The following is a 208585-nucleotide window of genomic DNA, read 5'->3' as shown; positions in this document are numbered from 1 at the left end:
TGACAAAGGAGGGTCATTCACCCACTCCAGGCAAAAAACCCTGACATTGTACAGCAGAGAGGAAGTAAATTAGTTTTCCGCAGCCATTTTTTCACACATGGTAAGACCAAAACAACAAAAAGAGCCTTGTCAAAAAACGTAACTAGCACACATAAACAGCCTTGTTTTACAGTATTGCGATCTTACAATATTACCACCTAGCTTGAACCTGTAATACTGGTCTCAGACTGGGTTAGCAAGGCTGGGCTTGGTCAGTACAGCACAAAGACGACCTGTAAGGAATAATGTTGCAGCTGTAGGTAGTACTGGTGCACCCGAAGACAAGAATATCCCAGTATGGTGACTGAGCACAGTGGGCTGTGATAGATGCTGCCCTACTTTAATATACAGAGGTGTTAAGTCCTGACGGCTTTGTCATTAACTATCTCATAGCATTGTTTGTTGGTGTGTTATTTTAAGGAAATGGCAAACATGCGCTCACAATATATTTTTTCTTAACTACTATAATGGGTTTATCTTGGATAATCCCAGAAAATACGAAGCAGCATTGCCATTAAAACACACTGCTAGCAGCTCTATCGCCCTGCAGCTCACAACTAGTAGCATACTGAAGCTCAGTAGCTATGAGGTTGGCCAGTACCTGGCTAGGAGACCTCCTGGGAAAGCTAAGGTTGCTGCTGGAAAAGGTATGATTGGGGCCAGCAGGGGGTGCCCACCCTGTGTTGTGTTGGGGTCCTAATCCCCCAGTATAGTGACAGGAAGCTATACTGTAAAAGGGGCATTGTCCTTTGGATGAGATGTAAAATTGAGGTCCTGAGTCTCTGTGGTCTCCTTAAAAATAAAGTGCTTTGAGTGGAGGGTATATAAGTGTAAGGATATTATTATTAGAAATTGTATTATTTCTAAATAAAGTCTACATTTGGTTGAATATGTTGATCATTAATTATTTACTTACACTGCCATATCCCACACATGAACCACAAACCTATAGTCGTTTCCGTAGCAAGACTGTACAGCACCCCGTTAGTACAATAGAAATAGCTATTAAGTACCTTTGAGACAATGTACTAATACCCAAACAAAATGACAGGCCTTAATGAGCCCAATGTCCCATCTAATACTCCTTCCATATCTATGGTCATAACTCCCGGCAGCCAATCCAAAACAGGAAGCAAAGTTTTTACGTCATGCCGTCACACGGAGAACGTCCACGGTAAACAAAAAGTTGGGGGACCCAGAAAAAAAGAGAAAACATATATTTTGACACGGAGGTAAAATAATATTTAAAATTATTTTTTTCTGGCTGTAATAATGTATTTTTATACACAAAATACCGATACATCCGGATATATATAAATACGATATGTGTAAGATGGCCGTGGTCCAAAATAGTTTCCCCCCATTCCGTTGTGGTGTCTACCGGCTTTTCAAAGTCTAGGCGGGTGCAGTTGTTCGCCAGTGTTAACGGTTGTTGTCGATATGGAATATTGTTTATTTTGATCTGATAAGCGGTCACTTCGAAGTTTTCTTTTTTTTTTGTTTGTTTGTTTGTTTGGCGAAGTGCTGCATCAATAAAAACAAGTGAGCTGAGGGAGCAGGTTAGTCCGGAGGACGGTCGCTGTGGTTACAGTAGGACGGTCCCACACAACCTCTCAGGACGTACACACGCATGTCGGGAGTCCGGACTATACAATGGGACAGCATGATCCCAGTCGTCCCTCCTTTCTCTGCCTCGGCCTAGTTGTGACCCACGGGCACGAGTGGGTGACGTTGTCACATTGCTGGAGATCTGTGGTCGTCAGGTCAAACGACTGCTGGGGTGTCCCCTGTCATATCCCACTTCAGTCTGTTCCTCCAAATCGTTTCGTCTGAGAATCGTCTCTCATTTTAAGTTATTTTTTTAAAAAAAAACATTTAAAGGTTATTGTGCTGCCTCTAGACAAGCAGAAAAAAACCCCTGATTGATTGTAATTAGGGGATTTCTGAACACTGTGTATCGAATGTTACAGGATGGATCCGACGACGAGTTTGAAGTCCTTGCTTCTGGCCATCAATCAATTCAAGAACAACAAGTCCGCCCCCAACGCTACACAGCTGCAGAGACAAATAGACGTAAGTTAATGTGATCTCCTGTCACAGCCTGGGGAACAGGCGAGTGAGCCTTCTCGGTATAAAGTTTCATGTGATGTATATTTATGTCCAGTGATACGTTTGCACCGTAGATGTTGCGTTAATTGTATCTTCTTTAACAACCCTGTCCAGCATCGTCATGCCAATAAAGCACTGAACTGAATGGTTTGAAGTAGTAGCCTGTTTTTGTGGACACCTCTTTCACCTGCCTTCTTAATCTGGCCAGTGCACGTAATAGCACACGTTCTCCAGCAAGGTTTCCTGTTGAAAGCAGGTCATCGACAGTGACCTGTTTCTGGACTAAACGCGTCTACACATCTACTGCTACATCTGTTCTCTTTCTTTTTCTTTTTCCCGTTTACAACCACTTTTTGTGCAATATATGCCAGGGACCTGTGCAATACATTTATATTTATATCTATAGTTACATCTATATTTATATTCATATGTGTGATACGATTTTTCTGTGTACTGTTCTGTTCTAGTTTGTTCTTGTGTGTCCGGACTGTGAGTAACTCTTGTATTGTATTGTATGTATTGTACTATTATTATATAATTCGTTACACTGTGGCTGTGTCGTGTGTGTTAAGCTGCTGTTGCACTGCAATTTCCCTCACGGGACCAATAAAGTATCTATCTATCTTATAACGTTGAGTGCCAGGTTCACCATTAAGAACATGCTGGAGCCTGACAGAAGGGCGACTCTACTGTACGTCGCTCCGCTGGCTCACTCAGCGGGCCACAGTGCAACAGAATCAGGCGCTTTAGGTAGTCATAAGGGGTTACAGGCGCATGTAAGTGTGAATTAACGCAGTTGCCTACGTAAGAGCTCAGGTGGGATTGGGGAAAAAGGCTGCTGCGCAGGAGGAACACAGCTCCAGAGCATTTTGGATGTGGGAGCCCTCTGTGCCGTGTATTTATGGTGTTTGTTTCCGTGCAGGATGTCTTGGGGCTGAAGTGCCCGCGGCTGTTTGCCTCCACCCAGGTGCTGCCCAGCGAGTGCCTGAGTGGTCTGGTGGAGCTGGCGGGAGACCCGAACACCAGCACGGCCCTGGCAGGGAAAATCGTGGCTTTCCTGTCTCAGCTAGGTAGAGAGCAGGGCAGCGCGGCGTCCCCTCTGCTGCTGCTGTTTCAGTGATCCCCTCTTGCTCTCTCAACCTGTACCGGGTCTGACGGGTATCTAACGAGCGAGTACCACAGAAAGGAGGCCGTTCAGGCGCTCGAGCACGGAGCTGCTGAACGGCACTGCTCGTTTTCTCGAGGTGTTCTGGCAATGTGTCGGAACACACCTCATATTCATTTTTTTCTGTTGATTCTGGTCTGTGATGGGGTGTGGAGATTGTGTGGTTGCTTTAAAGCTACTATACGGGGCTTTAGAGAAGACCCCTATTGCACATCTCTAAAAGTGAAATTGCAGGTCAGTGGTCACCATTAATTTGCATGAACATAGTAATGGGCTTGCATAGGTTCTTCAGAGGGAGTAATATAGGAGGATCAACCGTATATCTCTTGCTTCCTAAGATGCAGTGAAAGCAGAACCTTTAATTATTGTAAACACGTTTAACTGAAGGATCCATTGAGAAGTGAAATGTAACAATTCCATTTTTTTAGCTTCAGATGATGAGGCTAGAGAAGCTCTGCACAGCAGCTACAATCTCGCCAGCACCCTGGCATCGGTTATTCACTGCAACAGTGCTTCCCCTAGAGAGCCCATCGTGCTGCAGGTACTTCTCTTCTTCCTTTGGTCCTGTGCTTTGTGACCCTGCAATCTGACTTAACCTTTGGTTTCTCTCGTATTCCACAGTGCATACACATCTTGCAGAGGATCACGTACGGAGTGAAAATGTTCCACTCTACTGCGTACATGGATGAGCTCATAGGATTTTTAATGCACCACATGTAAGTTGTCCTTTAGTGGAGGGGAGGGCCAAGTTGAGGACCGGAGAGGTCCTGTGGTGCTTTGGAGGAACGTACAGAAACCAAGTGCAACAAGTGTAATATATGATTTCTAATGCTCTTTGTTGGGGAATTTGAGTTGCTTCTCAAGGTTTTGTCATTCTGTGTTTTTTTTTTAAACTTTTTAAAACAACAGCCAGAGCCCTAACGATGACTTGACCATGCCGTGTCTCGGACTCATGGCGAACCTCTGCCGCTACAACCTGTCTATTCAGGCTCACATCAAGTCGGCGGTATGAAATATTACTTATTGTTTTATTTGGCTTTGCATTACCGGTGACCAAAGACAATGTAAATTCCAACATGGAGGAATCAAAAGTACTTGGTGACTTAGAAGATCAGCTTACAGATCAGACAGGCCTGATAACTTTAAGCATGCTCGACTAATGTAACCTGCTTGTGAGAAGAATATGAAAAAAGTCATTCTTGTGCAGGAACATCTGATGAAGGCTGCTTTTGTACCTCAGGGCAAGGAAATTTACTCAGATTGTTCCAAGAAGTGCCGTGCTGTCTAAACGGGCCTACTGCTCGCCTTTGTAAATGGCAAATAAATTAAAATTTGTTCTAATTGACTTAAATGGTAGAGGCATAAGACATTCTTATGAGAAAGAAGCTGGTTGAATACGATTTTGTGTTGTGTTCAGTCATAACTATTTTTATGTTGTTACCAAAATATTTTTTTTACACATTTATTTATGAAAGAATAGACTTAAAGTCATTGGCCTCACGGTATTAACGATATTTATGTAACTGGAATACTTGTTCTTATACTAGTTGTGTACCACTTACATGCTGTTAGACAGTTTGGGAAGTTTAAAAAATGTAAAAGGTTATTTTATGTGTCTTTCTAGAGTAACTTGAAAGCTTTCTATCGGACACTCATAAGCTTTTTGGCTCACAACAGCTTGACTGTTGTTGTGTTTGCGCTGTCCATACTGACAAGCTTGACCCTAAATGAGGAGGTTGGTGAGAAGGTAGGTGCTTTTCTTTCCCTTCGCATCAAACATCACCACCTGCAATCTAGGCACACACTTTTCCACTGCTTACTGCTTGTGTATCATGGATTTATTACACTTAGTTTTCTTTGTAAATTGGTGTTTAATAGTGTGACTGATGGTGTTTCAGTTAATATTTCGAGTTTGGATATTTAAAAAAAAAATCTTTTGTACATGAAAAGAATGCAAGGCTGTTTTGAGTCAGTACAGAAGTATGTCATTTACTTTTGTTCACAGCTTTTCCATGCCAAGAATATTCACCAGACCTTTCAGTTAATTTTTAACATTATTGTAAATGGTGATGGAACTCTCACAAGGAAGTACGCAGTGGATCTGCTGGTTGACCTCCTGCGAAATCCCAAGATTGCAGGTTACCTGTCCAGGTGAGCACTGAAATAGTTCAGAGGAAACCCAGCGTGTGAAAGGCCAGCAGTGCAGGTGCTCAAGCCTTCCTGGTATTGCTGTATAATCCCATTGGTTCACACTGCTGCATTGTTTTCACAAACAATCTTTCGTTGAAAGATGCAGGTTCCTGCAGTTCATGTTTAACAGAACTGGATGATACTCATCATAATAAAACAGCATTTTTATTAAGTCATTTGTTAAAACTTTTTTAGATGTTTTGCCTCAGTGCACTGCATTATGGATGGAACTAAAAGCATAGTTGTTACATTTGCATGAAAAAGACAAGTCTTAAAAGTAGAAGTGTGTTGGTGGTGAAGTTTGCGGATCTCTTAATTTTTTTGTCCCTGCTCTAGATATGAGCACTTTGTGCTGTGTCTCACCCAAGTGTTGGGCCTGTTGCACGGCAAAGATCCGGACTCCACAGCCAAGGTGAGCTGCCAGCGGTGACGAACAGGTCGAACAGGCATCCTGTCTTATCACAGTGTTGTTGCATCCTCTGAAAATCTCAGTTTATGGAAACAATAGTGAAACTATATTTAGTCCTTACTGGGTGCTCATGTAAATGTAAATATTGTGTGCTTATTGGGTGTCATTATAAGAAAACCCATGGAAGTGGGAGAGGATTTGTCATACTTTGTATAATTGTAATCTCCACTTCTAAGAGGATTCCAGAATGAAGAGGGTTATAAATATTCACACGAGGCATCCCTGTGAATTTTCCTGTTTTGCATTTACATTTCAAAAGCCTTTTAGAACTTTTTCATTGACCCTTTCATCCACCTGTTCTGCTGTTTCCTCGGCAGGTCCTGGAGTTGCTGGTTTCCCTGTGCTCCGTGTCCAGCCTGCGCAGGCTCCTGTGCCAGACAGTGTTCCGGCCCTCTGGAGCGCAGTCTAAGTGCAGCTTGAGGAAGGACAGCCACAGCCGAGCCCCCGAGCCAGCGGTCGCTCTGGTCCACTGGGCCAGCCTGCCACTTGAGGGACCAGAGAGTTGCTCCCTGCAGGCCCTGCAGCTACTCTCAGAGCTTTTTGAGGTTTGTAATACAGAGCAGGTCTTTCAGGAACAACTGGGACATTCTCACAACATATTGGAGATACACGGGACATGGAAAAATTAGTCACAGCAAACTGTGTTGTCAATTTAATCACTACACTGCCCCAAGTTATCCTGCTGTGAAAATGGACAATCTGGATGTGACTCATTAGAAATTAAAATACTGTTTTTGCATGTTTGGTTTTCTGCTCATTTTCAGGAAGTGATTGACTCAGGCCTTTCCAGCACAGTCCAGCCTTTTGTAGATCTCTTGCTGCCTGTGCTGCTCAGTCTGCTGCAGACCCCTGAGCAGTTGCTCTCTGAACAGTTGGCCAAAAGAAACTGTGCCCGGACTGCCAGGGCCGTTGACGTGTTGCTTGATATCCTTTAAGAGTTTCCAGTTTCTGACTCCAGAGTCATAAGATTCTGTATTAGTTTAGCTTAGTAATGGCATTATTGTTAGTCTGTTGCTTAACTAAATAAATATCTTGTAGCAACAGTGTTTTGCCATACTGCTTGAGTGATCTGTTGTTAACACTAAGCCAGTACTAGCTGGTGACAAGCAATGCATTATTAGTGTGATTAGTGTAAGCCTGCATCTCTTGTTTTCAAGAAAACAGTCATTACATATAAACTGGGTATTGATTAGTGTGTCGTCATTACCTTTGACGTTATTTGTTTTTTTTCTATTTTTAAATCTCTGAATGTAGTCTTTTGTAATGTACTGCTGTGAATAATACAATTTCTATCAGTTTCCTTAACTGTGCAACTCCTGTGTGGAGAGGAGTCACTGAAGCTCTTTGTTTCTCAGAGGCTAACAGAAAACGTGTGTGTGTCTCAGATAGAGTACCTCTTCTCCAGCAGCAGGATAGATACTGGCTTTGACTGTCCTGTGGCAGAGTCTGATCTCAGGTGAGCCTGTAACAGCATGCTGTCATCTTTTTGACTAGCAGTGCATCTCGACTCTGCTAAAAAAGCTGAGGTCTGAATTCTTTGTGATCAAACTGCTGATGTTATACGCTGACAATGGAGGGTGTAACAGTGCAGATTGAGACCATTGGCTGTTATTGATGTCAATAAACACCCTGGTTCCAGTGACTGACTTCACTGCCATTCACTGCTTCACTCTCGTTTCCCTGCATAATGTATGACAATTAAATTGGGCATTGAGAAATTCAGAGTGACAGTATGACAGGGAAATAGTTGTATGCTAAATTAAAATAGGTATTCAACAAAACTAAAACGTAACAAAATTGGTTTAATTCCTGCTTTGACTGAAATCTCTAAATTATTGTATAAGCTAGAGCAGCAAGTTTTAGATTTTCCTGTAAACAATTTTTAAATCTTCCATCTTAAAATATAACTGTTATTATTGTTAACTGAAATGTGGAGTCTGAATGCCTCTCCTTATTTAAACTTAAAAGCCGGGCTGGAGCTGAAGTTGTGCTCAAGGTGCTGGACCTGATGAGCCGGGTCAGACAGCTGGTGAGGGACATGGAGACCAGTTTCTTCAGAATCCTGCAGGTACAGGAGCCTGTCGAAATCATAGAAGGTTTACGTGCCCTTGGAGATACAGAGAGAAGTAATCGCTCCCAGATGTCACTGTGCTGTGCGTTGACTCGGAATGATATAATTTGTTTCCCTTTCTCTCCAGGACCAGCGTCTCATTACGCCACTATCCTTGGCCCTGACCTCCGATCACAGGGAGCAGGTGCAGACTGCGCTCAAGATCCTGTTTGAGGCAGCCCCTCTGCCAGACTTCCCTGTGATAGTGTAAGAGAGAGAGATGCTTATCCCTTACAGCCCTGGATGGCAATAAAGGAACTTTGTGACATGATCCAACCACATTGGATATGTGGTTCTGTTATATCTGTTATCCACCTTAATTGTTTGATTAGCCCAGTCAGTTCTCTGTGCTCCACAGGCTTGGTGAAAGTATAGCTGCGAACAATGCATACCGTCAGAGGGAGGCAGAGTACTCCATGAGAAGGAACCTGGCACAGGACCAGCACCCCCTGCTGGCGAAGCCCTGTTCTTCACCAAGCAGCAGCCCATCTCAGCAGAGCATTCAGAGCCTCATTGAGAAACTGCAGACTGGGATGGAGGTCCGTGTCCATTTAGAGTGTTAGCGATTTTTCTCTTCCTCATTATCCCAAGGGTTTGCCTAACTCAATACTGCATTTCCTCCTGTGCAGCACATTTGCAGAAAAATAATATAGTCCACAGTATTTACACACATTAAGGTATTTCTCAACCTCTGTTGTTATTTTGTTTTTACATGAACAGATCTTGTGTAAGACATCATGTGACCAGGCATGTTATTCAGAGACGGCACATGCTCTCTGAGAGAATGCAATGGTGTTAGTTTTGCAAATTGTTGCTTTTAAAGAGACTATTCGAAAATACTCTTTGAAATGTGGAAATGTTTTTTCTGTAGAGCCGTGTTTAATTCTCCATACTGAAGGTTATGTCCAACAAACAGAGGATTTTAAATCCTTTTTAATTCAGCAGCTGTGGGGCCAGACAGCTGCTTTATCTTATCCAGGCTAACAAGGGGATATCAGAGCTGAGTCCCTGAAAGGCCCACACAAGCATTTCAAGGCTATCCTGGTACTGCTGCCTAATCTTTCTGAAACACCAAAACAGCCTGGTGGCTTTGATATTCATTTGAAGTTTTCTTTTAGTTTAGAGAGCAAATCAAAGATGTAAGGATTTCAGACATAATGGATGTTTATGAACAGAAGATTTCTGCCCTCGCGGTATGTGTTTTGACTCATTTTTTTATCATATTTCTCATGTTTTCTGACCAAATGTTTTTGTTTTGTTTTGATTGTGTTTTAGTGAAAAATAATACATAGAATGATATTCATTTATTAAAGTGGGTTTTGAATGAAGTAATTTTGCAGAAAGTTAACTTGGTTCCTTTAATCCTTTATATCAGTTTCTACATCAAGAAATTGTATCTCTTGTTCCATCTACTGGGGAAGACCTGTTATAAAAATGTTTTTGAATTCAAGGCAGTCTTGTTCTGCTGTGGAAGAGTTCCATGCTAGGTACTGATGCTCACACGGTCTTTGCTTTTGGGTGATGTTTCCTGCTGGGAGTAGTCAAAGGAGAGCCGTCTGCAGGATCTGCTGGAGGCGAAAGCGCTGGCCCTGTCCCAGGCGGATCGCCTGATCGCGCAGTACCGCTGCCAGCGTGCGCAGGCCGAGGCCGAGGTGAGTCTGACGCCGGACACGACGTCCTGCATGGGAAAAACCATCCGGGATCCAGCTTGTCCCGGCTGCGAGGGAGTAAGTGCCATGCCGCGTGCCAGCGGCGGGCCCTGGCTTCACCCCCTCGCCATGTGCGCCCTCTCCCGCAGGCTCGGAAGCTGGCGTCGCTGCTGAAGGAGGCGGAGCGCAGGAAGGAGGAGCTGGAGGCGGTGCTGGGCAGCCAGACGCAGGAGGCCCGACGGGCTGAGGCCGACATCCAGCAGCTGCTGCAGCACAACGCCAAGCTGCAGGCCGTGGCTGAGGAGCACCAGGCCCTGAGGGGCTCCTACAGCGACGTGGTGCAGAGGTACACTTCCTCAGCTGCACTGAGCGGTGCAGGGATCGTGAATAACTGGTTAATTTATTAACATAGATGTATGATTATAGTGCAGTTATACCATCAAAACAAAGGCTTATGTTCATCTGCAGTTCCACATTTTACTTGGATAATTTGTCTGAACCAAGAGCAGGTGAAGCCTTTCCTATTAACAGGCCAAGATCCTAATAATTGATGACTGCTGGTTTATGATGCAGCTATTGCAGCTTAGTGCTGTACAGTACATAGAGTCAAATGACCAGTTGTTTTAGGTTTGGAAATGATAAGATTTCACATAAGAATAACAAGGGTTTCACGCACCTACTTCCTTTTTAGATTAGAATGGTCTCTCAGTATAATCAATGAATAAATGTACAGATACTGTGAACCATCGTAAGGCCCTTCTTGTTCAGAGCACACCACTACTGCTGATGGGTTGTTGCTGAGATTAAACAACGTTACTAATGTTATCTATCTTTTATTGAAATAGAATATACTGCGTGGACTTCACAGTGTTTCATTCAGTTCTGCTTCAGCCTAATAAGTGGAAATGCTTTTTTTGCTAGAGATCAAAAACAGCTTTTATGTGACAACATGCCATGCAAATTCTTATTGTTTTAGGTTTAACGAGTGTGATAAGATGCTGAAAGATCTGCAAGCTGCTCATAATTCACTAAACAAACAATTTGAGGCGCTGAAGAAGCAGAATGAGAATCTGAGGCAGCAGCAGGACAAGTAGGTTGTCCCAGTTCGGAGTTTGTGTGGCTTGATCTCATCAGTGCTTGACAGCTTTACTCCAGTGCAGACTCTTCTTTGTCTGTTTATTACTGTATTATCCACCCAATCAAAACTCATTTTCCTAGATAATGCACACTGAGCACTATTCGCCTGTGTTGTCATAAGATAACAGAAGTGTTTATTCTGCAGCATTTTGCCTTAAGTGTTTTATATTCTTAAGTGTTTGTATTTTTTATACTACGGTGACCACAGTCATACACTTTCAGTGCTTTTAGCTGTATATCCTAACATTTTGTTTTCTTGTTATGTTTCCACACCCTGTGTACAGAATGAAAATGTCAGACTTAGTCTTTTTCATTAATGGGTTTGTAAGCACATTGCTTTCATCTTATGTTGATAGTTTGTTTCTGTTACCTGCATTTAACACTCTGCCCTTGCCTACATGAAATCTCAAATGCCAGGTGTTTTCCCAATCTTGAAGTTTTGTAATTCCTTTTCCTTCCTTTCTTTGCTTTTCAGAATACTGGCAGAGCTCGCAGAAAAAGGAGATGAGCTCAAAGAGCTCAGTAGCAATGTTGAAGAAAAAGAAAAGAAAATATCTGGTGAGAGTTTATTTTTTGTGTGGGGTTTGAATCTAAACTTCCAACAGCTGTGTTGAGAGTCCTGTAAATGGTATCAATTAAGTTTGCCGTTACATTTCATGATAACATGAGTATAACAGCATAGAAGAAGTACATGATAATTTTTAATGTGGCTTATTTAATTTTGCTAAATGATTTATTTGGCTAACAGTGTTATCTAAAATGACTTATATTTACACCCATTGTAAGTATTTTATTGGTGCATAATAAGTATTTTACCCTGCTGGGTGTTTTGCTGGAGCAATTCAGGTGATGTACCTTGCTCAACTGTACATCAGCAGTGTTTCACGTGCGATTTGAACCCACAACCTTACAGCTACAAGTCCATATCTCTGACTAATGTTCCACACTGCTGCCCCGCTTAAGCTTCAAGAATTAAACTGAATAGAATAAAAAATGTTTGAGTCCTAGTCCCCTCTTCAGCAGACCCAGTCACACTGCATGGTGGAGCTGTTTACTTTGGGTACCTTATTACGAGAACATTTATGTCCTTCTAAACCTCAATCCTTTTTAGGTCTGCTGCAAACCATACAAGCTTTAGAAGAAAAAGCAAAACAGAGGGAGAAGGAAAAAGAAGACATGGAGGAAACGATTGAAATCCTGAGGAAAGAGTTGCATAAAACAGAGCTGGCAAGGAAGGAGCTCAGCATCAAGGTAGGCCACAAGCAGACGTCAGCCCTTAAACTGCACAAGTATGTTTACGGCCTGTTATGGTGATTAAGAATTATCCTTGTATTATTATTCATTTGATTGAAGCCTTTATGTAGTTGAATTTTAATGAGCTAGTACCACGTCCATTAGTTTATATTGTGCCTTAACCTATATAGAACAGGAGCTGAGTGCAGGAGATACCAATGCAGAATGAACAGATGCATTTTGAAGAAATGAGAGAAGCAGCATTTCTGCAGTTAATGGGTGGTTATTTCCACACCAGGGAAAGGCAAAGTTGAGGAATTGAGAGTTGAGGTAGTGGTGTAGGAGGGGAGGATCAAAGAAGGCAAGAGAGAAAATCGTAGGGATAGATGATCCTGGTAATAAGAGCTAGGAGCAATGAACAGGACAGCAAGGCAGATGAAAAACACACACCTGGTAGCCAGCAAGGGTGGAAAGCCGTTGGAGAGCTTGGGGCTGTGGATTCTCGCGTATGAAGCAAGATAGGAGCACGAGGATCAGAGGATACGAGCAGAAACAAAATGCGAGAGAAAAAGGAAATGTAACGGAGAGGAATTCACAGTCAAAGTAGTATGAGAAGCAGTGGGTGTGGATTGTGAGAGGGAGATCGTGGTATTGATCTTGAAGAGAGGAGAGAGGATGAGATGAAATGGCCTGTCAGTTAAATAGCTGGGAATGGCACAGTGCCTCTCTATCTGAATGAAGCGCTCTGAGCCCTCTGCGTTCTCAGGCTTTGGACTTTTTTTTACAATTGCTTTTCCAGGCATCTTCCCTGGAACTTCAGAAGTCTCAGCTGGAGATTCGCCTGCAGAAGAAGGAGGAGGAGCTGAACAAGCACTCTCACATGATTGCAATGATCCACAGCCTGAGCAGCGGCAAGCTCAAGGCCGACTCGGTCAGCCTCAGCCTGTAGGGCCCCGTGAGGGAGCGCTGCCTGGACCCTCGCGCACTGTTACACTGGCTCTGAGAGCAGCCGCTTCAGTGGCCCCAGCCTGGCTTCTGCTCGTGTCCTGGAACACTGCCTTTCTAGCTGAGACAGTATACTGGAATGAAGAAGCGACATTTTCGACTGTTGTTTTCCATGAACAGCAGGGTTTTTAATAAAAACCAAGATATAAAACATAGCAAGGAGAAGCAGCTCATTCTAAAGTTTTTCTCTTCAGCCTGTCGACTTTCCTCCTTTTTTAAATTTAAATTATGACTAAAGTGGGGAAAAAAAATGTCTGGTATTATACATATCCTTAAACTATTTTATAATATTTTAGATCTTTTTCCATTGTTTTGCATTGGTGTTTGTCCTATTCTCTCGAAATACCTTTTCTATGATCTGATATATATATATATTTATGAAATATTCTCTTTTCAGTTTTAGTCTTGCAGTGTATCTTTTTCATCTTGTTTAATAAAATGTTTGTTTCCAGAAAGCTTACACTGCAGCATCTGCAACATGTCAAATGAAATTCCTCTTGATTACCGATAGCTCTGAAAAATACTGAGAAACGTTACAAGGCTAGCTAGTGGTAATGATTAAATATATTAGGCAAAAATAAGGCATTTGTAACTAGTGACTTGTACAGAAACAAGGGGAATTTCGAATTAGAGTTGGTTTGCAAAGGCTTAGTTTAAATGGCAGTGGATTTAATCCTCTGAGGCTCTAGTGTGTTTATGTAACAGAGTTGGTTTATGTCACTGCACTTCCTAAATCTGTTCTACCATATGGATTTTGTCAGCAAGATGGTACAGACTGCATTAGCATTAACTATGGGTACTTTTGGTTGCTTAGTGTCACAGTTTCAAGAGAACGGTGTTCAAAAACTGCCATCCTTTTGATCACAGCATACAATGAGAAAGGAAAAGTAAAGCCAGAGTTGCATTCATCCCAGTCCTTGCTTCAAGGGACACCTACAGTTACCCAATTACCAGCTCATCCAAACCAGCTTGTGCCCATGGTTGTATATGAATTTAGTGGGAATGAATTTTGGATAAACTCATTACAGAGGTGATTCTGGTTGTACTCCTTACCAGCTCCCTTTTATTATTTTTACGTGTTAGTTTATTGTTTGTTCTAGTTTTTTTGCATTTTAAGATTGTGCCTGAATGTGAAGCCCCGTTCTTCTGAATTTTAGAGGTAGTGCACTCTGACATGATCACCCCAGGGTGCAGAATGACTGGACACTAGAGGCAGGATGCTGGTTTGTTTTTCTATCGGTCAGACCTTGGGTTGTCCTCTCAAGGTTATTATTGTACGGTTGTGTTAAATGGTGCTATGGCTATGGCATTTGGAGTTGGGCCAGTATCCTCTCCCACTCCTTTTTTCAAGGACCCCCATGAGACGTGAGCAAAGACTTTCGTAGGGGAAAAGCTTTGTAACACTAATATGCAGTATTTGACTACAGCTGCTGCTGGATTTACTTAAACTGGGGTTCTGAAATTTCTGTCTGAACTGCGTAAGAAAACATTTTAGGTTAGTAGCTTTATTTTCATTAGGCTAAAATATGCAAAAACTGTACAGCAAATAGCTTGTATACATGAACAGAAATATGTTTACAAGAATAAGTGTTTCACTCTTTAGTCCAGTGTACTAGAATTTACATTAGTACTTGCATTCAAGAGTTGGGTGTCAATTAATACATTGATACTGTGTCTCCTCTTTTCTGTGCCATTTGTCTCACTCAAAGACTATATCAAGAGCCTGTCAGTCTCTAATCTGATCATCCCTCTGCATATCTCTGTCATTTAGCTCGCCTGTGCAGTCTTAGTAAAAATTAGCTCTGGGAATTAACACTGTCTGGCAACAGTGAAAGAAAGGGCTGCATTTTAATATTGCTTTAGTCTCTGCCTGTTGGATTAAGATGCCAGGGACACTCGTGTTAACCTTGCCGTCTGATGCCTCATGCCGGCCGATGTCTGAATGCCTTGCTAATTCACGGTAATGACATGGTGGATGAACTTGATGATGTCCAGCGCGCATCCATGATTCTATCCGAATTTTCCTGGAACCTAACCAAGCTGTTTGAATACATTTTGGTTGATAATGAAGGTGTCTGACCCTGGTTGGCATCGCATGTTGCTTTTGGCACCTTGTTAGATAGTCCAGGGTGCTGGCCAACAGCTGCTGACCAGGCTTATTCTGTTGTTCCTTCTGATTTTTTATGTTCCTTGCAGATTAGGCTGTGGCGTGTATCTGTGAGGTTTGCTGGCCTATTCAAACAACTGTGCTGTGAAAACTGTGAATCAGGAGTTTGCAATACTTGTCTTGGCGTTTCACAGCCTGCTTTAGTTATACCTAATTAGCCTCAAATAATTGATCACTTAATAGACCCAATAATAAGTTTAATTTAAACTCTTTAATTGTTTTCCCTTCCTAAACATTCAGGAACTTGCCTTTTAAACTATTAAGTATCTTAAGTAACTTCAGATCTCCAACCTTTGTGTTGAAAAAACAATGTGCAAAAGGTCAAACAACGTGTTGGTAAAATCAAGGGTTTAGTGAGGTAACGAGGTGAGCTCCAATGAAAACCAGCAACCAGGTGACTTGTGTGGGTCACCAAGAAACCTCTGCTATAAAGCCATGGAGGCACAAGTACAACTTGACCCAAGACGTTGTGTGTAATATGTACTAAGCATTAAAATACATTTATACCTAGTTGTGTATATGCCTTCAGAAAAATAAAATATAGATTTCACATATTAAAGGCTTTTGGTATCATTTTGATAAATTGATCATTCAAGACTGATGCACTCAAGTGATTCTGTTGTGTACGCATTAGATTACAGTATTTTCGTAATTTAAAAGAGAGTGGACTGGGCACAGGCGATGAGATGATTTAATCTGTCGAATGTCACTCCTGGTGAAAATCAAGAAAGAAAAACAGAAAGAAATCAATATGTCCCTGGTAACAAGAGAACAACGCCTTTATGCTCCCGAAATGCTGGAAACTGGACTGCGTCACCTCAGGTGGAGTCACCTGCAGTGGACAAGTCCCCTTGAGTGCGGGTTTGTGAAGACTGACTTGATGGATATCAGCGAGTGTGGCGTAGCACCGGGTGTGAAACGATACCCTGGGTGTGGCACACAACACACCGTCGAAGGGGAGGCCCAGGTGTGAGGGTCTTGGCCGGAGGGCCTGGTGGCCACCGACTCCAGCAGTGGCCACAAACCTGACTGCCCTGTGACTTTCACAGCAGACCTCTTGTTGATTGACATGGAGGACAGCTGTTCAGCAGAACTGTAAAGAATTTACCTTGGCCATGTCTGTTTAATGGAATGTTAACTTAATGAATTATCGGCAGTTGTAAGTGATCAGCCTCTTTTGAAGATGAAGTAGAAAAGCCATTGATCTGTGTTAAAAAGTATCCCATGTAGTTTTGATCCTGATCTTGACGAGAGAAGAAAACTCAACAGGACAGAGGCCTCTTGATGAGAGCTTGGGAAGGCGTATAAGCCTGTGCCGTTTTAAGGCACAAGTCTGAGGCTGACCAGTTGTTTGGGAAATAAAATAGCATGAGATTAAGACGAGATTGTGAATGTAGGCCTTGTTGTTGTTAGAGTAAGACCTGTATTAAGTGACTTATGCTTTGTGAAAGAGTTATATCCCATTTCCCTCCCCTTGGCCTGCGCGTGTGTTTTCTTTTTGTCTATTTTTTGACCAGAGGACAGTTATAGAAGCTGTGTGAAATTCCATTTATTCTGTTGTCTGCCTTGGGAGTTTATAAAAGCAGGCGTTCTTCAGAATTGCCGTAAGTCCTTCTGTGCTTGCACTGTTCCAGGGTAAGTACAGAGCTGCACAGCAATTCTTCAGCATTGGTTTTCTTCTTTTGGGGCTGGCAGAGGCAACACCTGAGCATGGACGAGCTTTAAGAGCTTTAAATTGATCAGAATCGTGTGTTGTGTGGTGTAGGAAATTTACTGCTTTTGAATGCGGCAAACACCGAAGGGGCTTTGTTTTCTCATTTTTGTGTCAGAAAAACACCAAAAGCAGTAATTCTGCAAACAAACGCATGTCTTGGTCTTAGATGTCCTGACTGGAAAGGGGTGAGACGTGACTCTCTCTCTCTCTCTCTCTCTCTCTCTCTCTCTCTCTCTCTCTCTCTCTCTCTCTGCTCCGGTGTGTAAATTATCTTTCCTACTAGTGAAGGACTCCGCTGTGTCTTCTGTCCCTGCAGGACCTGGGTTCGCCTCTGTCGTCCCCCTGCGCCGGCCGTCACCATGAGCACCAACGTGGCTCAGCTTGGAGAGGCGGCTCCCTTCCTGCGCAGGAGCGCCGGGGAGCTCGCAGGGATGCAGATGCTGCCGTCTGACGGTTCGGTGTCTTCGCTTTCTTCCCTCTGTCAGCTTACCGAAACCAGTCCCAGACGTTTCCAAGTAGAAACAAATCCAAGTAGAGCCGAGCAAAGTTTGAAACTGTGTTTTTAATGAAATGGTCTATGCAAGCTAAAACCTGGTAATAATTGTACATATGGGCGTTATTTTAAATAGCTGTTTAACACAAGCGATTCAAAATGTTGCTACTGAAATCGGAGCATGTGAGGTTTTAAAGAGGTCCGTTATGTAAGTGAATATCAGTGCTGTTCAGCATGTCTTTTGATGGAAAAGTGCTCCTCAGTGAATCTTTGTGCAGAAAGAATACAGCAGTTTAACATCTCGGGCTCCCTTGGTGTGTCCTGGGACTCGCTTCCTTCCTGCCTCACTCATGTCTGCAGTCACGCTTCTTCTCCAGGTAAGAAGAGGTGCTGGATTCTTGACGACAGGGAGGCGTATATCGAAGCCGAAATCAAGGAGACCCTTGGAGACAAAGTAGCTGTGGAGGCTGCTGACGGCAGGGTAGGAACAGTCCTCCATTTTGCACAGGGGAAAGGAGAGAGTCTGCTCCAGATAAGACTAAAAATGACATGCATAAAAATGAACCTAATCTCAGACTGAACATTTTATGTAGACGTCAGTAGCCATTTAAATTTCATGCTGGCAACAATAGGCTGATTGTCAAGCTAGAATGAAACTTGCACTGTACGAAACCCACCTTTATAGGACTATGGCTCACATTAAATAAATACTTTCACCTATTCCCGTCAGGCATAAATCCCAAACTCTTTGTTATTTCAATCGAATTTGCTCAATGCTCTCTTGCAAATATTGTAATTAGATTGGAATCGGCCGTTTGAATTACAAACAGAAGTGAAACTGTGCCGCGCTGGGGCTTGTGGTGACTGCCTTGATGTCTAAGAAATATCTGGAGCCACTGTGGCCTTCAGCTGGTTGATCAATTGAGCTGTTGTGTTGACCTGTCCTGACCTCTCCTTTTCAGACCCTGCTGGTGAAGGAGGGAGACGTCCAACAGATGAACCCGCCCAAGTTTGATATGATGGAGGATATGGCCATGCTGACACACCTGAATGAGGCCTCTGTGTTGCATAACCTGCGCCGTCGCTATGCCAACTGGATGATTTATGTAAGAGCCAGACTGACATGGCCTTACATCAGCACTAGCTGAACACCCAGGACCCAGCAGGCACTTTTAGAGAGAAGAGGCAGCAGCAGCATGGTCACACTTCAGATTGCTGTGCAAATTAACATGACACAGAAGACACTCTCTTAAGAGTGTAAGAAAGGTTTCTTACATGGGAGCAGACCATTTGACCATTCTGAGTCCTTGGGTTGTTGGTTGGTTTCTATGAGACAAAAAGTTGAGTACTTAAAAGAAATAGAGCTGAGTTGAGAAGTTGAGTTCCTGAAAGAAGTTGGCCTGTCAGAGTAGGACATTTCTTCAAAACCAGGAATCATGCTCTTTGTCTAGACTTATTCCACAACAACAGCATGTTCTTTGTACTGTGGTGACCAACCCATCAATTTACTATAAATTGAGTTCTTGTTAATGTTGATAAAGCTTCCAGAGATTAAGACATGGTTAATATGAACACTCCTGTTTATCTGTAGATGTTTTATTACCTTTCTACAGAACCTTCATTTATACTAAATGAACCTTTAATAGAAAATCTATTAGATGATACAACTGAATCTAAAGTATTGCTGAATTGTTTAAATCGAAGCTTCAAATACCTGTAAATATGGAGAAGATGCTAAAATATATCATCACTTAGCATGTATTACAATAATTTGGTTGTTTTCTGTGCTCACCAAATGCTCTTATCCAGGACACACTTAAAATAGCGAGCATGCATGTGTTTCTTTTGGTTTGTCGCAGACCTATTCTGGGCTGTTCTGTGTCACCATGAACCCATACAAATGGCTTCCTGTGTACAAAGCTGAGGTGATAGCAGTTTATAAAGGCAAGAGGCGCTCAGAGTCCCCTCCTCACATCTTTGCCATCGCTGACAATGCCTACCACGACATGCTGCGCAGTGAGTACCTGCTGCAGGCCAGCGGATCAAAAACCGAATCCATTTTCCAACAACATCCACGCATTTTATTTTTCATCGCAAAAGCACGTCTTTTGCAAAAAACCTTGAGTCAGATTAAATAAGAAAAAATAGGTATTAAACAATATTACATATCTGCATATAGCAGTTTCTTGAATGAAAATGACAGTGTCAAATAATATCACCTGCATACAATTATTTCCTTTTATTTATTTTCACAGATCGGGAGAATCAGTCCATGCTGATCACGTGAGTGCTCGTGGGTTAGGGACCGCGGCTGTGGGAAATCTACAGTCACATCACGGTTCTTCTGTGAACAGAACCCATGCAAAACAGGGCCTAGGCCTTGCTGTGGCGTGACATTTGAAGAGTTGACATCTGACGTGAACAGGAAGAACTCAGGGACTGAAATTAAGGGCTGGTGTTCATACTGACCAGCTCTCCCAGTCCACCAGTTCCAGTGTTGGTTCCCGGGATTCCCTTTGCAGTGCTGTTGTGAACATGGATGGTGTTGTCTGGGCCTGTCTGGGCCTGTCGGGGCGGGTGGGGCCTGTCGGGGTGGGGCTGGGCTTGGGGCCGGGCCTGTCAGGGTGGGTGGGGCCAGGCTGGACTGGGGGGCGGGTCGGGTCTGTTGGGGGTGGGGCCAGGCTGGTCTGGGGGGCAGGCCGGGGTGGGGCCGAGCTGGGCTGGGGGGCGGGCTGGGCCTGTCGGGGTGGGGCTGGGCACGGGGCTGGGCCTGTGGGGTTGGGTGGGGCCAGACTGGACTGGGGGGCGGGTCGGGCCTGTCGGGGTGGGGCTGGGCTTGGGGCCGGGCCTGTCAGGGTGGGTGGGGCCAGACTGGACTGGGGGGCGGGTCGGGCCTGTTGGGGGTGGGGCCAGGCCTGTGAGGGTGGGTGGCAGCAGTGGACAGAACGCTCTCCCCCGTGTCTTTGCTGCAGGGGGGAGTCCGGTGCGGGAAAGACAGTCAACACGAAGCGAGTCATTCAGTACTTCGCCACGGTGGCAGCTGCTGGGGATGCTGGCGGCAAAAAGAACGTAAGTAATGGAATAAAGATGGACTCCTGGCCAGATGGCTGCGGGTTCGAGGCCCAGCTGAGCCGCCGAAGTTGTCCACTTGGACTAGCTGCTTCACTCAGACTCCCAGACTGCCCCAGTATAAACACCCTGCTGTATTCAAAGCTCTCCAGGTGGTTGTAAATGAGATCATGTGTTCAATTGATTTATTTGTTAAATAAAATAATGTTTTTTTTTAAAACTAGATTATTATTACATATGATTGTTTTGTTTGTTTTTCTTTTAATTGTTCATGACCTGATTTGTTCATCAGCAATTGAACAAATCATTCTGATCATTCTTTATGCTGAAATCATTTAACAAGATAAATTGCATAGCAAAAATATTATCTGACATTTTACCAGCATGCTGAAGGTTTATGTGTTATTTGGTTGCTATAGAAGGGCTAATTTGATGGTGATGATGATGACGAGGATGTTTAGCAGGTGCATTAACAGTGATCGAGGTGTTGCTGGAAGAGAAGGTGTTGAGATTGGTGGTGCTGTCTCTTCAGGGCTCGCTGGAGGATCAGATAATCCAGGCGAACCCTGCACTGGAGGCGTTTGGTAACGCTAAGACACTGCGCAATGATAACTCCTCCCGATTTGTGAGTAAAACCTCCTCACACTAATAATAAGACAGAGACCAAGTACTCCTGCTCCTGTTATGAATGAGTCCTGTTTTGGACACTTTGGAGAACTGAGGCAGATTCATGCAGACAGGACAGATTGAATGTGTGACCTGAGTTGAGGCCTTATTGGAGATTCAAAGAAGAGTATGCAGACCCATGACATATCCCTCCTGAAGTGCTTCTGGAATCGGTTACTCCCGGGAGTGTTGTCATTCTTGTTTTTTTATCCGTTTTTTACAAGGGCAAATTTATACGGATACATTTCGGACCATCTGGAAAGCTATCATCCGCTGACATTGAGATTTGTGAGTAGAATATTTTAAATCTAGTCTGTTTATCTGCATGTCTGCCTGTGTGTTTTAGAATAGTTAACACTGCTGTAACGCGTAATAATCTATATAATACATTTGCAATTTATTTTACTGTTGTGTTGTACTCATTTACACCAGCAGGGTGCAGTAAGTACAAAACTCAGGTGTTTCCCCTCCTACCTGAATAGTGAAGAGAACGTTTTTCAATTTTTTCAATTTTTTCAATTTTCAGTTTGACCATGTTTGGTTTCCTTTGCCTTGGGAACCCAGGCTTTTTTGTTTCTTAAGAGCAAATAAATTAAAGAACAGTGATACAGTGTAACTATAGATTACTGAAAGTACTGAAAGCAGCTACTGTATAGATTTCTATGCTCGGCTAAAACATGGACTTATAAAAACTAAAATATTCCCATGGCTACTGCCAAAGTTGTATAATCTACTTTATATAATATAACGTTTTTATGTGTATTTTATGTATTTGTAATTTGAATAAATAAAATATTACGTAACATACAAGTCTTTTCTTTGTAATGAAATGACATTACAAGAAGACAGGCCTTTTGCATTTGATCTGAAATTGCTTGTGTCACTCTCTGTGTGTGCACAAAGGTTCTTTTATCTGTCAAAGAAAAACATATTTCAAACACTTGAAAGGCCCTGCTGGATTACGTCAGGCTGCTAGGTGGGGTTTTATCCCATTCTCAGATGAATCAGAGGGATCTGTCAGGGCACACCTCTCGGAGTTTGTAAAAGAAAAGGGCAGTGCATGATAACTGGCTTTTTGTCAATCACAAACAGCTCAACTAAACCGTTTCAGGATTCTGAAAAAATTAGGAATCATAAGTGACCTTTTGGGCCTCTCAAATTAGATTTTACTGCATTTGCTTAAATATATATATAGAGAGAGATGTTAGTGTATAGATATATAGAGATGTTAATGACTACATCCCAGCTTTATTGTTTCTTTTCATAACCTGCTTGCCATATGAAAGGTTACTGTCTTATAATACTGTTAACAGAATCTAGTATAGGAAAGCGCAGTGATATTGTGGTAAAACACTGAGAGGTACGGTAAACCAGATTCTTACTGAAGGAACCTATAGCAAAACAAAGCCAATGCCTAATATATGCTTGGTTAAAGTTATTGTAAACATTTCAGAAGGTTTTGCACCTTTTCGCTTCCTGAAGCTTTCGGGTGGTTAGTATGAACACAGGCATGCAGAGGGGCATTTCATAAAGCCAACCTAGCCAGACCACTTGGTCTCACAGTCTTCACTTCTGTTTGTACTGGCATGCGAGCTACAGTTGTGTAATGACAGTGTACTGGTATAAGCTATACAACAGGTATAGGTTACAGTATGTGTGTCTTGACAGACTTGTTGGAGAAATCCCGAGTGATTTTTCAGCAGCCAGGCGAGAGGGACTACCACATCTTCTACCAGATCTTGTCAAGAAAGAAACCAGAGTTACAGGGTGAGTCTGAGACCGGCCCTGCCCTGCCACCTCCTGTCCCTTTATAGACGGAGACACCATCTGCAGGACAAGGACTGGTCTGCTTCAAACACCCAGGGAGTTCTGCAGTCTCTCTCCACTGAGGACTGAACTCTCAAGGGCTGCTCCATGCAATTCCCCTGTCCCAGTCCCACTTTGGTGCAGAGAGTCACTGTGCCGCCAGAACCATTGAAATCAGTGCCCACAAAAGTCCTGCTCTTGCAGCTGTGGACCTCAAATAGTGCTTTGTGACCATTGTTCACACCTTAAAATTTCAGCACGACTGATTTACATTTTACAGCAAATGTAATCTGTGATTTTCATTTTGTGCGTTTGTAATCAATGCTGTCCTCTCCTTCCAGAGATGCTGCTGGTTTCCAGCAATCCATATGACTTCCACTTCTGCTCTCAAGGCGTGGTGACTGTGGACAATCTGGATGACGGAGAGGAGCTGCTGGCCACTGATGTAAGGCCTTAGTGTGTGTGCGCGTGCTTGGCTCAGCGGCACCCACCTGTGGGAGCTCACCCGGGCGGGATGTAACCCTGCAAAGGGACACTGTTCTCTGCTCTTCACAGGAAGCCATGGACATCCTGGGCTTCAGCCCCGACGAGAAGTATGGGGCCTACAAACTGACCGGGGCGATCATGCACTTCGGGAACATGAAGTTCAAGCAGAAACCGCGGGAGGAGCAGGCAGAGGCTGACGGGACAGAGAGTAAGAGTTTTACTGATCCTCCCTCCTGCAGACAGGCACAGTCAGAGCCGAGAGAGGGGAGAGGGGTGAATGAGTAACGCAAGTGAGTCGCTCTTAATGCAGAGCTCGCTGAGGGAGCAGGAGAGCTGTTTCCCCCGAGGGACAGAGCTACCACGCACCTATTGAGACCACAAGAATGTCAGAGGTCTCAGTCATTTTCATTCTCCATTACTCATGACATGGTTGTAGTTACCGTGATACATTCATTATTATCAGGAAGTTTATCCATACAGTGATTTTTGAATTCTTTAGTAAAACATTAATTATAATAAGCCTGCAATGGCCTTGGACCTGCACTGTGTAAAACCCTCCCTTTCTCACAGAAGCCCTGAAAGTTTTTCTTCCCCTCAGTAAGCACCAGTAGGTGGTGGCAGTCAGTACCACTTAGTACTCTTAATGAAGAAACAAATCATTTTACCAGACTTCAGACCTAAATCAATGATTTCGCTTTACAGCGGCTTGTTTTTAGTGCTGCTCATGCAGTGGTACTTTCTGTTCTTTACCTCTGTAAGTAAACTCTGTAGTCTGCCCTTGAAGAGTTGAGTTAAAATTCAATTTTCTCGAATGTGTCCTAGTGTCTTCTCTTTCATGCCTGCATACCGTGGCTCTGTCAGAGCAGTCTGTGTGGTGTGAGTGCGGTGACACCTAGTTCTGCTCTTGCAGATATGGACAAGGCTGCCTACCTCATGGGCATCAGCTCCTCTGACCTTGTGAAAGGGCTGTTGCACCCGCGGGTGAAAGTTGGCAACGAGTACGTCACCAAAGGACAGAATGTCGAGCAGGTAGGCCGCTATTATGGCATTATTCACTTGAAAGCAGATCTGTTCCAGTTCTTTGTCACTGACAAAATTCAATGTGAACAATAAACGACAAAGTGATATCTTATCAGTGATAACAAGACATTCCTAGAATTACGTACAGTAATTTGTCTGACACCAGTCATAAAACCCCAGCATTTTTTCCCAAGCTAATGAGGCTGAGTCATGATTAGAGCCCTGTCCTGGGATTTCAAGATAGAAACTTCATGAGCTCAGATCCTTCAGCTCTTATTGGCAAAGAGTCCTGACATAGACTAAGAAGGGCCTCACTGTTGCAGCCCTTACTTCCAACAGTTAAAAATACCCAGGGTGTGTGTTTATTGTTTTACTTCCAGGTGATCTATGCTGTGGGTGCCCTGGCCAAAGCAGTTTATGATCGCATGTTCAAATGGCTAGTCACCAGGATTAACAGGACTCTGGACACCAAGTTGCCCAGACAGTTCTTCATAGGAGTACTGGACATAGCAGGATTCGAGATCTTTGATGTAAGTTGCAATACATCCCCTCACCAAAAAAAGACATGAGATAACCTTTTGTCATGCCCTTACAAAAGAAAACCGAGCAGTGGTATGCATACCATGTAATACAAGGTTGTTTCTTCCATACATGGTAATTAACATTAAGCTTCCTTGAAGCTTTGTCTTCAAACACCTTCCCCCATCTAAAACTGTTGAAAATTACTATAAATTAACATTAAAAAAGTTTGCTGGTCTTTGAAATGAAGAGTATATTCTTTGCCTCATTTTTGGGTAATTGCTAGCCTTAATACTTCACCTGCATCTGTTTTATTTAGGAGGGAGAGGATGAGTGATGAGTGGAGCTGTGTAACTAAACAGTCTGTCTTTCCCTTGCAGTTCAACAGTTTTGAGCAGCTGTGCATCAATTACACCAATGAGAAGCTTCAGCAGTATTTCAACCATCACATGTTTGTGCTGGAGCAGGAGGAGTACAAGAAGGAAGGGATTGACTGGGTTTTTATTGACTTTGGTCTGGACCTACAGGCCTGTATCGATCTCATTGAGAAGGTGCTTTTGCTTTGTCAGCCCTTCATTAACTCACTAAATTACTAAAAGAATAGCACTAGCTTTTGTCTCTTGGCTAAGAATAAACTGGGGTTTGATTACAATGCAGTGCTTTTATTGCCTATGAATTAGAAATACCTTCATGTACTTCATGCAGATTAAAGCCATTTTTAACAAGCCTATTTAAAATTTCTTGCACAACCTATGCTATGTTACAGCCAATGGGAATTTTGTCAATCCTTGAAGAGGAATGCATGTTCCCAAAGGCCACAGATATGACTTTCAAGGCCAAGCTGTATGACAACCATGTGGGCAAGTCCAGCAACTTCCAAAAACCCAAGCCAGACAAGAGGAGGAAGTATGAAGCCCACTTCGAGCTTGTGCACTATGCTGGAGTGGTACGTCAAGATGTTTTTTATGTGCTCTGAGTTACGTGGCCATTTGCTGACAACTGGAAGTGACAGTTGCCATTGTTGCCTTTGTGTGTCTTCCTGAGGTCCCATACAATATCATTGGTTGGCTGGAGAAGAACAAAGACCCCCTGAATGAGACTGTAGTTGGGCTGTTTCAGAAATCGTCCAATAAGCTGTTAGCAAGTCTCTTTGAAAACTATGTTTGCGCTGACAGGGGTAAGGGCTTTCTTGTACTGTATATCGTATATACTGTAGATTTGAAAAATACTGCAACTTTCATAATTTATAGTACTAAGAATTATGGCCACCTTAAGTTGAAAGTAGATTGAATGCTTATAGAGTTCTTTATCCCATCAGATCAATCCAGCGAGAAAAAGCGTAAGAAAGGAGCCTCTTTCCAAACTGTGTCTTCCTTACACAAGGTATCTGTCATCTGGGCCAGCTGGAACGTGTGTTTGTGGTTTGCAGTGCGCGCAAACAAAGTCGCCTTCATTGTCCTTCGGGGATTCTGCAGTGCACCTGTCAATAATTCCCCTATCCCGCAAAGGCAGAGCAAAGCAGTGTCGTACCGTGGAAAAGTAGAGAGAAATACAGTAAAGCATGGTACCATCCTTGGAAAAACCACAGCAAAGCCAAGGACAATGCATGTTACAGGAACCCGAAAATGATGCAGTAGTAAGCAGTAACGATGTGTAGTCTTACTGGAGCAAACTTGGAAAGTTGACCACGCTGTTGCCTGTCTCTGTTTCTAGGAGAACCTTAACAAGCTGATGACAAATCTGAAGTCCACGGCCCCTCACTTTGTTCGCTGTATCATTCCCAATGAAACCAAGACTCCAGGTAGGCACTGGGACAGTGTTATCCAACCAGTGAGCCAGGGTGATCTATCTGACCAAATGCAGTTGCAGCAAGCTGTTCCGCAAACTCAATGCACTTATTCCTCTCCCAGAATGAAACAGCTGTGACCTCACTTTTAGCATGGTTTGCGCTAATATTGTAAACATCATTGTACACATCATCACAGCACTTTCCCCTGTTGAAGCGAGATCTGTCCAAAGCGATTCCCCCCACCCCCCACTGTTGTGCAAGAGGATAGGACCATTCTCTACCCACCATCTGGGGAGAGTCATAATAGTCGGTGTTTCCCAGCTTCTTCTCCTCGGGAGCCGGCACCATTCGGAACGAGCCTGCTCCTTCTTGTTGATTTTTCAGGTGTCATGGACCCCTTCCTCGTGCTCCACCAGCTCCGATGTAACGGTGTTCTGGAAGGAATCCGTATCTGCCGGAAGGGCTTTCCCAATCGCATCCTGTATGCTGACTTCAAGCAGAGGTACGGTCCTCTCTTCACACTCAGCTCCTCTGATAGCCTTCAATCTGCGGTGTGTGCCTCACCAGCTTGGCCTGGGGCTGTTAGTCGTCGATCCTGGGTCTCGTCTGTGAGCGGGTTAATATTAGACAGCCACATGCATTGGCAGAGAGCTCTCCAAAATACCGCGTGGTGTCTCCTGCAGGTATCGCATACTCAATCCCAACCACATCCCCGAGGACAAATTTGTGGATGGCAGAAAGGCGGCGGAGAAGCTCCTGGGCTCCCTGGACGTCGACCACACCCAGTACCGCTTCGGGAGCACAAAGGTAGGGGAGCCCCGTGGGGTCTGACTCTGGGAGAGCAGCTGAACTGGAGTAAAAAAGAAAAACGCCTGTGAGTGACTGACCCTGGGATGTGTGTGATCAACTCTGTCATCTGTGTGACCGGCCCTATGCTCTTTGTGACTGAGTGTGACCAGTCCTGAGCTCTGAGCCAATTTCCTAGGGCTCTGTATGACCACCCCTGTGCTATATATGAAAGTCCCTGGAATCTGTGAGACTGTTCCTGGGCTGTGTACGAGACCAAACCTGTGCTCTGTGTTTCCAGGTGTTTTTTAAGGCAGGTCTCCTGGGACACCTAGAAGAAATGAGGGATAAGAGACTGGCCAAGGTCCTGACCATGATCCAGTCCCGAGCCAGGGGAAAGCTGATGCGCATGGAGTACCAGAAGATGTTTGAAAGAAGGTATCAGAGAGATCGTGCCCTGCTTTCTTTTTTCTTTCCAAAAGTATACCGCACATTTAACATAAAAATAGTTGTCATGTCAATGGTCACCCATATTCAGAAAATCAGTAAGAATGGTAAGTAGAAAAGTTTCCGTCTCTCTGCTCACAGGGAGGCGGTGCTGGTGATCCAGTGGAACATCCGGACCTTCATGGCGGTGAAGAACTGGTCCTGGATCAAGCTGTTCTTCAAGATCAAGCCGCTGCTCAGGACTGCAGAGGCGGAGAAGGAGATCTCCACCATGAAGGAGGAGCACCAGCGGCTGAAGGAGACGCTGGAGAAGTGCGAGACCCGGAGGAGAGAGCTGGAGGAGAAGCAGGTCACCCTCATCCAGGAGAAGAATGACCTCCTCCTCCAGCTGCAGGCGGTAGGGACCAGCCGGAGACTTCCCTAGTCAATTAAAAAGGTCCTTTTTTAATTTAAAGAACAATGATACATCTGTCATTTATGTGCTAATGTGTTAAAATTAAGTGAACAAATATTATTAGTAATTATTCATCTCCCTCTAAACTCCCAAAGAAGGCTCCACACCCGAAGGCACCACACCTGAAGAAGGCTCCACAGCCGAAACATTACGCTTTTTTTCTTCTGTTTTCAGCATGGAATAAGCCTTTACTTGTTCCTTTGCAGCCTACGCATGCTGACGTAGCTCCCTAATTGAACTACGTCTCCCTCTAAATACCTACCTACATGTATCTTTAACACTATTCTGTAATGAACTGGAGTGCAGTGATTGACACGTTATGCTGAAAGACAACACGTCCTCTGTTAACATTTGCATGCATTGATGAAAGATTGGCACTCTCAGTGTGGTTCGTTGCTGGTTCATCGGTTCTTCTGTGCGGCTCATTCCCAGGAGCAAGACACACTGGCAGATGCGGAGGAGCGCTGCGATCTGCTGATCAAGTCCAAGATCCAGTTGGAGGCCTGCTTGAAGGAGCTGGCGGAGCGGCTGGAGGAAGAGGAGGAGGCGGCGGTGGAGCTGGCCAACAAGAAGAGGAAGCTGGAAGACGAGTGCTCGGAGCTGAAGAAGGACATCGACGACTTGGAGATCACCCTGGCCAAAGCAGAGAAGGAGAAGCACGCCACCGAGAACAAGGTACCACTGGGGATTGCAGGAATGCGGCTAGCTTCTCACTGCCTGCTGATGACTGGGGATCTAGCCGATCCTTTTGATTAAAGCAATCCATTGTTAAATTATTTGATTATTTATTAAATTGTTTAATGTAATTGATTATTAATTATTTGATTAAAGCAATTAAGTCTGGGGGAAGTGCATCAACAACTTGTATTCTTGCTAAATTAATTTTTACAGTAACAGTAATAGTTAATAGAAGAAATCTATTTACTCTCTTAACCGTTTTGAAATTCAGTCAAATCAGCTTAGCAGCTATTTACTAAGATTGAAGAGATGATGTCTCCTCATACTGTGCTCATGTACCGAGTCATGTATACATTGGTGAGAAACGGAATGAAACTGCACGGGGTGTTACTGCAAAAGATGGAGAAGAACAATGAACAAAAACCAGAGGTCATCTCCAAGTAAATGTGGGGAGAAATTCCCGGTGAGCTAAGGACCTGGCGAGTTCACCCTCACCCGCACCCCACAGGTGAAGAACCTGATGGAGGAGCTGTCTGCGCTGGAGGAGACGGTGCTGCGGATGGGTCGGGAGAAGAAGGCCCTGCAGGAGGGTCACCAGCAGACCCTGGAGGAGCTGCAGGCAGAGGAGGAGAAGGTCCTCTCCCTCACCAAGGCCAAGACCAAGCTGGAGCAGCAGCTGGATGACGTGAGTCAGTAGGAGGGCCTGAGTAAAGGCCTGATTGTCTCTTTCTCTCTTTTGGGAGATGTGCACCAGGCAAGCAAAGATCCATCAATAACTTAATCACATCATCTTAGAACGTTTTAGATCCCCCACATTCTGGAGGTACTTGTGTTTACAACAGCCAAAGGCCTTCCAGCATGAAGAGTTTCTGGAATAGCAATGGAAACTAGAAGTGGGAAAATGTTCTGGCTTTGTACAGTAAGGGAACGGCCATGCTGTTTTCTTTCTGCTCAGCTGGAGAGCACCCTGGACCAGGAGAAGAAGACACGCGTCGACCTAGAGAGGATGAAGCGCAGGCTGGAGGGAGACCTGAAGCTGACCCACGAGACCATCACGGACCTGGAGAATGAAAAGCTGCAGCTCGAGGAGAAGCTGAAGAAGTGAGTCAGCGTGACCGGGCGTCTGAAGAAACGCACGGTGCTGCTGTTTTTCTGTTGCAGGTGTCTCCCTTCACCCCCTCATAGCTCTGGTGCTGTCATTGCAGGAACGAATCTGAGATGAGCAACCTCAGCTCAAAAATTGAGGAGGAGCAGGCCATGGCAGGCCAGCAACAGAAGACTATTAAAGAGCTCCAGGTAGGAGCTTTGGCCCTCTTGAAACCTGCTACCCATTCGTCTAGCAAATAGCATTGTCCACAGGCAAAAGTGATTTTAATGTCTACTGATACAGAAGTGATTTGTTTAAATCTTGCTGTACATCTCATTTTGCCTAATCTATCTCTAATCTTATACAGCTCCTGGCACAAAGTCTCAGCTTTCAGTTAAGAAATCTTTAGATCTTTTCAGGTTATTCCAGATCTTTATGTTCTTGATCGGACCTTGTTTTAAGCAAGACAGAATAACAAGGAAAGGATATCTGCACCTGCGTTGCAACATCTCGTTGTGGAAGAGCAGGGCAGAGTTATAGCTGGGCTGTGCCGGTGACTGTGCCCGCAGGCTCGAATCGAGGAGCTGGAGGAGGAGCTGGAGTCGGAGAGGGCAGCCAGGGCGCGGGCGGAGAAGCAGCGGGCCGAGCTGGCCCGGGAGCTGGAGGAGCTGGTGGAGCGGCTGGAGGAGGCGGGCGGTGCCAGCAGCGCCCAGGCCGAGCTGAACAAGAAGCGGGAGGCGGAGTCCCTGCGTCTGCGGCGGGACCTGGAAGAGACCACGCTGCAGCACGAGGCCACCGCCGCCGCCCTGCGCAAGAAGCACGCCGACAGCGTGGCGGAGCTGGGCGAGCAGATCGACGGCCTGCAGAGGGTCAAGCAGAAGCTGGACAAGGAGAAGAGCGAGCTCCGCCTGGAGGCGGACGACCTGGCAGGGAGCCTCGCGCACATGACCAAGGCCAAGGCAGGACATCCTTTTCTTTCAGCTTACAGAGCCCCAGCGTAGCGGATTGGCCGTCTTCGGCACAGAAATATTGCACAGTAGATCCAGTGGGCGTCTCTCTTGACAAAAGTGCGTTTCCCTTAGTGGCTCACCATGTGTCCCTGACCTGATTTGTGCTGATTGGTCAGGGGTTAGGGGTCAGAGGTCAGGGTCAGGGTCAGGGGGTCAGAAGGGAGAGGAAAGAGGTGTTGAAAGAAGGGGTCAAAGAGCCCTGTGTTTTCCTAACTGTCATTTGAAAGTATTAGGAACAAATTTTGCTTTTATCTCTCGCAAAAAAAAAATCATACCCTAGAGAGAAAGCAAGCTTTATAATGAAAGCTTGTTTTTTTCCCTGTCTGAATGTAGAGTGGTGTGGGCTGCAGCTCTTGGTATTGCTGCTGGGGTGACTTGTGTGAAAGCTTAATTTATTCCAGATTCTTTGATGTTTTAAAATTGTGTGATTTGAGTTTTCATAGTCCCAACAAGCTGAATCCTGTCTTATAAGCTTTATAAATCCTTCCCCAAAGAAAAGCTTTACAAAAGAGCCCCGTCTCTCTGTGAAAATATTCTTGTGAAGCTGGCATCTGTATAAATGTCCCTTCAATATCTTAATTTTAAATTGCATCAAAATGAAAGATCAGTAACAATACATGTTCTGAATTAATGAACTCTTGATTTTCATCTTGTTCTACACTAAGCTCTTTTTTAGATCAGACAATGGCCAGGCGAGCTGCCAGCCCAGTCTAAGGTGGCTTTACCCAGATTTCCAGAGAGCTGACCTTATTGTTACACTTTCTATTTCTGTGTGTTTTGGGCAGCTGTGTATTAACCTACTTCCCTTCAGGATGATTAATGTAACAAGGGTTAGCTCTGTCCTGAAATCACTATGATCAAATCATTTTTAAAGGTTAATTCCGTAGTTAAAAAGAAGATTTACAGGATGGCATTAGAGACTGGCAGGTTAAATCACCCTTGATGTACAGTGGCACAGTGCCAGGTCAGGAAGACATTAACTATTGAGAAGATCTATAAAGCAAACCACATTTCAACCTTTCATGGCAAAAGTTCACGCTCTAAGCATTGACGTGAACTTAAAGATGCTTCCAGATAAGTTTTAAGTTTTTAAGATAAGATAAGTTCTCTTGTACTGCGTTTTCTCTCCTGTGACACACAATGTCTGATTTTGCCTGTAGATAAATTGTGAGCAAAGAGCTTAGATGCATAATGAGCCCGCAGTTTGCAGTAAGAAGCCTCTTTTACCAAAAACTACAGTACTGCAAGATGCATATTAAAAAACAAACAAACAAAACAATACAACAGCAAAGGGCTAATTGTCCGATCTGTGCTACTGTACGTCAGTTTCTATAGTGGAAAGCCTGGCCCTACTCCAATGTGGACTGTAGTGTCTTTTCTTCGGCAGGCGACCTCAGAGAAGCTTTGCCGCACCTACGAAGACCAGCTGAATGAAGCTAAATCACGGCTTGAGGAGCTCAGCCGCCAGGTCGCTGACCTCAGCACCCAAAGGAGCCGCTTGCTGACAGAGAACGGTATACACTGCAGGCCTGTGAGGGGCCAGGACTTTCTGTGCAAGCACAGCTGTCTTTTCCTTTGAATTCTGAGCTCTTCACAAAATGAGAGATCTTCTTTTCTGAGGGACTGCTTGCTTAATGCCGTTCCATAATCGACCACGAGACCTTTCAAAGAAAGGATGAGATTTGTCCGGCCACAGTAGATAGACCAAATGGTTCTGTTTCATTTAACAAGTTTCTTGCATTCTTACTAGAAAAATGTATCCTATGCTGCATACCAGAGGAATTGTACTGTGGGTGTTGAATTGCCCATCCTTCCTTTTTTCCATATAGAATAAATAATTTCGTTTTAAGAAAGAAATGGAAGATGTTCTGTTAAAACTTTGTTATTCAAATACATCAACTACACTCTAATTGCAATGCAATCACGCTGTGATAAGATCTGTAACAAGAATGCATCTTACTAGGTTATGATGGTTAGTATAATATGCCATTACAATGCAAAGTCAATGCATACGTGATTGTAGGATTATATGTGCCACTTCACATAGTTAAGGTACATACTTGTTTTGTTGTCATTACATTGTAATTACATAATACTTAATAAGCCTATGTAGCGAATTGCCTCCGATTCAACCCGTGCTGATCCTGATAGCCGGGAGGCGCAGTGCTGACCATGCGGCGTTCCGTGGCAGGGGAGATGAGCCGGCAGCTGGAGGACAGGGAGGCCCTGATTGGCCAGCTGACGAAAGGCAGGAGCATCTTCACCCAGCAGGTCGAGGACCTCCGGAGGCAGCTGGAGGAGGAGACCAAGGTGAGCGCGGTCTCGCTCGGACTCGGAACAGCTCTCGTCAGGGAGACTGCTCCAGGCTTACTGTTCTCACGCCCTTGGAGCAAGGTTACTGAAAGCTGGTTTCAAGGGAAAAAAAATGCAAGTGTGCATTCAGTACTTGTTGCATAAATTATTGAAAACATGAAAAATTGTAAGACTTATACTACTGGACAAAAACAAATCTGTCCAAAAAATTACATCTTTGAGCAATAGTCGACAAGGATTGCTACTGTGTGTTTTGCTTGTTAGATGGTTTCGTCATGAAACGATAAATCAGTAAATCAACTTAATCCTAATTAACAGTCAAGTAAACTGACTGCGGAGTCTTGGTTTACACACAAGTAAACCAAGTGACTTAACCTGGGTAGGCTGTTACTTCAGCGTGGGTGATTTATTTAGCATTGCATCAGCTCTGTGCTTTGATAATCTCCCAGTTAGAAATGAAAATTGCGTTCGCTCCTGCTTTAACAATAATGTGATCAAAAGTATTGAGGAACTGGTGCCTGTTAGGGCCCCGTTCATGCAGAACATCACAGGGATATTTGTAGTTTCCTGTGTCTATTATCTCACCTTACACAGTCATACAACTTGTCTTGGCCGGCCATGTGAGCACTGTGCTGTAGGAATGGAGATCCAAACCTTTTAAAAAAGGTCTCTTTGCTCATTAATGCAGCCCTTGGGAAAAAGAGTGGCCTGTTTCATATTCTGAAGTGGCAATCGGTTTCAGTTACCACCTGCTGCTGCGGGCCTCGTTTTTGAAACCTAACTTGATGGCTTGCCTGTGTGCGCTGGCGAGCAGCTTGTGGACAGCGCGTTGGGCAGGCGCGCGCTCCACGTGCAAATGTCCAAAACGAGAAGCGGCTGCCTGACGGCCTGCGACTCATCCCGGCTCGCATGGCCTGTCCCCCGGGCCCCCGCAGGCGAGGAGCGCGCTGACCCACGGGCTGCAGGCCGCGCAGCGTGACCGCGACCTCCTGCGGGAGCAGTACGAGGAGGAGCTGGAGGCCAGGGCCGAGCTGCAGAGGCTGCTGTCCAAGGGCAACGCAGAGGTGGCCCAGTGGCGGGACAAATACGAGACCGACGCCATCCAGAGGAATGAGGAGCTGGAGGAGGCAAAGTGTGTGAGACTGGGCCTACACACACACACACACACACACACACACACACACACACACACACAAGTACACCTATACACACACATACAGTACACACACACCTACAGTGTACACATTTACATCTACACTCACCTGCGCACACACAACTACAGTGTACACATTTACATCTACACACACGTACACGCACACCTAAAGTGTACACATTTACATCTACACACACCTGTGCGCACACACACATACACACATGTACACACACACCTACAGTGTACACATTTACATCTACACACACCTGTGCACACACACATACACACACGTACACACACACCTACAGTGTACACATTTGCATCTACACACACCTGCGCGCGCACACACATACACACAAACACACACACCAACACACACTTTCTCATGCACCTGTCTCCAATCACAAACACAAGCCAGACCTCCTCTCAGTGCAAGCCCCCTGTACATGAAATAAAGAGATTTGTGCAGTATGTAAATATGAAGTATATTTACACTACAGACAGAAAATACAGCCTAAATAAGCGCAAGTGACATGAGGTTTAATAACTATTCCCCCTTGAGCGCCAGCTTCCGTCCTTGCGGGCACGGCGGCGCCTTCAGGGCGGATCCGCTCTCTGCTCCTGTAGGAGGAAGCTGGCAGCGCGGCTGCAGGAGGCGGAGGAGAGCGTGGGGGCGGCCCACGCCAGGGCCGCGTCGCTGGAGAAGACGCGCGGCCGCCTGCAGGGGGAGCTGGAGGACCTGCTGGTGCAGCTGGAGAGGGCCGGCGCCGCCGCGGCCGCCCTGGACAAGAGGCAGCGCGGGTTCGACAGGCTGCTGGCCGAGGGGAAGCAGAAGCACGAGGAGAGCCAGGCGGAGCTGGAGGCCTCGCAGAAGGAGGCGCGGGCCCTGAGCACCGAGCTCTTCAAGATGAAGCACGCGTACGAGGAGGCCCTGGTCGGCCTGGAGGCCACGAGGCGAGAGAATAAGAACCTGCAAGGTCAGCGCCGCGGTTTTTTACACAACCGCTACTCCCCAGCTGCTGTGGCCTCCCACAGCCAGCCCTGCCGTTTGAGGCTGCAGGTCAATCGTAACTAATCCAGGGTTAATCTCTGGATCCCATTACCAAGCATAGGGAACCGATTTGGTAAAAGAAAAAAAAAACCCGACCTGTTCTGACACTGCATTCGCACGGAGTAGAAACGCAAGTGTCAGGAACGTTCTGCGTTCTGAACGCGGAGGTGAACAGTGAGGTTTAGGACCGGGTAGTCCTCTTTCACACAGTGCCACAGCACAGACCCCATCAACACTGTTTCTGCCACTCCCTGCGGAAGTCAGTTTCTCCGGCCCTGGAACATGAGGGGATACACTGGACATCATCCCGGAGAATCAGCTGGGGCGGTAAGACAGATGGTGAGGGATGCTGACTGAGCATTGTGCATCAGAAACGTGCTGATGACGTTCCAGAAGCCTCGCCGTGCTCAGCTTAAGGGCAACGGTTACGATTTCCCTTAACACTTTGCTCCTTGTTTCGCAGAGGAAATTGCAGATTTGACAGACCAGATAGGCGAAAGAACAAAAAACATTCAGGAGGTTGAGAAGATGAAGAAACAGCTAGAGCAGGAGAAGGCGGAGACCCAGACTGCTTTGGAGGAGGCTGAGGTAAAGGGGAAATGCAGCCACCAGTATATAAGTGTATATAACTAGAACTATGCCTTTGATTTCCTCCATTGTTGTGTCTCCTCTCCAGGCAGCATTAGAACATGAAGAAAGCAAGACTCTGCGAGTACAGCTCGAGCTGTCTCAAGTAAAGGCAGATTTTGAGAGAAAGGTCGCAGAGAAAGAGGAGGAAATTGAAAACTACAGGTAAACCTGCAAACTACAGGAAGATACGCAGTTACAGCATTTTTACATTACAATCTTTATGCATTTAAAATGGACCTATGCTCAGTGCTACATTTTTTACACTTCATTACTTATACACACCGCACACGTTCACCGCTGTGTGATAAGACATGCATTAATGAGCATGCAGCAGATCCTCCTGCTCCACCCCTCAGGAAGAGTTACCAGCGCGCCGCTGAGACGCTGCAGGCCGCCCTGGACGCCGAGGTGAAGAGCCGCATGGAAGCGGTGCGTGTGAAGAAGAAGATGGAAGGAGACCTGAACGAGATGGAGATCCAGCTGAACCACGCGCACAGGCAGGCTGCAGAGGCCCAGAAGAGCACTCGTGCCCTGCAGCTGCAGAGCAAGGTGAGCGAGGGCTTACACACAAGTACTCGTCTTCTAACAATAAGTACAGAATAGCAGAAACTCCACTTATACTCAAGTGTTTCACCCTTTGAGATCAGCCACTACTCAGTCGGACATACGGTATGGATGGATGTTTGCCCGTTATGCCTTCCGGCTTGTAGGGGCAGCAACATCCTGTTGCTGTTTCCGTAATATTAGTTTTTTACGGGACAGGGCTGTTAGCCTTGGGCCCAGCCTCCAGCATGGAGGACCTGGCGCCGGACATGGGACACGAACCCACTAGCCTGAGATTGTGAGTCTCATGCTCTACCAACAGAGGTAGTTGGACCCCACACACAGTATATGGATATCTTAAAAATATGAGCACATGGGACCAGTTTTTAGCTCCATAAAAGCATGAAATATTATTTTTTACAGTTTTAATAAAACTGAAATGCTCTCCACACTCACGGTTCCCTCTAAGGGCTGGCATGTGTCCACTCAGCTGGCTCTGTCCAAGATGACTGGCCTGGCTGTCCTGTGTTGTCCAGGAGCTCCAGGTGCAGGTGGATGAGTTGTCCCAGGAGCGGGGGGATCTGAGGGAGCAGGCCGGTCTGGCGGAGCGGCGTTCGGCACTGCTGCAGGCTGAGCTGGAGGAGCTCCGGGCCGCCCTGGAGCAGACGGAGCGCAACCGCAGACTGGCTGAGCAGGAGCTGTCCGAGCTGGTCGAGAGGGCCAACCTGCTGCACACACAGGTATGGCAGGGACAAGTGCACTGAGGCTCCCTGATGCACAGGCTGCCCAGTGACACTGCTCCATCACTGAGGGACAAGTGCACTGAGGCTCCCTGATGCACAGGCAGCCCTGAGACACTGCTCCAGCACTGAGGGACAAGTGCACTGAGGCTCCCTGATGCACAGGCAGCCCTGAGACACTGCTGCCTCTTCTCGTCCCAGAACACCAGTCTCCTTAACCAGAAGAAGAAGCTGGACAGCGACATCATTCAGATGCAGCAAGAAGTCGATGAGGCTATAGAGGAGAGTAAGAATGCAGAAGAAAAGGCCAAAAGGGCAATTAATGATGTAAGGCGCCTTCTGTTTCTTGTCTTTTGTTTGTTTCTTGGTTTTGCACTTTAGATAATGTTCTCAACAAGAGAAATAAGGCTTCTGTTTTTTTTTAATACAAACACTCTAAAAGCTGTTGAGAGTGTTGTAACTGTGGCCCTTTGCTCTAGCAACAAAAGCAATTTGCCATGAATTTTCCATCAGACGAGAGAATCAAGAAGAATTGGCTTCCTTCCAGGACAGGATCAGCTGCATGTTTCCCCCCCAGCAGGCTTGCAGGAATTGTGAGCACTCTCCCCAACGAGACTGCTGCTGCGCTGTGTAGTGTTCTCCTCGGAGTAGCCTAACAGGCAGACCGGCCCTCTGCCCCCCAGGCTGCTGTGATATCCGAGGAGCTCAAGAAGGAGCAGCACACCTCGGCTCACCTGGAGAGGATGAAGAAGAACATGGAGCAGACCATCAAAGACCTGCAGATGAGGCTGGATGAAGCCGAGCAGGTTGCCCTGAAGGGAGGCAAGAAGCAGATCCACAAGTTGGAGACTCGGGTAAGACCTCTTATTGTAATTATTGAAGATCCTTTCTTGCAGACAGGGGTGGCCGCTCTGATTTGGCTGCACTGACGATATTTTAACCTCCGAGCTCTGTCGCAGTCCTTGTATCTCAAGCCTTTCACTGCAAGCTTTCCATTCCATTTCGTTGTCAGTCTGTATTCTAGCCAGTACTTAATTTTCAGCAGCCGTGTCCATTAAGAGGTGGAGGGTGAATGAAACATATAAAGGATGGGTGGATGGGAGTCAAGGAAGGGAATTTGCTTGTCATTCCTGCCCCTGTTGTCGTGGGATCTGGGAGTGAGTGGGGCCGTTGGTTCTCTGCAGGTGCGGGAGCTGGAGAGCGAGCTGGAGAGCGAGCAGCGGCGCCACAGTGAGGCGCAGAAGGGGCTTCGCAAACAGGAGCGCAGGGTCAAGGAGCTGACCTTCCAGGTACCCCATCCCGAGAGCTCAACCGGAGCACATAAAACCCGCAGTGCTGTCCGGAAAAACGGGTAACGGAGACGGTTGCTCAGGAGAGTAACCAAACACCAGCTTATTACACGGCCCCAAAGCAGTACCCTGTAAGGGTTTACTGTAATTGGTTAATTATCCCTTCGCTGCATTCATTGCCTTGAATATCCTCATCCATATTTTCACCCACCTCTCTCACAGCTGCCCCCTGAAGTTTTCTCTGGCCGGCTCATGAGCCACGGGGCATCGGCAGTATTTTTGCATACTTTCAGTCATTCATTTAATAAATGACGATTATGGGTGTGACCTTGTGAATAGTGGCCAAAGAAAAACATACAGCTCGAATGCTCTGGCTGACCCCCACACGTTCTTTTGGGGGGTGAGAAATCCCACCAGCTCAGATGAGCTGTGAGGTGGTGCTGGGCTGTATTGGGCCTACTCATGTGACTGCCCGCGGTGTCCGGCAGACGGAGGAGGACAGGAAGAACCTGGCCAGGATGCAGGAGCTGGTGGACAAGCTGCAGCTGAAGGTGAAGAGCTACAAGAGGCAGGCCGAGGAGTCGGTGAGTACCCCAGCCAGCAGTGCAAGGCCCATGGGACTGAGTACAGGCACTTTTCCAATTCAGAGCCATTTCGTGTAAAAAATTAGCAACCTTAGCAACATTAAAGATAACAGTGCTGCAACACAACAGCAAGCTTAAAAGAAAGAGGCAAGCACAGCAGTGTCTGGTAGAAATATCAATGCAGTCTACATAAAAGGGGAACTGCAACGCTATTTTTATATTTCAGGAATAGAAGGTATCGGCATTGGTGAGTGCATTTCAAACCAAAATGAAAACAAAATGTACACAGTAACTTAAAAACCTTCAATTCACATAAAAAAATTCAGAATGAGGAGACCAAATGCCCGGTGATGTGAAGAGGCCTTATTACATTGTCAGCAAGCAGGCTAGTGAAGACATCCCTTTTAATCCAATAGAAATATTGCTCTTGACTTTGAGACGGTCTTGCCAACAAATACAACTTGCTTGTTAACTCTGCGTGCACATGACGTTGGAACATTCCTGGGGTGAAATGGCTGCTGCACAACCTGTACTTGTTCACTCGTACATCACGTTACATTAGCCATTACAGTGGCTAGTGAGCAGGAAGGGCTGCTACACATTAAAATTTGTGCCAACTCTCGCTCTCACCTGAGATCAGGCGTTTTCAACAACATGTCAACAACCTGAGACTTTCATAAAGTTCACTATTTTGTGCTTAATTCAGAATTTGTGAAATTTTGCTATACTGTTGACTAATTTATTTTGCTACTTAATAACCGGTCTGAGAAATTGGGATTCCCCCTTAACAAGTAGCCACGGAGAGGACTGGGGTGAAATTGATCAGTAAGAAAGAAATGCATGATGTATGAGCAAGTTGTCACAGTTGCTGAAATTAAGGAATATTATTTTCTAGTATTATTTTCTACTAACTAAATCTTATGTCTTAAATCTAAATCAGGCCATCCTGGCTCAAGGAATGAAATACTACGTTTCCAGACAAAATAAAGATGTATCCTCTTACTAGCCCTATACTTTTGACAACATTTTTATTTTAGATTTTTAAAACGGATCAATTCTCGTGCTGTGTCAGTGATGTAGTATTCATGGCTCTCCCTGCTTCAAGTCCTACTTTGAAGTTTCTGTCATTTAGATGGTCTTTCTCTGCCTTCTCACCCCTGTTTTCAGGAGCAGCAGGCCACAGCGAGCCTGGTCAAGTACAGGAAGCTGCAGCACGAGCTGGACGATGCAGAGGAGAGGGCAGAGGTCGCAGAGTCGCAGGTCAACAAGCTGAGGACCAAGAGCAAGGACTTAGGTGCCAAGGTCAGCTGACGCCAGCAGGGGGACGGGGGGATAGACCCAGACCGCAGAGCAATGCACGTTCCCCCTCTCCTGAAAGCCGTAGTAATACAGTAATCTAGCAAGGAGTGGCACGTATTCTTTTTTAGGAGTTGAAAGGTAGTTCTGGAAAGCTTTCAAAACCTTTAAATGCCAGTCACTGCAAGCCCTCACTGCACCACCTCTTCCTCTCCCTTCTCCTCTTGCAGGTACGGGAAGAGTAGAGCTCGTGATTGTGCCGCGCCCTGACGAGTGTTGATACAGGTGGATATGCACAGTGGGAAACTGAGTGGAGTGGTACATCACGTGGGTTACTTTGTGTTAATATAAGAAACTACAAGACTTTGGCACTGTGTTGCAATACCTGGCTCCCTGTCTCTGTCCAGAGTCCAGGTGGACTGTACACAGATGGGGCGGGACAGCTCTGGGTGTCTGAGATGGCAAAGCTGCATTTGAATAATTTGAACTTGTTGTGATTTGCTTGTGTGGAGGGCATGTAAACACACAACTATTTATTGTGCTGTTTCCTTTCCTTTACAAACCCTGAAATCCTGTTTGACATCATCGGAGTCGGGTTTCCTTTCTTTCTGATCATATAGGCTGTTTTTGTTTGATTTGTATGGTGGTGATAATTGCAAGTTTCATAACAGACTTGCATTGTATTGCAGTTGTTGGTTGTAGCAATAATTAAGCAGTGGTATAAATTTAGGAAGACTGTAGTGATTCTGCTGAGGGCCAGAGTTAAATTTTCAGTATCAGCTTAACCTTCAGATGGGGCTGCTGTGTTTTGGGATTTGTTAACTGAAGATGTTTGCATGCATAATGTCTGTTGAATTGAACAGTAAGCTGTTATTGAAGCCAGTATAGACTTTCTTTGCATCCAAGGCCTGTGGATTGAGACCGATTTTAATAAAGTGATGTAAGGAGTGAAATACAGTGTACCTGAAGAACAAAAGCCAGATTCACTAAGCACAAGAACATAAGAAAGGTTACAATGGAGAGAGGCTCCTCTTGCTCATCTGGTAGCTGGGACCCTCAGTTAGATTTCCTTGTGCTTCTCCTTTCCTGTGTTCTTTGCACCTGAGAGCAGATGAACACACTGAAGTCGGTGCCTTAGTTAAGGGAAACGTTTCCATGTTTCTGTGCGTGGTGTTTGTACAAATCTGACCCTCGCCTGGGGTTAATACTCCCAACCTGGCTTGAGTGCATTTTTAAATAGGCACCTGCTGTTGTACGCCACATCTCAGGAATAGCTGAAAAATGGGGATAACATTGTTAGGAATGGCCACTGGGCCGTAAGTAGAAGTATTTCTGTGATTCCAGTACATTGGTAATGGTCTCTCATAAACACCCAAACCGTCACTGAACTGCACTAGGACTCCTTATACGGCTCCCTATAGTGTTGCATATGCATTTCCAAGACATGCCCCTCACTTTTCAGTGTGCATCTTGTCTAGTGTGCACTTTTTGGTGTGTCTTTTATACCTCTACATTGTAATCCAGGTCAGTGTGTAATGTGCACGCCAATCAACACAGAAAGCATGTGCCCTTTATTTGGAATTCAGTAATTGGATTATCTCAGAAGACAGAAGTTATGTGTTTGTCAATTTTATTGTTTTCATTAAGTTGATCTCAGTTTTGATGTGTTGTCCATCTGAATTATCCAGCTTTCAAACTATTTCAAACTAACTGCCCTCATATAATGCCCTATGAACTGGTTAAAAATCAATTTTCCAGAAAATAACAGCAATTATACAACACAATTTTATTAAAATATTTTTCACTTCCAATATTCAGCTTTTTGTCCTTTTTTGCATGCGGCTTTGAACACTATAATGTATAATAAATCTTCTTCTTCTTTTTTACCTTCATATACACCTGACCCTGCAGGACAGTCTTTCATTCTGTAGTGCAAAAGTCAATATCAGTCCTTCAGGAATGACCAATTCCAAACTTGATCAAGTTCAAAACAGATAAATAAAATAACAATGAGTTATTTCAATGAGTGTGGGATCTGCAGGTATGTTTATGCAATACAGTTTTATCCCCAAGGCCCAGGCAGGCGATATTCCAAACCATGTGGTGACTCATAATCTCATTGATGGTCCTTGTCATTGGCTGTTTGAATGGCTGTTGTGTTTCTGTCAGTTTGGATCAAGATGGGCCGTTGCTACTTGAATTTTTAGGAGCCTCCTTGGTTGTAGAATGCTTTTCTGCATTTTGAATAGTTTTGTAACCAGCAGCCTATGATGTATCCATTTGACCATGGTCCCATTTTGTTTATACAGTAGTTATAGCCTTTCAGTTTTATGCAGAAAATTAAACCAGTCCTCCATATAATGTTTCATTTTTGTTGCTGCTGGCCCGTTAACGGTTGTGTTTGTTGTGTTGAATTATCTGTTGGATCACAAAACAAAGATAATACAGTATATCAGCTGAGGGAAAGGAAAGCTTTTGTTAGTACTGTATGTAATACACACTCCGGACCTGCAGTTGACGTGAGTGACAAAGGTATGTACACAAGACAGTGACTACAGACGGGCATGAGATACAATAAAGACAAGGTGAGGGTTTGAAAACTGAATCTGCTTCCCTGTTGGCCTTCAAGAAAGCATCTTATACAGTACATCCAATGACTGAAGACACCCTTTTCATTGCAGACAGTGTGGTGTGGCTCCTGCTTAGCCTGTGACTCAGAGGGAGAGGAGATGTTAGCTTTTATCCCCTTGGACTGTGCTGCATGTCCTGCTCTGATGGACAGCAGCTGACCTGAGTCTTGTTGCTGTGCCTGGCCTCTGCAGTTCAGAGACAGCGTGTGAGGTCCCCTGACCACAGTGCTTAACAATGAGCTCTCTCACAGCCATCGAGCAGACATTCCTCACTGCCTGTGCTGATGGAGGATGAGCACCCTATTCCTCCAGGCATCCAACACCCGAGTCTGGGCTGTGAGTCACACCAGTGATTAATCAGTGTCCTATTGGTTAAGGCATCCATGTGGCGCTAGAAATAACTTTGGACATTTTTTAAAAGTGAAGCAAAGTCCTGTATATTTTCTAACAAATACTTCAAAACTATTTTTTCTTGGCTTATTTGTATCTAACCACTATATATAAGCTAAGAATAATTATTTTTTTCATCAAACTATGCACGATACATATAACAACAAATGTGAAACTATAATAGGTAACAGGAATATAATAGGTAACAGGAACGAAAGCAAAACCATCAAAATCATAAAGAAACAGCCAAAGACATATAACATGCTCTTTGTTGTCTGATTTTCTTCTGAAGACTCTGTGTCTAAAGATTTTATTATGCGAAATCACAGGCTTCTGTTGAGGACTAAAATCAGTAAATGTTCAAAGGTACAATATGTAGTATGGTACAGAGCACCAGAGGTCCAAGATGGAATGTGGACAGATCCTTCCTGGACTAAATCATACAGTCTACTCAAACCCCAGCAGCATTTCAGAGCTGTGCAATTAAACTGAGGCCCAGACTGCCTCCTTTTACAACATTTCTGTAATTGGGAGGAAGAGTGTGGGCCAAAGCTGTTCCTTAGTTTCCTTAGATCATGTGCTAAAGAAGGAGGCAGCAAATTGTACCTTCACTCAGATTGCTCAAGGACAATTCTGAACTGTATTAAGGCGTACACATGTAAGCTGCTTTGGACAAAACTCTGCCAAATAATAATCGGGGGAAGAAAGGGGGGACCGGAACCAGGCGCTCCAGGTCCCGGACTCAGCTGGTTCAGGAAACCGATGCAGAGCCCGGAACAGAGTGAGCGTCTGGCTTTTGTAGGGAGGCAGGAACAGGGAGCAGGTGCACAAAATCAACTAAACAGTGAACGAGCCGGAGCGCCCTTAAGGGGGAGGGACTACAATCGTGACGGTGTCCTTACTGTGTGACTTCTCAGCAGGTAATAGAAAATCCAGTCTTCAATGTTATTCCTCTAGGCCAGTGGTTCTCAAACTTTTTGGACCAAGTACCACCCCTAATCCAACCAAAGCATCCAAGTACCACCTACAAGTCATCATCTCATAGGAACCCCAGAAATTCTTAATGACCAACATGAGCGCGCGTGCACACACACTCACACATACATATAATAAATATTATAATAATAAACTTAATTTGATATAGCGCCTTTAAAGGTGGCTTCTCAAAGTGTTTTACAGAAAAAAAACATTAACAACAACTAATAAAAAAGCACCATTTCAGTGAGAGGGGTGAGCCTGTTTAGTCGAGCAAAGCAGATGTGAATTAATTTTTCGAGCCTTGATACAATTCACAACAGAGTCTAACAGATATTAAATCGTCAGGCATTTTCTTGACGGCAAAGGTCTCGCGGTGGATGTTGTAATGCGTACATTAATTTCTGGAGCAACCTCTCTAATTCGTGCAACTACACCGTTATGTCGGCTTGTCATTGCTCTAGCACCGTCTGTACAAACTCAGACGCATTTTATCCAGTCGAATGAAATTCATTCAGAAGCTGAAATATGTGCTCTCCTGTAGTTCCTGTTGGTAGCGGTTTACAGAACAGAAAGTCTTCATGGGACATGCCCTCAAACTCGTATCTAACGTTAATGAGCAAATTGGCCAAATCTACTACAGACTCATCTAATTGCAGTGAAAAACATCTGCTCATCTTAACGCGCTCTATCAGTGTACTTTTGATATAATCCTTCATTTCAATAATTCTATGAATGACTGTGTCTTTCAGGGGGGGGGGCAGCAGGTCGAGCTGTTTAGCAGCTTTTTCTCTACACATAATACGTGTCAGCTCTTTTGCCAACGGTAAATAAGGTTCTTCAAAAATAGTGTAGTTTACCTGCTTTAGCAATACGCAAGCTTGCATTTTTCCGCGTTTCCGTTTTTATTTCCGTATTTATTTAAAGTTTTTATTTCATGCGCATGGGAGCGAAACACAGAGACGCTCGGTGTATTTTTCTCAAATTAGAACAGTTCTTGAATATTTTTCTGTTATCACGCTTTTGTGTGCTCACAAGATTACCTGCGTTCGTAGCACGTATTTCTATGCATTCCTGTGTTTACAACGTTGGCATTGTTCCAAAATCACGCACATTCTCCTTTCTCCCTATTTGCTGGAGATACAGTAGCTTTTCTTAAATACAATTGGTCACTTGCGTCCGTAGCACGCATTCCTATAGAGTGGTATAGAATTACAGAGTATCTCTTGTGTCCACTGAAGTATTAGCGCGCACTGTATCGTAGTATGTAGGCTGCGTATTCGACACGTATTAAAATACAAAATATGAAAACCCGTCCCGATTTTTCAGCGCACACGACACAGTTCCAGTGTCATTTGGCGTACCACTTGGCGGCACTCCACGTACCACTGCCGGTACGCGTACCACAGTTTGAGAGCCACTGCTCTAGGCGGTTTAGCTGGAGACTTTCACCTGCAGATTCTGCAAGACCGATGATAGTACATGTCAACCAAGGGAATGCTTTCCTGAGTTTACATTGTATAAGTAGAAGATTTCATTACCTTCATCTTTCCCATCTTGCTTATTCTTGGGTGATGTTGGCTTACCTGAAATAACAAACACAAAAACAACTGTGTTCTGCTTTCCAATGAGTAAGAAACATCTAAATACAGTATATTGTAAGCGTTACAATATGAACATGTGCTGCACATGCACGTAGACCATAGAGAAATGTACAACAATTTGTTACTGATTTTCTGAATGAATGTTTCAGGATAACAAAACATTCATTCTTGAAATGTGTTAAAATGGATGCTGAATAATGTTGCTACACTTTCCACATACCTTTTTTCCTTTTTCTGTATATTATTACTGCTACTATGGCAGTAATTAATGCTCCTACTATAAGTGATGGAATAGCAACGCCAATAATGACCCCAGTGTTAGATTCTTTCTCAGTCCTCTCCTTTATACCTGTCAGTGAGAAAGACAGCGGTCATTCCAATAAAGTATATGCAAGATAATAAGGCTTTCACAATCTTAAAAAACAACAAGGAAGTATGACAGGCATAGTGCATTCTGATTTACACGAATGAAAATTAAATTCACAAAACAAACTTCACGAGTCTTCTTGATTAACAGTAAAAAAAAAAGACTGCACAACTCAGGTGTTAACATTTGCCCAGGAGACTAGGGGAAAACTTCCAAAAACCACAGTGAATGACCACAGTTACAGTATGCGATAACATTGAATCTCAAACTGTTTGCTTGATAGACCTCATGGGCTCTGCAAATGAAAGATATTTGTATTTTATATTTGTGTGTCAGCACCTGCAGGCGTGGTGATATTCACGGCTGTGTGAATGACGAGCACGGTCTCAAACACAGAATATCGACAGGTGTAGGTGCCTGTGTGGGCTGTGCTCTTGGGGTTCAGAAGCAGCAGGGTGCCGTCTCCAGAGAGCAGTCTGTCTTTGGTCACTTGGGCGTCTTGCCACTGCTTTGAGACAGTGTCACTCCTGCTGTCATAGGACAGGATGTCAGAGCTTCTCTCTGTGGATCTGAAGCTCCACTTCAGGATGAAGTTCTTCAGGTTTTTACTGGGAGTGACACAGGGAATAGCCAGTTCCTGTCCTTCAGGGCCAGCAATCGCTTAAAAAAATAACACATGGATGAATAAATTCTGTAACTTAAAATTTCATTAGCAATATGTCTAAATAATACAGATGTTATTGCATTTGCAATTTTCTTTTCTTTGAGAAGATGAATGTTTCTTGCTGTGTCAAATCATTTTCTGAATTTTAAAGACATGGGGCTAAGTGAGGGCTTCTAGCTGGATATGTTCCCCTCGTAGAACCAAAATAAGCAAAACGTTAACAAATAAGGTTCTACATTTCTAAAAATGTTTACCAAGACAATTTAGTGCTATTTCACACTGCGGTGTACAATGCATCCTACGTGTTAAACTTGCAACTACTTTAGCGACACAGTGCTACCTTGTTCTTTTAGTGACGCTCTCCATTGCTGTTTCCTGTCCGAAGAACTCATGACACATGTGTATGTGCAATTTGAAAGATTCTGTAGCGACGTCAGCCTGCTCTCCATGTTATACAGCTGCTCCTGATCTTGGATGCATCTCGTATATGGTTTCAGAGGCTCCTCTGTTGCCGGCTCAGTTGACCACTCAACTTGAGGCTCAGGGTAAACGCCCTTGGTGGAGCACACAACTTCCCCAGAGCCAGTCGGACTAATGTAGCTGATCTCCACAGACTTTATTGGAGCTGCAACAACAAAAACAAAATACAGAACACTGTCTAGAGCTGGGATGGGCTGAACAGGACAGTACCTCCAGTGCAATTGTATTATACTGTTCACAAAAAAATCTAGATCTACAGTATGTAAGGAGAGCATACAGTACATTAATGAAAACTCTTGATCAGCATTTAGGTAGATATTTTTATTTAAACAAGCAGAAACTCTAGTCTGCTGTTATTGGTAACCTTTCCTGTGTTCTCATTATTTTTCTCATGTCCTTAATTGTTATCGTTTTCAGTTAAGCTTTTTGCTCTACCTCTGATTTTCATTTCATTGCAGTATTTTTTAAGAATGTGTAATTTGGAGAATGTCCTGTTTGCTGTGGTCAGTGCACTGATGCTCTCTCATAGTCTGGGTCTTTAAAGGGTTTGCTGAGCTGATTGTTCACGATGCTCAGCTAGGATCCAAGCCTGTCCTGCCCTGCCCCCTGCTCTAGGTGAGGACACTCAGGTCTGTAGCAGCACCTTTGCATAGAGGCCATAAGGAGCCTGTAGAAGTCACGTGTCAAAACTAGCTTCCATCAGGCAGAGAAAACTACAGCAAAGATCTGAAGACCATATTTATATTATTTCTCGAGAAGGGTTCGAGTGAAAACCCCTCAGAACTCTAAACCAAAACGACTGACCTTCCACTGTCATGGCCACAAAAGTCTCCTGGTTTCCTTTCTGAGTGCTGACGTAACACTGATATCGGCCTTTGTCCTGAACCTGGGTGTGTCTGAGCAGAAGAGAGGCATTGCCCAGTGTCAGGAGCTGGTCCTTAAACAGCGCTGTTCTGCCATTGTACTGCTGGTCCTGGTTTTTCAGCCGGTCAGCCTGGTGGTAATAGCTGTGCACATGAAGGCTGTCCTTCTTCCAGTGAATGACTTCGTCTCCAGCAGGGCTGAATTTGCAGGGCAAGACGCAGTCCTGAGAGAACCCACATGTCACCATCACATCTGGAAGAGAAAACATTCTCTATAAACACATGTAATGAAGAGATTGATTTCTGAGAACATTTGTTTAATGAAAGTTTATATCATTGGATGATGTATTTAAAAGCTTGTCCAAAAAAAGCATCTCATACACCCGATAGACTGTTTCAAAAAAGTATTATAATTTGAATGTGTTACACAAGTGTACCCCACACATCATATGTTGTTGGGAGTAGCATGTATCCACAGGGTGTAATCAATGAGATGTTTAACAATTTATGGCCTCCCGTGATTTGAAAGTCCCACCAGTAAAAGAGTATGAATCTGGAATCCAGGGAGGAGGAAGGGAAGATTTTCAGTGAGCTGTGACATTAGACAGCAGAATCAAGGTAGACATTGGCCAGAGCTCACCTCCCAAACAGGCAGATGTGAATAGTGGCTTATAAGATAAGAGCACTTCATACACAAAGGCAAAAATTAAAAGTCATAAAGGTTTAAGGAATAACACTCTTATGTTATTTGAAAGTCTGTGCTTCTAAAATGAGAATCAGCACGGTTATTGTCTAAGACTGCGTGTCTGTGACTGTCTTGTGAAAAATGAGTATTTGTCAGCTGTGATGTGACATTAACAGGTTCATGCCCAGAGATTCTGAGCTCATGCGTCAAAGTACTTTTTGATTCCGACTGGCCCACATTACAAGAGGACTTTGTATCAGGTGCCCTTACAGTCTTCTCTGTTCAAGACTAATAAGGTTCAGTTCTTTCAGACTCTCATTGTAGGACATTACTGCAACAAATTGTGAAAACAGCTGAAAAGATCACTGGAGCCTCCCTCCCTTCCATTTCTGTCACCTATCACAAACGCTGCTTACACAGGGTCTCCAGTATAGTAGATGACCCCTCCCATAAACTCTATACTCTCCTACTATCTGGGAAAAGATATCGCAGCATATGGGCTCATTCCACCAGACTCTGGAACAACTTCTTCCCACAGGCTGTCAGGCTCCTCAACACCCTGGAATCTACTTGTACCCACCCCAATTCCAGAAACAGGGTTTAAATCCCCCCAGTGTGTTGTGTACAGTATATTGTACTACAGTATGTATTGCCTTGTAATTTGCCCTATCTATACTTTGCACTATGTGTATCCTGTCTACAATATCTATGTATTTGCACTGTGGACCAGGAGGAACGATATTTTTTTTCCACTGTATACTTGGAATGACAAATGAACGTGAACTTGAACTACTGTAACTCCTGAAATGAGAGCTTACTGCGGACAAGTCATTTTCTCTTCCACTTATAACAGCAATCAAGATTCCAGAGTACAGTGATAGAAAGTGTTCGTCATTTGTTTCAAAGTGAAAAGTGGTCCTTTAGTGATTTACTGGCATGTTTTCCCAGCATGAGAAGTCAAGAGTACAGTCTGTTTAATGAAATGGAAAGCATATTCCCTTCTGTTTGAACATCCGTGATGCTTTAAGTGTTGTCGTAACTAAAAGAAAACAAGACTAGAAGACTAGTCTGTTACTCACCTGGGACTCCACTGTCTATTCCTTTGGTAATCCATAGCAAGAGGCAGAGATATACGTGTTTACATGCCATAGCAATCTTTTCCTCCCAGCACTTCACCCCTCAAAATCTGGATATCTACCAAGTGGTCCCCATCCAGACCCAGTATACAGCAACAAGCCTCTCGGAAGCCATTTACAATGTCTGAAGATTTGCTCTAAGAGTATCTACTGAAATGCTGAGATTGTATTACTGAAGTCCAACCCTTTTTCTATTGTGACTCTGTACCTTGGAATCTCTGTGTACAGTATGTGGACTGGAATGGGGAGTTACAGGTGTATACCTTCCTACAACGAAAGCAAAACCATTGCACCTCTTTCAAAATCCTCTTGGCAACATCACACCTTCAAGAGGAAAACTGCAGCAAGTAAATTAACTTCACCTCCCAGTCAGATATCGTATGAACAAACTCAACAAAGTAGCTTGCAAACAAGAAATCGAACAGCTCCTGTTAAGGCTGTTCCATTGCTAGAAAGGTAACAGTTTTCTTCTCTTTTGTCATTTGTTCTCCCAGTTCACATACACATAAGAGACAGGGACCCAGTTCATTGTTAGTAGAGTACTGTAGCTTAGTCACTAATTTTCTACTGGATTGAACATTTGCCCTTTAGTGTTTGTGCACTTTCTCTCACAGGAGGAGAGTACTTGATAAATAAAGTCTAAAGGTTATACAACAAATTCCTTTTCACATTCAGTAGGTTTCATCTTGCTGCTCTTCTGCATAGAACGTAGCAGACAGCAATTTTCTCATCTCCTTTGTCTTATTTAATAATTAATTTAATAATAGCGATTTGTGCGCTCAGGGAAGTGGAGGCAGAGGTTTGGAATGTGAGAGCATGTTGAGTCATTGGGGTTTTGTTTCCTGCTGCTTGTTTTATAATCGTTTTGAACACCTTCTGTTCAATCATAGTCAATCGCATTGCAACACAATCACTGTCGTACTGTAGTCTTTGCTGGTGATGTTTGTCTGTTTTTGTTGTATAACAAAACAGCCCAAAACAGTTCTCTTGGACTCTGCAGTATAGTAAATTTCCCCCCAGGGGACATTAAAACTTATATTGGAATTCAACTGGAATCAACATAACGTTGCTGGTGAAACTGAACAAACTTGGGTTTTCTCCCGATGACTGCAAGAGAAATGGTCAGATGTTATTATTGTGTTATGAATTTCAGATTTTTTTTTTATTTTTGGGTTCCTCATTACCACCACCCCACCTCCCCTGCTCCCAGTGTAGGTCACCAGTGTCCCATGAAGAAAACAAGAATGAAGTATTTTTTACTCACCTGTCAGTCCACATTCCGTGAATTTGAGAATCCATACCAGGATGCTTAAATATAATCCTTGACACAACATACTGTAGCTGTTCTTCTCTACTAACACAGCTCACATATCAAATTGAACTGTGCAATAACAAGAAATTGAGTTATTCTTCCTTAAACACACATGTTGAAATGAAGTTATTCTTTCTCAAACGCATATGTTGCCTTCAATACATTTATGGACATTTCCTCCTTGTATTCACATTTTCTACACACAGATACATTAACCTCTAGTCTCTGCTGTTGAATCTGGTTTTGGAAAATTGGGCTCTTAAAAAAATCAATGATTAACACACAGACCTTCTGTGCCAGATCAGAGCCCTTGGTTCCTGAAGAGGCACTCTCCAGCCTCTTAAGATTGTAAAATTCCTGAAGAAACAGCCTGGGTTTGAAAGTGTTCGCTACATGTGCACACTGGGACACAGTGGAGGGGCTGTTTTACTGTTACAGTAATCCCGGCCTCACGACCTTCTGTCCTGGGCTGTAGTCCCTGACACTTTGTTCGGATGCACTGATGGAGAGGGTGCTGCTCTGGGTGTCTGTTAATGGCAAGGCTGTCTGATCAGTTCATCTTAGTGCTTGTGTGGAGAGCCCGCACTAGACAACCACTCACCCCGCATGCCTGCTTTTGTTCATTAAAATCCCCGATGTCTTGTGCAACGAAATGAGAATCCCGTATTTCTCGAGTACAGAGGGTTCTCAATTTATTTAAACCCGTGCGTATTGTAAATTTCGCGTAATTTAAACGAATTAAAAATAACGGTAAATGCGCACCCTATTTACACCCTACAGACGCGAATGATGGGACGTGCCATAGACTAAATACCTTCAATAAACAGACTTGTAACATGCATAAAATAAAAACACAGTTTACACAGATATGATGTATACATAAAAATACATAAACTATTAGTAAGTATCAGTTATGTTTACTGTAATGGAAATTTGAGAGCGTGAGAGAAAATGTGTGAGAGAACAATTCAAATTCAACCAGCTCCCGATGCACGCCGTGCTCTCACCACGTAATTTATTCTGTAGATCATTTGAACGCTTAACATCAATGTGCCTTCGTGTGTTAGAAACCCTTGGATAAACTCTTGCCAAATGTCGGGTATGAGAGCACAACTGAATTTGGGTATGTAGGTGTTGCCGAGTTAAAAATATTCTGCCTCACCCACCTCTAAACACCGCTCAGGTCTAGAACTACCGTCTGTGACATGTGATCTTTAACATCCCTGGCATTTGATCACTGGAATGAGGAATTACAGGTTATTCCAAAACCCAAACTTTAAAGCCTTTTTTTTCATTGTGGGTTACATTGCAGAGTTTTAATCTCACCGTCTGATGTGATAGCAGAGAACATTACAGCTAGACAGAGCAGAGAAGTATGTGTTTTTTGCTTCCTTGATGAGCTAGATGGAGCAGAGATCCCTCCAGGGAGTCTGGAGGTGTACACCAGTGTTGGTATTGCCCATGTCTGCACGCGTACGTTAATGCAACACGGTCTTCTCACTCAGATGGAGTTATTGGAAATGGCCCGGTTTTTATTGGGGTTATTAACATGAAATATTCCCAGTTAATTACTAATATTATGTAACAGTGTGGGTGTGGGAGGGGCCGCGGCGATCACCGGTAAGAGTCAATGCCCCCGATTGAGGGGGTGGAGGCATCGGTGTGAGGTCAGTGACCCCCCCCCCCCCCCCAAAAAAAAAGGATAAACCAAATCCAGGCGGGACTGACCCTGTCTAGCAGGTCCAGCCTGGGAAAAGAGCTGCCTGGGACAGAGGCGTCCAGGCGGGACTGACCCTGTCTCGCAGGTCCAGCCTGGGAAAAAGAGCTGCCTGGGACAGAGGCGTCCAGGCGGGACTGACCCTGTCTCGCAGGTCCAGCCTGGGAAAAAGAGCTGCCTGGGACAGAGGCGTCCAGGCGGGACTGACCCTGTCTCGCAGGTCCAGCCTGGGAAAAAGAGCTGCCTGGGACAGAGGCGTCCAGGCGGGACTGACCCTGTCTAACAGGTCCAGCCTGGGAAAAGAGCTGCCTGGGACAGAGGCGTCCAGGCGGGACTGACCCTGTCTAGCAGGTCCAGCCTGGGAAAAGAGCTGCCTGGGACAGAGGCGTCCAGGCGGGACTGACCCTGTCTCGCAGGTCCAGCCTGGGAAAAAGAGCTGCCTGGGACAGAGGCGTCCAGGCAGGACTGACCCTGTCTAACAGGTCCAGCCTGGGAAAAAGAGCTGCCTGGGACAGAGGCGTCCAGGCGGGACTGACCCTGTCTCGCAGGTCCAGCCTGGGAAGAAGAGCTGCCTGGGACAGAGGCGTCCAGGCGGGACTGACCCTGTCTAGCAGGTCTTCCCCTTGCGGGGCTCTGCTCGTCCCTGCGGGGAGGAGCTCAGTAAGTCTTAAAGGGCCCCACAGCTGCGTCTCCTCCTTAATCAGCCTGGGCAGCTGTGGTTGCTAAGGCAACACGTTGCCCTTTATCCAGGGCTGTCCTGTTCTTCTTCATCGTCTTTTCTCATCCAAGAGCAAGCGAGCTCATGTGTGGGACTGCGGTTCTGCACCCCACAAGGCCTTGCAGTTTGCATGTCAATGCCTGCAGAGTGAGTGTTTGTGTGTCACAGGTCCCGCTGTGCTTTGATGATGTCACTCCCCAGGACTTCGAGAATGTTCAATTGTGTAAGGGATTGGCTCTAAGGTGTGTGTACATGTGCACACGATAGCGCTGGAGAGTTAGAGGGCTGTAAGAAATCTGTAGATATTAATATACACACTGTGAAAGCTTTAGTGCTGTTCTATAATAATCCCTGATGGCCTCTCTGTGCACTGACTCCTGACAGGCTGTGCACAGATGGGGGCTGTAATCTGCAAGTGTTACACTTATTGCTTTACTGTGATTTGGAGTATAAGGTTTGCTTTCTCCCCAGTAATTCAGGTTCTTGTCGTTACGGTTCCCTGAGCTCCGAGTCTCAGATCAGCCTTGATTTTTTTTTTTGGATTGCATTTGTCAACACCAGCCTTGTCGCAACAGTTGGACTATTTTAAAATCTCGGCAGGAGGAAGTAGTCATTGGAATATACACAGTTAAAATATTTTCACGATTGACTTAGCCAGTGTATCGGGTTGCTGTGTCGATGTGCATTTATTAAAGGTGTATTTAATGCATTACTGTACATCTAGAGAATTGAGCAAATTATCAGCATTATTAAGTCATGCTGGACTTTTCATTCACCCAGAGGCAGTTACATGAGGCAGATATTCTATAAACTGCAGATTTTAGCAATAAGGTGTCCTATATGGGTAGCAGCCATTAATTTTCTCCTTCAGTGCTCTTTGAGTTTAAGACAGTTGAGCAGCTGAGCACATTGAAGTCAATGTCCCAGTTAGGGGAAAACACTCTGTACTTCATACTTCATCCAGTAGTTTTACAGATCCACTAACCTTGCACTGCTTGATCCCAATTCAGGTAAGGGAGTCCGGGACTAGCGTGAGTCAGGCACTGTGAAGCCAGTCTTCAGCTTGTCTATCTGTGCATCTCGAACGGAATGCTGCTGCTTCCATAGCCATTGCATGTAAATATTAACACTGCTCATCAGCTTTCCATCTCCCATCCTCGTTTCCTGACCAAGTTAATGGTGACAAATTGATGCTGTTATTTATTGAGTCAATAATTGCACTGACATACAGCACAATAAATTATGTGCTGTGCCAGTCATGAAGAAATTGTCAGGCACATTGAAGAGGCGGAGATAAAATGTGTTTTTTTTGTATCATTCAAGGGGTGATTTAACTTTTATCCTACTGCCCACTTTAATTTAACAGGGAAATTCAAACCCGTACCGCCTATACCACACATTCTTTGAGACAAACTTGAGATGATATTGTAGGGAAGGAACATTGTAGAACACAAGAGACAAAGTAATAATCCATTTTTTTTTTAAATATGAAAAACACGATTGTGATGCCAGTAAGTAGGTCAAGCAAAACACAGCGTCTTACTGAGACCTAGTGTGTTCTAGCAGCAGGAAGGAAGGGCTGATCTCATCCTGCCTTGTGTCAGGGAAAAGACCAGATGTGCCCTCAGACGCCAGACAGCACAGCCCAGCTCTGTGACGCCTGACTCCTGTACGCTTTGTTGCTCTCAGCCCCTCTGTCTCTGTCCTTCTCTCCAGCTCCCCCGCACATTGACCAATCATTTCAGTGCCCCACATGCAACAGAAATATTCTCGGCTGAATCATGCAGGCAGGGTGCTCTCCCAGTCTTTTTTACCTGCAGATTAAAGGACTCGTCCAGCCTGAGCCATGATTGCATTCAATAGCCCGAATGTCCTATTGATGCTTCCTTATACAGGACCCGCAGGCATAAGTCATTACAATATAAAGTGCAACATGAAATAGGAAACAGTAAGAATCTCCAGCTGTCTTCCTAGGTTTCAGCTCAAGGCCAGTGCAGACCAGAATCCAGAACCTCTGGCTGCTCCGTGCCAGTCTTCCCAGACGGCTCTTGGTTGTCAGAATGGATGTTTGGGTTGAGTCGCAAAGAACTTTGCAAAGGAAGTTTGCATTTGACCAGCAGTAGTTGAGCTACTCCTTCTGGGAGGACTCTGTGACTGCTGAACTGAAACTTTCAGGAGTTTTCGGGCGTCCCCTGAAGTCCTCACTCATACGTGAATCTTGGGTTACTGGCGCCCCATCGCCTGTGTCTGTTACGAAACGTTCTTTCAGGACCCTATGCAGAGGACACAATCCGGAAGGGAGTGAACACACACTGGGAGGAGACGAGGAACTGGGCTGGTAGAGGAACTGGGGGGGGGTCCAGGTGAACAGTCCAAAAGGGAGTCCAAAGGGAAGTCCAGTGCAGGCAAAGGTCCAGAGCCGGGTGATAAATCCTAGACGAACAGAACAAAGTTAAAAGCCGGAGTGGAATCCGGCGAGGGGTTGTAGACAGACATGACAAAGTTAAAAACCCGAGCGGGATCCGGCAAAGGGTCGGGGGAAGAAAGGGGGGACCGGAACCAGGCGCTCCAGGTCCCGGACTCAGCTGGTTCAGGAAACCGATGCAGAGCCCGGAACAGAGTGAGCGTCTGGCTTTTGTAGGGAGGCAGGAACAGGGAGCAGGTGCACAAAATCAACTCAAAAGTGAACGAGCCGGAGCGCCCTTAAGGGGGAGGGACTACAATCGTGACGGTGTCCTTACTGTGTGACTTCTCAGCAGGTAATAGAAAATCCAGTCTTCCATGTTATTCCTCTAGGCGGTTTAGCTGGAGACTTTCACCTGCAGATTCTGCAAGACCGATGATAGTACATGTCAACCAAGGGAATGCTTTCCTGAGTTTACATTGTATAAGTAGAAGATTTCATTACCTTCATCTTTCCCATCTTGCTTATTCTTGGGTGATGTTGGCTTACCTGAAATAACAATCACAAAAACAACTGTGTTCTGCTTTCCAATGAGTAAGAAACATCTAAATACAGTATATGAACATGTGCTTTACATGCACGTAGACCATAGAGAAATGTACAACAATTTGTTACTGATTTTCTGAATGAATGTTTCAGGATAACAAAACATTCATTCTTGAAATGTGTTAAAATGGATGCTGAATAATGTTGCTACACTTTCCACATACCTTTTTTCCTTTTTCTGTATATTATTACTGCTACTATGGCAGTAATTAATGCTCCTACTATAAGTGATGGAATAGCAACGCCAATAATGACCCCAGTGTTAGATTCTTTCTCAGTCCTCTCCTTTATACCTGTCAGTGAGAAAGACAGCGGTCATTTCAATAAAGTATATGCAAGATAATAAGGCTTTCACAATCTTAAAAAACAACGAGGAAGTAAGAAAGACATAGTGTATTCTGATTTACATGAATGAAAATAAAATTCACAAAACAAACTTCACGAGTCTTCTCGATTAACGGTAAAAAAAAAGACTCAGGTATAAACATTTGCCCAGGAGACTAGGGGAAAACTTCCAAAAATGACAGTGAATGACCACAGTTATGCGATAACATTGAATCTCAAACTGTGCTTGATAGACCTCATGGGCTCTGCAAATGAAAAATATTTGTATTTTATATTTGTGTGTCAGCACCTGCAGGCGTGGTGATATTCACGGCTGTGTGAATGACGAGCACGGTCTCAAACACAGAATATCGACAGGTGTAGGTGCCTGTGTGGGCTGTGCTCTTGGGGTTCAGAAGCAGCAGGGTGCCGTCTCCAGAGAGCAGTCTGTCTTTGGTCACTTGGGCGTCTTGCCACTGCTTTGAGACAGTGTCACTCCTGCTGTCATAGGACAGGATGTCAGAGCTTCTCTCTGTGGATCTGAAGCTCCACTTCAGGATGAAGTTCTTCAGGTTTTTACTGGGAGTGACACAGGGAATAGCCAGTTCCTGTCCTTCAGGGCCAGCAATTGCTTAAAAAACATGCAGGAAATATATTCCATGAATTAAAATCAAATTAGCATTACAGTATGTGAAAAATATGGACATTGCTGTATTCAGAAATTCAGATTCATAGCACATTTCTTAATCTTTCTGTGTCAAATCAGAGTGTTCTTTATTCTTTATTATTCTCTTTCATTATTTATAAAAGTCATGGGAATACATGAGGCTAATTAAAAAATATCAAATTGTCACGGACGTCCAAAGGGACTAACCGTGGGGAACAGGAGAGCGGAAAAAGACCCATATGCGTAGCGGCGAGACGGGAAGAAGGCCCGGGCTCATAGTGCAAAGAGTTCAGGAATGCCGTATAGAAACCTATGCCCTCAGGGAGCGGACGTGGGGCGCCCTGGTGCTAGGCGGGTCTCAGGACATCCGAACGTCAATGCTGAGCGAGGACAGAGTGCAAGACCCGGAAATATATAGCCCAGGGAAAGAGAGGGACCGGAAGGACAGCACACCGGAAACCAGGGACAGGTCAGAGAAGGAGCGCCCTCTGGCTGCAGAGGGCGTGACACAAATATAAGCAAAACTAAGCAAAACGTCAACATAATTTTTTTATTTTAATTTTGTCTTAAAATATCTTGAAGAAAACAGCGCTACCTTGTTCTTTTAGGGACGCTGTCCATTTCTGTTTTCCATCTAATGAATTCACGGCACAAATGTAAATGTAGTTTGAAAATATATTTAGTTTCTTTAGCCTGCTGTCCACACTGTACAGCCCCTGTCCGTCGGGAGTCTTTCTGGTTGTAGGTTTTAAGGGTTCCAGCAGCGCAGGCTCTGTAAACCACCTGATGTGGGGAGCAGGGTAAATGCCCCTGGAGGAGCATATGACTTCCTCAAAGCCGCTCATACTCGTGAACTCTATGTCCAGGGATCTTACAGGAGCTGCAAACACAAAACAGAATTACTCACTGTTACCATTAACTAACGCAAGGGGGTCCAGTCCCGGTCCTGGGGGGCCTGTGCGTCTGCAGGTTTTCCTTCCAGCTCTTCCAGCTTTTATCAAGCTCAGTCAGCTCTTTATTGTCTTGGTGGGATTGACTGAACAGCCTCTCCTAGATTTCCTGGTGTTGGTGCTTTGAAGAGACCTAGGCAACCTGTGGACACACCAGCCCTCCATGATCAGGACTGCCCACCCCTGAACTGAAATAGTGTGCTGGCTGAAGCCTAAAAGTCACAAACTAAGATGACTGACCTTCTACTTTCACAATCACGGAGCTTTCATTGCTCCCCATCTGAGTGCTGATGGAACACTGATATCGGCCTTTGTCTTGAACCTTTATGTATCTGAGCAGAAGAGAGGCGTTGCCCAGTGTCAGGAGCTGGTCCTTGAACAGCGCTGTTCTGCCACTGTACTGCAGGTCCTGGTTACTCAGCTGGTCAGCCTGGTGGTAATAGCTGTGCACATGAAGGCTGTCCTTCTTCCAGTGAATGACTTCGTCTCCAGCAGGGAGGAATCTGCAGGGCAAGACGCAGTCCTGAGAGAACCCACATGTCACCATCACACCTGGAAGAGAGCACTGCATCCATCAGAAACACATATTCCTGGTAAGCGTTGTGGCAGCCCAGATTCTGTCCCAGAAGCATAAGGGCATACGGCAGCACCATAAGCGCTTTGTTACGTTTTAATTTTGTGTCATCGTATAGCTCTATTAAAATCCACAATGACCGGATGGAGACTTCAAAGACTTCAAATCTGCCAAATTAGAATAATAGCCATTAATTCAGTACTCTGGACAGACCCTAATTTAAAGGAGTGGTTTGAATTCTGATTGGTGTAACTTGTGCAAAAGTGAATAACTTTCATTCTGAATTATGATCTGCTGGATAACTACAGAATAATATAAAGTGTATACAGTTCATGATGCCAGGCCATTTATACGAAGGGTACCAGAATCAAGGCTATTGTTAGAATGCTACTAATTATCTTCGCCACAATGAGTTCTTACACCCTTTTCTGTCTGTGCTTCTTACAAGAGAGGTGGACCTTGGGTAGCTTGTCCTGTGCCAGGTGGTTTTAGGCCTTCCAGGTTTTCTTTTGCCATGCACTCTCTATCTCAGGGCACATTTTGGCATCTTTTCAGGTTCCATTCTCAGCACATGGCCAAGCCAACAAAATCGACGGTCCTGATGTCCTGTATGATGTTCTGGTTTCCAGTCTTTCTGTAAAGCTCGCTGTTGGAAATTTTGTTTGGGCAGAAGATGCAGCATCTTCTCCTAAGGCAACAGTTGTGAAAGAAATTCCAGTCCTCTGGCTTACACTCATTTCTGTGACTGTGACTGTCTTGGAATACAGTACGTCTCCAGGGATATGGAACTGCAGGATCATTCCATCATTCTGAAACCTGTGAGCACTTTTTAAGTTACTATCTTCTAAAACAGTACCAGACAAAAATGACAGCAAAGGCAAGGGAAGGGCTAATCAGACAGGCTGTGAGGATGAGAGAAACGTGTTCCCTCACATCACGTGTTTAGATTGAAAGAAGATCCGGAGTGGGGCTGGAACTTGAATCAGTGAAAGAGAGTCGTAGGGTCTCATTAGAGTGGGATCTGGTGTGTGTTGGGGAGGGGGAGGGAGGAGCAAACCTGCGACATCTGTGACATTTTTCCTGGCTTGTCTTGTTATCGTTCTGATGTTCCTTGTTAACATTAAAGCAAAATTTGCATCTACAAAAGCAGCACAAATTATGCTCAATTATTCCCAAATCATACAACAGTAAGTTCCCAAAGGCTTAAGCAATAATTTAAAATCAAAGAAACATGAGTTAACATGATGGTGTTTCCACGAAACTTAACTAGGCGAACAAAAGGCAGTTTTCAGCTGCTCTGTCATCTGCCTGCCAGACCAAGTGCAAAAGAACATCAGCTGCTGTGGTTTCAAACCTACATTTAAACTCTCCCAAGCCCTAAATCATGCTTCAGGCGGGCAGGCCCACAACAGCAGAGTGCTCTGATGTAGAGCACAAAAATACCCATGAAACAGACACAGTAAAACAGAACAGGCTAAGAACAGGTGTGTGCCCTGTGGCAGGCTAGCCCATGAAGGGGCTGCAGTAGGCAGCCACAGAGCCTCTAGCACTTGGGTGGGGATTTTTTAATTATTAGTTTATTTGTGAAGAGTTAGTGTTTACATACTCACATGGCTTTTAGTTAGTGGTGTTTATAGTATAAGAAGGACACTGTTAGTTTTGGTTTGATTAGTAGTCATGGGCTGATGCTAGAGGGAATGAATGAATCCTGAATTTTACTTTGACAATTACTAGAAGTTTGTACGCAGATCCACTGGGACTGTCCTAGCTACAGCTGGGCGTCTGTTGCACACCTCACCCCTCTGTCCTTCGGAGTACCAGAAAACAGCTTGCATGCTTCCACTCCAGTGAGTGGGATCAGTAATGCCCACAAGGGAAAGAACAGACAGAAAAACAAATCCAGCTCTGGAGCCTGACAGAAAAGCAACAGAGTCCAGTCTGTAGTCAAGATATTTCTGTAGCTCAGGTACGACACCTTCTGCTTCGTGTGTTGCATTGAACAGGTTGGGTCAGCCTCCAGGCGTGCTTTTCAGCTTTGCCAAGTGAAACATTAACACGCTGATGCCCGTCCCTCCGTACAGCAGAGCCAGAAGCCCCAGGTGTCCCCATAGCCTCAGCGCGGCCCGGTGGTCTCCAGAGAGGATAGCCATAGCCCCTTTTTCCTCTGGATTTTTTTTCTAGAAAGTGGATTAAGATCTCCCGCTATGCGCCTTGGCAGGGCAAAAATACGCACATGAGACTGGCAGCTTCTGGACTTCATCTTGGCCAGACGGCCCTGAAGGCAGATTATCTCCCTCTCTGGCTGTCCAATATGGGCTTGTTTTCTCTTTGCCGATGACCGAACAGCTGTGGTTCCCTGCTGAAGGCGGGGCCTGTTGGCCCCCAGGGTGGAGCTACAGCTTTGGCATCCATGCAGAGATGCGCAAGGGGACCGAATCCCTCAGTGAGCGAAGAGCTGGCCATCAGACAGCCACGGCTGCTCCTCCGCTGGGGTCCTTCGAGGAGAGAGTGGGGTCTGCAGCTGGGGCCTGCGAGGTAAGAAGCTGCTTTCTGACTTTGCCTTTGGTTTCTGGGAAAGGGGTGCCTGTGCCCATGGCGGAGGAATGGCGCCTCTCCGCGGAGCACACGCTGATACCACGGGCACAAAGACTGTAAATACTTAAACCGGGGCAGGATGTGGGAACTCCTGGGCTAAGTTGCAAATCTTGGTCAGGAGTCCCCCCTTAAAACATTTAAGTTGCAATTTGTCTACATAAGACCTTTACGTGAAGCGTAAAACGTGAAGCAGTTTAACTTCGTCTCAGGCACAGAGGTGCAAAGTAACAAGTGAAGGCTGACTCCATGCTGAAAAGTAGAACCACAGCCTATCAACCAAACTGTTGTCCCTTCTTTCTACGCTTTAGTGTGGAATTAAGCTGCGCTTGTTGCTTATCTTCATCTCGCCTGCTGCTATGACCAAGGGAAAAGCAGTATCTTCAGTGTGACCTCCGTACTCGAGCAATACAGGGCAAGGATTCTTGTGGAGGGGTTGGACACCTGAGGCTCACCACTTATTATGGAGTTCTGCGATGTGTAGTACTGAAAGCACATGTCTTCAATGAATAAAGTCTGAAACTAGAAGACTCTGGTAATGTCAATTTGATAGCATAATATTTAGTTGCGTATTATAATCCTCGCTATGCTTCTGGTAAGCTTGATTACAGCATGCCTTCTAACATTTCAAGGCTCCTTGGAGTACAGACCTGAACTTTTTCCTGTAACTGTAAGCTTAAAAGAACAGCCTTGCTCCACAGATGAAGAGTGAACAGGTGTAACCGCTTCTGAGCTAAGACAGTAGCACAGCACATTACAGCTTATAGCTGACTTTTCATTTTCTCATAAGACAGTAATCAAGCAGACAGCAATTTTATTGAAACCGGAGAAAGGTAGTGAGATCTAAATGCTGGTTCTTTCATTTTTTGAGTGGATTTTCTCTGTACAAGAGTTCCAGTCACATCCCTTTTGACTGGCAAAAACAGTGAAAAGGTTCCAATTTCTTCAGTGTTCAAAAGTTTTTTCCCGCTAACCACCTGAAAGTAAAACTGAACCTTTTACTTACTGGGAATTTCACATTGTGTGCCTTTCAAAACCCAGAAGATCCAGAAAAACAGGAGTTTAAAAGGCATCAACATCCTTCTCTCCCAATCCATCATCTCTCTCAATTGCAACTGCAAAACACAAGAATACAGATCACAAATCCTGCACACAAAGACAAGCAGCAGTGCTTGGGGGCTCTGGACTCATATCCAGAAGATTGTGTGTTCAGCTCACAGCTGTGGACACTGCTGTTATGCCATCGAGGAACATACTGCATGCAGACAACTCCAGTGCAATACACAGCTGCCTAGATGAGTGCAGATGCAAGTTACTTCAGTCAGATATTTTAACCTTATTGATACATTTGACCTGTTGCGAAGGTTTAACTTTTGCCTTGTGGGGTGACACAGTGATTAGACTTGCTGTCTCACAGCGCAGAGCCCTGGGTTCTGCATGGACTTTGTATTTTCTCCCCATGCTTGGTGTGGTTTCCTGCTGGTAGGTTAATTAGCTTTTGGGAAATTGGCCCTAGGAGTGAGTGTGTGTGTGTGTCTGCGCCTGTTGCTTGCCTGGAGAGGCTTCAGCTCCTACGTGACCCTGAATTGGAAGAAGCGGTTTGAGGATGGGTGGAAGTTCTCATTGTGAGTGACGTGATCCTTGTCAGCTGTCAATTGAGTCTTGCCCAGAAAGGTGATTTATATAAGGGAATACGAGATGCTTTAATTACATACATCCTGAACCATGCCTGTACTCCTCGCATAGGCTGCATCCAAACAAAGGTTAAAAAATTATTATTAATATAGTGCGCGTACTGTGTAAAGCTGATATAGCGGTAAGAATTAATGTGCACTACTGCTCTAACATTTCATAAATTCAATCAGTGTGTTAAAACTACCCACAGGTCACCGAAATAATGAACGTACTGGAAAGCCTCACTGCTCAGCAATATATTTCTCAGAAGACAGATATAAACATTGCGGGAGAAACATCACACCTGAAAAGCATCTATTTCTGGATTCTTTTATATCATGAAACGGACAAATTTTTTCAGCCATTTGGTAGAAAATGAACTTTGCCTGCTACAGTAGATCATGAAAAGCAGTGGATTCTCGTTATGGAGCAAGAAGATAGCCACGCAGATGTGCTGCAGCAAATCAGAGCTCATTCATTCCACAGCAGCTCTCCTGATTTTAGCTCTGCAAGGTACTTTCAGGACTTTTGTGATCTCAGCACAAGTCTATCTTATAAAAGTAATTAGGAAGTCAGGAAATCAATAACTCACCGTGTATGCTGTTGGTCCTGAAATTTCCCAAACCTACCGTGCTTTGTTAAACAGTGTGTGTGCTGCTTTTCAGACCAGTCCTTTGAGCTTCTTCGGTACCTCCCCAGCTCTCAGATTTCAACTTTTGTCTGTCTTGCTTTTACACCCACTTATTGGGTTACAGGCTATCCTCTGAGCTCTGGTGTCTCACGTTTCCGTTAATGATGCAATGAATGATCCTCAAGGAGGTTTTCGTTCCTCGCTAATTTAAGGTATGTGTTGGGGAATGCGATTTTATTTGTCTACGACAAACAAAATAACTCATGCTGAATCTGGTACTGTTTCAAGAGAAACAGCCAGAATCCTTCCTCATGTCGGGTATCTCTTGATTATTTTCCTTATTTCTTTCAAATAACTACAGTTAATCTGAGGAATCTAAAAAAATCACTTATTTTGCACCTTACACTAAGCCACAGATATTCAAACATCAGTCCATTAGTGCAGTGTAGTTTTTGACTGTAAACAATATCTCAAAATATATTTCAAAAGAATCAAGGCAGCCTTCAGTCAAAACGAACAGGTTGCAACATGTCTGAAAAGTTGCATTTCAACAAACCATCAGACCTGTTAGGTGAGCCGACAAAGAGATTGAATGTGACCTGTTTTGGTCTTGGATTTGTAGAAAGAATTGACAGTGTACACAAATGACGCACTCAGCACAGGGATTTTGTAGTTTGAACTGGATTAAGGCAGGAACAGGATTGTCAAAACATCTTGCTCAAAATACAAAGCAATGGTGAGAGGGAGCTGTGGTTATTCAACCAGGCAAGAATGATAGTATCTTGACATTCAAAGATACCTGAGGAAAAACACAGCTTCCACGACTACTCTGCAGAAAACTAAAATTGCAACCAAACCACACACATGCAGTCTTGTATATAGATTTACAATAATACTGAGCAGTTAAATGTTGTCATAGAGCCCCACTGTCGTTCATGTCCATTGGTAGATTATTAAACCTTTTCACGACTGATATTTTGAATTTGCTTTCTTCCACTGTATGTAGTGTACCGTTTCTGACTGTAAAGCTTTCTCACTGGTGATAGGAATCCTTTTTACCAACTGACACACGCACAGCTGGGCACCCCGGTTGATTTGTGAAATTTTTATTGAGCTTCAACCAAAAGTTTGGGAGGTGGTCAGATCCTGATCTTGCCCACTCCCACTTACCTACAGATAAATATCATGCTTCTAGCTGCCTTGCTTGCGTTTCATTTTCACATCTCTCCCTCCACCCCACCTTCTCTCTTACTCGATGGCTCATCGCTCATTAAAGCAGGGGGATCCTGACAGCCCCCTCTATAAGGGCAGTTTGTGGTTCTCCTCACCCGTGTGAGCTACCTCAATCAAGCTCGCTTTGAGAATCATGCTCTTCCTACTTAATTATCGTTTGACCAAATCGACGAAGTAGCACTTAGGATACGAGGACTACATGAAACTCTTGTTGTGTATCTTTCCACTGAATGAGTCTTGGAAGGCTCTGTCATAGGCAGAGAGCAGGAGGATTCCTCTACTGACTGCAGTAGGAGAGCACCTCTGGGAGTGCTGTAGCTGGGAATTTAGGGAGGGCAGGATGTTTGTCATGAGCATCAGCAAGATGTTGATTAGTTTGTCCTTTCTGAAGGATTCCATGGTTAAACAAATGGATTTATTTAGTTTCTTACAACATTTTGTTCCATGAAATCTGTAGCTGGCTTATTCTTGCTGGTAGTAGCTAAAGGGTTACAGCCCCACTCACTGCAGCTCAACCAGTAATTGGTCCCAGCTGACAGTGTTTTTGTGTGTTTTGTATGCCTAATTCCTACATCAAGTATTGCATCAGATATACTGTCACGCCTGGGTTGTCAAGGTAACTGACTTTCTAATCAGCTAGTCTGTTTAAAACCAGTGGTGCCTTTAAAATCACTACCTGACCTGATTCTACCAACCACATTGATTATACAGTACAGTATATACCTGAAAAAAATGACCCTTCACATCACCTGAAAACTTGTTCCTCAGAGAATTTTTACAACTAATTCTGATTGAAGAAGCATAGGTGCTGGGTGGAATATATCTGGTGGGATTACAGTTTTCACTTCAAATCAAAATCAAATTAAATCAAAGTTTATTTATAAAAATGCACAACAATACGGCGTGCAGCAGTAGTTGCTGGCAGTGAAATTTCTTATTCTGCGAGCTCACAAAAATTACAAGAATCACAAAAATTCACAAAAACACAAAAATCACAAAACTGAGGTTACATTTTTGAAATTGAATAAAAACTCAATGTGAGTAGAGCTGTTATGTGACCATGGTGTATGCAATATATACAGTACATGTAGTGCAGTTATGCTGAATATAGTGAGAATTGTGTGTCCATGTAGCCATTACAGGTGATTTGTGACTTTTAGATTGTGTAAGATCTGTTGATTGGGAATGCATTGGGAAATATCAGGAATAGCTCAGATATCATGGCATCAACCACATGCATTTGGAAACTGATGGGTAGTTTGCATCATGCTTGTGTTGGGTGAATCACAGCTGTGTGAAGCTCTGCAGCTTTTTTTCTCAGCATTGTCACATTTGTCACTTGCTGGCATGTGACAGTAAGTGCGAAGAGATATAAGAGAGTAAGAGGTCAGAGAGTAATCCCCTTCACAGATTAGAAGTCTGGGTCAGAGACTGTGGATTAATTTGCTGTGAAATTAAATTTGATCCGTGATATTTTTCTTTCCCTTTGTGAATCAGTGAATATTAACTTCAATTATCCACGAACTTTGTTTATGCCCAATAAAAGGCCGGCGGATCTTATGACACTGATGAGATGCAGTCTATAGCCTAAAGCTTTCTGTTTTAGTTTCATGACCACTTCTGCTGCTGAAAAACTTTAACACGTTAATGTTAATTTGATTTTGTTTACACAGGCCTTCAGAGTGATAGACATGAAGATATTTATTTTTCTGATTCTTCCGTTCACCAAGTAATATTCAACTTTGACTAGGAGCTCAACGGTATGTGAAAAAACCCGAGTAGCTCACCACTCCCGCCAGATATCAAGTACGCGCACTGATTTCTTATCTTATTTGATTGTGTGATTCACCATTTGATTGTATTAACAAAGCTTCAGGGAGTTAAGAGCCAGGATTTGGGAACTGGTTAAGCTCCAGCTCTGTGATGGTATCATCACACTATCCGAAAAGGTAGGGTTTCACGGGCTACGCTCTGTGAGGCTGTGGCAAGAGCAGATCGTCCTTACTCTGTGTCCAGTCACAGACGACAGAAATGTCAAAACTGGGAATTACAACTCTTCATTCTACTCTGAAGGTACAGTAGGTGCGTTAAAGGCTGCTCTGTGTGGGTGATTATTGGGAGTGACGTCTTGGCAGTACAAGTCGGAAATAAGAGACAGAATGTCAAGAAAAAAATATCTTCAGGCAACACTAAATGATCCCAGCTACCACTGATCCAACAGTCTTGGAAGGCCTTGAGAGAGTTTTTACCCCACTTGAAGGTGAGGCTCGTATTCCCTCTCCTCTTCAGCTTTCTTTCTATTACTTCAACGCTGCTGGCTGGAAAGGGGAACCTCGGTGGATTATGTGATAACTTATTTATGTGTTTTCCCTTTGTGCAAAAAGGTAATCTTGTACATTATCTGTTATAACGGACGTCTGCTACGTAAACAGCAAGAGCAAGAACTCAGCAGCAGCAATAATACTGATACCAATGCAGCCTCATAAGTTCCTTAATGCAACCTGAATTAAAATCCACGAATTGCTTATCCCAGGATTTCTCAATACACATCCACTTTAGGAAAAGCAGCAGCTCACTTGTTCTCGTGATGAAACAATCATTACAGTGACTAAGGAATTAGTTGGAACAGAATTCTGCAGGTGGAGTAGCCCTGTTACACCCTGCCTTAGTCAAGTGGAAAACTTGCATCCGTATTCACGCTGCCCAGTAGGATGTGAGCCTTTCGCCATGCACAGGAAGTGACAGCACACACTGCACATCTGCACAATAGCTACTCTGCGAACCCTTCCCTCCATTTCTCTAGGAGCTGGTGACCGCACAAGGGGAAGACTTGGGGTGTGTTCGAGTGTTCCACGATCACCTCGCATTCTCTGCAGTGATTAAAAGACTTCTCACCCAGAACGCATTCTCAGTGGGGGGTACTGAGCTGGGAAACTCAAAACATTTGAGAACAGGAGGGATAAAGTGCGCTGCTGCAGTGTAGCCATGGCTGTATTTGCTTTGTTCCCACTGTTATAAGGTCCCAGCTCACAGTTCCCAAACGACAAAGCCCAGGAGACAGGCAGAAGTGGGTTATTTTGTTATTTGGTGGAATTTGTAATCAGAACAGTGCCATTGTTTATTTTTTTCCGTTTTATTCCTGACTTTGTAGGTTATTGAAAGATTGCTGCGGCACAGCAACAGATAAGAAGATTAAAGGGGCTTAACGTCATTCTTTTGTTATTACAGGAATAAATTGCTATTCAGTTTAATCGGGACTCGGAGGGAGACAAATCACATTACGAGGTCCGGGCGGAGGCAGGCGCGGGCCCAGGCGGCGACACTGACTCGGCGAACCGCACAGAAGGGGCGCGACAGCGTGCGAGCTGGACGCCGGGATGGAGAACTGCGGCTGATTTCCCGGACGGGCTAGAGGGGATTTCTGGACGACGGCGGTTTTGGACATGGCCAGGGCCTCCGTCGCCGGGAGGCTGAGCTCGGCCGACTCCAGCGCGATGACCGAAGGAAGAGCTGAGAGCAGCGCCGTGCCACCTGCCCAGTGATGGACGCCATGCACCTGGCCTTCAGACTGCTCTTTCTCTCCTGGCTCTGGCCAGGCGCCCTGCTGAGCGGAAGCCACTTCCAGGGCAAAAAGAAAAACAAGGATGTGGTCCTGGGAGAGCACCGTAAGCATGGCAGGTGAGCAGTGCTTATTCGGATGTACGGCTCTGACCAATGAAAAATCCTTTGGGCTGGTCTGCAGAGTTTCTTTACAAAAAGATACCTACACAGTTATGCTACACTTGAAGGTATGGGTGTTTTATGTTTCTGACATTGTATTTAAATGCACTGTCTATGCATAGGAAGGCCTTTATGTACTGTATGTGTTTGGTGCTATTGTCTCTCTCTAAAGCCTTCCTTTAAAGTTTACTTTATAGCTACATCAGCACAGGGATAGGGTTAGTAGAGCTGTAATGTGCAGAATGGCAAGTTGAATACATGTGTTGTTTGGGCCAACTTCCAAATAACCAGTTAGATGTTAAACTTGAACATGTAGGTATTCTCTAATGCAATCAAGTTCAAAGCATACCTTGGGCATGATGGCATTAGATCAATAATGTATCCTTGGGGGCAGTAACCCCGAGTCAGACTCGAGATGAGAAGCCTGCTGAAAAAGCAGCAGTAACCTCAGAGATTGGTATTCAAAGTTCAAAGTCCTGCATACTACTGCCATCTCTCCTGAAATACATTTTTGAAGTGTTTTTTAAACGTTTATTGACCCAAATAAAACATTCAAGAATTGAATCTGCATTCCGAATCAGAAACAGAAGCGAGCATACTTATACAGTGTTGTCACCTACTGGAACAGCTGTGAGTGAAGTACTTACTGTGCTCATACCTCTGGAGGAAATGGGTGTATTTGCTTTTTATTCTATGAAAGCTCATTATTAGCATAATATTAGTATATAATTGCCGGAATACAGTAATTAGCACTCTTAAATTAGCTGACTGAAGCATCTTAATTAACATCAGAACAAAATTTATGGTGAACCAGGAGATTCTAGAAAAAATAGTATAACAATAAATGTACTGTGTATTAAATTAGTAAATAGCCTTGATTTCTGGACAAAGAGTGTCAGAGCTTATGCCAGCATCTATCTGCACAGAGGCTGAATTTCGAACATTTGTTTCCACAGCCCAGTTAGACTGTGAGAGCCTTTCAGATGTGGTTATTAAACCCATGACCCTTCTCCTCTGGGCTGTCTTAATCAGGCAGTTTAATTGGAGCTCTGGGCACTCTGCCTGGGAGTTCACTGAAGCCTGGAGCAGATGTCTCCAGGAATTCAGCATCACAATCTCTTTGTAGTTAGCAGCACTCATCACAGAATCTGCCATTTTAATCTGGTTGAGGATTATTAAGGTAAATGTACTTGCCCAAGTTGGGGGGGTTATGAATAATTATTTTACTGATTGACTAAACTGCTCTGTCCGTTTCTGATATTCTGGATTTTCATAACCCAACATTTGTAACAATATAAAAGCAACGCTGAGCAGAATATGCTCTATTATTTCTTAATTCTGATAAATGAGAGCCAGATGATATTTCGGGCTCAGAGAGGCCATCTGTCATCAGATATGAACTTGTTGAATTTAATAGCTGTTCAAACACGTTTAAATATGTATGGCGCAATCACGTTATTGTGTCTTGTTACAATATTGATTTCATTGTGTGTTTTTCTGTAGCTTTGTATTACAAGGAGTAACTTTTTGGAAAGCGTGATAAATAGTCTTCGGTTGTTCCTTCACTGCTCGGATGTGTTTCCATGTGGGAAATGGCTGGAGAGTGAGGCCTTCCCACTGTGTTCGTCACAGGACTGGTGCAGCCTCAGCCTCAGCCTCAGCCTCAGCTGGGCCGGACCCGCTGCACTGCAGACCCCGGTCCCTGCTGGACCTCTCCGCCCAGACCCGGAGCGGGACGGAAGATCGGGCCACGTCCCGGCCCCTTCTCTCGGCCAGCTCTTCGGGGCTCCGAGGCCTCTCCGCTCTCCTCCCACCTTGAGCCGCCGAGTATCCGAACCCACGTTCTGCTGAGCTGGACCACCTGGAGTTTCCATCCCGGGCCTGCAGCTTGTGGGATCTATAACACCTGCAGGGCGGCGGCCCCAGCGGTGGGAGTGCGAAGCCCTCTCTGCTCGCAGTGTGCACCTCCTGCCTCTTCTCTTTCCGTTTACGCAGTTGCTGCATTTGGACGCCCCTCGCGTTGTGATCCTGTTATCTCCGCACCTCAGTTTGTTTCGTTCTTTTGTTCCTTTGCCCCTCGCAGTCGGATAGACTTCAAGCTGAAGAAGTCTGACAGCACCAAGTCGACACTGATCAAATCCGAGCAGCTCCTGCGCATCGAGGACCATGACTTCGCCATGCGGCCAGGATTCGGGGGTACGTTGGGCACTCGGGTTGTGCCTTGGGGCATTTGTATACGAAAACATTGTGCAAAGCCAACGGTCTGGCTTTTTCAGCTTGAATGCAATTGGAACAATAGGTCCAGTGGGCCTATAGGAGACCTGGGGGTTCTGTGAGTGCAGGGAGACCAGTGTGGCAAGCTACTGTAACCTGCAATAACCTGTAACTTGCACCATTGACAGCAGTCTAGTTGTGTGTAATCTTTGCATGGTACAGTACAAATTCAGCAATTGAAAAAAGAGATAGCTGTGACCTATTTTCCAGCAAAACCAACAATAGCTCTGCAGCAAAGCCGAGGAGAGCGACTTAATCTTTTGAGACCTGGCTGTCGTTGTTTGCCTGCCCGTAGGAAATTCACCGAGCTGTCGGTTTTTCAGGCTTACCGTGGGTGTGGTAGCTCATCAGAGGCTGGTACTGCAATATCATTTAAATAGAGGCTGCAGAAGAATTTGATCGCCTGGCTTTTGCGTGCGATTGGTTTTTAATTTGAATAATTCCTAGTTTTGTAGCTGAGGGCAAAGGTTCTGAGTGCAGGCCATGGCTATTGCTCTTGCTTTAATGCATGTAGGGCCATTAGCTTTTTCTCCTCCTAAGGAGGTGAAGAAATTTCAACGTCACGAACTACACAACAGCAGCATTCCAAAGTGAGTTCAGACAAGTTCTGAAAAGGAATGTTTCATCATATGGAATGGAACACATATTTATTGAAACCCTCTGAAGCATAGAAATTAAAACACTAAAAGCTTCCTGCTCTAACGGTTTGATAGAACATACTTGCATTCTGTTTCTGAATTGTAGTTAAAAAAACAGAAAGCACAACGTCATCTCTTCTAACCGTATTAAAAGAAAAAATTGAACCTGAGATATTTTGAGCTGAGCACCGTGAAGATGACACAAGGCTTTGCACTAGTATGAAAAAGGAGAAAAAGCAGTCACGTGAGAAACATAAAGACATTTACAAACAAGAAGTGATCATTCAAATTATCACAAGACCACAAAATTGTCAGGCGACATCAGCTGCAGGCCGGAGAGCAGCGGGCCAGAGATTATACTGTGTTTCCGTTTTTTTTCACTTGTAATCCCCTCTCCTGTGTTTCTTCTTAGGCCTTGATTGATTCCAGGGATGGAATTAATAAAAAGAAAAAAAGAAAAACACGTGACTGTATATGGGTGTATAAGGGCCCTCGTCGTAGGCTTGAACCATAAAGAAACACCTTCATTTTGAATTAAGAAGTTACAAACAATGAAATCAGTCAGCATGACATAACCTGGACATTAGTACCTGATTCAATTTCATCCAGCTGTTTCTTGGAAGAAGCCAGGCTTTAACAGCATGGCTAGGCAGCTTGTTCCCCACTTCCACAACCCTGAAAATGATGTTTATTCTGTTGCAGTTGTACAGAACAACGTTTTTCCTGCATTTTCTGTACCTCATAACTATGCTACTTGGCATCTTTGTGTTCTTCCTCTGCCTTGATTTCTCCTCCAGGGTCACACATCCCCTGGTAAATAAAGTAGGTCTTTGTGTCATCCTAGGCTCTCAGCTCTAAACATCTAAAAAAAACATAACCCAGATTTTTTTTTTCCATTTAATACGAACAATGCCTGCTGAGGACACAGATGTGTTTTAATCTGGATTATACTTGGGTGTCCTGGTGGAGAAGGAAGAACACATGATCTTTGAGGGCTGTAAACAAATCCGGAGCCCTTCACTGGGATGCTGTTGGGACACGTAGCAGGTCCTATTGAAACGGGGCCCTGTATCACCTCACTGGAAACCTTGTGCCATGTCAGACCTCCCACTGTCACGGTTAGTGAGTAAAAAGCATTGGCTCCCTGTTGAAATTAGTGGGCTCACCGGAGCTCTGATCTGCTTATAAGAATGAATACAGTAAGGATATAAGAACAGTGCCAGCAGAGAGGAGCCCATCTATCCCACGTGGTGTAATTGATCCGAGGGCTGTTTCTCGAAGGAAACCAGGGTATCAGCTTCAACAGCTCAGATGCACTTGTTCCAGGCTCCCACATCCCTTTCACCTGTTCAGCAGTGTTGAATTCAACAGTGTTGAATGTTCAATTGATGCCACATTTTAGATCAAGTAAGGCTTCGATTAGCTCATTTAAGGTGGGTTGGAATGGGAACCACCAGGTGTGTGGGTCTTCAGGACCAGGATTGGGTACCCCTTCCCTACAGCAAAGAACTGCTACACTAAAGCAACGACAGCCATGCTGATGGTGACAATGACACTGGTGACAAGTCCCATTTCCATTCGTGTCTCCCTGCAGGCACAGCTATCCCGGTGGGCATCGACGTTCAAGTAGAGAGCATTGACAGCATCTCCGAAGTCAACATGGTGAGTGCTGCCCCGCCCCAGTGAAGCACAGCTGTACCAGAGCCTGAAGCTGATTGGCTGGCATGAGACTGTGATGTTGGAGGTTCTGTTGTCTAAGCTGCTGGATGGGTGACTGTCACTGAAGCCTGCCTAGTTACATGTTCTACTCCATTTGCTTTACAGTATCTTTTGTTCCAGCTGGCCTTTGTTTGATAAAGACTCTTATGTTGCACCTGGGAACGCCTCTTGATGAATTATCCAGCTCCTGCCTCTGCACAGTACACGATAGATAAATACATCAGGTCCCAGAATTGCTTATATCCCTTCTTCTTAGAACGTATGACCTAGGAAACCTAAGCAAGCATTTAGGTTTGTTGATCGTGTTGTTCCTTGACATAAAAATACATAGCCCAAGTCACTTTTATCAAAACTCTGAGTGCTCAGTATCGAGCTCTCTTAAAATTCACAAAATGAAGTAAGTGATCCATATAAAACACATTCAAGAAGACATGGTTTTAATTAACACAAGAAGAACTAAAGCTACAGCAGTACCCTTGCTGAGTAATGAAGTTTACAGGATTGAAGGCACCTTGTAAGTGAGAGAATATGCTCAGAGAATGAGATCCTGTGCACCAGCAAACTGTAGACTGGCTCTATAAGGCTCAGGCTACATCTTGGAAGGCGGAGTGTCCTTGCACCAGATTCCACCATTCTGTGCAATCATGATAGACAGCAGAAAACACAATGAGAAGTCACTGGGAGAAATATCCTTCCATACTAAATGACTGTAGCTCACCCTCTGTGTAGAAATGATCTGTATGCTCAGAGGCCATTCGGTGACAACATTGACAGCCAAGAGACAAAATCACTATCTCCATCAGCTGTGTGCCACAGGATATCTGAGGTGGTTACGGAGAAGACAGCGGGGTGTTTTCCTTGATAAATGCCATTTTTCCATTGACAAACCTGTTTGAAGACAACCCATAGAAACACTGGTGGATGATATGTTGTACAAGCCAACCACTGGGTTGATGAGAGCATGAAGATATGGGGAGGAATCTTTTTAACACAAGAAGAACATGATTCAGACAGAGGGCAGGGTTACTGTTCAGTAATCCTTGAGCCAACGGTTTTCTCAATCCTGCAAGCCAATCAACAGGTGTCGATTTTCCATCAGGACAATGCAAAACCATGCAATGCTGGGATTACAGTGGCGCAACTTCAAGAAGACAATGCTGAGCTGTGTAGTACCAACTTGACATCGAGAGGAGGCAGCCACATCCAAGCCAATATTTGTCAGTTGCCTGCAGCTGGACAGGATGAGTGGTAGTACATCCCACAGCAATCTGTCCAGAGGCTGATCAGGCCTGTGCTTCAGCTAATGCTCAGTAAGGTCATAACCAAACCTAACTTTGTTATATTTTCTCTATAGTGGTGCCACTACCATAAATGTAGAAAAAGTGCATAATTGTATTTTGTTCACCTATTCTGTGATTTTGTGTTATCTTTATAAATACATTAGATTTGGGTGCTGCATTTCTTTTGTCCATCAGTACACCTGTGGTAATTGTATTGTTTCATGCTGTGTGTAGTCATAGAAATTATGCAGACAAAGTGGACATATTTTATATATCTTTTAAAGACTGTAATGGTAGCGGGGTACCAGTTAATCATCCTCCTACAATGTGAGAGGAAGCTGAGGGGGCCCTGCACAGTCTTGGCGTAACTTGGGCCTGTACAAACACGGCACTCGCATTCCTGGTGACTTGACCTGACTCTGCATGCTTGTGCCTGTCCCTGCAGGATTTCACCATGACCCTCTACCTGCGTCACTACTGGAAGGATGAGCGCCTGGCCTTCCCCTCCAGCAACAACAAGAGCCGTACCTTCGACAGCAGGCTGGTTAAGAAGATCTGGGTGCCAGATGTATTCTTTGTCCACTCCAAGAGATCCTTCATTCACGACACCACCATGGAAAACATTATGCTAAGGGTTTACCCCGATGGCAACATCCTTTACAGCGTCAGGTACAGCAACCAGTGGGGTGATGTGAGACTGGAGCCTAGTTTAGGAGCCTGTCAGAAGGCTAGACTTGGAACTGAGCCTGGGTTTAGCGGGGACCCTTTCTTCAGGTAGTCCTGTGACCCAATCCACACCTTTCTGTCTGTCCTTTGACCAAGCGAACATCAGTTTTGCCACTTTGCAACAAACTCAGCTTGATCACAAGACACTATTCAGAAACTATAAGAAACAATTTTGTGGAGATAAATTATACAAGAGAACACATTATCATAAATCATGTGGTAGCTCAGCTTTAACAAAACTGTTTGGTACACGTTCTGATGAAATTGCATGCCTTTGTTAGGACAAACACCAATAAACTGTTGTTCAGAAGTTCCTGTTTACCTAACACGTTATCCATGTCATAGAAAAGTGAATAGAAAAGACTCTTGACAAAGTTCTAGTTTTACTTACTGTACAGAGCAGTGAGATGCAGTCAGTTGACTAACTGGGCAGGAGAATATTTGCTTTGTTTCCACGGGGAAGGTAAAAGTGGAACAGAGCGGCTGTGAGTCTCTTGAACTTCATACCTCTGTCTCATCTTGTGTCCTCTAGGATCACAGTCACTGCTTTGTGCTCCATGGATTTCAGCAGATTCCCTCTCGACACACAGAACTGCTCTCTGGAGCTGGAGAGCTGTGAGTATGTTTTATGCACACCTTTTAAGTACATCTCTTTATATAGTTGAGCACATTGCAAACAAACTGAGGGTAATTACCTGGTCCCATGTTCTTTTCTTGCACAATAAACCCAGTTTGCACGAATCATTCTCATCACCTAACATATACAGTATGTGTTTTGTACGATCTACAACAGATCTTTACACGAAGGTCGGTACAGCGTATTTGCCAAATAGTTTTTAACTGGACAGACACTTGGTTTTTAGGGGCTATCTAGTGTTTGGGGGGTGGTTACGTATCTTCATTCAGAGTTTCACAAGTTCAAAAAGTTTGAAACTGAAGGGACGTCCAGCATTCTGATCATTTTGTTCTTTAGCCTAAGATGTACAACAGGAAGAGGTTTTATCTTATTCGTTTTCTTACAAAGTCTTAGACTGTTTTTTTCAGATGTGAGATTTTAGATTTCAGATCTTTGCACCGTGTGTCTTACTTTGACAGTAGACAAGCACCGCTTGAATTGTGGAGGTTTTAGAGACATCCATGGAGGTAAAATATACAAGGTCATAACTTGGGGAGCTGTCACTTCCCCTCACAAATCTGTTTTACAATCTCTGCAGCTAAGACAATTTCCTGCCTATTAAGGTTAATCATCCACCTCCTAGTGTCCCCCTAGTCCAGTTTCCAGTCCTTCTGTCTGCAAAATTGATTGCCCAGTTACCAGGGCAATACCAACAAGCCTGCCCACAGGACAGGATTTTACTGGGACCTACATCCGTCCTCTGTATATAATAAGTAAACTTGGGTTTCTTCTTTCTCTTTGAACTTTTTGGTCCCCTTTTCCTCTCTTCCAGATGCTTATAATGAAAATGACTTAATGCTCTACTGGAAAAATGGGAACGATTCATTAAGGACTGATGAGATTTTGCTGTCTCAGTTCTTTATTGAAGAATTTAATCCTTCCAATGGGCTCGCTTTCTACAGCAGTACTGGTATGTCTGTTAATTAGTCAGTACCTTCATGTCTGCCCTCATGTCTGAGCCACATACACAACAAAATTACATTGTACTGTATTTCAAGCTGAAAATATGAAGGGAAGCCACTAAGTCACAGAATTGGCTTATTTTCCTTATCAGATGTTCAGCCTTGAGCATTCCTGACCCTGTTTAATTTTTATCTCTTGGAACTTCTCCACCTCCCTACTTTCAAAGCTAAACATGTCACTTAGCTCTGCTGATCACTTTGTGAGGGCTGCCAAAGGTATACGTTGCATGCTTTGGAAAGAGCTTGTTACACAATATTTACTTCTGTCTACCTCCTCGGGTCTGCTTTAAGATTTCTTTTTTAGACATCTGTTTTTTTTTTCTGATGTTTCGCTAATCATCCCCAAGAGGAATGACTAACACAAGACTTCCTTTATTCTGCTGGTGTTATGACACAGGCATCAATTTACAGTAATTCGCATGAAAATAAGGATCAAACAGAAGCAAGGAAATACTAAATACTGTACCGTACTTGAAATACTGTAAGGTGAATCTGAACATTATCACGTCCATTCAGTGTTTTCATTTCAAATTGGAACTATCTGATTTCAGGGCTCCTTACAAAACAAAACTAGTACTATTTAGTTAGGCCAGGCCTCTATTAAAAAAACAGTAATTATGCCTTAGTAAGAACATAACTATAAAGTACAAACAGATTTTTCTACATTTATGTAGTGACATAGTATAGATGCAGTAATTGCACTGATAATAAAAGATCACTGAAAGACTTAAAATAAAGCATCCTAAACTGGCCGGCTGCTATTTTGCTTCTGTCTTACCATGATGTTGCCCTTGATGTTGTTGTAGTTCAGCCTCTTGATTGTATAGTATATATCGTGCAGCTAGACGTCTTCTTGCAGGACTCTGACTTTGTGGTGTGCTTTTCCTGCATACAGAATCATTTTCAGGTCTCTCCATGGCCAATCTGCACTGCTAATGGTCTCTTCTCTCTCTTCTTCTTATGTTACAGGATGGTATAACCGCCTCTATATAAACTTTATACTTAGGAGGCATATATTCTTCTTTATGCTGCAGACCTATTTCCCAACCATGTTAATGGTGATGTTGTCCTGGGTCTCATTTTGGATTGACCGAAGAGCAGTTCCGGCCAGGGTCTCTCTAGGTAGTATACCATTCTGACAATGATGCGGAAGAAATAATGGAATTCCCCCACAAACCCACCCCCCTTTCCCAGTACTTGCATCCAGACAACAACATCTTTTATTACCTGGAAACAGATCTTCTCAGAATGAACACAGCTCCCAGTAACAACATTCCCGAATTTGCAGACGTTTATCCAAACCCAAGGTGATGACATGTCACCATTACTCTTTTTTCTCCATAACATGACAAACTGGCTGGAGATCATCCAGAAGTCTCTTGAGCCCAAGTCCCATCTCAAAATTTCGTGGGCTGTGTCTCAAGTCATCAAAGAACCACAGGGGTTCAGCACCTCGACCTGACGAAAGCAGGCAGAGCTGAAATGTGGAAGGTCCTTGCTTGCTAAGAGCATCTCATTCAATTCAATTCAATTTATTTTTATATAGCGCCTTTCACAACAAGGTTGCCCCAAGGCAACCAAGGAAAGTCATCTCATGGTGACTTTCTTATACTGGCAGATGTGTGATCCAGTTGTAAATGGTTAACAAAGCATGGCTGTTACACACTTTTTAAATGTTGTTCTTTAGGCAAAACTTACATATGGGATTGAATTTGTGACAATTATGTGAGCCATTGTTTTGGCCACACCTACAGTATATTACAGTACTTTTTTGTCCTTTGCTTGCTTTGGCCGCACCTATATTTTTGTTGGCCTTTGTTTTGGCCACACATTTTTAACCTGTTCGAAATGTGGTTCAGCCAGTTCTTAATACGAATCATCTAGCTTTTAAAGTCTGTGCTCAGACAACAGAGAGTAACTCTCAGTGCTAAAGACTACACGCGTGAAGCCAATGTCTGCTACTGTGCATGGCAACCGTAGATTTTGAGGTGATGAATCCGCTTAACAAAACACATCCTACAGTGTAAACTGGTGTGCAATGCTGTGGTTTTCACAGGGACCAGCAGTCAGTAACACATTGTTTGCATACTGCTTGGCAACCAGCAGGAGGCAGCTCTTAAAAGGAGTCAAGAAACATTTGCACCAGGATGAACTCTCATTTAACCAAAAAAAGTTGTAAAAAATACAGAAAACGTCACAGGTTTCACAGGTACAATACTTTCCTGTCACCTTCATATAATCAGCCCTGATGTTGGTTATAATAAATGCTCTTCAGAGTTATGGTGTTTAAGAGCAAGTAGAAGGTGCTAGGAACTATGATATACATGAATATCGATTAGCTGTGAAGTTAAATAACTATGGATAGCTGATAGCGAGTCCGTGCTGCACAAAACTGCAAAGCACAAGGACAGACACACACAGCAGTCTGATAATGTGCACTTGTACATTCAGATATGAGCCTAATACAAATGCTCAAACAAAATGCTTCAGGAAAATAGGCCATGCCTGTGTTTTATGCTTGAGGATGCTCAGTTTTTTTTAAGTGGAAGGATTCTTGATAATCCAAAAAACTGTCCTAAAACTGAAGTACGTTTTTGAATGAGAAAAGCTCAGAGGTATGTTCTTTGCCTTTGTTCACCGCAGGAATCACCACTGTCCTGACCATGTCCACCATCATCACAGGTGTGTCGGCCTCCATGCCCCAGGTCTCCTACGTCAAGGCCGTGGATATCTACCTGTGGGCCAGCTTCCTGTTCGTCTTCCTGTCCGTCATCGAGTACGCTGCCGTCAACTACCTGACCACCATTGAGGAGATGAAGAAGATGGAAAAGGGAAAGGTCTCTCTTTGCTCTGCTTTTATTTTTGGAAAGGGTGCCCTTCACTCTTCAGGCCTTCAGTCTTCCTGACCTATGAAATGCCTAAGCGAATGAATTATTTTCCTAACCTGGTATATTCAGATTGTTCCCTCACCTCTGCCTCTAAGCTAGACCTACAACATCATAGCCAAACACACGAGGCACACAGGAACTATCCAGCTGAAGCGCGCACAGCCTCCCCCTGGCTGTACTGCCCAGGGGCCAGATGCCGTCATCGCTGGGCTCCATGGGGAAGATAAGGACAAGCATGTAGTCCTTCTAGAGACCCAATCAGAAAATCTGCTAGCAATGAAGATGCCCCAAAAAGTGTTCACAATATAGTTAGGAAATGTATTTAATGCAGGGAAGTAAAGTACAATATTGTTTTCTCTTCATTTAAACTCTTATTCACATAGCAGCAATAACGATTGAGCGAACCCTTCTGCCAGATCTTCAGATTTTTACATCTGAGGCTGTAAAAACCCTGCCTGGCTGTCCGCAGCCCCTGGGTTAGTACCTGCCCCACAGGAGGGTCGCTCAGAGTCTCGTAGTGTTCATGGCTGTGCCTCTGTCATGTGACCATCATGCCTGATATTATCCCCCCTCCAGCTTCCGGTCACGTTCAACACCACGCAGGCCATGGCTTTCGATGGCTGTTTCCACGACAACGAGATCGAGCTGACGCCTTTCCCGGAGATCCCCGTGAACCCGGAACAGCCCCCGGCGCGGAATTCCGCGGACGCCCAGCCTGTGGAAGGCCACCGGCTGCGCAGGAAGCGTTCCATCAAGAGCAACGTCAACTACATCATGAACAACAGCCACGTCATTGACTCCTACTCCCGCCTCCTCTTCCCTGCCGCCTACCTCCTGTTCAACATCATCTACTGGGGTCTGTACTCCTAGAGGGGCATTCCCCTTTCCCGTATTCCTGGCAAATGGACTACGAAACTGTCTGTCCGGTTGCAGAGGCTGTAGCAACTGGGAATCCAGGTTGGAATTAAAAGTGTAAGGTGGGATCCCATCGCAAAACTGTGTGGAATATATACAGAAGAATCGTCAAGCTCCTAATGATTAATCAGCCTGAATAAATAACATCTGTCGGATTAAATAACATTTATTGGTACAGTAATTCTGTAAAAATAGTCAGTTACAAGCAAAAGTCTGAATACTGACTACTGCAGTACAACGTGCTAGTTGACAAAATGTAGAAGATACCTGTACAGGTTCCAGTAGAATAAATAAGGTTTCAATAATCCTTCAAAGGACAACAAACACAAAATAGAAAAAAAAACCATAAACAATATTAAATTCAAGTACAGTACAAGGTGTGCAAATAAGTTTACTTTTATAAATCTTGGGCCCAAGCTTGGAAATTCATACTTTCCTATGAATCGGAGGACATTCATGGCCTCCGTGTGCTGGGCACGTCCACCTGTGTCACAGACCAGGGGATATTCAAGCACAGCAGCCTGCCATACACTATCCAGAAGTCACTTGTTTTCATTGTCGGCTATGCTTTCTCTATGAAAACCATGGAGTAAATTCAGGAAACCTACCAATCTTGGCCATCTATTTGTTTACATGCTGTGTGAACTTGACTGAACTTGTTGAGTATGACCCAGGATGTCAACAGGGCTGACCTGGGCCTGTGACAGCGCTATAATCCCCAAGGAGCCTAGCATGTGCCCACAGCAGAGGAAGTTGATCCTCATGTTACAAGAAACAAAGGAACGATGTTTTCCTGAATAGGCAGAACTCAACAAATTGACAATCTGAATCCAGAATTTCTGGAATAACAGTGGCCGAGCTCCTTACTCCACATCGGGTTTCTCGGTCTGTGCCTTTCTCTCGGAAACACACGACAACATTGTGGCTGAAAGGCTGTCCGGTTGGTTCACACGACTCATTTTAGTTCTCGAAAAGTGAAACTGGATTTATAAAAAAGCCTAGTGTGTCAAGATTTATAAAGAAGCCTAGCGTGGTTTCACACTCTGGAGAACTTTGACGTCAGCACAAAGCATATTCAGCACCTATCTTTGCATTTATCTGTATCTATACATATATATTAATACACTGGCACTGTGGTAACCTGGTGTTAGTCAGCAAACGGTTTTACAATGCAGGACTCTTCCGGTCATGATCAGTCATGAGAATCTGGTGCCTCCTTGTGTGTAACAAACCTTCACCAGGCCAGATCAAAATCATCGTCCCTTCTTCGTCCTGAACCTGTTATTGGAAATGTCATTGAGCACCACATCCAGGCTGGGGTCACTCAGTGTCCCAACACTCACGTCCTCATATGGATTACCTGCAGAGAGCACACGAGAGGATTTTTTTTTACACCATTTCAGCAGGAATGATGTGGATTAACATTTTAAAGGCGACCTCGGTTTCGGAGTTTGTGCAAGAAACCTTTTTTTTCATCCACCTACACAGAAGCTCTCATCTTAGACACTCTAAATGGCTCATGTCCATGGTCAAAGACAAATTTGATGCACATCATATTTCAACTGTCTGAAAGCTAATATTTCAAATGTACCCCTATGAACAATTTACAACAGTGACAAAACAGTAGCAGCATGCTTCATGGGTAATGTAAGCTGTAATAAAATCTGTGAAATGCATGTTTTCTGCATGTATCACCCCTTTGCGCTTCTTACAGTACTGAGTTCAAGTTCAGTATGTTGCACTAAAACCATGGGGATCAAATGCATATTTATGCTTTTTAAAGAATACAACAGTTACTTGTATGTCAAAAAGACCTTAAACGTTTTTTTTTTTAACTAAACATGCCTACACGGTTTTATTTCTGTGAAGTATCTATAACTTACAGCAAACACTGATTTCAATGTTATGGAACTTGCAATTTTGCATGAAGGCATCTTCAAATGCATAGTCCTGTTCACAAAGTTGGTATTAGCTGTGGCTAGTTCAAGGGTTAGGATATTTAAATGCAGAGGTTTTGGGACTGATTGTAGTGACACCTGAGCCAAACAGAGCCCGGCAGTGGTGCCACCACCTTTACAACGATGCATGGCATGCTTACTGTGCCCGCTGACTTGATCGCTGCTCTCGCTGACCAGGTAGGTGCTGGAGTTGCTCGAAATGTTGTTGGAGTTGGAAGAGTTGAAGGACCCCTCTGCTACTCCTGCGCGCTTCTTTGTCTTCTGGGTCTGTGTCCGGCTCCATTCTAGACATCAGAAGAGCAATGCACTCAGCTGAAACCTGAGACCTGACAATCTGGCAACACATCTTTTGGCATCTCTCTGTCTAGCCCTCCATTAACCTATGCATCCATCTGCCAGCCCAATTATCCATTCATCAGCCTCTCTGCCCTTCGATTCATGCACCTCTCCTTCTTGTCTCTCTATCTATATACACAGTTTTTCATTTTAGGTCAAAGGTCTGCTTGGTTTCTTCTTATGGGGACAGCCTCTTCAGTGTACTCTGAGACATTCGTAAGTAAATCAACAGGTGCTACTAGACTTGAGAAATCCTTAAAAATCATCTCCAGACGTTATCTGTCCAAATGCTATTTTTGAACTCAGTAGCTAATATTCTAACTGACCCATCATTTATTTTTTAAAACAAAAAATATTGTAACAGTATTTTAGAGGAGATAGGCATCTATATATTATACATTCCTGATCAGCATACCATGTTTTCTTCTGCTATTGCACCAGACAGAAAGAGCCCCTCTGGCCAGTATTCCCGAACACTGCTGGTAACTGATGAAACAGGTGCTGTTCTCACCTGAGTTTTCAATCTGACGGAGTTTCCCACAGCACAGGTACATTCTCCATTGCTTCCGAACATTTTCCTTAATGGCACAGTGAAAAATGAAGATGAAGAATCCTGCAGGAGAAACAAAAGTTGCAAAAAAAAGGTCACACATAATTTATCATGTGAATCATGTCAAGGTTTTCCTAAAAAGACACCCCTGCCAGTTGTCATTTTTTCACAGCACGAAATTTGGGAAATGTGACAAAATCTTGCATGGAAATGTTCATGTACAGTAAAACAAATTGTATGTTACATATTATACTCATGGTATAAATCAAGCGTGCTCGTTATTATAATTCAATAAACCATTTCTGCTGAAATTGTACTTGAGGGCAGTTTTAGATAATTGACAGTTGTACACCTGCAGAGACATCAGAGATGAAAGAATCTAGTTGGATTTTTTTGTTGCTGTGAACAAAATGATGTGTGGAAGATGGAGCTTTAATCAGATGTTTGGCAGGAGGTCAAACCCTAATCTCACCCACTCCTGCCTACCTCGGCTTGACTTTCAGGATGCTGGCTTACCCAGCTGACCCAGGTTCTCATCCTTCTCTCCACACCATGCTTACCCTTGCAGCACCTCCCTGGCTCATCTTATCTTGATAAAGCCCACTGTGCAATGGCTCAAGACCCTTGGATCTCTTTCCTACTCTGCACACAGGCGGACGGCAAGTTACCTTGCAGGGAGTTGAAGATGGCGAACAGGTACATGAAGGCCAGGTTGACGGGGCCCCAGGCGAAGAAGGCGAAGCCCCAGGTGAGGCCCAGCAGGAAGGTGAGGCCGGCGGCGCTGCGCAGGTCTTGCAGGACGCTCCGGTGCTGGGAGTTGTGAGGGTTCTTCCTCTTGATCCGGCACAGCTGGACCATCACGGCGATGAACATGGACAGGTTCAGCAGGAAGACCAGGCCAAAGTACGCCACCACCGCCACGTAGAAGACGATGTCGTTCCGTATCCAGCAGCTGCGGGGCAGAGGAGAATGAGCTCTGCTGCTCCGTCTATCAATACGGGGGGGGGGGGGGTGAGTAGCAGATAATCAACTGCAAAGAAAGGACTTTGTGTCTTGGGCTCAGGATTAAAATGGACACAGAGATGCAAAATATGAAAACATTTTAAATATCATAATCGCACAAGCTCCTAGAGCTGCAATGTTCTTACAGAAAGGAATGTTTACATTGCAAACTCACAAATCATCCACTGATCCATCGGGGAATCTTCCATAGGACATAAGACCATAGTTGTCTTTGTTGATGGCTATAACAATGATGACTATAATCAGTGGGACACCTGAAAATATTCCCAGAAGGAAAAGGAGAAAAGGTTTTATCATGGGACTGAAGAACAACAACTACAGAGTGCTTCATAATTCAGAAAAAAGTAAAACATGAAATGTACTGTAAGTAGTTAGTACATTGGGACTAGCATTTTCTCTCTTTTCTTCAAAATAATGGACCCTCTATTTCCACCTTTCAACTTTAAAATCAGATTCCAGATAAACCGACGGGAAAAGGAAGGAGGTGATTCTTCGATTAAGAGGCTATTTGCAACAAAACAAGCAAGAAGGCTCGATGTAATAGCCTGTTCTCATTTGTAACCTTTCATATGTTTTTATTCAATATTGTTATGATGATGATGATGATGATGATGATGTCACACTCGTTGCATTACGTAGAAGGACCATCTTCTGCTCCACATTACCAGTTCAGTACAGAATGTTAGACTTTTTATTGCCTCTAGAGGCCCTGATGTCCCTTATGGCCCTTAAAGCAAACTGCATGGTTTATATGGTTTGTATGGTTTTCACTTGGAGTGCCTGAGTACATAATTGGACTGATTGCCATGTCCTGTGGTTGCCCTGTTCTTTCACAGATGGCAGGTGAACCAGAAGAAGAAATAACAAGGCTTTGATGTCATCATTAATGTAAAGTGGAGTTTCTGTAAATAAGAGTGCAGCTGGGCCACAGGTATTCTCTATTCATTGTGCTTAACTCACCCCAGCCGATGAGGGAGAACTTGAGCATATAGCGGCGCACGTAGATGTTGAAGACCTTCACCAGGGCCAGGTACATGTGGAAGGCCTCTAGGCCCATCCAGGTGAAGGAGACGAGCAGGAAGTAGTGCAGGAAGAAAGCAACCGAGATACAGAGCCCAACAGCATTGCGGTACAGCGCCAACCACGCATCCAGCAGGAACACCAGGTTGAGCAGCATCAGGGCTGTGCATAGCTGGATCAGAATTTTCGATGGGATGTCTTTACGCACTTTCCTGGAGGGAATGAGGAAAGGGGTGAATGAGGAAAGGAGCACACTTCATGTGCTCCTTTACATAATCAAGATATACCAAAATATACAAAATCCTGCTATACCAAGATCAACTAAGATAGAGTCTTTCTGTAGAGTTTTTTATGCCAACTGCACCAAGAAAACAAACACAAAAATGGTATTGTGGTATTGCAGACGGATTACCGATTATTACACTGAACAAGTTTCTTCTAAGGCTCAGAGGTTTTTTGTTTGTCCCTGCTGAATTAAAATCAACTCTATGATGATTAAAATATTGTAATCATCCAATTATGCCCACAGTAAATTAGTGCACAATCACAACAAGCGCTGAGCCTACAAAAGGCTTACTCAAAGGCGATGTAGGTCAACAGAGTGATGGACAGGAAGATGGCCGAGATCCCACAGCCAATGTACGTGATGAAGGTGAGAATCGTGGCCTGCACTGGGTCGTTGATACCTGTTCTGGACAAATCCTATGAGTCAGAGAGGAAAAGGCAGATAAGGATTATTGTGTATTCCTACAGTCCTGTTTATTTCACAGTTCAGACCCTTTCCACCACTAAGGCACTGTAAAACCTTTGTTATATGTCTATCCATTATCATGAAGCCACATATTCCATTTCTCCTTGAAGCTAGCTAAAAGCAGAAGAGGAGCAACAGAATGTAGGCTCTACATTGTGAGCAAAGTGGAATGTGGTGTCATTAGAATGGCAGCTCCTTACAGCCTTTGGCATATTTTAAAAAAGGATGTGGTTCTGAGGTTTTGACCCACAGACCAGATTATATATTATTCAGAATTTATTATAGACCAGTTATATTACTGAGGGGAGAGGGAGGGAGAATGATACTAACCAGCAGAACTCCAAAGCTTGTGAGATGGTTGCAGCTACAGACAGTTTCCTCTGCTGTGAAATTGGCTACACTGCAGCCTGTGTTATTCCAGCCTCCACTTCCATCTTTGAAACAGAAAACAAGACAGCGTCATTAAGCAGAACAGTCATGCCGGCTGCAAACCAGTGTCTGGTCTCCCGAGCAACATGATCATCAAGTTAGTAATGTCTTTTTTATAACTCTACCTGCTGATGGCATAAACAGGATACAAATAAGAGACTCACTATTTTGGTTGAAATCCCAGTACACGCAGCGGGGAACGTATCCACTCTAGGAAGAGAGACATAGTACAACATGTTAAAACATATCCAGTCTGAAGCGTGTTGATACTAACAGTTCTCCCTAAGACCAACCATGAATTACCATGATGGGTTCCAGGTTCCGCAGTCTGAAGACAACACTGTCCTTCAAATTAGACAGCGACAGGTTAGCAACGCTTGTTCCAAGGATATAGCTGTTCAGCTTGCTGCTCGCCAAGGATTTATCCTTCAAAGAAAAAGAAAGAGTAAGTCTGTGAGCTCAGAAGATGTCCTTGCTGGATGAAAAGAGAGGCGGAAGACACAACAACAGTGATCATGCAGGGCCTTAAATATGGAGGACAGTTTTGGAACTCTTGTAGTCCAACAACCATACAGGAAGAGGAATGCAGTTGCTAACGTGCTGTTTGCTTTCAATTTGCAGACTTCACTTTGTTGCTTATTTCAGTTTGTGTGTTTTCCAGTATTCAATTTCTTCCCACTTCATGTACAGCCCGACCACCACTGTTCAATGCTTCTTTGTTGTGATTTTGAAAACAAATTCCTTTGACTGATACTATAGTAAAGAGATCCAAAAACTTCAGCTGGATTAAAGAACAAAGCTCTGAGGTTCTCACCTACAAGTAGCAAAGCCGAGGAGAATGCATTATTGGTCAACAAATATTATGTGGGGGCTGTTTTGGGCAATATATTAAGTACTATTTTGTCCCAAGCCCTTTTTCTACTGTTCTCTGATGTATCTCAGTCAACATTATCAAAGATCAACAAGCAAGTTTTCTTAGCAGGGATTATTGCAGCATAAAGGATGTTTCTCGGGAGTTGGACAGAGCCCTCTATCTCCTTTTCTTGTGTGCGCTTGGGATATATACAGTACGTGCTATTTTATTACCAGAAAGGTCCACAGTCCAACTGAATTCAGCTTACTATTGATAAAGTAGCTCGGATGTAAGTTTCTGCCCTGCTTTCCATTTCGTCCTTTCTGTTCATTTCAAATAAAAATCAAGAACACAAAAATAGAAGAAATACCACAAAGACAGTGCTCTTCTGGTAGAAGTTGAACTGGATTCTGGACACCAGACTCTGCTGCACTGGAGATAAATTATCCAGTAGCACAGCAGGAAGAGTGATGGTGGCAGCAGTGGAGTTGGGTGTTTGGCTCCTTACATCGCGAACCACTCTGGTAGGGGAGGACAAGCTCCTCACATCAACCTGCACCAGATAAAGCACAGGAGAACCTTAAGACAGATGAAAGGGAACAGTATGATTCCAGGTTTCACTTTACAGTCATAATTGGCCACAAATAAGAGGGTGGTGGACTCTTTGTTGGTGACACTCATCCTACAGAGCCTGCCTTCCATTTCCTTTTGACTGTTGCTTTTCTAACTCTTGGGGCTGAATCTCATTCTAGTTATGAGTAATAAAACAGATGCCCATTCATGCACCGCAGGTGGGTTCACACACTTGCTTGACAAAATCAGATTACCAATCTTGTCTAGCAAATGTTCTGAATGATTGAACAGTTGGTGGGCATCTTGAAAGGCTGCAAGTTTTCCTTTTTATAAATTATTGGTTATTTCTAGTTTAGTAGTAAATATACACGAAATCAAAACAAATAACACCTGAGGGCAAATACTGCTGAGGAAGCAGAACCAAGAACTGGACCAACTGAGGATAAGAAGGTTGGTCCAGAGACATGAAGGAAGTGAGTGAAGGAGACTCTAGAGTAGATGTCAACCTCAGGAACAGTGATATCACCTTCAGCAAATGAGCACCAGCAGAGGACAGCAATGATGACAGCTGGCATGGTCACTTCAGTTTCACTTTCCTTCAGCTTCCCTTCATGTCTCATAGTCCCTGTTTCACTATGTAGTGAAATTGAGTGACTGCTGTTAACAATACCCATGCTCAACTCATAGTGTCTGTAATTTAACTCCCTGAGACAACTTTCTCTCCCAGCTTCTGGCTTATCACCAAATCCTCATCCCTTGGGCACTGGCTAAAACAAAGGTAATGAACATGACTACCTTTATTCTGCTCAAGTAGGGAGCTGCGTCAGCAATGCATAGGCTGCAAAGGAACAGGTACAGGTTTATTTTGTGCTGAAAAGAAAAGAGACACAGTGTTTCGGCTGTGGATCCTTCATTAGGTGTCTCTTCAGATGACCCCTGACACAGCTGAAGCATTGCGTCTCTTTTGTTTTCAGCATGATATAAACCCTTACCTGTTACTGCAATTCTGCTGCTAGCAGTAACTGGGTAATTTGCTGTAAAGGATGTCCAATTTCCAGATTTCTACACACATGCAGACTTGACTACACATGCTGTTTATCTGATGAAACTTACCTATAACAGACAACAAATAGGCACTCGTGTTCTGGTCTCTTGAGTCACAGAGTGATGCGTCAATGAACGTTCGCATTATATACACAGCTGCTGCTGCTCCATACCTGCAGGTTAGAGGGGTCAGCGATGGAGAAGGATGTTTCCTTGAAATTGGCCCCATCTATCTTCTTCACTGCCAGGGCCAGGGATTTAGAGGTAATGTTTTTGGTGTCCGAGTCCAGCACCAGCTTGAGACCGACCGTGTCCACCACTCTAATAAGTCTAACAGAATGGCAAACACCAGGGTTTACAAGGGCATGCTTGGGGCCAATTCCGACTTGAACAATATGACAAGGTAGATTTTATGTAGAGACGTTTTATGATAAAGAACACGTTTGTATATTAAATTATAGGTTTTTGGAACCTTTGAATCTTGAAAGAAAATATCCAGATTCATTAATGCAACATTCATCAAAAGGAGATATGGTTAGACTCCACCTGCAACCACGTTTTGCACAATAGACACATTAAACATTTGAGATTGATTCCAATAAACAAACATAATATGACATATTACTGCCCAGTTCAGCGTTTCTTGGCATCAGAGTATCTTCATGAGATTTTCCCTGCTCAACATTTGGGTAGCTACTCTGGGAAATTGTTTGGGTTTTTCTGAACCGTGTGTAACATGTGTAAGATGTAAGATGAGTCTGGAGTGGTGATGTCACACCACTTCAGTGTCGAAGTCTCCTCTACTGAGGAGGCTGGCCTTTTGGTCTAGTTAGCTTGTCTGCTGCTCATGTGGGCAGTGTTCTTGTTGGCTGTAGGGAGGTGTCTGCTAGATAACAAGTCATGTTATGTTCATATCAATCCGACTGCACATGCAATAAACAGGTCAGTGGACAATGAAACCTATGGTGTCCACAGTCGCCAGGGAATGAGCTGAATAAGAAGCAGTTCATCACAGAGAATTTGTGTTTTTCCATTCATTTGAATATGAAATACTGTGTCTTGTCGGTCAAACTTTGACATTTAATTGGCAGACAAGTCTCAGCCTGACCTTTATTCCTAACCTCGTGTTCCTACCCCGGCTGGTTAGGGAAAAGTTTCCAGGTTCCAAGGTTAAGGAGAAGTTTCCTAACTGGCTGGAGTTATGTTCAGCTGCCTTACTGAAGATACCATCCTCTCATCATAGGATTGACATATATCTAATATACCGTATCAGCATGTGTGTAACGTATGTATTGTAACCTTTGCAGCCTTGCTCAGCCATTTCCTCTAACATGCCTGCAACACAAATACCTCTAGAAATGTCAGTAACCAGATAAGAAAGCTGATTACTTTTGGGAGGAAGAGGCCAGGGCTTTTTTTGAGGCGTTGAGAAGGTTGCTGACAACGCCCACCACGAGCTGTCCCACACCTAGGCTCACATTGGGGCCAGACACCAGGTTCTCCAGCTCAGACACCAGGCGCTCAACCTCCGATGAATTCAACGAGGACAGGTCTGTGTTCGGATCCAAAAGAGAGCTGGAGGGTATAACTAGGGGAAAGTGAAAAAGGAATTGTCAAAAGATCGTTTTTGAATTTTATGAAAAAGAAAAAGTCAGTGGCTTAAACCACTGACACTGTAATATGGCAGGTACATTCAGGACGTTGATGAGATACTGCCAACAAACTAAGGGATTTAAATTAAAATACAATGCTAAAACAACAAAGTGCTGGAATTTTGCTCTGGAAGTCTATTAAGCCTCTCACATTGTTTATATGTAAGCCTCCAGGTTTGGCTGATTCTTATTGATTTACTTGTAGTTTATTGATGAATTGGAAACAGAGCAGTGACCACTGGAGTGCTGAGTCTATGTTGACTAATGAAGGTTACCTGTTGTGATGTTTTTTGTGGAGGCCTCTGTGGTCATTATGAAGGGTTCTGTGAAGTTAGTTACTGAACTGTTCACGGACGTGGTTGTTGAGGAGCTTGTGAATTTGGTTGTATTGTTGGCTGGGGCAGGCGTTGTGTAGTTGTTCGTGCTGTTGTTCGGGAGGGTGGTTGTGTAGTTGGTTGGGATAGGAGTTGTGCTGTTGGTAAGGAAGGTGGTATCAGGCATCTGTGTGAGGTTGGTCCCATTATTCTGCCTTGCACAGGTTTCATTCAGAAGAACTGCAAAGCTTTCACTTGCACTGCTAAAGAAATGCAAAAATCCCCATGTTAGAAACAAAACACGCGGAGGACTAGTAGAACATGTGTAAGACGGATGACAGTCGAGGGCACATCACTCACCAGGTCTCAGGCCTGTTTGGTCGGTACACACTGTAGTTTTTATTTTCAGGACAAACCTCAGAAAATCCAAGTGAGGAGGAAACCCAGCAAGAGCTGGAATTTAGCAGTCCCAAGGCACTTTGAGGTGACCAGTTACAAGGTGCTTTTAAAAACAAGAAACCATCATCAAAAAGGATTCTAAACAACAGTCAAGGTCCCGCGGACTATCAGACAGATAATTCAGTTCCAGACTGACATGGAACATGGATAGCAAGCTGTTACCAGCTGCAGATGGGCAGAAGTGAAGGTAAGGTAAGAGACTATAGAATTTGTGCATAATCAGATTGAAAGGTTATCTACTACATTTCAAATGTTAAACTACAATAAATAGATGCTTCAAGCTATTGTTTGTAACAGCAATGAATATACTGCTCTTAATCCTCTTTAACTGGCAGACATACTGGATCAGAAAGTTTAGCTTCTTAGATAACAAACTTACCCAATCGAAACACATCTCTGTCATAGATGAGGATATTCTTCATCAAAGCCTGAAATGCTTCACTAATAACACACATGTTCCGGGGTGCTGACATCTTTATAATGATGTTACAGCTTAACAAGCTGGGTGGAGGAAAATGGAAAAGATGTGTGTTTTAAGAACATAGGAGCGTTTTATAACAAGAGGCTGCTCAGTCCACCAGATCCCCTCACTTGTTTTCATTCCAAGTGAGTATCAGGCTGAAAAAAGCATTTTCTAATATCACAGCATAATTCACTTTCATCAAGATTCAGGCCTAGAAAAGATTGATTTTGAAAATATAAAAAATCTGTTGCTCAGGTTTACAGAAACTTACATTGTGCTTTTGTTCTGACAGCTCACATAGAAATCCTGAATAAAAAAAGGCAAAAATAGAGTTAGGCAAGCAAAAATAAAGATAAGATCACTTTATTGGCTATATACAATTTCTTGTATTAGGAATTTGTCTTTTCACAGACCCCAACTTGCTCTCCACAAGACAAACAGACAGGGAGAGAGAAGCTTGGGGTCAGAGCGCAGGGTCAGCCATTTATACGGCGCCCCTGGAGCAGTGGGGGTTCAGGGCCTTGCACAGAAGCCCAACAGAGTAGGAGTCTTCTGCCAGCTGCGGGATATGAACCAGCAACCTTCCAGCCACAGGCACAGAGCCACCGCACCGCCCCCATACTGAAAACAGTATTTAATTACTTTTTGAAGATCTTTAAAGTATCAGAAGATGACAGCTGCAACCTTTTAAATTAATTTGCAAAGACGTCCCTCCCCCTTTCACAACCTTCCCTCCACACAACATTGAGCACAACTGTTTGCTGCTCTGCTAGAGCCTGATACCTTCACTAAGTAGAGGACAGAAGTATCTTCCTCACTGCAGTGGTGCAATTTCTGCTATTTTTCTTCAGTGAATGGTAGTTATGAATAAACAGGACTGCTCGTGGTTTCATTCATTGTTTGTAGCAGTAATTTTTAAAACTCAGATCCACAGGGAAGGAGGTATCAGCCCCTCTCCAGTTTGAATCAGATCACACGTCTGAGCTCCGTCAAGATGATGGAGTTTCTCTATTGAGAAATGCCCGTTTTCACCATGTTATGTCTTTTATTCACGAAATATCTCCGTAAAATCATTGCAGCATTGCATCTAAAGAGTTTTAACAGTTGTACACAAAATAAATCAAATCACGTTGCAGAACAAGGTAATTGGGCTTGTACCCCTCTCAAGTCACTTCAATGCAGCCGATACACTGATTCCTCTAGATACCAGTGTAATATCTACAGTAAAACGCTGCCCCTAGCAACTTTCTGTAATAAAATACACTGGGAGGAGGAGTCCCTGGCATCGATCGTCTGTTTCATGAAGTGTCAGCATTACCTGAAGGCCGGCTGCAATGCTGACTGCTGCACAAGCAGAGGACGGCCTGCGAATCAAGAACACTGCTGTTAGCAAAGCGTTACAGCGAGGCTTGAAGACGCACTGAGATCCCAGCACGAGGAGCTGCGAAGAAGGCGCAGCTGAAGAGGAAGAAACGGGAGTCCTGTTTACTCCACAGGCTCACAAGCAGCTGATCTGAGACACCTACAGCATGGGGGGGCCCTGGGGGAGGTTGGTCCCACTGCAGGCAGGGTTGGTGCGGAGCTGGTTCACCTGCGAAGAGGAAAGAATTGCAGTCAGCCCCTGTTCTTCTTTCCGTTATGAAATATCCCTTTCTAACATGGAGAAGGATGGCATTAAGAGAAAGAGACCTGACCTTCCATTTCTGAACTTCATCTCACACTGTCATATTGGTGCTAATGACCAAAATAATGAATTAGGCCTAAATAACCTTTACCGTGGACACAGAACTCTTCATGTTTGGAGGGTAGCTCTGTCTGCAGGTTTTCATTCCACCTGCACTTTTCTTTATATACAGTAACTCATCTATTAGTGAGCTCGACCGGATCAGTTTAGCTTCTCTTGCCTATCGCATCATCCAGGTGGATGCTACACATTGGTGGTGGTGGAGGGGATCCCCATTACCTGTAAAGAGCTTTAAGTGGAGTGTCCAGAAAAGGGCTATATAAGTGTGAAAATTAAAATTATTATTACCTGTCCCCGAATATATTCCAAGCTTGTGTTTTCAGCTTGTATTCTCACCAGGTAGTAGGCAGCTGAAATATACAGGGAGTCATCGAATGAGACTGACTGATTCAAGGCCTCGTGACCCTTTTTCTGCAGGTATAAGAGGTATCAGGTGTCTGTTCTGCTCGATTTGTTTGATATTGGAAAGACAAAGCTGGGACCTTGTTGCTTAACCCATTTCCAAGTGTCCCTTCCTTCAGAAATCCTGACTGCAGCATTGCTAGAGCACTTGACTTAATACAAGTTATCCTCCTTGGAAAGGCAGCAGTATCAATGCACACACCTCATTGAAATTAGTCCACTTCATTAACAAGGCATGTGAGAATGCTAAGGGGATCCAAGGGGATAAGGAGAACATTAAATATCATTAATTGAACAGACACACTCACTGAATAAGACACAGAATTCATTTTATTCTAGCAGTAGTACAGCTGACACAACTGTATAAAAAAGGTGAAGGAAACACTTCTGGTCAATAAGACTCAGGGGTAAAGAGCAATACAGTAGGCAGCTCTTACTGTGTTTGCAGGAATAAACACAAAGAAAACTCGGAGGACTACTGACCTGTATCATTGCAGAAGCCAGATAAATCACACTGATCTGCCGCCTGGCTTGCACTTTCTAAGAGAAAAAAATAAACAGTTAATAGGGTTTATTCCATGCTGAAAAGAGAAGAAAGAAAACACAACGTTTCGGCCGTGGAGCCTTCTTCAGGTGTTGAAGAAATGTTGTGTTTTCTATCTTATCTTTTCAGCAGGGAATAAACCTATTACTTGTTCCTTTGCAGCCTATGCATGCTGACGCAGCTGCCCACCTGAAAAAATAAACAGTTACTATTTATTATTTATTATCTGTTACTGCATTCAGTTTGATTCTTTAGATCAATGTGTCAGCATCAAAATTTTGATTGAGGTGATTTTGAAGTAAAATACAGTATATTCTCAAAGGAAAATATTCTGCCAAAATCTAACCACAAATGCACTATTTTAGCAATAGATGTTTTCTTAATATCTTATCTCTCTACATACCAGAAGTGGTGTTGAAGCTGGTGCAGTAGTCTACCCTGTCCTCGCTGGTGTTCAGCGGAACCCACACTACTCCAGCAGATGGCCTGCGAAGACAAATTGGACAGGAGGGAAATAAACATCTCATCTCGTCCAAGATAGATGGAGCAGCAGACATCGCTATAATGAACTGGTACTCACTATGGAAGAATGAATGAATATTGAATTCAATAGACAATATTAATTAAGTCAAATGACTTAAACAATTAACATTGTTTCAAAGAAAGGTTACCAATATGTTTACAGTGACTGTAAACTGTGAAAAAGCAGTATAATTGATATTAATTCAATTAATTAGCAATTTTCTTCTTGTCCTGTGACTATTGTTAATTACATGTGGTAACCAAATCACATACAGACACTGAATCTGCCTGCTTTTAAGTAGAAACCATTCAAAAGCATGGCCTTACCAGGGCACATGGATGCTGCTGTTTTCAGCACAGACGTTAGCTGAAATAGTGGTCGTGGAGAGTAGGGAGACGCTATACCGCATGCTGTCTTCGGCACACAAACACTTGCCTTCAAAGTATAAGATGAGCAAAGACATGAAGAAAGGGTTTTAAGAGACAAAAAAATATTCAGCATGGCCTTTCTGCAGTTTTTGTATTTTGCCTGTTGTTCCACCAACTCTGAGCGAAGGTGTCTCTGTAGGGAGACTCTGTCACGTGTGAGAGATGCTGCACACAGACGTACCCACTCTTTCCACAGCGCCGTACAGGGTGGGCTGCAGGAGACTGGGTGCTGCGGTGTTCAGCAGCAGCGATCTGAGGAAACACTGGTCAGCGGCCATCTTGAGCTCCAGCACTGCAGTGCAGTTGTTCGTACTGTCCAGGATGAAACAGGAGAGAAGTACTGTATTTCTTCATGATGTGTTTAACCCCTTTGCAGAGGCACAGTCTGAAGCCATAGAAAACTGTATATGCATGCATTAATGAAACTGTAGAACGAGCTTTAAACCAGAAATTAAATACTAACTCTGCACACAAGGGTAGGCCAAAAGTGGTTCATTTAGGAAATTAAATACAGATGGAGATCTAAGGACTGAAACATTCAAATTTATTAGCCTATATAATAAAATATTTTTTCCTTTAACTTCACAAAAGGATTGTTTAACTTAGCTACTAGCCCATAAAATGAAATCAAATGAACATTATTCTACTCTATTTATTAAAAATACATTTTCACTTGTTGTTTATCCTTCTAAGCAAGTATTGTAGTCAAAACCCATATTTCTGGCACGTCTTTTAGTTTTCTTTTTATTTGAAACAGAAAATATTGAACATACACTTGGATTTTCATGCTACATCACCTTTTAGCATGAATAAAGCTTGAGGTTTTGGTATATTAATGTTACTGTATATTTCAGTGACTGACCTTATATTTTGCTTGTTTTCACATCTGACGTAGATGCTCTGAAAAGAACAAGATTATCATTTAGTAGTTTTATTGTGATTCAAATGAGATTTAAAGAAAAGTGACTAGAGGTCACTTAAACACCCATTATTAGAGGATCATCTGTTTACCTGAAACAAACTAGATGTTGTCTCTGTCTTGGTGTCACATTGTCGTTCACCTCTACAAAGAAAAAGAACAGTAATGTCATAACCTTTGAGAAAGTAAGAATCCTGGCAAGTATTAAGAAATATAATACTCTAGAAGTATCACATTGTGGTACAGATATCTTAAAGGATGAGCCTTCTTCACACCTGAAGAAGGCTCAACAGCCGAAACGTTGTGTTTTCTCTCTTCTCTTTTCAGCAGGGAATAAACCTATTACTTGTTCCTTTGCAGCCTGCGCATGCTGACGCAGCTGCCCACCTGAACCACTATCTTAAAGGATGGTTACTTTGAGTTGACATGTACAATTGTTACTTCCAGGTTTGGTCTGAATGAATTTTCTCTACTTAATAAAAAGAATAACAGTAATGAAACTTTATTATTAACGAATGTTTTGTGGCTTGAATGTATGGATGGGTGCTATCTTCAATCATCCTGGGGGTAGTGAGAGGGGAGATATATTTATGCAAAGGGATGTTTCTTCTTTTAGTCTGTGACATCTTTACGATAAGGGTTGAGGGAGTGAGAAACAAGCTATCCAGGCATACTGGTGAAGCCAATGAGATCTTTGGATCAATAAACTACTATCAAATATCCTAGATAGGCTGAATGGCCCCCTCTTATTGGTAACTGTTCTTCTTACTTTATGGAACTCACAGTGCTATCAATGTAATTCGGAAATATATTTATTGATAAATAACATAACCTCATCATCACCAGTTGCTTCCAGATAGATGATCAAGTACGTAGTATTAGTTCTTCATATTGTACCGTACCTCAGAAAGAAGGAACTTATCTTGTTTGTGCTGTTCGTGGGCACACATGCAAAGATGTCGAATTTTTCTGTGAGCTGTGAGTCAAGTATAGATAAGGAGTTAGGTGCAATGAAACGTCTCCTTCGCTCAAATTCTTTATCAGAAGGCTGTTCTGATTAAGCCAGACAGTGTAAAAACAAAACAACTGTTTAAACACCAAAAGTAAATGTTTGCTTCTTTGTACATTTTAACCAATAAGATTGCATGTGCTGTTTTCTATGACGTTATAAAAGATGACTGGATGAAATGAGCCTCCAGGACAAAATCATTGTTCTCTTTGCCTCTTATCAGAACAATTGCCTGTCAATGTGGATACGAGTCTCTATCCTGTCTTTTATCTGATCCCTCCTCTTACATCACATACTGTATCTAACTCTGTTATTTTCATATGCAACCTCTTTTTGTCAAGAAAATATACAAGAAACTGAGTTACAAAAAAGAAAGAGATTCGTACTATAGTTCTTACAATAACCTGTAATTTAAATGTCTGTGCAGGTTCTTTTAAAGGTGTGGCCAGCATTTCCCTGATTGTTCATCTATAGTGTCTTGGTTTGTTTTTGGTTGGGGATCAGGACCTCCGACACTTACCCAAGCTGTAATTTGAGATTCACCAGCGTTGCCATTAGAAGAGTTAAAAAATATGTTCATTCCGTAGTATGCAGCTGTCAAATACAACAAACATGCTAGTATTAATCCTACAGAACTGAGCATTGTAATTTATTATGATGAAGCTGCTTTTTATGAGGTTTCCTAAAATCCTCCCTTTTCCAGACAGTGGAAGCAGTGCACCCAATCGTGTTCTATCGACGATGTAAGTTCTCTCAGAACTTGTCAAGTCATAAACATTTCGTAAGACACCCTTGAAACTGGGAAAGCAGGGTTGCACTTACTTGTTTTGGTACAGAACTCAGAGAAGTTGCACAGGCACAGAGTTGGGAGTGCTGAAACAGAAAAGAGAGAAAAGTAAAGCTGCAGTGTAGTATTTCCACACCACACACCAACGCCTGGAGATATCTAGGCTACTCTGAATGTAATAAACAGCAGCTTGCCTGTCTCAGAGTAAGGGAGAGTGATATAGGTAACTATGGAGGCATCCTCAGCTGAAACCAGAGAAAAGTGCCAGGATCAGTGACCTTAGTACTATACACCCCAGTATATCAACACATTACACCCTAGTGTCTGCAGCCCAGTATATCAGCACCATACACCCCAGTATATCAGCACCATACACCCTGGTGTATCAACACCATACACCCTAGTGTATCAATACATTACACCCCAGTGTTTGCACCTCAATATATCAGCACCATACACCCCAGTATATCAGCACCATACACCCTTAGTGTACACACACCAGTACTGTATATCAGTACCATACCCCAGTGTATCAACCAGTATCTACACCCCAATATTAGTACAATACACCAAAGTGACACACCCCAGTATACTGTATCAGCACCATACACCCCAGTGTCAACACCTCAGTTACCTCTGTTATACACACCCCAGGAAAGATCACAAACACGTGGGGACAAAATTAATTTGTTGTTAATTTGTAACGCTATCCAAAAGACAATATCAAAAGAATTAACTTTTCTTTAATAAAAAAGTCAACGTTCTCTTGTAAATATAAACCAAAAAGAGACACAGAGAATGAGTTTTTTTCCGAGCCTGGGCTGTAGGTGTGTGCGTACCTGTTGTAGCAGTGACTCTAGGAGTGACTGGCGTGGAGACATTCAGAAACCCAGCGGTGGAGTTATGCACTAACAACGGAGGAGAAGAACAACAGATTAAAATGCACGGAAACATTTTACAGATGCGAACTGTGATTCTGATCCCACCTTTTACTATAAAAATCAAATAAAATGTCGAAGCCATTCAGTGACTTAATTAAGTGATCTTTTTTTCAGCATCTGTTTTGCATTTAACCAATTTACTTGGCTGACACTTGAATCGAAATCACTTTACACTCGTACCTACAGTATATACACACAGACCTGGGTGTTTTACTGCAGCTGTACAAGCCAGATCCGGTGCTCAAGGTGAAGACAGCTGTGCCCCACCTGTGATTCCAGCCCACAGCTGAATTATGGAAAGTTCAGCACCTTACACACCTGTCACGATTATAGTTCCCCCTCCTAAAGGGTGCTCCAGCCCTTTCACTCAAGACTTTAGGCTCTGCATCTGATTTCCATATCGTGCGAGTCCGGGACCTGGAAGCGCCTGGTCCCGTTAAGGTTTTAACCTCTGTTCCCGTTCCTGTTCCCCGTCCGCCGGTTCCGACCCGGCCTTCGTGGTTTTTATCTTGTTCTGATGGATCTCCTGGTTTTGGACTTACCCTTGCATTTTGGATTATCCCTAAGGACTACTCTCTCGGATTGTTCGCCTCGGCCACACCTTCCCCCGTGCACCAGCGCACCTTGGACACGCCCCCCTGTCTTCAGCCCCGTATTCCTGCATGACGTTTCCCTAGTGTTCCCCCACTCCGTCGGACTGTGTCGTCCGCATAGGGTCCGGAAAGAACTGTTCGTTACACACACCCCTCCACCCTGCTGTCTAATAGTGGGAACCATTTATAACAAAGAGGCTAAACTGCCTTCTACTGTACTGTTATATTAAAGCACATTTTTCTTGCTTATTTATCATTGAGGTCATTTTTAGATCTTGTTAAAAAGGAAAATTACAGTTACACAAGTTAATCGATAATGTTCTTTTTTACCAGGGGGTCTTTTTCGTTTGTTAGTATTAAACACAAGTAAGGCACCCTTCTTTGGCAAACTGTAGTCCTCACCTGTGATGTTCTGCCCATTGCCAACTGTGGACAAATTTGTTGCAACTGTAACAGCACTGGACTCTTCAATGAAGAACACAGATCAAAAGATCATGAGCCATTTCTAATATTGACATCTGATTAGTAGTTTTGACAACCCTAAAGGTTTTAATCATGTTCCCTGTCATGTATACATCTTGTCATTTAAAATGAGTATAGGAAAGTAAATCCGACAGTAAGTGATTGTGTTACACTTCACATATAGCCACATCCAATAGTGCCAATAGTGGCAGAAAGAAGGAAGTTTTTCAATATCTAAAATAATTAAGCTATTTTACTCAACATGTGCATACTTCAAATGAATTTGATTCTACAATTGACACATTTCTATGTGTATCACTTTCATCACTCAGGGACACTTGCTAATAACGAATGTGAAACATCTGAATGCATTGATCAGTGGAAAAATGCACAGTACACTGTATCAGCCTGATTTGATTTCACTGGGCAATCTGACATGGTCACTGAAATCAATGAGCACATAATGAGCTCCTTGGAGTGGAGTTAGATACTGAAACGAGAGAAACAGCTCTGTTGCATTTTTCACCAATAATGTCCGTCGTTATCTTCTGTGTTTCACAGAGCTATTGTCTCTGCTTGTCTCTTGCGAGGTTCACTCATTTGACATTAACACATCCATTAGGGGAGACTTGAGTAAGACTGTTGCAGCATAAGAAACCGAGCAGAATTGGACAGGAAGTGTGAGAGCCTGATACTGTCAGACTGGGATGCTTACCGTTTTGTGGAAAGGCTGTAGTTGGTGATAAGCTGGAATAATTAGATGCTGTGAAGGAAGCACACATCAGCATGTGAGGGCACAAGCATACGTGGATTGTCATTCATTTATTGTTTAATTTACCAGTCTCAGCACAGAAGGCAGATGACAGCTGTGACTGGGCTGGGCATCAGAGGCACAGAGGTGACAAACAGACAGCGTTTCAGTGCCACCTTTCCCTGTTGCCTCAGACTGCAGTCGTTAGGTTTTATTACGATTGCACTCGACAAAACAGAGAAAGCTTTTCTCTGTTTTAAAAGACAGTTGTCTCTGTCAGAAAAGAGAAAAACAAACCCTACCAGTTGCATTGATTGGAGTGACTGAGGTAGACGCATCAGGAACAGCAGTAGCATTCAACACTGTGAAGAAAGAATGGCACAGACAAGCGGACTAAGGTTCTGGAGTCGGAGACCATGTGCACATGTTTCCTTTCACATGGAGAACTTGAGCTTGCACAGCAAACTCTGCAGAGGGCTGATGGTACTGTTCTCATGGCATGTGAGATCAGAAGATATTACTCTGCACAGCTACTGTGCTTCTTCTGTACTTCCCTTTACATGTTGTCATATACACAGTACTGCATGCTTGCTTATAAATTCCCAGATAGCAATTTTTTATTCTAATGCGTTGCAGTGACTGTCTGCAATGGGATTTGACAGAAAACAGTAACTCCTACCTGTTGTCTCACTGGCAGTGGTTGTGATGGACGTACTATGGGCAGCAGCAGTGGACACTGCAATCAAATGATCAGAATGGAGTTAACAAGCCATTTGGAAGAGGTGGTCATCTCATCTGCACTCATTTCTTTTTGCATAGAGAGCTGGAGTTTGCACAGCAAACCCCAGAGAGAACTGATGGTCCTGCTTGCACTGTGTGAGAGATCAAGTGACATTGCTCTGTACACAGACCGGTAAGTACTGTGCTCATTACTTTTACTTTTACCATAATATATGCAGTTCTTATATATTCTGGGGTAGCAGTGCTTACCAGCTGGGGTGGTAGGCGATACTGCTGGACTGGCTGTAGTGTTAGACACTGTGCTGGTTGTGTTAGAGGAAGGAGTCACAGCATCAGACACTAAAAAGAAAGACCATCTGATCAGAGTGAAGTAAACAAGTGGAGTGCAGTCTAAACGTATTTCCATCTAAACATGTTTCCTTCTGCATTGAGTGCTTGAGAAGTCTGCACAGAAACCTGCTGTATGAGGAATCAGAGGACATTGCACAGGACCTAGACAAACAGGTAACTACAGTGTTATGTCTTTCCTTTCATGTGCTGGTGCCTGGTGCTTGGTTAGATACTCCCAGATCTCAATGCTTACTGTTTTGTGTAGCAGGTGATTCTGGAGAAATAGCAGTAGTACTGGATGCTCTGGTGGACGTGGTAGAATTAAACACTGAAACAAAAATTCATCTGGTCAGAATGGCATAAACAAATGGCTGCAAACAGTGGCCAACTGCAAACATTTCCTTTGGCACAAAAAGCTGGATATTAATTTCTAAGAGCGATATTTCTCAGCACGGAGAGAAACTGTTTCTCTGGCCGGGTACTGCAATTGAACTGGCAGTCTTGTAGCCTGGCCCGAAGGGAACTGTACTGGAGAAGAGAAAGGGTTTGATGCCCTATAGGTTGCTTATCTGACCTGTTTAAATAGAGATCACAAAACCTCTGTCCAGGCCAATACAGTTCTGACATTATTCTCCCCAACACCTCTGTATATGGTGATCTCGTGATTCAACACATCTCATTCCCCTCCAGAAGGACAGAGGCTACATATACGAGTTCTGAAGCAATCAAGCAATATGCTCCTGAGGTCATCAACAAATGTAAATAAAATATTAATAATACATGATGTTTACCCTTAAGCATTTCAAATGAGTAAGAAGAAGCCAGTCTACACTGGTCTGAACAGAGCTGTCAGACTCATTTCCCGCATGGCCTGGTGTCTTCAGGTTGGAACAAAAACCAGAAGTTCCTAGGCCCTCAGAGAACTGACCTTGATACCCCTGCTCTAGAACTACAAATCCCAGAAGGCCCCTCCCCCTCATATCCACACCCACCCCCCTCCCCACCCCCCACTGTGAGAGCATGGCTGTTGAAATCAGAAGTGCCTGGACATACAAACAGACTAAATTAAATACAAGAAGATGTGTGTATATCTTAAGGGTAAGTGTTGCTGTTTGATACTACTTATTTTTTGTCAGCTGTGTTGGGTTAAAATGGAGTAAATGGAGCATAATAATCTTTTTAATTTGCATCACAATTTGTAGGAAAAGTCCCATTCAATTCCTGCGCCTGTGTTTTTCTACCTGTGTGTGTACAGTACATATAATAAATTGTTACTAGCATTAGAATTGTATTTGCAGTAATTAACATGCATTAGGGTACATACAATAGTCTCTTATTTTAAGAGGTGGAGAATAAATTTCAATAGTTTGTTGAGGTTCAAATGTCAGCGGATGTCTTCTTCCTTTGCTCGTTACTTCAGTTTGCAATCATGAGGACTTATTAGAGTTCCTGGGGGAAAACAACACTCAAGAGCAAAGTGTCCTGGAGTGTTTAGTGAAAATTTGGTTGAACCTGCTTGGCTGAGGGGATGACCTCCTGTCCAGGGGACGAGGAGGCTGGGAGCCCCCTGCAGAGTGAGGGGTGACCCAGGGGCAGGTGCAGGTGGGAGGAAGTGACATCAGGAGTGATTGCTAATTACTGACAGCCGAGTCTGATTGAAGTTGGTTGTCATCATCCCCCCCGGACATTCGTTACAAATGTCACTATGGAAAACATTCTAACAGACAGAAGAAACTGATTTGTGTTCTAAGGCGTTGCCATTTTGTATTCTAATGCGTTGCAGTGACTGTCTGCAATGGGATTTGACAGAAAACGGTAAATCCTACCTGTTGTCTCGCTGGCAGTGGTTGTGATGGACGTACTATGGGAAGCAGCAGCAGTGGACACTGCAATCAAATGATCAGAATGGAGTTAACAAGCCATTTGGAAGAGGTGACCATCTGCACTCATTTCCTTTTGCATGGAGAGCTGGAGTTTGCACAGCAAACCCCAGAGAGAACTGATGGTCCTGCTTGCACTGTATGAGAGATCAAGCGACATTGCTCTGTACACAGACCGGTAAGTACTGTGCTCAATACTTTTACTTTTACCATATTATATGCAGTTCTTATATATTCTGGGGTAGCAGTGCTTACCAGCTGGGGTGGAGAGGTGTTCTGCTGGATTGTCTGTAGTGTTAGACACAGTTCCGGCTGCATTAGTGGCAGCAGTGGTAGAATTAGACACTGAAAAGAAAGACTGATCTGATCAGAATGAAGTAAACAAGATTAAAGTCAGCTGTCACTGACAGTAAAATTAGTGACTTCTGATTTCCTTTTAAATTAAATGTTGCATGCATTTGATCAGCAGAGCCCCATGTGTCATCTTGTCCATAGTTACGATGTGAATGGACTGTTAGCATGTGGGCATTATAACACTGCCTTCTCAGCCCTGTTTTGATAAACGTGCTTGTGGGATTTTGAGTTCTGTGGGTGTACGGCCTGGGCTGGCTTATGTTGAACATTTTAAGAGTGAAAAGCTCTGAAGCACATCACGCCCAGGGCACCTGTTCTCCTTCTGTGCTTACTAGTGGAGTGCACTGCAGTTGAAGTTGTTGGAGTAAGTTAAAACGTTAAATGGAAAATGATTAAGCATACTGACATCCCATGGATGTGCAGAGCCTGCCCTTCGGCATCTCTTTCCCTTACCTGCGGAAGCTGAAGGAGTAGCTGCATTGTATATGGTTGCACCTGACCCTGTAATGGAAGCACAGGTGCATCATCATCATCAGTGCCTGTGGATGCACTGATCGTTGGTGAGGCACAGACTAACAGGAGAGGCTAAATCAAATCCCAGTTTGAAACAAGCTCTTAACACATGATAAAACCTAATAAGTGCAACCCGAACTTATTTGTTCAGAGTACAGACAGTTGCATGTTTCAAACCTTAAACTAATATGCTCACCTGATGCAGCCGGCGTTGTCGTACTGGGGGTGTTCGCAGAGGGGGCAGTGGAGGTAGACCCAGAAGCTGAAGCACAGACACACAGGAGAATGCAGTCAAGGACATTTTGGAATCACTGCCTAGGTCCCCAAGGCCACCAGGGGGCCCCCTCAATGTGCATTACAACATTTTTTTTTTAATCAGCATGTTCAAGTGTGACCCAAAACTTCCCTCCAGTGGCTCTTTCATTTTCTGCAGGGCTAATCTAGTCTGTTATAGTTTGATCCTTTTAAATTGTAATATAATCAGCTGTGAATGTAAAAATGTAGTGGTGGAAACTTATCTTCACTGTAAGATGACAATATCAGTGAGGTTTCAGCTGCTGCTACACCGAATGCTGTTTATGTTTAAAGTAGGAACGTTTGTGATAATTAATTGTATTAGTTTTTCCTTACATCTAACATGAAGTGAAACATTAAAAGTGACCTTTTACTTGCGCTGCAAACTATGTTTTAATGGTTTCAAATGAAAATTACGTAGTTGTAACTGGTAAACACACATCCTCCTCCAAAAGGACGTACCTATCAGGTGCTGAGAAAAAGAAGATGGATGATAGACAAGCCACATTTTCTAGCTGGACTCAAAAGACTATGTGTTTTACTAGAAGTTAACAGGTTTATGTTTCACATTATTTATTGCATGTTCTTCAGAGCTGCTTGATAAAAGTTTTCTAGATATGAAATTCATATATTTATTCGATTGTTCTAAATGGTCAAATAAGTTTAGGATGGAAGCTGATAATCTGAGTATATGCACAAAATGTGATCTGGAGGGGCCCCTCTCCAAGATCTTGCCTAGGGCCTCCAAAAAGCTAGGCCCAGCCCTGGCTGCCCCTGTCCTTGCTAACTGGCAGGTTTTGTGCTGAGTGGATCTGCAGGGGTGGTGCTGAGTGCTGATGGGAGAAGGCAGGTGAGCACATTAACACACAAGACAGAGCGCAGGCTTTCATGCTTCCTGTGTCCCTGACATCAGTCTGGACTCCTCACCTGCCACAGCCTGGGTCCTGGTACTGGCGGTGCCCCCAGCAGCAGTCGCAGAGCGAGTCACTGAAACTGAAGCAGAGACACACATGAGGACTGGCTTTTCATCTCTTTGTCATCAACTCATTTAGACTTTGGATTTCTGAAACTCTGAACCTGTCCTGTTAATTATTTTCTCGTTCTTTTTCTTGTGTCATGTAAAAAAAGGCTCTTGTACAATAATATATTCAATTAATATATTCAGTCAGCCAAGCAGTCTTGGTTCATGCAAGAGGCTGTAGCTGGTAAAATGTGAATTGGATTAAACTGTTTTGCAAAAGGAGTCTTGTCTGACACCTAGTTTTTCCATCATTTTATCTAGGACATGAACTCACTGAAGGGTTACTTGCTAAAGAATGACAAGTCAGTTTCCTCATGACTTCTCAATACGTTTATACTACTCTGCTCTAACTTCTTCTGGAAAAAAATCATCTATTCCAAAGTGCAAGGTCCACGTCAGGTATTACACAATGCCGTGTAACTTGTACAAAGTAACAAGTTAAGGTTTATTCCACGCTGAAAAGAGAAGAAAAGAAACACAATGTTTTGGCTGCGGAGCCTTCTTCGGGTGTCTTGTACAAATTGTCCTGATGAATCTGAAAAGCTTTAAAAATTCAACAGTTGATGGAGCCTTGCATGAAAGTCTGCAGCTCGTAACACCAGAAACAGGAGGACCTTCTGCGTGCCAAGAGTCTTTTCCATTTCCCTGATTCTGCATCATGTGTGATCATGGTGTGTACACACCTTCTGTAACTCTGATATTCATAAAGCATCCCACCCCAGTACTTTAACCCTAGCCCTGTACGCTCACCTGATGCAGCCGGCGTTGTCATACTGGGGGTGTTCACAGAGGGGGCAGTGGAGGTAGACCCTGAAGCTGAAGCACAGACACACAGGAGAATGCAGTCAAGGCCTCTGTGGCATCAGCTCTGTGCATTTCTAAACCTCTGTCTCCTAAGCACACTTTCCCCTCGTGTCCTTTTAGAAGTTTCTCAGTGAAAACCCTTGTGAGTCCTGTGTGGTCCAGTAGTGCTCCTGTCCTTGCTTACCAACAGCTACAGGTCCTGTGCTGGGTCCAGCTGGACAGGAGCGAGTCAATGAAACCGAAGCAGACACACATGAGGACTGGCTTTTGGTCTCTTTGTCATCAACTCATTTAGATCTTTGGATTTCTCCGTACCTTGAACAAACCTGTCCCATGTACAACAGCCTCCCAGCTAAATTGTTTTTTACCTCTCTTGTTACAAGAGAACCTTTGGAGTCAGTTATTTTGTTTCATAAAACCTTGTTGTCGTGGTTAATTGTATTTCTACTTTCAATTTGCTCTGCATCGTATATTTCCTTTGAGTGTCTCCTGATTACCTGCTCCATGTGTTTTAGATACAGGCTTTAACTACAGTATTCTGCAACTTGAGACAAAACTGAAAAACATGACTGTATGGGTTAGTCTCAATTCTTAGTATTTAATTGCCAAAGTCATTACAGTGTTTACAATGTTTTCTCTGTGATATTGCTGCTTACCAGAAGGCAGGCTTGTTGTGGCTTGTGTTGTAGATTTAGAGTTAGCCGGCTCTGGAAAAAAAAACACATTCGTTTTCCAGGGCAGTTGAGTCTTAGATAAAAGCCATTATACCACAGCTCTGGGTCTGTTTTTTGCTGTGATTCTGAAATATAATGTTTGTACGATACTTTGTTTTCAATGTGAATATTGTAAAATTTTTTTGTGGGATTTTTTATTTTCAATCCCACACAGTAGCTAAAGGCCACAGCCTCAGACCAGCAAGTCGGTTTGTGCATGACAACTCCACATGTTCCCCTTATACCATCGGAAGCCATCCAGGAAACTGCTGAATCCCATCACCAGACACTCTCACGTAAAGAGTTCCAAGCAAAGGACATGCGTCTGCATTGCACTCTGCAGCAACAAACAAAAGCAACACAAATCAAAGACAGAAACTGGCACAGAGAACCAGAAAAGGGAAAAACTACGGTGGGCAACTTAAAACATGTGTAATGTTTTATGAGCTGCCCGCTCTTGTACAAATGGTTCTGAAAAGCAAAAGCGTTATTATCTTCACTTCATGGCTGTATTTGAGACATGTATTCAGCGTGAGGTGACAGCATTCAAATATCCAGCCAACAGTGCTGGCATGCAGTATGTAAGAAACTGCATCTCCTAAACATGCAATGTATTAAAATGCTGTGCAACAAGGACTCTTCTCTGATTCCCAGTCCCCCCTCTGTGATCAGCGTGTCTTTTCCCAAACTGTCTTTTTGTCTGCTCACCGTCGGCTGTAGGAGCTGTAGGGAGTACTGCTGGAACAGTAACGTTGAGCACTGAAGGGAAAACAAACGTTCGCCTTAGGATTCAGCAAATGGTAAAGAATCTAATCAGAATTGGTTTAATCAGAGCGGATCAGCAGATCATTTGGCCACAATTACCCAGAATTAAAGCAGGAATGACTGCAGAGAGAGTTGTTGCAGTAACAGGGGTTGTGTCTGTGCCTGAAACTGAAGAACAAGTGCAGGAGAGGACACAGACCTTGTTAGGAATAAGCTTTCTTGGTTTCTGAAATTTCACAGAGCTTTATGACATGTGGTGTATTTGTGTAAGAAGAAGCTCCGTCACTTTACAAAACCTATTAAGAGCACCACAGACATGTTTATTTGCTTAGGGTAGGGGCTGTGGCATATTTCAAACCCTTGTGAGTCCTGTGTGGCCCAGAGGTGCTCCTGCAGTAGCAGAGTGAATCACTGAAACTGAAGCACCGAAACAATCATGAGAATCTCGTCTGGGCACTTCTTAAAATAGCAACAAGAAAAAGAATGCGTTCTCTGCGTAATGTTCTGTGTATGTAAACAAACTGCTTTTACAGCCAGATACAGTCTCCTTGTTCTCTTACATATCCTTTTTTATCTAATTTTCCGTAAATTTTTTATCTAATTTTCCGTACATTTACCTGTTTTATGCATTAACTAAAGCGCTCTTGGTACGGGAAGCCAGTGGAGCAAGCAGGTGAGACTAAAATCCATTAGCGGCTCCCTGTGTGGAGGTCCTGTCAGCCTTTCCTGCTCTTATCTGTGGGTTTGCCTCATTGCACCCAGTGCCACACTCTGTGTCGTACGGCTTATGAAGTAACAGAGCCGACACCAGAGAGTGCTATTTTCCCACTATGCACGGTCAGGTACTGCGATACAATACTCTAATAGAAAAGCCATAGAATACCATTCCGACTTAAACAGCACAGAGTGCTTTACAAGATACCATGTGTTTAATGGAATTACATATAAGGTAATATAACTTCCTATGGGCCGAAAAGACTGTTAAAATACTTATTTCAGCTGTTCTGCCACTAGGGGTGAGTTTAGGCCTCTAATACCTGTAAATAGAGGTGAATTTGGTCATTCTTAGTTAATTGGATATGGATAGGAATTACACATTCTTACGCAGGTATGATGAAGTCTTTTTAGTATAAAAATGTGATTCAGGGGAGTTTGTGTCTCTTTAGGGCTGCGTAGGAACAGTAAGGTTTTATTTCATGCTGCCAGTTGCTACAATATTGATTTTTGTCCCTGTGCTTCTTTGGCTCATTGTGGGTTTCAAAGTGCTCAGGCCCTGTGAGCCATCTTCTTTCACTCGGGCTGTCACAGGGGCTGCACTTACTAATGGCTGTCGGTGAAGGTGTTTCTCTTCTCTGTGGTACAGGCCAGGTATCTAGTTTGGATAACCTGAAGAGTACAAGCCTGTCTGATGCTTCAAATGAAAAGAAAAGAAAACTGTTCTGCCTGTTGATGACACCGACATTTTTCCGATTTGAAGAATCTGAGCAGCAGTAACTTAAGAATCCTACAAATGTAATACAATACAAATAAGTGTGAATAAAAGATCAGCATTTTGATACCTCTTAGTTGTATGTGGATCTAGACTGGTTGAATTGAGCTTTTCTGTCGCAGGTTTTCAGAAAGTACCAGACTTAATGTTCATATGATATGACAATAAATTATTCCCCCCCGATTTTCTTTTAACTGAGATTTCTGCTCAGTTTTTCCTGTCCTGTGAATCGTTTCTTCCCTCATGGAAGGAATTCCTCAGAGCTGGCCTGTGTGCTGATGTGAGCTCCTGTGGGGGTTTTGATTCATTGCTTTCCACAAACACAACAAAACCTCATAAAAGTCCAATGTATCTATTAAAGCCAATGGTTAATACATAACAAATTCTATATCCTACTTAGCTTTATACATTGACTGAATTGGAATATGTACAAGAGCAATTGCTTACAAGCTTTAAATGAAGCTGAACTGTTTTAAGGTTGAATCCAGTTAAACACTGGAGATCAGTTTTTCAGTGGAAATGGCCCTTTAAAAAAATGGCACAATGATCCAAGCCTATGCTGACCAGAGATCTTGTTTCACTTTTTTTACGAGTGTTCTGCTTCCAGTCTTATTTCTTTATATTAATCGAAATTGTCATTTTATTATGTGATCATATCTTGTTTCCTCAAGGTAAACCGAGTACTTTAGAAGTCACCCTGGATAAGACTGTCTGTTAAGCAAATTAATAATTTAGTTAATGGAGTTTCCAGTATTGATGGTCATCACTTGTGCTTCCCTGCAATGTGCCATAAAACTACTTCAGACTGGACTCAAGCTTAGGATGTATCAGAAAAGCACCGGACCTCGGCTTGGTTTTCCGCACACCGATGGGAATTCAATGCTTGGGAATGCCTCTCGCAGTCCTTAAAAACCTGAGCAAGAGGGGAGACAGAACAGAAGGCAGAGCTGCGAGCACCCCCCCCACACCAGACACAATCCACGCAAGGGACAGGTGAGATGCAGAGCTGTGAGCTGCAGGGGTCTTACCTTGGCGTCTAACACGTTTGTATCCTAAAAAGTTAGAAATGTAACACCGCCATGAAGCTGAGCATAAAGAATGGGTTAATCTGGGTTATAATCTATGCTTTATTTCTACCCCCAACCGAGTAAACGTATCTGTGAAATCTGTCCCTATAGGTTAAGACAAAACATATCCTTAACCCCTACTCGTCCTCCACCCCCCCCCCCCAAAAAAAAAATCTGAAAAAAGTCAACTGCATGCCCAAACCTTTTACAAATCCCCCAGAAGAAAAGGGAACTCCTTTCACCAAGGAAACCTGGAGTATGTCCCTAAATAACACCAGCATGCAGATATCATCCCGATACTTGCTACATTGAATATAGAGAGCACCAGATCTATCTGTAATTATATACAGATGCAGTGACTGTATCTTCCCATTACTTTACTACATGTAGACTTGAATCTTTCTCAAGAAATCTGGAGTCAAGAAAGTAAAGATGACACAATAAAAGTTAAAAGTTCAATGCAGTTTAAAAAAACAAAAATATGGCCTTTATCAGATTTCATGCAACTGAAAAAAATTGGACCTTCGCCTGAGCACACTTCCCGGTCTCTTGGTGGGTAGGTTACTGGCAAACAGCTGCCTAAAGTCTACCGTGACAGTTTCTTACTTGCTTGCCGGTAGGTGCTGGCTGACACGCTGTGCACAGTGTGTGAAAGTGCTCTTTCAGAAAGATAATCAGGCTGTTTAAAAATTGAGCTCTGGTGTCTTTGAAGAAGGTGGTAAGAGGAGCAGGGCATGTTGGGAAATAGTTGGAGTAACATCCCTGCACACAGCTCTCCTGCCTTCCTGCACTGACTTTTGGATGCCTCATTGTTACACATAGATGACTTCAGTGTTGCTATTTTTGGACAATGAAAACTGGCAACAAAATAGTGTTAGATAAACAGTGCTACAGCCCAATAGCAGGTCTGAGGTTTTATTGCACAGATGCAAGTCTCTAATCAGTGCAACTCCATTAGTAAAATGCTAATATATGGCTGTGATGCTCAGTAGCATACCCAGCTAATGATACCAACCCCCTGGAATAAACATACTGACTACCGCACCCTTATCAGAAGAGCATAAGGGAACTCTATTTTTCTATGGAAAAGGCCCGAATTTCTATTAAAACTGTATAGAGAACCAGAAGATTCCTATAGTAACTGATCATCCCTAGTTTATTTTTGTACGGACAACTACTTTTATAGCATTCCTTACATAGATTTGATTTTGCCAGCACACTTTTACAGCTAAAGTAATTCAGTTTATGTTCACTTCTAGACTTAACATCAAGAAAGTGCGGCAAACCCTTTTTTGGAGCAGTGGCGTTATCTTTTACAATTTATGATCTGAGAAAATATATATATATTTAATTATATAAAACATAACATGCTCCTGCTCACCTTGGGAAGGATTAGCCACTGGGGGCACTGTGGTTGAAGTGAGACCTAAGGAGAGAGGAGGTAAAAACACCGTTGGTAAGGGAAGAGAAAATGATACAGTATTACTAGGCTGCAGGGAAATACAAGATAATATTTTTTCTTCCTAGCAAACAGCCAAATGACCACACAGGCCAGAAAACAAAAGGACTCTGATCAGCAAAGACACCACGACAATCTCCCAGCTTTCCTGTACATAGCACAGCTGGCTTTGGTACAGTAGGTCTGCAGTCCTCAATGGGCTGGGTGTTTGTCCTCTGTACCAGTTTGAGTTACATTTAAATGAGAAAGGTCAACCTGATACAACATTCTCTTTTATTGTGAAAGAGTGAAATCCATGTTAAATACATCAAGCCTCTAAAGGCTTCCTGCTTTTAAAACGGACTTTTAAAGACTAAAACTGACAGCGAACCGTGTCCAATTGTGAAGTGCAAGCAAAAACTGCAGACACCCTATTGTGTTCTGAAAAATGGCGTGCTTACTGCATGTCAGGGAGGCGTCGGGGACCTGCGTCTCCTTACTGAAGATCCACTGCTCCGAATCCCAGCCGATGACATTCCCATCTTCGCAGGTGCCGTGGCTGTTGATATCACTCCACACCCGGAAAAGGTACAGCTCTGCCTGCCCGGGATTTTGGGAAGGCCGCTGTGTGGAGCTATCTTTGCAGCCCAGCACCAGGGCGCCCCCTGCAGGCACAACGGTGGTGTTGACCTTCAGCACTGAGGGGGATCCATTAATGTCAAGACTGATGCTCTGTTTTTGTCCATTTAGCTTCAGGCAGACGTGGTACCAAGTATTTAAGGAGAGGTTCACGGGGAACGGAAACTGCACGCCCAATAGCCACACGTAAACATTTTTCTTATCCCCGGTGATGGCCAGGTCTTGCGACTGGGACTGCGTCGTGCTGTACGTGAAAGCGGTCCAGTCCCCAGAGACTCGGAGCCTGATGTCCACACACACAGTCAGCTGCGTGAGCTGGGGTACGTGCACGTCTTCCGCGACTGTCCAGTACTGACTACAGCCGCTCGGAAACACCGCCTTGGACCCTCCCAGGAAGTACCCATCCCCTGGTGGGGGGGGAAGAAAGATTACAAACTGTTACTGCTGTATCAAACAGGTGCATTGTATGCTCTCTATTCTCCTGGTAAACTACTGCTTCTAGTTCCATTCGCATTAGGATGGGTACCCACTGCCTTCAATGACCTGTTAATCTCCACTGTACTGTGGTGCAATGGTGCCAGTGCTTCCTAATACTGTACCTCTTCCTGGGTTTGCTATGTTAGCAGCTATAACTCTGACCCAGCCATCTTTAACCGATCATACTATTCCATCATCTGAGCCCCCATGTGTCTCCCATATAACATGCTATACGGTGTGTTATATGTATTTTCTCTTTCTTTATCACTGTGTATCGTGCCCTTGGGTTTGGCAAGGGGCTTTATAAATATAATAATATAGATGCACTTGGAGGGTGTGCCTTAAAAGAGTCCAGTTGTTCAGCCTATCCCTAATTGCTGTGCAGGAGTGGCAGGATTCAGATGAGCTGTTCTGTTGGCGTTGCTCTCTATTGTCAGAGGAGACTGCAGCTCTGTCTCAAAGGCGAGGCTGACTGGTTTTGCGAGGAATGAGCCAGGGAGCCACGGCAAGGGTGACGATGTGGTGGAGGGAGGGATGCGCCGGCGGGTGCTCTGGGGACGAGATATTACGTCCACAGGAGCAGACGTGGGAGAGGTTGGGGTCTGGCCTCCTCCCTGAATTTCTTTCAAAAGTCCTTTTAACTCACTGGAACACCTGTCTGCAACTTACTTGGATAAAATGCAAAAGGGGGATAAGTATCAGATATGCACATCTCATTACTTAATGGTACAGTGAGTAATGATGTTTTAGGCATAGGGTGCTGATAACTGTCAATGTAAAGGTTTTTGTAAAAGTTTTCAGTTACTCAGATTGCACAGTCTGTCTAGGTCCTATTATTTCACAACCTGGCTATGTCACTGCCAAACCCTTCTCCTTCTGCACCGACACACCTGTCACACTCTCCCTCGTGCTTCCTGCGTGTCACCCGGCCACGCCTCCCTCTGAATAAGCCAACATGAATCCGAAACTGGACTGTCAACCTTCTGACAGTGTAAACAATACCTACAAGGCAATCTCATGGTGGATGATATCATCATTGACTTATTTATAGACCGCTCTGAATAGACACCTAGCTGTTGTTTGAAATCGTTTCATTTCTGTGGTATTTGAAGAATGCTGTTCAAATTGCATGTTAAATACGGATATTGGCCTTTACCGATAATATATTTTTAAGGAATCTCTAACTTTTGTCTGCCTTAAAAATCTGAAGTAAGGTCCACTGTTAAAATGTTACAGTACAGTCAGTATACTGTAAGTCAATTAAGTACTGCATGATTTTCCTGTATTTGTAACTTCCTTTTTGTCATTATGCCATTGAATGCCACTAGATGTCACCCACAACCTACCTAAAAAGAAAATTTGGTTCTGGATCTGAAAAAACTGGACCCTCTCAAATCAATAACAACTGTTTTGGGGGTTTTTTTGCAACCAAAATGATTAATACATTGTTCAATAAATCAGGAAATCAAAATTCTGCTTGATCAATGGGCCCAGTAACTGGATACTCCAGCACTGTAAGACAGGGGCTCCCAAGCCTGGTCACAGAGACCTGAATACCTGCAAATTGAATTCAGGGTTCAATTAGACACACAGCTGGGCTGCTCAGAAAACAAGCAGGTGCTGGGGTCCCCCAAGACCAGTGTTAGGGACCCCTTCTGTAAGGGTTTTTTTGCCTCCTCAAAAGGAAATCTGAAAACCTTAAGAACATTTCATTCTAACACACTGCAACTGTTCCAAGTGTGACTGAACGCAATAGATATCCTGGATTCTGAAAATGTTTAGCGTTTGCTAAATGCATCAGGAAGATGGTGTAGACTGGACTGCTACTGCTGCCAGAATGAGAGTCTGCAACCACCCCCAGCACCCACCAAATAAAACATCACAAATACAGCAAACAAATGGTGTGTAATACTGCTACCACATATATATTTTTGCACATATTTTGTTGTTTTACAGTGACTATTAGCATATTTTGGACACACCTAACTCTATTTATTTGATTTTGTATGGCTGTACTTATTTTAATTTTTAGTCTGTTCTGATGTCTGTTTTTGCTTGTCTTGGGCTGGGCTGCTGTATCACCTCATGTTCCCTTCGAGATCAATACAAAATCAGTTAAAAGTACTTCATCCAGTACATCAAAAGGCTTGACTCTACAAGAAATGTACACACTACATGGCTAGTTGCTTAGCACGGTATCAATAATATTACTGGAATGACAATTACGTCAGTAAATGCTAAGAGCTTGTAGCCAGTCTTGTTTGAAATGAAGAAAAAAGCCCTGCCCTTTCCACCAACATGGCCTCGCTGCACTGTACAGTGTATAGGCGGGGTGAAGTTTAATGCCCTCTTTTTGGTCAGCAAGTGCTTTTGAAGTTTTTCTCGTTGTGTTTTGCACAGAGACAGGGAGCAGACGATGGCCTCAGTATAGAAGGGCATCTAAATGTTGGTCATGGAGATCTGTCACCTGTGCGCTCTGAGTACAATAACAATCTGCCAACAACACAGGACCTTACACCTCTGAACCACAAACACCACAACAGCTCAAGCCTGTGTTCTGCACAAGCGGAAATGGCCATACCCAGCCTTGCATGCGTTTGGTTAAAAGTGCCCACAAATAATTTCCTTAAGGAGAAGCAGAGTTCTTTACCTGTAGCAGACAGCTCTCCACTACAGATGAATGGCTTTCACGTGAAAAATCCCACACAATACACCACAATTACAGCTGTACCATTCTAAATTAAAACAAAATATTCCATTGACTTAGTATGCCAAAGTACAAACTACAGTGAGGATGTCAATTCAAACTACCATCTGGACGTTTACATGTGCAGAAATCTCCCCTGTAGGCCCTAATCTAGAAAGAATAAGAACTTCAATTAATTAATGAGTTGTTCTTCCATACAACTTGATCATTTTTATTCCAAAGCTACATCTTCAGCTGCGTCACTGTGGAATGAGCACCTGGTTCATTCGCTGTTGTGGTCTTACCTTCAGGAGCGTTGCAGAGAAGAAGCAGGATAAAGAGGGGACAACCAAGAGCCTTTTTGTCAGATAGGTGCCAGAGAAGCATCTTTCTGCCAGACATCATTCTGTAAAACAGACAACAGTCTGGTGGTTCCAGGGCTTGCTTGCAGTCATGATCAGGGGATTGTGGAACCGCGCAGCCCTGACGTAGACTACTATTACTGAAAAAATACACTAATCTCCTCCTAGACCCACCAATTTTGTAAACAAAGGCCAATTTATTTCTGAATGTATTGAGACCCTGAGGGAATCAATAAATTCAAGAATCTTTATTTTCCGCCATAATAATATGGACAAGATAGGAATCAGAGTTTTAAATTTTTGAATGACTTTCATGCTGATTCCATATTAAACGGCTGTGGAAATTAATGACTAGCAGGGATTGAAATAAACATCTTGTGAAGTAAGCACAATGCAAAATAAGGTATGTTTAACATATGTGCTGTTATTTGGTCAGATAATGGTTTTAAGAAAGTAATGTTGTTGGTGTAAATATAAATATCAAATTATTTGGAATATCAAATTCCAGCAGATCGTCGCGCCTAATCTCGGGTCGTTCGACTGCGGCGCTTCTCCTCTGCAGGTGATTGTAGCCTTGAAAGAAATCTTTAAATAAGTACTTATTCTGTGACTACACCAGCCCTGTTCGGGCGTCCCTGCATCTGCTATTAAAGACGGATTTTAAAGTATTGTTTTTGACTTATAAGGCTCTTAAACGTTTAAGCTTTGTCGTATTCACTCGTCTTGCCTGTAAATTGCAGTCTATAGATACTGGTTCTCTGAATTTCCAGCTGAAGACCGTTCTAAGGATCCTAGCTTTTTTTTTTCTCAGAAGTGATGTTTTGGGATTCATATTCTTGCTCAACAGTTGTGTGTATATTGTAACGCAACGGGGGCTACAATATATATATAAAAAACGCGATTTAGTTACAAAGATAATTTACATATTTTCCACCTGTTTGTAGATATTACTTGCAGATTACACAAACGCAGCTGTTCGAGTTTTATTGTAGTATTTTTAAAATAGAACAATACGAGGAAGCGAATTTATTAATGAATAAAATGAAGTAATGACTGCTTAAAGTAGTGTTCACTTACATGTGTCGCGTATCGGCATAGTCATACATCTGTAAAGCTTTGGAATGGTAGAACTTCCTCGCAGAAAGTTCCTTCTCCACTGAACTTTAATTGAAAGCGCTCACCTTACAGCTCCAGGCGTGGCTACAGGTGGTGTTGAAAACCATCATACAAAAGGGAAGTTATGGGCTGGGACGTGTTCCCCATTTCACAGCGAAAAAAAATTAAAGATCCAGAAACTAAATGCGACGAGCTCAGCAATGCCTCTTCTTCTTTCTTTTTACTCTCTGCATAAGAAACTTTAAAAAAGGACGCACCGGCCACAAAGATGACACACGCAGTCCCGATCTCGTCTTGCTCACTGCTGGTTGTCCTGGGCAGGTCAAGGTGAAAAGGCAGCCACTGCGAATGGCGCTCCGGGCACTGTCGCACCTCAGCGGCTCAGTTTGAGTACAGGCGACACGCCTTTCAGACGTTAGCCCGGAGATGAAAAGACCAGATTTACGTTTAAATAATATACACCCCCCCACACACACACTCATGCTACTCTTGGTTGGTGGTCTGCGATTTTGACTATTCCTCCCACTCATTTTGACACAGTACAGTATGTGATCCGTGGGTTACATGTAAAATGCACGCGTACGTTAAAAGACCTTCATGTATTCAGAATTCAGAATTGCTGCGCTAGTTGTGTTTTACTGAATGATAATTAGCAAGCGCTGAAACTTTTTTCCCCCCTAATAACTGCACGAATTATACGCAACGGGCTGGGAAAGCTAATTTGGAGCCTGGAGTCCAGGATTCGGAGATTGTCCAAAATCTGTAATAAGAATGTTCCTCTAAGAGCATATTTATGTCCATGTGTTTTTTTAATTACGTATGAAAATGTACTAGAAAGACGCAAAAAAAAGAAGCGCGTGCTTCTTTCGCAGTGCTTCGGGGACTGCAGTCCCTTCTGATAAGGCTAATGAAACCTATGTCCTTGACTCCTGCTGATCAGATCCTGGTTTGAAGAAAAACAAATGCTGCCCCCCTTCCTTGCCCGTGTCTTATCCCGAGAAAAGCCCCCTGACACCCAACAACGTTTCTTCAGAAGAGTCAGCTGTCTGGGTATGCGAGAGACTGGCTTGATCTAGGTGACCGGATCTGCATCGCCGCTTAGAGACGGGCAGTGAAGCGAAAGTCCATCGAGCGATAGGCACTCGGATGTAAAAATCCATACATTTCTAATGGCTGTGCTTTTTTCTCTGTTTCTTTTTTTCCAATTTCGCCCAACACTTAACAGAACCCTTCTACCAGAGTTGCTCTTTACCGTTTTCAATTATAGAACAGTATTATAGAACAGTTTTAAGTCTTCTTGTTGTAGTTTGAAAGCTGTCCCCTGAAAGCCAGAATTGACGTGTATTACCCTCAGCACGACGCATTCTGTGACCTACTGTTCATTTCTATACCGCAGATCTTCAATCGAGGGTTCTCTGCGGTTTGGCTAATGTCGTTTAAAGAACAATTAGTTCCGTGTTATAGAGAAAAGTGAGCCAGCGTTTTAATTCCTGTGTTCAGAGACTTATCCTTTCACTTGGTGTTCCAAACATGATTTCCACCAGGCCCTTAGTGTCAGTGAAGTATTTTAAAGACCTTCCCAAACCAGTTGTATCTCTTTTCTATTCTCAGAGAGACAGGGTGACTTACTAGAAAACCATTCTGTCAAAGCCTGGTCTATTGTTCTATCAAAAACAGGTGTGACTGATGTCGCTTGTAATAGATGTTTGCATTTTCCCAAATCTGATAGATAGTCATAGCTCGTTGCACTGTTTTCTTTTGTTGTTTTGTTTATGTTTCCTTCATAACTCTTCTGTTCTGACCATGATGTGTCTTTCAAATTGCATGATGGGAAGGCAAGAGGAATTTCACCTCACCTTGTTGCTTAAAAAAACCTCCTGATTTCAATCGCTGAAACGTTCCACATGAGTGGGGGAAAAAACAACAAACCCAAATCGCTTCATAGTGTCGTGGAGTCATTGGATTCCAAATAATTATACTTGCCATTCGGGGACAGTAAAGACTAGTGATGGATGTCTTAATGGACTCTTTTGAAGGAAAAATAAGATACAAAAATATCCTATTTCGAGGATCAACGGTTTTCTACATGATTGATACATAAAATCTATTCAAAACTCCATCAAAATCAGCAGAAGAAAATAGCTAGTTAGAGTTAACACATGTAAACACCTATTGATTGGTCTTTCTAACAATGCTCATAACAGTATTTAAATAGCTTAATGTTGAGGTTAATTCTTTTAGTGTGTAGGTTCATTCTAATAATTTTTAGTTTAATAAATAGGTCAATTCTGTGTGAGGAAGAAACACAAACGGAACAGTCTTCACGCCAGCTCTCATACTGGTGTTATTGCTTTCTTGCTCAGCGAAGCATGAGAAAATAAGGCACAATCTCCGAGATGTACAGTATTTGTCAGGCCTTCTGACCACCAATCGTATCAGATCTTATACAGTCAAGGAATGACAGACGTCCCAGGGAATGAGGATACGTGCCCTTGTGTGCATTGTTCTTTAAATGGTGTTTCTCCCGGGACATTTCTGGAACTACATAATGAACCTTGACTGAAAGAAGCCATTTGAAGACATGTTTTCCAAAAGCCATTGTTCAATGGGCCTCACTGATTCATTAAATATTTAACTTTGCTCTCAAACATTGCCCTTTTAAGATGCATTCAAAAATATATTATGAGCAAACAATTATACTCTTTTACCTATTAATTGACCTCCTACTCTCAGTCATAAAAAAAAACTACTTGCTGGTATTTTCTGGCATTTTTCATATGATAGATGCTAAATTTTTAGCAAACTTTAAGTGGTATGTAATGTTGTATTCCATGCTTTCAACGCTATATGTGAAAATACAGGAAATAAATTAACTAACCTGCATTTATTACAAAAATCAACAAACCTCTGTCCTCACACCTCTCCCCTCAGGCCATAGATCACAGGTCTTAATTCCAGGTTCAAATTTGAACACTGAATCCAGAGAATGGCATTGTCTGAACTCATTTGGACTAAATAATTTTCTACGATACCTTTCTTATCTATCTACTACAGTAATTCAAACATCTTTCCTTAAATATTATCGGTATTCTGACCATAACATGACATTCACAGAAACATTAAAAACTCTGCCTTGCACTTTTCCGACATTTTCGTTGGTGCTCTCCCAAGAAGACCTGAAATGCAGAGGATCTTTAAGCACTGACAGCCCAAAATTGAACTGTCCTGTCTCCAGTAGCTTACTTGCATTGGCCACACAACAATCGTAGGTAGAGTTAAGTTAAGTGACAGATTAATCTGGTGTTGCAGTACATTTAATACATGGTCCACCAAGGTATGCCAATGACATTGGAAGAGTAAGAAATGTGAATGAATGTTTAATTGCATCTTTTAAGCAGCTTAACCTCCTACAGCTGTGATGGGTAATCTTCTAGACCCTCTGTTCGGTGAGCCGGTTAACAGCAGCAGAAGCTCTTTCACAGCGATATTGAAAGGCACCGTTAGAACTGAGCTGTCTGGGTTTTCAAAAAGCTACTCCAGCTGGATCCCGGCTTAGCAGCACTAATGTAACAGGTACGGCTGCTCTAAAAAGACCCAGAACACCTGCAGACACACCACCCCTCCGGGACCAGGAGCAGACAGCCGTGAGCTACAGTCAAGGATGTTGATGTATTTCAGCTTTTCAGCTTTGAATGATACTCTCCACTTATCAGTACTATACAATGAAGTTGATCACTCACATTTAGCAGTTTATAATTCAAAGAGACCAGCTTTTATGATAAATGGAAGTTATTAACTGAAATCCAGGAGGGACAACAAAGCCGAGACGATCTCACACAGCTGCACCTCATCACCATCACCACCAGACCAGCTACAGAAACTGAACTCAGACGCCTCCCTTTGCATTCGTCTCCAGTATCCCTCCCTGCCCTGTCTCCACTTTGCAGCTGCCCTTTTATCCACTGAGTCTGACTGGGGTTCGTCCTGTGGCCTGGAGGCTCCCCATTAACCACGAGGGTGAAACCAAACTTCTCACCAAGTATGCCAAGCCTTCAGAAGCATTCAGTCCTTGGATGATGTTGTCCTTAGGGAAATATTAATAACACTTAATTACATTTATACAGCATATAACTTAACATGTTGGAATGGACCTCCTTTTTCCTTACTCTGGTGCAGCCCCTTCCTGGGCGACACACTGTAGCCACTGTGCAGCAGCAGGTCAGGCAGAGAAGTGATCACCTGCTTCACATGTTTGGTTAATGGATGGTTGTGCAAGCCTCGAGAGGAATATATCCTGGATACTTGGGCTAATACCACTACTCTTGTGAACAGTAGCATGGGAACTCAAGGAGTCAAGACTTCGGTTCATTGTCTCATCCAAAGGACCTCCTTGCCCACGGGGAAGAGCGCCACCTACTGGGCCACCACCACACTCACAACCTGCAGCCTGGTTTTCTCCCGTTCCGGCCCTAACTAGGCCCGGCATCACATAGGGCATGAGATCTGATGAGGTCGAGCTAGAAAGTGCCAATGCTTCTGTCAATCAGTAGGTATGCAGTTTGTTTACTTTCTCGTAAAACCACTGGGATTTACCAAGCTGTAGTGAAATTTATTTTTGCACCCATAATAATAATAAAGAAAGAGGAATGCAGGTGAGAAAGGAGGATAAGCAGTGGGAGGATTTCCTGGCAGTCCCAAATGACCTCAGGCCTCTGTAGTGTGAGCTGTTATCAGCACCCTGACAGTGCTGTCCTGTATATAGGAGATACAGTAGCTCTCAAAATGAATACCTCCCTTTTCAGCGTCTCTCACGTAAACAGCCCTTAAAACCATTCAACCTGCACACAAAAGGATGTGACAGCACCTTTTATTGTCAGTGTTGAGACTGTATTTCACTGAGACAAGGTGGTGGGCACTAACAAGTGAAAAACAAATCCTCTTTCAAAGGAGGTGCGATCAAGATTTTAATTCGGAACAGCACTGCAGTTGTATTTTTTTTATCAAGAGGACACAGATTTAATAAAGGCAAAAATAAAACATCTGTTAAGAAGAAAAAAAGGCAGAAACAAGTTGGAGGCTGAATCTGGTTTTAAAAGGTTTTACTGCAGTATGAAATGTTCATCCTCCTGATGAGTCCTGAGTCTGCCAAATGTGCTACAGCAGTGTCTAATTAGCCCAGCTTTGTTGGAGATAATAGCCACTGTGGGCATACTGTAAAGACAGCAATAAGCAATCTGCTGGAGACTTCAGAAGGGTGTTAGTCCTGTGAATATTCCCAGGAAAGAGATCAGTAGGCCAGCGGGCAATGTGATGCAATTAACATGTTAAATGGATTGAAACGAACATTGTTGTGAGAGACTATGTTGAAGCTCTCTTGGGTATTTGTTGAAGAAGGAGATATTTTTTTTAAAAAAAAGAAGGCAAACACCCACACACAAGTTCTTAAAAGACAGAGATAGAAAAGGGTTTGAAGATTACCCTGTGTGTTTGGAAAGTTTTTCATACATCATTTAGCTGTGAATTTACATGGACACATACACAAGGAGTCTTCAACTCCACAAGGAGATGTCTTCCAAAAGCAGTGTCACAGAGTAGAACAATGTCAGCAAGGAATTTGATTTTGCTTATCTCCAAAACATAACAGTCATCTCTATTAATAACAAAAAGTGAACGTCAAATCTAAGGAAATTATGAAATTTCCTTAGGACAAATGCAGGCCTTTTATCCTAAGCTAGCAATGTTAGCCAACAGAGTACTAGGCTTTCCTAAAACTGAAGCATGTAACTGTATTTTGAAGCAATGTGGAGGAATGGTTAGAGTACTGGATTTGTAGCTGGAAGGTTGTAGGTTCAATCCCTAGATAGTGGAGACAGTTGTCATACCCCTGATTATACTTCTCATGCCCCATATCACAAAAGTACTTCAGTATCTGTCCAAATAGTTCTAGTTCAATTAACAAAAAAAAACAGTTTCCTTGTTTTTGCTTCAATAACCTAGTTACAGACATTTCTTCATTTCCTGGGGTGCTGTCTGTGTGGAGTTTGCATGTTCTCCCAGTGTTCACATGGGTTTTCTCCAGGTTCTACAGTTTCCTCCCAATGTCCAAAGACATACTGGTAGTTTAATTGGCATTTAGAAGAATTGGTCCTAGAATGAGTTTGTGCATGGCTGTTTGTGTATGCCCTGTGATGGACTGGTGTGCTGTCCAGGAAGTACACTGCTGTGAGCCCATTGCTTGTCAGGATAGGCGCCTGTTCCCCTACAGACCAGAACTGGATTAATCAATTAGAAGATTGAAGTTTTATGATAATTATTTTCCTTCATATGGTACAAAGGCCTGAAAAAAGCTAATCCAAGTCGCTGGATATTCTGGGTTGTTGCTGCTCAGATGCAGGAAGTTCTGTCTCCTTGGAGTGCCTGTGTTCTTGGTAACAATGCCCTTTGCATTGTTCAGATTTTTTAAAATCAGCACAACATAACCACAAAAAACAGAACAGCTTCGTGTTCACACCCTGTTGCCATGAGCATAAGAAACTGGGCAGATCATCCTGAGAAGGTTTCATTCACTCTGCTATGCTACATCAGTTCATTGCAATATTTATTTAGCCTAATCCCTTGTTTTTCCAGATCAGATGTTACTAATTTATTGTACAATTGTTACATCATGAATCACTCTTCAGATTTCTTTTACCCACAATTATGCAAAGAAGTGTCCTGCGGGGAATATGTATACAGTGTTTACACTGCTCTACCAAAATAGCAGTCTGGTAGCTCTGTGTGGCTTCCTGTTGCCATCCACCAACTACTACTTGTAAGCCCCTGTGGTTGTCTGAATTGACACATGAGCTCGGTCTGCTGTTGCCCACAGCGATCATTAAGTTTCATCGCAGTGGTTTCCAGGTTTGGCCCCAATAACCACGCCTAATGTGAGCTCATTTACATCAGCCTTTTTCTCCGTAGTGCAGTGCGTGGTGTCTGCAACTCATTTCTGATCCTCAGGAATCAGTGGTGCGGTGATCGGCTCTCCTGCCCGACTGCGCCAAGGTCCCGGGTTCGATTCCGACTTGTCTCGTGTGCAGGCTCTCTCTGGGTGTTTTCTACAGCTTGACCCTTGTTAGCTAAGAGTGACTGGGTATTTCAGTCTCCTTGCTTGCATGGTTGTGCTGGAGCCATGCTCCCTCTGCCCTGCCTTATGTCATACAATTCCAAGACTTCCAGCTTGCTGGGACCCTCACCACCAACAACGGGTGGGTAGAATCATATGTCACTCCACTGGTCTCAGTCTCCTCTTTGGACAGGATCAACGCTCCTATCGAGCATTTTTCTCTCTAAAGGTTCGCGTTCGGGTAAGATTATTACCTACCCAGAGTTGTTATTCTTTTGCTGATGTTTTATAGCAGCACTGATTTTTTTTCCCTCTTTAAGACAAATTCAGCAGGCTGAATCCATACATACTGTATGGATTAAGATAAATAGCTAGCTTCACACTGCGACGGAGTGGCGTGCCGTCCAGGATGTTCCCTGCCATGTGCCCGTTGCTTGCTGGGATAGGCTCAGGCTCCCCCATGACCCTGAACTGGATTAAACAGTTAGAAAATGGATGGATTGATGGAACTTGCTTAATAGCTTGTATTGCCACTCTCTTGCTTTTAGATTTCTTAATGTTTCCAGTCTGCAGACAGAGGATTGGTAGTGTTATATTCGTGCCGTATTTCTTAGCAAAATGTTCTCCAGGTACAGTATACAAGTTTGATTCCATCCCATACTGCCTCAGTCAGATTGCTGCTGGTACTCAGGTGACCATTCAAACAGATTTAGTAATTAATTTCTAATTACCCTTCAGCTATGGTAGTAGCATGTTTTAGCTCACTCTTGCATTCATTGTTTTAGACAAATTCAGATTAAATTTGTCAAACTAAAAATAACACACCCTATTGTGTAAGGCCATATAGATCTCCTGTATACTAATTGCATTTGATGCAGAAAGGATCACAGCCACTAATGTGCATAATGCTTGATTCATGGCGAGGATGAAAAACAAACCTGGAAACCACTGGCATAAAACTTAATGATCATCTCACAGCCGAGCATGTCTGTCTGGAAGCTGGAGATAAGAACAAAGGCACTACAGCAGAGGAACAGAACTCCAGTCCAGGACAGCCAGAAGGTTTCTGGATTTCTTTTCACCTCAGCCCTTAAATACTTAATTGAGCTCATTATTTGCTTAATTGGACATGTTGAAGCCTCTCCTTGCTCTTCAGGAACAGGAGGTTTAAAGAGACCTTTGAAACCTGCTGGACAGCAGCCCTGCAGGGCTAGACTCAGGCTCCCCTGCTGAACAGTATGAGTAAGAGTAGTGGAGCTTGCTTGGTTTCAGAATACAGTTTCAGGATTGCTGATACAAGCAAACCCGTGAGATACCACCTGTTCTCTTCACCTCTATCAGATTAATCCTCTCATTATCACAGTTGTCAGTGTCATATTAAACTAGATCGGTTATATCTCAGTGGTTCTCAGTGCCTGTCCTGGGGTACTTCTGTGTCTGCTGGTTTCTGTTCTTCCTGGGCCCTTAATCCCCAGTGTTAATTACTGCCAATGATTTATCTGCTTGCTGGTTTGTTTGTTTGTTTTTTACACACTCAGGCCTTGGTTTCAAAATGCCCCAGTACAGTGGTTCTCGGTCCTATTCCTAAGCAACCCCTGGGTCTTCTCATTGCTGCTCCAGCTGAGCTCTTAATCGCAGGCTATTTAATTTTTGTTTTCTGTCTCAGGCTTCTTATTGAAAAGCTGGACGAGATTTGGAATCGGTATTTAGCTAATTGGAGCCATGGTAGCTCAAACGGCAAGGGTTCAATCCCAGGTAGGGGCAAGCGATAGAGTTGGCTCTAATTTCTTCTAGATGTCCAGACGGCTCCCAGGCCCACTCAGCCTGCTTTCCAAATGAGTACTGGGGGGGTTAGTCCTCCCGGGGGTAATAGGCTGACCGGAGTGTTATGCTGACCACATCACCTCCACCTACAGTGTTGGATGGTTGAGAAAGATGGTGGCCCTTGCCCCCATGGGCCTTTATGGCCTGAAAAGGGGACCTAACCTACCTACCATTTCACTAATTAGTGAGTTTCAGGCCCGCTCTCATTCAGGTGCGTGAGCTAAAATATAACCAATTGGATTTATTCAGAAGGAAAGACATTGACTCACTGTGGGAGATGTCTAATACAGTATCTTTATCACCTGAGTCTGGGCATCATCAGTTTATCATTATTTAGAGCTATTTAGAGCTGTTCAGGCAGAAATGAGGGAGCAAATTCTTAAGTAGGGGAGACCGCATTTTTCATTCTGTGAGCCAAAGGAGTGGGAAATAATGCTTTGGGGGTATTTTTGTAACTAAGGACTGAGTGCAGGAAATAGTCTAAAATAGCAAGCAGATCCGTTACAGCACCAGGTGATTAAGCAGCCAAACCACAACGGTCAGCCAGAACCAGGACCTAGAACCACGGCCACAACTTATCCGAGCGGGCGTTTCTACCCATCATGCATCCCACCTCCCACTTCCTGGGGAGATGAAGCCCCAGACTCCTCTGGCGCCGCCCTTCTGGAGGGAGGGGAAGTTGTGCGTTTCAATCACATGGAGGAACAAACCAGCCTTTTCATCGGAATCCGGCTCTTGCGTTATGCTCGGTTTATGGCAATTATATAACAACAAGCATGTTGTTTGAAAAAGAGGACAAAGCCGAGCTGCTCCCTGTTTGGACGCTATGAAAGATTCCACACCAGCCTGTCTGCCACCCAGGCCTCAGGCAGACGGCGGAGGTGCTGCTGTATGCAAGCTCAGATTTCTTCTTGTCCTCTGAGTGAGTTGCATACAAACCTGTTGTGTGGATGTACATCAGACGTGCTACATTAATTTCACTTCCCTGGGAAGCACAGGGAAATGGTGAGGACCAACTCGGGGCTGAAGCCATTAGACTGATCTGTAATTGCTGTACCGTTGCTTGGGAATTGCTCATTTGAATTCAGATGCTGTTTTTCTCTCACTAGCAGGGCTGCCAACCACCTGTGAATTTCTGGACATTCCCCAAAAGAAGGGTCCGATTTGAGCGCTGTGCACACACTCCCCAAAGGACAAAAATGCCAAATAAATTTTGATGAAAATAATCCGGATTTCTTTCAAAGCAGCCATTTGTTTCAGATGTTGCCTGAAGGAAAGCAATGATATGCAGCTAGAGAGGCTTTAGAGAAAATCTGCATGGAAAGAGATAAAAAAGAAACTTTGTTACAATAGAATTGTATTCTGTCCATAAATTAAAAAAAATCTCCCTCCCTACTTTTATGACAGGTACAGGTTTTGAATAACTTCAGAGTCGTTGATCAATAAGTATGCTAAATACACTGCAGTTACCGTTTGTGTATTGGCCACCCTTAGGTTTTTAAGTTGCCCTCTGTGTGTTTGGCAGAGCCGTTCTCAGTGTGTGCAGTCTATTTGGCATAGCTTGTGTTACTAAAAAAACACACTGCGTTGTGTATCACATTTTGATCAGCAATTAAAAAACTTCCAAACCAATTGCTTTTCAGGGAAAACCCCAACCTACAGTACAGAGCAAACAAATCCTTCACAATTGATGGGGAGGGAAGGAGTGGTTTCAGTTCTAGTGTCTTTCTGTTTGCCTAAAATGCTCCTTTGTGGTTTTCCTCTTCGTACGTTTTCACCCTTTTTAGGATTTGGGAATAAAGACCCGGATATCGGATCCACAGGCGATGTGATACAGCCAAGCCAGGCCAGGCGCCAGCCCAAGCTCACAAACACATTCGCTCATGTGCTGAATGAGGAGCATCTGGTTCTTGTCACTCTCTTCAGTCACCATGACTTGTAGGAGCACCTGGAAACCACTAGAGGGGGCCATACACTGTACTTTCCCCACGTCAAGCACTTCTCTGAAGAAGATGAGAAACGTGAGGAGGTCATTCAGCCCATCTAGCGAGTTTGGTAGTTAGTATCTTACGGATCCAGATTGCTCATCCTGCTATAACTTGAAAGCAGTGAGGAAATGACTTCAACTATATGGCTGGCCATCTTGTTATAGACTGCCTCAGGCTCTTGCACAAAGAAACGCCTTTACAAGTTTTAATTGCATTTACACAGAATTTCCACTTGTACAGACTCTGAAGAGCCGCACCGGGCTGGCTTTCTCAGGGCCTTTGAGGATTTTAATACTTGAATCACACGCTGCTTTGAAAATTGTCTTAATATTTTTCTCAGTGCTCTACCAGCGAAAAACGCATTGGAAGCAACATTCACAGCAGCTATAAACAAACGATTCACTAGAGGTTTAGGCCTTCTTAATATATTTTAACAATTCAGATCACTGTTACAGAAACTCAGTCTTTCCATCAAAAACCAATTTCCCATTATGTAGTTTTAAACGCATAGCTTCTCTGATGAAAACAATATTTTTACGGTTGATCAAGATAACTGTGGTTCACCCACCTCTAGTACAAGGCAGAATTCTAATGCTTACTGATCTTCCAAGAATAGAAAAGATGAAGCAGTAAAAAAAAATCCTCTTTGATCGGTACTTGCTTGGCGGAAGATGTGACAGCACCAGCTGGGGTCAGAGGTCAGCCATGCCCATACCCAGCCCTACTTTTACTCATTTTTTAACAGGGGGGTGAGAGATAAAGGGGTACGGGGTTACAGGTTCTTGAGGATATTGACTTGGGAGTCAATATCCTCACCAACCTGGGAGCCAGAGCAGAGGGAGGGGCAGAGGCTGAGCGCACCAGCCACCTGCCTCCCTCTGCTGGGAGGAGCAGGCTGACATCCTGCTGGACGCCCCAGGACAGAGACGGGGACAGGAGCCGGGTGACTGAATCCAGAAAAGCGTCATGTCTGAGAGACGCAGAGAAACCATTTCTGCAAGCTGCATCTGCAATTTAGGAAGGCGTGGAAACGGGGCCTTTCAAGTTTGTAAAAACGTAACAGAAAACAAGTCCACATGTAATTGTTTTTCATACACATCCCAGCCGTCCAACCAAATAGCAATGCACCTTGCATGATTCCAGAAGTGAGGATTTTAAATCATTTGGCAAAGAACTATAGCTGGCTCTGAGTACTGTGTTTTCCAGCACCCTGTATTTTAGTCTGGGCAGTAAATCCCTGGCGACTGTCAGATTGCAACTTTGCTTCTTCTATCGAATTGGGGAGGGGAAAACTTCTTTTCCGAAGATGAATTTCCCATTTCCTGTTTGTACTGTGCACAGCACACTACCTCCTCCTATGAAATCTCCTTGCGCACGTGACTTAAGCTTGTATTCAATTATCTCTCCAAGCTGCACTGTAGAAAACAGAAGTGCAGATGGCTTGAATTTTAAATAAACCTGCTCTGGACTTCCTTTTTAATCCTGTCTAGTTGGGGTTGAATAACTTGTGTGTTCAGGAGACCTTAGCGAACAATGAATCAAACTTCACTGTGCCACAGTGGCCTGAATACAGTAGGTAAGGTGGCAGATTGTATTTAGATTTAAAGCCACCTTCTGAATCATTAGAGCAGCAGACATGCTGACAAATAGCTGGCGAGTTTTGACATTGTGTGGCATAATTCCAGACAGCGCAGTCTATTCAAGGACCTAGGCATCTAGGCATTTTTCTGACTTTCAGATCAAGCACAAATCTCACAGAAGCATTTCTATATTGTTGACGAGCCATTTGCTTATTAAAACGGACCTGATTTGGTGGCATTAGTAATACTACTATTAGTAATCATAATTATTCATTTGAGATGTCTTTTCTTAACATAATTTAGCAAACACCTTGTAGCTTTGGTTACAGAACATGAATATATTATTATTCTGTACTTTCTTCTTTATCACCCATAGATGCTCTCATGTGATTCAAAGCATTTTCGAGTGCAGTGATAGATTGTGTGCAGAACTGTCCTACACGCTTTACGCCTTTGAATAAAGAATGGAATTGAGCATTAACACAATTGCAATCCTGAAAAGGGCAACAGTTCTCATTTATTTTTCTTGTGCACTCTTTTCCCCTTCAAGTGCTCTGTCTCCTGGCCCCTGTCTCTGTGCAGCCTGCTCTCAGCCGAAAGTGAATATAATGTTCTAATTCTCTGGTTATTAACAAGCAGGGTGCCATGAGTTGCTGACTCCCTTCGAGTTCCACTGGCAATCAATCGGCTGTATAATTGATTCGCAGCCCACCTACAGTGTGCTGCTTCTAGAGGAGCAGCATATTGAACTCCAGAGGAGAGCTGCAATTATGCCATCCGCCCCCAGCGCTGTCAGCGACCTTGTGCTTCTGCCCCTGTAGGAACTGCTCTTACCCAGCAGCCCGCAGTCTTCCAAGGGCATCTCGGCACTGCTGCTCCTGCTGCGGCTGCAAAACCGCTCAGGCTGCTTAGGTTGGGGGCTGTACTGAGCCTGCGCCAGACAGCAGAGGCCAGTATACCCATATTTTAGCGAAGGAGCTTGGCTTGGCCTGTTAAGCTCGGAAATGAAACCTTTAGCCTCTTAGCCTCAGCTTTTCTCTGACACCTCCCCTTCTGCGTGTACCACTGCCAGCCAACACTGCTTCAAAGAAAGGGCGAATTTCATTCAGCCGCCGCAGTGCGGGGTGATCTTGAGGGGGCGATTTCCGCCCTCAGCTGTTGGGAAGAGGGGCATGTAAAACTGCCAAGGGGAGGGCGAAGGTGTTTCACTTCCAGGAAGGGAGTGGTGTCTGGGAATTCCACAGGAGAAAGTCGGGACAACCCGTTTTGCCCCTGTAGGAAACTGCGGTTACCCAGCGGCCTGCTGTCCTCCAGGGGCTCCCCGTTCCTGCTGCTCCTGCTAAGCCCAGCGGGAAAGAGCGCAGGTGTGCAGTGTGAAGCAGAGGGGATAAGACAGTGTCCTGAGCGATCACAATGGGGCTGGAAGCAGTGCCTGGGCTACAAGGCGCCCAGAGCTGAAGCACAAAAGGTGTGCGCCTTCTTGCCGGTCTGGGACCTGTCGGGACACCGCTTGGCCCACTGAAAGAGCCACAGCCGGCTGCGCGGTGCGCTTGTGGCGTCACCTCCTCTGGGAGAGCGACAGCCCATCATTTGGACCTCCGTGCTGGCCGGGATCCGGCAGCGCCGCAGCTGCTCTAACTGTCTGGGGCGCGGGAAGACTAATCCCGCCCAGCTGCAGCGCCATTTGGATCCGGAGCTGATCCAGAAGACGGGAGGATTAGTGGAGTGTCTCTGTAGTGCTGGGGCTGGACTGTCCTTTCTTATCAATTAAAAGTCGTGCTTTTGCTTAGCGACGTGTTTGCTCAAATCCTCTCGGTTGTACGCAGAAATACAGATAGTAATTATGTTGTAATCGTGTGCTTTTCATTATTCTAATACTGCATAGGTCCATTCTTAGTCTGGAGGAACTTCTATTCAGTCTAAAATATGGGTACACTCCCCTACAACAAACCTGCAAGACTTCTGCACTTCATTTACTGAAACTGCTAATTTTTGTAAATAACTGGCCTACATCAATAAGGGAAATTGGAGTTAAAATGTTAATACTTGTAATCTTACAAATACTGTAGTATATCTGACACACACATACATATGGGCACATATATACTGTACAGTATGTCTGAGCATATAATGGTATGTAATTCAAACTTATGTTTGCAATATATGTGATGATGCACACAACACTAACGACAGAATTGTGTAAAGAAAGAAACAACATTTTCTTAATCATCATGTTTTATTTTTCAGAAACCTGTATAAATAGATACAAAATTGAGAGAGTTCTTATGTTTTGCAGGCAAAATCTTTCATTTTCACTGAATATAACAGAAGTCACCATATTTTGAGCTTATAGTGTTTTTTTTCCCAACTTTAGTGTCTTCTTCAATTGTCCTTATTTTGAACGTAGTCTGGTCTCGAGATGATTGTTCAGATGCAGTTATCCATTCAGCCTAATTGGAGCCCTGAGTTCTTATAACGCTGCGTGAAGTGATATGAAATTCATACAAAGCTTGGATGGGCGAGTGCAGAGGTCAGTAAATGTGATGGCGGCAAGTGGTTTCCTGGTATCCAGGAACAATAAGCAGGAACCTTCCTGCTGATTTATAAAAATGAAATTATTCAGGAAGAGGGTAAAAGCTTTCAAGCACAACCTGGCACCTCATGCTCCCAGCTCCTCCGTGACACACCAACGCAAGGTCACCTCATACCTTTCCGTTTCTTTTTTTTTTGACTGATTTTTCTTCAGCAGCACTCCTCACTCCTCTCCGACAGGTGCTGGGCGGGCTGTGCTTGAATTATGACAGGGCCTGCTTGAAAAGCTTCGCCCTGTTTGAAACCAGGGGTGCTCTGTGCACGTGCGGTGTATAAAAAGGAGGAATTCTGAATGCTGGGGTGCCCGCTATCGGGGACATACGGTGTCCTTAACGAAGCTGTGCCAGTGGTCCTGGAAACAAGCACTAAAGGTGAGGCATCCTTCTAGAGGCTGAGACAGGCCTCGTTATGCGCCTTCTGCTCTGTGGTTAGCCTGAGGCACATACTGCCATTGACAATGATGCCCAATAGTCATTGAGAAGATAACCCCAGCTGCTCCCCAGAGCAACGGCTCTCCTTCCAAGCAGATAATCGACCCAGATTGCTCTCGTCATTTGCTTTGAAGGCCGACGCTGGCAACGGCTACAGCTAGGAGATCTTAACTGTTATTTTTAACTCTTTTCCTTATGAAAAATATGAAGAGGAAAGAAGCGACAGCGAGAGCCTGCTTTTACGAACAAAAAGCGTCTCATGGTTTTTTTGGGGGGACATGGAAAAACACTTAAGCCGTGGCGTCATGGAATGAAACTGCTGAACTTGGATGTCGCTGTGATATGCGTTTGTCATCAGGGAGCAGAGATGCAGGATACGGGCTTTGCACTCGCGCTGCGCTGATTGTACAAAAGCACCACTGCAAGGAGGCTGCAGTGATTTGATCCGAGTGCAGCTTTTCAAAGTGTTGACCAGCACTAGCAGTTCTTATGGCAGCCCTGAGGGAAACACCAGAAAAGCACGAGAGTCCCACAAAAGGGACCCCATTTTCAAAATACACCTTGCTGTCTTTGTTTAATTTGCTCATATGTACGGAACCACGTGGAATCTAATGCGATATGCCCTCTGTTCAAGCTTCCCTGGTTGCGTGATGTTGACAGATGTTGATCTCAAGGCTGCAGGATATAGTGGTCCAGGAGTACCACTTTGCTAAGCTAAATGAATTGTCCTGTTTCCCCTGCATGCCATTAGAAACATAACTGTATACTGCTGAAAGATCTGATTCACACAATTCCTTCAAGAAACAGCCACGCATTGTTTGCTGCATCACTTAGCCAGCAGTAACTAAACGAGGGTCATGAGCCAAACACTTTCTTATCATATGCAAACCTAGTCTGACTGCAACATTTACAGCGCCTCCAAATACATCCGCTCCTGCTTGTCAGACACAAGAATGATGCCCCTTAATCACGATTTCCAGTCCTTACTTCCTCTCTCTAAAAGGAGCAGTATGCAGAGTGATCCAACAGTTCCTCTTTCTTTGTAAAATTTATGAAGGTTTGTTGCTATGGTTGGTTACAAACAGTACAAATAAAAAGCACAGGATCATTTATTTTTTTACTTTTTTATTACCCTGAAAACTCCCCTTGACTCAATATATAAAAATTCAGCTCTGTGTGTTGACCTCAAGTTAGGACCGAATCTAAAGATCTCTGTCCCTGTCATTAATTGCACTGTATAGTGCATCTTTACTGACCATCAGAAGAGATTCTACTGTCTGCTGAAATCCATGTTTTGGTTTCTCTGAAAAAGGTAATTCTACTTGGCAGGAGGTGGTCCTTTTCAATTAACTACTAATGGTAGTAGTGTCTAGACAGTTCATGGATGTTTGGAGTGTTCAGCAGATTATTATAGCCTACCAGAATTTCTCTATGAAAGAGAATCTTAACCCCACCCAAATGCAATTACTAATATCTGGAAGTATTTTCTGCCTTTTCTTTTTTTGTTACCAAAAGCACAGATAGGCCAGATTTGTCTGACTGCTGAAGTATTCTCATCTACTCAGCCTTGCAAAGCATTCCAGTTAATTGCTGAATTATTCTCAGCTATTTAACCTTGCAAAGACTTGCAATTGTGCACTTAAACAAATATCTAAAATGTAAACCAGCTCTTGGCTTCAAAGGAGGTAAAGGAAATGGAGAAACATTTCATTTCCTTTGAGCTCTGGCCAGATAACAGTCCCCTGACGAAAAATATCATCATCTCAGTTCTTCTGCTCGGCAGCAGACACACAGAGAGGGGACCTGATCAGGAATGAAACAGCCAAAACAGCGTTTCAGGCACGTCTTCGGTTAGCTAATCAAATCTCTGTGATTGCTCAATCTTTTGTGAGGAACCTGCGCCTCTGTCATATCGGCGGAGGATCAAATTGTAAATGCCTTTAAAGATTAAACATTAGGGGGGAAAACTCAGACTGTTTAGAAAGTGATATTAAGCCCTTCGTAGTTCCCTTGGAGTAAACCAGCTCTTGTCCTGCCCTCCATTTTCTTCACTGACACCAGCTTCAAAAAGCAAAGCTCCAGCTTGTTTACAGCATTACAGCATGTTGAGGCTACTTTGCACCGGGAGAATAATTAGCAGAGCTATACATTTCTCTCCGCCTCAATCAACATTCTAATGCTGTCTCACCTCTGATTCTAAAACCATTGTCTTATTTAGCAGGACTATTTAAAAATTTCTCTCCTAGACACGACTAGGTATTGATCCTCAGGATGCACAGCAGAGTCCCTTCCTGCAATTTCAATTGCATGATTCTGTTCATAGAGGTTAAAATATTAAGAATATCATTTCTAAGCCACTGACGTCCATTATGTGAATTTAGGGCATTTGTCGTGCATAAATAATCTAACCCTCCTGGAGGACATTAAAAGAAAACATTCATATTAATGATTAATTCATATTAATTTCTGCCACACATTCATAATATCTAAAAAACTGGGATAGAAAAAAAGCCCTTTATAATCCTAGGGGTTTAACTTTTTTCAATATCGCTCATGAGAGTGTACACATCTATTTAAAAGACATGAATTTCCATTGTATTTTGATAATGCATTCTCCGCATGGTCGTGCCTATTTTCTCACCAGTAAAACCTTGAGAAAATTGAATATTTATAAGCCGTGCCTTATATCTTAGGTGTGAAAATACGCTTTTTTAAAATGTCAAATGTTAAAGAGCTCTGTCTTGACTCACACTATTTGGCCACAGGCTTCAGTCTATGGGTGCTTTATCTCCGTTTGCTCCATGAATTCACAGCACTCAGAGCACCTGCAATCTATAGAACCCTATAGAGTACATTGATTAAATAAAAACTAACTTGTCTTTGCTACAGGGAGGTCAGTCCATAAGGTTGTTTTAAGCATGAGTTGTTTGCATTCGTTTCCCCGAAAATGACCATGTGAAAGTGGTTAAAAACCTCCTAAACCTCCTAAAATTGCATCTTCGCTTCAGTAGTATGATTCACAACTGAATAGCTGGACTAACACTGAACACTCCATCTCACCAATAATTGTTTGTCTCGTGAATATTAACAAGCTTCTATCCCTGGTGGTTTATTTGCAAGCACTTTCATTCTTTTAATGGAAAAAAAAAACATCCCTGAATCCCTTTTTCATGCAATCTAACTGAAGGCAAGTTAATTACCTGGCACTGGCATTCTCAGATTTTTTATTTGAGAGCTCAGCTGGGCAAAGGATGTTAATCGCAACAACAGAAGAAAAGTAAAAAGAACACAGCCTTCATTCTCTGTATTCCAACTAGCCCTAACCCAACTCACACAGTACCTCTGGTGAAAGAAATATCCCCAAACTGCATTTGACATCTTAGTGACAGGAAGACAAGCCCCACTTCCATTCATCACCAGTTCCGCAGTATCAATTCAATCTCTGGGCCACTATATCCCAGCTCTCCTCTGCCAGCCCCCAGCTCCATCACCAAAGCAGAAACCCCTGGTTTAGGGGTCCAGCTTCCTTATGGCCCCACAGCCATAAGGCCCATGTGGCCCCACAGCTGTAACTCAGAATGAGAGTCTTTCTGAGTAAAAACCGAGATGTCTGTAGTGATTCTTTCCACAAATGACAATACTGGACTTTGTCATTATTTCCAGAACCTCATAATGATCAAACATAACTGAAATTAGGGTCTTGCGAAAACAAACGAAAGCTTATTCAACTGCATATCTATCCATCTCATCCTCCACTTCTGGTAGAAATATGAAGAAAATCATTTAAGCAAAGATTTTAGAGATAACAAACTACAGTTTTAATGATACGTTTTTTTTTCTGGGGCCTATCAGTTCAGATTAATTAAATAAATGTTTAATTTATGGCACATCAATTAGTGTTTCAACTGTGCTCAACAAGGAAATTAGACTACATCAGGAATCAAATATTTTTAAAATGGTGATGTTGTACAGCACATATCACTCTTTAGTTACTCACATTGTAGACCTGCAAAGACTTTGAGCATTATATTCTTTAACCTATGTTAAAACTTTCATTTCAAGAACTGAAAATTGGTGAAGTATTTAATAACAAACTCTTTTATAAAATAAACACTGACAGGAAAAAAAAATACAAACTATGCTTTCCAAGAATGTCCTTAAAATTGAAGAGTGAGGCCAGCTCTTGAAAACACAGTACTAGTATTTGAGGAAACACACAGAGCTGTCAGCAGATGTCAGTTAGAAGTCTACTGCACTGACGCTGCTCTCATTACAATGTGAAACCACTTGTTATCGGCCACCAGCTGGGAGCATCTCTGATCCTAATAAGCGCTTGCACTTGAATAAACTGCCCTCCTGGCCTAGTGAAGCACTTGCTCACTCATTTCAAATGACCTGCGGACACCCATGCTTTGTAATTAACTACAGCTGCTGTAGGATCTTGTTTAGGGTTGAGACATTTTAGCTCTTGTTGAGGGGTGTTTTAATTCAAATCTGCATGAGTCCTTGGGAAACCACCACGCCAACGCCCCTAGAACATCCAAAATAATAGTCAGAACACCTCATCCTGACTGAAGTCCGCTCATAAATTCTCAAGTAAGTAGCCATGGCGGTTGACCTATTAATCAACCTTGACAGGCTAGTAATTAGGGCAATCTGCATTGATAACTGTGCTGGTGTTTCACTGCCATTTGCTGTGACTTTATCAACCAGAACAGTGGGCTATCAGATTCTCAATGACTGCTGACTTCAAAATCATAAATTGCCATTACTGCTGCACCACAGAGTGGTCTTGCTACTCCATGCTTGGGGAGCCCACACCACAGAACATCCGATGATTTCTGCTCCCTCTCGCCCTTAAAGCTTCCATGCTCTCTCAGTCTCTCTTTCTCACGCTGCCCCGCATCCTCAGACCGTGGTGATCTGGTCCACCACCCGCGTGCTGTCCACTATTTCAACGCACTCGATCTCCTCCCGGTTCTCGGCTGGCTTCTTCTCTTTCCTCTTCTTCTTGGAGGGAGGCAGGAAGGTGAGCATGATGGGCAGGATGGCCACGCAGTGAAAGAAAGAGATGAAGGCAGTGAGAAACAGGCACCTGAACAGTGTGCGGGTCAGGTTGGAAGGCACGGCTGCCAGGGGAAGGAGGCTGGCAGTGTAGCACAGGTAGCTCTGCAGCATGGAGACCCCGTGGCGCTCCAGGGTGATCTTCACCCACTTAGTCCTGGTGAAGTCCCTACCCAGCACAAAAGTGGAGATGAGCGGGGCACAGCTGTCGATGGTGTAGTTCAGTCCATATATCAGGCAGAGCATTGAGATGCAGTCCAGTTCCACCTTCCACAGGGTTATGAACCCGATGACCCCAAATTCCACGGACACCACCACGAGGGTGACCCAGATGTTGATGAGGGAGTCAGCCACCAGGAAGGCGGAGAAGAAGAGGAGGAAGAGGGCACTGATGCAGGAGTTCTTCAGCGGGGCGCCCAGAGAGGAGGCATAGCGGTCCATGTAGACGAAGGACGGGTTGAAGATGATGAACTTGACCTTGGAGGTGAGCGAGAGCTTGCGCAGCGTGTCCAGGAGGATGTACATCTCCTCCCGCTTGTTCTCCGTGGTCTTGGCCACCAGGAACATGCGCGAGGCCACCACGTCCACCTCCCCGCCCGCCCGCTTGGCGAAGATGATGTCGTCGGAGAAGTGGCAGAACTGCGGCAGCTTGAGGAAGGCGTTCCTGAGCAGCTCCGTGAAGTTCCTCTTGGGCAGGCCTGTGGTCATGTTGAGCTTGCGCAGGTAGTTCAGGTAGCTCTCGAACCAGGAGATCCTCACGAAGCCCTTGGTGTACTCCAAGACGTCCTCCTGCACGCTGGCGTTCCAGTACTCAATGGACTCGTATATGTAGAAGCCGATGACGGGGCTGTAGTTGCTGAAGTACTTCTGCTGCGCCGTGGTGTAGGCGATGGTGCTCGTCTCCGTGGCGACCACGTTGCTGAGGTCGGAGCCCTCGCTGACCTGCAGGTAGCCCATTAAGGCAAACGAGATATACACCAGGTAAGAGAGGACCACGAAAGGCTTGACGTAGGTGTTGGTGATCCAGTCGCAGTAGTAGCGCTTCATGAAGGAGACCAGCAGGTGGCCCTCGTAGGCGTTCATGTCCGCAGACTCGGCCCCCTCCTCGTTATACTGGGTGTACATGAGGAATCTGTACCAGGCTGGCTTCTGCTGCAACAGCTCTGGCTTTGGCACCTTTTTGCAAAAAATGTTGTGCTGGTAGTTGTTCTCCAGGTAGCCAGTAAACACCAGGTTGGAGCCGTAGAAGGTGAGTATATAGAGGTAGTTGAAGAAGACGGAGATGCAGGTGTTGCGGCAGAAGACCCGCACGGCCTCGATGTTGGTGAAGGGGCTGGCGCCGATGCCGAAGGTCACCATGTACATCGCCGTGCTGGCGGTGAAGGGCAGCATGCAGTCGGCGAACACCGCGGCCGCCCGCTCCTTCACGTGCTGGTCCTCTCGCGTCCGCCGCCATGACGACAGCATCTCGAAGGTCCCGCACAGGCCGTGACCTAGAAGAAGGGGCAGAAGAGGCACGGTTACCGGTCACAGCTGCGGGTTCTCATCTCAGTCCGAAGAGCAAATGAGGACAAAAGGAAAACCTCAGCCCTGTCCTGCAACGTTTGGATGCCCACTGTCAAATTAGCATTTGCCTTTATAAACAGGTGGTCATTTATAACCTTATATATATCCAATACAATGTACATTCAAGGCCCCTCTGGACAATTCCATATCACCCAGATGACATCTTGTATTTCCAGCAACCTCATTTACTTTATCTCTCGCAGAAAATTCCCAGCTACTGTATCTCCATTGGTGAGACAGGAAGAAGACAGCAGACCATTACAGGGAACACGTCAGAGCTGCGAGGATCAAAGATCTCTCTCCCTCTTCAGCTCTAACGGACACGATCATTCTGATCTCTCCATCTGCGTCCTCACAGAGGGCTATCAGAACTCCTATTGCAGAAAGACATCCAAAACCACAGTTATCCTTAAACTTGGATCACACCTTCTCCCCTTCTCTCAACGACAGGCTCATCTCCTTCTAATCCTCTCTATTCATTTGCAGACTTCGGCTTTTCACAACTCTCTTCCTGTTCTCCCTGGGTTTGGACAGTCATTCTCACCCACTGTCAAATTAGCATTTGCCTTTATAAATAGGTGGTCCATGCCCATTTGCTCCCTGCTCCCTGTCTCTTCTTACCTACTCTGTCTTTTATTCTCCTACGCCGTGTTTATTTGCTACTTTCCCTCTCTCTCTGAGCCACTAGTGCACGTGTGCACATGTGTGCCGTGATAGGCCTCAGCTGACTGAACGCGACAGACGGGTATTGTGGGGGGTGGGGTGGGGGCATCTAATTTTCAGGACCCTCACCCGATACTCATTCTGTGCAGCGCCTTTAAAGTTAAATGAAACTGTGGAAAACATAACTTGCATTTACGCTAAGGAGGAAGGACAGGAGATGCACGCCTGAAGGCAATGCAAGGAGAAATGAAATGAACTGTTATAGCTCACCAAGTCTGTGTCTGTACAGAGAATGCTGTAGGGCACCTTATATCATAATTACAGGGACTGGTGAGCCCCTGTGTTTGTAGGTCACTGCTCACCGAAAAAGCCAATAAAGATGTACTAGTATCTGAAAATACAGCCTGATGAGTCACGGGTTTCAGCTGTTTTTGTTTGTTCCAAAATAACGCCTTGGAAGTCAGAAGACATAAAGGGACAGTTTTTTTTGTAGTTTGATAGAGCCGGCCATAAAAACTGCCAAATTTGTTTCCCTTCAGCTCTCACATCTTGTGAGCAAGTAGTTCAGGATGCAGTATGCAGGACAGTCTCACTGTGGTAACAAGTCCCAGCCAGCAAGAGATGTACAAATGTAGGTGTTTGAAAATGTAGAAGGTTCCCAGGAATAATATCATCCTGAGATGATGTCTTAAGTCAGAAAAGACGGACCATAAGGTATTTACCACTCCCACACTGTATGTACGTAAGCAGGAAACATTAGCCAAATTAAAAATAATAACTAAAAGCCTGTTTATCTGTTTGCAAGTGCTATCCTTTTACTTTGTCAATGCTCTTTTCATCTTTCAACTCATCTATATTTTCTTTTTCTGGGAAGAGAATGCCGATGAATTCAGAGGCAGTGAGCACTCTGAGAATACCATCCTCTGTTTAAATCAGTCCCGTCACCTGAAGATGGCTGAACTGACTATCAAAAAACGCACTCATCTCAATGGGTTTAACTTGATGAGGCCAAAACATTTAAATAATTGAATGAGTCCTTCTGGAAGATACTCTAAGATAAATTAGCAGCAAAGAAAAAACGGCAAGCACCCTCCTTTGTAACTTTCTTTAAGTTCTCAAGGGTTTTACTCTTATGTCCAATGGAAAAAAAAAAATTAAGTGAATGCACGCTCTGTAATTCTCTTGTTAAAAAATATAGGACAAAAAAATGATAGCAGTTTAATCAGAAAGCTTGAACATACAAAAACAAAGACTATAAAAAATCCGTACCCAAGAGAGCAGGTCTGCTTTTGAATTTCTACAGTACATCTAGAATCCACATCCTTCTGCACAATCAAAGAAATACAAGCTGGCTCGAATGAAGAATTGTAAGGCAGGACAGCTGAATGGCTCATTAAGCAGTTTCAGGCTAGATGCAACACTGACTAGAGGATTAATCTTTAAGAGATTATGTAAAAGACCTACATTTTTAATACAAGGGTGGTTATAGTCTTTTTGAACTATGCAAGAATCTTGCAGTTCATGGACAGTAAACCTGATTTCTCCTCTCTCCTGCAGGAGGAAATTAGCTGTGCTGTTCTTTTGCCCGAAAGAAAACCAGGCTCAGAATGCGCTTGCTTGTAGATAAATTGAACATGAGGCTAAATAAGTAATGTCACATACACTTCGCCCCATGGCTCTGAAGTAGATGGAAGCGAGGCTAGCGGGATCTCTCCTGGCTCGTCTGCAGGGAACGCACAAGTCGAGGAGACGGCCTGCGCTCAGCGGCCGAGTCCCACATCCTCCCTGAATGAGGCCTTTTAGAAAGGGCCTTTTACTGCAGCCTTTTAAATGAATCTCAGTGGACACAGGGACGCGTACAATAAGACCTCGAGACATGCCACAGTAAATTAACAGCTTACCAAAAGAAATGGCTAGAGTTTTCACACAAGCACATTTCTCTCCCGCTAACTTCTTTTCATGACATCTGCTGACAGCTCTGTGTGTTTCCTCAAATACTAGTACTGCGCCCTCATCCACCTACTGTATTGCCCTGTATGTCTGAAGCGCAGGTCACTGGTTTATCTGGCTGGAGTTGAAATTGTTTTAGCTCGTACCTGAGCTAACAGACCCATCAGACCAGGGCTGATTGGGCTCTCTGTAGCATTAGGCAGACCTGAGAGTATGTAGCTCTCCCAAGAGTGGGGTGCGAGTCTGTCACAGGGGTGAACCGTAGCAGTGGTGACTCTTTTTAATGCAATGTTTAAATCAAACTTTAAGGATAAACATGTTTAGCACCCCTCTCTGTGGGTGATTAAACACCTTTGACTCCCAAAAACTTGCAGCTAGCTATCTCCCTAACCGGTGTTCCGGGGTCTCCTCTGTGTGGTGAATGTGCACAGACACAGAATACTTGTCCAGGCTGGTGGGTCAGACCACGCACTGCAACAGGGCACCCATCCATGTGCTTTGTCTCCGCCTCTTCCAGTTCAGGTTCTCGGAGGAGCCGGAGCCTATCCCGGCGAGCAAAGGACACAAGGCAGGGTACACCCTGGACAGGACGCCAGTCCATCTCTGAGCAGACACATGGACACAAACACACTCACACCCAGAGCCAAATTTCTCAGAAACCAGTTAACCTGCCAGTATGTCTTTAGACTGTGCGAGGAAGCCCACACAAACACGGGGAGAACATGCAAACTCCACACATGTAGCGCACCAGATCTGGAATTGAACCCAGGGCCCCAGTGCTGCGAGGCTGGAATGCTGACCACTGCACCACCGTGCTGTCCCTAAGGAATGAATTACCCATCGCATTCTCACAGTTCACTCTACTGTCCATTTTGGTTGTCTAGGAGCCAGCTGGGATGTCGCCTGCAGTTTCTGTCAAAAACAATAATGCTTAGAGGCTGACCTGGAGAAGTCAAGGAAGGCAGAAAGAGAGCACGAGACACAGAGGGGAAAAGATAAAATACTCCTGTAACTATTCACACCAAAGCTGCCTGCAGAAGACTCTGCCCTTGGCAATGGTCTTCAAATTCACCAATTAGACAACCATGACGCACTGCTTAGCATTCAGTACCTAGACCTGCGGCTGCTTTGGAAGGCTAATAACCTAATTAGGAAATTTAGAAAGACAAGAAAAAAAACTAGATGTGTAAATCTTAGAGTTAAGTTAAGAAAAAGATATGACAAGGGACTTAAAAATCTGAACAAAAATGACCTCTGCAGTTCACTTTTCAATCTTGGGTCTTGGCTTATATTAGACATAAACACACATCAGTTTAGTAGCATAAACAATAAAAGCAAAAATGGCTTTTATTCTAGCTCATCTGAAGTGATCTGAAGTGAAATATTGCATTCTGACACTGACCCAGCAAGCCCCTGGACTTAGATGTTTCTTTAGAACAACCTGACCACTGTTTATTGCATGCTGAAATGGGTTAAGACACGTCACATTTTTATAAAGTATGGCAAATTATTGTCTCACAACAGGCACTGAACAAGTACTGATGCATGCAGTATTTTTGTTGTTACGTGGTAAAAAACACATATGCGCTTCTTACAGCCTTGATGCGTTTGATTACTAGGATTTTATCCAACATGCATCATTGTGCCTGGAGCAAAAGTTGGGGAATTTGTAGCAGTAGCAATATTGCAATTCCAAGCCACAATCCAGATTGACTGAGAAAAAAAATCATGTAAGTAGGAGGTCTTTTTTCATTCTGTTGAAGTGATGTATAGAATACTACTTTTGTGACATTCTACATTGTACACTCATTTGATACACTTTATATTTTGAAGACTCTCAAGCACCTATAAATAAGACTCCATCTTCACAGAAATTTTGTCCTTTTCAGCTTTAGCAGGCTGAAGATTCATTATCCAGGTGCTGGATATTTCAAGCCTGTTAAGCATAAATAAATACATGAACTCCTAATTATAGTAGCTGCATGCATCTCTGCCTTATCAGTACAATCTGTAGAACAGGCTGTTGTGTGAAACAACTGAAATGGTTCAAACTGCTATACAATGGGAGCTTTATTGGTTTATCTGCATACAATAGAGAACAGTGTGAAAAAAGCAATTCCAAGGAACGATTTACATTTGATCTGACTGGCAAAGCACTTCAACAGCACTTAAACCACGCTTATCTTATCTGGAAGCAAGAGCCAGTTGAGACATGCATTATCTTTAAGGGAAAATAACAGATTTAAAAGTAGGACATTATTTAACAGTGCCATTAAAAATGCTATTTCATGAATTAATGATGCTTAAAAGCTAGTATTTAGAATTCATAAGTAATAACCCTAAACTACACAACAAAACACAAGAACAAAAGGCATGGTTAAACCACCACAGATTAATTCTGTGATTTGAGTCTGTACTGTGCAACATGTCACATATTCCGGGTTTAAAAGGCGTCCAGATTTATATGTTTGTAATTTAGGAGATAATGAGCCATTAAGGATGGTTTAAAACCTGGAAGTACTTAACATTAAAAATGCTCATTAACTCACTAATAAAATGCCGCCGTCAAACACAATATAGGTTTCCTTATTTCCATTCTTGCTCTTTTTTTATAGTGAAAACCCAAGTTCAGATATATATCAGACTTAGTGATCGTGGGGAAGAGATTAGAAGAAAGGTTACAAATGAATGTAGACCACTTGGCCCATCTAGCCAGTTTCAGTTACTGTATTTGATTCACGGATCTCATTCATCCTTTTCCTGAATGGATATCTTCCGCAAACAACTTGTCTTGTTCCATACTCCCACCACCTTTTGTGTAAAGAAATGTCTCCTGTTTTCAGTTTGAAATACATTTACGCATAGTTTCCACTTGTGTCCTGTGACTCATGTTTCAGTGTTCATTCTCAGGAGGTCCATTGTGTTGTTTTTGTTGATGCCACTGAGGATTTTAAATTTTTTTGTGTGACAGGTCCCCTCGTAGTCTTTTCCATTTAAGACTAAAAGATTGAGTTCTATTAGCTTGTCAGAGCAGGACATTTCTTTAGCTAGTGGAATGTATCTTTTTACTCTTTTGTGGTCTGATTCCAGAGCAGCAATATGTTTTGTAAAAAGGTGATCAAAACTGTACACACTATCATTAATGAGATATTAGTAGTGTAATTTTAACATAGCATCCTCACCCATATACAGTATCTTATACTGAAATAGAAAAAAAGGATGATTTTGTTTTATCGGATCTGTCTTTTAATAAAAACTTCAACAACCTGTACATCTTTCGTTCTTTTGTTTCGTTGCACAAGGCAGAACACGAGACTGCTCTCATCACATAACGAAATACTTTCAGTGTGATCTTCACTGGTTTTTGTTTCCGCTGAGATCAGGTGTAAATTTTATTTCTGGTCCTGCTGGTGCAGAATGGCAGCCAAGTTATCAACCAGAATTCCTACCCTTTTTTAAAAGGGGAGCTGTAGTCCCAATTTCTCAGACCGGTTATTCAGTCTCGGCAACAAAATAAATTAATTGACGTTATCACAAAATTTGACAAATTCCGAAAGTCGTTAACTCTGTGAAAGTTCCGTATGGTTGCCATGTTGTCTCAAATTATTGGTCTCGCGGGAGCTCACGAGAATTGAGCCAGGAGGCAGCCCTTCCTGATCACTAGTCACTGTAATGAGTAATGTAATGCGATGTAGGAGCGAATGAATACAGGTTGTGCAGCAGCCATTTCACCACAGAAATGTTCCAACGTTGTGATCTGCAAGTACCAGTTCTTGGCAAAACTGCCTTGAAGTCGAGAGCAATATCTCTATCAGATTACTGAGACATATTCACAAGCCTGCTTGCTCAGAACGTCACAGGGCCATTTCAAGTCACCGGAGGTTTTGTTGCCTCATTCAGATTCGCAGAGAATGTCAGCAAAATGGTGCTGTGCATTCCTGGAAATGTAATCTATTTTGTGACGTCAATTTGAGGTTTTGCAAGTTCCTGTGTACTTTGTACTTCCACTGCAGTTTGAAATGCACTCATCCATGCCGATTCTCTACATTCTTTCCCAAAATGTAAAAATAGTGTTTCAGGCCCCCTTTAAAAACCACTGGTCACGAAACAGCCTGTACAGAACTTTGCAAGAAGAGTTGGATGGTGCCAGTTTTTCCTACACTTCTTGCTGTCATGTAGTATACATATCAGTCTCCCGAGTGACTTCTGCATAAGGCCATGTGCAAAGAATATGTTTTTAAAATGTGCAAAACCAATGCTTTTCTATGGTTCTTGTCATTTTCAAAAGCCTCTATTCAAACTATTAATCTAAGTAATTAGATTTCTACAGGCATCCTTATCTTTGGTATCACAATTTGTATACTATAATGCAAACCCATTTGAAGACTAATGTCTTGGTAATGGAATTAATTTTTAAATAAAGCGCTCATTGTGCAAGGAGATAAGAGCCATTGTACTGCTAGACCGTTCTAATACTGTAATTACAGTACAGTGCTTTTTTAAAAAACACTGAAAAATCCTGATGAAATTACGGGCGTTCAGTGTCTCCAGGCCTTTAATTAGGGCCAAGGGTTAGCTCTTCCTTTATGTGCAGCTGAAATGAGAATATGTTCTTACGGGCAATTATTGCATTTTGGCTCTGTGCCCAATCTGATAGTTTAATACTTTCCAGCCCCTAAATTTCCAGCCCTTCAATTTGTAATTTTCGGTGAAATAACAGCAGATCCTGGGTGCTTTTCCACTGCGAAATGAACAAAATTAGCATTTCAGATGGCAGAGAAACTACTTGTGTGAAAATATTTTTGATCTCCAAGTGTGCTTTACATCTGGTATGAGTCAGTGTCTAATGGGAAAGCCCACACTCCTCACACTGGGGCTGCACTAGCCTGGCTACAACAGCCATGTGATCTACACATTTAAAAAACCAGGGGAGATTAATCATGGCGGGCCTCAAAGGCCAATCATCATTTGCAACCACAGTATGCAGAATTTGATTGCCCGCCTGACCTGACTGACCAGAAGAAAAGTGTACCCCAAGTTTCTGATGGACCTTACAATGAAAGAGCGCGAGGGATAACAGCAGCCACCTCAGCTACTCTTACTCCTAAGCTTTCCTGACGTCATTTCCTCACATAAAAAAACTTTAAATACTGTACGGACAGTAATCCCCTTCTCTCATTCTTTTTGCACTCCTCCTCCACCCCATCTCCCCCTCTGCAGCTGCCCCTTGGTCACTCCTCTCTCTGCCGGGGGGTCCCAGCCTCCTCGTCCTCTGGCCCTCAGCCTAAACCCTTGATAAACACGGTCAACACATTTAAATCCCGGCTGATGTGTAGCGTCCTCGAATGACGTCACTCTGCACTTCTAAAAACACAAGACTGAGCGAAATGGAGCCTAGGGCCCCTTTCTGCAGCCCCGCGGGCGTCGCTGCAAGGGCGTCGCGAGCCGCGCAGACACTCACCCAGCACGATGAAAGGGATCCCCAGGAAGGTGGAGTTGTACTTGCCCCCGGTCAGGTTGATGATGCCCGCCGAGGTCAGCATGGCCAGGCTCATGGTGACCACAGCCAGGAGGCCCAGCCAGGGCTTGGTGCGCACGCAGTCCCGCATGGAGCAGAAGAGCACAGCCAGCGCCACGCACAGCGCCAGGCTGGTGATGAGGGGGCGCTCCGACACCTTGCTGGTCTTTTGGAAGTCCCTCTGGAGCGACGAGGAGGTGAAGGGGTACATCTTCAGCTCGCCGTTGGCTTGCTGGAACCTCTCCACCGTCTCGCAGAACTTCGTCTCCCACTTGGCCGCCACCACGTCGTTCAGGGAGTTGACGGCCTGCAGGTAGTAGGTGAGCTGCACGGCCTCGGCGTGCTTCACCTGAACTTTGCCCGGCGACTGGACCCCGCCCAGCTGGTGGCCGATGTAGACCTCGCGGCCGTCCCTCAGGTAGGTGATGGGGTAGCGGACGGCGCCCCCAGTGCGGTTGGCGAAGCGCGCGGCCCGCAGCTCCTCCAGCACGCGCAGGATGTCGTCCACGATGCAGCTCTTGTTGTCGTCCAGGATGCACATGTGGGCGAAAGTGTAGTTGAAGCCGTTCATGTGAACCTGGATCTTGGTCACCAGGCCGTGCAGCTGGAACGGGAAGAGGCACAGAAGAGGGCGGCAATGGAAACGGCAGCACTTGGGTTCGAAAAGGGCATGGCCCCCGCTTTTTCAAACAACCCCTCTCACAGCAGCCTTCCTGAACACACTCCCAGAAACCTGTGCAGGAGCGTCAGGCCTGACCCAGTGCAATATGCCAAGATACCAGACACTGCTGCGTTTGTGCTGGATCTCAGCTTTCAACTCAGTGGTGTATTTCATACTGTACCTCTTGTCAAGCCTGCAGGCATCTGTAATGTCCAGTAACATCTGTAATGTCCAGTAAGATCTGTAATGTGAACAGCGGCGTAGACAGAGCCAGAGAGGGGCACAGAGTGGCGTTTGCCGCCCCAGGTACCACCCCATTTTGGGCGTTAACAAAAATCCCACATTGTCTTAAATTTACCAACGAAAGCAAACGTAGGTGTGGGAAACAATCATGACGCAGCTTGAGTGTTTTTTTTAAAGCGTACTTGTCATCAGTGATGTAAGTGGTCAGTGTCGGGGAATGTCTGGCGAATCGCTGCAGATGTAGTGTCAAACAGGGGTCACCAGTGTAACTGGTGTGGAGAAGAACAGCCGTACACCTTTTAGCAGTGCGTCCTATTTTAGAAGGCAAATCATATCATTTAAAAATGCCACCCCAATAGGTGGCCCTGCCACCCCTCTGCCACCCCAAAGTCCTGGCTGCACCACTGAATGGGAAAGAACTCAGCTGAAGGTGGAGGCATCTCTCCTTCCCACAGTGCTCTCTGCCCAGGTCCTGACCACCTGAGACCATGCTGGCATCAGCCATTATGTTTCAGTGGCTCTGTGATACCCACTGATGAGCAGAGGATACTGCAAGGGATATTTAATTTTTTTTTTCAAGAGGGGAGGCTCAATTATATAATCATTAGTCAAATCAATCAATTAACTGATTATGACATGCAGGAAATGAATGCACGGAAAATAATTTAGATATGTGAAAGCAAAAGGTCTCTGTGGGCATTCATATAGAAATGTCTGATGAAACCAAGTTTGTCAGCTATGCATTTTACTTTATGAATGAGAAAGCCAGTACTCTGGAGAAGCACACACTGGCCCACACAGACTTTCTGTTTTAATCTGGATTCCTTTCATTGGTCAGCACCTCAATTACACTGAGTACGGCAGTGTACAGATGTATTTTTCTGTTTTAGGATTCATGCAGATAGATACAAGCACAAATGTTCAAGGCCAGCTGTGCTTCTAAAGGCAATCTAAACTTTTGTTAAAGGCACAGCACTCATGCCTCATCTCTTATCTGAGCTCTCTGGCATCATTGACGAGAAAATGTATTAGCATCTGCTGATAAAGTTAGAGACAGAGGTTATCAAAAACAGGAGAATTCGTTTTGCTCTCCCAGGTCTTAGAAAAGGCAGAGAATAAATAAATGAATATGATGTTTGTGAAACCCTGGGTGAACCGACAGAAGTAAAGTAGGCCATGTAATCTGCCGGCAGCGCTGGCCACTGTGACTTGTATTATATAAAATGGCCTAAACTCTTTAAGAGACCTGGAAAAGTAAGACCTGGATGTAGCTGTCCCTCAGGCATCACATATTTCAAATAGTGCAGCTTCAACAGCTGCAGACAGATATTAACAGTAGGGGTAAAGGATGCACTGGGGTGTGACCCTGTGCTAAAATACTGGCTTCATATTAGCTGCTGTCAGATCCTGAATTTAGAATGACTGAGGGGACTGTGTCAACCTCAGCAGGGCCTTTGTGCACCAGTCTTGTACAGTAAATCATATACTGTATATGAGATGCATAATCTATTATCCTCTGCAATGGATTGGTGTCCTGTCCAAAATGTACACTGAATTATGCAGTGTCTACTGGGTTAGACTCCAGCTCACTGCCATGTATTGGACTAAGCAGTTACTGGAAATGGACGGATATAAATGATCCTAATGCTCTCATAATACATCATCATAATACGTTCCTAGTGATGAAATCTTAACTTAAGGAGACACGAACTTTATTTTCTTCCTTGTCAGCCATTACTGGGCTTATTTTACATTTTTCAACCAAAGATCAGTTCTGTGTATTTCACAAACACACAATAAAGTCCTGCTCAAAAAAGCCTCCTTTCGAATTTCACCTTCAGCCCCTCCACAGTCTTACATATTTTCGAAATCCAAAACAATGGAAGACTCCTCTGAACAGGCTTAATGCAAATGTTGCTTTGCAGCAGCAGAGATCTGCTCTATTACAAATTGCAATATATTCTGTCCTGAAAAGATGTAAGAATTCAGTGCCATAATAGGCCTGAACTCTAGAAAGAGCCGGAGACACGGAAAGGGCCGGGCAGTTCACAAATGAAAGTGCGTTTCACATGAAATCCAATAGCAAATGCTAGATGACAGCAGTGTCATGGGCAGAAAAGGAGAGCCTTCAGATTGAAATGGAATCCATTATGTTTCAGACTGACATGGATTCCATAATGTCCTTTTTCTGTGATGTGCTGCAGCATCAAAGCCTTAAAATGAGGTTTAAGTCTAGGAGCTGTTTTTTAGCACACGTACCACTTCCTGCATCTGGGTCATTCTGCGTGCGTAGAGGAGTGGCTGTGTTAGAGCTGTGGCCTGACAGCCAGAAAGCTGCGGGCTCGAATCCCAGGCAGCGTAGTGCTGCCTTACCCTCGAGCGAAGTAACTTTCTCTACCTGTAAAATCTTCAGCAGAAGAATATCTGTTGCACAAATATAAATTGCTTTGAATAAAAGTGTCGGCTAAATAATAGCAGGACCTGTCGCTCAAGACGTTCTGAAACACACATGAGCTGTGCCAACAACACAAAACGCTGAAATTAAATTCCAAATTCCTGCTTGGAAATGCTCCACGGACCTATTAGAATTAACTGGCCTAAGTGGAAATCGCCAAAGAGATGGATAATTAAAAACTACTTAAAATAATGATACCACTTTATCTGAGGCCCTGCAGTTACAGTGTGTTCACAACATAAATTAAAAATGACATCACTCCCCGGGAATACTGCATCAAAGCACACTAGATGGAAAGTGAAACTGCTGGGACAGCAGACTCACTGCATTTTAAGCATGGTCATATGAACATTAAAAAGGCTGTAAACAAGAGGAAGGTTCATCTTGCTCTTTTGGTAGATTAGCAACTAAATGAGTTCAAACTTTTAGCCAGAGATTTCTTGAAGGAGCCACCACCTGGGTGAGCAGCCTGTTCCAGACACCTACAGCTCTTTGTGTAAAGACATGTTCCGCATCCTTGATTCATTACCTCTTAGTCTCCAGCTGCCCTGACCCTGTTTAACTTTGTAGGATCTTATAATAGGATCTCAGATCAAATAATCAAATATCCTCTCCATCTCCTTTGTTCCAGACTAAAGAGATTTAGCCCCCTTAACCAATATGTGCATAAAATGCCACTGAGACCATGAAAAGTTTTTGTTACTCCTCATCAAACTCTTTCTTGGACTAAAATATGCTTTTTGTGGCATCATGACAAAAGCTAAATACGGTATTCCGTGTGAGGTTTCACTAGTGCATAAATTCCTCCGATTTAAATCCCACATTTTTTGCTCTGTACTGTACCCCTTCAAATATTTCTCTGTTTGCCATTCTCTCTACTTTTGTCTCATCTGCGGATTTAACTCATGCTCGAGGTCTACCAGAATTTCAACCCTGATATGGATCAAGAAGAGCAGTGGTACAGTACGAAACTGGATCCTTGTGGTACACCACTGTTTACTAACTTCATGGCGTTTGAAGTATTCATTTAATCATCCACATTTGAATCTGTTCCTTTTTGCAGCTCTTGTATCCTTAGGGCAATAAGACCTGCCCACACAACAGAAATCTGGACACATCGATCTGTCAGCTAAAACCGTGGATTTAGGCCACAATGTGACTACACAAAACGAGTTATCTACTTCCGCCGTGGTATGGTTATTGCAACAGTAGGAGACATTTTGGACGGTCAGAGCTTTTGCTTCTGTAATCCTTGATCTGTAAACGATTTCTCCACAGCTCTAGAAAAGTACTTTTCTGAGCAGAACTTTCTTTGGGCTTCAGGGTTTGTCACTAAAAGCACCAAAACTACAAAATGAATCAAGGCTGAACTCTCGTGGTCGCGTGTGTCCGCCACAATCGCAAATATTAGATTCCAAAAGTTGCCCTAAGGCGCTAAGCAAACTGCAAACCACCTCGTTTTTATTCTGCCCATATTTGATTTTCTTAACTGCTTTTAATCACTTGAAGCTTCCGTTCAGCAACAGTATTTTGATCAATTTTGTCTACGTATAAGAGAGACATACAGATTACGTTCTCGGGGTGACTGGGGTGGCGGTAGCAAGCCTGTGACACATTTTTGTGTCTGCCTCCCCTGTTTATTACCACCGCACTGTTGTGCCTGACGGTTAAAAAAAAGACGTGTACTGTAGCTAGTGCGCTGAAAAGTAAATTAAAACAAATTGCTCGGGTCATTTAAATGGCATAATTAGGCCTTTCTTTTTTTAAAGAAATCTTAACATAATTCCGTGTGATAACCCTTCCTCCTCCCCGGACGCTGCTGTTGACAAGGTGACAACCCGTGAATTGTTTCAGACGAATGCCGAACCGGCCTGCTGTTCCGGAGAGGGCACACCCAGGACTTTGCAGAGCGCTGGCACACCGTCGCTCCGAGGCGTCTGCTGTGCCGACTGACACAGGTGTCAGGCTGTGGCGTGCCTAGCCGGTGCACTACATGCCAAGACACTGCTCGGGCTGCTGCTGTCGCCGCTGCCGCCGTATAAAAGTCGAATTAGCAGCTCGCCCGCCTCACCCACCCTCTCCCACCACCACCCCCCTCCCCTCAGTCTGTTATTCGTACCTTTAAAATGAGGTCAACGTGGTGCTGATCCAAGATGCTTCCTCTGGCGGAGGAGGTGACGATGACCCTGCCGTACCTGCCGGGGGTCTGCAAGTCCGAATACAGCGTGTGTTTCGATCTGTTGACGGGGAATAAGCTATCCACTAAGTTGCCCTCGATTTTAGCCAAGCTGTGCTTGGGAGCCAACAGGTACTCCACGTTCTCCTCGACCCGATAATGGCTGAAACTAGACCCCAGCAGGATGGAGATGAGCACGGGAGCGGAGGCGAAGAACACCGGGTGGTTGGCGACGAAGTGGCCGAGCTTGGAGAAAGACGTCCTCAGTCCTTCGTGCAAAACCTGCCGCAACATCCTAAGAGTACAAAGAGCCCGGGAAGGCGAGGAAGAATCTGCAGGATCCGAGCCTCTCCCAGCGCCAGGGTATAACCATCGAGGGGCACGACCATAGGGAAATACTCTCTAATTGAAAAATAAGACAAAAGCCTCGTCGGCTTGGAGAACGAAATTGAATTGATACAAGTTTGCCTCGGTCGGCAGCTTCAACTTGCTCAGGATCCTAGCTCCGATGCCGCTTCTCTGCATATTTACAATAAAGGGTCACCCGAATATATATATATATTAAAAAAATCACAACAGCGTGAAGTGTCACGCATTTTAAAAAAAAATACAGAAAAAATATAAAAGGACGCTTTGTTTCTTTTTCTCCTGCACCCGTACTTCTTTAAAGCTTGTCTTGTTCCGCTGTCGGTTGTTTTTTTTAAGCGAAGGGGTTTTTGATTTTACTGAATCTGAAGGGGGGTTACTCAGCCAGGTGGCTGGAGACTCGTGGCAGTTATTTTCTGGGGGGGAAAAAAGGCTTTTGCTACGTACCAGAAAATGCTCGAATCTGGGGAAAGCGATTAATAAAATACTGCAAAGTGTCCTGGTTTGAAGTGCGTGCACTCTGTGTGGCCAAACAGTAACGAAATGCTTAACGAATGTATGGCTAATATTAGAAAATGTTCTTAGCCTGTAAGCATGAACCAACAGTTGTGAGACAAATAGCGCTTCGCAACGCTGTCATCGAGTGTCTCCTTAAGTTGAAAACAGATGTAATTGCGAGCGGTCATGTTGCTGCAGATTTGCTATGTCATATCTGAAACAGACTCGAGCATGTCAGTAGACACGGTACTTATGTGACACAAGGTAAATCCTGGCTCATTCATTGCTGTTCTCAACTCGTAATCCAGTACCTATCAAACGCATTTCCAAACTGCTCATTATGCCTTCAATTCTAAAAAAAAAAACCCAAATTAAACAAAGCTGTTACAGGCACGGTTAATGCATTGCTGCTGTTTTTTTTATATTAAATTGCATGTAACATGTGCTCCCCTGTTTTGGAAGGATCGATGCATAAATACAACTTAGTGTATTTCATTTGTTCTATATATTTTTCATAATTTCCCCATGTGAAGCTGTGTGTAGAAAATGCTGTTTTCGGTAGCACGCTGCCTTAGAACAAGGATTCAGCCTTTTTTTCACGTTTGTGCATTGCTACACAAATCGTGGCGTCTGCAGTTGAGCCGGATTCGCTCGCACTTGGCCAGACCCGCACGGTACGAACCTGTTCCCACACAGGTACATCCCGTCCGCCTGTGAGAACATCACCCCATTTTCCGATCCATTATAGTTTTCGGAGAGGATGTCGGAGTCTTCGCCGTTATGCAGAGAAGTTTCTTTCATCTGTGCCCGACACACACACACAGCAGATCTTTGAAAACGCCAATAAACACCCCCCCTCCTTCTCCGGATCCCATTCAGTAAAAACTGTGCGAGGCGAAGGCGAGCGCTGGCTTGCAGCAGATTTCTCCCCACGTCTGCGCCCGGTTTGCGGCACCGTGTTGCTCGAAGGCGTCGGGGTGCTCAGCTCCGCCTTGGAGAGGGAACAACAAAAGGTTCACTTCCAGCGCCGAAATGACAGCGCTCCGGCCGTGCGCTCTTCCTCGCCGGCGACGCTGGCGGGAGCAGGCGCCGCGGAAACCACGACGAGTGCCTTACGCAGAACGCCACAGCCTGAAAGATGCGCTCGGAAGGTGGATAGGCGCGAATTTAGTTTTTTTTTTCCCCCCTTTCTCGTGTGCTCCATTAGCCACCTCCTGATGGCTGAGATGAGGAGACGGGATAAGACATTTCCTGATTGGACCACTAAAGATAGGCGAGTGAACCCAGGGAGAGAGAGAGAGAGGCTGCGAATTAAAAGATGATGCTCCACAAGTCATGTATTTATGCAACTGGAAAAAGACTAGGCCATATAAAGACGCACGCACTGTATATAATAGCCTGCGAATAGGCACAATAAATATGCTGGGACTGTAAAGCGTGATCCATCCCCAGCAATGAATGTCGTATTTGAGAATATATGACTCAGTAGCCAGAGAAAGGCGAAGAGCTGCCAGACATTAAGAATAATGTATCGCCAGCAATATGCGCAGAGGGGATGAATGAATGACTTTAAAAGAATAATAATTGAAGTGCTGGTGGCAGATGCTCGGAGGGGGGGTGGGGGAGGCTTGTAGCCATCGCTGCCCACGACCGAGCATCGCACCGGCGCTAGATGGGTGGTTTGAGGGTGTCCAGCGAGAAGCACGTCTGCAGAGGATCCGGCTGGGTCGTGTTTAACCGCGGGGGGCTGGGCGCTGAGGAAGCCGCTGACTCAAAGGCGAAAAAAGATTTTAAAAAAAATAAAAAGCCATGGAACATACTGCGTAAAAAAAAAGTCTCGGAAAGTGAACATCTTTAAAAAAAAACTTAAACATTCCCCCTTTTTATTTTTAATGAATGCTTTAGTGTTTTCTCAAGACCGCTTTTAAAACGAATCTTCTGGGAATAAAAATCTCAAATTGTTTTATGGCGCCCCAGACAACTGATATCGAAAGGGCAAACACAATTATTACGTTTTGTGCGCATGTTGGCGAGAATTTATTTTTGGTTAAACTCGTTCGTTAGTGTATGTGGTGAGTTTTTTTTTTTTACCCTATCTCGGGTTCATGCACCGAGCACAGTGATCTATATTGTCACGAATAGTTGAGAATTGTTTCAGCCTCCAAGGCGATGCACGCTGGCTGCATTTCTCACGGGCGCCTCTGTGGTTCTCCGATATTTTTCTCTATCCTGTCAAATAAAATAACCATCCCAACTGAATTAATGCCATATAAAATCTAGTGGATTTTGTCGACACGACTGACTCGTCTTGAGTTGAAGAAAGGTCTCCGAAAAAGCAGTTTTGTTGCTGAACTATGCCAAAACACAGGCTTTAATTTCCATCCCAAGCCCGGCGTGTCTTCACGACGTCACTAGGCTGTTTTCGCGAATCTAATGCAATTCAACCGTAGTACTAAGCCCTGCTTTATCGATTGGGTGCTGTGGTGTGAAAGAGGTATGGAGTTCCCCATCTGAAGAGGTATCCGAGAAATGCTTTGGGGCTTCTTCTCGAGTCTGCACACTGCTCAGCGCAAAAACAGGTACAGGTTGGAGATACATGTCAAAGTATTCAGGTTTCTACACATATCTTTCTAAAATATAGGGTTCTTTCGCTGTAGAACCTCCCTTGAGCCTCGGTGTGTTGGCCCGACATCTGCTTTCAAAGGCCACATGTCCACAACACTTTGCGCACATTTTGGTATTCGAACCATAATCGAGCCACAAATACGGCACCGTATTAAGATTCGAATTTAAAGTTTATAGTGTTCTCTTTCCTGAATGCAGTTTTCCAGTTCACGAAAGAACATGAAAATCACCTCATCTAAACAGAAATGTACTGACCTCATTGATTCTCAGTGTGTTAAAATTAGTTGCCCTTTGACCTTTGCTTTGAACGTCTCAGTAATGCAATAATAAGCTCTTTCACGAACAGAAGGTAATAGTTATCTCCCGTGGGATTTTGCATTATTAATATGCATTGAAGAAGCCAACTGAAGGCCAATTTAGATTTACAGAGGAAATTGCTGCATGGCAGGCGAATCACAGGATTCGGTTACATTTTTTTCCGAAATCGCATCTTTGCCTCGGTCTCTCATTAAACGCGTTTCCAATTTAGCGGTTTCAAATTCAACCTGTGGTATTTCACTTTTATGCCATGATAAGTTTCTGTCAATGGGGTACTGCAAATCGAACGTGCTCGTGTTGTTAGCAAATTATATCGCTGTACTTAGGTCTTTTTGTCACATGATATGTTTTTCCCACTTTTATAGGCATGCATTGTCAGTTCAGAAGTTCTTTGATCGAGGACCGTTGCAATAGTTTTATTTTTGCTTCCCTTCCGAAGTTCTCGTCTTTACTAGGGCTGGTCAATGATGCACAGCAAATAAGGTCTACTGACAAATAGACGGAACAAATCAAGTGTTCTTCTTAAAACACAACACAAGCCCACAGCGTGTTCTGTGTAACATATGTTCTTCATCTGAACCTAATTCCAGCATTTCAGCTGACATGCTGACATTACAGCAAGGCCACCTCCGACAGGGCAGAATAGTGAGCAAGGGGACATACTCCAGTTCCACATGGAGTGGACAATGCGGCACAGCCATCCAGTCTGTCAGCATGTGAGGACGACAACGTACCTGTGGTACACATGGGGAGGAACATATGGACTCCACACAGAAGGTGCTCCAGAATGGCCCTGCAGCCGTGAGGCGGCTGCGCTAACCCCTGTACAGTATGTACACATAGTGCTGTATGTTCATATAAAACGTACATACATTCTGCTACACACTTGTTTGGGATGCCAGCAGCTGTATCACCCTGCGAAGAACTGGCGTCCTGTCCAGGGTGTACCCTGCCTTGTGCTCGTTGCTTTCTGGGTAGGCTCCAGCTTCCCGCGACACCGTATGGGATAAAGCGGTTTGGTAAATGACACGACATGACTTGTTTGGGATCTGGTCCTCAGCCAGCCAGAGGTGTCCATTTAAATATCCTGGATATAAAAAAAGCTCCAGAGGTTTAAATAAATTATTCTGTAATAAATGGAATGGTCATGTATGAAATTGAATAATCTTTCTACATCAAATAGCCTAATAATTTATTTAGATGTTCTCTGACTTTGAAAAGCTTAACTAACCTGTTTACCAAGCATAACCTTCAGAAGGGCTTAGATATTGAGGAGGGAAAAATACTGCAGCGTAACACTGCATTTTAATATTATTTAGATTTTCTCGTCAATTAACAGCTGGTCATACATAAATATAAATTAACAGTATATACCCAGGATCTGAGTCCCACAGTGAAGCGGCCCAGTTAATGAGCTGGCACCACTGAAAGCCCGATTCCTGCGAGATGACTCAAACGCTTCCCTCTTCCCTTAACCTCAATCAGTCAAGCCCTCATTTAATAAGAGGCGCCAAGAGGGAACAGATTAACCAATGAGAGCAATGGCCTGTCTGAGATCCTTATGGAACGGCGGTGGAAAATAACAAAAAAATACATATACTGTATATAGGAAAAGCAGTTTATCAAAAAGCCAGGAACACTCTACTATGTAGTTAATCTGACGCAGGCAAAAATATTTTTCAAATTGCCTCGACCAGAAAGCTAATGGGATTGAAGTGCAGCTGCTAAATTCAGTTGATTGTGTGCTACAGGCACAACGGCGTGCACTGCCATGCCTTTCCCTGTCCTGGCTCAGAGCAGGCTTGCAGGCGCGCACACACATGCACACACACACACACACACACTCGCGGTGCACAGTGCTGTAGTGAGGCGCTGGTGTGGAGGTGCCAGTTGATCGGGTGACCTATCAGTCGGGAGTTATTTATAGAGCAATAGCTCATCAGGAGGCAAGACAGCCCTTCTGCTCAGCCAGCTGCTGACACCTTTCCCTTCGACTGTCCCTGCCGAAGCCATGATGGCCATCAGCTCTCATGTGGGGGGACGCAGGGGTTCTGGAGGGCTGCTCTTGACTGAGGCCTCCCCTACCTCCAGCACAGCTTTCCCGACAATTCTCCCGAAAAAAAAATGTCTCAGGTCCAGAGGGGTCACAATAAGGCCTCACTGGAAAAGCACAAGCGCGCCCATTGAAGTCACTCAGGGTCGGGGGCTTCTCGCTTACACATTCTCTCCTGCTCGTTTAGAGGAGTGAGTCACGCAGGAGGAGGAGAATTAACATAAGACACGCAGTGTTCGATGAAACACTGAACCACTAAAAACCAACAGGACCCGTGGAGGAGAGCTGCCCCTTTGCTTTCTTTTCAAATAGAGGTAGGCAAAATAAAACTAAAACATTTTGCTTTAATTTTACATTCATTTGTTATTGATGGTGTTTCGCTCATGGTCTTTCGTGACTGTGGATGCCTCTTTCACCTGAGTGCCCAAAACATGTAATCTGCATATCAATTAGCTGTACAGAACTCCAGTGTGTCACAGATGTCGAGCTATATTTATTTCTGCTTGCCGAAGTATTGCCTAATACTCTTCCAGTTTAGTATGGGAGTTAAGAACACTGGTTGTAATGAATTATGGGTATTAATATGGCTGTCACTTTTGATTTTATACTTGCAAAAAGGTTGAATGAAAAGTCGTGAGTTCTGTTTCTTGCAGCATTGCGATTGTACAAAGAGCTTATTAACATCCCTACCCATAATTCTCTTTCCAGCTGTCTAGTTGTTATGTACAGATTACTGACACAGATAGATATACAGTACTCAAAGACAGGTAGCTAGACTGAGAAGACATCACTGTTAGCTATTTTTAGCATTAAATAAAGACAAAAGCAGATGTCAGGAAGACAACTGACAAACATGGCTGCTATATCAGTGCTGTGACAGTTGTAGTATTGCTGCTGTTACAGGGGTGTGTGCATGGCGACAGAACAGCTAAAGGCTGGAACTGATACCCCTGAGGACAGAGGTAATACTAAACACAGCTACAGCAGGACTCTCTAGGGCTCATTACCTCCAGAGACAAGTCACGTAATGACACTTCTGCTCGTGGACACACAGGCACTCTGGGCTTCATCATATCCACAGGGTTGAGACCTGAACCCAGAACAAAGTGCCAAGATCTTAAATCTGAGTTTTGTAATTCTGCTTCTTTTATAAGCACTATTATATTTGTTTATTTTAAATAAAGTGGCGCACTCTGAATGGCAAAAAAGAAATGGAATAATGAACAGTTTTATGATCTTGCAAACAGAGTTGGGATCTGGCCGCCTTCTGTGAAAAGAGTCTGATGGACAAGCCCAAGAGTGGTGGTTGGGGAGGCAGGGGTTGGACTTGGTTAAATCACAATAATTAGTCAACGGGGTCAATCTGGGAAGTAAGATTAATAATAATAATAATAATAAGAAGAAGAATTCCTTACACTAACATAGCACTTTTCTGGACTTTACAGATAATGGGGACTCCTCTCCACCAACACCAGGGTGCACCCCCACCTGGATGATGCAACGGCAGCCAGAGTGCTCCAGTACGTTCCCCACACAGCAGCTCTCAGTGGGGAGGAGAGCAGAGTGATGAAGCCAGTTCATAGAAGGGGATTATAAGGAGGCCTTGATGGGTAAAGGCCAGGGGGAATGTGGCCAAGATGCTGGGGTAACACTACTCTTTTTGAGAAACACCCTGGGATTTTTAATGACCACAGAGAGTCAGGACCTCGGTTTTATATCTCATCCAAAGGATGGAAGTTATGATTCAGCAACCAAGGGGAAATTTGCAGGTGATCATCAGAGCGTCTGAAGTTCCCGACGTAGACAAAGACATGTGCGAAGTCTTGTCAGACAAAGCTGTGGGCTGCTGGCCAGGATGCTTCAGCTCCTCAGTCGTCTGTTTGTGTTTTCCAGCTGAGCTCTTGGTTGTCTAACTGACACCTTCACTGATGCGGTCGCGTGCTTCAACACAGTGCCACGATGGTTTGGCGCCTGACAAATAATTAAAAGGTCTTGTTAAGCAAATGAAGGTGTTGACTTGTCATCAAGTGCTCAGCTGAAATGAGAAGCAGGTACACATGGGCCCTCAGGGACTGGGAGCACCGCTTTAGAGCTCAGCACTTGAAATAAAATGTGACCTGAAGGGTTTCTATATAGCTGCAGCCTTCATTGTTGCAGATAAAAACACAGAGAGCGAAGCCATTGCAGAGAACACGGGCCCTGTTTTGAAAGCTGAAGCCCCCAGTTGAAGTTTTAGATAGAAGAAGGGATACAAAGATGCTTAGAAATGTCATTTTGAACCCATGGGAAGCCCAGAGAAATTGAAATATACTATATTTCAAATATAATATAAAAGCTGCTCCTTGTCCTCTTTTTGGAACTTAACATCAGTTGTTCCTCCTGACTTGAACCAAAAAGCAAATTCACATCAGAAGAAGTTTATCACAGAACGTAGCTATACTAAAATACCCAACACCAAACATACTTCACCATCACCCTACAGTACATCCCTCGTGCGAATCCCAGCCCGCTGAGCGCCTGCCAGGACCTGCAGTGTTTGTGTCTGCTCCATTGTGTGCCTGGTTTCACGTGTCCGCTGTGTCCATTAGTCTTTGCATTTGGGGAGGGACACATCAGCTGACCAGACTGACTCCGCTCCACTGGAGGCGCCGGGTCTTCGTCACCTGTAACCTCATCTATGGACCCGGGTGGTGGTCCGACGGAGTTTTGCCTGTTGAAAATGTGAACAGAGAAAAGCCCTGTGACCGGTGCTCGGTTCTCTGTTCCCATCAGCCGCCCCGGGGGTAATGTCACTGGCGGGTTTGCTTCCCTTTGACTAGAGACTGACAAACATTGGTTCCCATGGTGATAGTTTTCTTTCTATGTAGCGCAATCTCTGAAGAGGGTGCTGGCTTGTCATGGCATATTTAAGAATCACTGCCTGTGAAACCAGGAAGAAGCACAGCTGATTGAGGAATTAACCTTTTTAATAAAGGGCACCCATAAAGGTCAGGAGCGAGCAAATCTGAAGTAATATAATATAACATTCAGACAAAATATATTGGGTGCATATAGTCCATTACATAGGCAAGCTATAGAGCACGGGACGAAATAAATGACATTTACATCTTTCTGCCTTCTTGGATTTTTTATGCTTTCATCTTGCAAGACGTCATTTTTGTATGATGTAGTTGATGCTTAAAATAAGGTGAGTTTAATAAAAAAAAAATGTTAAATGCAAAATACGTTGCACTATCCCAGCGTTCAGACACCAATGTGATTTTAAATTGGTTTTGCTTCGAAATCATAGGAACACAAAGATGATTCTAGTAAAAGCAAGCATACACTCCTCCAGCACAGAGGATAACACACATTAGATTATTACTGCATGTAGATCTGGCAGAATTGCTGCTATGCAGGCAGCACTCGAATATCCATGCACTTTATTTTGCAGTAAATTCTGTAAATAGGGCAGAATGGGATAAAGGAGAAGACAGACTTATATGTATGGATAACCATGATCCTCTTGCATATTTAACCCACATGACCCCTCCTGTGACCACGTGGTATTTTTTGAAAACTTAAAAAAAATACCACTTGGTCACTGTAGGGGTTAAGTGCACTACAGCCACAAACACCAGGGTGTACAGGACTAGTTAACGAAGAGTTTAAGTCTTGAGGAATATCCATCAGTCATCAGTCTGCGGTGTGTGGTGATCTACCACATAGGTAGCTATTCACCTCCATTCTGCTGCACATGTGCCCTTCGTACAGCCAGGCTGTGTGGCTCTGAGACTGTGGGATCCACCCGCAGTGACTCTTCCATTCTGAGCTACAGCAACACTTGCTACCTTGTGGCCATGCTGCCTCTCGTGTGTGCCCATGCTACATTCAAATCCGACTTGCTGTGCTAGAACCTATCCTGGCCTTTCAACAATAAAGGGGATCTTTTTATGATGTGAAATATGCAAGAAGAAATGCAGCCACGGAGTGAATAACTGAAGGATACTAGTGGACCATAAATAGTCTGAAGGATAATATACAGTATACACACCTTGGCATTCAATTTCCCCCTAACACATGAGCAAAAAGTGTGCCTTCCACTCCTGAAGGAGTTCACAGCTTTCCCCACTCAGGAGTGGAACTTTCAATATACTTTTACCCGTATATTCTGCACAGTTATCTGGAAGCAGATTCACAAAATGACGTTATAAACTGCCAATTTCCCCTCGTCCATCCTGGTAAACACCAATTGAAAAAGCAGACTCTTGTTATAGGAAAAACTGAGAATGCTGTGCTGTATATAGCCGTTAATTACTCTTATAAGGGGTCAGATCAGCTCAATAACTCTGTTTTTCCTTCGCAGGCACTCAGCAATGTCCCTGTTCGTTTCCATCCTCACTCACCAAACCAAGTACTGTTAGTAATATTGTTTTTTTCCACTCTGAGGAGGCGTTACTGTGGGGGAGTCAGGAACTCACATTTAGGATGAGCCAGAGGAAAAAAAAATGCATCGGAAAAGTAAAAGCAATTAACAGATAAGTCTCGGATGCACCCCCCCTCCCCCCTCCCCCAAGATCTCCCTGATGAGGATAAGTTATATCTGGTGAAACTGAAGGCTTGTGTGCCGTTCCCCTGCAGGCTGTAGGGTGTGTGTGCTGCCGTGAGCAGAGGACAGGGGAGTCACCCCACCGGCTCCCCTGCTCCTCGAGCAGCTGAGGCCTCAGCAGGGCCCTGGCGCTGGAGTCGGCGCAGAGTAGGCGAAGAGGCGAGGACTGGCGACTGTCCAGGGAACAGAGGTGTGGGATTTCGCTGATCTCCACGCGCTGAGACTGGGAGTGGGTGCTGCTTTTTTGTTTTGTCCTCCCACATCCAGAGGATTAACTTTCGCGTTTCAGGAAAAGGGATGAAGACGTGTGAAAGCATTGAAAATGCGCAGCTACCGTGTTAAAGCAGGAGCACACATGGGCTGCAAAATTTAGGTGGAAGGAGAAAGCTACTGTTTGTTTAAATCAGTTCATATATTTCAGGCTTTTTTATTTTATGTTATTAGCAGTAGCATGTTCTGCTCTGCAAAACTGCCTTTTAATAAGGCACTGTAAGACATTTCAAGGAAAAACCACATGCTGTTATGCTAGTATATTCAGGGATACAGTGAGGAACGGAGATTCACAGTGGACAGAGCACCACGTAAGTGTTGTGTGAATTGAGTCACATAGCACACCCACAATTTCACATTCCTCTCCCGAGTGTGTTGGCTGACCAGGCTCTTCTTTCTATTTTCAGGGACCACAGAACTACTGTACTGTATATATGGCTTTCCAAAGCCTAGCAAATGATTTTGCATTTGTCATTCAAGTCTTTCTGAGATTTGCAATCATACGTGAGACCGGGAATTGAAATTAAAAGAGATGTGGTTTGCTCCATGTTGTGAGATCTGATATGACTCTCAAACTGCTGTTAATATGGAAATTTCTGTTCACTGTTGGAAGGGCAAAATCGGCAAGGGTCTCCTCCCTGATCCTGTCCAGAATGACCTTTATTGAACCAGGAACAATGCAACACAATTAACAAGTCACCCACAGCGGTGGCTCAATAGCTTTTAACTATCCACTAATTATATTAATCAGGCTGAACAGCGGTCTGGTCTGATTGATAGATGTTGGAGGGCACGTAATAATTCTTCCTCCAGTGGGGGTTGGAGAGCCAGAGGACTCTGACCTGGGCGTTTGGTCGACTCTATGAGGGTAAAACAGGGGTTTAACCCTGCGATGCAGGAGGATGGTTGATGGTGGAGGGTTTTATTTAAAATCTATAGCAAAGAGAACATACCTGTACAATTGAATCCAAACAAAAGCACGCTTGGCTTTTTATTTTTTTACAAAAAGTACTTTTGTTTGAGTCCGGGAGAGGTAGAATTGTGAAGAAGGCTTTTATCTCACTCTCTTTAGAAACGGCTTAGCATGTAAGGTTCGGATTTCCCAATTATAAATGTATCTAATGTATCTAAACCATTGTACATTTAATTTGCTGTACGTATTGTCAGAATTAATGAGATAGTAAGCTTTTCAGCTTCGCTTTAGCACAGAGTTGGAAGGAGACAGGTGCGAGAGAGCATTTCAATAAAGGGGTCTGAATTGTTGAGTCCCTCTTCATATACGAGATTGTTTATTTCAAGGGCTGGTTTTCTATTCTAGTCAGCATCTGACACCCTGGGTATTGTGACAGGCAGCTGAATGCAGTGTAAACCACTAGCCCAGATAGGGAGAATGACCTGAATTCTAATGGACTTTCAGCCGAGCAGGTTTGTGCCATAGCTTGGAGGAAATGAGGAAAAAAAAGTGGATGAAGGAAGCTGGGTAGGGCCAAGTGCAGGAGTTAGGATGGACCCTGAAGTGAGTCATTTGTTGTAGCTTCCTTTTGGAAGCATTTTTGTGCTTTGCTCTTCAATCTTTTCAGCGCGGCTTCCCTCTTCAAGGTGATTTCTATGGTCGTGAGATGCGATTTGTTTTGGTTTTCAATATTGACATTTTTTTATCTTCCGTTGTAGTGGGTTTTTTTTTTTGCTGTCATCGATTAATGGTGCGTTGCTCCCCCAGTAAAAAGAAAAATGAGCAGACAGCGAAGGCCAAGGGTGATCTTGTGTAATTCCCCGTCGGTAGGCTGCACTGGTGTTTCCTGTGTCAGAGGTGCTGTTCTATACAGAGAGCGAAAGCTGTGTCTGTCTACAGGGACAATTGTAAAGCATTTAAAAAAACAGCAAAACCGTAGATAAGTAGCTTCAATATTTGTTTTTTCATAGAAAATATAATAGATTAAAATAATTTTTAAAATGTTTCGACAACTGTGTTTGCTATTACTGAATAGTCAGTTATTCCTGGAATTGTAATTCAGATTAATTAGATCTCACTGCCCAGAACTCATATTGCCTGATAATGATGCATGTATGTTTGTGGATCAAGTCTATAACTTTATATATTGTATAATAGGAAAACATATTAGGCCTATAAATTCTTTTCTGTTTATTTCTATACAGTAGCATTACTCTTCCTTCCTTGTTCAGCAGTTCATTACATCCAGGTGGGGCTGCACATTGGTGGTGGTGGTGGAGGGGAGTCCCCATTACCTGTAAAGCGCTTTGAGTGGAGTGTCCAGAAAAGCGCTATATACAGTAAGTGTAAGCAATTATTATTATTACGTGCAAAAAACATCAACAGTTCAACTCATTCACTCTTCATTGTCATGGACCTCCAGTTCTACTTGTGCTTGAAAGTCAAACTAGTTAATTATGCAATAAAGCGTCACCCAGGCTTTCACATACCAAGGCATGCTGTATATTGTACATTTTGACAGCTATTAAAAACTTATATGTGTTACAATACAAAGCATTGTAAATTACAGAAATCAGCAAATTACACTTCAGGATACAATGCAGTCCAGTGCAATAAAACACGACACAAAATACAGTACCAAAGGATATTGTTTAACAAGGCGTAGAGGTATAACAGTAATATTGACAAATCTGAATCCTTAATACCATAGTAACCTTCTGGGTATTCACACTCCGAGTCTGAATGAACTTGATGAATATAAAGCAGGCACAGAGGTGAGTGGTGTTATTGCTGACTCAGTGTGGGATTCACAGCAAATGCAAAGCATTTTGTATCATCTTTATGGTTATGAGAGGTATGAATGTTATGAGAGCTCCATGACAGGTGTAGAGCAGACACAGAGGAGGAAACGGGGGAAACCCAGCGGACACCCACGTGAGCACGCTGAGAACCAACAAACTCCACACAGGCAGCAGCCCAAGAATTTGGTGCTACAAGGCAGCAATACTAACCACTGAGCCACTGTGCAACCCCAACTGCATTCTACACTTCAGTTAACTAGTGCAGTCCATGAGCACTGAGATATGAATGACAGTGAAGGTATATACAGCACACACAATTCAAATGACACCAATAACAAATCCCCATAGTGTGTGCTATTAACCATGAGTACCATCTGTGTTTAACAGGAATCAGCTATTCAATATAAGGGTCTTACTCACGTAAAACCTATGTGTATAAGGAAGTACTTTCTCACCCTTTAGTAAATCTTCTGTTCACCTTGAAAGCAAACCGACACAACAGGCAATACAAAGAGAATCAGCATTTTATCGAACCGATTATTTTCCACATCAGTCTCTGAGAACTGAAAGAGGCTAAAAATTGTATAAAATAACAGCTTTGGTCAAACTTTATAAGAAGAATTTATAAAAGGAATAAGATAGTGATGATACACCTTGTAAACTACTCTTTCTTCCTGAGTGAAAAATAAATTAGAGAAAAATAAAATGACTAAAAACAAAAAATCAAACCAGTGCAAGTTTCACCTGGATGACTTGGATCACAGATGTAAACAGTGGCCATCTCACTGTCATGGTTACTAGAATAGGTGTTACGAGAACTGATATTATTATTAATAATAATTATTAGAACCAAAAACGGATTCTGGAGAATAGTTTCAGGGCCTTACAATGAAGATAATGAAATGCAGAGACAGACACTGGAGAGGCAATATGATCCTGAAGCTGTGTATCAGCAACGCTGATAAACAATGAAAAACATTGTAATTTCCTATAGCACTTAGGCAATTTCATTTACAATTATGCTGAGAGACAAGACTGGGTTTTCACAAAGCACAAAACACAAGGGCTTTTTACTTGCACTGTATATTTCAGTATATTGAAATGTCAAAACAACTATTTAAGATTTTCTTTGCAGAATATTAAAATTTTCTATGTTATATGTACTAAGGTTGCTATAGTTTTCCTCAACCTAACTGCGGGTAGGTCGGTAGTGTCTCTGAATTATAATTTCAAATGACCTTGTTGGTCTACAGTAAAAACAAAGACCGTTTCGAACTTTATTCTTTGTTAACTGTGCACCCCTTCCAGTGGTTTTGGTAAATTACTGATGTAAGAGAAAAAAAATAGAAATCACACATTTAAACAGATATTCTGCACAAGTAAAGAAATTTTAGGACCAACAGGAACTGCAACATTTTATTGTAAGAAGGCCGTGGAATTCTGCGTTTGGCATAGGAACTCATTAGGTTCAAGGTATTAACATTTCTCTCAAAGCAAAAGATTTGGTCAAATGGGGGAAGAATGTTGATCTTCGCAGGAGGAAAAAAAAACAGTCTATTCCTCACTAATGTTTGTTTTTGTGTCCCTTGACATAATCAGCTGTTCCGAGTTTCGTGCTGAAAAGCCAACCTGCTAATCGGCCAAGACAGCAGAGACTGAGCTGTGCTGCGGAAGACCTGCCAGAGAGGAGCAGGAGGGGTAACGCAGATTAGGGCAACAACAGCTTCAGACATGGCACGTCTCAAGCTAGCGAAAGTAAAGAGGTTTATGACAGGTAGCGCTGAGCGAGATGAGATTACTCCAGCACGAAGCAGGGAAAAGGAGACATTTGAATATAATTTCAGATCCCTCGGTCTCGGAGTGACAGAAGATGGGTTTCTCCCTCATAAGTACAGCGAAGGAATGCAACAACTGCCTTTCTTAGGGCTGGTTCCGCTAGCTCTAAAAAAAGGCATGATTACAAGTTTTTTAAACAAGAAATCTGTTCAAACGGGTTTAAATTTGCTGACAGACGATGGATCGATTGAATCAAATCTCGTTATTCAATTCCCCTCGGAGCACTTTTGAACCACGTTAACGGGAATGAACAGAGTCTCATGCAAGTGACCTCAGCCACAAAGTTGCAAACACTTCGCTGGTTTGACGAGCGGGACTGGGCTGGACTTCAATAAGGTGTGGCGCACGTGTATCGATGGTGCAAGAAAAACCCCAGGATTATTCGGTCAAAAATATACAGTAAATGTATCCCAACTGATTGTAGGGCCCATAGCCGCAGGAAGGAATTTCCTGCAAGGAGTTTTCAACCATAAAGTATACAACTCTTCTGTCACTGATGGTTAGGAAATCACAGATAATGCAGCATACATAATTAAGCACAATTACTCTAATTAAGCATGATAGCAGGCAGCAAAGGAAATGGTATTTGTTATTCACGAAACACTGTAGAACTAATTAATCTCATTTTCATGTTGAGATGAACGCTTCTCCGTAAATCGTCAGGTTTTTACCAATTTAAATGAAATAACAGATTATACAAAGTAGGAGCTTTTATGGGGGAAAAAATAGCCTTAAAGGCTTGTGTCTTATTTTCAGCTATAAGGTTTCCAATCTCTTATTATTTTGTAAATAATTTCCAGGGAATGGCTGTAATAAGCTGTTCTTTCAAAATCTTGTTGAATTTTCGCTGTTTTTTTTTAATGGCTTCGCAAACCTCAATATTTAGTTACAGTAGCATCTCATTACCTGCCTCGACAATTTCTGTCGCATCGCTCAGTTTCAAGCTTGTGTGATCAAGATGCATTTGTCTGGGAGGCTGTGTTCCACGTGCCTAACTTTCTCACCTAGGGGGATGAGTCACACAGACAGGAGTCTCCCTCGTTGTCTTGCGAGCTCTTTATCTCTCCGGAGAACACGCTCTGCTCCTGGCACGCTGCATGCTTCGCGCTCCTATTAAAAAGTTCTGTTAAAAATTCCTTTTATTCTTTTTCTTGCTAAAACAAATGCTACAACCTGCCTTTGTAGTAGCGCATTTTACTCAGGACGCTATTCCTAGTTCCCCCTACTGGAAAAAAGAAGAAACTGCAGATAAAAACCAACTACAGATTCCTTGAACGACGTCTGAAATATCGTCTTGGCTATAAATATTGCTGCAAGTAATCTTGTATTTATAATGTCGTGTGTCCTGTACACTGAAATTCTTTTAACTCACGAAGGATGTTTTTTTTTTCTAGCTTGCTCGTTCGGATTTTACTGTCGTCTATGAGCCACTGACGACAAAGATTATTTATTGGTTAAGGCCCCTGGCTAAATGTTTCTCCACTTTACCCCTGACCTCTAGCAGTACATCACGCAGAGATTCACTGCGCTGCAATCAGCTGACGAACAGGCCTTTTTATAGAGGTGTCCATAATTACCCAATGGAAAAAAAAGCTGGTGAGCTGGTATTTATTGGCTTCCTATTGGTAGGGGTGTCTGAGCTTTCATACACAGTGAAAGGACTCGTGTTTATTTATTAACTCTGAGATTATGGCATCTTCTAGCACTTGCTGAAAAACAGGCAATAAAGCAGAGGACAAGCAATATTGCAGACTTTACAAGAGCTGTCTTTAGTGAAAGCAGGACCAGCTGGAGCCCCTAGGCCTTGAGACCATATTGCTTGTGAGAAGCCCTCCGTCAGTATTCATGTAGCGCAGCAATCTTTAGTGTGCAAGACTTTGTTATGCGTGTTGGCATTACATAATGGGTTTTCAGTACAAATTCCGATTAAGACTGAATTGCAGGAAACACGTTTATTTATACATGTACAGTATATATATATATGCATTTATTATGTAATTATGTTATTCTTACGTGATTACGTTATTAAGGATTGCCTGCACACTGCTTGCATTCTATCAAGCGCAGCATGTCGTTAGCTATAACCCAGGCTTTTCGGTGATTTTTATTCTGCACACGTTTTTTTTTTTAATTGCTGTGGTAAGGCAACTGCAAAATTGGAAAAATTCTTAGCTTTTACTGCTAGGGAGCATTGCGTTTTTGAGGAGATCTTTACAGTCTACTAAGGAAGAAAACTGATTCTTCACCTTCTGTTTTCGGTTGTTGTTAAGTTTGTTCTTGCAGGTGCTGTACTCTCTGGGAGACTTGGTAGGCTATGTCCGGCCTGCTAAATCAATACACATGAAACTGTGAGCTGTTTCCTTTAAAGCCTCATTTGCACTTTGAAAATAGTCAGGAAATGGAATCGACATAGAAGAGGGTGAATTTGAGAGGGCAGGCCATGTTTTTCAGTACTATTCCTATGAGCTGAGAGCCTAATTAAACACAAGCAATACCCACTGCAGCAGAACATACCTGAATCTGTCTGTATTCTGTAAATGCAGATCAAGGAAGATTTTGCTTTGAGTATCGTTAACCCAGTATATGCGCCCTTAAAAACCTGATTTGAATGCAAATGCTGCTTTCTTACGTTGTTTTTACTGTTTACGGTAACTAAAAACGTCTAACATTTAATATCTTCCTGAAAAAATCCTCTGAATGCCATCACAAAATACAATGTGTATGTCGAAGGAAGAAATTATTTTACTGTTATGATATGTTCTGTGACTCTAATGATTTTGAACAAATTAAGTCTTGCCGGAATTATTGGTGGTAATTGCAACAATTCAGTTTATGTTGTGCGTCTTTGTAAAAACATTTTCTAGAACATATTTCTGTGTGCTGTTTGCAGGAATGTATACTGCTGGAAGTAAGCATGTAAGTGCTCATTTCAACAGCATCTAAAATGTCCATGATCTCTATCTGGTTTCACAGGAATATTAAAGTCTGAATGATATTATCAGTTAAATGCATTGAAAATGGAAAATGTCAAGAAGTGCTTCACCTGATTTGCAGAAGCAATCTCCCAGACATATTTTGACTCTGATTGGTGTATACAGGCATGATTACAATGGAAATCAAGGCTCAATTCTGTCTGTTCCTTGCTTGGAAGCTGATTTTCAGTGTTTACCTCCAGTGAATTATTTGCTTTGAATTTCATGTACGTAAAATGAATCTGTAGGCATTACAAAACTTGCAAGCATATCGTGTGGGAAGAAAGAGGGGTGGAACATTTTTTTCTGTATTGTCTAGGATTTCTGTTTTCATTTTATTGATTTGAGTCACAGTATTATTTTATTAATCCAAAGCTAACCTTTGTTTGGGAGAAAATGGCTTTGAATTCTAGTCATTGCACCTCATTGGGTCACATTTTTCCTTTATTGTACTTTTATTTCACATAAATATGTATTTGTTGGCACATTATTTTCCTTAGACGAATGCACCAAATTCTTGAACCCTTCATGAACATTTAAAAACCAATATGACAGTGCTGTCTTTTTTTTTGCAAGTACCTCTTTATTTTGATCTTTAGCTGAGGCTTAATATTTCTGATGCAATATTTTGACAGTCCACATAAGTAAACTCAGCTTACATAGTCATTAATACATATAAGCCCTGTAGCCCTTAGGCAAAACCAAAGGGTACTCCCCTTGTGGCATTACCATGGGCAGGACATGATATTCTGAGGCAAAAGGCACTTACAACAATTTTAATAGCAAGGGAATAGGTAATAAAAGGTTCAGTCCAGTTATGTTAAGGTTTTTGTACTCAGACTCGGAAACAACAGATTCATGTCTATGAGAGGCACACGAGCGAGGGGCCTGAAGAACAATCACTGACAAGTGTCGCTGTGAATGACAGCCATGAGCACAAAGCATTCTCTTTTTCATACATGACACGTGGCTGCTTGGTCACATAGAAGGACCGAAGCAGCCTGCTCTAACTAGGAGATCCCCAGAGGTTGTTAATGGAGCCTGTAAGTGACGGTTCAACAGAACAGCATTCATTAATTACATATTGCATTTAATAAGGCAGAGAGACGTGTTCTGCCATGTGATTTCTCAGTTCGTTCTTCTGGCCTGGTAAAAGCATTGTCCTGTCGTCACCACACCTAACACACACACACACACACACACACGGTCTGTTTCGCAATTAAATGATGTCCATTGCAGCTCTTCGATAAAAACTCAGTCCACCTCTGTGCTCAGAAATCCTCCGCGCGGTTTACCTCAAGAGCCATTTGCTGTATCCCAGCTTTAATGAAGAAATATATTTGTTTTTTATTGTGACAGAGGTTCTGTCTATTTTTTGCTTTGATGTTGTGCTCGCCTTGCTATTTTTAGCTTTCCAGTGTCCCCCTCTACAGTTTACACCCAGGCACAGTAATACATGCTTAATCATTTATAATACAAAACTGAGGAACAGTTTTTTTTAAGTGATGGTCTGCAATCTACAAGAGTTTATTTTTCAAGTTGTAGGTTTTCCTCTTGAGTAGTGTAAGTTTGCCCATTGACAGTTTTCTCTATAAAACCCGTCACAGCCCTAAGGTCCTGCTTGGCCCTGCTTCGTGCCTGCAGTGGGCAGGCACTTACATCTTCACTGGCCATGTCACCAGCTGTGGGAGTTAGGGGCTCATCTGGCTGTGAGAAGCAGTGGTCCCTGTACCTGTGTCCATTTTCTGCTCTGTGCTTCCTGCGTTCTCTGCTCTTCCGTAATTCCTGCAGCCTGTCGGTCACGCTCCCACTCCCTGCTATCCTGGCCCTCTCGTTGCTATGTTACAGTAGCTCCGTGTCTCCCTGTGAGTCCCACACTGCCTCAGCCATCTCTGGTCTGCCTGTTGCGTCTTTGGCTAACAGCGGGGGTTGGGCTCAACAGGTTTCAACAACAGCCGTCAGAGACTCCAGGGAGTTTGGCTTATGGTTTCCTCTAGTGACGAGCCAGGTTGATTTTTCCTGCATGCACTTTGAAAACCAGTAAAATATCCAGGACCTCAGCAGAAACACCTCAGACCGGTCCAAGACTCTTCCTCTGGTCTTTAATTCCTGTAGCAGGTGTGGGGTTATGGCGATGTGATCATTGACCCTGAATCTCTTGGAACTCGTCTTGAAACATGGAAAGAAAGGTTTTCTGTGTCTGGATGTAAGAAGGATAGACCCAACTGACGGCACCTGCTTGCTCTGTGAGACATTCCCCGCACTGCAGTCGTGCAGGGAATTACAGAGATTTTGTGATAAATTGCGACCCGAGCACTTAATAGGTGGTTTAATTTTGTGGCGACATTGTGTAATGTCTTTGGCAGAAATCGAGCTGGCAGCGGTACTCCTCTGTACAATGGACCACTGCGTTCATAAAAATTGAATCTACCGAAATTAAAAAGACAAATGTATTCTGGAACCTGAAATACACAATTCTCCGGTGCTCATCTAATTTTTTACATCAAGAACCACAGCGTTTTTTTTTTTAAATATGCAATCTGTCAGGTACTGCGTATTTCTCACCATTTAGACTGACGTTTTTTGTTTCTGTTCTGTTTAACAGCATACTCACAAACACTGTGCAACATAATATTCAACCATAATTCAACAAATCAAAAACCCAGAACCCTATACCCCAGATTTTTTTAAGTCCTGGCCTCCACCTGTTGCTCAGTAAGAAAATTTTGTCACTCGTGGCTGAGTGAAGGTCACTTTAGTTTCCACGATGACATCCTCAATTTGTTTTTTTCCTGTGTTTCTGCTATTTAATAATATCACCAGTGTCTTGGCGCACTGATGTTAAGGTTCTCTATACGTGGCAGGATTTTTATGGGGGGAATTGCAGGGAATGATCGACACAGAATAAAAAAGATAACTCAACAAATTTTTTACAAAAATAAAAAACGGGGCTCTGCTTTCTCTCTGATAAGTGTTAAAGACACAAAAGAACAAGTGGCGAGCGAAATAGGCTAAATCATGGAAGTTATGGGAGGGGTTGTATTCGACGCTGTTTGGATCGTAAACAGCGGCACACCCGGTTAAAACTAGACATTTTTACACATCAGGAATTAAAGTTAAACGAATGTTTTTTAATATATATATATATTTCCAAGAAAATTCAGTAACGCCAGCCCCGAATTAAAGTAGTTTCGTTGGCCGCAGGGCCGACGCCATTTCTGAAGACAAGCTGAGGCCCGTGTGAAGACAGTAATGGCGATTTCGCCTCCAAGATGAACCCGTGCAGTCACAGCCTTAAACCAGAACTTAAGTGGAAAGCAGACCCAGGCTGTGGGATTTACCATGAAGGTGTTATAAGGGATCTTGCAGAAACATTTTGGATTTGTCGGGCTAGATCCCACTCATCCCCCCCCCCGAGGCCCTGTATGACTGGAGAGAAAATGGATGGGCGGAGAAGACGACTTCGCTTCTGAACACCCGCGGCTCGTTTTTAAACCCGTCTTCGGTTTCGACGTTTCCAAAATGTCGCCACGGCTTGGCATAACTGACTTGGCCGTGTTGTGCGCACACTGTCCCGGCTAACGGTTATTCTCTCTGGCGCGGGAGGCCGTGGAGCGAACCGAAGGCCTCCGACGACCCGTCACACAGCGCTTCGTGTTTCTTTCTAAAATAAACTGAAATCTCCTGATCTCATCATTAAATTTGCGAGGACAAATGGAGAATGGAAAGGCAAACTGAAGCGGTGAGTCAAATTTCTGCAGGCTTTTATTATGTAATAATATAATAATTGTTATACAGTACGAAGGCAGAGCGAATTAACAGAGTCAAGTGCCTTTTTAAAGTGATTGATTTCGGGGAGTGATATCTTTTTAATCCCTGGGGTTCAGATCATTTAGGTTGCTGTTCATCTTTTGGTATTTTAGCAGACGCATTAAAAAAGTGATTTGATTTTTATTTCCACCAGTCTTGATGTTTTTTTAAAACTCTACAGCATGTTTGACCAAATTTATATTTAATTGAGTCGTTTTTTTTTTTACTTTGCGTTGTGAAATATTATAATGACGGGCGTGCATTAAGGCCCGGTGTTCTTTGTAGTATTTATTTCCAGAAATAAAGTAGTGGTACTTCAGTTTTTTTCAGAAGTAAAGTAGTAAATAAATTCGGTACTAAATATGTAGCAGACGGTTTGGGTGAACGGTTGGACACTTTCGGTTCTGACGTCCAGCAAATAAATACAGCAAATTAATCTTTTTCAAATCCGCGTGATTGAGCCTGAAAATTGTGACCGAAGTGATGAGAAGTTTTTTTTTTCTTTTTGATCGTGCGTTTCCATATACGCGATAGCCTTGCCGTTATATTACTAATATTATTAGCAGCACTGATATGACTCATGCTTCCGAGTCACTCAAAGAAATCACTTTATAATCCTCGATTCAGTGATTTGCAAGCAATTCAGACTGGAGGGCTATCACGAACCCAGCCAATCTACATACCTAATGTGTTACTGAATATATATATATCCTCTATGCGAGGTGTCTATTGGTAGAATTGGAGAGAAATCGCGACTCCTACTGTACCTCTATACTGTACTCATAAAACTCGTGTCATTTACCTAATTCAGGTGGGCAGCTGCGTCAGCATGCGTAGGCTGCAAAGGAACAATAGGCTTATTCCTTGCTGAAAAGAGGCTCCACGGCCGAAACGTTGTGTTTTCTTTCTTCTCTTTTCAGCATGAAATAAGCCTATTACTTGTTCATTTATCTAATATACCATAAAGAACCTACGTTAATTCATGTAATGTTAATGAAGAAGTGAAATCAATATCTGAAAGAGCGCACACACACACCAGAAACAGGCATTTCTGCTGTTCGTATGTAACGTAAAAATCCTCTCGCATTATATCAAGGAAAACAAGAGTCCATACACGGGAAATCCTCAATGCATATCGATTGATTTAATTGTTAGTTTAAGCATAGCAAAGCGCAGAAGTAAAAGAAGCTCGAAAAAGACAATCAATATACACTGTAATACTCTCAAAGGGGATTACGTTTGTATTATTTTACTATACACCAGCATTATACACCCCATTCAATCCTTCAGTTCTTTAGTGCAGTTAATTGTTCATCTCCCCAGTCGGTTTATAATCGAGGAGCTGTCTGTCAGGAAGTATTCCACCGTTGCAGTCTGATGAGGCTGGCTGGACAGCGGCAGTAATTGCTCCATCCTTCTTCTCTCCCCAGATGTTCAGATTAATAAAACACCGCTACTTCGCCACGGCCGGCGCTCTGTGATGAACGAGGGACAGTCTGAAGCGTGGAGTGGGAGAGGGCAGAAAATCAAGGTGGTGAAGGGGCCGCTCGCTCCAGGCATGAGCGGGATCGTGCCCAGGACAGTGTCGTCGCACTGGAACAGCGAGGGGTAGAAACCCCTTTAGCTCTTTCATTGGCGGTTCAGGAAAATGAGTGACACGGAGGGCGTGGTAGTTGGCGGTTTTTGTATCCTGAGTTCAGGACCGTGGTACTTTCTATGTGGAGTTTGCATGTTCTCCCTTGCTTTTTTTTTTTCCCCCATCAAAAACTTGCCATCTAGTTTACCTGTGTTTTGCCTCATCCTCGGTGTAGATCCATATTGTGCGCTGTGCTTTCAAGACGGGATCTGCCGAGAACCTTATCAGGGACAGTGGCTTCCCCATAATGGGTGAACTGGAGCGATAGTGGTGATGCTCTTCTAAGCACAACCTTTGATGCCGTTTGTGGAATGGGGAAAAAAGAATAGACAAATGTTGCATAAAATAATGAAAAGCTTTGAATTTAACCATATCCTGCCCTGCTCTAAGGATTGTTTTAATTGGGTATATTCAGCCAGTCCAGTGACATAAGTGTTTATTAATAACAGGTATTTCCTTTGTACAGTTACACTGCAGTATCACCTATTGTTTTCAGTCTGTTTATCCAAGGTGTGTGGTGGGAAGAGGTAGTGTAGGGGAGTGTACTTTCAAATAACTGATTACATTCATTAACCAAGACAGCAATGCACAGATACAGTATTTTGCCCATTTTATATTATTCCTCATAAAAAACACGAAGCAGCTTCATCAGCACTGAGACCTAGGTCATTTCCTTTCCCCTTTAAATCCATTCAGGTGCAGGCAATAAAAATCAAATGTCACCTGTCAATCAAATGTCACCTATATTTCCATATATGCAATATCAATCTCACTTGGTAGTTATGTATTAGCATGGTGATCGGGGTGTTCAGCAAGCCCGAAAGAGTCCGTAGGGTGAAAACTAGGGATACCTGATTATTACGTGATCCAAAAAAAATCAGGGGAAATGAGATTTTGGGAGGTTTCTTTTGGTCTGACGCGACGCATTATGTTGACGTTCTCTGGTGTCTCAGTCGACCTTTTGCATTCCTCTAATCTCATTTCTGTCCACTGTCGCCTCGATGGTGCTCTTTGACATCTTCGATGCTGGTGTTGTGACCAATGTGACGCAGCAGTTTTCTTACCGCGCTAAATCAAGCATTCGAGGCAAAAGCTCAAATGTCGAAGTCCAGGATTCTTCCGGTCTCTTCTCTCTTGTGTGGGGAATAAAGTGCTGGTAAAATGTGCGAATCCAGTTTTACACGGGCAGGGATTCATGACTACGTTGCCATTATTTCAACAGTCAAGAAGCACATTCTATATATACATACACGTGTGCAAATATATAGGCAAAATACATTTTGCTCTCCTTTTTTACATTAAAATGAAGCACATGAGCATATTACACAGCAGGTGGAAGGAAAGCTGATTATAACTTACTCTCAAAAATTCAAAGAGTAGCACTGCACAAAGAGGCTGGAGTGCAAGAGAGAGAAAACCTGCACAAGGTGGAGATGGTTCCACAAACTGTAACCTTAGCAACAACATGCTTTAACACAGAGTGGCGTGCACCAGGCAGCAGCAGCAGTCTATGCAAATGCTCATATGGGTCTGACAAATGCCTGTGCTTAACGTCCTTTGCATTTATTGTATTATTATTACTGTATCATTTGTTACACTGTGGCTGTGTTGCCTGTGTTAAGCTGCTGTTGCACTGCAATTTCCCTCACCGGATCAATAAAGTATCTATCTATATATACGTAGCATGTAAGGATGTCTGCAGCTTTTGGAGAGTTTTGACCCCTGAATCTTCATCTGAGTTTGTGAGTTATGTTTAATTTTGCCTTTAATGTTGTGGGGGGGGCAGTGAACAAAACAACACATGATCAGCACAGCTGGCCTTTATTCACCTTTATATTTGTACTTTCTAAAATATTGTCATATTTTTATTTAAAGAAAGTTGTGATTTTGAAATAATGGATTTGGTGCTGATGATGGCCTGAAATGAGGTTCTGTTAAACTACATCTATATTGAAATCAGGCATGCTCTCTCGGGATATCTAAAAATGATTAAGTCTCTACTCATGAGCAGTAGAACACATGGCAATAATTGTTTGCGTTGATTGCATTATTTCTCTTGATAAAAGGGTAGATAACCTTTCATTACTGGCACTGAATGAGTCAACGGGCAATTGCAGCTGTTGGAAGGTGGTGTAGTTTTTTTTCACAAGTGGAGAAGAGTGGGAAACAAGCCCAGAAATGTAAATGAATGATATTTTATATTCTCTTGCTTTATTTAACAAAGGTTGTGTAGAGGTAGATCTCATTTTATGTGGCTGATAACATTGCTGAAAAACGCTGCATAATTCAAAAGCTTGTAAGTTAAAAACTAATTCCCAGAAAGAATGCATAGAAATAGAGAGAAATGTGTTTTGGGGTCCACTCCTAACCAAAGCGTGGAACAGATTAAAGGAATAAACAGATTTATTCGTTAGATGTTTATATACAGTAGTTATATTCAGTCCTTTAGCTCTCAGTGAGTCTTTTAAATTTCTTTTTTTTTAAATCTGATAAGTGCCATTACAGATAATATCTTCTCCTTCAGAGTTTTAGGGGATTATTAATGGTAGACTTATTGAATTGTTATATGTATTGAATGTTAAGTTTGATTTTATTTTTATTTTCTTTAGATGCCTAAATATGCAGGGTTTTAAATACAAATTAATTGCAATCAATTTCACTAAGGTTTTTTTTTCCCTCACAGTAGCTTGTCTTGTTGTGTGTGCAGGCCAGGGGGAAATGTTGGTCAGGACACCACGGTTACACCCCCTACTCAGGTTTTGAGGAACACCCTGAGATTTTTAATGATCACAGAGAGTCAGGACCTTGGTTTTATGTCTCATCTGAAGGACGGCGCCTTTTTATGGTATAGTGTCCCCTTCACTGTACTAGGGCATTAGGACCCACAAATACCACAGGGTGAGCGCCCCTCACCGGCCCCTCTAATAACTCTTCCAGCTGCATCCTGAGCTTTCCCAGGAGTCTCCATCCAGGTATGGACCAGGTTCACAGCTGCTGAGCTTCAGTTGCCAGGTGTGAGTTGCAGGGTGATATAGCTGCTGGCTAAACATGCTGTATCTTTATTTGTATCCCCTGTGCACTTTATTCCTGTTCTTGATTTGCTTGACACTGTGGAAACAGAGGTTCCATATCTGCCTCAAAATCTCTTGGCAGGCTCTTATCTTTTACTTTTTGTGCAGAAAACACCACAAACCTTGCTTTTATCCCTTGCCAGAAAGCAGCAGGAGGCAATCTTCTGATAAAAGTATCAAACGCCCCTTCAGACTAGTGGGCCCATAGCCTGCTGTCCGTTATAAATGTGAAGGGTGAGAGGAGGCTTTTGAAATGAGGATGCTCTGCTGAAGGGCCTCTCTGCCTGCTAGGAAAGTTCAAGCTGTGGTAGAAGCAGGTTAAAGAAGAGCTCTCATAATGGATGTGGGGCTTGCATGTGCAGGTTTCAATACCTCTCCATCTGTTCTGGCCCTGAAGAATCTCTTCTGTGCTTTCTACTTGATTTCTTTCAATTCGTAACATGGCAGGAAATAAAATAACACAAGTGGGGTTGAAAGGGTCTCATTCTGTTGAAGCCTGTGTGTGTTCTGATTACTTTTTGTTCTTGCAAGCACTTTCATGGCTTTGTTCTACACCTCTCTCTCTACACCTGTTTTTCAGCATTTTGTGCTGCAAAAATAGAAGAGACAAAAATATCAGTTACCGTGAAATAATTGAGGTGGCAGCCAGGATGTATGTGCCCACAGACTATTAACCTCAGCAGCTCTTGTGGCTGTGCAGAAGTCCCCAAGGACAAGATGACTGTTGTGTGAGAGAGCACAGGTCCAGTGCAGCCTGACGTCGTCCTTCACTTCTGCGGTGGTTGCACGCTATTATCGCTTCAGCCCAAAAGTAAAAATAAAATCCTTCTTGCAGTTTTAAAGGTTAATAAAAACAAGAGGGTGTTTTGGGTAAGACACACCCCTCTTTCACTGGATACTAATCCTGACTGGGCTTTATAAAAAGGAAACTCATGTTTTTATAAAAGCATTTTTGTATATTACTCAGTATTGAGCTCTATCTTTTAGAAGACTTCACAAGCTTTGCTAACGTTACTCAAGAACTGATGAGGTTAATGCTGAGAGATGAGTAATCTTCTCTGTGATTGCAAGGATTTGGCAATCTAAGTTGTAAATCTAGAGCCCAGCAAAATACATAAGCCGATAATGTTTTCACACCTTCTGAAAACTGGATGTCACACGTACAGAGACACTCACGCAAAAGCCACCATAATTCGCAAATGGTTTCATCTTCTTTACTTAAATAAAGTTGGTAATTGAAGTTAAGTGGGTCTGACAGTGAATTGATGTTCTTAAGAAGCAGTAACATTGCACCACCACTGAAAAAGACTGAGGAGTCAAGTTGTTGCCAGCTGCAATTTATCACTGAAAGGCTGTCAGATATGATTGCAGTGAATCACTCATAAGAAAATCGCATTTTCCACTGTGTTACTTCAGAGGTATGAGCTGAAATTCAGTTTCGGGTAAGGCCTTTTAGTCATAAATTGTTCTTCTTCCTGAACAAGGTTCCTGCCTGTTAGTCTTCTATCTGTGTCTTCTAGTCACTTCATTGTGATCATATTGGAGGGTGATGTTTAAATATTAGAATTTTTAAAAGCCAATGGGCTGTACTTGGATTGTTTAAGGTGCCTTGATTAAAGACTGCAATAATGTACTGAATTTATTCTTCTTAACGGCTTGCATCACTAGTTGTAGGATGAAAAATGTGGCTGTAATAGATCATGGAGCAATCGGAAACACATTTCTCCCAATTATGCCTGGTACCTTCAGTTCATTAAAGACACCATTGTTGGCTGCTGGGTAAATTATGCAGCACCATTAGAAAAACCATTAGGCTTCATCCTGCTGCTAAGCAATTACAGCAGCGAATCTTTAACCTCCATAACCTGCAGCTGTTACACTTTCCTGTGCGGTAAGCAGGGATGCTCATGTGTCATTACAAGTTGCTGCAGAGGTGTGTGGTCAAAATGTGGAATCCAGTTTGGGTTTCAGTGGAGAAGTAGCAAAATCCTCTGCTGGGAAGCAAGGATTACTGCAGTGTAGTTCTCCAAGTTCCAGTGCTTTTTAAATACTCCTTTTTTTCCCTCACATACACTCCTAGTGCACCAGATCAGCAGCTCAATATAAGAAGGACAGAGTTCACCTGAAATTCACGCTAAGGGCATATAGTACATAGCACCAATTGTCTGTTTTTCTTTACCTTTTAAGGTGTGTTAAATGCTTTTCACATGGAGGTAGTTTGTGCATTGCCTTTCATGTATGAGTGACTGGACAGAGATGTATGAGGCTGGAGTGCAGTAAAGTTTAAATTCAAGACATACTGAGCTCTGCCAGAGTATATTCAAGGATATGAAAAAGAACGAGAGTCTGACATTGTCGTTTTGCTACTGACCGAGAGAGGAAGAGATGGCAAAGGTCAACATCGAAAGGCGAGGCTGAGTGAAAATGGGCATTTTATTTCTGCTAATTCATTGCAGTGGCGTAAGACTGTAATATGCTAAGAGACAGAGCTAAAATTTTGGTTTCCGGAGCAGATCGCAAAAGATGCTCTCTCTCTTTTATTATACAGCTGTGGCAGAATGAGGTATTGCTTTTCAGGGGTGTTAACTTTGAAACCGTAAAGCTTTTACTTGCAGCCAGTTAGCACTACCATAATTCATGAAGAATAAATCCCATGTTCCGAATGTTGTGTGGGCATGGAATATGTTGGCTGTCACATCATCATTTGCACTGGCAGGGACAAATAGCACTCTTATAAATAAGTCTCTGCTATATCAGCCTAAAGTGCTGGCAGGATTAATGGCCCAAGGGGGCTAAAGGCTATTTGTATACAGTCGATAAGGCTGCTGTGTTTATTGTACTGATAATGAGATGCAGCCGAGTTATTATTGATTTCTTCTAAGTGAGCATTCTGCCAATACTACTCAGTCAGACTTGTCCACCTTTATCTCAGCAGTTCCCCCGTAAAAAAATGGATTTTGAGTTTAAGTTATTGTCAGGATATCTGTCTATGTATATGGCCAAGTACAGCTAGATAGAGTTGCATCCTCCTGTCTGAGGATCTAAAACTATTTCATTTTGCAGTACAATTTGAAATTGTAAGTAGGGGGAGGAAATAAGTTTTGTGAAGTGTCAATGCAGTATATCGGTGGATATAAAAAGAAGTCAATGTAAATCAATCTAACTTGAATTTTCTTTATTTTGCATGAGAGAGTTTTTAGCTACACTTTAAAAATAGGTTTGTGCGTGCACTTAGTATGTGATCTAGAGATGTTTCTGATGTATACAGCCTGTATTTTTTGGTGTCTGTGAGCACTGATGTTATGGGAATTGCTGAGAATGAAGTGCTTTCTCGGAAGAGTTGTTTCACAGCTCACCAGCTGGCGATATTGATTGTCATTTATAAATGTGAAAGCTGACCCTCTAGAGCACAGGAGGCCCTCAGGTAAGCAGACGTGCACTTCCAAAGCCTCAAAGTCTGAGCAAAGCCAGCTAGCATTATTTACTAGCCACGGAATAACTTATCTGTTTCTGTTTGACCCTGTAAGCCACTCAACAGCACAGGGAAAATTTCATTTTATAAAGTCATCACTTACAAAAATAAAATGACAAGGTTCTGTGTTACACTCTGCAGTAACAAACAAAAACAATGGAAATTGAGGCAGGAATTGGGACAAAGAAACAGAAACAGTGAAAGCTACAGTCACATATAAGGCAATAACATTTCAGGCAGTACTTTCCAACGAGCATTCAATTGGATTGATTTTCAAAGCTGTTCTTAATTCAAATTCTTGTGAAGAGATGCAGCTCGCACATTATACTGCAGAAAACGTGCAAGAAAAACATTGCGGCCATTATTTTTCCTGCCATGTGAATGGAATAAAATGTGCTAATGTAATGGTTTGCTTTTTTGTTACTTTGATTTGATAATAAAAAAGAAATCCACCATGAGAAAAAATTCTAGATTTGGGTAAAACCTTACCATTCTCGCAGGTATGGAGACCTAAAACTGAAATTTCTGCCACTGCACTCTTGAAAAGCGTTTCATCAAGGCACTGCACATACGCTCGTATATATATACAGTACATCGATAGACATGTAGACAGATGCTGTGGATTATAAAGATAACTAAAACTGCATGTGATTTTTTGATCTAGTGTATCTAGCAGGCTGATTTATTTGCATGGATAAGAGCAGTTAGGCTTTCCAATGAGGGCTCCTGCCTGATGTATGAGTTAAGACGGAGAAAACCCTTTGATCAGAAAAAAAAAACCAGAGGGCACAGAAAGGCTTTGCTCAGGATGGAGGTCTATCAGCACTGCTTTGCCCTTCTCTCACTGGACAGAATAGCAGCTGCAAAACACTTAAGTGTGCTCTCATTGTATTTATCATGTGGATACTAATAAAGAAAGGGAAAAAAGACATCAGGCTGGATAGGGAAATACATCACTTAAAGCCATCCATCGATCCATGATGAGCCGGCTTGCCTCACCATTCAGGCTCCAGGGAAACGCTAAAGGCAGGAGTTAGCCACTTAAAATGACAGCACTCTTTCCAAGTCAGACATTGGCAACATGATGTTTTTTTTTCTTTAAAAATTGGGTCTCTCTCAAACAAACATCATGTTTCTCTTTAAGAAAATACAGGCTGCTGGGGAGGAGGACTTGCTGTAACAATAAAAATGTTGAATGGCAGTGTTCCATGTACATCGTGGTAATTTGTGTCAGTTTTACGTGGGTCTTGGTACAATGCAGAAGCCTAGAAATGGAGCCTCATCCTTATCTTACACTGTGCATCGGAGAGGTTAAAATTCGGGTGACATGTTATCTCGGGAGATCATATCCCAAGAATCCATTTCCACGCTGCTTACAGGACATTGAACGACGGATAGGGATGCAGGGATTCCTGCATGGTAACCTTCTGGAACAGATTCCGGGCTCATGGTTCCTCCCCTCATCCCCGACAGTGATACACTGGCGCTTTCACTGCTGGTCAGAAATACCTGTGTATACCCTGACGGTCAGCATCTGTTTCACCATCGAAGGGGCATCTGTGACCCCAGATTGAGCATTCACCCCTTATCTGTACTCTGTTTTCTGTCCATTAACCAGTTCTCACTCCAAGGACACGCTCTACCTTGAAAACCTAACTCAGCTGCACTAAGGAGAGTCAATATTCTATTTTTATTGAAAGCTTTCTGAATATCTATATGTTCTGTTTGAATCTATTACTGTTGTTGCTTGTTTAAGGAACTCAAGCAAGTTAATTATAAAAGACTTACCTTTTCAAAAACAATTTAGCTATCCACTGGAATACTTTTGCCATTCAGATGACCTTCTAGTTTAGTTCTAATTATCATTTTCATAACCCTACATGCAATAAAAGACTTTTGGGCTATAATTACTTGGTTCAGTTTTGTTGCCCTTTTAATGGATTGAAGCAAGATTAGCAATTTTCCGGTCAATGGGTATTATCCTGTCGTGTGTGACTGTCGGAAGAGTTTTGTTTCTTTAAGTGCAGTTCCATGAGGCTCTAGAGCTGTAGGTGAAATGTTCCTAGTATACTAGTATATGTAAGACTAGTGACTCTTCTGTGCTGACGGACCTTAATGTAGAATATTGTGTTTAATGAGGTATGATGTCAGTGTTTTTCCTGGTAACCCCGTGAGTTTGATAGTATAAAAAATCAATTTAATGGACATTAGTCCTTTCTCTTTGTCTAGAGATTTTCCATTGTTATATCCAAGACATTTCATTTCATCCTATACTGTTCTTTTCCTGTTGTGATACTGAAAGAACCCTTTCTTATTTTAGACTGAATTACGGTATTCTTTTCTTTCTCTCTCCCTCTGCTTTCTTTGTATCCTTTTCTACAAGTTCTGTTGATTTATCATGCATTTCTTGAACTGGATGTTTTTTTTATAATTTTGTATAGTCCTTTCTTTCTCCTTATATTTTCCTTAGTTGATTTTATTTAACCATTTGGGCCAGTGATTTATAGTTTGGAACAGTTAATGAGTTGATTTAACCTATTTAATGTACTGTAAAGCCTGGTGGAAATCAAGACTGAAAAACAGAAAGGAATCAGTATGCCCATGTTGATAAACCCTTTTGATGACAAATGCTAATCAACATGATGCATTTACACTATAAATTATTATCATAATGGATGTTTGAATTTCGGGGAGTATAGCAGACTCCTATCACTATGCCTCTTGAGTTTTGTTTCAGTATTCTAACCCATATAGATTCATTTAGTTTACTTTCCCTGCTCAACTATTGCTTTCTATAAATAGGTCTACCCCTTCTTTTATGCAGAACCTCCACCAGTTGCTCCGATACTTAAAAAAGGAGTTAAACTTGTTTTTTTCTTATTTGGTCTGCAACAGCGTGGTTCAACAGAAAACAGTAATTTGTTCAAGACGGATATATCTGCTTCAGTTACACATTACGTAATATATTTCTGCATATTATGATTGTCCTTCATGTGGATCATGCCTGTGTTGGTTAAGAAGCAGCTTTGTTCAATTTCATGGCTAAGCACCTGTGTTGAAAGACAGATGTAAGATTTAACCTAATGATTTAGGTCTGCTAGTTGGGTTTATATATACATTGACTGTGGCAGAATCGCAAATTGCACACTTTGTTTTGTTTTTAAGACTACAAGAGATCATGCTCAAGGTAGCAGAGAGTATGCCTTGGAAGGAGCTTAAGAGCGAGGTGCACTGTGTTTTCCTGGCGTGTTCTTTGTAGGCTGTACTTCTCTTTGTAACTTAATGGAGGATGAGCCAGGCCAGGTGGCGTCGGGAAGCCTGCTGCCCATCTATCTCAGAGCAGAGGCCAGACAGGCTCTATCAGCTGTCACTGTTCCAGACAGCTCCGTCTAGAAGACAGCTAGAAGATTGAATTTACATAATACAGCAGGACCTGATAAATCATTGTTTCTTGCATATCGTCTAGTTTTCATTGCTTGCTAGAACTTAATTTTCACAGCCCTTCAATATTATTTTTCCACATCGTTTTTTTCTAGCCTGGGTTTATGTAGAAAGTTTTGTCCTAATTCTCACCTAACACCCGGCCACTAGGGTATTAATACAAGCCTCTAGACTGTTCTATCCCACCGTTGCTCACACTAACACCCCTTCACCACCCCAGTTTAAATGGCAAGGCTGTAACCCCCCAAACCAGCGGGGTTAAAACCAACCATATCGTTAACACTTATATCTCGATTGCAGTTGCTGGTCTTAGTATGGAGCTGCAATTCTAGACAAATCTATATGCAACATCACTGTGAAAATGGCTTTGTAATTTCATTCACTGGCACCAGTAAAACTCCTGCCATGTAAATCTTACTGTTAAAAATGTTTGTTAATTCTAATCTAGATCTAATTAATCATAGCCTACCCTTTGCTGACAGGTACTGTACATACGCCTGTTACTGAATCAAACAATTTTTTATTTTTTTTCTTGATGCGGTAGAATTTACTGAGCTACAGGGAAGAAAAAGAGGCTGTGATTACATTATCATTATTTTGTCACATCACCAGATGGCAATTTTTGTAAGCTGCAGAAATGACCAGGTGTAAAAATGAGAGATCTAATAATAGCGGAGATGCTGCATCTGTGAGAGAGCTTGCCTGGCATCGGTTTTTAAGTCAGAGTCACTCAGCCAAGCTTCGTCTGAGGTTCTGTCATGATGATGACAGCGGAATCCGCTGATGATCCCAAATGAGAAGCACAACGAGATGCAGGATGCAAAGTGCACCCGTCTTTATGGCAATGCCTTGTACTGCGGTTATGACTGAACAAACCCTTTATTAAGTCCTTGATTAGGATAAACACTGGCAGCTCCTGTGCAGTGTCATGATTTACCGGGTATCTTTGCACCTTAAGACAGACTGGAAATGGGCAGGCTGCCTTTACAGGCAAGGCTGTGGCCAATCGTGTCCTTTTCTCTTCTGTAAAGAATAAGGGCAGAATCGGGGTGAAAGAGGTGCCTGCGACTGTCTAGACCTGAGGAAACTAAGCTGCTTTGATTAATACTCTTTTCAGCAACGGGTTTATTCTTCGCTAGTCATAGTGAAGCAGAGCCCCATATGAAAGGCACAGGGCACATGGCAGGACTGGACCCTGGATGGGATGTAAACTAATGTACATGCAAATATGTGCAAGATGGAAGGGTAGCCTGGAGGACAGCATGTCTCTGAACTGTGAGAGGAAACTGGAGCGCTCAGAGAAAACCCCATGACCTTTGAACTCCACCATGCTGCTCTGGAGACTTGCATCATACACGTGTGGTTTATTATACATGGTTATGCAATAAATTGTCTCAATGAGGGGCAACCAGTGAAAGACAATCTAGTCGCAAGTATAGGGAATTCCACAAAAAACTTCAAAAACCTAATTTCATACTTAATGAACAGAAGGCATGTCGGATTCCTTCCAACTGTCGGAGGAGGATCACATATCAAGTTCAAAGAGCTTTTTTGGCATGACCGATGAAATGCAGTGTTGCAAAAGCAGGGACAGTTAACAGAACGTTTACAGAAAAAAAAACAACGTTATTGGACATTTACGAACAGCACATAAAACATTTGACGCTGAGCAGCTTACGTTTACAGTCCTGCGAAAAGATCTCACTTTCACGAAGCGGCCAGGAGGAAGCAGGCGCTGCTTGTGGATGGGTGTGACATTGACACGGGGCAATTCTGCAGCAAGGAGGAAAAGTCACGTCGGCCTCCACTGCCACCACTCCCAAGTAAATAAGAATCTGACACGTCAAGCGAGTACACGCAAGGGCTGCTGGGATGTACTTGCAGAAAACCTACTCCATCGCCTTCCTCAACCTTTGAGAAGTGTGAAAGCTGGACCAGTTAGTGTCAACATGTGACATAAAGCGTTTCTAGTTTCCCTGCAAGAAGCTGTAACAAGCTCTGTTGGGTTTTTGTTGTTTAGAGTGGAATCAAATGTTCTTTTTGCTGAGGGTAATCGGTTCATTTACTATCATTTTCTCACATAGGCCAGTGCATTAGTGCCCTCAGCACGGTGAGCTCAGATTCTTTGAAGTGTGCAACACTGGATTCGTAGCATTATCCTTTATTGGAGCGGCCCAGCAGTAACTGGGGAGATGCTCCTTTGCAAGTCAATTGGCTGGGTTTCTTTGGCAGTTAATTAAGTTCACTTGCTCGTTTAGGTCTCTGCCTTACATCAAAGCCTTCCCTCCTGGGAGGGGATGGGAGGCTGGAGAAGGAGGAGGAGGAGAAGGAAGAGAAAGAAGGAGAAAGGGGGCCAGTCAGCAGGGCACTCAGCTGCCGGAGGTTTTGGAAGCCAGCCAAGAGGATCTCTCCTGGTGGCGAACACTTTCCGAAAAGTGTGAAAACTTTCTGGGCACACTTAACTTCGCTCGAACCTGGGACAGTTGGTTTACTCTTGGGCACAGAATAACGCGATAGGCCAGGACTCACCTCCTGTATATGGCCAAGAAACCTTTGGGATTCCCCCTAGATCTTCAGTGGACAGGCGTTCTGCATCAGATGGGCTGTTTTGAAATCATAGCCATCTTAGTAAAGCTGGTTGCATTCGGCAATGAAAAGGAGTTTCGATGGCCAGCAAGGCATATCATTATTCCCAAAATATATGTATACCCATAGCTCTTTTTACGAATATCATTTATTCCAAGAAACCCTTCAGTGTAGCGAACATTGGTATACCTGTTTTCTTTATTTCTTATGGGGCAGAAATTGGGATCTGTTCCAGAATCCAAAAATGTACTTTTTTCACCAAAAAAAGACAAAAGAAGCATTAATAACTAGACACCATTAATCATGCCTAAGTATAGTACAGTTCTGTACTATACAGTAACCACATAATTTGGTTTTTGTGTAATTACACACACTCACAATTTACCTTTTCTTAACACCTTTAGCGTCCATGATAAAGCCTGAACCACAAGTTTTCTTACACGAAAAGTAAGAGCGCACGCAATAGCAAACAATGCACGAAGCAAGCCATTCCTTCACCGTGGTCAGCCATGGGTGAGTAATAAATAATAAGGAAGGACTTACTAGAGGGTTAAAAATTAGTCCACCTCAGTATGTTATAAATATAAAGGGTTATTCCATGCTGAAAAGAGCATATACATACAGTAGTTCAGGTAGGTACTATAGCTGCGTGCGTAGGCTGCAAAGGAACAAGTATAGGTTTATTCCACGCTGAAAAGACAGTTCTCACACCTGAAGAAGGCTCCACGGCCGTAATGTTGTGTTTCTGTTCTTCTCTTTTCAGCATGGAGTCAACCTTTACTTGTTCCTTTGCAGGTGTGTTTATTGTTTGATTCATGGTGTTGTAAATCCATCCTCTTTCAAGTGCCAGAACTAGGATGTTTTTCTCGTTTTCTGAAGTCCTGAACAGTGCCAGGTAATTATCTCTGAGCTGTTTCTCTGCTGCCAGAATCTCGACTTTCCATAGTCAGTGTTGTATTACACAAGACCACTTAATTATGCTGTAATTATATTATAAAATACAATGTTTTTCCAGTGCCCTCCCTTATTTAATTGAACTTTCTTGTACTTTCAGATCTTTCTTGTGATAATTTGTGTTTTCCTTCAAAATTAATTGCATGTTATCTGCTGCAGCATCTGCAATAACACAGTTGCAGAATATATTTGGTGGGCATTCTGCATGTTCACAGCCCGAAACACACACAGCCTCTTCGGATTGTTTTTTGGAATGTTGCGCTTGATAAAATAGAAGCTATTTTTGAGTATTGTGAATCTGGGCTGATCTCTTTTTGTATTGGTATTTCATTACAACATTTATGTGTTAGTATTAAAGTTTTGGGCTTAAGGCTGGCCACTGAAGTTGGAAGATAACGTTGGTGCGTTGGTTGGTATCTGTGCCTGGATGTGCTGAAGTTGTTTCCTGCTTCTAAATCAGCATCTTTTTCTTTTACAAACATCAAGGGCTTAGCATCCTGACTTCTGGGCTAAGGCTTATGGACCTTAGATTGTTCAGATGTCTCAGTGGTTTGCATTGTGAGAACACTGTAAATCCCCAAAAAGCTTTTGTTGTTTCTGAGTACAGTGTGCAAATCAACCTTTTATGCACGTCTCTAGATGTAAGGCATAAGAGACTGTGGAAGACTGAGTGTGACTTTGTGAGAGAAGTTTACTGTCCACTTAAAAGTGACACCCTAATCTCACATAGGTGGTAAACTTCACTTTCCTGATACTCCTCTTCACTGTCTGAGAATTAACATGAGTCAGTTGGCTCTCCTTAAAAATATATGGAGGTGACAGCTGTGTTAGTCAGGAGAGAAAAGCATTTTATATTTCCCCAGGAGCTGCCTGCAGCAAAATCGAACTGAGCTAGATTTCTAGAGACCTGCACCATTACCAGATGCTCTTGGAGTGATTGACTGAGAAAAGGCATCTATGTCAGTATGAGATTTTCAGGAGACTAGCTATTTAAAGGTGAGACACTGAGCCTGTTTTTTTTTAATCATTCAATTAAAGTGGTTATTCTGATGTTATTTCAAGCATGGCACAGCTTGGCATGATGTATGTGCACATTAAAACGGTCTCTTATTTTAGTAAACAGTAGATTTGTCTCATATTTAAATCCGTAGTGTTTGGGAACTCAGCTTTTGTGTGGATCATAGTAAAACCCTGTGCATGACTTGTGAATCGAACGTTTATTGACCAAAATAGCTGCATGACGTTCAGTAGTGATTGGTCACATTTGTGACTCACTAAAGTTGTGCTGTTTGATTGGTAAATGTTTAGTCATCCTGTTAGCTTTTGTGGTTGTGGTTTTCCTGGAGATAACCCTCTGGATTTTGCATATCAGTTTTCTCCAGGGCAATCAGTTTGTGGACTACAAGAAAAAAAGTGGAAACTGAAACATAAATAATGCTCCTTATGTTTTTAGCCGCTTGATCTTCAGAGCTGGTTTTAATTAACCATGAATGAGTGTTTTTCATGCATTATTAGAGAAGGCCAAAATGCACCCGAGTTTTGAAATCGGATCCCAGGTGGATGAACTAAAAAACTTGGAATGACCTCAGTGGAAGTGAGGATCTGGGGGAAGTATCCCGAAGGCACAGCAGTGAATGTGAAGTGTTCGAGGTAGCCGCAGCTGTAGGCACTCTGACGGGAACAGATGTAGCAAACGCTGGCAGAATGGAAAGAATCTGAAGTACCATTTGATGATTGAGAGGAGCAATAATTTAGAAGAAAGAGCTTGGTAGCTCATGTTTAGTCTTAACACTCAGGTTAATTTTAAACCATATCAATGTATATGCAGTAAACCATATATGATGATATGAAAAATTGTAATTGCACAAAAAGTAATCTTTTTCAGTAATCACGTAAACAGTCAAAATGTTCAGTAGGTACAGTATATACTCCCTATACTTTCCCTGTAGTCCAGCACAGGCATGTCTTGACTCAGTTGCTGATATTTGGTCGCTCATTTCAACTGGCAGCTCCAGTCGGAGGATGAAGACACCCAAAAAATGTAGCTAGGTGCATTGAAGCAGTAATTGTTAGCATGAGGGAAGTCATGGAGGGAGGAGGTATTGAAGCCATTGGACATCTGTCATTGCCAGTGGCAGGCAGCATGCTGTCACAACTGTCAGGTCCTGCACAATGTGCAGCCTCAAACATCTCCCCTTGATCTTTATCAGTGTAGACGCAGCAGTGCTCAGTTTTGTTCTTGGCAGCTAAGTGCTATCAGTCCCTACAGCTCAGGATTCAAAGGCAGGAAAGGAACCTTGCTGCGAATTTAGAGCAGTATCCCGTTTCACTATGCAAGCTAATAAAATTTAATTGCTTCCTTTTAAAAGTTAAAATAGCTGCTCCAGGATAAAATATCCCCAAGCAGTGTGGGGAGCTGAAGTGAAGCTGGAAAGTTAAAATGCATACTGTATTTTCTGGAGACAAAAAGGACAAGGGTTGCGTAGAAAACAAGCCATTTTACGTTAAGGGTGTGATCTGCAACTGAAGTTGACCGTAAAGTTTACAGATGGATGGCGATAGGATCCTTATGTTGTTCTTGGGAAAAAAAAAAATAATTCCTTGTCCTTCAGGATCGTCCTTCAAGTCAGTGATAAATAACACTGAAGCCTGAAAATCAATGTGTGACATGTCATTCATTTATAAAGCTGGTTATTGTAACCGAGTAGTGAAAAGGCTCAAATAAATCTACTATTAGTTATGAACATTTCTGTGTTTTACAGTGATTGAGCTGAGATGTCTTGTTAGTACAAGTTTGGGGCTGTTCACCATATTTACTTTTAGTGCTTGAGATGCATTTTAAAATCACTTAAAAGCTATTCACGTGCATGGTTTGCATGCACAGGCTGTGGCTATCTATTGCACATCAAAAAGAGCAGTACTAAGCATGCAGTATTCCAAAATGCATCACTCACCCTGTGCATTTAGACCCCACTGTATAAATTTGAATGAGAAATTTTATATATTCCCATTCTGCATCTGTATTAAATTTGAGATGAAACAGGAGTAATGGGTTATTGTGCCAGTATGGAACAAACTTCATGCCTACAGAAATCATTACCACCTCACATATTTCACTTAATAAACAAATAGACACCAGCTGTATTCCATTTCCCAGCACTTTTATTTATTAAGAATGGACAGACTTCCTTTGTTTCCATGGAATGCCTTCTCTAAAGAATGGAAATACAGCATGCAGGACTGAGATGTTGTGGTTTGTTTTGACATATTGTAATTATCAAATGCTTTGGCCATGATTTAAAAAAGAAACGTTTGACCAAACCACTAATGGCACAGTCACAAACCTCGCACTTATTGACGACTTTCCTCTGCATGGAGAAAATGCTTGGAAAAAAAATTTCCTTCAAGTGAGGATTTGAACTTTGTGATGGGCAGCTAGGGGTGAAGGTTCAGCTTAATTCAGGGCTTCTTCAGGGTGTAGAACCACTTCAGTTTTGGTCTCCGTTATCAAAGAGGTCTGTGAAACCGAAGAGACAGAAAGAAAAACCCATGCTAATTACCTGCAACACTAAACGCCATGAAAAACAGCTGTAATTGCCAAGAAGATTTTTCCTTAGCTTTGATAATAAATTCATATTGTACCTTTAAGAACTGAGCTACCACATCAACGTGAGATTTAGAAGTCTCTGCTTTTATTTATGATTCATTCATGTCTCTCATCCAATTTAACAGTTTCTCCTAACATGCCTTGCAGCTGAAAATGAATGTCCTCCGTGAGCATCTTATCTGTGGGTATGGAGGCTGATGAGGACAATCTGGGACAGAGTCAGCTGCAGCCTGGGCCACGTGTTTCATGCGGGAACGGTCCACAACGTGTTGGCTGATTGCAGTTCTCATGTTGTGGTTTTTGCTTTGCAAAGATCTTAATGTTTGTCTGTCTGGATTCTGTCTAAATTCGAGAGATCTTCTACAGGCAGTACTGATACTGCTCAGGAACGAGTAAAGGTTTATTCCGTGCTGAAAAGAGAAGAAAGGAAATGCAACAGTTTGGCTCTTCAGCAAATGTAAGGAGATGATTTGGTGGGGTTCTTTCATCTTATCAGTGCTGGTCAGCAGAGCCGTTCGTCTGTACGCCTCCTTTCTTAAAGACTGCATTTAACCATCTCTAACAGGGCTGATTCATGAGTGAAGGATGTTCAATAATAATTTATTAGTGTTCTCTGGCAAACTTACATCCTTGTCATCCCAGGAGCACACTGGTAATGGCATTTACAAGCATGAGACTGTGCTTGACGTTTTTCTTTCCATTAGAACCTTTTCAGGGTATTTTAAGGATAAGCAGCTTGCATGGGAAACAAACATGAAAAGATTTTTTAATGCACTGTTCTTGCTTTGTGTTAGGATCTTTGATGTGGGAATGTGGCGTCTTTGATGATCACTTATTATAGCTTGATTTTTTTTCTGGACCTTTTTTTTCCCCCCAAAAGTGACATAAATGCCATTTGATGACATTTCAGTTTTGCTCCAAGTGTCTGGGGAAAGAAATGTAGGCCAATACCGCTTCCAAATGTATTCAGTCAGTCTTGCTCATTTGGTTACTTGTAGTCTGTCAGTCCCAAAATCTCATATGGCAGCTTCTTGAATCGGAGTCATTGCTTTGACGGCTAAGCTGGGCAGCTTTTTTTGGCAGACAATCATGATGTAAAAGTAGTGAAGGATCAAAAATAATAAAGCCATAAAAACTGAAAGCAGAGGAAACACGAGTGCTTGTGTCCGGAATGGACGTGCTGCAAGCATAATCAGCGGTTTACAGTTGACATTATCATTGCATTCCAGATAATGCCATGCAGATTGCATCTGTATTGATTTATGGTGTACAGGTGACAGGTGTGCTGTAAACGTGTAGCCCAGTAATCAGGAGGACAACACTGCATGCTCAATGGAATGAGAAAACCTGTCCGCTCCTCTGGTGCATTACTCCAAGAGGCGTCAAGGCAATGTGGCAGAACCACTAAAGACCATGAGCGGCATGGCTCTTCGAATGTGGGCTTCTGCCAGTAACCTGAAGCGATGTGATGTGAGCATGAGCCCGTTGTTCGAAGCTGACAAAGACACAACGCAGGCATGTGTAATGCAGGCCTGAGGGAGTATGAATAATGAAAAACAGCAATTTCTAAAGATGCCTCGCTGTTCATGACAAATGCTGGCAGGTCCTGCCCCCCCCAGTTAATATACTGTAAGGAAGAACCCTTGACAGAGGGGTTTTACATCTACAACAAAATAACGAGTAAAACTGTTCTTTCTAGTAGCATTGAGGGGTTTGTTTTTTAGGGGCCCAAACATACGTGCCTTCAGGTAAAGTTAACATGTTTCATTTGATGTTAACATACACCTTCTTAGGCTTTCATAGATTCTTTGGAACAGAAATGCTCAAGTCATACATCGATAAAGAATAACAATCTAGTCATTTTTTACTTTTATCCCCAGCCCAATTTTTTCTCTTAACTCATACACACATAATGGATTTCCTGGGTGACGGAAATCAAGAATAAAAAGGTTTATTCTGACGTGTCTGATGCTAGTGATCTAGGAGAAGAATGCTTAATGAGTGATCAACAACCTGTGGCAGATGTGAAAATCCGTCGCTCTTGCTGAATCAATGCTGGACAGCCCTCCTCTATACTACACCATATTTCCAATTCCTGTATTGAGTCCAAGTTCAAGAGTTGATTCGAGACACATTGCATTCTGAATATACTTATCACCCTTTGCTTTTAAAGAATAGCTATCATTTCTCTAATGAAATTTGGAAAATGGTTTTATCCAACTTGATTTAAAGTGCATACACATTGAAGAAAAGCTCCACCACTTCATGCTAGGGTGTTTTCAAAATAGGTTCTATGTTTTATATCACATCTGAAGAACAGGGCAGAGAAGTTAAATAATTTGGTGAAACAGTGGCTCAGCAGTAGAGTAAGAGTTCTGCCACAGAACCACAAAACCTTTGGAAACCGGTTTTCCTCAAGTACTGGAGCACCTGGCTTCACTAGACAATAGTTAAAGCTGCAGACTAAAGCTCAACGTTTTGTCACACTAAATCGAGCAAAGGCAGCAGCAGTGTCAAGGCGAACATTAGGTAGAGATTGCTTCTCTGTTATGCAGTAACCTGAAAGACTCTTCCAGCTGAGAAGAGAAGTATTGCCAATGAACCGTTCAGCTTAACAGTGGACGAGCAAGATGGAAGAGAAACTAACAGAGGACAGAAAATGGATCTGGAGAGTAGGGGGACAGTACCTTTAATGTGCAATGCTACATTGAGCCTTCAGCTAAAATCAATATCATTTCGTGTTTATGCGTTTGTAAATGCGTAGTTCCTTCCCAACAGCAGTGGCTTGGGAACCGCAGAGCCAGCCCGAAGTTGTGCTGGATGAAACATTTATGATGACAGCATACGCCTGCAATGCCGTTGTGAGTATCTGTCCGTAGCAGATGCATCCCACAGCCACTTCGAGGCATGCACCAGCACACAACTGCAGTGCCGTTTGCAGGGGGTTCGGTGAAAGATGAAAGGCTTGGCTTTAAAGCAGCTGGAGGGCCATCAATAAGCATTATGAAGCACTCTAGGCTTCTAAGAAAAAGAAGGAAGAAAGCGTCTTCTTGTCGGAGTTGGAGCTAAGGGTTGCTCCTCCCTAAATTAATTGCGGCAGGGCTGGAGTGTGGAGCTCCGAGGCAGGCTGCTTGACTGGTTTAAGCGCCTGAGACTGCAGACGCATTGCTGTGTTCTCCATGCTCAATCAGTCAGCCAGTTAGCCTGTCCTGGGACCCGCCTCCAGCAATAACCAACTGCTCGCTTTACTGAGAGACCTTGTCCCATTCAAGAATGTAGGTAGCTGGTTTATGTGGACTTTTCTTTCCGGAACGCATCAGTTGGATAATATTTTCAACCACTGAATAGTTCTCTCTTGTCTGCCGAAGCAAAGTGGATGAATTTTCATGTTTTTAGAATGGAACAAAGTGGGTGTTGACCACTTCAACTTCACCATTACTGTAAGGGCACCTCAGTTGGTAGAGAAACATTGTACACAATCGTGAACCTCTGTCGCCTCCATTAGCTTACTCTGTATAGACATTTCTCTGCCCTCTATACCAACACTGCAAAACACGAAGTTCTGTTATCTTGTATAGTTAGCTGTACAAGCCAGTGTACTCTAGTACAAGCATTTGAAATGAAGAACATTTTAATGTTTCATTAATAAATTAGAATTTATTAATTTAACCAGAAATTTAAAAAATCTAAATCCAGAATATCCCGAGAGGTTAAGTACTAAAAGGTTTTTCTTAAATGTGTTTTCCCACACCTTTGTCCTGACCGCTTGTCTCATTTTCCGTTCATCCGAGACATGTAAAATCAGAAATGTGAGCAAAGGACATCGTTACCAAAGCTGCCTGGGGTGTTAACATCCAGTGAAAACTTAGCTCCTCTAACCTACGACAGAAATGAACCGAGCAGATCGAACCAGGCTGCTCGACTTCAGTGGCTGAGCCACCGTCAGGCCCTGTCCAACATACAGACATGTCAGCACTTGGATCTGAATGGGAATATGAATATGACCATTGCATTGTGCCCCCTTTTTTTTTTTTACAATTCGCTCACTCCGATCACATGTGACGTGTAAATTATTTCACTGTTCCTCACTTTTATTTTGGAGGGGGGCGGGAGCAGTGTATCGTTGATGAACCCAAGCTGTAGCAGCGAGCCTGGGAGATCTGTTCGGGTAATACATCATGAATCAGAGGGTTTACCCCTAACCTCTATAATAATAATAATAATAATTGCTTACACTTATAAAGCGCTTTTCTGGACACTCCACTCAAAGCACTTTACAGGTAATGGGGACTCCCCTCCACCACCACCGCCAGTGTGTAGCACCCACTTGGATGATGCGACAGCAGGCATAGTGCACCAGTGCGTACCCTACACACCAGCTCTCAGTGAGGAGGAGAACGGAGTGATGGAGCCAATTCATAGATGGGGATTACTAGGAGGTAAAGGCCATTGGGAAATTTGGCCAGGCTACCAAACACGAGAAACGCCACAGAGAGTCAGGACCTCGGTTTTACGTCTCATCCAAAGGACGGCACCTTTTTACAGTATCGTGTCCCTGTCACTATTCTGGGGCATTAGGACCCACACAGATCGCAGGGTTAGGGCCCCCTACTGGCCAAACCAACACCACTTCCAGCAGCAACCTTTCCCAGGAGGTCTCCCATCCACGTACTGACCAGGCTCACACCTGCTGAGCTTCGGTGGGTTGCCTGTTGTGAGCTGCAGGGTGATATGGCTGCTGGCTACTTCTGCTTCATTTGTTTTGCTGCTGTACTGTACGTACACACAGTGGATCAGTCAATGTGTTCCTGTCTGTCATGACAGGATGGGGGTTGTGCCCTGACCACATGGCACCCCATCAGTAACCAAGTATAGAGGAGGAGCCCAGAAACCATAGCAAAGACGAGCATGGAGAAGAAGCTCACAAAACAGTAGATGCTGGAACAGAAATTTGCATCCTCAACTTGTCTCAAAACTCGCAGTACTGTACTAAATTTTAAACTCATGTTCTAGCTTGGCTTTCCATTCCCAAGGTACCTACTATATAAGAAAAGAAGAGCAGATGAAATATCTTGTCATGGTATTCCATTTTAAATCGGCAAAATTAAAAGCTGCTTTTAATTTCATTTGTTTGATGTGTTTTGCCCCCAGATAATGAAAGAAAGTCCGGTGTAAAGTAGTATGAGCTGCCAAAAGCGCTCTCATTAAATAAAGTGTGAGAGGAGCATAGTCTCTTTAAAGCCTTTGTTGCGCTTCTTGGTTTTTTTTTCTGTTTTCAAAGACAATGCTGAAAATCCTGATGTTGTGGTACGGTAATGACAACTATTCCAAGGCCAGGCCACATGCAACCTGGGAGAACTTTCTGTGGGGTTGAAGTCTTTCCTGGTTGCCATGGAAACCAGAACTCAAATGAGTGGGTTTCACTTGGTATAGTCTTTACAGACGAAAAAGATGTAGAATATTCACTGTGTGTTCCAGAACAGCGAGACAAAGGGCTTGCTGTGATCTTTAAAGAAACGTGCTCCCTGAAGCAGTGAGAGAGAGAGAGAGACAGAGAGAGAGAGACAGAGAGAGAGAGAGAGAGAGAGAGAGAGAGAGAGAGAGAGAGAGACAGAAGAGGAGAATCAGCGGCTTGTGCTTTTCATACCCACGCACGGAACAGGTTCAGCTTTTCCCGGGACGGTCAGAGCAGCAGGTGCTGCAGAGCTCAGGCGATAAAGGGTCCCGACGCTGGTGCCGCACTGACAGAGGGACGTCTCTGCAGGGCTCCTGTTGAAACAGGCAGGCTTGCCACAGAGGCAACACGACATCAAGCAGAGGAATAGAACGGTCACAAAGCAGCAGCTCTCTAGCTAGTTGCTCTGTCTCGTGATGCAGGGCCTGACACAGATGCACATGCTGAAGAGTGTCTTTTTAAAAGACGCATTTTGCTCCTTGTTGGTAAGCCTGAGTGAAAAGGATGTCAGACCACACTGCAGGCTAGGCAGTGTTTCAGAGAGGTGTGCACCACTGGAACTGGACTGAGGAAACTTATTACTCTGTGGTATACATCTAGGAATGTGGATTTTCTGGTAGGATTGGAAGTATAAAGAGGACAAGTGAAGTTTGGAAGTTTAGTTTTAGTTTAGACAAGGTTCTTGATCCTTAAAGTAACCTAAATAGAAAACATTTCTGATTTCTCAGCAGAGCTGCAGTCTTCTAAAAGAACAAAAGATCTCTCTAAATCTGTTTTGATGTAGTAAATGTGCGGTTTCTGCCTGACAACAAAGGGCCAATCAGTGTTATAGGGGGCATTGTTTTAATAGGCTGAGAGGAAAGCAAAATCGCATTTACCGCTCCGATTCCAGCTCTGCAGGGATTTCCATTTACATCATATAAGCGCATCTCAGATAAACGCCAATTAAGCAACAAAACCCAGTCAGGGACTCGGTGTACAGCGAGATGCTGGGGTTGTGATGAGAGAAGATCACGAAAGGGAATGCTAATTTAAACTGCAAACAAATGTGGTTAGTTTATGTGAAATGACATTTTCCTCTAATGCAAAAGAAAAAAGACTCAGAGGAACAATACACTGCTTGCAGGACACTGTTGCTGAGCCTCTGTTAGCAATTTCGCAGCTTGGATTGGTACTTGGGGAAATAAATGTGAGATAGGAAGTGCTTAGCATATATAGTTCTCAATAAAATGCCAACACACAACCTAATGTTATCAAATTGGCCCTGGTCTGAGTGTGCACATTTATAGTATATCTATGTCTCTGTGCCCTGCGATTGACCGGCGCTCTGTCCAGGATGTATCCTGCCTTGTGCTCATGGCTTGCAGGAATAAGCTTCACAGCCCTGTATTGGATAAAGCACTTAGAAAATGGATAGGTGAAAGGATGCAAAATTATAGGATCTACTTGGATTAGTTTTGCACTGATTTAGTAACTCATCTCCTCAGATAAGTACTACTTTTGAGCTTTTTGAGGGTGCAGCAAACTGACATTTTATATCTGAGAAAGTTTGTAGGTCAGAAGACCTAAAGAAATGAAATGAAAGTATTATAGGAGATGCATTATAGAAGATCATTTTCTTCTCTCCATGTTTCGGAGGGATTTATGTAAAAAGCTAAGAGATACATTCACTTATCCTTGTTATTTATTAATGTTATTTGAGTGTATTAATTCATTTGTAATATTGTATCTTCAGCAAGTGTAACCACAAGATGGTGCCAAGGTGATACAGTGAAACATAAAAATGTGGACTACATTTTGTTGGCTGAGGAAGCAGAATAGTTTTAAGTGTTGGGATAGGGTGGTTCTAAATCGTAGACCAATGTTCAGAACAGAATTTAGGAATAGCCAACTTTTTAGTTGTCTGATTTTCTTAATAATGCTTTCAATTTAATCTTAGGAGATCTGTGCCCAGAAACTTACACTGGAATACAAAAAAAAAGGTCCAAAATGTCCTGTCTCCCTCCGTCTTCTGAACCCAGAATAGAATTCCAGACACTTCAGACATTTATACCCACACATTCCCAGCGATAGGAGTAACCATTCACCTCGCTTAATAAAGAGTAACAGCCTACATGGCCTTTTTCCCACTCTGTCTGTCGCCCACTGTGAAGACTGCTCATTCGGGTTTCCTCGTGCGTCAGGTCTCGTAAAAAAAAAAAGGAGGGAGCTTAGTTTGAGAATCCATTAGCATGTGCCTGGATACTGTGACAGTGATTCATTGAACTCCATTGGCTATTGTTATTTTTAGCCTTTCCGTATTTTTTTTTTCCTTTGTTCAAATAAGTGCTGTTTTGCTTTGATGTGGGGTGATGTGAAATGGTTTGTTTTTTTCCCTGTCTTGCTTACTCGGTCCCTGTTCGTCCCCACACCGCCAAGCCACATCGGCAGAAAGCCGTGCTTTTGCTCTCCTGGCCTGCTCTCGGCTCCCAGGGGAGTTTGTCTGGGGTGAGATCCTGTGTTTGTGTTATTTTTAGAACACCAGACAGTCACGTTTCGCGTGCGTCTTCATGCGCAGATCTATTTTAGTATTAATGCTCTGAACAGCAAAGCAGTGCGCTGAACAGAAAAGCAGTACTTTTCCAGTTCAACCAGAACAGTCATCATTTTGACTCTTAATGTTTCAGTTATTTATGTGAATAAAATTAGTATTTCTAATTCCTTTGCTACGCAGATACTTGTGTACCTCTTTATTGGAAGTTGTATCACTTCCAGTCTGCCTCTCTTGTAATTGTGTGTTTTACTAGTGTGACATGCTATACTTGAATATATTAGCAATGAGAAGGCATTAGCACACAATTCTCTCATGTAATATGAAACAGTCTGACTTAATACAGCAGACCTCTGCTTTAATCACTTGAAGTTTCTCCTTTTTCATTCTGTCCCTAACGAAATAATCTCATCAATAATTCCCGAGTCTCCCAATGAGGAGCCTTGTCTGTAAATTGCCTTCAAAGTGCTTCTTAATTGTGTAGCTATCTCTCTTTGTCTTCTCTAATGGAGAAGACATGCTCATGGCGTGTTGGCTACCTGGAGATATTGCTGCAGTCTCGCTTGGCAGCACTCCTCTGTACCAAGGGTGGGCAGTCCTGGTCCTGGAGGGCTGGTGTATCTGCAGGTCTGCATTGCAGCTCGGCTCTTAATGAGCAAAGCCAGTGAAATTGTTTGGCTAAACCGGAGCAGTTCAACAGCTTCTTCCAGCTCTTTGGGTGCCGCTGCTTTCCAAAAATCTGGAAAACTGGCAGACAGAGCACCCGCTCCGGGACCAGGATACAGGATACAGAAGGGGAGAGGGAGTCTCTGAGAGGATCGCGCCTGCTCTTTCAGTCAGGCATGGAGGGCCAGACCAGTGCCCCAAACACAACCTCTACACACCAAACAGAGCCAGAGCCCTTCAGTCCTTTCAGTGCCTTTCAGGCGTCTTCTTGCTCACTCTTGTCTTTCTGAAGTAGGGAAGACAATGCAGTTGCTCAAAGACCTGCGAATGAAAGCTGGTTGAAGGACTAGAGTTCTTTTTTTCACAGGACACGGAAGTCACTTGCCTTTTTTATACTGTATATAATCCCAGGATTGGAATTTATTCTGCAGTGACTTTGTTATATTTACAACACGCCATGTAAATATCTGATAGGTATTTTAGGAATCAAAAGGTTTGTTTTTTATTCAAAAGCACAACCCCCCTTGAAAGAACAATACATACAATGGCAATGGAAACGCAATACAACACAACAGAAAGCAGTTTCTTCAGTTAGAGTGCTCTTCTCATTGAGCTCCTAGTTGTGTACTGTATTTGCGCATTAAATGACAAAATTAAGAGATTTAACCCAGTAGAACAGGTATTCTTAACACTATTTGTCTCTGTCAGTTTGGGATTTTAAGTAGGGAATGGTGCAATACACAATATAAGTTGCCAAAAGTCTCCAGAGAAAAAGTTTCAGATAAAGCAAATTACCAGTAGTCCTAAAGTTCGCTTAGGACCCAAACTCCAACACTGAGTGTAAACAAAAGTCTCCAAAAAAAAAGGTTTAGATAGGAACAAATTCTCACTCATTCTACTTTTCCTCTGAGACCCAAAATCCAGCACTCAGTGTAAACAATGTCTAAGGAGTGGGAAATGCTAACCCTAACCCTAGCGGAGGTTTTAACAGTGCAATCCTCCAATCTGTCTCTGAACACCTCCAGAAATCAGATTTGAAAATGTTCTTCATACCAAAAAGTCTGAGTCCAAAACAATCACAACCATTGCAAAATCTCTTGGAAATGTTTTTCTTTCTATTCCATATCTTCTTTATGAAAAATTTTCATTCAGCAGGTACATCTGGTAAAAATGGTAGTGAGAAGTGAGAGCGCATTTCAGGCCAGTGTAGGTTTTGGATTACGAGAAGTGTTAAATGTCGACTCCAGCTATACAGTACATGTGTGTGCCACAGTACATATCAACGCCATAAAGAGAACCGCACACTTGACCCACAGCCCTGAATGTGTTGTTTAAAGGTTTTGAAAGTTTTGTTTTCTCTGATTTGTCTTCAGTGTTTTTCCGTTTTTATTATTATCGACATTTATTATTATCAAGTGTTAACAACAGAAAAAAGAATAATACAAAAATCCAAACATGAGCAAATGTGTGAGTGGAAGGTCTGTGGTCCCTCTCTCCATCACAGAGTCTAGTCAGGACTGAGTTACTGTACAGTGTATTTTAACAAAAGTGTTTTTGAAAGAATCTTGATATTTGGGACACCATGAGAAAAGAATGAAAGGCCAGCTGCCCACTGAGCCTCCTGGATCTCACTAGAGTTTGTCTGCTCCCTTACGTGCAGGAAACTGAAGCACTATACAAATATTGATCTTTAACAGTAGGAAACCACCAGGATTCCAAGTAATGCATCTTCTGTCCTGCGCCTGCTGTGTTCAATACCAATATAAATTAGATTTTTTTAGTGCCTTTAATCGCAATGATTGTTCACCACTTCTGCATCAAATCAAATAAGGATGCTCTCTGGTGTCAAAAAAGAGCTGGATCGTATTTGAAAGCAGATACCTAAAACTGACCAGCAGAGACGGAGGCATTTTTCTGTGAATTGGATGGCTAATTAGTTCATTCTGATCCATGGACATCTGAGAAATATAAATTGAGTATCTCGTATGAGGGAGAGTGCTGGCAGACCATGCATTTGATGAATGCAAGGCCAGTGTGAAGATGTGAGGAAGCAGATTTTCAACTAATCTGTCTGACAGTCCGTCTGATGGACACAAATACATAGAGAAGAGTCAGTATGAATACACAGTCATAGACTGCATGATAATAAAGAGCAGTGTGGCGGAGATATAAGACAAGGTAATAGTTTATAATATTTGATAACGGATGTGCTGATTGGTAAATATTAAAGTACTTTATTATGACCTGGTGTTACATTAAGCAGGAAAATGAAAATTAATTGGGCACTCGGTTAATCCCAACTACTGTTTCATAGTGCATTCACCATAATGCTCTGTTTGGTCTTTAACAAGCCTTCAGACAATGAAGCACAAACAGATTGAAACTGCAGGCTGATGACCTTTTTGTGAATGTCAATACACTTCTAATCTCTTGCGCGTTAACGCTGCTCTTTTTAAATACATCACTGCAAACGCTGCTCTTTTTAAATACATCACTGCACAGTTTATGCTCAGACTGAGTAACCTGCGCGGTGCAATTTTATCACCCATCATCACTCATCCCGGCCAGCCTCAATAAATGTTTTATTTGGGATGGAAGTTAATGTAGCTGAGAGCTTTTAAAAGGATTAAATTGCCATTTAATAGAAAGGGGGACAGATGAGCTTCCCGAAACACACAAAATGGATGTGGAAAATGATCCTAAAAACTGTCAACTGTGTGGCCAGGGCTCAGCACACTACTGTCACTCGAGTCTGGCTTCTGACCTTTCTTCTCTTCTCACTATGAATTAGTGCACACAGTGCTTTTGTGGCTTTGGAATATACTGTTGTCAGCACTGTGACAATCCTTGGGTCTCTAATAAGTGACCGACTTCTCAGTCAGTTGACAGCCACCATAAAAGCAATGTCTCCATATTTCACCCTACTTGTGCTACAGTATATGGCTAATTATAAAGTTTCGCTGTGTTTTTTCCAAAAGATTTTATAAACATATTTTTTGCTCTGAGCATTTAAGGATTAGGGTCTTCTAACATTAATCAGTTGAGTCTAGGAGGTGTGTGCCGTTCAGTGACCTGTCCTCTAAACTGACAGAACAGAGGAAACTGAAGAAGGATTTCTGAGTTTGAAAAAAATATATAACAATAAATGAGGTACTTTTTTCTGTTTTCATTCTCTATCATGTGACATTGTTTTCAGTGCTCTCGAGACATATGCAACATATTTTATGAGATTACATCTTGATAGCTTTATTTTAATCTTGGAGGTTTCTGTTTAGCACTTTATTTTTTATTGTGGTGGCCTGTGAAGTATAAATGCCAGAGGTACAAAAGAAATAATACAATCAAATCAAATGCCTTGGAATTGAAAAGCAAGTGATTTCTAATGATAATGGATTGGACTGCAAATGCTACTTATTGTAAGCTTTTTAAGCCCACTGGAGTTTTCTTTCATCTCAGTATATGAAAGGGCTCTCTCTTATAATGAAAGTAATTCTATTGTGGAGAGTAGTTCCTGTTTTCACAAGGATGAGAGAAACTGGGGCAGTTCTGTAAGACCCTTATCTGTATAGGAAAAGAATTTAATGAAACAAAAACATGTAGTCTTTGTGCTCTGCTTCAAGCAAGTGAATTTTTCTTTAAACTGGTGAGATGGCAGGACGTAAATCAGCTACAAGCCTTCCAAATATATATCTTGTATGGGACATTGGAAATATTGCCTGTTGATAGGGGCAATTTGCAAGTGTGAACTAACAAGCATCATTAGCTGCTTAGATTACATATAAATATAAGTATTCAAATGTAATAACCTTGTTCCTGAGTGAAAATGATCAAACTTTTATTTACAGTGAAATTAAAGTGGACTTTAGGTCCCGGCTCCTCCGTGACCCTGAACTGGAATTGGAAGAGACTGAGAGAGATTGGCTGGACAGATGAAAGCGGACCTGTGCTTTGTGAGAATGGATGAAGACTTTGATTCGTCGCCTGTCACGTGACTAAGATAAACATAACTATTCGGCGTCATTTAGTTTAGATCAGTGGAATTTCTGCCGACCCCTGTGCAGGGCGGAGGGGTTGTGCTCCTCCAGAGCAGAGCGTTCGGGAAACCCACGTCGGAGGAACACCCCTTGTGTGGTAAAGAGGGTCTGTGATCGTGG

The 208585-nt window shown here is 43.2% G+C and overlaps 7 protein-coding genes across 14 annotated transcripts; 3 read left to right on the top strand and 4 right to left on the bottom strand.

The window, feature by feature from the left end:
* The first annotated feature begins 1457 nt into the window (after positions 1-1457).
* cip2a (cellular inhibitor of PP2A) lies at positions 1458-15827 on the top strand. The gene is made up of 22 exons (XM_088922500.1): positions 1458-1598; positions 2010-2112; positions 3071-3218; positions 3742-3854; positions 3935-4029; positions 4223-4319; positions 4938-5060; positions 5319-5464; positions 5840-5915; positions 6290-6517; positions 6737-6896; positions 7287-7428; positions 7941-8040; positions 8171-8289; positions 8441-8621; positions 9201-9275; positions 9624-9734; positions 9881-10077; positions 10708-10821; positions 11344-11426; positions 11980-12119; positions 12901-15827. The coding sequence occupies exons 2-22, from the start codon at positions 2011-2013 to the stop codon at positions 13048-13050; spliced, it is 2700 nt and encodes an 899-aa protein (XP_088778626.1). The 5' UTR covers positions 1458-1598; position 2010; the 3' UTR covers positions 13051-15827.
* Positions 15828-17346: 1519 nt separating this feature from the next.
* On the top strand, positions 17347-41141 carry LOC148830273 (myosin-7-like). Its single transcript, XM_088922181.1, has 41 exons — positions 17347-17440; positions 17858-17961; positions 18443-18586; positions 19340-19496; positions 19736-19763; positions 20453-20549; positions 21082-21174; positions 21440-21503; positions 22884-22982; positions 23363-23466; positions 23577-23715; positions 24418-24536; positions 24908-25057; positions 25427-25597; positions 25813-25992; positions 26091-26223; positions 26365-26429; positions 26760-26847; positions 27220-27337; positions 27519-27642; positions 27923-28059; positions 28210-28465; positions 28955-29197; positions 29709-29885; positions 30156-30301; positions 30406-30496; positions 30857-31246; positions 32685-32811; positions 33489-33607; positions 34546-34742; positions 35391-35740; positions 36278-36402; positions 36491-36606; positions 36801-36993; positions 37524-37727; positions 37929-38054; positions 38411-38581; positions 38912-39016; positions 39505-39600; positions 40768-40902; positions 41127-41141. Exons 1-41 carry the CDS (start codon positions 17347-17349, stop codon positions 41139-41141), a joined length of 5790 nt encoding a protein of 1929 aa, XP_088778307.1.
* A 1521-nt stretch (positions 41142-42662) lies between these two features.
* On the bottom strand, positions 42663-52097 carry LOC148830272 (butyrophilin-like protein 2). 2 transcript variants are annotated; one of them, XM_088920485.1, is made up of 7 exons: positions 51955-52097; positions 48811-49122; positions 47867-48151; positions 47202-47522; positions 46716-46844; positions 46433-46477; positions 42663-43314 (listed from the first exon to the last, which is right to left on the bottom strand). In XM_088920485.1, exons 1-7 carry the CDS (start codon positions 52022-52024, stop codon positions 43262-43264), a joined length of 1215 nt encoding a protein of 404 aa, XP_088776611.1. In that variant the 5' UTR covers positions 52025-52097; the 3' UTR covers positions 42663-43261. The 2 variants fall into 2 exon arrangements, with proteins under 2 accessions (XP_088776611.1, XP_088776610.1); XM_088920484.1 differs by lacking the exon at positions 51955-52097 and adding an exon at positions 50634-50829.
* A 2868-nt stretch (positions 52098-54965) lies between these two features.
* Positions 54966-64884, bottom strand: LOC148830271 (programmed cell death 1 ligand 1-like). Its single transcript, XM_088920483.1, has 10 exons — positions 64821-64884; positions 63561-63669; positions 59629-59940; positions 59034-59318; positions 58082-58402; positions 57612-57740; positions 57346-57390; positions 57179-57265; positions 56252-56870; positions 54966-55601 (listed from the first exon to the last, which is right to left on the bottom strand). Exons 2-8 carry the CDS (start codon positions 63652-63654, stop codon positions 57222-57224), a joined length of 1230 nt encoding a protein of 409 aa, XP_088776609.1. The 5' UTR covers positions 63655-63669; positions 64821-64884; the 3' UTR covers positions 54966-55601; positions 56252-56870; positions 57179-57221.
* LOC148830270 (gamma-aminobutyric acid receptor subunit rho-3) lies at positions 62078-82053 on the top strand. Its single transcript, XM_088920482.1, has 10 exons — positions 62078-62497; positions 69321-69770; positions 71896-72008; positions 74319-74386; positions 76169-76392; positions 76982-77064; positions 77898-78035; positions 79057-79209; positions 80731-80924; positions 81552-82053. Exons 2-10 carry the CDS (start codon positions 69634-69636, stop codon positions 81843-81845), a joined length of 1404 nt encoding a protein of 467 aa, XP_088776608.1. The 5' UTR covers positions 62078-62497; positions 69321-69633; the 3' UTR covers positions 81846-82053.
* On the bottom strand, positions 82042-119472 carry adgrg2a (adhesion G protein-coupled receptor G2a). Of its 7 annotated transcripts, none has more exons than XM_088920477.1 (49): positions 119173-119472; positions 117935-118035; positions 114289-114873; positions 113771-113815; positions 112351-112374; positions 109777-109827; positions 109012-109062; positions 108302-108367; positions 107458-107523; positions 106433-106498; positions 106177-106224; positions 105625-105714; positions 105316-105375; positions 103743-103817; positions 103409-103498; positions 103098-103154; positions 102721-102780; positions 102383-102430; positions 101608-101670; positions 100511-100579; positions 99707-99757; positions 99405-99478; positions 98778-98851; positions 97968-98019; positions 97819-97856; positions 97138-97268; positions 96855-96963; positions 96409-96491; positions 95945-96001; positions 95348-95409; positions 94842-94906; positions 94634-94679; positions 93587-93621; positions 93232-93353; positions 92754-92895; positions 92355-92656; positions 91817-92015; positions 90601-90757; positions 89181-89363; positions 88261-88383; positions 88122-88167; positions 87859-87962; positions 87355-87479; positions 86718-86989; positions 85912-86011; positions 85403-85686; positions 84696-84797; positions 83989-84132; positions 82042-83250 (listed from the first exon to the last, which is right to left on the bottom strand). In XM_088920477.1, the coding sequence occupies exons 2-49, from the start codon at positions 118032-118034 to the stop codon at positions 83144-83146; spliced, it is 5103 nt and encodes a 1700-aa protein (XP_088776603.1). In that variant the 5' UTR covers position 118035; positions 119173-119472; the 3' UTR covers positions 82042-83143. The 7 variants fall into 7 exon arrangements, with proteins under 7 accessions (XP_088776603.1, XP_088776601.1, XP_088776604.1 ...); XM_088920475.1 differs by lacking the exon at positions 119173-119472 and adding an exon at positions 119069-119133; XM_088920478.1 differs by lacking the exon at positions 119173-119472 and adding an exon at positions 119069-119133 and having other exon boundaries at positions 114328-114873.
* Positions 119473-134319: 14847 nt separating this feature from the next.
* On the bottom strand, positions 134320-155358 carry ptchd1 (patched domain containing 1). Its single transcript, XM_088922485.1, has 3 exons — positions 154867-155358; positions 149332-149992; positions 134320-141184 (listed from the first exon to the last, which is right to left on the bottom strand). The coding sequence occupies exons 1-3, from the start codon at positions 155215-155217 to the stop codon at positions 139536-139538; spliced, it is 2661 nt and encodes an 886-aa protein (XP_088778611.1). The 5' UTR covers positions 155218-155358; the 3' UTR covers positions 134320-139535.
* Between the last annotated feature and the right edge of the window lie 53227 nt (positions 155359-208585).

The sequence above is a fragment of the Atractosteus spatula genome, chromosome 7 (assembly GCF_055471065.1).
Source record: "Atractosteus spatula isolate fAtrSpa1 chromosome 7, fAtrSpa1.hap1, whole genome shotgun sequence".
Taxonomy (NCBI): domain Eukaryota; kingdom Metazoa; phylum Chordata; class Actinopteri; order Semionotiformes; family Lepisosteidae; genus Atractosteus; species Atractosteus spatula.
Note: the sequence above shows the minus strand (reverse complement) of the source record. Positions and strands in the feature narration are given on the sequence as shown.

Coding starts and splice junctions, on each gene's coding strand:
- cip2a (XM_088922500.1), top strand. CDS start 2,011: ATGGATCCGACGACGAGTTTGAAGTCCTTGCTTCTGGCCATCAATCAA. Junction 5,465..5,839: donor ATTGCAGGTTACCTGTCCAG/GTGAGCACTGAA, acceptor TCCCTGCTCTAG/ATATGAGCACTTTGTGCTGT. Junction 11,427..11,979: donor AAAAGAAAAGAAAATATCTG/GTGAGAGTTTAT, acceptor AATCCTTTTTAG/GTCTGCTGCAAACCATACAA.
- LOC148830271 (XM_088920483.1), bottom strand. CDS start 63,654: ATGATGGATTGGGAGAGAAGGATGTTGATGCCTTTTAAACTCCTGTTT. Junction 58,403..59,033: donor AGCGTCCCTAAAAGAACAAG/GTAGCGCTGTTT, acceptor ATGTTTTTTAAG/CAATTGCTGGCCCTGAAGGA. Junction 57,391..57,611: donor ATACAGAAAAAGGAAAAAAG/GTATGTGGAAAG, acceptor TTGTTATTTCAG/GTAAGCCAACATCACCCAAG.
- LOC148830273 (XM_088922181.1), top strand. CDS start 17,347: ATGAGCACCAACGTGGCTCAGCTTGGAGAGGCGGCTCCCTTCCTGCGC. Junction 21,175..21,439: donor ATGATAACTCCTCCCGATTT/GTGAGTAAAACC, acceptor GTTTTTTACAAG/GGCAAATTTATACGGATACA. Junction 36,403..36,490: donor CTGCTTTGGAGGAGGCTGAG/GTAAAGGGGAAA, acceptor TCTCCTCTCCAG/GCAGCATTAGAACATGAAGA.
- LOC148830272 (XM_088920485.1), bottom strand. CDS start 52,024: ATGTTGTGTCAAGGATTATATTTAAGCATCCTGGTATGGATTCTCAAA. Junction 49,123..51,954: donor CACGGAATGTGGACTGACAG/GTGAGTAAAAAA, acceptor TTTCTCTTCCAG/ATGTGATGGTGACATGTGGG. Junction 48,152..48,810: donor TGTGGCCATGACAGTGGAAG/GTCAGTCGTTTT, acceptor TTGTTGTTGCAG/CTCCAATAAAGTCTGTGGAG.
- adgrg2a (XM_088920475.1), bottom strand. CDS start 119,097: ATGTATGACTATGCCGATACGCGACACAT. Junction 103,818..105,315: donor CACTGCCAGCGAGACAACAG/GTAGGATTTACC, acceptor TTTTTGTTTCAG/TGTTTAATTCTACCACGTCC. Junction 96,002..96,408: donor CAGCTTCAACACCACTTCTG/GTATGTAGAGAG, acceptor TTTTTCTCTTAG/AAAGTGCAAGCCAGGCGGCA.
- ptchd1 (XM_088922485.1), bottom strand. CDS start 155,217: ATGTTGCGGCAGGTTTTGCACGAAGGACTGAGGACGTCTTTCTCCAAG. Junction 149,993..154,866: donor ACGTTGACCTCATTTTAAAG/GTACGAATAACA, acceptor TTCCCGTTCCAG/CTGCACGGCCTGGTGACCAA. Junction 141,185..149,331: donor GATCCCTTTCATCGTGCTGG/GTGAGTGTCTGC, acceptor CCCTTCTTCTAG/GTCACGGCCTGTGCGGGACC.
- LOC148830270 (XM_088920482.1), top strand. CDS start 69,634: ATGGACGCCATGCACCTGGCCTTCAGACTGCTCTTTCTCTCCTGGCTC. Junction 74,387..76,168: donor GCATCTCCGAAGTCAACATG/GTGAGTGCTGCC, acceptor CTGTCCCTGCAG/GATTTCACCATGACCCTCTA. Junction 77,065..77,897: donor CTCTCTGGAGCTGGAGAGCT/GTGAGTATGTTT, acceptor CCTCTCTTCCAG/ATGCTTATAATGAAAATGAC.